This window comes from Camelus ferus, chromosome 11, assembly GCF_009834535.1.
Source record: "Camelus ferus isolate YT-003-E chromosome 11, BCGSAC_Cfer_1.0, whole genome shotgun sequence".
NCBI classification, from domain to species: domain Eukaryota; kingdom Metazoa; phylum Chordata; class Mammalia; order Artiodactyla; family Camelidae; genus Camelus; species Camelus ferus.
Genome location: NC_045706.1, coordinates 32,412,516 through 32,700,873, shown reverse-complemented (window position 1 = coordinate 32,700,873; position 288,358 = coordinate 32,412,516). Strand labels below are relative to the sequence as shown.

Genomic DNA, 288,358 nt, shown 5'->3' with positions numbered 1-288,358 from the left:
TCCCTTCCAACCTTCATATTTTCAAAACTTAAACAAGGACTTACATCTTCAGGCTTAATTATACCTAGCCTTTCTCTGCTCATATAAATAATATTGACCCCACAAAGATTAATCCTGAGAGACTGAGTACTAAAGGGCATCTCAGAATATTAAATAATCTCATAATAACAGCATGCTTATTCATTCTAATACATTTAGTCTGACTTATATTACATTTCAGTGATGAGAATTGGCCCATACTCAGTCCTTCCTGGATATACAAATTATACTCCATGAACTTGCCTATTTTAGGCTCCATTCTCTAATGGCCTCAAGTAATATCCCATAGTAAAGAAGTTATATTTTCTTCTTTAGTTTCCTGGCAAGACTTTTGAAGGCTAAAGTCAACTGAAAAGATGATTAGGAAAAAAAATATGAGTGCTCATTAAAGTGTCTGGAAATAAAATAAATAAACAAAAGTCAACAGCTTTTCAAAAAAAACAATTAACAATCATTAAAATACCATGGAAGGAAATAATTCCATTCACAACAACAATCAAAAAATAAAATATCTAGAAAAATCTCTTTAAATGGCCAGGGCTTATATGAAGAAAACATAAAATACTACTGAGAGACCTAAGAGAATGTTTGAATCCATGAGAAAAAAAATTTTTTTATATAAGGAAACCCAGTATTACAGAAGTGGCAATTTTCCCTCAATTAATCTAAAAACATTATATGACTCTAGTTGAAAACCCTAATGTTTCTTTTGATAGATTTTTAACTTCATCAAGTAAATATGCAAAATAGACAAAATGTGAAAAAAGAAGGGATACTTATTCTATTGAAAAATAGTACAAAGCCACTGAAATAAAAACTCAGTAATAATTATTCAGAAATGGACAGATCAATAGGGAAAAAAAAAGATCCTAGAAGTACATTCAAAGATATAAGGGAATTTAGTATCAGAAAGTAGGTCACTTTAAATTAGGGTAAAAGACTAGATATTCATAAAGTCTGACAACTAGCTAGCAACTGGGGTAAAAATAAGCCTGGCCTATCTTTATCCTTATTCAAAAACAAATCCCAGATGATCAAAGATTATCATGTAAAAAAATTAAACTAATAAGACTACTATGAGGAAATACAGGTATTACTGCAGTTCTGCCAAAGGTCATTATTAACCATGATACAAAAGCTTGAAACTATAAAATGATATTTTGACAAGTTTTTGACAAAAATTTGATACACAAAAAAGAAATGATATTAGTTTAATTTAAAAATCACTATGTACAGAGTTAAAAGTCAAATGTCAAACTTGAAGTCCAAAAGCAATAGCCCACTATTCACAGATCTCTTACAGGTTAGTGAGAAAAAGACAACTATCTCAATAAAAGTAGAAGCAATTAAACAACGAAAAAATAAAAATACCCAATAAGCAACTGGAAATACATACAACTTCATTAATAATTAAATAGTTGTAATTTTAAAAATAATGACAGAATTTTTGGCCATTTGTCAATTTTTAAGAAAGACAAAATCCAATATTGGGGAAGTGTGAAAAAAACAAGTGCTCTATCATTTTACTAGCGGGAGTTTCAACTGAGTTAACAGTTTCAGAGGGCAGTTTGGTAATTAATACACATCAGCATTTGCCTTTTGGCTCAGTAATCAGACTTCCAGGAATCTATCTTAAGAATCTGTCTTAAGAATGATTAATGTGCAAGGATGTTAACTAAACACATAATAGAGAAGAAAAAAGATGCAATCTAAATATCAATAGATTATAGTGTGTGTAAATCATGTAATCATTGAAAGTTACGATGTACATATCTATTTACTGATATCCAAACAACCAAAAAGCGGATAGAAAACAATGACTAGTCCTAAAGGACAAGTAACAGCATATGATATATTATTTTAATCTGTTTATGTAAAGTGAGGTATTTGTATGAGTATGTGTGTGGGTGTGTATACTGAGATGTCTAGAAGAATATCTACCAAAATATTAACAGCAATTTTATCTGAGTTGCAGAGATTTGAAAAATCTGGTTTTAAAAAAACTAGAAAAATCTAGTTTTTAAAAAAATTAGCATAAAAGAGAACTATTTAAATGTATGTTAAAAAAAGGGGGGGCATTTTAATTCTAAGAACAAAATAAAAGATTTAAGCAGATTTTGTGATTCCTAAGTCACATAAGTGATTCTGCCAACAGAGATGATCTGGTTCATAAAATCTTTAAAAAGCTGACAATTAAATCTTAGGTTGTTTTATTTGATTAGCTTTTCAAAAGTGTTTTATTACATTCATAAGTTCACACAAAGAAAACAGAACTCACTGGCATTTAAAATCCCATAATTACTATATAAAGTAATATTGCTATTCATGGAAGTGTTTGTCCAAATTATAAATTCATTCTCTCCAATCTTGTATAGTATAAATCTTACCTTTGAGGAAGAGGGGGAGAAAAAAGCAACCTAGATTGATTCTAAATATTCCCCAATATGCATGGTTAACATTTATCACACTAACATTTTCTGCGCACTGTTAATCAGAAAGTGAGGTGCTTATAAAGCCTTCAGAATTTAACTTTAAAATGCATACAAATGTGAAAGTACAGTAAATCTCAGAGACAAAGGCACCAAAGTATTATATAATTGAGAAATGAATGCAACTCATATTAGGGGTTCCCTTAAAGTAGGGGTTTAGAGCAAAAGAGGATTAGGGAGTTACAATCCACATGGGGAGGTATTAGAAAGCAAATTAACTCTGCTGCCTATCTTCCATTCTAACTGTACAGAAATTATAGGTAATGGTTCTTTAATTAAATGGCTTCTCCTGAATTATGCTGCTATAGAATAATAATTTAGACGGTAAAGGAAACCAGGTAGAATTACTCTGAAACAGTGTTTTTTGGAATGTCAAGCTTGAAAAAGGTTGGCACACTTAGAATACCTCTTCCACAAGACCTGCTCCCTTCCAGTAGGTGAAATCCACTGCAATCTCCAACCTACAATAGTGGTTCCCCAAACTGTAAGATTATCAGAATCACCAAGAAGCTTCTGAAACATACAGACTTCCAGGCCACCATCCACAGATTCTCTTTCAAGGTCTAGAGACTCAGGGCTCTGTATTTAGGATGGATGATTCTGGGTCTTTGGCCCATGAACTCTTAGAGTAACTCTCCCTCATTCAGCTACAAAGACTTTACACTTACTGTATGAAGGACTTGACTTTTACTTTATATATTTCATCTTAATGATGGGCTTCCAGGTTGGCCTAGCAAAATCGCCACGAATCATATTTCCATGATCTCAGCTATTAGCTCTATCTCCCAGGACTGTGCTAAATGTAAATAGCGTAAGCATGTCTTAAACAAGTTGTTGATTTTTTTAAATGCATAATGCACAAAAGGGTTTTGTAAACCTTTCTGACAATAAGAAATAAGAATAAATATTTTTCACAATAAAAAAATATATTTTCCACAGTCACTCAGCACAAATATATATATTTATATATATAAATAAGAAATCGATGCAGACATACGTGTGTACATCTAAGAAGGTATATAGATGTAGATATAAATGCATATATTTACATATATGAAATTGAAACAAAAGTTTTACAATACCATACTTACCATTATAACTTGCAATTCACTCTCTTCTACTGAATGCTATTCCACTTCAGATTTTTTAAATGCTGGTCTTAATGCACTAAATTGATTTCATGACCCAATAATGGATCATAACCCAATGTTTGAAAATTACTGGCCTTCAATAAACACACAAAAAGGTGTTAAACATCATGATTCATAAGGAAAATGAAAATTAAAAGCACACTGAGATACACCAACATGCATCAGAATGGTTAAAATTAAAAATTATAATGGTGATGGCAATAATAATAAAAAATTATAACGCCAAGTGTTTTATGAAGATATGGAGCAACTGTAACTGTCATGCACTGCTGGTGGGAGTGTAAATTGATGTAGTAACTTTGGGAAGCCATTTCTTAACATCTACTAAAGCTAATATGTGTGTGTGTGTGCATATATACGTATGTATTTTCTATAACCCAGCAATTCTTCTAAGTATATAATGAAAATTCATCAAAATGCATATAAAGGAATGTTCAAAGCAGCACTAATGGTAATAACCCCAAATAAAACCAATCCATTCCAAGAACAAAGTAAGTACAATTCTAAAATAGTAGAATGGGTACATAAATTGTGGTATATTTACACAATGAATTCTATAAAACAACAAGAATGAACCAACTACTGCTTAATGCATCAACATGGATGATTCTCACAAACACAACACTGAGCTAAAGAAGGCAAAATCAAAAGAGAACATGATGTCCCAAAACAGGCAAAACTAACACATTGTAATATAAAGCAGAATAGTTGTTACCTTAAGGGGAGAGAGGATGTTCTGGAAATGTTCTATTTTTTTAATCTGGATGTGTACATAGCTACGTTCATTTTGTATAAATTAAGTGAGCTGTACAGTTATGATTTGTGCAATCTTTGGAATGTATACAAATAAGGTTAATTTTTAAAATTAAAATTTTTAAAACACAATGGACTTACCATTTGTCATTAAACTAGATGTTGACCTGTTCTCTAAAACTATTTTTAAAATGGGGCTCCACTATACTTTAAAACCATTTTCATCAGTGTGTCCAAGATGTAATTATAGTCAGAATCAGTAAATGATCCAAATTCCTCATTCTGAAGTCAGTACTGAGGAAGAGAAGTGGGCGGTGGCGGGGGGCAACAAAATTCAACAAAATTTGGAAACTGAATAACAAAAGCTTCCTCTTTGAAAAAGTAAATCATAAAACAAGAAATGAGAGTTTCCCTTTAGGGAGAAAACTGGACTTAATTAAAGTAAAGCAAATCACTTAAATCTAAAAGTGTAAGCAGCATTATATACAATAGCCAAGATAAGGAAGCAACCTAAATGTCCATCAACAGATGACTGAATAAAGAAGCCATGATATATGTATACAATAGAATACTACTCAGCCATAAAAAAGAATAAAATAATGCCATTTGCAAGATGGTCATTCTAAGTTAAGTAAACCAGAAATAGAAAGAAAAATACATATGATATCACTCATATGTGGAATCTAAAAAAAGAAAAAGAAAAAAGAGGCTACTGATGAACTCATCTACAAAACAGAAATAGACTTGCAGACATAGTAAACCATCTTAAGGTTACCAGGGGAAAGCGGGTGGGAAGAGATAAATTTGGGAGCTTGAGATTTGCAAATGTTAGCCACTATATATAAAAATAGCTTAAAAAAACAGATTTCTTCTGTATAGCACAGGGAACTATATTCAGTATTTTATAATAACCTTTTATGAAAATGAATATAAGTATGTATATGCATGACTAAGACACTGTGCTGTACACCAGAAATTAACACATTATAACTTAATATACATCAATTTTAAAAAAAAGATTAAAATCTTGGACAAACCAAGAAAAATTAAAAAAAAAAAAAGTAAGAAGCAATGTTAAAAATATCTTTTATTTAATCTATTTATAAAGCAATCACTAATTACTATACTCAATACTAAAATAAATTGGAAAAATATGTAAAATATGACAAAAAACTTTTGGGCTTTAATAAATTATATTTTAAAAGATTGGAATAAACAAGAAGATAAACCATACTCCTGGGTAGAAGAACACACAATTAGAAAAAGTATAATCTTCAAATTAATTAATTCATTAAACACATAAGTTAAAATACAAAAAATAAAAATAAAAAATTAAAAATTAAAAGCTTAACTGAGCAGGACCCTATTGTCATCGGTGACCATCTGATACCTGTAATCATGTTTGTAATTGTTTAAGTACATAAAGGTTTAAAGGGTTTTTCTCATGCTCTTGCTGACTAGGGTGGGCTGGAGAGGAGGGAGGCTTGGGTGGTCTGCCCAACCCCCTTGTGGTGCTGCATGCAGGGATCATGCTCAGTGCCCTGCTCTTGCCCCAAGTCCCCGCCTCTTGACCCCAACACCTCAGAAACAGCAGTTGGGTGTTTTGTGCATTTTATTGTTTATAACTCACCCCAACTGCTCATGACTGCAGTTATTTTTGGCCCCTTGTGGTCTCCTCATACCATGCTGTTCGAGCTGTAGGTCTCAGCCTGCAGCAGGAGGTCCCAGGCTTCACCCTGCTTAAAAGGCTAAGAGCATTTATCAGCCTGATCTTAAACTATACTTTTTCTCTAGCACTTTCTTCCACACACCACTTCCTATGCATCCTTTATTCTGGGCAGAAGAATGTGAAAAGAGTCCGAAAGGTGGAGGTGAACTACATGACCAGCAGAAGGAAGGGGACCACTATATCTGCAAAGACAAGAACAACTTTGCAACAACTTTGTATATGATCTCTACGGAAACTAGCTCTGTCCCTTGAACTCTTAAACTTTTACTATAAAACTCCCTGCTTTTTCTCCCTAGAAGGATCACAGTCTCAGGAGGCATTAGCCCACCATGACCTCCTTTGCCTGGCAAAGAAATAAGGCTGTCTTTTCTACTTCATCCAAAACTCTGTCCTCAAATCTCAATTTGGTAAGCAGGGTATGGAGGCTGTGTTTTGGCAAGAAAGTACTTTTAAAATATTCATATATTGTTGCTACATAATTAATGACCACAATTTAGTGACTTAAAATAACACCAATTCTGCAGGTGTTCTCACAGTTCTGTAGGTCAAAAGTCTGGACACAGCTCAACTGGGTTCTCTACTCAGGGTCTCACCAGGCTGAAAGCAAGGTTGTGGCTGGGGCTGAGATGTCATGAGGCTCAGAGTACTATACAACTCACAGAGGTGGCATCTTCAAGCACAGTATCAGAGCATCTGGTGCAGCTCTCCACCTCTCTGATCTTTAGCCCCTCTTTGAAAAGGGCTCACCTGATTAGATCAGGCCAATTGACATTCAAGGGGAAGGAATTATATAGGGCATGCACACCCAGAAAGGGGGCCATCTTAGAACCTTGCTACCACAGATACTTGGTGATAACAAAAGCCAAGGATACAGAAAATTTCCCACCAAAGGAGCTCAACAAAGACCTATTTGCTACCTACTAAAGTTGAGACAAGCCTTCCAGTAAGACTAATCTTGTCTGCACTTTATCATAAGGCAATGGTTTTCTGCTGGATTCTTGTCATTCAATGTAAAAACATAAGTGTTCTCTTACTATCAACTTGGTTATTCATCCACCTACTATGTAAAACTCTTATGTCTATTAAACACTTTCAAAGGATTTTTTTAAGATAACTACAGAAAGTAAGGAAAATGAACAATGGAGGAGATCAATAGTGACCCCTCCATTATACTTGGTGTTAATCACTCCAATTGTATCTGAACTTATAACAGATTCTGAATTTTCCCACCAAAGAATTTTATTCTTCAGGGAAAAGAGAGAAATGGAAAGGCAAAAGGTCACTCCCCAAATTTACCAACAACAAGAAAACAAAGGAATGGCATAAAACCTTGGCTAAAAAGTTCAAAGATTCCAGGAAGGGAAAATGTGTATATTTTCTGTTGTATGGTTGTACTTAGTGGCTTCTAATCGCACCTCACCCCAAGAAGCAGTACTGAAGAAAGAGGGTAAGTGATAAAATCCTTAATATTCGGACTCACACCCTCCTATTTGGAGAGAAGCAAACTGAGGTGGTAAGAAGACAACCTAAAGAAAAGTAATGAAAAACCATCAAGAACAGAAGCCCCAACATATCATTTCAGCCAAGGTATGAAGAGCCACCAGAATTTATCTTTCAGGACACTGTGCTGAACTGAACACCAGGGTCCAGAAGGGGTAGGCCTTAGCTTAGTGGAAAGTGTTCTGGTAAAGGACACTGAATAAGAATTCAGAATAAAGAACAGTCCTCCATTAAAGGCTACACTCAGCTGTAGTGACGTCTACTCCCTTCCCTTCCCCCAGCCCTCCACTTTCAGGTTACAGAGAAGTGGACACAGTAAATAGTAGCCGAAAGGATAAAAAACTGGTATCAAATAGGGCTGAATATCAAGGAGAATTCAACCACAACATGTCAGAACAAACAGTAAGCTTTAAATAACCCATGAATGAGCAAGATGGGAAAAAAATGTTACCACAACTATACAAACATGCTACAAAAACAACCACAGTGAAAGAAGAAAGCAACAGAATATGCACTGGACTGTTGAAGAACCAAGTTCAAGAAGAAAACACAACTCTCAGACAAGAAGCAGTTTTCTTACAGATAATTTTCAAGGTGAAGGACCTTAACAAGTATATGTAATTAATGAAGCAGAGGCTCAAAGATGAGATGTTAAAACAGTAGAACAAGATTAAAAAAAGGGACAGTAGAGTTAAGGAAATAAATTGAGGCCAAAACACCACCAGTGCAGATCTAATAGATACATTAGAAGCAGCTGGGAATAGAACAGACACATGAAAAGCAAATCAATGGCACAAAGTAAAGGCTTAATGTAATAATAAAAAAAAGAGGGAAAAACTTATTCAAGCAACTGAACAAGATTGCAGACATACAAAAATAATACAAAGTGCTGCCAAAGGAAAGAAAGAATACAACAAATGTAAACAACAAAATGTAAGTAGAGGTGCAACATGTAAAATGCATACAGAGATATAATACAGAATATATTCCTTAAATCAATAAAAGAGCTGAACATTATGATCAAGGGACACATAACACAGTTGGAAAAAATGACAGAATTATTATCAAGAAGACCTATCCAGGCAAAGTCTTTGAACTTCAAGACATGGAAAGATGTATGCAGGCATCTGAAATGAAAAAAGGAATCAATTTTAAAATTTCATCAAAAAAATACTTAGGAATAAACTTGGCCAAGGAAATAAAAGACTTATATATGGAAAACTATAACATAATGATAAAGGAAATTAAAGATGATTTAAAGAAATGGAAAGACATTCCATGCTCTTGGATTGGAAGAATTAATATTGTTAAAATGGCTATACTACCCAAAGCAATCTACAGATTTAATGTGATCCTTATCAAATTGCCCAGAATATTTTTCACAGAACTAGAACAAGTTATCCTAAAATTTATATGGAATCACAAAAGACCCAGAATTGCCAAGGCATTCCTGAAGAAAAAGAACAAAGCTAAAGGACTAACCCTCCCAGACTTCAGACAGTACTACAGACCTGCAATAATCAAAACAGAATGGTATTGGCACAAAATAGGACATGTGGGTCAATGGAACAGCATAAAGAGCCCAGAAATAAACCTACACACTTACAGGTAATTAATCTTTGACAAAGGGGGCAAGAATATACAATGGAGAAAAGACAGTCTCTTCAGTAAGTAGTATTGGGAAAACTGGACAGCCACATGTAAATCAATGAAGTTACAACACTCCCTCACACCACACACAAAACTAAACTCAAAATGGCTTAAAGACTTAAATATAAGACAAGACACTATAAACCTCTTAGAAGAAAACATAGACAAAACATTTTCTGACATAAATCTTAGCAAGGTTTTCCTAGGGCAGTCTACCCAGGCAACAGAAATAAAAGCAAAAATTACCAAGTGGAACCTAATTAAATTTATAAACTTTTGCACAATAAAGAAAACTATAAACAAAACAAAAAGACAACCTATGGAATGGGAAAAAATATCTGCAGATGATGCAACTGACAGGGGCTTAATTTCCAGAATATACAAACAGCCCATACAACTTAATAACAGTGACATATACACAAAAATAACCCAATCAAAAAATGGACAAAGGAAACATTTCTCCAATGAAGACCTACAAATGGCCCATAGGCACATGAAAAAATGCTCAATATCACTAATTATCAGAGAAATGCAAATAAAAACTACAATGAGGTATTACCTCACACATGTCAGAATGGCCATCATTAAAAAGTCCACAAATAATAAAAGTTGCAGACGGTGTGGAGAAATAAGAAACCTCCTACACCGTTGGTGGGAATGTAGTTTGGTGTAGCCATTGTGGAAAACAGTATGGAGATTCCCTAAAAAACTAAAAATACACTTATCCTGTGATCTAGCAATCCCACTCCTGGGCATATATTCTGGACAGAACTCTAATTCAAAATGATACACACACCCCAATGTTCATAGCAGTACTATATACAATAGCCAAGACATGGAAGCAACCTAAATGTCCACTGATAGATAAACGGATAAAGAAGTTGTGGTATATACATATACATACAATGGAATACTACTCAGCAATAAAAAAGAATGAAATAATGCCATTTGCAGCAACATGGTTAGATGTGGAGATTGTCATACTAAGTGAAGTAGGCCAGAAAGAGAAAGAAAAATACCATGTGATAGCACTTATATGTGGAATCTAAAAAAATGACACATATGATCTTATTTACAAAACAGAAACAGACTCACAGACGTAGAAAACAAACTTATGGTTACCAGGGGGAAAATGGAAGGAGGGATAAATTGGGAGTTTGGAATTTGGAGATAACTACCTACAATATATAAAATAGATAAACGATAAGGTCTTACTGTATAGCACAGGGAACTATATTCAATACCTTGTAATAATCTGTAATGAAAAAGAATATGAAAAGAAAAAATCACACACACATATATATACACATATATATTATATATATACACATAAAACTGAATCACTATGCTGTACACCAAAAATTAATGCAACATTGTAAATCAACTACACTTCAATTAAAAAAAAAAAGAAATCAAGAAGTAAGGGGAAAAAAAATCAAACTGATTCTCAACAGCATCATTCCATAACAGAACATACTACAAAAATGTCGAAAGATGTAAGGGCACAATAAAATTATACCTGCTATTTAAGATTATGAAGTCAACAAGCAGACATTCTCAAACATGAAAGAATGTGGAGGGATACAGTACCCATAAAACCTTCTCGGGGAGAAAACCAAAATTCATCAACCAAAAGATGAATCAAATTGAGGAATTTAAAACCATGATTTTAAACGTGGTTCCCACTGAACCTGTTTAAATGTAGAACTAACACCTGTGGGAAGCAGAAAAAACAGAACATAAATTTTATTAAGTAAAAATAATATAAGTCACAAGAATCAGGAGCTGAGGGAAATGGCATATGACACAGTGTTAGAATACTAATCGCATCAACTGTCACAGTAGGGGACAATTGATACTGCATAACTACATCTATATCCACATAGTTTATATAAATCCAACTTCTTGATGGTTTTCATATTTTCCCCATAATCGTCATACAATCTTTTAGGAACTAATAGCTCTAAAGTTAACAGTTTTTAAAGTTCTTACTTCCTTCTTTTTCATTTTTTCTTCTTTTAAATTCAAGTAAACTTAGCTTTAATATTTTGTTGAAAAAAATAACATGTATGATGTGATCTCATTCTTACAAGTTTTTATCTACCAACTTTCCACCTACCTGTCTGCTGAGTCAGCCAACCAGCCAGCCACCTTCCTAAGTGGACATAGCATAGAGAGACATCTAAAATGATGCTCACCAAATGTTAGCACGGTTTTTTTTTTCTCTGTATACAGAGAGTTTAGATGATTTGTTGCTTTCATTTGTATTTTTTATTTGTATTTTTTAAATTGCTTGAAATTTTTATAACAAGCACATGTAATTTTCACAAAAAAAATCGATTATTTCTCTAAAACACTGCAAGGCCCTTTTTAAAAACAATGATTTCAGCCAGTAATTTCATTCACCTGCTAGCTGGTCCTTTATAAATCTCTCCATGAACTTGGCAAGTTCAGAATTAACTGCTAATTTAACCATATTGAATTCCTCAGAAATTTCCGAAAATTACCTGTGCACTCTAAGTTCTCACTGACTTCTTGGGTTGTGAAATAAATTCGGGGAGGCAGCCAGTTCTAAGCACCCTGCCAGCATAGTCTCCTAATGTGCTGTGCTGGACTAAAGATGGCTGTGTATTCTTTGCCCTCTCTCTTCGAGAGGTAAGCTCTTCCCCTCCCCTCATTCTAAGCTAGCCTTGTAACTCATCTTTACCAACAGAGAGTGGGGCAAGCGATGCTGTGTAACTTCCGACGCTGAACCTTAAGAGGTCTGCAGCTTCCACCTTCACTGCTTGGAAAACTCCCTCTTAGAAGTCTACCATGATATGAGGAAGCTCAAGCTAAACATGTTAAGAAGGAGAGTGCCACGTCGAGGAGCACTGGGACATGGACACGAGTCAGAAGTGTAAGTGAAGACTTCTTGGACCTTAATGCAGCCTAGACACCAGCTGTGTGCAGCCAGGTGAATAATCCCACACAATGTCACTTAATGTTAACAAATCACATGCATGAACTCTGCCCAAGTTCCTGACCCAGGAAATTAGCAACGCTAATAAATAAAAATAAAGTTACAGGGTGGTTTATATGCAACAATAGATAATTGAGACAGAATAATAAGGCCATATTCTCCTAACTAGCACATGATCTTAGAAATGGAATTTGCTGGCAAGTACTTCACCTCATTACTGGGAATGAGTCTGTCCAGCCCTACCGCTTTACCTTTTCATCTGCAGCCCCTAAAAGTGAGCCATAAACACTCACTAGTGTTTGAAGCAACTCCAAAATTCATTCCATGCCTACTTTCACTTTGACTCCATCTTGACTGATCCATTTATTCTTTCAAAGACTGTATTGTAAGTATCTGCAATGCACTAGGTACTGGGAATACAGTAGTGGATAAAACAGACAAGATTCTAGGAAACTGACAACCTGGGGTGGGGTGGGGAGACAACTTATAAATAAATAAGTAAAAACATACAGTAGGTCAGATAATTGTAAGCGCAACAGAGGGAAATAAGTGCAGGGGAGGGGACTGGAGAGTTCAGGGTGGGGTGGGGGCAAGCTGCAATACAGATTTACATTGTGATCACAACCTTGAAACCCTTTCACCTCTACCTCCCAGGCTAGGTATCCAGACCTCAGCTTTTCCTTGAAACTTGAGATCGGTATGTTCTTTTAGGTTGAAGATCCCCATAATCTCAAGTAGGAATTTCCTACCAAGTTTTATTCAACAGAATTCAAATGTACTTAAAGAACACTGACTGTGGGCCTTGGCTCTCTCCCCTCCTATAAGGCCTGGCTTCTAAATTATTTCTTTCTCCACCCCCTCCTCCCCACCTCTAACTTTTCAAGGTTACAAGTTTATCCTGTTTCACCTACCAACATAAATGTATGTGTGGGTGGCACGTGTGTGTCTACTGTGTGTATATATTATATTCCAGTCAATCTTCCATAGTCCTCATTCCCTTTCACCTCAATTTTATGGAACGTCCTGTCTATCTCAGCTGCTTTTATTTCCTACCCACCCACTTCCTTCTGATTCTCCCAATAATCTTGTTTTCCACATCCATTGCTAGAAAGCAGTTTACAAGGTTACCTCCTTTTTAGCCAATTCTATTTTTTTTTTAATTTTCATTTCTGATAACTCTCTATTTCTCTTCTCCCTGAAATGTGACTGCAGACTGCCCAGTCTTTCTCAAAATGCCCTCCACTCTGAACGTCTGTGCCATTGCCTTCACTCACTTTCTTATCTTAGGCTGCATGGAGAAGTGCCATTTCCACATAGTGGGCTAGATGATATTCAAGATCAAAGAAAATGAAAACAATTTAAATTTTGCATCAGGAGGATCTGGTTTGAATTCTGGCTCTATCTTTTTTATGAGCTAAAGTATTCTGAAAAAAGGTACTCAGCCTTCCTGAGCTTACTCTGCCTCACATATGAGGAAGAGGAAAAGACTATCTATCTTGTGAGTCACTGTGACGATTACATGAGAACATGTATGCAGTTAAGGCTTTCACCCCACCCTCCTCCTAACACCCTCCTCCTAACAGCTGACTTTGACTTCCTTCCCTTAGAACTCCATTTTAGAGAAAGGAACAGGCAAATGAGGCTGTAAGCTGAGTTGATCCAATAAGAGGGTAAGAGGGCTGTAATGCAAAGCATCTGAGAAAGGAAGTAAGGCTACAGGGTGGTTACTCCACATACAACAGAGCACAGCAGCACAGGGTCAATGTTTGTGGCATCCAGTGGTAGGACTGCTGGCTGGACCTGAATTGGTGAAGTGGCAGTATGAATGGTGAAAAGGAGACAGAAGCAAAGGGTAATTTTGAAACAGTGTCAGTAAAACTTGGAAATGGTTTAGCAGGGATGAGGGAAAGGGTAAAGGAGGAGTTACAGAAGCTCATCAGTTTTCAAGCCAGGGTGATAGGGAAGATGGTGGGCCATTATCTGAAGTAAGCAGTTCTCAATCCACTGTAATCCACCAAGAGGCCTCGGAGACAGATCTTGCTGGGATCACTGATGACCTCTCTAGACCCAGTGGACATTGCTCCATCCTCATCACACCTGATAGCTCTGCAGCCCTCACTGGCTCCTTCCTGAAACTCCTTGGTTCAGTATTGCCAAACTCTCCGTTTTCCTGCCCCTCTGCCGTCTCTTGCCCGATCTTCTTTGCTGCCTTGTCCTCCACTAGCAGGCCTCTATGTTTTGGAATTCCTCAAAGTTGGGTCCCAATCCCACTTTCCTTCTAATTCTATATTCCCTGGTTGTCAACTACCAGTGCTTCAAAGACCTCGGTTGGCTGATGATCCCAAAATTTGAATCCCCAGCCCAGGCTTCCCCTTGGAGCTCCAGACCCACATATCCAACTGCCTCTTTTGCATCTTGACTTGGATATCTCTAAAGCATCTTACTTGCTCACTCCTCTGTTCAACAGACTTTTACTAAACACCTTCTTTGGGTGTGGCACCCTCAACACGTCCAAACATACCATCATCTCTACAAACTGAGCCTCCTTCTATTTCCCCAACTTCGTGAATCCATTAAAGGATGTGGTCCAGAAACCAGGGGTCATCCTTCTCTTTCATCATTCCCCTCCCAACTATTAACACAGCCCTGCCTATTTTACCTCCTCAAAATCCCTAACACCTACCCACCTCTGTCTCCATTGCTACCACTCTAGAATCATTCTCTCTCTGTGGATTACCACAACTATCTCTAAATTGGTCTTCCACATCTATTCTTCTCCTTCCTAATCCATTCTCTTCAAGCATCCATTTATTTTTTAATGTTAATTTATTAACACCGAATATGTAGTATTTTCACATACTTCAAAATTTTAAATATAATAAGTTGTATATTGAGAAGCCTTACTCCAAACCCTATTTCCAGCCTCCTAACCTCCCTGCCTAATATATGTATCACTTTTATTAGAATCCTGTGCACTCTTCCAGCTTTTCTTTGTACAAATGCAAGCAAGTAGGAAAATATGTTCTTATCTTCCACTTTCTCATACATAATACAGCATACTGAATACACTATTTTGCATTATTCACTTAACAATATATCCTCGATACATGTAAAACTGAATCACTATGCTGTACTCCTGAAACTAACACAACATTGTAAATCAACTGTACTTCAATAAAAAAAATGTTAATAAAAAAAGAAAAAAGAAAATAGAAAAAACAAAAAAATATCTTGGAAATACTTTCACACTGCTGCATTGAGAGCTCCCTCGTGCTCTTTTAGAGCTGCACAGCATTCTGTTGTGGGGCTTAGCCATCATTTTTTATCCAGTAATAAATAAATTCAGATGGTACAAACAACATTCTTTCCCAACCTATCCACAAATCAAGGACATCCATACTTCAGATACAAACACCCAGGCATATAAAGGATGAAATAATTCCAACATCTTCTTGATAATATGAACCCTAAAACTTAGTGGCCACCTGTCCTTCAGTTGGCCTTTGAAGAAAAAGAAAGATGCTGTCGGCCAAGGCTGCTGTTCAGTCACTCAAGGCCCCACTGACAAAGGGCAAAGCATTGATGTTTCTTCCCAGTAGCCAAGAACATTCCCATTATCTGGAACCCAGGGCCACAAAAAGTGTCCCTGAGCCATCCTGGCAGAAAAGACAAGAAAAGTTTCTTTAACATACTTCAAGTTGCTGCACTATCTGAACACACACATCATTTTACTCCTACTTTAATCATATCCTGCACAGCAGTCTAACTCCAACAATATTCAAGTTTTTAAAAAGCATATAAAAATATGGCACCTATAGCTTTGGGTAAGACATCTGTCTCTGTATTCAATACTTTGAAAACACCATTTCCCCTCAAGTGAATTGTATGGAAAATTACAAATTAATTTTACTCTATACTCTCTTTTCTGCTCATTATTGTTGATAATTGTTAATTAATTTGCCCATTTCTATTAATCTTCCCCCAAAGCAATCAACTAGCAAATATATTTAATCTTGAAAAGCATATTATGTATGCAAGATTATGCATAATTTCATTGTGTTTTCTTTCTGAACTAAATTTCTTATCACATCTAGGCCTATCACAAATGTTCATATATTTCCACTGAAACAGAGTAGAATATAAATCAGCATATAGTTACCAAAACACATTTTTTGGTTTCAAGTTTTAAACATAACAAGCCCTAAACCTTACAGCTAAATATAACCAAATACAGACTTTAAAATAATTATGAGAACAATGAACAAAAGAAGTTTTAGAATTAGGAGACCAATAATATAATACAGTCCAACCTAGAAAAGGAATTTTAAAAATTAGATTCTAAAAACCAAAGCAAAAATAAAACCAGAACAGCAGAACCAGTTGACAAAATGCCAAGTGTTGGTGCCTTGAACAAAATGAATAAAACTGAAAATCTCCTTTGTGGACTGTGAAATGAGAAAGAAATGAAGAGAGGAAAGAAATAAAGTGAGAAAGAAACTACCATGTAAAAAGATCAATAACTTCCAAAGTAAATTAAAACATAAAACAAAGAACCAAGAAAAACCTTTTGGTAAGAACTGTAAATCATTATATCTTTGAAAACTGTATTTAGAAAGGCATCTCAATTGAAAACTGATGACAAAATTACCCTAAAATAATTCAGTAACCTCCTAAATTCAGATGATATTAAAACAAATTCTCCCCTCACCAAAAAAAAAAAAAAAAACCCCAAAAAACCCACATCATAGGAGCATCATTTGATTCTTACTTACTTGTTTAAAACAGCAAATAGATATCAAATATTGGGTTGATTATTCATTCTCATCTTCCATTTTACTCCTTTATGTTCATATTCTTTTAATATTTTCCCTTAAAATGGCATTATCCAGTAGTTTGACATAATATTTGAAATAATATTCAGTACTAGTAGTCTATCTGCACCATCACAGAGTCTAACAGTTTAGTCTTCCTCCTCTTCCAGAGAATTTATCAATAAGAGATGGAGATTTCCCCCCTCTTCTTCTTTCCTCCTTTAGCAAATTAACCACTAAAAAACCACAACTGTAGTCCAGAGGCTATTTCTACTCTGTCTTTTTTCCCTTGGTCCCTTTTTACATGACATATCTTTACACTAAAGCAAAAACTTCCCAGAATTAAAAATCATAGCTGATAAACTTCCTTTCTACTTGTAGGGAGAAAAAAATTATGTTCTTTCTATATATTTGTCTGCCCAGAAACCCACTGTGCATTGTGTAATCTGAATGAAATAAGGCATATGTTTTCCTTTTATCCCCAGAATGATTATCCTAAAAGAAAAAGAATGGAAAAAAATAATTCTGCCTCATGTTTTCATAGCATTTGAATAATACTAGCTGATATTTACTGAGCATTCGCATGCCAGACTCTGTGATCAATGCTTATTCGCGGCATTAGATTCAGTCCTGGTAACAACCTGATACTGGTAGGTATTATCCCCATTTTATAAATGAGGAAATTGAGGCTCAGAGAGGTTAACTTATTCTCCCCAAGTTACATAGCTAATAAAGCTCAAAACTGGGTATAAAACATGGGTTTTTCTGTTTCCGGAGCCTCCTCTTAACCAATACACACTTTTCTACTTAATCATTTACAAAGCACACCCATATACATGGTCTAGTATAATCCCTGTTTTCCATTTATGTTGGAGAATCGTTGAAAGTCTAGTTGGAAAGAGCTTAGAAGCCCTGACGTTCTCACTTAGAGCATCCCTAGCTATTTTCTTTCAAGTATACAATGTGGTGCTCATTTCTGGTGTACAGCATAGTGATTCATATATATATATATATATATATATATATATATATATATATATATATATATATATATATATATATATATATAATTTTTCATATTCTTTTTCATTTTAGGCCATTACAAGGTATTGGATATAGTTCCCTGTGCTATACAGCAGGACCTCGTTATTTATCTATTTTATATATAGTAGTTTGTATCTGCTAATCCCAATTTATCCTTCCCTTTCTTTCCCTTTTAGTAATCATAAGTTTGTTTTCTGTGTCTGTGAGTCTCTTACTGTTTTATAAATAAGTTCATTTGTGTCCTTTTTTTTTTAAGATTCCACATAAAGTGACACAATATAGTATTTTTCTTTCTTTCTGGCTTACTTCACTTAGTATGATGATATCAAGGTCTATCCATGTTGCTGCAAATGGCATCATTTTATTCTTTTTATGGCTGAGTAGTATTCCATTGTATAAATATACCACATCTTCTTTACCCAGTCATCTGTCAATGGACATTTAGGTTGCTTTCATGTCATGCCTATTGTAAATAGTGCTTCTATGAACACTGGGGTGCATGTATCTTTTTGAATTAGAATTCCTTCTGGATATATGTCCAGGAGTGGGATTGCTGGATCATATGGCAACTCTATTTTTAGTTTTTTAAGAAACCTCCATACTGTTCTCCATAGTGGCTGCACCAAGCTACATTCCTATCAATAGTGTAGGAGGGTTCCCTTTTCTCCACACCCTCTGCAGCATTTATCATTTGTGGACTTTTAAATGATGGCCATTCTGACAGGTGTGAGATGATATCTCACTGTGGTTTTGATCTGCATTTCTCTGATCATTAGTTATATTGAGCATTTTTTTCATGTGCCTACTGGCCATTTGTAATGTCTTCACTAGAGAAATGTTTGTTTAGGTCTTAGCTTTTTGTTAAACTCATACACTGACAGAGAAGTCACAGCTGCTTGAAGCAAAGAGCTACACTGTCAGATAGCTGCGAGTGTTTAAAAGTTCTACATTAACTCTAGGACAAATGCACCTTTTAATGGATTCCCCTCCATGAGTATTATTCTTTTAGAGCAGCTAAGACTAATTCTTAGTGTCTTCTGCATGACAACTATTCAAATGACTGCACACATTTATGATCTTTTCACATTTTCTGTTTGGTACTGGAAATGACAGAACCCTGAACTTAAACAAGAGTAGGCAAAAAGGCAAATATAATGGCTCACAGATAAAACAAGTTGAGGTTGTGCTTCAGGCATGTCTTGATCCAGGGGCTCAAATGATGTTACCAGAATCTGGGTTCTCTCTAACGCTCATCTCCATACTCATCAATGTGGCTTAATTCTCAAGCTCCGTGTATGGCAATATGGTGCCCAGCAGTTCCAGAGTTGTATTTTGCAAGGGTCAATCTGATTCAAAAGTGTGTGCTCTCTCCCAGCAGACTTGGAAAAAGTCTTCTTGTGTTTTGTTGACTCTGATTGGTACATACGTCCATCCCTGAACAAATCATGCAGGCCAGGAAAAACACCCAACACCCAATACTGGGCCAGCCACTCCACCCAAAACACATGGAGTAAGAATAGGGGAAGGGATTGTTTCCCAGATAAAAATAACAGTTGCTCCAAGCAACTTCCTTGTTTTCAGTAGAATCTGTCAGTGATCTTGCAACATGACTACGGAATTGAACTCAGGACTCTGAATGTGCCTGCATCAGCATAGATTACAGGAACAGGGGAATCATTTTTGCACATTTCTGTGTTATAGTTCAAGTTTATACAATGATAGTGGTAATTCAAGGTATTTCTTCTTTTTTGGAGTTGTTCTTCCCTCAAGTACTGAGTGCTCAACTTGTGCTAATTGAGTCCCAAGCCTATTCTTCAGGGAGGTTTGACAACAGTATCTCTTATTATGACTTCTGCACTTTTGTCTGACAGGTTTATAATTTGGAGGCTGCTTCACTTGAATTTTGTTATAGTATCAGTTTGATACATTTGGCTGAGAGCAAAAAAATTTTTTTTTCAGAAAAAACAGCTCAAAATGGCCTAAACAATGAGGATGATTTATTATCTCCCCAAACAAGAAGTCACAAAGTTGGCTGGCCCCAAGATACGTATGCCAGCCCAACATGATCATCAGGGACTGGGTTTCCTTCCATCTGTTCACTCTGCCGTCCTCAGTGTTCAGACTCTGCAGCTCCATGGACATGACACAGTAACTGCCATTCCAAGCATCACACACAAACCAGTAGGATTCTGACAAACTGTTTCTTGATGAGCATCTCTTTTTAAGCAATAAAACCCTTCCCAGGTGGCCTTCCCAGTGGCCCTCTGCTCCCAGCTCACCAGCTGGGAAATACATCACATATTTATTCCAAAATCAATCACAGAGAGAAATATGAGACAACCGTAAGTGGTTTAGTGAAACGTGGCCACGTGTAGGAGAGGGGGTGCCTGAACAAAGTAAGGTTCTTTTAACAAAGAAGAAGAGGGGACGTGGTTGAGGGTGCACAGCAGATGAAAATTGTAATTATTCACATTCTTCTCACCCCAGAAATAGATCTTATTAACATTTGGGTGTATTTCCTTCCAAACAGCCCCCTCCTTTTCTGGTAGCTTCCCTTAAAATTTGGTCATTCATTCATTTGTTTGACAAATATTTATTGAGATCCTACTACTCCTCATGGCTCTTCTAGGCAATGGAAATGTGGTGGTGACACAGGCAAGGAAGCAATCAGATACCGTGTTTGCAGGCCGTGGTAGGTGCCAGATAGGGGAACTCAAAAGGGATGGAGAGCAAGGAGGGTGCAATGGGAGAGATGAGACAGTGAGGTGAGGGCAGGCTTCTGTGAGCAGAGACCTGAGAGAGGTGAGAGCTAGACACATGCAGATCCAGAGAAAGCGAGTCACGTGCTAAGGCCCTGGGAGCAGCACACGACCATATCTGAGAGGCAGCCAAAGGGCCAGAGGGGACAGCACGGGGAGAGCAAGGAGAGATGTTAAGGGATAAATTCAGTCAGGAGCCAAACCTCATGGGGCCTGGCAGGCTGTTATGAGACTTCCAGTTTTTTGCTAGGTCAGCTGAGAAGCCCTTGCAGAGCTGAGCAGGGAAGACAGGGCCTGACTTACATATCATGGTGTTTACTTGGCAGCTCTGTGAAGAAGAGACTCCATGGAGACCAAATTCTAGGAAGCAGATTTTTTTCAAGATTTTCTGACAGCTTTTTGTTTGTTTTTTATTGAAGTATAGTCGGTTTACAATGCTGTGTTAATTTCTGGTGTACAGCATAGTGATTCACATATATATATGTGATTCACATATATATATATTCCTTTTCTTTTTCATTATAGATTATTAAAAGGTATTGGATATAGTTTCCTGTGCTAGACAGGACCTTGTTTATCTATTTTATGTATAGTAGTTAGTACCCGCTAATCCCAAACTCCCAATTTATCCTTCTCCCTACCATAACCTTAAGTCTGTTTTTTATGTTTGTGACAGTTTTTAATTTCACTTTTTCCTCATTGACAAGAAAACAATGCTTTCTATTCACTAGCTTTCTCCTCTATCTCTGAGAGTCTGTTTCAATTACTTGTTGGAGACCAGAACTGTCGAAGAGAAATATATAATGTGAGCCACAGATTTAAAGTTTCTATTCAAGAAAAGAAGTAAAAAGAAATAGGTGAGTTGAATTGCTCACCCATATTTCCTAAATTACTTAACACACATTTTCTAAATATTATAATTTCCACCTACAACAAATACAAAAAATTTATTAAGAGATTTTCCAGTCTTTTCCCTGTAAAAAGCCTTTGAAATCCAACGTATATTTTACACATACAGCACATCACAATTCTCACTAACCACATGTGGTTACCGGCTGCCATATTAGACTTGGAAGTTTGGGACAATGGTTTCTACTTGTTCTGTATTTCATCTAAGGTGTCCCTTATGCTCTTTCATACCTTTAATATTTGAGGACTTGATTTCATAAATATTTAAAATTTTAGAAGGTCTGGCTAACTTTAATACCTCAGATCTGTTGGGTGAAAATCGTCTAGTTCTACCGTCTCTTTAGATTAACGTTTTATTTTCAAATACTTTAATTCAAAAACACACTCATACATATGTATACTGGCTAGCTCTAGTTTGGGATATTTATTTGAAAAAGCAGAAATTGGCAATCGTTATATCCTTCCATTAACTAGATAAATTTGATTAACCTTAGAAAAGATGTGAAGCTTAATTATTTTTTCTTTCTTTTATGACCTAAATTTGATTCAGTTGACTAAGAAATTTCATAAATATCACACCTCACACTTCTCATAGGTTAAAAGACCGTAACATTTTTTTTAAATTTTAAAATCAACATTTAAGCAAAAATAAAATTATCAAGTATAAAAATGTTGATTAACCAGAATACTTAGGGACTAAGATGGTTTTCTTAACTGAATTCTAAAGTTAATGTTTGCGCCTTATTGTGAAAAATCTTTCTAAAATCTGTTAGGCAGATTTCCACTTAAATAAGTATAGTCTACTGACTATAACAGAATTTTGCTCAGTGATTCCAGAAGTTGTACAATCTGAATGTCATTATTCTGAACAATAACCATCCATGCACATAGATACAAAGAAAAAAATCCAATTATTTAAGATCTTAGTTTAGCTGAGATCTGGCCAAAATTCCCTATCTCACGGCAAATAAGAACAATGAAAATTTTATAGATTAAGTGATGGTGTACCAGTTAGGAATGCTTTTGACTGAATATAATAACCTTTCCAAAGTGGGGTTTGTTTTCCCACGGAGGTCGTGAGTCCCAAACAGAAGTAATCACGGTAGCAGTGTATTCCTGTAGAAATCCTCCACGCACAGTGTATTCAGGCATGTTGATATGTAATCTTTTCATATAAATGAGATCATACTCTACGTATTCTACAACTTGCTTTTTTCTCTTCACCATAGTTATGGGACATGTCTCTATCAGTACATATAAATACACCTCCTTCATTTTAAAGATGAATATTGAGAACAAGCAATTTAAGCCAAACCCCTAACAAGTAAGCCACAACTTTTTGGAGTTTTAGTTTCAAACTTATCTTTCAAAGAGGAAAAGAGTTTAAGACATTCTCCTGTGGGAACAATGAGAAGACTGAGTTCATGTTCCACAGAAAATCCAGAAGGTACCAGAAGGGTAATATATGGTCCATACAATGCAATTATTCACCTTCTAACTGAAGATAAGAATCTGAGGAAGTAAACATTTTACTTTCACTAGAAAGTGTGTGTGATTCTATCAAAAAAATCTGATTTCAAATGTCCTTATTTCAAACATTATCTTGTTATATAACAAGGATTCTTCTTTTATTTTCTTATAAGCAGAGAATCAGAATTCAAGTCCTCCCCATCAAATGAAAGCAATATTCATGTGTCAAATTTCCTGCATCAAAATTAGCAATTCGTTGGGAAAATCCCTCTCAGTCTGCTATTCTTTGACCACTATAACGTTCCTGGCACAAGCCTGCTTGTGGCCACAGTACATGCAGGCAGTAGTCATATCACATTCTGTACCTTACTCAAGAATGACTCCCCATGCCCAGCTCCTTACTCTGGGTATGCTCTCCTTTCAACTCCAACCTTGGCTTTCTAACTCCCCTACCTAAGTTGGATCAACACTGCCCTACGGGACCAAGCACTGACCTCTAGCTCTGCGCTGGTTCCCCCATGGGAAGCTGAGTCCTGTCCTTAACAGGATATCACAAACATGGGAAAGAGTGCTTCATCCCACATCCTCGACAGGCTCCAATTCCACAGTCCTGGGCAAGAGACCGTGCACTCGATGCTCCAGACGCCTCAGGATATCACACTGGTTGCTTTGCTTCTCCAAGAGGACATGAAGCAGCTTCCAGAGGCAGCAAAGTCAGGAGTTCACAAGTCAGGGTGAATGGCTTCACCCCCGACTTCTAATTCGTAAGCCTGAGTGAGCCATTCTACCTAAGACTTCATTATCTCATTTGTAACACAGGGTTGATAACAGCATTTATTTAATATGGTTAAGTAAAGTAAAATCTTATTTAATAAGGTTAAATAACCCATATTATTTACTATGCTTAGTTAATGTTCAGTTAAATAGTAATAGTAACACTGTGTTCCACACAATTCATGAAGCACAGTATGCGCTTATAATTGTTAGTGGAGATGATGTTGGTGATAATGATGGTGATGATGATGGTGATGGCAATAATGACGCTAAACCTCCCTGAAGTCTTTGGAATCACTGACTTCCTTAAGTAATTAACTCCCTAGAATCATGCCCCATTACCTTTCCTAGATATCAGGAACAAGACCAGATCCTTCCAGAGGAATGGTACTCTGACAGAGCTATGACAGTGCCCTGAAATGGCCAACCAGACTCAGCCAGGATCCTCCAAAACAAGGGAAACCTTTGCCCCTTTCCATGTGCTCAAGGCTCCCAAGAGTTCGTCTGAGACTCGTACAAGTTTCTAATGCCCAGCCTGGAGCCTTTCTTTTCTCTTCCCACAAGTCTGCCTGGTCATTTTTGTTCCTTGCTCATACGTCAGATTCCATCTTTTACTTCTTTAAACCCAGTAAATGTGGGCATCTTAGGTCCAGTATCTGATAATTATATCTAAAGTCTGCAGACCCAGTTGGCTGTGTGTAGTTTCTGTTAGGAGTGCCTCGTTTTCTGAGTTTTATGATGTGGTGACTGGGAGCATGAGCTTATTGGGACTTTAACAGTGGGGATTCTCTGAGGCCTGTAATGAAGGTGTGTTTCTCCAGAGACCGACCATCTGCATCCATTTCTCCCAGGCCGGGCAGCATCGTCAGGCCAGGATCCCTTTACTTCAAATCCTAGTTTGGGGTTTTCTGTTTGTTTTCCCTAAACCTCAGGAGTATGAACTTGAAGCTCAACCCCATGAGTGCCTGCTTCTGGTTGTAGGTTCTCAAGAGAGACTGTGCATTGCCTAGTGCCAGGGTTAAGAAAGGCATATGTCACTGCTAACTCCCTTGCAAGTCCCTACCCCAACTGGCCACTCTTTCAAGGGTCCTGAATTCAGGTGGCAGCTTCAGTCTTGCTCCCCATTTTGTAAAACCCCCGGGTTTACTTCTTGCCTCCTGATTGCAATCTTTATAGCCAAGGTTCTCGGTCACCAGAAAGCAGCAGCCACCCCAGGGCAGGCCAGCTGCTCCAATGCTGGTCCACCTCTGACTGCTTGCTTTCTCTCCAGCTCAGCCTCTGAGGATCCCTCTCATTTTCATGCCAGCTCAGCCATGCAATTTAAAGGACATATATTTTTAAAGTTGTATGCGGCATTTTTATGGTTTTGCATTAGATGGGCTTTACAAAATATCTAGTCCATTCATAATACTACCAGAAATAGCCTGGATTTTAATCTGATGTTGACATTTACTCAATATTTTCTTTACCCCATTATTTGAATGGTTTGTTTGCCTCTCCTTGTCATCTGCTTCAATAACCACAATGTTCCTGCTTTACTTTGGAGCCCCCACAGGTGCACCTCTGCCTGAGTTGTCTCTTATTTTCTCCTCTCATTTTCCATTAAGCAATGGCTCTTGGCCATGAATTTTTCCAACGAGATCCACCCACAGGAGAAAGGTTACTGTATTCTGTGACTTCAAGTAAGATTTCTAGAAAATTTAGTTCTTGACAGGCACCATAAAATTACACAAAGAAAGCTGAGGATTAATTACATTCTTGCTAGAACAAGTCCTATTAAAGAGAAGATGAGGAATAGTTTAGCATTTTATACATTATCTGTCATAAAATACACCACATACGAAACTATCTAATCATGTTGCTAATCACCTCAGGAGATATAACCATCTACACCCTATAATGCTCATGTTATTTTAAGATACTGCAAAGAACTCTGAAAAGATCCATTAATAGCTCCTGAAAAACATACTAAATACCTCCATGTTGTTCTTTCTCTGAACACTGGGATCCCGTGTCCAGTCTCTGGGATAAACAGCTTGGGTTTGAATCCCTGCTTGAATCCTTACTAGATGAGAGACCGAGAGCAGGTCACTTCATCTCTTGCAATCTCTGGTCCTCATCTACTCAACAGGAACAGCAGCTCCTCCCTTACAGGGCAAGCTCAGGGTTTAAGTAAGAACATCTGTAAAATCCTTGCTACAGTTCCTGGCACATAGGTTGTCTTTAATAAACAGCAGCTTTAAGAACGAATACTATTCATACCCATCCAGCATTCTCCTAAGTGGAGTAGTGAGCACAACTGAGCCAACATCAGTAAAGTGTAAGGAAGTCAAGAGGTTTGGTTAAGGAACGGGGATTGATGTGTGCTGACCTGACCACCTCTTCAACTCGGTCCTCTGTGGAGCCAGCCCCTCCCCAAGATGGTCAGTCAGGATTTCATGCCTGAAATCCTAGGTTCAATCGCCAGTATCTCCTCCAAAAATAAACAAATAAGCCAGAATATATAATAGCTAATTGTATGACTCAGCATTGTTAGCATAAACCCACAGAGTCCTATACCACAGCCCAGTTCATTCACCAGCCATTGGTGCACTTGACCACTTGGGGAAAGACTCAGCTCCCAGCCACTGCAAAGGCTGCTCCTTTTCCTGGAACACTCCATAATATTCTTTGGGCTAAGTCCCACTCATTCTTTAGATACCAGCTTGGATCCCGCCTTCTCCAGAAAAATGGTCCCGTGTCAATGTGTGCCCTGCTCTGAGTTCCCAGGGCATCTCCTCAGAGCATCAGCTACCCTGGACTATGATTACACACTTACTTGTTTGGATCCTCAGTAAGTAAGATGCATTAGGGCAAGGACCATGTTTTTCTTTGATCAGCACTAAATCCAAACCCTAGTACAAGGGTTGACAGGCATTAAATAAATGCTGGTAGGATGAATGAACAAATGAAACATACAGACAACTGTAGCAAAAGACTTATTTGTCCCACAGACATCACTTAGAGGCACTAGAAATATCAAAGGTGTTTGATCACTCAGACAGGCCTAAACATCTAAGGTAATCGAATTGAAGCAGTGGCAGAGACACACACTTTGAACGCTATCTTTTGGGTGAAAGCCAAGTAGAGTCTAGGGGATTCTTAAATCCTAGATGCAAATTCCTTTTTCCTATGTCATGTCCCCCATCTGTTCCTTCCCTTCTCTCTCTCTTCCTCTCTGACACACAAACACATCCCTCCATATAGTACAGGACTCGGTACCTGCTACATAGCCACTAAATAAATGTTATCTAAATAACTGAATGACACCCTGCATTTCTGCCCCATCACTTCTCTCACTTTGCCTTGGTTAACAGCCACTTCCACCGAGAACCAGCATTAACTTCCTGCAACCCACCTCCAGCCTCCATTTTTGTGATGCATTTTAAATAACACTACAGTTGACTCTTATTCCTTACTCAGTCCTAAAACTGTGCTGGTTCTTCCCCCAGCATTTCTCACTGCTCCTCACATGGCACCATCATGCCTGATGATAAGGACTGAGCCCAGCACGCAGAGATCCATGAGTCCTAGAGCCTCAGTACCACTTCTGAGAAGAGCGAGCAAACAGGCCCTGGGATGCCTGCCAGACCCCCAACCTGGGGACGGACCTGCCCATGGGGTGCGTCTTCCCATCTGGATGTGACCACAGGGATGTGGCTCTTATGCAAGGAGCTATCGCACCACCTGGCTCCCAGCTAAAACAATGCTCATTCCAGGCCTTTCTGGGGAGGAACTTCCCCAGCACAGCCTGCCTGGGTTTCTCTTGGACCTGAACCCCACTGTGTTTTCATTAAAAACACATTAATTTAGAAGAGCAGATGGGTTACCTGATCTTTGCTCAGCGTTTGCTCATGCTTCCAACAGACAGGATCACCACCCTGGGGGGTCTTAACACTCAGTAAATGCAGCCATGTGGCCACGGGTGGGCTTCGGCTAAGGATGGTTCATCCCCTACGACAGCAGGAAGTTGCTGGTGATACTTGCCCACTGTCAGATACATGCTCATATTTCTCTACGCCGGTCAGTCATTTTTTTCTCACCACATACATTCTCTTGGGAACTCTGAAGCTAATGGTGGAGGCCGGATGCAGTGCCCGGGGTAACATTTCCATGTTTGTTTCCATGTTTGTTCCTGACATCAGGGTACTGGGCCTAGGAACGAGCTAGACAATGCTTAACAAGGTGGAAAAGCAGTAAGACAAGGAGAGTGAGAAAACCTAACAGGGCCTCACTTCCTTTACTCTCCATCATTACCTGAACTTATATTTTTTAAATGCCAAAGTCTTGAACTTCATGAATAATACAGGAAATCTGTAAAATGCCACTTTTCTGGAATAAGCAAAACATTAAAATGCAAATTGCCATTCCACACACAGCGGTACTCAATGTGACAAATTAAGCTCTTCTGATTCCTCGTCTTGACATTTGCCTTCACGATGTTGGTTCACTGGAAAGAGAAAGAGCAGGGGAGAGGCAGACAAGGGGAGAGGTGACAATGGCCCCAGGAGGCCGGACCCCTCCTGTGAGATGCCCCCCGGGGATGAAAGGTCACACTGGGAGCGCTCCTTCCCCTCCAGCAGAATACATGGGAAAAACTCATGTCTATCTTGTTGCATTTTTTTTTTCAGGAAGATCTCATCAAAATGGCCTTCTTTCAGGATAAAGATCCCTCTTCAGGAGGAGCAGGACAGAAATCTAGAAACTGTAAAAACTAGAAAGCTCAAGATCCCCTGTTAGACCCACAGTTCCATACCTGACTCCCTCAGCTAGACTCCCAAAGTCCATTCTCAAACCCTGCATTATTATTCAACAGATTTGCTGAGGAGGAGTGCCTACTATGTGCCCTGCAGCGGCATGCATAGGAACCATCAGAAAATAATGCAAAGCTCCCTGCCTTCCAGGAGCTCCCGTGCCTCAGGCAGCTGGGGACTGGGGAGGAAGTGTGGATGTTTCCATCAGCTGTAGTGCTGTGTGTTTTACACACTGGCTCACCCAATCCCCAGAGCAGCCCTGTTAAGGAGGCACTAATTTTTCTTAAATTTTTTATTGAAGTGTAGTTGATTTACAATGTTAGTTGCAGGTGTACAGCAAAGTGATTCAGTTATACATATACATACATATATTTTTTTTCTTTTCAGATTTGTTTCCATTATAGGTTATTATAAGAAACTGACTATAATTTCCTCTGCTATCCAGTAGGTCCTTGTTGTTTATCTATTTTATATATAGTAATGGGTGTCTATTAACCCCCAACCCCTAATTTAAAATGCAAAAACAGACTCAAGGACATAGAAAATAAACATAGAAAGGGCGGAGGCACTATTATTAATCACACTTTACAGATGAGGAAACTGAGGCACAGAGAGGGTAAGTAATTTAGCCAGCAAACTAGCATGCGGGTGAGCTGGGATGCGAACCCACGTATCCCGGCTCCAGAAACAGCATGCTTAACCACATCACTAGACCGCCTCTCTCTGTGGCCTCCTCCACTTGCTGCCTTGCTACTTGTTTACAACAGTGAGAGGACCCTCCCAAGGACAGAGCCCACTCTAGTTATCTTGGGAACCCATCACTCACAACCCCTACGGAGTCTGGATCATGGGTATTCAGTAAATATTTACTAAATGAATGACTCACCTTCTGTTACTACTAAAATCACCCTAGGCTGGAGCTGCAGCAGCAAATATCAGCTCCATCTAGTGGAGAGAGGCCTGGCACAGGAAAGACTACCATTACTGAGCAGTTGACTGCAGAGTCAAAGGAAGCCGAAGGTTATAGCAATTTTTTGGAAACTATAGCAAACTGTCACCCTGTACCTGCCTTATCAAGTACATTCGACAGACTTCTGACACTTGATTTGATAACCAAAGCTAGTCGCCTACTATACAAAGTTCACACTCCAAACCCCAAAAAGATCAAGCCATGGTATTCCTAAAGGGTCAACAAAGCAGAACATTTTAAACAGAGCTTTTTTGAAAAATCCATGACCATAGACACAGCATAACAGGGAAGATCTCAGATTCTTACAGGAAAGACCTACCTGTATGTATCTACAAAAGACTGGACTAATCTTGTTAAAAGCAGACAAAGCCAATCACGTGGAGACCAAGAATCCAACTGGGTCCAGATATAAAGCCTGAAAGAAACAGCTGCCCCTGTTCTTTACTTCTGCAGGAACTCAACAGTTCTGTACCTTCTTTTACTAAATATTAGCTAATTGTGATATCGAGGTGTCAGTATGGGATATGAAAAAAGGCTCTATCTAAACCAAACAAATCAAATTTACTTCTTTTTTAAGACCTCTTCTCAAAAATAATAGGAAAAATAGGGGGGAGGGTATAGCTCAAGCAGTAGAGTGCATGCTTAGTATGCGTGAGGTCCTGGGGTCAATCCCCAGTACTTTCTCCAAAAGTAAATAAGCCTAATTACCCCCCTTACCAAAATTTTAAAAAATAAATAATATAATAACAAATAAATAAAATATAAAAGATAGAATGTAGAAAAAAAGAGAAAAAATAAGAGTATTTTTATTTCAGTCAGTCATTTTCAGTTGCTCTTCCTCTTTGGCAGAAAGCAAAGAGAGAGAAAGAGAAGAAGTAGATGAACAAGGCAGAGAAACACAGGAGGAGGCCAAAATGGGAAAGTCAGGAAGTGCCCATATATTTCTAATCCCCACTTCCTAACCTGGAAAACTCCTATACTTCCTTCAAGGCTTTGCTCAAGTGTCACCTCCACTGTTAAGTTCTTCCCATCTGTGCCCCACCTCCAGCTGCTCACTCCCGTTACTGAAATTCCATAGCACCTGGTAAGTCACACTGTTAAACAATATCATGTCATCTCATGACTATGCACTGACATTCTTCTCCCACAGAGACCATGAGGCCTTTCTCATGAAACTTCTCAGCACACCCATCAGCTAAGTAACTACTGAAACCAGAAACCAGAGTAAATAATGATTACTCAAAGTAAATATTATTCCCTTCTTCCTAAACTATACTTTGTATTATCACACAACAAAAAGCTCTTGAAAGTAGCATAAAGATTCAGCAATTCTCAAGGCCTTTACTAAGACTCTTCTTTTATGATTTTTTTTCTCCCATATGGTCTTCAGAACTAATCCTGCCAAGCTACAAAATCGACAATCACTGAAATGTAAAGTAGAGGAAATAACCAAGGCCTTTGGTTTTCGATCCAATTTTTGTCTGCTCTGCCCACGATAAAAACTGTGCCAGGAAGGATACCCCACACACATCAGTGCATCCGCCTGAACTGAAAAGAGTGTGGAAAGGCTCATTGGGAACATCAAATCCATTTTATAAATCTAAGTGCCCAGGCATGATCTGTATCCTTTAATGCTCTTGGCAAACATACTGCTGAAGGTTAACAGACAATTAAGAATCACCGTAGTTCCATGAAAATGATAAATAAAACAGAAAGATCAGCCTTGCATGGCTGCATAAAATCAGCTACAATTACCCAAAAATTAGCCACTAGGGAAAGCACTGTGCTTGCTAAATGCATCTCATTGGTATGGTGCCATGGTTAAACGTTTGGATTTGGGGAAATCACAGAGCCAGAATTCAAATCCATGCTAGGCCGTCTATAAGCTGGGCAACACTGAACATGTTATTTGGTCCCCTTATGCCTCAGTTTTCTTATCTGTAAAATGAGTATAAGAATAGTATCTTACCTGTAAAATGGGAATAATAATAATCCTGAATTTATTAAAGCACTCAGCAGGTGTCTGGCATATGGTAAACATTCAATAAATATTAACATTCATAATTCTTTTTAAAATTTTTTTCTTTTTTTTTTATTCTGCACTTTTTTTGGGGAGAGGGGGTAATTAGGTTCATTTATTTATTTTTTTCATGGAGGTACTGAAGATTGAACCCAGGACCCCATGTATACTAGGCATACACTCTACTGCTGAGCTATATCCTCCTCCCTAAATTTCATTTATTTATTTACAGAGCTAACCATGTTTATTTATTTATTTTAATGGAGGTCCTAGGGATTGAACCCAGGACCTCATGCATGCTAGGCAGCTAAGCTATACCCTCCCCTACTCTTTCTCATTTCTCATTTATTTATTCATTAATTCAAGAAAGTAAACATTGAGTGCAGACACTAAATATTGTGCTGGAGACTTTCACAAACATCTTTGTAGCTCCCACCTGGAAAAATCAAAGGGGTAGATATGATGAACCTTTCCAATGCCAACATCTTTTATCCTAGTCGTGTGAGTAGGCATACATGGTTTCCAGGGCTCTGCAAACATTTGATTCCAATTTCATTGTTAAAATACATCAATCTTTTTTTGGAACTGAGAGATAAAACATCACCCACACTCACTTGTGTTCTCTATCAAATTTTAACACAAAAGAGACCCCAAATGAAAATTTATGCTTCCTGGTTAACTCTGCTTTTCCCTGGAGCATTCATGATAAAGTTTCCTTGTGAATCTATTTGAACTTCTTGGGAATGTGCCACTGATTAAGAAGACTGGAGGTCTTTTGTTTATTTTTGTTGAAATCCAGATCTGCACATGGCTACTCACATAAAATCATATAAGCAAATACAGCACAACCTAAGTGTGCTCCACTCAATTCAATGACAAGATACATTCATACGGTATTTTCTGCCAAATGGTGACAAATTAAGATGGCCAAGGAACCCATTAATTGACTTTTTAAACCGAACACTTAACAATTAAAAGTGCCTGCACTTGTTACTTCCTGTGATGTTAATTTGAAACGAGCATTTCCTATTCTTCTGAGCTACTGTAACAGTTAAATTAAAAAGCAAGCTGTTAAAAAAGCACTACCATTTGCAGCTGCTCATCCGTGTGAGCCCAGATTTTCTTGATACCGTGCAAAGAGCAACACAGTGTGTGTATATATGAGACAGAGAAAGAGAATGAGAGATACAGAATGAAAGAGAGAGAAAAATAAATTAGACGCTTAAATTGATGTGACTAGAAATGCCTTCCACAAACACCAATTTCATTGAAGGTTTCACTGGAAGACTATTAAATCGGCTTCATTGATCCTTTGGATGACTTTATAATAATAAAATGTCACAAATTTGAACTAACAACTTATACTAATAAAATATTCCCTTAATCTCTTCTGCGTATTTGAATCCTACGTATTTCACTTAAAAGAGAGGTTCAGAAAACTTTGTTCCAAGCTATTGTCTTCAGTAAGCAATTACCATAGCCCAGTAAGTATTTTGGGTCTTAGGTGGGACACACACAAAAATATTACCAAGTACCTGTCCACAAGGTTTAAATCTAGAGAAGACAGAGACATATGTGTACATTTAGAATAAGGTAGTATGTGGGAAGTGCTATCAATTGTGTGTGTGTGTGTGTGTGTGTGTGTGTGTGTGTGTGTGTGTGTGTGTGTGTGATTGTACATAATACCTCTAGGAGATAGACTGGGGGATGATCACTTTCTACTGGGACGTTAAAGGAACACTATATAAATAACTAGTGTTTAAGCTGCACATTGAATACTGAACAGAATTCAACAGGAGGACTAAATGGAAAGATTCCAAGGTAGAAGAGTCATGAAATGATCGAGAAAGATGAGTGGTCCAGTGTGTGTGTGTAGGTTTTGTTCATGTGCACTGAAGGGGGAAATGGAGGAGAGAGAACCACCAGAGATAACACTAGCATTAATTAAAATATGTCATAGCCCACAAAACTATACTGAGAATAAAGATGTACATGTAGTATTTAGCTTATGTATAGCAAGCCCAAAAGAAAACGTTTAAAGTGAACTCTGTTCATATTCCCTTTCAGCTTTTTTCTTTAAGTCAAAACACAATTATAATTTCCAGTAAGTTGAAGCTTAATAATCCTCCTGTTCCTTGGTCTCTAACATTTTCTCACAAACATGAAAATTATTCTAGTATTTGACCAGAGTTTTAATTTTTCAAGTTTGAAATATTTGGTCGCAGCTGTTCCCTATAGTTCTCTGGCATTTACCTGGGAAATCTCCAAGTCTATTTTCAGTATAGTCTACAAGAAATACACCATGAAATTAAAGAACTTTGAAGAGGGAAGAAACCATAAAATGATGTAACTCAAATTCCTCATTTTCAAAGGCATCTGTGACCCATAAAGGTTAGATGATTGTTGAAAGGATGAAATGAAACAAAATGTGAAACCATTTTTTAACTCAAAATCCACTGAAAGAAAAAAAAATTTTTAAGTGTTGAACAAGTTCATCACACAAATTCTCAGTGCTGGGAATACAGCCATGATAGCGTGATTCCAATTTTTAAGTTTCTTGACTTCCAATCCAAGCTTATCTTCATGCAGGGTACAGTGGGGGATTTAAAAAAAAAAGACAACACTAAGTCTCTGGTTCCAAGACTTCAAAGTCTAATTGGGAAGATAACTGATAAAGTCTGTAAATAGAAGAAGCTCTTTTTTTTTTTCCTTTTTGGCTTCAGCCATACCAAATGGAAATAAACATAATTGTTGGTTCATAACACATTATCAACATTGCTCCATGTATGACCCTGTTTTTCATTAGCTTTATTTATCTTTAAAAATAATACAGTGAATAACATGAATGTACCATCCACCCCAAGAACCAGGATGCAGACAGTTATATCTACCCATGGGCACCTTCCTGTCCCTTTCTCCGCCCTCCCTCGCATGGGAAGGAAAGCCCACTTCCTGCTGTTAATAAGGGAGGACTCAGTGGAATCGGTCAGATGTGAGCTAAGGATAATCAGCAGCATGTGGATAGATGGAAAAGAATACCCAAATGTGAATAAAATCTTGAACAAAGTTCAAACATAAAAACCTACAAGGCAGGGTTGCGGGGGGGGGGGAGTAGGGGGAATACAAAGACTGATTTAGCTGGAATAATAATTTGTGCAAGGGCTTAATGAGAAACAAGAAAAGATATACCTATGGATAGAGAGCTCTAAACAACACCTAAAGTGTCTTAAGTTTATTCTGAAGACAATAGGGAGATTTTCAAAGGGGAAATGAATGATCAAAGCTGTGTTTGGGGAAAATCAGCAGGATGGATATAAGCAAAGTAGACTGAAGGAAAGGAAACCAAAATCAGGAAGTTCAGCTCAGAATTGTACAAGAAAATGACACAAAAAATGGCAACTGGCCAACATTCCAGTAGCAGCCATTCTCTGCTTTCCACAAAAACCCCCATCCCTCATGAAAAATCAAAGACATACAACTCACAAAATCACTTACATGAATAATCTAACCATTAACAAGGTCCTTCAGCTTATCTTAAAAATATTCAACAAAGCATAGCTTAAAAATAAACACATCTATTAAAATCACAGAGAGTTAAAGGATAAACAGATTCACTGGGCAAACTTTTTAAAAAGCAGATTGGCCATGTTAATTTCAGGTGAAGTAGGTTATATAATTCAGCTGACTTGAAATATCTATAGGAAAATAATAAATTTCCCAGATCGACCTCAAAAGAAGTAGACAATGTAAATAGACTACTAATAATGAAGGAAACTGAAAGATTAAAGGAAAAAAAAGGCTGCAGAACTGGATGTTCTATGGACAAAAAGATGTAAATCCATCCCATTCATTTTATGAATCTAATACAATTCTAGTATCTGAAAAAACTAGCTCCAAATAAGAATAAATTGCTGAAATTAACTATAGCTCAGTCTCATGTCTTTCATTTTAATATATATTACATAGGGCCTGTAGTCTACCAGGTACTATGCTAAAACACAAGAAAAAATATGGTCTCTGTCTTCCTAGTGCTTATAGTCTAGCCATTAAACAAGTAATTATTAGTATGATTGGGTAGATAAGTGATATGTGAAAATCAAAACAAAATACTGACAAACATTTGGAAAAAAAACTAGAAGAAGAATTCATAATGACCATGGACGGGATTAATCCCATGAATGCAAGTATAATGTTAAGCAATTTATATAATATAGTAGTATATCAACATATTTAATATATATATTAGATATTTGCATATATATATGCTAATGTATAGCTAGTGAAAAGAAATTTAATTATATTAAAAACCAACTTTTTTATTCTTAAAAAATAAGATCAGCTCAGAATTAAAGACCATTGTATACTGCAGCCTCAATCTTTACACACCAATTTCTTGATGTATAAAAAGAGTTTTTTTCAAAACCCATAACAGTATTGGAAAGTAAGAAGGTTCACCTTCAATGAATCAAAACTCATATGGAATCCCTTAAAGACAGAAGGTAGACTGGATCCGATTAAAAGAGGAATCACAGACCAAAATGCTCAGAGAAAATGACTGCTGAAAAATGTGTGGGAGCTTCTAGGGGTGCTCTAAGCTAGAAAGTGGGATGGGTGTATGGACAGTGTGCGAACAGTTATCACAGTAGGAACAAATCTCCACTCAGCCCTATGCCCCAAACACTAACTAGCAGAACACCGCACCTGGAAGTGCATGCTCCCACCCTCACTGTTCTGGGCCACGGCAGTGAGAGACACCATTAACAGACAGGGAAGGTAAGCCCACAACCAAGAACCACAAAATATTTGGGGACAACCACAATCACCAGAGTGAAGCACCAAACTCAACACACCTAACACCAGAGGAAGAAGAATTATTAGAACAAACACAAAGACTTGAAAATAAGTATAATTTTAAAAATCATAATTAATATCCCTAAAATGATTAGACAAGATTTTGAAGTCATTGGAAAGTAAAATTATTTAGAAATTGTATCTTAGAAATATACTAGGATTTTTGTTTTCTCAAAATGAGTCAAGTAATTCTAAAGCTCATCTAGAAGAACACTAAGATGATATTAGTCAAAAAATTTTGCAAAGGAAATGGATGATTCTATCAGGTAATAAAAAATTAAAACAGCAAGATATTGGTATAAGAACTGATAACTAATCAGACAGAATAATAGCCCAGAAGTATTAAACCTTACTACAACAAGGAAAGTAACAAAAGAACTGAATGCAAAAAAAAAAAAAAAAAAAAAAATCCATGAAATATCTAAGATAAATCACAAACAAGTATTTAAATTATCAAGGGATAAATAAAGACATCTTGAGGAAAAATCCAACCTAAGAAATAAATGAAGATAGATTTGACTACATTAAAAATACCATACAAAATTTAAAAAGCAAATGATAAACCAGAAAAGTATATATGAAACATTTATGACAAAAAGAGATTATTCTTCAAATATAAAGAGTTCCTATGAGTTAATTTTTAATTAGTATAGATATTGAGATACAAAGAAAAGAAAGATTATTTGAATACTCACCATTTTAATGGTATTTGAGTTATAAAAGCAAAAATGTTAGTTACTTTATACTTTTTTTGTATACCACAAATTTTCTACAATAAACATAGTATTTTTAATCAGAAATAAATTATTCCTAGTAAAATAAAGATGAATATACAGGCAAAGACAATTCACAAAAGAATAAATAGGCGGCCAGTTAATACATGATAAGAGTTGGACATCTCAAATCAAAAATACAAAACAAAATGGGATCCCGTGTTTGTTTCTTAAATTGTCAAGGTTTAAAGGAAAAAAATTTTTTTAATGATACTACCCAGTGTTGGCAAAAATGCAATGAAACAGATACTCTCACACACTCTTGGTGGTAAAAACTAAACTGGTATAATCTATTTCAGAAGGAATGTGGCAATACATACCATAAATATGAAAAATATACCAACTCTTGCAATGCCTACTTACAGGAAATTATCCTGTAAAAAATAATCAGAGCAGCAAACAAGTATTTTCATGATACCCTTAATGATAGTCAAAACCCAGAAACAACCTGAATATCAATATGCAGGAAAATAACTAAATAAGTTATGCAGTCACCAAAAGACATAATTTTGAAAAATGACTCAATTGTGGGGTAATTGCACCCAAAATAATTTTAAATAAAAACAGCAAGACATAAAATTCTATCTACAGTGAGAATTTAAAACGGTGCAGCAGCTGTGGAAAACAGTATGAGGGTTCTTGAAAAAATTAAAAATAGAATTAGCATACAACCCAGTAATTCCACTTCTGGATACACACCCAAAAGAACAGAAAGCAGGGTCTTTCAGAGATATGTGCCCACCCATGTTTATAGCAGCATTATTCACAGTAGCCAAAAGGTAGAAGCAACCCAAGTGTCCACTAATAGATGAATGGATAAACAAGATGTGATCTATCCACACAATGAAATACTACTCAGCCTTAAAGAGGAAAGATATGACACCTGCTATAACATGGGTGAACCTTGAAGACATAATGCTGAGTGAGATAAGACAGTCACAAAAAGACAAATACTGTGTAATTTCCACTAACAGGCGGTACCTAGAGGAGTCAAATTCACAGAGACAGAAAAGAGAATGGCAGTTGCCAGGGGCTGAGGGGAGAGAGGCATGGGGAGTTGTTTAATGGGTACAGAGTTTCCCTTTTGTAAGGGGAGGAGAGCTGTGAGTTAACAATGGCTAAGATCATAAATTTTACGTTATGTGCATTTTATCACAATTATTTAAATGAGGGGAAGAAAATTGAGCATGAATCCACATTTGAAAGACATTTATATGCAAGAGGAAAAAATGACCATCTTCTGCTATCACCTCCACTACCACTATCTTCTAAGGAGACTGACGGTATGAACACAAAAGCTCAAAAGTTCTCTGAATACTAAACAATAATATAATACCTTCCACAGGATATTAGAAGGCTAGGAAAGAACAAGGAGAAAGAAAGCAGGATGTAGCAAGGTGGGAGCCCAAGAAACGGAGAGGAAGATTAAAAGAACAACCAAAACTCCATTGCCAAAGAGAATTTACAAATTTCTAGGCAAGCGGAATTTTTGGAGGAAGCTGAGAAGAGGCTGAATGGCAGCTGACATCTAGGTTATAAAGAGATGTCTAAGAAAAAAGACTAGAAGGATATCTCCTAGAAGTCAATGATAGGTATTTTTGGATGGTGGGATGCCTGATGATTTTTTTCCCCTTCTCAAGTGTATTCATTTATGGATTACCTAAATTTCCTACAACCAGCATGCAGGGATTTGTTCTTTAGTGGCTGTCTTGGAGTGCAGTTAAAAAACAAAACAAAACAAAACAAAAACAGGGGAGGGACAGGGGCATGGTTATAACTCAAGTGGCAGAGCGCATGCTTAGCACGCACAAGGTCCTGGGTTCAATCCCCAGTACCACCTCTAAAAATAAACCTAATTACTAACCACCCCCCCCAAAAAAAAAAAACAGGAGAGGGGTGATGGGAATGAAAGAAAGTAAGCAAGAAGCACTGCCTTGTTGAAGACAAATCTATAGGATTTAGGATGGGGGCCACTGAGGGACTTGATTCTTTTGTAGTTCATTCATTCGCTGATTCATAGATCTAACACACATTTAACAAAACTCAAAGGAAAACAAAATGAAGAAGACCTGGTCCTTGCCCTCAAGGAGCCATCAGTCTAACAGACTGGCAGTCCGCAAACCGTAAAGCCAGTGAGAAGCACTGGAAGATATGCTGTGCACTAAGGGTACGTTCCAGGAAGAACTAGAAACTTTGTCAAAGTGCTAACTGGAATCTAGGATGGAAAAATGCTGCGAATTAGTATAAACCAAAAGAATCAAGATACTATCATAACTATCTGAATTAATCTACTGAGGAACAAAAACCCCATAAAACCATGATGAACGTTATCAAGGAAGATGTCTCACTAAGCAAATTGTCCAATAGAGCATGTGTACGCTGTAAACATTTTGATAGGCACTTTTGAATGCAATCTTTTAAAAGTAATTTGTGGGCTTTTTTGCATCCTGAAACCACATCTGCAGAACAAACTCTGATGTTTTCCTGATCACTCAACATCATCATAAGAACCAAGTATCACGGGGCCTATGACACAGTTACGCCCCCAGGAGCTACTAGGTTCTCTAGGATTATTTCCTCCATACTGGGTCCAGATTTCTTTAGGTTTTTTTTGTTCCTGTATGTGTGTTCTGCAGCTTTTTATACTTTTTATCTTAAACACATTGAATTTTAGAGCTGGAAGGGAACTCAGAGATTAACCGGTTCAACCCACTCATCTCACAGACGATGAAACTATTTCTTCCTCCACTGTGAAGCTTGGCCTCCAACTTCGTGCCATTTTAATGCTCCTGCCGCAATCAGCTCCTCTCCCTTTTCTGATGTTCCACCTCTAATCTGACAACTGGGAAAGCAGATAAGCAACCTTGTTAGAATTATACCCAAAATAACCATAATCTAAATGGAAAAAAATATTCTAAGAATACGAAGTATGAGTTTTAATGTTGTTCTCTTGGGCCATACTTTGTGGGAACCTGGAGGTCTCGTTTTCATTCTCGGGAATGTGTTTACAATATGAAACTAAAGGTTTCCAGGACTATCACTTAAAGAAAGATCATCCTCTGAAAAGGAGGAATTCCTCCCCTTATGAACTGTATGATCTTGAGTAAACTGTAATCATTCTGAGCCTCAGTTAGCTCACATGTTTAAAGGGATGGAAGTCTACCTGGGACAATAATGAATGGATTAAATGAAGTCACGTGCTTCAAAGAGTGCTCAAAAACTGCAAGTTGAGTTTCCTCTGGATATATGCCAGGATTGCTGGACCGTATAGTAACTCACTATATATAAAGTAGGTAAACAACAAGGTCCTACTGGATAGCACAAAGAACTATAGTCAATATCCTGTCACAGCCTATAATGAAAAAGAATATTTACTTATAACTGAATCACTATGCTGTGCGCCAGAAACTAACACAACATAGGAACTGTCTTGCGCTCAGATCAGAACCCCTCAAAGCCCAATGTCCACTGGGGAGACTCTGGGCTGGTTTCTTCTTGGTGCTTCCATGCTCATATTTGGGGACCTCCACTGACTCTACTCTTTCCCTCAAACTACCTGATAATATCTGCTGTTAAGTCTGATCTCATACCAGGTATACGCTGGTATGACCACCAATTGTTAAAATATTATGATCCTTCCATTCTAGCTGGCAAACTGCTATTGCCCCAAGCTCCCTGAGTGGCCCCCACATCCCCATCAGTCAGCCCCAAGACCCACATCCACTGTGACTGGTCAGCAGTCATAGTTAAATATCTTGAATATCATTCCTGGTGTTCACGACCCTGGGCTTTGCCCTAGAGCACAGAAATTTAGACAGTGAAAACACTGGAAGTCATGATCTTCAAAGACTACAGGTGGGACCCTTTGCACAAATAGTCACACAGCTTGCCTACTACCTTTTTTTAAAATTTAAGTATAATCAGTTTACAATGTTGTGTCAATTTCTGATGTACAGCATGTTTCAGTCATACATGTACGTATTTTCATATTCTTTTTCATTATAGGTTACTGCAAGATATTGAATATGGCTCCCTGTGCTATATAATATAAACTTGTTGTTTATCTATTTTATATATAATAATTAGTATCTGTAAATCTCAAACTCCGAATTTATCCCTTCCCACCCCCTTCCCTCCTGGTAACTATAAGTTTGTTTTCTATGTCTATGAGTCTGTTTCTGTTTTGTAAATAAGTTCATTTGTGTCTTTTTTTTTTTGGTTCCACATATAAGTGATATCATGTGGTATTTTTCTTTCTCTTTCTGGTTTCACTTAGAATGACCATATCCAGGTCGGTCCATGTTGCTGCAAATTGTCCCCTAACTTTATTCAGGTCTCTAGTCAAATGTCCTCCTACCAGAGAAAATGTCCCAGGCCACTCACTCTAAAGCAGTATTTCTCTGCCTCATCTCACCATATTTTAACTTGCTGCATAGCACACATTTCTTACTATTACACTTTCTTAATATTTATGTTGTTTGACTCCCTCCATTAGATCGAAGGTTCTTTGACAGTGAGTATTTGGTCTGGTTTGTTTGCTCTCTATTCCTGATGTGTTGAACAGAATCCATTCCAGAGTAAGTGCTAATCAATATTTGCCAACAATAAATGAATAAAATAATTCACATATTACTAAGATATGGATGAAAGAAAATATCTGCAAATCATACATCTGATAAAAGACTTATATCCAGAATATATAAAGGACTCCTACAAAATAATAAAACCACAAGGAACTCAATTTAAAAAGTGGGGGAAGTTCTGAATAGACATCTCACCAAAGAAAATACATGACTGGCTAATAAAATGCTCAAAATGGTTAGTGGGTAGGAACTTAATGACAATGAAATTCTAATACACATCTGCTATAGTGGCTATAAGCAAAATGACTGATGTGAACATTATGACCCTGGACTCCCATACACTACTTTTGGGAATGTCCAACCACTTTGGAAAGTTTCTTAGAAAGTTAAACATATTCTTACTAGTAATTCCACTTGTAGTTATCTACCCAAGAAAAAATGTAAAAATGTCCACAGAAGGATTTATAACAGAGCTACTCATAATAGCCAAAAAAGTGGAAACATTCCAGATGTTCTTCAACTGTTGAATGGATAAACAAAACATGGTATATCCATATAACAGAATACTATTCTGCAAAAAAAATGTGTGTATATAAAGAAGTGAGCGACTGATACATACTACAGTATGGATGAACCTCAAAAATATCATGCCAAGTGAAAGAAGACACAAAAGACCACATTTGTATGATCCTGTTTATATGAAATTTCAAAGAAAGGCAAATCTGTAGACACTGAAAGCAGATGAGTGGTTGCCTGGGAGTGGTCAATGGGAAATAAGGGCACAGGGAATGGGGGTGGGGAGGTTGGAAATGTTCCAGGACTGGATCGTGGTGAAAGAGACACAACTCTATAAGAAATTCACTCAAAGTCACTGCTCTGTGTACTTACACTGGGTAAATTTTATGGTATGTAAATTATCCCTCATCAAAGCTGTTAAACAACAACAAAAAGATGAAATAAAAACCACTATACTATGTGTGTTCATTCTACTCCCTCCCAGAAAATCTCTCCTACTCCCTTTTCACTAATCCTGCTTCTCTATCCACTGTGGCAAGAAGACATGCAAAGGGCTGGGGACCCAAGTCATTAGGGATCTGCTGGGTTTGGAAACCTATGTTTGAACAACATAATCCATATTGCCATAACTTCTCCCAAATAGCTACTGATTTGTGGATAATTTATAGTCACAACTCCAAATTGCCCCATGAAGGCTTAACCTTTAATCTGGTTTCTACCTCTGGCATCTACCTGCTCCCAACTGTTGGCTCCCAAGCTCACTTTTGTCCTGGACACTGGCATTAGTTCAGCCTTATTTCTCAATGCATAAACCTGACACAAAAATCTGAAATCCCATCCCAGTCCCTGGGCCAAGAATCTCATTTAGACTGGCACCAGCTAGTGTCCCACAAGTTCTAGGGAGAGGTAGAGTTCAGGCAGTCTCTCACAAACTAAAAGGTACACCCCAAGGATTCCCATCCTCCTTCAAAAATGAGGACCCCTTTTAAATGTCAAAACATTTTTCAAACCCACACTTAGTAGTAATTGTACTTTTAGTATCAGTTGACTGAAAAAATTCAGACTGACAAAAAGCTATGATAGCTTAAATATTCTTAAGTAAATTTGCATTTTATTAATCATAACTACATTTACATTTATCAAGAAGGAAAATCTGTCATTCTAAGAGAGGGGGAATTACTTACAGATCCTGGGAGGAGATCCTAAATATATGAACTAGTACAACTCAAGGATCAAAATGTCAACAGGCCCCACCATCCTGCCAAGTATGTTGTTTCAAAGGATGGTTGTAACACCCTAACACGACAGTGAAAGCAAATCTCCACAACTCACAAAAAAGCACTCTTGCATACATGTTTTTATTTTTACCACCGAAATACCATACCAACCCAACTTTTACAACGTGGAAACGGAGGCTAGAAGAGAGTGAAATAATGTCTTACAACTAATGAGGAAGTCACAGAATGAGAACTAAAAGCAAGGCCTTCACCCTCCAAAGGCAGTGCTCTTTCTACATCATACCAGATATAGAAAATGAACAGACAAATAAAGGGGCATCAGTAAAATTCTAATTAATTTTACTAGATTTCAATAGCCAACAGGGAACTCCTTGGAAGTCAAAGACAGATTAGGTACTACTGCTAACTTTAAACCATTCCCCACTTGACAATATGAATATTCATTCATTCAATAATTCAACAAATATTTCCCGACTGTTTATCCTGCACTCGTGCATTGGCCAAAGCCAAGTTTCAGTAATTACAATTTGAATACCATTCAACAATTGTTATAAACAGTGTAATGATATTCTTCCATTGATGGTAAGAACCTGATTCATTGCCATATTGGTTGGTGGGTGTTTATTAAATTGATGAAAACTCTTCCTTTCCTAAAGAACAAAAACCATTTACCCCGAAAGACATGAATTACATTCACACACAAATCATCTGCCTACACTGCTTTTAAATTTGCAACCAGATGAACACAGAAGCCCATTCACAAAATCTTTTTATTCTAGAGTGCTAAAGGTAATGCAAGAGTCATAGCTGAGAAGTTGCCCGAGTACAGTGGAGCAGTGACCTGGGCCAGAGTCATTACAGGAAGATGTGACCCAGTGACGCTGCTCTACAAAGAAAAGGGCATAAATAAACAACTTCCTCAATGAATGTTGTGTCTTTCACTGTCTTTTGTTACTGGCGTCACTGGACAAGAAGTCAGCCCAGAATGCCTTCCAAGGTCTGGTTCTGCCACTGAGTAGTCAGTCACTTCAACCGGTGCTTACTTTCCTTGTGCTTCAGTCTTCTCTTTATAGAATGTGCGGCCTGGACTACATAATCTGTAGGATTCCATAGCAATCAGGGTCTCTGCATGAAATGGACCGCACACTCAAATTAGGGTAATTCAAGGAGGCTGCTTACGGGGGTACGGGCAGGAGGTAGGGACACTACAAAGGACCGTGCAGCCACAGGAGAATCATCACCATCCCAGGCCCACAGGGAGAAGGAAAGGAGGCAGGGCCCAGAAGGAAGGAGTTGTATAGCAAGGACTGTCTTAAGAGGAGCAGCCAACTTCCAGTCAAGGGACACGGTCAGTGCAAGGTGATCGACTTGCAGGAAGGGTTGGATCTCCCTTTGATCTCCTCCTCTGGACTTGCCATTATCTGAACCCAACCAGAAGCCAGAGAGCGCATCAGTTTCCCAGAGCAGAGAACAGAGTAGAGAAGGGTAGAGAGTAGACCTGGAGATGGGAATTAGCACAGGTTTCCCTTCCAGTTTTAATGTCTACTGATTCTGTTTGGTAATTTGGGGGGACAACTTGACTGACCTCACTTGACCTCTGACATGCCAAACCTGGAACTTCTGGGCAATTAGGAATGGGTATGGACCAACATATGCACCAAGGTCAGCCCCTGCCCTATCTGTGTACAAAGTATTTCAGGGTACTGATATCATGTGAACCTCCAAGGTCTAGATATGTTACTTGATTTTCATCTTTAAAAGAGGATACATGATCTAAAAGGAATAGACCATATTTTCCTTCTCTGTGCATAAGAGTTAAGACACCAGCTCTGAAATAAAAATATGCCCAAGTTTGATTCCAGGCTTTGAGTCTGGGTGACCTGATTCAACTCTCTAAGCCTCTCTTCATTTGTAAAATAAGGATAATAGAACCTACCACACGGGGCTGTTAGGAAGATTCAGTAAGATGGTCATTGTGGAGCACAGGGTCTGACTGACACAGGACAATATTTAACCCTTCACTTGGCATTTACTGAAAAAAATTTCTTGGGGAGTTGTTAATGGCCATTACTTGAGTTACCCTCCTTTTCCTTCATTCTCACTCTGCAATACTCCTTCACTTTCTAGGGATCCCAAAATGCTAAGAATCAATCATGGATTTTTACTAAAGCTACACATTAAATGAATTTGTTTGAGGAGTTATCACCTTAGACAAGATGAAATTAATAGCGTTCAGTGGAAAAATTCTTCATTTTGAAAATATAAATCTTACACATCAAAAATAAAATCCAAATAAAACAAAAATCAATCATCATTTAATGCCATTTGAAAAATATAATTTAGAAAAAGGAAACTTGGATTCCATCAAAAGACTTTCTTTTGGCCAGTGTCTTTTATGACTATATAATCCTATTTTTAAAAAAACTAGGGGGGAACTTTACTATTATCTATAGATACACAAGGATATGATAAGGATGGGGAAAAGACCACAACTGTAAAAAAGAACGTGAAAATACAAAATGTCAAGAGGATAGCAAACATCAGGTTTTGGTTACCTAGTTGGGGAGTTGGGAAGAAATAAGAGGCTGTTGGTGATACAGAAGCCAAGACTGAAGGACGTCACAGTTGAGCTGCCCACACTCATCTGGATCGTCCACATTTCTGGAGTGCGTTCTTGGTCCCTAGCACTGGGATAGACTCTAGGTGAGCAAATCCTATGAGTTCTCCAGACACTGCTTCTGCTCTTGGAGTTTCCAAGGTCCACTGGGGAGGCAGACTCATAAATTACCATCCAGAGAACATGACAGACATGGTGCTATCACAAACAAATTGATACAGGAACATAAATTCAGGGGGAGAGGAAGGTCAAACCACTAAAGGCTTGCTATTGATTAGCTTTGGCTGTGTAATGAACTCCTCTAAAGCCTTGTAGTTCAAACACCAGCCATTTACTCAGCTCACTATTTGGGGGTCAGTAGGACTGTTCTGGGCCAGGCAAGTTCAGTCCATCTCAACTGGGTTTTCCTATGTCTGTGGTCTGGTGTAGATCCACTGGTGCCTGAGTAATGTGTGATAACCTCATTCACCTGACTGGTAACTGGCAGTCTGGGAAATAAGAGGTGTAAGCCATGGGGCTTTCATCATGCAGGGTGGGCTTCTTGACATGGTAGCAGTCACAGAGTTCCCCAAAGCAGCAATGGAAGGCAATTCCAAGTCTCTGCTTGCATTGTGTTTGCTAAAGTCCTCTTAGCCAAAGCAAATTATAAGGTCAAGCCAAGAGTCGACGCAGGAAAGGCTGTAAAGTTACACATTAAAGGCATATAGAAATGGGATGAATTGGGGGCCATGTTTGTAATCTAGCACAAGGTCACACACAAGTGATATCTGAGGGGAATGTCACAGTCTCCTAGGAATTTACCAGGGTAGGAGCTATACACTGGAAGAAGAGTCAAGACAGGGACCACCGTGGAAATGGAAAAAGGTCCCTGACTCACCAAAGATGTAGCAATGAGAGGTTCTGAGGCAAGGTTAGATTTCATCACCTGATTTCCCATTCTGTGCAAGCATATTTGAAACAGTTGTGGCTGTAGTGGATCCCAACATACCGTTCCCAGTGTCTATTCTTGACCCTGGGACTTGGAAGCTAACCCAATAAGGCTGCTAGGGGCAGTCACATAATATGCTCTGCAGGTAAAATCCTCATTATGCTGACCATCCTTAAGGGAGACCTTAATAACAGAACATCCTGGAAATGAAACCCACAGCATCTTTATAAGTGATGAGAAGCAGAACTGTGCCTTCAAAGACAGAAAAAAGGCTCCTGGCAGCTCTGATGAGGTCCCCACTCGGGTGACTAAGGAACCGAGGCCCACCAAAGCAGAACATACCATAAACGGTGTGGCTTCCACGTCCCTCTTTCATTTTCCCTACCTGTTTCATACTCGAGACATAAATAAAGTCAGTTGTTGCTGGCTTCATTCATTTGTGCATTCATTCATTCACTTATCCAGTAAATATTTATTAAGACCTTCTGCCTGCCAACAAAAGCTGGGAGCACAGAGAGATGAATAAGATGTCTCTGCCCCCATGAACCTCAATTTGGTGTGTGGGGGATACAGAAATATAAACAATTACATTTTTGCACGATGATAATAGAGAAGGAAGCTCAGAGTCCTAAGGGAGGGGCTGCGAGGGGCCCCTAACCCAGACCAAGGTGCCAGGGAGAGCCTCCTGGAGACCACGACATCTTAGCTGCATTGTAAAGAATGCTTAGGAAATAGGCAGAAAAGAGGGGGGCATTCCAGGCAGGGGAAACAGAACGTACTGGGACATGGAAACAAAGGAGGATGGGGTATAGTTAGGAAAACCAAAGTGACACAGGAAGTACACAGAGAATGGGCCCGAGGAGAAGGCTAGGGTGTTATCTGAGAAGCAATGACGTACCACAAACCCTCCCCTTCTCATTATCTAAAACCTTATGTAAGATACCAATTATTTATCCTTCCTGACTCACCCACTGAGCACACCTCAGCATGAATGAATTCAAGTCCCTGACATGCCTCAAGCAGCATCTGAATTAAATCCTGGAATTGATTTTGGGCCCCTATTTCTGGCATCAAGGGACAGGGATTCCCTGGTTTGGGGGCAGGCTGGCATTCCCTGAAGCCTCATCATGATCTCGTATAATAAAATAAACAACAAGGACTTACTGTCTAGCACAGGGACTATTCAGCATCTTGTAATAACCTATAATGGAAAAAATCTGGAAAAGAATAGACATATATATGTATAATTGAATCACTTTGCTGTACACATGAAACTAATGCAACATTGTAAATCGATTCTACTTCAATTAAAAAAAAAAGACCCCATATAGGCTTTTCTTAAAGGCAAACCTGATTACTTTTTCCTTTTAGAATGAAAGAAGAAAGATGAGTCAGAAAGGACATCCACAAGCCTTCCACATTCAAACAATTCTCCAGTTCCAGAGAGCTACCCTGACTGTCTGGTAGAACTCAAATCCCTGGCACAGCTATTACTAAAATTAATAATAGTAATAATAACAATGCTCTCAGTGAGTGGGTGTTTTAGAGGAGTCAGACCATGGGCTAAACTCATGTATATTTCTATCATTATGAGGAATGAGGTTTAGAAACAAGGTATAGTGATATACAGATATAGAATCTGTATCCTGTCCTCTGCCTTCTGTCTCAACAGAGACTTCTGTGCCCTTCCCCAGTCCTATGGGAATGAATTCTGGTCTAAACAGCCCCAATCCCTGACTTTTCCTAACCCAAGCTCCCCTACTCTACTCCCAAGTTTGGCAGACTCATTTATGCATTCAGGAATATTTCTGTACTCCCACTAGTGTCCGTGAGCCTGCAGAAGATGAATCAGACAAGGTCTCGAGCCACAGGTGTTTCTGCTCGAACTGGACAGTCATTCATCCATTGATCCATTCATTCAACTAATATGATCAAGCACCTACTGTATGCCAGGAACTCTAAATGTTAGGAAGTAGAAGTGAAAATGAAGCCCATGTTCTTGGCCATTCTAATGGAACTTAAGACATGGACATAAATAGTCACCCTTAGAGTACAATGCAGCAGAGAGAGGGTTGGAATGTAGGTTAGTCCTGCCAATGTGACTTTAAGACATACCTTGAAACCCTCCACTTCTCTCCATCTTCACTACTGTCAGTCATCTTTTATCTTAACCACTGCAGAAGCCTTCCCAATGGTCTCCCAGCTTCCAGTCTCACTCCTCTCCATTTCATTCTCCACAAAGTAATCACAAGGAACTATTAAAATTATAAATCAGAGCATATTACCCTAGACTTCAAACTCTCCAATGGCTCCACTGCATTTAGAATAAAATCCAAATTCTTTATCTATCCCAAACCTCAATGTGACACGTGACCATTGCTCCACTCTCATCTCCTTCCAGGCTTTCCTTTGATTTCTCTACTCCAATCGCACTGGTGTGGGGCCTTTGTACCAGCTGCTGCCTTTGCCTCCTGATCTTCACACAGCCAGCTCCATCATGTTATTTACATCTTGATGTACATGCAACCTCCTCAGAAAGGCCTTCCGTGACCACCCACTCTAACACATCGCTCCACATGGCACATATTCCTAATGAATCAGTGTGCTTGTGTGGCTTTTTAAAAATTTATCTGTTCCTTGCCTATTTATTCTTACTAGAATATAAGATTCAAGAGAGCTAAGGCTTTATCTGCTTTGTTTAGGATCTAAAAGAGTCACCAATGAAGATTAAATAATCAATAAACATTGAAGAAGGGAAGAGATGAATCCCCTAGGACTCTCAGCATTAGAAAAGGCAATTTTTACATGATCAGAAATTGCTAATAAAGGACTGTCACCTTTGTGACCCAGAAAGAAAACCAGAGTGGTAGTAGCCGGCAGTATTCAGAAATCCATCAAATGTGAATTCGTGAGGCAATCTATTTACCAAAACAGATGAATCTGCAAAGAGTTCTCTTGAGAGTACCACAGACTTTTTCAAATCGAACATATAGAGCATACATTTCCCAAAATACAATTCTGAATGGTTCAGGCAGCTGGGCCAGACTGATTAAAGACGGATGGAAGCACACCACTTACGTCTCCCCGTGTTTAACTCTAAATATTGAGAGCCCCCTTCAGGTGGATGGTTCTGCCTGATGTTCTGGATGAAAGAACCATTTGGAAGGAATCCAGCTGCTTCTGTTTGAAAGAGTGGGAAATATCAGAATGCCCAGAGATACAGAATTTGAATCAGAGGCCAGGATAAAAGTGAGAATACAAACTGGCTAAATGGACAAAAATAAAGCTCCCCAAATAGCTGCACTCGAGATGTGCTCCCAGATGCCCACAGCTGCTCAGCCCCAGGGGCTGGCATCCTGGACCTGAACACACAACATCAGGAGAGGGAGCCCTTAGGTCTGACCCAGCATTCGTCATTTTGCAGCAGCCCTTAGCAAGAATTCTTCGGGCAGGCAAGGCTGTTCAAAAACAGACCACAGAGTATTGGGGTTTTTATTGACAGAAGTGCTCAAACAACCCAGTTGTTTGCAACCAGAAGCTAAATGACTCATAAACTCCTTCGAGAAAGGTCATATCACACAGGGATTGACTGCAAAGCAATAAATACAACCTAACTTTTTAAAGATCCAAATTTTCTGATATGTGAATAAAATCACCGTAATCGATGCTCAACTAGCTAAACTCTTGACGATGAGGCTGTGTCGTTCGTTATCCACCTCTGTATCCCCACAGTACTCAAACTTCCAGCAGGCAAACAACAAGGCTTTGCTTATTAAATAAATCTCACCTCTGCCATCTCCTCTAGCTTGCTCGCCTATGCATCCTCCCTCTCCCTCTCCCCTCCCCTCACTCTCTTCATCCATCTCTCTCTCTCTTTATACACACACACACACACACACCCACACCCACCCCTGGCCCCTCTGAAGAGGTGGACCTTGATATTCTACAGTGACCTCACCTTAACAGTAACCCAAAAGCTAATGGATGGACTGGACTGGAGGGTACCCTAGAGTAACAGTAGAGAAAAATGTACCGAAACACATCTGGCCCCAAAGATATTAGATAAGAGACTATGGACTTATACCAATATAATAATAGTATGATATCAACATCATCACTGCCCTCTCTAGAAGGCAGGAGAGAGCACCTATCACTTGACATGGTTTATACATTTCATTCACAAAGCCAACACCCCTCTGATCCTCAAAAGAGTTGGAATCAGATCTTCCCCCAGCCAAATGGGATTCCACTGTTTTCCTCCTGTGTGCTCTTGGGCAAATAGTTTAACCACTCTCAGCCTCCCTTTCCTCATCCCACAAGGCTGGCGGGGATGAAAGTACCCACAGAGGGGTCTTGGGGATTCAGCGAGATGAATCACATACACAGCCCTTGGCACTGGGCCTGGCACACACATAGTACACACTCGATAAATGATGTTGCGACTGTCAGTTATTGCACTCCCCTACATGGGTCTCACCTTCGAGCCTGACAGCTATGGGTTTTCTTCTGTGATGACTGAGCTTGGCGGAAACATGTTTTATTCATTGAAGGAAAAAGGTTCTGGGATTTTCATTTCATTTTGCCTGCCTTTTCACCCCGCTTCATGGCACAGCAACAATGATAATCAAGAGCCGACTCCTGGCTGTAAGCGGCTAAATCTTTCTCATCATTAGGGCTTTGTTTATGTCAGTGTTCTGCATACGCATGGAAAGCAGAAAGTGACTCACCAGCCTACTGTGCCTTGATGGGACAATCCCTTGGGACCACCCCATTGCCTTCATGCTGCTTCTGTTTCATCAATGTCCTAACCCTAATTTGGTTTCCCAAGGAAACTTCTGTACTGTCACCAAAAGGAATATTTCATAAGAAGCTTGACAGTAAGAAGTCAAGGCCAGACATTTGGGAATCAGAGGCACCTGCCTTCCTTCCCTTCCTCCCTCCCTCCCTTCTTTCCTCAGTCAAGCCACAGAGATTAACTGAACACCTACTGTGTGCCAAGTACTACGCTGGGGGCTGGGGATGCAGTCTCCAACAAGAGAGACCCTGGTCCTGCCATGTGTAATGTACAGATTATCCCACAAATCATGAATTCATTACAGTTAATTTCACAAACCATTAATTATAAGTTGAGGTGAATGCAAGGAAGAAAAAAGTACATGGAGTTAGAAGACTGTCTAAGATCATCTTGGGATTCTCAGAATGCTTCCATGAGACAACATCTAGGCAAGGACCTGACAAGTGATAAGAATTAACCAGCCCAAGAGGCAGAATAGTGTGTCAGGGGTAGGGGGGAGAGGGAAATAAAAAGACTTGTGAAGTCCCTGAATATCAAAATGCCAAGGAACTGAAATAAGCTCAGAGGTACCACATTAGGATAATATGTTTTAATGTACTTGAACCTTGGAAATTTTTATTTAAAAAAATTTCCTCTTTTTCCCTTCTAGAATAAAACATTTTTATTTCTTAAAAAACAAAAACAAAAACATAAACCAAAGCTCAGAAGTGCCAGAATATGGGGGGCAGGGGGCGGGGAAGAGAGATGATATATAAGATAGAGAATCGAACTGAATTGAACCAGATCTTGGGCAGAAGTCAGCAATCTCGGGCAATGTTAAATCTGGTCCCCACCTGTTTTTGTACAGCCCCCACTCCCACCAGCTAAGAATTGTTTTCATATTTTAAAACGGTTGAAAAAATTACAAATACTATTTAATGACCTGTGAGAATCATATGAGATTCAAATTACAGTATCCATAAAGTTTTATTGGAACACAGCCATGCCCATACACTTACATATTGTCTACAGCTGCTTTCGCGCTACAAAGGCAGCGGCTGAGTAGTTGCAACAGCGACCATATGGCACACAAGCCCAAAATATTTACTATCCAGCCCTTTACAGAAAACACTTGCCAATTCCTGATCTAGTGAGATAAGCACTTGTCAGATTATACAATTTTTTAAATCATATTAAAGACTTAGGATCTTATCCCAAGAGCAGGGGAATTCCTTGACTCATTAAAGGGTTTGATGAGAAGAACAGCATAATCCAGTAGTGCCCAAACCTGCCTGCACAGAGGACTAACCTAGGAAGCTTCCAAAATACAAGGCACGAGTCTCACCCCCCAGATATTGTGCATCAGTCGGGTGTGTGGAATGGTCTGGTATGGGCTTTGAAATTTTTTGAAGATTCCTAAATGATTCTAATGTGCTGATAAGTTTAGGAACTATGGATAAAATCACATTTTCAATTTTTATTCTTCTCTTTTAAATTAAAAAAAAATTTTATTGAAGTATAGTTGATTTACAATCTTGTGTTACAGCATAGTGATTCAGTTATATATATATATATTTGTTTTCAGATTATTTTTCATTATAGGTTACATACAATACATACTTTTTCATTACAAGTTATTGAATATAGTTCCCTGTGCTATGCAGTAGGACCTTGTTGTTTATCTATTCTGTATATAGTACTTTCTATCTGCTAATCCCAAACTCCCAATTTATCCCTCCCCCCTTTCCTCTTTGGTAAACATAAGTTTGTTTATTTGCATTTTTATACTATCTCTCTCACTTATGGGTTTTCTCCCTCTGGCGGGCTACACATTAGAATCACCTGGGGGATATTTCAAACACACTGATGCCCAGGCCCACCCAGGCCAATTAAATCAGGATCTCTAGAGATGCGCTCCACGCACTGGTAATTTTTTAATAGCCCAGGTGATTCTAATGTACAGCTAGCATTACACACTCTGCTTTACTGTGGGGAAAGGGTAGACACGGGGAGAGCCCTGGGGGGCTACTTCAAGTGGTCCGAATGTAAGATGATAGAGGCTTGTGTTGGGTTGCTGGCTGGCACTTGGGAGCAGGGAGAAGAAAAGTGAGGGGCCAATCAGCAGGACTGCGTGATTGGCTGGTGACAGTGGGGGGCTGGATGGGAAGTTTCAGAGATGATACCTAAATGTCTAGCAAAGCAAATGGGTGCAGACTGATGCTGTTGATTGGGATGGGAGCCTTGGAAGAGGAACAAATTTTGGGGGTGAGAACATTAGTTTTGTTCTGACATATTACGAAAGGGAGGATGCCTATAACACAGTTAGTCAGACTGAGGCTATAAAGGAGGCTGGGGTCAAATGATAAAAGGCCTTGAAAGCTATCCTAACAATGTCTTCCTCGGGTAGCAGGCAACAGCTACAATGATGCAGAGGAACACACATGGGCTTCTGAATCAGATGGTGTTCCCGCCACACACAATGCATGTGTTTCCTCAGCTTCCTCATCTACAGAATGGGATTAAAAATGTTCATAATCTGTCTCGTATACCTTTGGCCAGCAGACCTCAGTGACAGCAGAGGCCTCAATAAATATCCTTACAAAGGTGTTATGAAGGTTAAATGAGCTATTATGTGTAAAGTTGCTAGGAATTTATGTAGCACAAGAGGCCCTTCTTCCTAAAGGAGAAGGACTCAGGGAAAACTCATAACGATGTTTTAGAAAGTGGATGTGGACATCAGAGGGGAGGATGAGTGAGTAGGATCAGAAATGGGCACAGAGGTTTAGCAGCTGTGACAGACAACAGGGTGGGATCTATTCATCCCTTAGTTAAGAAGTCAGGGTCTGGCAATCTAGTGGAGCCCACAATCCTCCAGGACCCTCCCAGTGCACTCCTTCTCCTTCTCCAGAGTGGCCCTGGTTGCCTGTTTTGACTGGACAGAGCCAGAGCCAGAGCTTGAGCCACCAGATTTACAGTCCAGGGACAAGATGGGGAAAAAGACAAAAAAGAAGAGGATCCTTCCCACTCTCAGAGTATATATACCAGCTAAAAATCAATTTTAGAGATAAGCAAGGATGACTGCCTTCAAAGAGAAAGGGGATCCAGCACCCTGCACTGCTGATCACAGCAGAATGAAAGCCAAGAGCAGAACTCAGATCGACAAGAATGAGTCATAGTACCTGGCGAGGAAGCAAGGCTTCGGCCAGACACTTGTCAGAACTAAAGATTACAGCTCTTGTAAACAAGCCAGGTGAGTTCCTGTGACAGTGGATCAACCAAAGATGACCCCTGCCCTCACATGTGCAGCTAAAAACTCACGGATGCTGACAGCATTCAAATAATAACTGCATCTGCTCATATTAATCATACATCGGATGTAAATCCGTATACACCTCACAAGATGTCATCAAATAAATGTTTTTATCCCTTTAATATAAAACAAAATACATGTGTAGAAAAGTGCCTAAAATATACATGGATATTTTAATAGTAATTTTTAAAGGGGACCCTGACGTAACTATTGATACAGTCAAGAAACAAAATGTGACACCACCTGGGAGGCATGCCTCCCTGATCACAACCCCTTCCTTCCCACCTAGAAGTAACCACTATCCTTGTTCTCATGATACGTATTTCCTTCTTCTCTATAGTATTTCTATGTATGTATGTCTCTAAACAATGTTGTTTCTTTCAACTTTTATATGAATGAAATCACATTACATGTCTTCTTTTCTACTCTGCTGCTTTTGTTCAGCGTTCTGTTTGGAGACCCAAAGTATTTACAGGTGAAATGACATGATGTCCGAAATTTGAATTAAAATACTGTGAAGAAGAAAGAGTTGTGATGAATACGTTGAATAAATTGGCCAAAAATCGATCACTGCTGAAGTGGGCAGTAGAGAGATCAGGCTCTTCACACTACATGCTATACTCTTGGCTCTTAAATACGTTTCAAAAATGTAATCGTAAAAAGTTGTTTAAATTACTTTGTGAGATTCATTTAACAACAGCAATTTTCATTTCAGCAACAGTTTTCTAAGTAAAGTCTCAGAACCAAGAGCATCAGAATCATCTGGGAATTTGTTTGAAATGCAAGTTATTGGGCTCCATCCCAGACTTACTGAATCAGAAACTCCTGGAATGGGGCCCAGTAATCTGTGTTTTAATAAGCCCTCTAGATACTTCTGATGCACATTCAAGTTTGATAATCACTCCTGAGTAGTCTCTTATATGAATATACCACAATTGATTTCTCCATTCTACTGTTGATACACTTATGTATTACTTCAAGTTTGGGAATTCTAAATGTGTGGCAATTATAAACACTCTTGTACAGGACTTCTTGTGACAAGAGTCTCTCTGGTAGTATATGTAGTGCTAAAATAACAGAGTCATATAGGGTGTCTGTATTGTCAATGTTACACCATAATGCCAAACTATTTCCAAAGTGGTTCACCAATTCACAGTCCCACTAGTAATGAATGAAAGTTTCCTCTGCTCTACATCCTTGCCAATATTTGGTATTTTTCAGATATTTTAATTGTTGCCATTTTAGAGGGTTAAACACTTTTAAGCTTTCCAACTTGGGATCAAAAAACCTGTATTAGGGAACAGAACTACCAACATGAAATCATAGTTTTGCAAATATATTAATTGGTGGCTTTGGCTTGGAATGTGCCTGATGTAGGAAAGAATCTGGCACGATGGAGAAAATGAAAAAGGTCAATATGACTATGCTCTGGAAAGCAAGATGAAATACAGTACAAATTGCTGTTGGAGAGTAAGGCAGGAACAAATCAGGGACCTTGCAGATGTGCTAAAGACTGAATTGTATTCCTAGTGAAATGAAAAGCCAATGAAGGGTTTTAAGCAGGAAATTCACATGGTTATATTTCTATAATGTATATATTTAAAATCTTTCAGGGACGCATCCACTTGTACCTATGATGGGGTTATTGAATGCTTCAGACTAATAATGCTTTTGCTGAAAACAACTAGAAAAGCTGGGTAAAGCACAAGTACACACACACACACACACACACACACACACACACACACACACCTGCTTGAAGGCACCACAGACTTTCTGAGACAACCAGGAGTTGAGGGGACAAAATCCTGGGGCAGAGAGACTCACAAAGAGGTAGGCCAAAATTCTGCTGCCAGGCTTCCCCTTGGGACATATGCTTAAACTAGTGAGGGGGAAGGGGCTTGCTATTAAGAGGCACAAATATCAAAAGAAAAATTGGTAGTCTCTTGAGGATAGAGAGACAAACATTAGAGACGGGAGATACCAAGATCCCAATAAGAAGGAAGGAGCAGAAAACTAAATTCAACACTTGGCTGGGTAGGAAGCTCCCAAAATTTTTTCTGTGGGAGTTTTGAGAGTCTCCCACTGCTGAGGGGAGGAAAAAAAATTGAGATCTGAATTAGCTAGCAGGAGAAGTCACTGAGAAAACCCTATGCTCTCAACTGAAATTCCAAGAAGGCTACACCCTAGAAAGAGGCATCGGCCAGCGGCAGACAAGAGATTCATCAAAACTAAAACAAAGCCTAAAGTCAGCTAAGTCCTTAACTGGATTACAATAATCAGTCCCTCAATATGCCTGCCTAGCAGCTATTTTCTCTGGAAGAAAACAGCATCATTTACAATGTCTGCAATTTTTCACATAAAATGTTGCATATACAATCAAAGTTTATTAAGCACATCAAGACATAAACCCAAAATCCAGAGGGGGTAAAAAAAACAGATCACACACAATTACTCAGTTATTAGAGTTAGTAGAAAAAGAGTCTAACTACAATTGGTATACTTAGAAATCATAGTCTAACTATGATGAATATACTCAGAAATATACTCAGATATAACAAGTTGGAAAAGTCAGTGAAAAGGCAAAAATTTTCACAAAGAATTAGAATCAATATACAGTATCAAATGCAAAAAAAAACCAGAATTAAATGCAAAAGAATTAAATGGACTGTAAAATTAAGGACTCAATAGATAGGCTGTAAAACATATTAGACAGAAGAGATGATTAATAAATTGGAAGGTAAGTGGAAATTCTTCAAAACTGAAGCACAGAGTAAAATGCAGAATGAAAAAGAAAGAAAAGAGTGTAAGACACATAGGTGATAAAGTAAAAAGATCTAAATTATGTAACTTGGAAGATGTAGAAGAGAAAGAATGAGACAGTAAAAGTATTTAAAGAGATAATAGCAAACTGATTAGAGATATTAATACACAAATACGAACATTACTATGAACTTCAGCAGGGTTGACAGCAAATTAACAGCAGACAATAATCAATAATGCCAGACCAAGGAACAGCACAGAAAAATGGATAAAAACTAAAGACAAAAAGAAAATCCTGAAAGCAGGCAGAGGAGAAAAGACATATTATCTTCAAAGAAGTAATAATAATGTTGGTTAATGACTGATTTTTCAACAAAAATGATGGAAGCCTGAAGACAATGGAATAACGTTTTAAAGTGCTGGAAAAACCTCAAATACAGTCCATATTTAGGAAAAATATCATTCAAATGATAGTAAAACTTAGGCATTTTCAGATAAGTACAAGCTGAGAGGATTTGTCACCAGCAAATCCTCACTTTAAAAAATGCTAATGAAAGTCTAATTGAACCAAATTCTTGAACTTGATAAGAAAATGATTCCAAATGAAGGCATGGTAATGTAGGTAAAAGTAAAGACCAATGGAAAAGGTTGACATGTGGATAAATAAGAATGAATATTGATTGTCTAAAATAACAATAATATTGTTTAATAGGTTTTTAAAATATGCAGATTAAAATGCATGACAACAACAAGACAAAAGATGTGAAGGGGTATAAAGAATTAAAATAAGATACCTTATTATCCAGTATTGTATTTACCTAAGACAAATGAAAATATGTCCACAAAATGACTTGTACACAAATAAATATTTATAGAATCTCTTAGTAATATACAGAAACTGGAAGCAATTCAAGTGTCCATCTAGAGGTGAATGGATAAACAAATTAAATGGAATACTCCTCAGAAAAAAAAAAAAGAATAAAGTGCTGACAGGCTAAAAACTATGGATGAATCACACAGACATCATATTGAGCAAAAGAAGCCAGATTTAAGAATACATAATATACTATTCTATTTTATGAGGTTCTGACCAAGAACTAATTCATGATGCTAATAGTCAGGTCACTGGTTATCTCTGGGAGTACTAGAAACTGGGAAAGAGCAAGAGGGGATCACTGGGAGGCAGATAATGTTCAATTTCTTGCTTGAGTTGCAGATTACATGCATGTGTTTACTTTGTGGAAATGCATCAAACTCTACTATAGCATTGTTCACTTTTCTATATCTATTTCCAGAAAGAAGTTTAAGAAATGTACTTCAGACATACAGAAAATTATACAAAGAATAACAAGACTGTATCAACCACCAAGATTAAGCCCAAAAATAAACTCACAAACTTTTGGTCAATTAATCTTTGACAAACGAGGAAAAAACATACAATGGAATAAAGACAGTCTGTTCAGCAAATGGTGTTGGGAAAACTGGACAGCTGCATGTAAATCAGCGAAGTTAGAACACTCCCTCATACCATACACAAAAATAAACTCAAATGGCTTAAAGACTTAAACATAAAACAAGACACTATAAACCTCTTAGAAGAAAACATAGACAAAACATTATCTAACATAAATCTTAGCAATGTGCTTCTAGGGCAGTCTACCCAGGCAATAGAAATAAAAGCAAAAATAAACAAATGGGACCTAATTAAACTTATAAGCTTTTGCACAGCAGATGAAACCATAAGCAAAACAAAAAGACAACCTATGGAATGACAGAAAATATTTGCAAATGATGTGACTGACAAGGGCTCAATTTCCAGAATATATAAACAGTTCATACAACTTAGTAAGAAAAAAACAAACAACCCAATTCAAAAACGGGCAGAAGACCTAAACAAGCAATTCTCTCAATGAAGACATACAAATGGTCAATAGGCAGATGAAAAAATGCTTAATATCACTAATTATCAAAGAAACACAAATCAAAACTACAATGAGGTATCACATCATACCAGTCAGAATGGCCATCATTCAGAAGTCCACAAACGATAAATGCTGGAGAGGGTGTGGAGAAAAGGGAACCGTCCTACACTGTTGATAGGAATGTAGTTTGGTGCAGCCATTATGGAAAACAATATGGAGATTCCTCAAAAGACCAAAAACAGACTTATCATATGATCCAGTAATCCCACTCCTGGGCATATATCCAGAGGGAACCTTAATTCAAAAAGATGTATGCACCCCAATGTTCACAGCAGCACTATTCACAATAGCCAAGACATGGAAGCAACCTAAATGTCCATCAAAATAAAGAAATTGTGGTATATTTATACAATGGAATACAGCTCAGCCATAAAAGAGAATAAAATAATGCCATTTGCAGAAACATGGATGGACCTGGAGACTGTCATTCTAAGTGAAGTAAGCCAGAAAGAGAAAGAAAAATACCATATAATATCATTTATATGTGGAATCTAAAAAAAAAAAAAGACAAAAGAACTTATTTACAAAACAGAAACAGACTCACAGACATAGAAAACAGATTTATGGCTACCAGGGGGTAAGGCAGTGGGAAGAGATAAATTGGGAGTTTGAGATTTGCAGATACTAACTAATATATATAAAATAGATGAACAACAAGTTCATACCATACATCACAGGGAACTATATTCAATATCTTATAGTAACTTATGGTGAAAGAGAATATGAAAATGACTATATGTTCATGTATGACTGAAACTTTATGCTGTATACCAGAAACTGACATATTGTAAACTGACTATACTTCAATAAAAACATATATATACAAAAAAAAAAAGAAAGCATGACCAGTATCATTGATATACATGTTACTCCCTTACACATCTACCCACCCCACCAGAGACACCTACTCTCATGAATTTGGGGCTCACCATTCCTCTGTACAATTTTATACTTCTACTCCTTGTCTAAGTTGATCTATACAATACATAGAACTGTTTTGCATTCTTTTAAACTGTATATAAAAGGTAATTTGATTTCTATTTTTAACAGATTATTCTAAATGGGGCATAGTGGAACTTTCTGGGATGAAAAAAATATTCTCTATCTTATTTGAAATTTTGGTTACATGGGTATAGACATTTGTCAAAACTCATCAAAATGTACATTTATATCTGTGCATCTCACTATAGGTGAATGTTACTCACTTAAAACAACTTTTAAAAAACTAAACCATTCTAGCTTCTTCACAGGCAATGGATGAGGGGTGGAGAGAAGTGAAAGCAGGAAGGCCAGTTAAAATATTGACAGTAGACTTGGTGAGTGCCAAACTCATCTCTCTGAGGAGTAAGGAAATAAAGACAGGTTGTGGTCACAGTTCTTCCCGCAGATTAACTGTGAAGTGGGGCAGTAACTGGAGGGAAGAGCGAGGCCCAGGAAGGAGGGCTTAAAAATGGAAGATCAAGCTCCACGCTGTTGAGAGCGAACACCAAAGACAAAGACTAGATGAGAAATCAAGGAAAACACAAAGTCCTCCAGCAGGGGAAAGGGGATGGGATGTGAAGGCAAGTGGTTTGGTCTTTGCTGGGACACAATGTCTTCCTGCTTTTTAAGCAGGGGAAAGGGGATGGGATGTGAAGGCAAGTGGTTTGGTCTTTGCTGGGACACAATGTCTTCCTGCAGGAAATAGAAAGGGCACAGATGCAGGAAAAATTGTTTCTTGGCTAGTGGAAAGACAAAGGAGTTTCCATCCAACGGCTGCCACCTTTCCAATGATCATGACTCATTATCTATAAAGGGTGAGGATGGGAGTGTTGAAACCTGTGAAGACTGGCATGAAATTGCAGTGGAAAACGGCTGGAAAAGCATCTCAGCATCATGGGGAGTGGTTAAGAAAAATCAAAGGTTCAATTTTGTACAGGTTAAATGCCCAACAGATATCCAAATTCTTGCAATATAGCATGAGCTCAAAGGTAGGAATATTATTACTCATCTTTGCTTATGCTGTACAAAGCACAGCATAGCCTATATTAGGTACTCAGGAGGGAATGGATAGAGGAATCAATGAAGATTAAATCCATTTCATACCTTCTGAGCACATTTTTATATCGTTGGTCATATTATACAATGGAACTAAAGAAAAAAGTATTTTCAGAAATAATCCACCTTATCAACCAATCAATAGTAAATGCATTTTCCTTTTGCTCGTTTTTAGTTCAGTGCATTCTTGGAAGAAGAGCAATTTGTGGCTTCCAATGTTATAAATTCTTTATCTAAATAAATGACATGTTCACCTTCTAAAATAATTGTTAAGCAGAATTTACCAACGGGGCAATTCCCATCAAAAACTAAGAGATAAGACTCGACATCCCTATATGAACATGATTTGTGATAATCACATGGGATTGACGAAGAAATTAGAAGCTCTTGGCAAGAAGAATTAACCTCTTCTCTGTACTGGAGATGGTCCTGCTGCTGCTAAGCCACAAGTGTATAATGAGTAAAAGCCTTTAGCTTGTGTACAGGAATCTCAGAATGGTCCCAGCCAAACCTAGTTGTCTTAGGAGACAAATTAGCACACTGCTGTTTACTTATCATTTATCAATTATGAAACAGAAAAAAGGATTATAAATGCATTACTTCCAGCATAAACTGTTACTTGTTTTATCACACTAAGTTCCATTTAAAAGGGCTCCCTCCATTCATGCACAAAGCACCGTTTTGGTTGGATGAACAGTAGGACCTGTACGCTTATAATTCATATACATTTTACTTGATTAATTACTACATATATCGAGTGCATTCTCCTAGTTCCTGTTGCCACAGCCAGACTGTAAATGCATATGGTTTTGTCATTATTAATAACAGTAATTCAGAACTTCAGCTGTCAAGTTTAGAGCTAATAGTCTCATATATGTAGTGTGTGCTCTACTCTTAAAAATAATCCCTCGTTTGCTGTCAGAAGCTCCTAGCATAATATGTAAAATGGCAGGATCAATTTTTAAAAATAATCTAGATCTTTTAAGTAAATACAACTACAATGTATTCTTCCCCACCCGGCAAATATCCCCTTCCTTCAGTAACTTTAGACCCTGGCCAAGCAGTGAAACAGCAGAACATGTTAAATAACAAAACACACACAGATACACACACACAAATAGCAGTGTTTACAGGGAGGAATAGGAGGGGAAAAAAATCTCATTTTTGTGCTAGACCATCCTTTGAAACACTTGTCATTTTAAGTGTGGAGGCATCAATTATTTCTCCTATGCTGGAAGTTCTACACATTTAAAGATGCCATAGGTCCACTAAGAAAATAAGCTACCATTTTTCTGTATCATTAAGCTCAGCAGGATACCAGTCCTGTGCTGGCTTTAAAACACCAGCAGAATTCTGATTGTGAATATTAAAGTTTAATATTTCAGTTTCAAGAGAAGCAGAGTTGTTTTGTGGCCAAAGAACATTAGGACTGCTTTGAGTTGTCAACTGCACAATATTTCTAGGACCCAACACTAGCCCCAAAGCAGTATCTTGTAATGCTAGAGTCTGAAGAAACCTTGTTGGGGGTGCTATTCTAATCTGACACCCAAGACAGGACTTTTTTTCCCCAGCATCGCTGACAGATGGTCAGCCTCTGTTTCAATTACTCCAGTGGAGGAGTTCTCAAGAGAAGATTCCCAAGGGATATGATGAAATGCTAGAGCCAACCATTCAGACAGGGAGTAAGGTGGACTCCAGTAAGCCTGTCGGATACAGACAGCCTGGCAGAACGCTAAAACCGGGCTTCCAAAAGAACGTGATTCAGAATCAGCAATCAGAGAGGGGCAACGTTAAGACGTGTAGACCCTCAATTCATGGACCACCCTAGGTCTTCACTTTGGCCTGGGAAGTAGCTCCTACAATCAGGGAAGCAAGGTGGCTTGTCTCCTGCTGATTTCTTAAAGTAAGAATTGATTCTTTCAGGCTCACAGCAAGGGTCTGTCAAGCTCAAAGGAGATCAAATCCCTTCCTTCTGAAAACCAAGCCAAGGGACCCCCTGGTGGAACTGCTAATGCTTAAAATACTCTTAACTTCGGTCTTAAAATTCTCACTACAGTAAACCAGAACATTTCGAGCTCTTCTTTTAAAGGTGTATATGGGCTAGGCTGTAACTGAAGTTGTTTGGTTGGTGTAGGGTTGATGCGTGGGGGGTTATGTTTTAAGCGCAGCCCTTCATCCCGCCGTGAAGTCTGGTTTATCCTCCCAGGAAAGAAAAGCGAGCGCGCGGGGCTAAGCTGCCAGGGCATCCCCAGCCGGATCCCGGGACGGGGCGGCCAGGCCCTTACCTGTCGATGCTGATCACGCACAGGGTCATGATCGAGGCCGTACAGCACATGACGTCCATAGCGATAAAGACGTTGCAAAAGAAGTGGCCAAAGATCCACTTGCCCCCGATAAGGTCGGTGACGCTGACGAAGGGCATGACCGCCACGGCCACCGAGAGGTCGGCCAGCGCCAGGGACACGATCAGGTAGTTGGAGGGCTGGCGGAGCTTCTTGACGAAGCACACCGAGATCACCACCAAGCAGTTGCCGGCGATCGTCAGCAGAGTGATCAGCGTCAGGATGGAGCCGATCACAACTTTCTCTGCTCTGCCGTAGTTGATCTGCTCCCCGCAGCCGGAGACATTGTCTGGGGGTGCGTCCCAGGTGGGCACAGGGTTGGCCGTCACCTCGGGGACCCCGTGCAGCAGGTGCGGCGCCCAGGAACCCGCGACCGGGCCGGCGCCGTCGGGGCTGAGGTCCGGCAGCCTGCGCCCCAGCTCTGGCAGGAGAAAGGTGCGGAGGTGCCCGTAGAGATCTGGGCGGCCGCTGCTGTTAACGTCCATCATCGTGCCGCTGTGCGCCGCTGCCCATGGAGTCGGCGCCCGCGCCACGCGCTCCGGCTGCTGCCGGCCCGGGGGCTTCACCTCGCCGGTTCCGCTCCTCTCAGCTCAGCCATGGGGCCCGTGCCGGCCGCTGGGGGGCGCCCCGGCTCGGCCTTGCGGCCCCACAAGTCTGGGTCCCCCAGCCGCAGCGGGCGACGCGGGAGCGCGGCCGCCCGGGGACTCCCTGCGGGAGGCTCCTCCGGCACCCGACGGACGCCCGAGACGCGCGGGCTCGCAGGCTGGCGGGCCGGGCTCGGCTGGCCGTCCCGCAGCCCGCAGCCCGCAACCCACAGCCGCCGCGCGGCTCCTCCGAGAGCACCCAGGAGGCAGCGGTAGAAGTTGCGGAGTGCGCCCCGCCCCTCGCGCCCGCCGCCGCCGCCGCTCCCGCCGCTCCCCTGCAGCAGCCGTGCCGCGTCCCCGCTGCCGCTGCCGCTGCCGCCGCCGGCTGCCGCCCGCTCCCCCCAGGCTCCCGGACAGGGTTTCCTGGCTGGGCAGGGGTCGCCGCTTCTCCCGCGCCTCCCCACTGGGCGGGGGGCGGCGCTCCAAGCGCCTCCCGGGAACCCGAGGCTCTTCGCTCCGGGATCCTTTCTTGCGGCAGAAGGTTTTTCAGACCTTTTCGGACAAACCCGAACCCTCTTACACTAGTACACGACAGTTCGGTGGGGAGGACTAGGGACCCAGCCGACGTTCGGACTCGCAAAATGAAGAACCAGGAGAGGGATTTTTAAAATCTTAAAAAAAAAAAAATCTTTCTAGCGCTACACTAAGCAACAAACAGATACTTACGTTTCCTATTTTGACCAGTGATGGGAGAAAGCCAAGATGGAAAAGGAGAAGCAGCTGAAGGGGGTGAGGGGTGGGAGCTCAGAAGAAGGAAAAAAAAGGGTGGGTGTGGAGAGGGACGCCTTCGGGTCCTGGCACTGAGGAGGAGCTGGGGGTTCTGGGAAAGGGACCTCCAGAGGGCTTAAACCCATTCCGGCAAACCCTCCAGGCGTCTAAAAACAGGCCTTTCGGCTTTGAAAATAGACCTTCGCTGCTTTTATATTCAGACTTAAGAGCCTAATATATTGAAGTGAGGGTTAATTTTCCTATGGCATTCTGGAAATCTTGCACAGAAGAGAAGAAATGACCGGTTATAATGTTCTGCAGAAGAATCCTGGAGGTGTATGTTGATTTAATGCCTACTGCCTAAATCCCCTTGGCATTCAAACGCTGTCAGAGTGGCTGATTTTTACTATTTATGAGACTTTCCATTTCACTCATTTTGTTTTAAAGATTTTTATCGGAAGTTAGCAGTGATTTCTTTGGTTTAAAGACTCTAAAAATAATCAAATCTATTTTCTTTTCTAGTTAGGCCCTGGAGGATCATAAATAAGAAGAAAAAGAACGGAAACCACAAAATGTATTGAGATGAGTGCTAACGCTCTCCTTCATCCTTCAAGATGGGTATTAGCCCTCTTTCCAGATAAAGAAACACAGTTGCTATTGCAATCAGCTGGTAAGTAATAGGTTTCAAACCCAGGTTTATCTGATTACTAGGTCCATATTTTTCCCTCTGCACATTCAAAGAACAGTGTTTTTTAAGTGGAAAAAACAGATCCCTCAATCATGGGCCAATGTTCACAGCTCTTTCACTACTATGAACTTGTCAGGGACTCTCCTCTGTCTGAGGTAAATAGATCAACACATCTCCTCAGAGGAAGAGTGGAAGAGAACATGTAGACCACAAAGCAATCCTATTTAATAGTTAAGAGGATGGGTGAGGAGCTTTCTTCAGCCTTACTTCTGTTAGTATTAAACATAAGTTCAGACCGAAGAAAACTAGTATGCAGCTGGAAGGCATCTCAGAACCCATTTGTTCCCCCTTCAATACAGAGAGGGAAACAGAGGCTGGGACAAGTTGAATGACTTGTCCAAGATTATACATGACTACACTGAAACATCTCAGGTTTTTTGTTTTGAGGTTTAGAATTGTGTCAAGGCCTCCAAAAAATTCCTGAAGGTAGTTAAATTTCACCAGATACTTTTGATTTTCCTCACTTTAACTTTTTAATTTATTTTAATTCATTTTGACTTTTCTCACTTTTTTCCCCTCCCGTAGAGGACTCTGATCAGAGTCAGCTTACGTTCTGTCTTGGCTCTTTTAATTATACATTCTAATTAAGTATAATTATATATTACATTATAATTAAATTTAATTCTATACTATAATATTCCATGCTAATTAATTATACAAAGAATTTGAAAAGCAATCTTTTTTATTTGAATCTACTGTCAATATTATTTCCCACCTACACCCTGGCCAGACCTTATTTAGCCCACTTGTGTTTCATAGCAGCTTCTGATGTATTTTGCTTTTGTTCTTTTAATTGTAGACATATAAATGCACCAAATAATTAGTAAAATACTACCTTCGGATTTACTTCTTCCATTTTCAATATAGCATCAGGTCCAAACTCCCCTTTTTGTAGAGAAGTCATCTCAGTTATACTATCCCTGGTGATGGCTGAGTGTATCTCCTAGGAGTTGCTAGGTTTTTAACTTAGAAGCTGTCACAATGCATAAACACAACACAGTTATTGAAAATCTCTGCTTCTGCAGCATTACCTGGTTTAAACATTGAGTTTAAATTTCATCTATCATTGTATCATTCCAAAATTCAGACAGAACAATTTAGAAATTCTTTCAGTTTCCCTCTAACGTTGACTAACAAATAATCATATCCTAATAAAAATGCTAAAATCTCATGGATACTTTTCCATAGTATTCTCACACACACACACAAAAGCTAAAGATACAGCTTCACAAAATATTCATAAAAAGACCTAAACATTCACCTAAATTTGTTGTTTTGTCCTTGGTTTCCTGGGGTTTTAAAATTCATATCAAGATGCCTTCACCTTCCCCCTGCCAGCCTCCTCTGGCAGTTATATTGAAAATAGTAAGAGAAGTGTTAGCATCTAAATCAAATCATGTCTTTAGTTTTTATCCTTTTTATTTCTTCCATTAAAAAAAATAACTCTTCCACTTTAAAAAGGACAAAACCTTGTCTAGACTCTCATTTCCTATAACAGCATTCTCATAAAATTGTCAGTGAGGGCATCTGAAACTACAGCTTTCTGATGTTTCCAACTGGCAATCTCCTGCTCTCAGAATTGCTCTGGGGGAGTACAGAACAGCAGCCACATCCTATAATGGGAATTATAAGCATCTTTTTATAAGCTCTTCTTCCCTGTAGGTACTCATCTAACTCATCTAAATGCATATGCTTAATCATATCTCTGCAGACCCACACATACCTATCCGTAGGACATAAGCTTAAGAGAGTTTATTTTCCCATAAACCAGCATACTCTGACAGTCCAGATTTGCTTTAAGAAACAAGTAAAATAAAGCTTGCAACACATTGGTCAGTTAAATATACTAACATTATACTGACTGGGGCTCCAGTGATTTCTAATGTCTAATGTGGCTGACTTCCCACAAGGCTACTTTTTAAAATTATTATTATTGAAGTATAGTTGATTTACAACGTGTCCGTTTCCGGAGTACAGCATAGTGAGTCAGCTGTGTGTATATACTCTTGCACTTCTCCAAGTTTTTCAGCTGTTTACCTGTACACCCCATTGGCTCACTCAGCTCAACTCAACTCATTGTCTGGGTGTCGACCCCAGAACTGGATGCGAAAAGACTAGGAAAACAATGCTTAGACAGGTCTAGGGCTAAAATTAGTGTATATAAATATCCAAGTACTACCCTGTGGACCAGTCGGGCTCTAGAGCAGTAGCACAGAGACAGAACATACATCCTAGTGATGAGGACTGAAATCTGTCAACACAGACATTGGGAGGCCCAGTTGGGACAAAAGCAGTTAGTCTGGGACACAAGAATGTCCCCTTCTCTGTGACAATTCCCCTCACCATGGCCAGTCTCATCCTTTCCAAGCTCTTAAAGCACTTTTTTCAGATCTTTATGATAACATTTTCTATTATATTATGCTTTATGTTTATATGACTGTCTTTTCCATTAGACTGTGAACTCCCCAAAGCCAAGGATATTTTCTTATTCTTGCCCCATACTAGGTGCTCAATAAACACTCATCAAACAAATTGAGTGTAGAAAAATGCCTATAGCCAAGAGTCGTTCATGATTTAAAATAATTCCTCAGCTTAAAAGTAAATCATGAATCGTGTTTTAATTCAGATGCGTCCTTTAATTAAGATACTTTCACTTGCATTTTCCCTTAATGCTAACTACAAAAATGTACTTTTTTTCCCTTTGAAAATTTCCCTTTAGAAAATCTTCATTCTCTTTACAAAATAAATGCACTCTTTAAAAATCGTCCTCAACAACAACAAAAAAGATGAACAAAGAATCAGAGAACGGATAGTTCCAAGATCACTTATTCTTTTTTTAATTACTCAATTTTTTTGTCCATCTTGCAGTGTAAGTGGTACTTGCACACCCTCTAGTGGTGAATCTATTCCTCAATACAAATTCCACAATGAGAGAATTTCCACAGAAGGCTTTTTTCAAGGAACAAATTGGACAAGGTCAGCGACCATGGTCCAAACCTGAAGGACTAATGAAAAAAAAATTTAAGTTCTTCAACTGAAAGAAAAACAGATCACACGAGCATTCACTCATTGACTGAGTCAACATTCATTGAGTGTCTAATACACACGATGTATTATTTTAGGAGTTCTTTTTTCAAAGGACATGTTAAGTTGGAGATCCTTTTGGATATCCAACTGGAGATGTCAGATAGTTAGATACAAGTTCAAGAGAAGATCTCTCAAGCAGAAGAGTAGATAGAGAAAAGGCATGAGGAATTCACCCTAGGATGTGCCAACATTCTGGAGTCAGGCAGCGGAAGAGAGACCCCAAAAAAACTGAGCAGGAGACATTGAGTTAGGAGGAGAACTAAGAGAGCTTGGATGCTCAAAGTCAGAGAAGATGTTTCAAGGAGAAGAGCTTGGTGAACTAAGTCAAATGTCAAGTAAGGAAAGAACTATTTCAATGGAGTGGTTGGAACAAAAGTGGACTAGACTGGGTTCAGGAGATCATGAGAAGAGAGCAAATGGTAACTGGGATAACAGACAACTTTTGGAGTAGTTTTATTCAAAAGAGTAGCAGGGACTTGGGCAGAAGCTAGAGGGACATGTGGTATTTAAACATAATCAGAATAGAAAGTAAGAAAGTCTTTCATTGAAGAACTGATGGGATCCATTTTATTCTACATTTTCTGATCCCCTGTAGAATTTCAGGAATCCTTCTATAGTGTTCAAAATAATATCTGAAATGAAAATTGCCATCAGGTTCATGTCCCCATTTCCATGCAAAACTACCCCTGATCCATTCTTTCAGTCACTTAATAAACATGTACCAGCTAAGTATGAATAGGCACTGTGCTAAGTGCCAGGGATGAATAAATAAGGCCAATTCTCCACCCGACGGATGTTCACTACCTGGCGAAAGTGACAGACTAGTTACAGTGCAATGTGAAAAGCCTCATAGGTATGAACCCAAGACATGGGATCCCAGAGGAAAGGAACATTGGCTCTGCCTGGAGGGACCAAAGAATTCACAGAGCTAAAATTTCAGCTCAAGCAGAAGTTTCATCAGTACACTGGAGGAGAGGGGAATGCAATGCTAGTTTCTGTTGAGGACCTGTTCTTTGCCTTCAGTAACCATTCTTAGCAAATTAGTATTCAGTCAAAAAGTTTTAGCTGCCTGAGCAATTATTTTTTCACTTAATAAGCAACAATTTCAAGGCAGCATCACAGCAATGGTTTTATCAACTTGACTGGGCAATGGGGTGCCTAGACATTTGGTCAGACATTTTTCTGGCCTTGTGCATGAGGTTTTCCAGAATGAGATGAGCATGTGAATCAATAGAATGAGTAAAGCAGATTAACCTCCACAATGTAGGTGGGCTTCATCTAATCAGTTGAAGGCCTGAATAGAACACAAGAACCAACCTTTCTTCCAATAAGGGAGGATTCCAGTGCCTTCCAGTGGGCATGTTGCTATCAATGGATTCAAACTGAAATATCAGCTCTCCCTGAATCTTAAGCCTGCCTGCCTTTGGAGGAACTACACCATCAACTGTCCTGGGTCTCTAGCTTGACAACAGCAGATCTTGGGGTTGTCAGCCTCCAAAATCACACCAGCCAACTTCTTTTTAAATCTCTCCCCCTTTCTTTGTCTCTTTCTTGGCCTCTATCTCTCTCATTCTGTCTGTTTCTGTTTCTGTCTCTGTCTCTGTCTATATGTATGTATGTATGTATATACCTATATATTCATATTCTCTTGGTTCTGTTTCCCTGGAGGACCCTAACACTAATACAATCATTTACTTTACTTGCATTAAACAACCAATCCTATTGCAATTTTGGCCCTTTTCTTTCAATTCACTAAGTTTCCCATCACATGTCTTTTCCAGATACCAATCATAGCTCTACTTTTGATTTCTTTCATAATGACGTCTTCAGTTGTATTCTTTGGTCATAGGCATACTTTGCATCTTAAAGATGGTAGGAATACTCCTTAGTTCACAATGCTAATTTTTATAATATATAAGATTTCTTCACCTGCCTTTCATTTTCAAACTTTCAATAGAAACATAGATATAAAAAGTATTTCACTTTCATTTTAATTTCATTAAAAAAAAAACCAAAACCTAACATTGCAAGCAGTGTTACAGCCTAGAAGGCGGACAAATTCTTATATCAGGTCAGTAAGAGGAGTTTCTGAGGGAAGGCCAGAAGACGAGGGAGGAGTTACTGAGAAAGGCTCCCTGGATTGGTGATGTCCTGTGGAGTCCCATTTGAGTTCTAGGTTCAGCAATCAAATCCTCTAGTATACTTTTCCAGGGCCTCTGGGCAAGTGGGTCACTGTACCAACTTACCAGTCATGTGGTGAATAGAGGCCAATGTGAGTCTGCCTAGAGGAAGGATATCTTTTTCTGATCTGCACAGGAACTCCAGTAAGTGCTCCATCATGGGGAACAAGAGAGGGGGTTTCATTTGGGTTGCTGGCCCACCACCTGCACAGTTCAGTAAATTTTTTGGCCATGTGTTTAGGTAACTGAATACACCCAACAGTGTTACAACTGTGTTGACATAGGTATGAAGGTGAACAAGAAGTCACCGGTTCATTTATTAAATCTTCAACTTTTGACTGAGTTCTGGATATACCCCAGACTCCTGCATCTTGTCGCTCCTCAATTTCATGCATCAAAATATAATTCAAGCATCACCTCCTCTGGGAAACTGTCCTATATCCTCTCCAAATCTCCCCAACTTCCCCCTCAATCTGGAAGAGCAGACCCTGACAGATGTTCCTGACACATGTATGTAAATCATATTATAACATTGCTTTCTTGCCTTGCCCCACTTCAGCCTTAAGCAGACAGAGGACAGAAGTCCAGAATAGCGTTTCTTGGCTCACTCAGGAATGGTGAACCAAGTAAGAAGAGGATAAGGCCAAAGACCAACCGAGCATGCACTGATATTCAGGAACCACCCAAGAAAGAGAGGTCCCCAGGGAGACTAAGGGCTTGAAGGTTGCTTTGGATGCTAAAGCCCACCTTCTCTTCCTTAGCTCTCCAAGGAAGAGGAAATGACTGAGGAGTCATCTTCTTTGAGCCCTGGACTCCTACTTGATGTAACAGGAATAACAATCTCTCTCTCATTGACCGGTTGTGTTACCGGAGAGTAGGTTCTTGTCTCATCACAGAAAGAATGAGATGGAGGTCAAGAAAGGAAAGTGGGGATTGATTAACTGATAGTACACTCTCAAGGGGAGAGGGCGCAGACTCAGTGAGCAGCTGTGCTGAGTTTCTTTGGCAAACTGGTTATATGGGGTATAAAAATGAATGAGCAGAACATTCACTGGGGAGGGAGGGGTTTGGTGTCATATTCCCTGATTTTCATCCCAGCTCCAGGTTCCTGAGGGGAGGAGAGAGTTTTGTCTTTATTTAGTCTGGATTGGGAGTGTCATGATGTCAGTACATGATGGGTACTTCTAATCTGCAAGGCTAATTTTATTGTAATGAGGGCATAATGAACAAGAGATTACATTCAGATGCCAGAGATTTCTGCCTTTTCCCACCTTTCTTTGTCTGCCTCCAGGACACTTGTCACTGTAAAATGTACAGTTTCTTATCAGCCAGAGGTTCCTGCTTTTCTGTCTGCCCAAGGGCTCCTGTTGTTTGCAAGATGTATGGTTTCCTGCCATTTGTCCCCAACCCCTTCTCTGCTCTCACCTAGCTCTCTGCCTGCTCTAATTTGTGAGGATTAAATTGGACAGCAGATAGGAAGTACGTGGAATATTTATACAGTACTATTATCTTCCAGTCAGAAATTTCCAGGATCTTCTTCTAACTCCAGATCCTGCTGCCTCACCTACCTCTCCAGGCCAACTTCTCACCCCTCTTCTCCCCTAGTCCCTCTTCCCTCTGCCATCTTCCCACTCCTCCTCCCCTCTTCCACCTCCTTCCCTTCCTCCCCCTACCTTCCTACTTCCTCTTTCCTCTCCCTCCAGCTCTCCATTCTCTTCTTCCTTTCCTTTCTCTTCTCCCCCTCCTCCCTTCCCATCCTCCAATTCTCCTCTCTGCTTACTTTGCCCAGGAGACAGTACACGAAGTGAGAACTGAACCAAACCCCCTGGTTCCAGATGGAGTTCCACCAGATTACCTGAGCCTTAGATGACTCAGATGTAAAATGCAGATGTTGCTAAAAAGCAGTACTGAACTCACAGTTGCTTTGAAAATAAAATATGCAGGTAATTACTTAGCCAACAGGCTTGCCCTCAGTAAATGCTTATGACTGTTATCTATTCATTTTCCTTCTCGTTCTTTTTCTTCCTCATCACCTAGGTGCACGGTGAAGATGTCTAAAGGGTACAGAAAAGAAGTTTCAAGGATAGAGTTACAGTATCAGCACCATGGCTTTCAAAGAAAGAGGCCCTTTGTAGTCTAATGCTGGCATCAAATAATGAGTCATCTGATTCACCTTCATCACATATTGGACATATTTCTGACCAATCTAGATTTTGTGATCATAGGTGAAGAAGCCTGCACAATTAACACTAGACTTTCCAATGGAAAGCAAAGGGTTTGCTTTATACGACTTTGTTCTATTTTCAGAAGAAAATATTTTCTGTTCTTACTTAGGAAATATCAAGCATTGGGAAAGCAAAAGATTTTTCTTCTTTGTGAAATTTAACCAGGAGAATTGCATGCTACTACATGGAACAGATGGCTCTTAAAATTCCCTTCTGAGACTAAGAAAGAAGTCAGTAAAGGAGTACGAATCAAGATGTGGCCCATAGACCAGAGTCATCTGTGTGCTGTGTGTGATAAGTTAGTACAGAAACTGAAAATGTTTAGAAACTTTCACAGCCCTTCAGCATTGTCTGGATACCCAAGCCCCCAGTTAGTGGACTCTTCTTACTCAGCCAAGTATAGAGCAGTTCAGATGTTATCAGATTAATCTTTTGAGGCCAGAGCTGCCTATTGGTAATGCACAATGGATCACCTACTAGTCCTGGAAGAATGGGGGTGCAAGGGAGGTGACTGACCCTTCATCACAGACAGCTGGAGAAGCACTGATGTAAACTACAATTCCACAGTTTTATGTTCTCAGATAATTGACTTATCAATCTTCAAGAGTTCATTTATACTAAGTTCAAAAGTGTGGAAACATCAAATATGTGGGATATATACCACTTTGAACATTCCTCAGATGGAAAATTGTAAAACATTTCAGTTTTGCACCTCCCTCATCTAACTTGTTTTTGCCTAAACCAGTGTTGGAGATAACCACGCATCCTAGAGAGAGCCCTGCCATCTCGTGTTTGGGGACTGTAATAGAGCCAGCGTGTTGCGACACCGCTAGTTCTGATTGGGCAAAGAGACCTTTTCTCTCGGGCAGTCGTCTTTCAAGTTTGTCAGGTCGGTTTCCCCATATTCCCATTAAGTACATTTTAGACAACAAATGGACTTTAGGGGAGGGAAAGAAACACAAGTTCCTAATGACTTTTTAAGAAGGGTTTCCAGCACTTAGCAAAAGCGTTTGGTTCACGGTAGGCGCGCAATAGATTTTGTATACTTACATTGCGAAAGAATCACTGTCTACATTATTTCATGGTAAAGCATTCTCATTCCTAAGGAGACGAAGGACTGAAGTGAGACTGTTGATTTCCACACACTAACTTCTGCTGGTTCTTGAAAGCGAGCCAGGAACCCGGGAACCCTACTTAGTCCGCTGGCGGGAGGGGCGGACTGCACTTCCCAGCATGCCCCAGGGGGCGGGCCCCGCGGCTGCGCAGAAGCGCGCGCGCGGTCATGTGACTGCAGCATGGCGGTGTTCGCGGATTTGGATCTGCGAGCGGGTTCCGACCTGAAGGCGCTGCGCTGTCTCGTGGAGAACGCCGCTCACCGTGAGTCGCCCCAGTTTCGCGGGCCTCGGGGCCCACTCATCCTCCCTGCCCCCTAGGCCGTCGGGCCACGCTCGAGAGGGACCCGGCCGGGCCTCATTCCGGTCTCCCCGAGTCTCCGGCTGTCTCTGGAAGCTGACGGCGGCTGCGGGGTTGCTCTGATTCCAGGGGCGGGAAACTCGAAAGCACGGAAAGCTGTTCCCCAGTGCAGCACCTCTTTTCTTGTAAGTCGAGGAAACTGAGGCCCTGGCAGGGAGAAGGATTGCATAGGGCCCCACAGCTCATGGCTGGCAGCCGCGGGGGCTTCCAAGTGTACAGTCTCTCAACCCCTTCCTACTTCTCAGAACAGTCTTCTGACGCTATCAAATGTGGGAAAATGGTACAAAAACGGGGAGTGCTGTGAGGGCTCCGAGAAGCGGGGAAGGGATATGTGGTTGTGAGTGTTGGAATAATGTTCTTTAGAGGAAGGGTAGGTGGGGGCGGAGGAATTACTAGGCGAGGGGAGGGGAGCTAGAATGTTACTCATATTTAAATCTAAGGGAAGCAAAAGCCCTGAGAAGTAAAACCTCATTTTAATTATTGAAGTTAATGACCACTGCTGTCATCTTTCCTAGAAAGTAAAGTGTCTAAGTGGGCATAGAGGGGTTTAAAAATAAAGAGGTTTCTGCAGGGCCTGTCAAGTAATGGATGCTCAGTAAATATTTGAGGGAAGAAGAAAGGAAGGAAATTGGACGAACTAATGAGAGGAAGGACCACTATTTTGGCATTAATATGCATTATTTTTTAATATTAATATCCTGTTGTTCCCGTTGGTGTTTAAATAATTTAGATACTGGAGTCATGATTTAGACATATTTTTGGTAGTCCAGATATCCAGAACAGTGCTGTGTTGAAGTTGCTAAAGCAAGGCCCTGGCTTCCAAGAATTCCCAATCTCTTGACGTTGAGCAGCTCAAAGGGGAACGTGGACATAGGTGTGAAAGAGTCGTTACTCCATTCTCCTTAGCAAAAGAGCCTCTGAAGAAGTAGAAAGGGTAAAAAGTAAAAGAAATGAGTAAGAATAAAAGTGACAGTCAAAAAGTATAAATTCAGTGAGATGAAAAGGGACAAATGAAAATGAACAAAGGGACACGAAAGAGAATGATGGTTGAAAGGAGATGCACAAAGTTAAGGGTCTTTGGTATCACGCTAATAATACATCACTGAGGTCAAGTGAAGCCCTAACTATGTGCCAGGCACTGTTCTAAAACATCTACATGTGTTATCTCATTTACTTCTCATGATGGACATATGAGGGAAGTTCTGTTATTATCACCATTTGACAGATGAAGAACTTGAAACTTAAGGTTAAGTAACTTGTAAGTGGTAATGCTTAGATTTGAAAACAGGCTGTTTGACCTGACCTGAGAGCCCATACCCATCCTGCTAGTGACCTTCTCATTTGACATGAATTGGGATGAGCCTCTGTGTCCAGAAACAAGAGGTGGTTATATTTAACAAGAATGTTCAATTTGTCTTTTCAGTGGGCTATTCAGTTGTTGCCATCAATCATGTTGTTGAATTTAAGGAAAAGAAACAGGTAAAATATAATTTCTGAAGTTAATAATAACCAGCATTTGTAATTATTTGTGTGTATATTGGTCATATGGATGCTACATATGTATTTCTTAGGTGCACTCACTCTTTCTGCAGTGTCTTACATGTTAGCAGTTGAGCTGATGCATACTTGTATAAGTGATAAAGTTTTTTGTGAAGTGCTAGGGCATGGTGTAAGGATTCCTAACGTGGATTTGATGTTGAGTGACTTTCAGTAACTTAAAAAATGCATTGTTACTGACTAAACTATAATTACAACGTTTAGTCCTTTTTATTTTACTGTATGGGCTCATTACTAATTGATTTCCCTCTTAAAGATACTAGTAAGTGTTTGTATCTCGTTTTAGATTGGTTAATTCCAAAAACTATTGTTCATCCCTCCTCTCCATTGATGTTCTCAGCTGCTTCTTCTCTTGTCAGTTTTCTTCATTAAACACACACACACACACACACACACACACACAACTTATTTACTGTTTCTGAAAGCCAGGTTTTTTTTTTTTTTAATTACCTTAGCTCAAAACCGCTTGTACGTTTTCCACTCTGCTTCATCCCATTAATGTGTACCATCTAGGGTGACTGTTTATTGTTTGTTGTAGGAAATTGAAAAACCAGTAGCTGTTTCAGAACTCTTTACAACTTTGCCAATTGTGCAGGTAGGTGTTTTGTTTAAATAGCATAATACTAGTTCATTCAGTTCAGACACACCCAGTCAGATGTGTGCTCTTACCTGCACTGTCCCTTCCTCTGTCTACCAGTCTTACCCTTCCATGAAGACTTAGCTGTCTGTGAAGTCGGTACTTCTGTCAATTCGGTGCTTCTTGGATGATCTTTTCCTGAAGTCTTACAACCTTTAAATTATTTCATTATGTAGTTTAGTATACGTACATCTCTTTTTCTCTAGCTGTGCAGGCATACCTCAGACATTGCGGGTTTGGTTCCAGACCACCACAATAAAGCAAGACACTCAAATGTTTTCGTTTCCCGGTGCATATTAAAGTTATGCTTACATTGTACTATAGTCCATTAAGTCAAGTAGCTTTAGGGTCTGAAAAAACAACGTATATACCTTAATTTAAGAATACTTTATGGCTTAAAAATCCTGACCATCGTTTGAGTCTTGAGCAAGTTATAATCTTTTTTACTGGTGGAGGGTCTTGCCTCAGTGCTAAAGGCTACCTGATGATCAGGATAGTGGTTGCTGAAGGTCAAGTTGGCTGTGGCAGTTTCTTAAAATCAGATGATAGGGAGTTTGCTGCATGAATTGACTCTTCCTCTCACTGACGACTTCTCTGTAGCATGCAGTGCTGTGTGATAGCATTTTATCCACAGTAGATCTTCTTTCAAAGTTGGAGTAAGTCCTATCAGACTCTGCCACTGATTTATCCATTAAGTTTATGTAATTTTCTAAATCATTTGTTGTCATTTCAACAATAGATTAAATTCTGTGTCTTATATGGGTGGAGTTTGTGGAGCCCCAAAACAATTACAGTAGTAACATCATAGATCAATGCTTACAGATTACCATAACAAATATAGTAATAAAAAATGTGAAATATTGGGAGAATTACCAAAATGTGACACAGAGATACAAAGTGAGCAAATGCTGTTGGAAAAATGGTGCCAATAGACTTGCTCAGGACAGGGTTGCCACCAACCTTCAATTTGTGAAAAACACAATGTCAGTGAAGCACAGCAAAGCGAAACATAATGAAACAAGGTACACCTGTAGTCTACATTTCTTGAGAATGTGGACTAGCCTTTTCTGATCTTCACTATCCCTTATTAGTACCTTTTAATGAGTACTTTCCACTGGTAAGGAGTAAAATCAATCATTTATTATTGTGTGCGTTTTTTGATCACAGGGAAAATCAAAACCAATTAAAATTTTAACGAGACTGACGATCATCGTTTCAGATCCATCACACTGCAATGTTTTGGTAAGTTAGTTATTTTCCTTCTTTTTCACCTTGTAAGTTTCACTGATTAATGTTGAACAGTGTTGTTTTTCACCTCACCCCGTTTCTGACATTTCCCCCCACTTCCAGTGCATGACACTTGACTGCTCTCCTTAGTTCAAAATTCACATAGTATAAAGGAATCTCTTTACTCATGGCACATGTATAAGGATGCCACAATTAAAGAATCTTTTGGCAGCTGTTATTCATTGAACTTAAATGAACCAGACATAGGTGGATGCTGGAGATATTACTCTTCTAAATAATACAGACACAATCCTTTTAAAAATGGGAGGAATATTTTAAAAGTAGGAGGTAGTAAATTCTGTCCTGGGAGTGTATAACAGGGGGCCAACCTGAGAAAGTTGATGTTCAAACTGGGGCCAGAAGAATCAGTAAGTGTTATGGGTGCCACATAGGGGAGAGAATGTTCCCACAAACAGGATGGATTATGCAAGGTCCTGAATCCAAGAAGAACACGGTGCCTTCTGGGAAATGAAGTACCAGTTGAGTTGAGCCTGGTGGGCTGTCTGACATGAGATGAGGTTAGGGAGGTAGGTCTGGGTGATCAGTTAGAAGCCCTTGAAGGTTTTAACTAAGGGAGTACAGTTATGAGATTTGCATTATAGAAAACTGATCAGAGCAGATAAAGGAAGGGATTAGAGAGGCATTGGGGTTGGGTGGGAAGGGTGACAGTATTTATTGTTGATTAGATACAGGGTGATGACTCCCTGCCTTTGCCTGAGCAACCAGGTAGGTAGATGGTACCATTTCCTGAGATGGGCATAGAAAGAGAAATTTGAGAGCATCATGTTTTGGACAGATGGGTTATAGTGAGAGTTCCTGTGGAGATTGTCAAATGGGTGGTTGGAAAAAAAAAGGGTGTTGAAGAGGGACTCCAATTAAAAATACTGATTTGGAAGTAGTCACCCTGTAGAGAGTAATTGAAATCACGAGAATGGATGAGACTCCCTGATCAAAGTGCAGTGCTGGAAGACAAGGTCTAGGACAGAGTCCTGAGGCACTTCAGCATTGAATAGTGAAGTAGAGGATGAAGAGGGACTCTGAGGAGTAGGAGGACAACCAGGAAAGTGAGAAGGTCAGCAGCATCAGCGTGCCCACGTAGTCAAGCAGGAGAAGAAGGGCTGAAAAATGTCTTGGACAGGCAAGTCCCCTATGGACGAGGAAGTCATTGGTTGCCTTTGCAAAAACCATTTCCGTGGAAGTGATAGGAAATGAGAAAATGCAGACTGTGTGTGCTGCTGACTTTGCTTGAGAAATTTAAATCCCTGAGGGGACAGAAGGCATCGGGAGGCTGGCGGCTGAGAACCTGCTGTCAACTTTTTTTTTGTTAGGTGGCAGACCTAAGAATGTCTGGTGCTGATGGGAGGGATCCAGTGAGGGAGAGAGAAAGTGAGATAGATCCCTGAGAAGGTGAGCTGCTCTATCGTTAGCTGGAATGGCCTTCTCTCTCATGGAGCAGGAGGAATCAAGCAGGGACTAGCCTCCTTTCCAACAGTTAGCCTTGCTAACGAAATTGTGGAAAGCCAAATCTGGGGATATTATACAATCACGGGCAGCATTCTGGTTCTCGGAGCCCTGGAAGGCATACATGAAGCTGACTTTTGATGGTCACAAAGACTTTCATTGTCTCTGGTTATCATAAACATCCTGGTGGCCCCTTTTTGTCCCTTTCACAAGTGGTAACATGTAAGCAGAGGCAGAGAGTCCTGGATCCATAACTTTTTCTGAGACCTGAGCCTGCCCTGTCTCAGCACACGCCTGCCTGGCTGGTTTTCCTTCCTGTTTAAGCACAATACCTGCTGCTTCTCTTCAACCCTTTTCTTTCCTCCTCTAATTTAAAACAATTTTTTTCTTCTTTTTTGGGGGGGAGAGGATAATTAGTTTTTTAATTTTTAAACTTTTTTTGGTTTTGTTTTTAATTTTTTTTAATAAATAGAGGTACTGGGGATGGAACCCAGGACCTTATGCATGCTAAGCATGCACTCTACCATTAAGCTATATACCCTCCCCTATCCTCCTCACGTCTTTTCTTTTTACAAAACAAGAGATTAAAAAAAATGTAAAAGGTGCCAATCAGCAAAGAAGAAATATCCCATATCATCTCATCATTCAGAGATTGTATATTTGAATATCTGTTTTTCCAGCCTTTTTACATGTACACACTTAAAGTGTAAGTTGGAGATTTTCTTTTTTAAACAATAACTTTTTCTCTCTAACTGAGATATTCCTCTCCTGTCTTAGGACTCCTGGGTATTTTCTTGCACGTTTAGCAGTTTAATTTGTTCTTAACAGTATTCTCATTGTGAACCTAATCACATCACACTCAGTCATATGTATTTCTTGTCTCACAAGAAAATAAAAAATGGTAAGTTCCATTGAGAGCAGACATAGGCCTTAAATGATTTTTGTGTCCCTAGTCCCCTACCCGTAGCAGGTGCTCAGTAAATTTCTGGCAAGCTCCTCCAGTAGCTTATAAGAGCAAGAGCTATCTACTTTGATTTTTGTATCTCAAGCAAAATGCTTGGTACACAGTGGAAGCAGAACAATATGGAAAGGAAGGAAGGGAGATAATTGGTGGGATGGATGTTGGAATCTAAGTTTGTGTGTGTTTAAAAGGTCTTTTCTGTCAGCCTACAAAGCAAAGCAGAAGTGTCAGTAGCATATTAGAAGTGTTACACCATTGAAATATAAGTGCCGCCAGGCCAAGAGTCAGCATTCCATGTGCATTTTTGGTTGTTATTATATGGTAACGTTCTTTTTATATTCCTAGAGAGCAACTTCTTCAAGGGTCCGGCTGTATGATATCGTTGCAGTTTTTCCAAAGACAGAAAAACTTTTTCATGTAAGTAACAGATAGTAAAAAAGAAAAAAAAATAGTACCGCTATTTTATGTAAGAAGTCTGATGTTACGCCTTTGTTGTTGACCTGTTTCACCTCATGTGGAAAATTTTAGGACTTTTCATTTATACTTGGAGTTCTGGAATTTCATAAGTGTGTATTTGGGTGGCATGTGTTTTTATTTTGTTTTGTTTTATTCATGCTGCTAGATACATGATGGGTTGAGATTAAGAGAGGAAGTTTTCTTCTGTTTCTTTATCTCTGCTTCATTCATTCATTTGAAACTTCTCTTAGGTAAACGGTCCATCTCTTTCTAGCTCTAAGATTAGCACCTCAGTGGGAAGAAAGGTTCTCCTGTGGCGTAAAAGATCCCTTCTGGGTTTTAGCTTTCTCCTTTGTGTGCTGAAGCGGTCCATATGCCAGCATGGTGCTGTCTTCTAGAAATCCTTCAGAATCATACATCTGTGGATGCCATTTCTTTTTGTATTCTGAGAACCTTTATGAATTTAATTTCTTTTGACTTTTCAAATGGCCTTTTCTGTAACTTTTCAGGAGGGAAAGTTGTTTAACATCTGTGCTCATTTTGTCAGTTTGAGTCAGAACACACTGGGCATTTTAAATGATAACAGACAAGGAAAAAATCAATATAGTTTTTCAGGAATGTATTTTGCTGTATAAAATGAGGTGGAGCCAGTTTTAGAAAGTTTGGAATGTTGTCTTTATCGAGGTTCAAAAAAGTAGTCATCTACCAAAAGTATATCCACCAAAGGGATTTTGTAGGGTGAAAAAAAGAACCAGTCTTTGATGTTTTAATTTTCAGCGTAATTCATTTTTAAGCAAAATCTGTTCTAAAATTATAGGAAGATTTTCCCTAAGTTTATCCAGTAGATGGAGCTATTGACTAAAAAGACTGGTGTGTGTTAAATTTCGTTTTCAAGGCATACTAACGATTCTTAATCATATATATTAATGCAGGGAAACAGCACAAATTATCTGTGAATTCTCCCTTTTTGGTGACTCCCTTTATAAAATGCTCAGCTATAGTAACTGTCAAGAATTTTGTTTCAGAAAAAAAAATGAGTAGAATTGAGTGGTTCTTAGTCACCAGAGACCCCTGTGGAACCTTTTAAAATCAGGCCCATTCAGATCTCCACCACTGGAGATTCTGATCTGGAAGGTTTGGGATTGAGTTTGGGTTTCTGTTTTTTCAGATTCCACAAGGGATTCTGATTAAGTGCTGAAAACCTAAGGAAAACCATGGATGTGTCCAAATTTGTTTAACAGCAACTTAGTTTTGTTGTTAAATAGAACTCAGTTGTAACATAGACTGAAAGTCGGTAATGTACCTAATTTTCTATCATACACTTGTTTTCTGGATTAATTTTGAAGCGCTTACAACTTACATTTCCATAGTCATTTACTGGTGATTAGAGAAACAAATAAAACACTTACAAAGTAAGATTATGGCCAGAAAGCATACGTTTATATAACCTTCCAAAAGGCTTTTACGTATTTATTACTTCTGACACAGCATTCCTGGGAATAATCAGGACAGATGCTTATTACGATCCCCATTTTGAAGAAGAGAAAATTGAGACTTAGACTCGATGATTTGCTCTAAGTCTCAGGTAATATGTCATAGAGCTAGGACTTTTGCATTTTAGAATACATTATAGTTTGACTTAGCAAATTTATCTTACTCATTTATCTTATTACCTGTTTTTCTCATATTATCCAAAAGTTTTAATTCAAAAGCATGGACACATACTTGATGGCATGTGGAACATTTAGAAATATTCTGAAAGATGGAAGAAAGCCATAAATAATTGACAGTATTTGTTTGGAACTGACTGTACAGATACACACAAAAAGCTACATGAAAATAGTTTCTAAAATCAGAGCATCTTATCTGTCCAGATTTTACCCATTCTTTAGGACTCAGTTGAAGTTGGCACTCTCTCTGTTTTCTATAGAAAATCAATTTAAAAAGACATCTTTCTTTTAATCATAAAGCTTTTGAAAGCATGTTATGGTTTGGAATTGGGTCAAATGGCAACAGTCTGTTGCTTAACAGGTCATATTCTGTAAGTGATTTTGTTTGTTTGGTCTGTAAACAGGAAGTGTCCCTATGATATGGTATTCTGAAACGAAGTTAGGTCTCTAAAATGAGTCATAAACGTGTTCTTACACACGTTAGTACTTAGTATAAAACCTAACCACCTTAAGTAGCATTGTTTCCATGGGAAGTAACATACTGTTTTTAATCAGAGTACCTGAAAGGTATCTCGTGGTAAACGCTTCCTCTCCATGGTTACCCCAGGGGATAAGGCAAAGATGAAAGATTGTGAGCAGAGTCCAGGCCAGGGCTTCTTGGGAGGACGAGGGTGGCCGAGGACTGTGGGCAGGAAGAGTTGCAGAAATGTTTCAGGAGCTTCCAGTTTCGTTGTTCCCATTTAGGATTTAAAGCGACTGGAGAGGGTGAGGAGAATTCAAGGTTATTCAGTCCAGTGGTCGTCAAATTACTTTGAGTATGTACACTATCAATATAAGAAAATACTGAGATACTGAGCCTGCATCCCCATTGCATGTGTGTTTATTTTCTTTTAAATTATTTGCACGTTCCATTATACCATTGTGCTTTATGAAATAATATACACAGAGAAAACAAAGCAAAATGTAAGTCAGTGAAATGAAAACAGAAGTTCCATTTTCTTTCTGCTTCCAAAGTCCACGGCTTCCCCTTTGCAGAGCACTGTTGTAGTGGAGCCACCAACATGTGGGCATAGCTTTCAAGGCAGTGCTTCTCAAGGTGTGGTCTGGCTCCAAGCACCAGAATGGCCCGGGAAATTTGTTAAAGTGCAGGTTATTAGACCCTGCTTACTGAATTTCGTATTATTACTGGGAGTGGGGCCTGATAATCTCCATTTTAAGTAAATTCTTTAGGGGAGGGTTTTTGGCTTTTTTGTTAATGCACTTTAGGTCGAGAGGCATGGTTGCTGGGCACCTCTCTTTGCCCTGGGCCGTCCCGGTTCTGCCTTGTATGCTGTTTGTCATAGAATACCAATATGTATCAACGTGACATCCATGAAGGGGAATTGGGGGAGACTGAACTCCTACACTCCTGTTCCCCTTGTTCCATAAAGTCAAAGATAAATGTATGTGGGTATATGTGCGCTTTTAGGACTCTGTGTTCCTTAAATCCTCATGGGAGTCCTTGGCCAAAAAAAAGAAAAGTTTAAGAACAGTTGATATGAATTCATACACAACCTGTAAAAACCACTGTAACAATATGCTTAGCCACAAATATTCTTTGGACATAATTTAATCTTTTTTAATGATTTAGAAAGCATTTCATCGTAACGTGAACATTAACTTATTTTGTAGTTATCTGAATTTATTAATTGAACATTTGAATTAATAGAAAGCTAAATAATAAAATAATTTGATTTGGGCCATTCTAAGTTACTGGTGGTAGAGGGAGCCAAGTGGAGCTGTCCTTTGTCACTGAAAGTTTCTTACAATGCATGTACTTAAACCCACACAGGGGGTATTTTTTAATTAACCACTGTTATATAGAAAAGGGAAGAAAGGAGCAATACGTAAGTAAAAAACCTAATTTAACTTTACTCTGGGGAAGAATGCTTCATAGGTGTTTGAGAAATGAATCAGCTTTTTAAAATTAAGAATCATTTATGTTTGTAATAATAAAGTCAAACAGTGCAAAGAGGTATGCACTGAAAAGTACGCCTTCCTCCCACCTAAAACGCCCTCTCCTTTTCTCCGGAGGCAACCACTGCCAGCAGTTCTTGTGTGTCTTTTCAGAAATATTATTTACCTAGTCCGTCCTTCCTTCCTTCCCTTCTCCCTCTCTCCTTCCTTGCTCCCTACCACCATGCTTTTTTCACCTAACAGTGTATCTTGGAGATGGTTCTATAATATCCATCAGAGAAGAACTTCATTCTGATTAAGGAGTCAGCATATTCCATCATATAAAGGGGCCATCCTTTTTTTAAGTAAAATTGAGGGATGTTTAATTGTGTCTGTTCTTCTGTGATTGGTGTTGCAGTGGCTGTCGTTACACTAATAACCCCAAACATATGCAGGGTATATAGCTGTAGAAGATATTTCTAGTCTCTATAGGATACCTTTCTAGTGATGAGATTTGCTGATGTGTACGTGTATATTTTTGATACCTATTGCTGAAATGCTTTTCAAGACCCTGGACTGATGTAAAGACCCAGTGAAGCCCTGTTCATTCTTGTGTCAGCTGCTTATTCCTGAACTTTTTGCTCTTTGCCATTCTGATAGTTTTAAGAAGGCAAACAGGAGCTGAACCTGTTTTCTGTTTTATCTGCTACTCAGAGCTTTCCTTGGCCTATTCTTATCAAATTTTCGATGACTCTTTTATGAGTTGGGCAGCTGTAGCTGTTGGGATGGGGCAGATCATTTATGAGCCAAGTGTTTCTGCCAAAACAGCATTAATTCCCAGGCTTACTCAGTTGTCTGAGTGTCTTAAAGCCAGGCAGCTTCTGATCACTACCTGCTTCTTAGAGCCCTGGGTGGGGGTGGGAATGATTGTTGTGGGGATTCTGAGGAAAAGGGACAAGATGCGACATTCCTGTCATTGCTGAACGTGGATCCGCTCCTATGGGGCATTGTCATCCCCTCTTGACCCATCTTCCTTGCTCTGCCCTTTCCTTTGGTCTTGCCACTGACATTGGTTTGCCAGCATAGCCACCCTGGCAGCTTGAATTTGTTCATCAAGCCTATAGACACCAGCAAGGGCAGTAAGTCTCGTTTCTATTATAGTATAAAACAGCCAATTCTTTTTATCGCTGTAAATCAAATAATGGCAAATTGAGAGCCAGATATGCATCTTTAGTACCGTCTTTTGGCCTGCACTTTTGTGCAAGTCACCTTTCCCCGGCTTTATTTTCCTTCCCTGATCTTCCTTTACCCTGATTTCCTTATCTGTTTCTTTTATCTTGCAGGTATTTTTTTGTAAGCAGTTTCAAATTTCTTTTGAAAGTAAACGCAGAGTATCATCAACAAGTAATAGCAAAAATGAGGACAAAGGAAAGGGAAATGAAAAGTTGAAAAAAATGCATTCAGTGTCGTTTGATTTATAACAGCTTTGTTTTGACCATTTATGGGGACACTTTGTTTCTATTAGCATTTGAACAAAATGCCATTGGCAGTGCCAGGTGAGTGTTTCTTCACCATTCATACTGATACGAGCCACAGGCCTGGGACAATTCTTGGCACAGAAATAATTTCCAGAGTAAATGGACTCTGCATACATTCCTTTTGGCTTTTTTTTTTTTTCCTTGGATTTCAGAAGAGTTAGTTTCCTTTTTCTGAACAATCTAAAGTAACCTTCCAGAAACTGAACCTCTCTTAACAACCTATCATTATGTAGCCGACCATGAATTAGAGGGTTTCTAGACCCTGTCTGTTGAGATGGTCTGTAGACATACCCACTGCTTCAGCTGGATTATAGTTAAACCATTCGGACCAAACGTGAAGGAATGGCTCACCATTGACTTTGTAAAGGGACAGATGTATTTGAACACAGACCCTTAGAATGCCTGTGGAGTGAGCTGTATCTGTTTACATTTCTTTATAGCTGGTTTTCCCCCACCCCATTCTTAACTTGTGCCAGTTTTCCTTTTGACTTTACCTGTTCCTTTCTTTTTGACAGGTTGCTTGTACACATTTAGATGTGGATTTAGTCTGCATAACCGTAACAGAGAAACTACCATTTTACTTCAAAAGACCCCCTATTAATGTGGTAAGTGTCACATTTTCCATTCTATCTCTAGAATGGTGCATTAACAAACTGGAAAAGGGGCAGAAGGAGATGCTGTTCTTAGGAAAAACAAAGGCTAGTAGTAAATAGGAGGCAATTTAGAAGAGAGGATTTTATTTGTGTACACTGACTAAAGGTTGAAAGAAAGCTTAGAAGAAAAAATACCCAGTAAATTACCTAGATGTGTTTGAAAGGCTTTAGAAACCCAAATTTATGAAGGCTCTTCCTTAAGAGGATAGCTAATAATGATGGACTCTTATTGTCTGAACGTTGAACATTAAGGAAACAGAGCAGTCAAGAAAGAAGGAGTAGGAAAAAGTAGGGGGATGGTTCCCAAGGCATCGGCAAACTAGAAATGGGGAGGAGGCTGTAGCAAAGTCGGGAGGAGTGGGGCCTGGAAAGCACTATAGGCGTCGTCTATGCAAAATTAAGATTAAAAAAAAAAAAAAGATCTGCATTGAAGTGTGCTGCTTCACACAAAAGCCCAGGGTTATTTTTACAGTAACCTAAGAGGGTGACCATGCATCCAGCAAATTTTGTGTTCCTTCCTCTGCTGTAGAATTTTTCTCATTATCTTTTTACATGATTTCTCTTGTTTTCGCCTACCCTTTATCTTCCATCTGTCACACCTTTTCGTAAATCTTATTCCTTCATAAAAGTGATGTTATTTCACATCGGTAGCTGTAAGGTTGGCATAGCTGTCAACTATTTGCATTGGCAGACAGATCCTGGGAGGGGTTGGGATGCTATTTTAGAATAAAGGCTCCCAAAGCTGTCTCCCATTCTCAGCAACTGCAATTGAAGGAGAAAGAGGGTTTAACAGACAGTCTAGATAATGTACCCAATCCTTTCAGAATTGGAAAATTAAAAATTTATGTTCTTTTTAAAGATAGGTAACTCCCCCCATTCTTTTGTCTCTGTAAAATCACAATTTCTTTACTTTTTGTTTCCCTGTCTCTGCTGCTAAGGAATTAGCTTGATGCTGAGAATAGGGAGAGACAGTGAAAGGAGAAAATTGATCTACGTCATGTGGAAAAATTGAATCCAGTGCAGGAAAATTTAAGATGGCTTATGTTTTACTCCTAAATATATGCTACAAAACCTGTATTTGAAAAGTACTCAAAATTTTTAAGTCATATACCTAAAAGGAAAACTATAAAGCAGCTCTTTTCTGATAAATATTGAGAGTACTACTGAACATGTAACAGTATTGGTTAAGCTCAAATCACAGTTTCCCCACGTTCTTACCAGTACTTATAAAAAGTAAACACTAAAAAACAAACAACCCTGCGTCATCACATATTAGAATTGAAGATCTCTGTTGTTTGACAGCTCACTTGTCACATGTGGTAAGATGAAGGTGGGCAGGGAGACACAGGATTGGGATGTCCTGGGTGGTTCCCCATCAGATGAGCCCCAGCTGCCATGATACAAGTTTCAAACTAATCCGGTACCCAAGGCAATGGCAGTCTTGTTGGAACAATGTGTTCCTGCCCAAAGGCAGCAATCTCTGTCTCTAGGAGTTTGCCAAGGCTTTTCACCAGCTTCCAACTACCTGTCCAGTTTCCAGGTGAACGGCACCCCCCTAAAGTTAGGCATTGCAGCTGCTCTGCAAGTTGCTATTAAACTTACAAATTTTTTGACCTTTCTCTTCACCTTAATGAACTAGAAAGGCCATTTTCTAGATGGCTTTCCATGAGTAAACCCACATACGATACCGTGTCCTTGGTTGGGAGGAGATAGTGGCAGGTGATGCTAAGCGAAGTCTAGGGAACAGACAATACACAGCACATAATTACTCGTGCCTCACAAGGGGAAGCTTCCCGGTGGCTGTTTTGGTGACGCCTTTCAGTTGGTGTCTTATGAACGTGCCTTGCTGTTTAACCCAGAGGGTGAGCTTCTAGAGAGCACTGGGTGTGTCATGGGCCTTTTTAAATTACCCCAGTATCTTGCCTGTAATGGGTCTCCCTAAAATTTGTTAATTGAATGAGTATCTGTCTAATTTCATATATCAGGGTACAGCTTGGGGAACATGACCAAATCTTGCGAGTTGAGTCTTTAGCTGGTTGTCAGCGTCGGGCAGGAAACAGCCCCACTGGGGGAGGAGGGGCACTGGGGCGGCAGCACAAGGGCACCCTACCTTCCCATTCTCTCTGTAAGTTCAGGAAAGTGCTATTTTTTGATATTTTTGGCTTAATTCCCACATTTTTCAATTTAAGAATTCTAAAAAGTAAAAATTTGACAAATGCGAGGGATACACAGTATTTAGCACAGTGTCTGCTTTTTTAAAATCTGGTGTGAACATTTTCCGTATGTTGTTTAATAGAAACTAGATGATGGAGTGGAGGGAAGGGCTGTGCAGGATTATTTTTAGTCTTCGTCTGATGTAGAAGTAGGCTGCGGTGTGAATTGATCAAGAAGCAGAAGAGTCCCTGTTAATTTACTCATCTCTTCTTCATTAAGAGAAACTGTAATTAAAAGATAAATTAAAAATTAAATTAAAATCTAGATACATACAATCAAAGGCATCTAACTTGTTTTTCAGAGTAAATAATAGTTGTATAGATATGTGCATATTATTATTATTTTTAAATGGAGGTACTGGGGATTGAACCCAGGACCTCATGCATGCCAAGCATGTGCTCTACCACTGAGCTATGACCACCCCTTTATATTATTTGTACTTAATAATATCTGTTCTGAGTATGGAGCTGTGTGATTAAAGTATGGAAATATATTCACCATGAACATATGGAACATGCAGTGAATGTGTGGAACAGTTTAATCTTAAGTCTTGGTCCTTGCATGCTCTTTTGGCTCTGACAATGAACTCATCTTGAGTCATGCAGAGTTGATAGGATCACTTTATTGGGCACAGATCTTAATTTAGATGGGGTGGTGAAAAATAGGAGCATTAAGGTATTTAATGCATTTATCATTAATTTGAGTCTTTTACCTCAAGGCCATAAGCCATGTGAGAATTATCAGCTCAGAAGTTTGCAATTTTAGGTCAAAGGGTACAGATTTTCACTTAAAAGGACAAGTTCTGAGGCTCCAGTGTACCACATGTGTGACTGTAGTTAATAATCCAGTATCGTGACTTGAAAGCAGTTGAGAGAAGATCCTAAGCAGTCTCACCATGGGAAATAAAGGTAATTCTGTCAGGTGATGCATGTGTTCATTATCTTGATCTTGGTAACCGTTCTACAATGTGCAGTGTATGTTTATCAAATCATCACGTTGTAGACTTTAAATATATACAATTATATTTGTCAGCTATCCCTCAATAAAGTTTAAAAAAAAGAAGAAGTTCGGGATTATGAAAGAGGGTCTAGGAGTAAAAACGGACCAAAGCACTCCATATGTGTAACTTCCAGCTCTGCCCCATTTGGTCCTCTTCACCGCATGCTTAGGGCACCATCATTTCAATTATATAATTCCCTCTGAAGTGTCCTACAGACCTCTTCTGGAGTCTAAGTAACTTGTATGGGAATCATTTTATCATGTGATAGCCAGGTTGCAAAAAAACTGAATTCACCTCCTCTTTGGGATAACCAAATGACTTCTAATTATTTAGTATTTTATGGTTTAAGCACTTTCGCCCCTGCTCCAGCCCAGCAGCTTTATGGTGGGGTAGATGTGAATTTTCTCCATTACATAGGAGATGGAGTTGAGACTCAGGTAGCTTGTGGCTCACACAAGATACATGTCTCTCTCAAAGGCTGACTTGGGATTTGTACTCAAGCTTTGATTCTAAATCTGCTATCATTTCCTACTGGGAAATGCTATTTAAAATTACAGCAGAGCTCTTTGTTAAGCACAGAATAATTTCATATTTGAAAACATGATCTTTAGGAATTCAGGTTTTGAGAAGAATTTTTTTAAGCAGCATATATATTTACCTTCCCTTTGATTCTTTAGAATGTTATTGCCATTCAGCGGTGACTCCAAGTAAGTTTATGGAGCTGTTCTCAGTGATTGTATGTTTCATGCTCTCTTTCTGATGTTTCCCTCTCAGCATTTCCTTTAACCCTAATCCATTTTTATTTTCATGGTCCGGTTAGTCCCCACTGAGAGAAATCCAGTAAATAGTGAAGTGGTGAGGTTGTTCCAGGAATCTTGCCATATATCCTTGAGTTGGGTGTGAGTGCTCTAGAAACTTATTTTTCATCACACATATTGTAACATAAATGTGTTAAGTAGTTTAAAGATCCAGTGCTTGGAGCAGTGCCAGCAAACTTGCCAGTATCAAAAAAAAAATGTCTGTGGGACAAAAAAACCCCACCAGAAACAAAGTTAAAAGACTAAAGACAGACTGGTAGAAATAGTTTCATTTATATCGCAGACAAATGGCTAATCTCTTTAATATATAAAGAACTCCTGGAAGTTGAGAAGGTTAAAAAAAAAAAAATCAATCCAAAAAATGGATGAAGAATATGAAAAAGACATTTCACAGGAAATGAAATATGAATGGCCCTTTAACATATGAAAAGATGCTTAAAGTCATCATGCTTAGAGAAATTCGTGTTAAAGTCATCTATCTGATTTGCACAAACCCAGAAGTTTGATGATAGATTGTTGTAAGGCTGTGGGAAAGCAGGCATTCTCAGACTTTGCTTGTAACTGTAAATTAGAATAACCCCTATGGGGGAATGGGTAATTTGGCAACAATTATCAAATTATAACTGCTTTACCCTCTGACCTAGTGTGCTAGTTTCCTGGGGCTACCATAACAAAGTACCACAAACTGGGTGGCTTAAACTAACAGAAATGTATTGGCTCACAGTCCTGGAGGCCAGAAGTGTGAAATCAAGACATCAGCAGGATTATATTTCCTCTGAAACCTGAAGGAGAATCCTTTGCCTCTTTCTAGCTTATGGTGGTTTGCTGGCAATCTTGAATGGTCCCTTGCTTGCATCTGTATAGCTCTGACCTCTGCCTCTATCTTTACAATGTGTTCTCCCTGTCTCTGTGTCCTCACCTGGCCATCTTCTCATAAGGATACCAGTCATATTGGATTAGGGGCCCACCTCACTCCAGTCCTCGACTTAACTGATTACATCTAAAATGAACCCCTTTCCAAATAAGGTCGCATCCTAAGGTACTGAGGATTAGGACTTCAACATAACCTTCTTTGGAGGGTCATAATTCAACCCATGATACCCAGCAGTCCCACTTAATGTTTATTCTGCAGATACATTGAAACAACCCCAAATCTATCAGTAGAGGCGTGATTAAAAGCATGCCTTTACCTATGTGGTAGAGTACTATGCAGCTATAAAGCAATGCAGAGGTTAGGAGCTGACACAGAAGACCCTTCAGGTCAGAACAAGAATGTAGTAGGTTAATTACCTTTTGGGTAAGAAAGAGGAAAAATAATAATATATTCATATTTGCTTATCTTTGTATGAAGAAACTCTGGAAGAAGACACAAGAAATTAAAAGTGATTATGGGAGGTAGGGGTGAGGCTATGGGAGCAGAGATACAATTAAGAATTTTTATTGCTTTCTTATGTTGCTTGATTTGTGAATCATGAAGTTACCTATCTCAAAGAGAGATATACCAAGAGTGTCATCCTTTTGAGTTCAATAAAGAATTTTTATGACGTTAACAGGGAATCAGTATGTTGTCCCAGTAATCAACTCCCTATTTTCTTTGTCTCTTCTTTCTCTTAAGCTTTGCTTAGTTCTTGGAATTTTTACCACCAATATCTCGTTTCAAATATCACACACCTGCTCTTGGTTTGTAGCATCGTTATGCCTGTTATTTCTCATTAGTAAAGAAATCATCTGCCTATTCCAGAACCTTTGGTCAGAGGTGCGAACAAAAGCCAATCAGCAGGCACTGGCCTTCTTTATGAAAAGGTTGTTATGAACAATCAGTTGATGAGCTTCAAGCAATTTACATTAAAATGGTCTTAGAAGCAGGAACTCAGATAACGAGTCTGTGTTTTATCTATCTAAAAATTTTAAATAAGATGTTATGAAAGAACTGTTCACAACCTTCAGTAACATGTTATCTTCAGTTTCTCTGTCTCAGAGTTTTCTTAGCAATTTGAAAGTGAATCTGATTAATGTGCTGAGATCAGAATCAGAACATTTTTCTTAAAAAAAGAATTAAGTTGATAATTATGTCCATTTAACCCTTGCTACCCCCTAAAAAGAGAGCTTTTATTTTGATCTCCTCTCTGATGGGGGTCGGGGCAGGTGCAGTAAATTTTCAAGAATGCTCTGGGACCTGGTCATCTAGTTCTGTGTCATCCACATCTTTTGTTTCCTTTCTTCTCCATCCTACTGACTTGTGTTTTAGTTCAGCAACTAGAAGGATGAGAAAAAGAAATACATGTAAGTAAGCCTCTTTGGCTAATTCGTAGTTTTAGTAAGAGAAATAGCCAGGGGGTTAGTTGAGAATATGGTTAAAGGAGGTGTTTCAGTTTATCTGTGAATTTCAGTTTGCCAAGTCACTCCTGGTTTCTTTTGTGATGGATCATCCATAGTGAACAGCATTATCACATGACCTCTTTTCTATAAGCTACTATTTATTCACTCAGGATATAAATATATTGAACACTTTTGGTATAAAAGTTCTGTGTTACAAAGAAGTATCATGATACCAGCTTTCAAGTGTACAAGCTCAGCAAGGGAATGAGATGTATGTTCATGGCACAAAGAGTATGGTAACAGACATCATTCCCAGATGTAATCAACACAAACCAAAGAACTGGAGGCGGGGAAAAGTTATCAGAAAAGGGGAGACGGGGAGGTTCCAGTGTAGAAAAATAGCATATAAATCCTAACTAAACTCATGAGATCTATAGGGAAATCCAGAATAAAATCAGGGAGCCTCAAGGCAGGCAGAAAAGTTAAGGAAAGGGAAGGCTGGGGAATGGAAGAGGATATTGGGGGATGTATTCAGGAAGGGCAAGTGGAAGGAGTCTGCCGGGTACACCTGTATTAAATCAAGGTAGGCTGCCCATTTTGGAAGAAGACAGGTTTTCCATTTCTTGTAAACACTCGGGAGTAGACCTCCCGCAGTCACAGCTAGACCAGTCCCAACTCCTCTGGGTAATACAAACTCACTTGCCAGGCAGAGACTTGGACATACTACCTGATCTTTGCCTGCTTACCTTCCTTTGTTCCTTCAAAAGACCACTGCAGCGAAGTGACTTTGCCATTGTGAGTCTGATTATCACCCCCATGCTAAAATCCTTAGGTGCTTTGTGTTGCTGTTAAGCTTAATCCTGTCTCAGTTCTAAAGACCTGCACAGCTGCGCCTCCCCATCCTCTTCACCTCTGCTCCCACCACAGGGCTTTCCTGTTCTCCCTTCGCCAGCCTTTGACCTTCGCTGCGTGCTGCCACGCTCTGCCAGCCCTAGAGCCTTTTCACCTACCCTCTGCACATGCTCCTCTGTCTGCTGTGTAACTACTTGAGTCCTCCCTCACCCACTCCCAAACTTCTCTTTGATGGCACTTATCACAGTGAAAGTTTTGCATCTGTGTAATTGTTTGATTGTCTCCCCACTAACCTGAAGCTCTTAGAAGAGAAGTACCTTGTCAGCTTTTTTGTTCACCGTTCCCACACACAGTTGGCCTAAAACATATCTGTTGTGAATGGATGAAGATTTGAATCACCATCAGGGAACTGAATAGTGTAGTGGTGTGTTTGAATCCCATGTCCACACCTTCCAGGCTGTTTTCTTACCTGTGGTTACCTGCCTATTAAACATCCTTATATAAGAAAGAAGCTTCTTTTTCTCGTGTAAAAGATCAAGCTTGTAAGGAAAGCTGGGCGATACTGTCAAGGGCCCAAAAAGATTTCATCTTTTTGGCTGGGCATCCATGAGCCCAGCTTACAATCAGGGGCTCCATTAGTAAAGGAAGAGGGGTGAAGAGATACTGGGTCAGTTAGCTGTCTCTGACACAAGGCCTTATAAAGGTAGGGGTAATATACATGAGGTATATACATATATATATAAGACTGTCAGCACAGTGCCTGGCCCATAGCACTTAACCATGGTTGTTAGTGTTTCTTCATTCACTGAATGTATAATAAATAACTTACCCCAGGAGGGAAGCCTTCCACCCCTTTTCTTTGGACCTTTTTCAGCTCTTCATTTCTTTGTCCCTTCATTCTTGGGTCAAATTACTTGGTTAATATGTTTGCAAACAGTTTATCCACGTGTTGGGAGCACATCTCTGGTTTCCTTTTGATAGTCCAAGGAGTAATAGCCCTTCTTCCACCCCACTGGGACTCTGCTCTCCTTAGCCTCTTCTTGATTCCTGTTTATATAAAGTCAACATCCCCTCAGCTAAGATAAACTCTATTGATCAGATAGAGCTGTGGATCTGTTTTCTTCTCCTGTGGCTGGTGCCACTCAGGCAAAAATCTGCCTTTATTGAAGGCTGTACCTGGATATGCGGAAGTTGGGGTTGGGTGGGGGGGTTCAATGAAAATAAAGACAGTATTTGTTTAGCCTTGACAGTTTATTTTCTTTATTTCCTGTGAAGGCAATTGACCGAGGCTTGGGCTTTGAACTTGTCTACAGCCCCGCTATCAAAGACTCCACAATGAGAAGGTACACAATTGCCAATGCCCTCAACTTGATGCAGGTCTGCAAAGGAAAGGTATGGTTCCATACTTTTAGGATGTTTTTCAAATCTAGCAGTTTAATTTTATTAATATACTGGGATTATCAAATTGGTCCCTTTTCCTGAAAGCAGAAGATTCTCCAGATACAGGAACAAATTCTCCCATTTTGATGAGCGCTGCAAGTTTTAAAGGAAAGAAAAATATCCCAGGGAAGAATAACATGAGGGTGGGGAAAGAGATGTTGAAAGCCTTTATCTTTCAGTAAGGAATTTGCAATTTCCTCACTGTGAAAGAATAGTCTAGATAACAGTTGTTTGTCATCATTGAGTCGAATTAAGGTTATATGACTTTTTCAACTAGTTTTTAAAACTAATTTATCTTTTCTAAGATCTGTTGGGAAAGCTTGTTTTATATCTTATTGTAGGCTGCCTTTAGTTTGACGTGAGGTCTGAATTTCATCCTTTCACTTAAATTATTTTTCTTATCTTTAGAAGAAGTTGGTATTTATAAAGCCTTAAATCTTAAAATGTAATTACTAGTTATTTATAAGACTTCCAATTTTTTTCACATTTATCTAAGATTAACATTGATCACTTTCTGTTTTGTAGAATGTAATTATATCTAGTGCTGCAGAAAGGGTAAGTTTGGCATGAAGTACTTTGTTTTCGCTTTTCAAGTTATAAAACTTTAAGTTTCTAAGGGAGAAATTAAAATAGTAATGTAACAAACATTTATTGTATGTTTTCATTTTTAACTGAATTTGCTCATTGTAATTGCTGAAGAATAAAATTTACCCCCATTCCTTTGGGGCTTCAAGTTTTTGTTTATATAAGTAGTTTTTCCTTTATATTGTTGTAAAATGCTTTTCAGGGATCTTATATATTTTCAAAAGCTTCAGAAACTCATCAAAGTTAAAAGGACTTAAATTTATGCAGTTGACTTCCTTATTTTTAGATACTTAAGCATCCTATTTACTGCAAATGAAGTCATTGAAATGTTATGAATAACTTCTCTCGTCTATTTTTTGTTCACTTGATTTTAGCCTTTAGAAATAAGAGGCCCGTACGATGTGGCAAACTTGTATCCTTTCCCGAGTAGGAAGTCATTGAAATTTTCTTTTAGGAAATTTGGAATTTGATTATATATTATACTTTAACAAGACTTGTTTTTAACCTTTTACTGTAAGCTTACCAACTAATAGCTTCAAAAACAAATCATACCAGGTTGTAGAGAGCTTCATCCTTTTGTTTTCTGGGATAAGGGTGAAATAGAGAAGGGGGAAAGAAGGCCTCTATAAAAGCTTAGAGTTAAATGAGTCTCTTCTCAAATGCGCATTCCATTAGGGCTAAGAACTGTAGAATTAAATTGTCTCCTTCAGTGTGACCAGGCAAGCTGGCATTTTCAGTTACGTTTCTGTTAGTCTTGTGTCCTTGGCTGACTCTGCGTTGAAGTCTTTAACGACCCCACCAGAGGGCTGCTGTTTGGGCTGTCTGAAAGTGATGCCAAGGCTGCGGTGTCCACCAACTGCCGGGCAGCGCTTCTCCATGGAGGTGAGCAAGCTCTTCCAAGAAAAATGCCCAGTGGTCGTGTTCAGAGCCAGTCGTTTCTATCAAACAATTGAGCCATATTTCCTTTTGTTCTCCTGTCCTACAGAGTTCCTTTAGGGTCATCTTTTCTGAACCCGTTTAACCATCTCCATCCCCATCAATGCTTTCCCACCCTTTATTTTAGGCTTTATTTTCTGTAGTTTGTGGAATGAATATAGTTTGTGTGTTCTTTCAAGCTCTGCATGTGTGTCCCCTCCTGCATTTGGATAGGCTTCTGATATCCCTTTCTCCTCCATCCTCTATTGACGGACATGCTTCCCCTGCTTGAAAAGCACTGTTTTAGAGAACTGAAAGGTGAAAAATATGTTAAGCCTTTTATGAGGAATACAGAAACCCCAAATACCTTTTTAAAAACCCAACTGACAAACTCAAATTACAACTTTTTACATTTATTACAATGTATGATTCTTTTCTTATTTTTTGTTTGCATGTTCAAATATGCACAGACTATACACTTTTTACTCACATTTTATTTACATTTATCTCCTCCTCACCTTAATTCCACTACTTGAAGGCACTGAATTTCTTATTCATCAGATAATAAAAATTAAACTAGAAGTGTTTGATATACCAAGACTTTGGAGAATGAAAATGAGGTTTTATTAAAAGTAAAACATTTATACTTTTGATCTGCTGTTTTATCTTCATTCTCTCTGTAATTTTTAGCACTCCTGGTAGTGATCAGGAAGCAATTCATTTGATATCATCTAGATGAATTTTAAACTTCAGAATTGGTTGCTGCATATAGACTAGGTTTTTTAGCATATGAATAGTTAGGTTATTGAGGGGCTTGTGTGTTGTGTCTGCATTTTAATGATCTGATTTCATCTTGGGAGAACTGGTTACTGTATTAACCATGAATTGGGTGATTTTGCTTCTGTTTTCAACATTTTTAGTTTGAGATTGTTGTATTGTATAGCCTAGACCCACCCCATAAGCTCTGGGAATGGCCAAATTAATTAGAATTTTATCAAGATTTTCTTGAAATTAGGGAACAGTTGGTTCACAATGGTATTTCTGCCATTATTTTTGTCTATTTTAAATGAATGTAAGGAATCATCAAGATTTTGGATAACAATTAGTGTTCCAAAACAGACTAAGACAAGAAAGGGAAACATTTTAAAAATGCAATAGGGAAAAATACGAAATTCTCAACAACTCAGCTATTCAACATAAGATATATATGGAGCTAGGCTTTTGTAGAAGCTAAACTAAAAGGAGCCTCGTGGACTTTAGGTAGCATTCCCATTCACCCTGATGTGCCCAGAACAGTCCTAGTTTATGCCTGCTGTTCCTGCAGAAGTAACAACACATCCAGAGGATAAATTATAAGTACCCTGGTTCCAGTTCACATTGGGATCAGTAAGAAATAGTAATGTGGTAGTTTCCTAGGATGGCTAATTCAGCCTAAGATTACATGAGGATAAATTCAAGATTCTAAGGATTCAGAGTCTCATTGTTGCCCTCTGCACCAAGTCCCGGCTGGCATCTATATAGCCTCCTGAGAGCCACATTTAAGAAGGACAGCAGTGCCCTGGAGCACTACCAGAGGACAGCTCATAGGTTCTTGGAGGGTCTGGAAACCTTATTTTGAGAGAAATTGTTGAAAGCAGTGCAAGAAGAGATACCTGGAAAACAGAAGACTTGGAACCTAGTGGCTGAAGTTCCACATTGGAGAGCTTGCTACAGGGAATCACAGTTTGATGGGTCCTGTGGGGTTCTGGAAACCAGTGAACAGCAATTCTAAGGAGGTTGTGGGGAAGGGACAGAGAAAGAGGTTCAGGGTCTGAAAGAGTTACTTTATCTGAAAATTTGTTTGACAGTAAAAGACTGAAAAGTCCTATTTTTAGTCTGTCGGCTTAGATTAAGTAAATGTTCAGTGATTTAAAAAAGGCATTTCTCAGATGGAACTAAAACAATTTTGAAACTAATGCATTTTGTTTTGTTACATAGTGTTGATTTTTGCAATTTAAAATTTATACTTTTTATTCATTCTACTGGTTTTTAGACTTCTGCTTATAATCATAGTGATATAAATAGGCATCCCTAAATGCTACAGTTTTCATTTGGTAAAATGGGAATCGTTGGCAGTTTCTATTTACTTTGAGGTTCTCTGATTATGTTGGCATTTTAATGACCTTGAGAGCCGTTTTGTTCCTTTTATAAATGAAAATGCTTTTAAATAACTGGCAAAGATTTAATAGGGTTGGTAAATTAGTTCTGATAAATGAGAAGGTAATGTTTAACTCTTTAGAATTAACTTTTACTTTTATTACTTGAAGTAAGAAATAATTCTTAACTAAATTTATGTTCGTTAAGTTCTTTTGATTCTGCTTCCTTTGTAGCTAAAGGATCTCTGTCTCTCTCCTTCTCCCTAGTCCTTCCCTATTTCCTAAGGACTACATTTTAGTCTCTTTTCATGGCACTGTGGTCCTTCACAAGCTAACCGCCATCCTCATTCCCCCTAATTTTTTCACAACCCTCCTCAACACCAGCCATATTGTCCCCTAAACATACGAAGCTCTTCTTACCTCTCTCTCCATGCCTTTGCAAAAGAATACTTCCTCTCCTTTTCCTTTTTCCCTATTCTTAGCGTCACCTCTTTTATGATGCCTTCCTCATTCATCCAAGCAGAGATACTTCTTGTGGTGCCTCCATTCCTATTATATTTGCCCCTGATGTGCTATCTCAGTGTGTGGTTGGAAGGAGCACTGTGTTAGGCATCTTAATACCCTCTACAGATGACATAGTGCCTGGCCTCTTAGTACATTTTTAGCAGAAGTTAGCTAAATATAAGATGAACTCTGCTGCCAACCTGACCTAAACATTTAATAATTCCCATTCTTTTTTGTCCATTGTCACCAATATGTAAGAGATCACTAAACATGTGAATTTGATATTTTTCATTCACCGAAGTATTTCTTCAACACCTGTTAAACACCCAGGTGTTGCTGGATGCTGGCCGTACAATACGACTGATTCTTCAGAGGTACACTGATACCTAGTAGGGGTCACAGATGTGTTCCGTGAAATGAAGTGAGCACACACACCACAATGGGCGCAGTACAGTTGACTGTTGTACTTGCTGTCTTAGTTCATCGTCTTTCTACCACACTTAACGCATCTGCTGCACCAAGCTCTGTAACTTGGATTCTGGTTATATGAAATGCCGCAGATCATTAGAGATAACTCGCCCTATGGTTTTACCCTTGAGGTAATTCCTTTGGAGTGAATTAGGTGTTAGTAACATACTGATATTTGTATACACTGGCGGTGGGAGGTGGGGGAATGGCATCAGCACTGATAGCAGTTTATGGCTTTATCATTTAGAAACACTGTAATTCACAGTGAGATGCTTGTTAAACCACCTCTTTTTCAGTCATGTTTTAACTTCTGGCACTATGGTTTCCCTGTTTTATAGAAACTAGAAAAACTGCTTTTGGAATTATTTCCACGGTGAAGAAGCCTCGGTCATCAGAAGCAGATGATGATGCTCTTCCGGCCTGCAAGAAAGCCAAGTGTGAGGGCTGAAGGGAGCCACCAGCCTCTGCCAACACTGTCTTCTTCCATTGGTTGGTTCATCAGCTGCAACAGAAACGAAACCTTCATATGATTCACTGTTTTCACTTGGAGCTACGTATCAGTAGTCTATAAGAACAGTCTTATATTCAAGCCATGAAAATAGCAAAACCTAGTGAAGCATTTAAGAAACAAAAAAGACTGCCCCCTTAATGAATTTAGGTATATTTTAGAAGAAAAGCGAAGACTAGTTTATTTATCCTTTGTGTTACGGGTAAAGAGCAGGTATGATTGAGTAAGATGTTGTATGTGTTTCAAGAGACTCTTTAAAAATGTTTCCTGTTCATTTAAAAATTCATGCGCTTTAGCTTTACTTGCTATACGTGGCTTACTGTTTCTTAATTTTACTACTCAAAAAGTGGTTATTTTGAACACTATTGAAACATATTTTAAGGGGTTGGCTTTTAGTTGATCTCTTCTTATTTTAAGCCTCTCTTTCACTATATTCATCAAGTCAAAGTCCTTTGTAAAAGGAATTGCTATAAAATTTGTGGCAGGAAAGAGAAAGTGCACACAAAGTCGTACTTGGCCGCTTCCTTTGCTGCTGCTTACCTCTGTGATGTCCTTGCAGTGGGATGTCTCTCAGTTGGAAGCCCGTAAAAACCTAACATCGATTTTTCTAATAGCTGTATTACAGATATCAAAGCACTGGACTCAACCAACTTTGAAAGTAATTTTTTTTAATAGCAGGATCATATTAAATAGAGGTAGCTTTTTATTTTGCAGATACCTGCATTTATGCTATGTTGATATAAAGTAAAATTGTTTAAATGAGAAAAAGAACACTGCTCTGAGAGTCAAAAGGTAATTTTAAAAAGAGAAAGCTTTACACCAGACTCACTTACAAATTTAGATGCTTAAAGAAAATATTACTAAAGAGAAATCACTGTAACCAGGTGAGATTTATTCTAGGATTATAAGAATATTTCCATTCTTTTTAATGCACTATACTTTGTCATATTAATAGGTCAAATGAGAAAAATCAAAATTGTTTTAATAGATGCCAGTAAGACACTTGCTAAAATTTAAAATCCACTCCTGATTTAAAACAAAGAAAAAACAATAAAAACCCTTGACAAAGTACAAGTGGAAGAATATTTCACATGTACATGTATATGTTCACTTATATTTATATACTGTGTATATTTAGCATCATGATTCTAAAAGTAAAGCATTTTTGACTTCCACTTCAGCAGTTTGGTGGATTAGACTACTCCATTCCCTCCATAAAACTGATGGCCACTGCTGCTGAATCCTCGCACCAAGAGTCTGCCACTTCCTTGAGTGCCAGCTTCCTTCTGCCTTCACCCCACTTGGATTCACCAAAAGTTAGGTGTGTGTTTATTCACAAGCCTGTTTACACCATTGTGTTTAGCGTTGTAAAGTTATATAAGTTAATTTAAAATTATGAAAACTGATGAACTAAGAGAGGCCAAAAAAAAAGAATTCCCAGGAAAATGGATGCTTTCAAAAAGTTTGAAAAAGAAGAGTCATTAAAAACAACTGTCAAAGTAGCTGTGAGCAGGACAACTAAGATTTGGAAGAGATCCAGTAGAAATTCTGCACTGTGATATGCTAGAGTCTTTGAGTTCTCTCTTTTTTTTTTTTAATTGAGGTAACATTGTTTATAACATTAAGTTTTATGTGTACAACATTATATTTCAACTTCTGTGTACACTGCAGCTTGCAACCAAAAGTTTAGTTTCCATCCATCGCCATATGGTTGATGCCCTCCTTGCTCATTTTGCTCTCCCCTCATCCATCTTTCCCTCTGGTAACAACTACTCTGTTCTCTTTATCAGTGTTTTTTTTTTGTTTCATTTAGTTAGTTTTTTTTTATTATTATTATTCCACTTAAGAGTAGAGTCATACAGTATTTGTCTTTCTCCATCTGATTTATGTCACTTAGCATAATACCTTTGAGGTCCCTCTGTGATGTCACAAATGGCAAGGTTTCATCTTATTTTATAGTTGAGTAGTATTCTGTTTCATATAGAGAGAGAGAAAGAGAGAGAGTAAATAATGCTGCAATGAACATGAGTGCATATATCTTTACAAATTTTAGTTTTTGTTGTCTTTGGATAAATTCCCAGAAGTGAAATAGCTGGGTCATAGGGTAGTTCTTAATATTTGGAAGACTCTCCATAGTGTTTTCCCTAGTGACTGTACCAATTTACATTCCTACCAGTGGTGTGTGAAGGTTCCCTTTCTCCACATCCTGTCTATAACATTTGTTATTTCTTGCCTTTTTGATAATAGCCATTTTAACAGTCTAACAGGAATGACATAAGTCTGAGCAGTATCTTCCTGTGTATGTCTCTTCAGGCAAGGGAAACAAAAACTAAAAAGCCACACAGCAAAAGGAACCATCAAAGAAACGAAAAGACAACCTACTGAATAGGCAAAGATATTTTTAAATTTGATAAGAGGTTTATGTCCAAAATATATAAAGAACTCATATAACTCAACAATAAAAAACCAAATAACCTGATTAAAAAATGGGCAGAGAATCTAAATAGACATTTTTCTGAAGAAGATGTATAGATGGCCAACAGGCACATGAAAAGATGCTCAACATCACTAATTATGCAAATCAAAACTAAATAAGATCTCACTTTTCTTTCTTCTTTAAAGAGACTGGAGCTCAGGAAAGAACTGTAGCTCTCCCATCAGTGGAGCCACACTTCCAAGAATAGGCTTTGACCTTTCTTTAAAAGATTGGCACGTGAGTGTACATTTATATATTTTAAACTTAAAAAATGTTTAAGGGGATAATGTTCAACTTTTTTTCATGTCCCACTTTAATCTACTTTTTCAGACAACTGACTATACAGTGCCTCCATTTGTACCAGATAGAGTATTGAGGACTTTCATGTTATATTAGAAAAGAGGTGAAGTTAGGGCACTTGTGAGTCTTGAAAAACTCAAGAAAAGCAACCGGGAAAAGACACACAGGTGCTTCTTAGTTCGTCACATTTGTTGTGTATTTGCAGTTGTGCCTGATGAGAGGCTTATCCTGTGGTCCAGGATGGGAGGCCATGATGGCTGGTCACCAGTGAGGAGGACGAGAAGGTTTCCTTTTAAGGTGTGCTTTTGCTAGAACATGAGCCACTGTGGGTTTAGTTGTAACAAGATAACAATACCTTTAATAAAAGTTCAGCAAGGTGGTCAGTTATAAAATAAATACACAAAAGCCAGTAGTTGTCATTAACAGCAACTTGTTATAGAATACCATTTTTAAAAGATAGCCCTGTTCATAAAGACATATATTACCAAGAAATGTTTGGGACCTCTATGAAGAAAACACTAAATGAAAATTATATGGGTAATTAAGGAAGACTGGAATACATGATGGGAGACATTCTATTTCCTTGGATAAAGAGACATTGTACATCAAATTCTCCCCCAAATTAATCTGTGAATTTAACATCCAAAACAAAGTATCTCTGTATTTTTGTTTGCTGTGTATACGTTTCATTTTTAGTCTGGTATTTTGAAAGAAAAAAATACAAGAATAACTGGGAAATTTTGTAGAAAAACAGTGGAAGGGACTTGTAGTACTGAATATTACAGAGTCCAACAGAACTCTAGTAACTAAAACAGTGTATAATTGGTGCAGAGATCCAATCAGTGAAAGAATTGGGAGTCCAGAACCACTCTAGTTTCAGGAGGAAGTGATGGGTTGTTCAGTAAGTGGTGCTGGAACAGCTGGTCATGCAGCGGGAGAGGCAGTACAGCACACCAGTGACGTGCAGACTGATGACACACTGCCTGCGTTCGAGTCCCAGCTTGCCAGTACTTTGTACCTGTGATCTTGGACAAATTACGTAACCTCGCTGTGCCTCGCCTCCTTCATCTAGTCTCTCCCTATAGCATTAGTGCAAGGATTAGGTAGATTAAAATCTGTAGAAGACTCAGAGCAGGACTGTCATGTAGAATGTACCTATTAAATATTGGCTAGTCGATCATTTAGAGGCAAAAAAAGGTCTAATCCCTATCTTTTACCCCGTACACTCTCATAGTTAGTAAATTGAAGTGGATTAAAGATCTTTTTAAAAACTTAAAAAAAAAAAAAAGCTTGGTTTGGTCATCAAAGCCAGAAAACATAAAACCTTGATCAATTTGTCTATAAAAGGGTAATGTTGGAAAAGTGCAAACAGCTAGGAAGGTACATTTGCGATGCATATTCCAGAGAGATTCCAGAGATCCTTAGCTTTTTAAAAGGCATTGTTTTTAAAAAACAAATACACAGCATGACAAATACTGCTGGTGTCCACTCAGATCTTTTTACCAGTCCGGTGTACCCGTCCCCCAGCTGCTGCAGCTATTGGGTACTGATGGTTTATCGTCACCCTCCCCCAGAGGATTGTCCTGGGCTGATTGATGGCAGCTTACCCAGAGATGCCTGGGAAGTTTTACCTGGACCCCTGGAGTTTGGCCCATGGCAAATGCCTGATGCGCAGGGTATTACTGCCCGCCTTCTGGCCTCTGTGGTGCAGTTTATGCTCCTGAGAACCTCATGGGATTAGGTTTAGGTGAGACTTCTCCCAAAACCACATTTCTGCCTCTTTTCTTCTCCTGCTCTGTCCTGTTTCCCTCAGTCCCTTATAGAGCTCTCTCAAGAAATCACTTGCACAAGAATCCTCATTTCAAGTGCTGCTTCCAGGGAACCTGACTTAATAGAAAATTGAGCAAAGAAGGTTGACCCAGAAAAATGCTCAGTAAACCTGAAGATGCTGAACTTTTTTAGTGATCGGGGAAATCGTCAAAAATACATCTCTTTTGCTGATTGGGTTGAAAAAAATAAAAGATTTATAAAGATTGTGGGGAAAGGCAGTAACATACTGTGGAAGGGATAATTTGATACCAACCTCATAGATATTTCTATAAGTGTATTTCTTGAAATAACTGGGTAGGTGTAAAGGATGCATGGATAAGGCTAGTCATTGCAACAATATTTAAAATGGGGAAATGGAAGCAACCTGAATGCCCAGTAATGACTGAATTGGTTAAATGATCCATTGTACATTGAAACATAAGACTACCATTTATAAAGATGTCTGGAATAAGTTGTTACTGGAAAACAAAGTAATAAAATTAAATGTACAGTGCTTGTATGTAATGTGCACAGAAATAATCAAAGTGCCATGAAATTAGGATGATTATTGATGTTTGCTTTCTTCATTATTCCTTTCCATAATTGGCTTAATACTTAATAAGTATGTTACTTGTTCAAAGGGAGAGGAGATTTTTTCATTTGGTGGGTAAAGGCAGTATGATAGACGTTAGGACACAGAGGGAAAAATACAACAGGAACACACTTGAGGCTAATAGAGGCTAAGTCAGGGTCAGGGATGGCTTCCAAGGGGAAGTACAGCTAACCTGAAGGGGAGGACTGAGGGGAGGTTACACGGTGGGATGGGGTGGGGTGGGGTGGGAGGAGGAGCCTTCCAGGGAAGCTGACACAGTAGGTAAGAACAAAAGCAAGCGTCTGCATTTTCTGAGGAGCTGAAAAGTCAGTAGAGTTGGAATTTCACATTTAGCTAGAAGACAGTGAGATATAGATGAGAATAAAGAGTCCGATTTCGAGAATTTTAGAGACTGTTAAGGTGTTTTTTATTTCATCCTGAGGGAAGTGGGAAGCCATTGAAACATTTTGAAGAGGAGAATGACTACTAGATTTGCATTTTAGAAAAATCACTCTGCCTACAACTTGAGGAACAGACTGCAGGGAAGTAAGCTGGGGGCATTTGAGAAATCCTGGAGATGTCGTGGTGCTCTGAACTCGGAGAGTTGCCCCGAGGGTAGGAGGAAATGGACAGATTACACTGCTACTTAGAGGTATGCTGGTAAGGAGTCTTGGTGGTTGACTGAAAGGGGTGAGGCAAAGGGCAAGTCAAGAACAACTCCTAAGAGTCTCTGTTGGCCAATAGGACGTTCCCTTCAATGAGAAAAGAACACAAGAGACAGACTGTGGGCACAGAGCTGGCTCAGGTGGGAAGACAAGGAACTTATAAAAGTTGATCGTCCACCTGTGTGATGGAAACTTGAAGGTTTTGCCCGACACCTTAGCTTTTCCATTGGCAGAGGTAACTGAGTTGGCTTTGTTATAATGGAACTTATTCCACGTTGGTTCTCATGCCCTCTACCTCTGTCCTAGTGCAAGTCTTTATATGCAGCAGCACAAAAGTGTTTTAACCCCTTCCTTTCTTCTCTTCCTTACCTTCCAGCTCTTGTGGTGAAGGGGACTTGCCAAAGACATAAAGAGAAAACTTGGCCACGTAACAACACACGTGTTAACACGTTACGCTAGGGGAGACATCAGTACTAGCAAGGGAGGCGTTGCCTGTGTTGTAGGTACTTTACCTGGAAGAAGTGGAAGGACCCTGGGCCGTAAGGATCTGATGAGAGCTAGGACCCTAGAGAGAGGGCTGGGGGGATGTGGCTGGGTGGAGATAACAGAGAATGAAGCTCCTGATGCCCCTAGGAGGTGGACTCTACAGATTGTTAGGATCCTGGATGGAAAATATTTCGAGCCATCCTCGCAACTCCATGACCAGCTAACTGGAAGACCATCTGCTTATGAATTGTGCCTCTCTGCCTTCTTAACGTGTTAGAGGCAGAGCTAAGAGGTTATGAATATTATCCTGTCTAGAGTGAGTTTGCGGGGAGGGGTACCAGGGCTAGTGTTTCACATTGGCCTTCATACATTGCCTCAAGTGCTCAACTTTTCCCATAACCTTGCCCTTTTCTGCGTTCTCTCTGCTGCCTGGAACACTGTGCTTGGAAAACTTCAGTGTATCCTTCAGACTCCTCTGAAAGGTCCCTACCTCAAAGAAGGCTTTATAGAAATCCACACCCCCTCCCCGTCAAATGATGGAGCTCCCCAGCTTAGACTGCACTCTACTTTTTACTTCCTTGTACTTACCACATGTTGTTACTGTATATATTTATTTCTGTGATTATTTCTTTAATATTCATCTCTTCCAGGAAGGTAGGGCAGGGACAGTTTTTCTCATCACAGGTCTTAGTACCTGTCCCAGCATATGACAACAAAAAAGCTCCCCTTGGAGTTTATCAGTCATTGGCCAGGTTTGCTCGTGGGTGGCCTTCGACACTACCAGCCAGTGTTTACAATAATTATTAAACCTCAGGTGAGGGAAGCCCTGATGGGAATGGTTGGAGCACCTTAACTTGCAGTAATTATTCTGGCCACCAAGGGTCTCTTTCTTCCCATCTGGGAGCCAAAAGAGCTTGAACTCTCCTGTGTGTATGGTTTTTTGCAGCCTTGCTGTTCAGTGTGGCTGGGGTATACCACTTCTGCATCACCTGGAGGCTGTTAGAAATGCAGACTCTCAGGCCCCACCCTCACTGGAGGAATCAGAATCTGCATTTTAACAAGCTCCCCAGATGATCTGTGTTATGCATGAAATACTGAGAGGTGCTGTTCAGTAGGACATTCCTAATCTGAAAAACTTGAAAGACAAAGAAAAACCCCATCTAAATGTCATTTTCACTTGGTTCTGTCCCACTATAATGAAAGAAGTAAAGAGGTTTAGAATTTGCTTTTATTATGAATATAAAATGTACATACAACATAATATACATTTACACATTTACAATTCGCAGTTAGTTTTCATCTCTTTTGAGCAAACTCAGTTCTGCCTGGCCCAGTGGCCCGCTCCTTGCACTGCTCTCCACTTACACTCAACACTTTCTCTTCACCTTGGTACGTACAGCGTGCGACTTGCTGAGAAATACAGGCCCAGGCGTCAGATGGCCGGCTTTACTGTCCTCGCAGAGTCACTTCCATCTGCTTCCTTTCCTGTCACTGCAGGCCTTCCATGGCCTCACTCTCCCACACTAAAACTGAGGGGAAAAGAAGGCTGCAATAACCCCCTTTGTCTTTCAAAAACCCCTTGAAACATCTTAGGGGTGACCCCTAAGTAGGCGCTGGCAGCGTTGCTGGTTAACACGGCTTAAGAACTATCCATAGGAAGGCTCTGATGTATTACATACACACTAAGCTTGTTCGTAAATGGACGATCAGGAAGGGTCTGAATACCAGTGGTCTTGAAGTAAATAAATAAATAAATAAACGAGAATAAATACAATTAGAGTGAGTTTCACTAAGGGAGACGGCACGCTCTCTATCCCTGTGCTTTCTCAAACCATCACCGGGTGCAGCTTTACCACAGGTGGATAAACAGAAACAGGATTTCATGACGAGTGGCTCTTTGGGGCGGTGCTTTCAAATTGCCGGGGAAGAGCACCCCGATGGGGGAGTCTGTCGTTTTTCTCAGAAGGTCGCTATGCGAGAGGCTTTGTAGGAGTTCTCTTTGAGGCTGTCAAATATTGCTTTGGTTCCGTTCTGCCAGTGTAGCACCAGGTCCATCGGGGTCTTCCCAGCCTAATCAAAATAGAGGAAGAAATGTGACTTACCGATGGGAGATGTCTAGAAATTCACCTCTTCTGTGTGTGCGCGCGCGCGTTTAATGAGGTAATGGATAGATGTATGTTATTGGAGTGTTTCAGGAATCCCATGATGAATGATTTGCAGCTTATATTCAAACCAGCCCTTCACTGTTTCTCAAGGGAATGCTTTTGGTATTTCAGATTAACAATGTTTTTTTTTCCTGTGAGACTATCCCAGGTACTGGTAAAAATCTTAGTCCCTAGACACTAATGGCACGGGTTAAGCCAAGTCACTTTGAAATTCAAAAAAAATGCCTCTGTGCATGTCCAGTATCCTGCAAAATGAGCATGAGGAGGTAGCAGTATTCTTCTTGATCGAGAACCAGTTCCTGTCAATGTGGAAATTGATTCCTAATGGATAAAAACTGGTGGTAGAGCTGCTTCAACATCTTAGGTTAAATACGCAGGTACTGCCCCAGGGGATAGATTTTTCACAACTGCTCAGAAGTTACATTGAGCTCTCCCAGGAAATTTATTTTCTTGGAGGTGATATCCAAGAATGCTGTATGAATAAATAATTTTTGAGACCAACCTTTTTTTTTTTTACCTTATGCAAATGCCTCAAGATATTTACAAAAATTAAAACTATGTCACCTCTCAATTCTTGTCTTTAAAATGAGAGGTCCTAAAATTTTCTATCTCTTCATTCAGAAGTCTCTCTCTATCCCAGAGATTGCAGACTGGCAGCTTTGAGATGCAGATCAGTCTAGAGACCTGTTTTGGCCCAAACAGAACTTAGACTGTTTTTTAAAGTTGGAATTCGTTCGCAATCTTTAGAAATTAAGAGATTTCCCAACTGGATTTATGATCTCTGAAAAAATTGGACCACTTGGCAGCACAATACCCACGATTCCATAGAACAACAGAGGACCGGCTGGAGAAGGCCCAGTGCCTTTAAGTTCTGTGCAGGCAGCCCACAGCCACTATTTAAGGCATTCGTGTGATCTCCCTGGCCCCTGTGTGTATTTGAGTTAGTGGCCCTGCAACTTTTATTTTGAACTCACCTTGTAGCATCTTTCTTGAGGAACACTCATCAACAGATATGAAGACAGAGTTTTGGACAACAGAGTAATGTATTGTTTGTTGTTTCCAGTTCCCTTCAGGATGCTATCCAGTAGCTTAGAGGCCTTTTTTGGAACATCCATCCATTGAGTCAATGGCATTAGTAGTTCCACAACCCTTATACTGGCATCTAACTGATAATTCAGAGCCATGAGCCCTATTTCTATATTTTGGGCTATTCCATGAATTCCTGGAACCCTTACCTGGCTGCATACACAGACTCCCCAAATCTGTATGCTGTTTATCTCTGTGGGTAGTGTCTCACTGCCTGAGGGGGAAAAAATCATTTTCTGCAGCTTTGAGGATTTCATTGAATCTACTCTTTCTGCTGATTTGTTTAAATTATTTGATAAAACCAATCCAAATTATCAAGGATGAGAAGACCCTACTGTTAACGCTTTCCCACCTGAAGAAGTCTCTGTTTATTGCATTTATTTTCTGTTCTTGTCGCCAGGATAGGTTTTTGGTGGGATTTTTTTGGGTGGTAAAGTAGTTCTCTCAGTCTCATAGGAACACAGTAAGAGGAAGAAATTATTCACAGTATAAGATGACAGTGTAAGAAAGACTTCCTTCTTTGTAAAGTGATTCTCCAAAAGCTTCTTTCAAATTTCTTCTTCAGTACTTTACACTCATTCCTCCCAGTGACAATTTCAAAGTTTATATTAGATGATGCTTGTCTGGGAATTGGGACCATGAGGACGATTTGGTTATATTCTCTGGCTTACAGATGAAGCTACATTAATACATACTTGTAAATGGAACTTATACAAGCATCTTTGGGGCCTAAATATAGGAAATTATTTTGAGGGATATGCAGATAAACCAAAGTGGAGAATGAGTAGAAATTATCTCAGTAATATAGGCAAAAGCATGGCTCTCCTTGGAAGAAAGTGGTAGCATGCAATACTGTTGTGAAGAGAGGACTGTTCAGAAATACTTGAATTAGATATTGATAAATTTGAGTTCCTTGGCCCTTGGCTGCGTTGACCACTGTGGGATTTTCAACAATTTCAGGAATGGTGGGTGTCTTTATTCCTGACTACCCCAGGCCTTGCTTAGCCAGAGATGGCCAAGGTGGGCTGTGCTCATGTCTGTGAAGGTGGACAGTTTGGCCAACTTTTATTTCCGAGGCCAAATTTCAAAAGAATTACTAGATGCTGTATTAGGCACTGAGTGACAGAAGTCATTGTGGCTTCCCCTGAGCCCTTGCCAAGGTTAGCAGTGTCCTTATGGGAATGAACAGGGGCATTTAAACCCTCGAAAGACCCCTAAAATACTACCTACTGTTGTAAGACTCTTCAAGTATGTGAGATCTACTTTTGTTCTCTAGGAAACCCGCAAGTAGGGCCCCTGGTTTGAGTACTTACACAGTTCTTGACATTGAGGTCGGCACCATACATGATCAGGAGTCGGATCAGCTTGTACCGATTCAGTCTCACGGCGTCGTGCAGGGGGGTATCTCCTTCCTAGAGAAGCAGAGTCAACAGGCTGAAGGTGGGCCTGAGGCCAGCAAGTGGGTCCACAGGGATGTCTGACTCAGGCAGTGATTCCAAAAAAATGACGAGTGAAGCTTTAGGAGGCTGAACTTGGCCAGGCTACTCACCCGGTCTTTGGCGTTGAGGTCCGCCTCACACGCGATGAGATGCTCCGCGCACTCGTAGTGGCCGGTCCTCACTGCCACGTGCAGTGCTGTGCTGAGCAGCTGTGGAATTGAAGAGCCTGCTCAGCCCCTGGGCTTGAGGACAGAGGCTGTCCCAGACCCCCCAAGAAAGTGGGGAAGTGCAGAAGGGATGGGGAGTGGGGAAGGGGAGAGGGACCAGGAGAAATACCTTATCCCGGGCATTGATTTTTGCTCCTTTGTTCAGCAACAGTTTTAAGACATCCAGGTTTCCTCCACGGCTTGCCCAGTGGATGGCTGTGGATTCAAGCTAAACCAGGAAGGTAACAGGACATGACTTAATATAAAGAAGAAACTGGTCAAAGGAATTAGTACTTTGTTTCTAAAGCTCAAGAACACAGGCTTGCTAGAGCATCCGTGGTAACACTGGACTGTCCTCGTCTAGGTTGCCAATTTTAACTTTCGTAGTTGAAGGCTGTTGCCATATGTTTTGGGCAAACTCTTAAGTGTGTGAATGTGGGTATATGCACTCCTATGTGCATATCTGGGCGCGTGTTTGCATCATTAGGAGGCTCTTAATAACCCTAATAAATGTTTTTCAAAGAGAATAAGAACTACAGTTTCTTGAGAATTCCCTCGGGCCGACAGAGTGTCACATACTCCAGATGTGTTGATCCAGCAACACTGTGATGTGGGTCTTACTGTGCTCATTTTGCAGGTGAGAAATACAAGGCTCCAAAATACTCAGATTTCTTCCCCAAGGAAGCACAGCTAGTAAGTGGCAGAAGAGATAGTCAACCCCACATCTGCCTGGAACTTTTAGCAGTTTCACCAAATATACTCAAAAGTTCTAGACATGTATTTTCGAATTCTGGCGGAATGAAAGTAGTCCCTTCCAAAAGATAGGAATCTGGATCTGACACCTCTTCCCCACTTCCCTTTTGTTTTTCCCTCATCTTTTGCTGGTTCTCTGCTGTCTCCTGTGCTATCACTCCCTCCGTACCCACCCTGACTCTCATCCCTTGTGGTCACTGCTTACTCATAGGAGCTCTGTTTGGTATATCCCTGGCCCTCCAAATCCTGTACTCATGAATTTTTCTGTCTTTCTTTGCAAACTTTATATTTTGTTTCTTGTTTCTCTGTGTTTATTTCTTTTGGGTTAAATTTTGACCAAGTCCTTTGGACTCTTCCAATCCCTTTTCTACTTTGCTATCAAGTCAAATTGAGCTGTATTTAAATAAAGAAAGCATTTCCCCAGCTCAAGCTTCTGTTCATAAAGTATGCTGTGTTCTGGTCTTTGTAGAAATCACAGTGGTTGAATTATTGAGATCTGAATAGCAATTACTTTCCATAGATGCAATTTATTTTGTAGGCAGTCTAGCCCCAAATCTCACTGATGGCAATCAGTATCTATCATAGGGTATGCAGCTAGAGAATTCTGAGATGTTGCTAGCAGCCAAGGGGCCAGGAGCAGACTGCCGTGGATGATGGAAGGACAGGGATGCTGAAAGACAAGTGGTGACTGTCTTACTTCTCATTGATGCTACTGACTTGATAATGACCCAACACTTGAATGAGGAGATTGAATTCTGTCCAACAGCTTTCACTTCCTTCTTTTCCCTGGAAATACTTCCCTCCTTTTCAGTATGTATGGAAAATACTTTCCACATGACCTAGTCCTATCTCCCTTCCTATGGAGAAATGAACTTCTGCCTAATGCTCTCAGATCCATTTTCATTCCACTAGGCCCAGTTTTTCATCGTAAGTTTTCTCAAGCTTCGTATAGTCTACTTATTTTGGCTCATTTCCAAACAAATATATTTACCATGTCACGGAATTCAATCTGGGCTCCAGCTTCCATTAGCTTCTCCACGATTGCCAAATGTCCTTCTAAGCATGCTCTATGAAGAGCTGTCCGTTTATACTGTGAGAACAGAGATTTAAGAGAGACAGAGAGCAATGCGTATATAAAAATGAGCATAAATCCTTTCTATGGTATGAAACTGGGGACGCTGCTGACCTAACTGATAGAAACTTGAGTGCTTCTTTAAGAATTAGAAATGTCAAATTTACCAAAATTGGAGACTAGAACAATTATTCTGAAACTGAGATCTGCGTTGCCTGCAATATACATCTCTAAGAGCTGAGAGGTCTACCTCGAGGCAAGTGAACGTAAAAAGATTCAAACCACCTAAATGCTGACATTTCCCTTTCTTGTGCGCCCTCCTGGTTTGTGTAGTATTTGACATGCCGTACAGGCAGTTTTCCATCTGAGACTGTTGCTAGGTTGAATATCAAAAAGTATTCAGTTTCATTTTTAAGGAAATGGGAGACATTTTTAGTTCATCATCAGAAATGGTTCCCCATTTCAATTCATGAGGGAGAACCTACAAAAAGGATTAGTGGTTGCTGGTAAACTGGCTTCCTGTAAATGGATTAATAGGCTATTTGTGCTGGAATAACGTTAGTCGTCATTTCACTCCTGTGTCCTCTATTTTCCCATAAGGAAACTAAGGTCCAGAAAATGCACATTGGCTGCTAAAAATCAAATAGGCAGGTAGTGATGGAGCTGGCACTTGGACTCCAGTCTGCAGATGCTCTGTGTAGAGCTGATGGATTTGAGTCCAATCAAAGATAATATATTTCTCCAATGGCGACTCATTGGTCCTGCCTTATTAAAAGTCTCTCCCAAAGGTCTAAAAATTAAAGACACACTGAAAAAATCAGCCAGCAGTAGATGAGAGTGCAAAAAAGAATGCCATCCGTAGCACTAATCCAGCATTTTCTTTTTTTGGACCACTGCACTCTCCTGTTATGCGCCTGGCATGTGTGGCAACAGCTGGGAAGACTGTTTCAGGTGGATTGATTTTTGGCACCATATTAGCAAGGCTACAGGAAAGCGTAAGAAACACGCAGTTAATGATCTGGCCTTTGCAATGCTTTGCATAAGCCTTACCTCATCACAGACATCTGGATTGTTCTTGTCTGACAAGAATTTTTCTACTACTGGCAGTTTATTCTCCAGGGCAGCCTTCAGAAACCTAGATACATCCACAGGTTCTGTCTAAAGCCAAAAAAAAAAAAAAAAAAAAAAAATAGTGTGAGAGTTACCATGAGCTCTCCAACATTCAGTCAACACCCCAACCCCTCCCCGATACTTATTCCCCCATTAGCATCACACTGATGTTTAAGACTACAAAACCAAGCAGCCCTTACGATGATTTCCGGTTCTGGTTCCTTCACAATGGGAACTTTCGCTTTCCTGTATTTTTTCCTTTTCTTCAGTTGAATGATGATTTCCAGATCTTCTAAATTTTCAAGCTTTGATCTTTGTTCTAGTTTTTTCTTCTTGAGCTAAAAAAGAAATCCAGTTTCAAAATACCAGGTGTGAGTTCTACTGACAAGCATTCTGGTTGTGTCTAAACAAAATTGACAAGGTCTGAGATAAGTATGTGAATAGTTTGAGCAAAAAAATAAGAAATTTAAATCTTCAGCTTTGATTTAGTGATTTCTTATTCAAGTATTTAGGGATCTAATTGTTCAGCTAATTGCCTCATCTTAGCTTCTCTTGCTTGTGGCATCAGCTTTTAATTGGAGATAGGATCTAGTCTCTACGTGATAATTTTGTAATTATTTCCATAAACAAACCCCAGATTTCTGTAGAATTTTTTAACATGCTCATGAAATTTTTTTTTTTTTATCCAAAAGGCTCTAATAATAAGTTTTAAGGTCTAAAATATCAATGCCAGTGTCTTTCAGGTGGCCCACGAAGCAGGGCTCATGAAACAGACTGTCCTGGGACTATAGTTAACTAATGCATATTTTATCTGTGGTTAGTAAGTAATGAAAATTCACCCAGCAGCGTATTTTGTCAACACAGAAAGCAGCCACAGTCAAACAATGATCCATGGACCACAAACCACATTATTGGGAAAAGAAGGCTCCCTTGCCTGGGATTAAGTAGACAGTATGAGATGTCAGAAGTTCACTGGACGTGTTTCTCTTTCCAAGTCTTTCAGTTAGAACATGGTCATAAAATATTCAATGATTGTTTCAGAATCCAGAGTTCATAGTTTTGCCAAAGAATCATTTATAACCTGTCCAATGGAAGTTGTCTCCTTATGAGTTAGAATTTGGTAAACAAACATCTTTGGAATAACCAATTTTGTTTCTCTCTCTTCTCCTTCCTGCCTGGCACCTCCATCCCTTACTCCATTCCGAACGTCCTACTAGTGAATTTCATGCAGAGTTCTTACCTCTGCCTCTCGCTCTTTCTCAGTTTTCCACTGTTGCTCCCCCAGGCTCACAAAGTGGGCTGGAAGTGTTTTCAGGTCCTCTTGTTTCTCTAAAGTAACAGCCGCTTCATACTGTCCATCTCTGAAATCCTCAGGAAGGAACTCCCCAGTCTCCCCACTGCCATTCTTCTTCCCTGTTACCTGCAAGGGAAGAAGACCACAGGGTGAAAAGTAGCAGGGCTGGTCCTGGGGTCACTCTGCACAGAGGATGCTGCAGGAGGCCCCTGGTCCTCTCTCCCTGGTGACAGTGGCCTCTAGGCGGCACACGCTTGGATCTCAGACTGCGATGCATTGCAGCAGTATTCCAGGATCCCTTCAGATGCTCGTCCCAGTCTCTTGGTTAAATCAAGGTTTAGGTTAGGTTTATCTATTTGAATCTACTTTTAACCCGCTTTATTACATTTCTCCTAGGAAAATCACAACCCCTTTCCTTCCCCGGCCCTGCCAATTATTTAAAAGTCTTTTCATTTTAGGTACTTTTGATTATCCCTTGCCTTGGGTTGTAATTCCCAGACATATATTCTTGCCAGAAAACTTCTCCCCTAGGGCATTTTGATAACTGCATGTCATCCCACCCTTGTCTTAAAACCAAAGGAGAAGATATCAATAGGAAATATATAGAGAATTCATTCCTGCCAGCTCCATTTTTCCAAGTTCACTTATTTCATCACATAAACCAACCATTTTCCACATAGGACATTTTCAGAGTACTGGTGCATTATGCCTGAAAGGAAAGGGCATTGCAATTTTCAAATAAAAATCAAGGCTGAAGCATTTTTCACTGCATAAAAATAACAGGTTTTACATACCAGCTCTTCTACTTTCAGGACCATCATGTCGACCTGAAGTTTGTATGTTTTTCTCCTGGGGGATGAACCCTTGAGTCGGTGCTGGGGAGCCCCTCCACTCCAGTCAGCTTATATAGCTCGGGCCGGGTGAGATAATCTTCCAACCTGGGAACCCAAGTAACACCCCTACCCCCCTCCCCCGTGGCCAACTCAGAGGCAGGTGAATTTTCATTCCAGACTCAGTGTCTGGGAAGCAGGAGAGGGAGGGGATGACAAGTAACCCCACTGAATATGTGAATCAGGAAGAAATGTGAGAGGGGCCATTCCTTTGGCCGTGACCGCACCGCTCAGCAATGCAAGTCATCCTATTTATCAAGAAGCCAGGGGACAGCTGTCTGTTGATATTGCACCACACCGCTGCTCCTTTTCCTTCTTTGTCAGCTTTCATATGACTCACCCTATCAAGAAAATGTAAATGCCCTGCATATCACACCCCCAGTAATATCTTTCTGATAACCAGACTTATCAACACGTCACTTGGGGGAAGTGTGGCTTCGGGACATCCTATTCCCATGGGTAAACAGGCCGAGAGGAGAGGATCCGGGTCCTAATGGCCCTTGTCTATATCTGTTTGGAATTCTCTGGAGTGATGTCTGGGACTAAAAAGGCCCCATGACATGCCACCTTACCATCATTATAAGAAATTGAAAGCATTCGGGAATGCACTTTTATTTTATGGTGTCACAGGCCATAATTAGCCCATGACATGCTTCCTGTCTTCTCAAACAGCATACTTACTGCAGCAAATTTTATTCAAAAAGTTTCCAAAATGTCCCGAGATAGATTCTGTGAGACCAGTTATTGGTAACGGGGTCCAACCCTGATTAAGTCACAGAGCCAATGTTCTCAGGTACTGTGGTAAGAGACTCACCTGTGGGAGCTCGTCAAAAGCTCACATCCCTGGGCCCCACTCCAGGGCATTCTGAGTCCAGGTACCATGGGTCCGAGGAGTTTTTTTGTTTTTTTTTTTTTTTCCAGAGCACTCAGGTAATTCTGACACATCAAGGTTTGAGAAGGGTTGCCAGAGGAGCAAAGAGCTTGTCTTTGGGGAGGGGTAAAAAAACACCTCTGGGATGTTTAATTATGTACCAATATTTAGGTCTCTAGAGTTCAAGGAGAAACAGGGAGTACTATCTCCAAAGCTGTTGAAAACCTTTTTTTTTTTTTTCAGTACGAGAAAGGAGGGGAGAGTGAGGAAGGGAGTCTGAGTGGGGGAGTCTGTTAATTATGTTGCCCTTTCTGTTTCTATCACTCCGTCAGAGGTACCCACTCAACAAACAAGGCTGCCTTTCTCTTATTCCCCCTCGAACTGATCAGCCTGTGGTTGCTTTTTCTGGAACTTTCAGAATGAGACGTGGACCACCCCACCTCCCACAAAACCTAAGTGCTGGCAAAGAGGGGCCCTCCCACCAGCTCCGGCATCTGTTCCAGTCTCCTATGTTCTAACCCAAGAGGGCTTTTCCTTAAAGTTAAGGTCCTGGGGGTTTTCTTGAGGTGAAGACGGCTATTGCTGTTTTCATTGGTCTCTTTAAGTAAGAAGTGGCCACTTAAGCTTTTCCTACCATTTCTTACACCTTTTTGTTCCAGGCCTGACCCAAACTGAGGGGAGCCTTAGGAGATATCTTTGAGCAAGGGTCATGAGTTGTTTAAGCATGTTGGATATAGAAGCCCAGAGCTGTTGGTGCCCTCTGAGTTCAGACAAGACCAATGATTTCATCTTGCAGAGAGGATGCTGCGGCACAGAAACCTTAAGTCACTGGCTGCAGACGCATAGCTAGTTAGTGGAGGCTAAGTTGGAGAATTTTGATTCCATTCAACAGAAACAGAATCACTGAGGCCAGAGCAGGTGTCCCAAGGCAGTTGCTACCTAGACCCACTGAGGGTTGAACCAAAACTGATTAAACGGCTCTTCTATGTTCAAATCCCCTCAAAGAATGCAAGTGGAAGTGGGTGGATTGGCTCAACACACCCACTCCTCCCTGTAGTCATGTGATCATCCCCTCAAACCTGGCTGGTGCTGTGCAGGAGGCATTAAGAAGTCTTAAAGAAGGCTTTGCAGAGGATGACCCTTGGGTGGAATGGGCTGAAAGTAGAGAAAGGAGCAAGCCGGCCAGATTCTCGGGGGTCCCCAGACAAGGAAAATCACTGCCAGCCTGTCCACTCCCCCTTTCCTATGTTGATCCCGTTTGTCATTATAAACATGAGAGGATTTGCTTTTCAGAAAGAGATTCTAGAAATGTTTAGCTCCGTAACAACACCCAAGACAAGATTGTGTTTTCAAATCATTCTTATTCATCAAAATTGAGAACCCAACTTCTCAACTAGAGAAGAATTCTCTGTCACTTGTTTTTAAGGAGTTTCTTTCCCATAAAATTTCACTGAGAGGGTATGTTCTGAAATGTGTATATTTGGCTTGGTCATAGCCTCAAACTAGGCATAACCTTGCCTTACTAAGATGAATTAAGGCAACCAAGCTGCACGTCGGTTCTAGAATCATTTAGCAACCCAGGGTCAACTATCTATGGCCAGAATGAGCAAGGGAATGGTCCCTGAGCTTTGCCAGAGTTCCCTCATGAGCCTTTTCCCCTTCCTCTCAGGATTTATGCATTTTGATGAGAACAGTATTATCACCCTGTTTACAGGAAGAGGAAGTGAGAGGCAGAGAAGCAGGGCCTAAGGCACTTAACTGCTGTCACCCAGGGTTTGAGAGACGTGCCCAGACACCCCCAGGGCTTGTGTGCCATAGCTCGGCTCCAAGGACAGTGTTATCTCTCCAAGTTTTAGGTCATTGTACTCTTCCTCTGACTTTTTATTTTTACTATGTTTTCTTGACTATGTAAGTGATATATAAATACATTGTTAAGAATTGAAACAACACAAAGAGAATGTGGCTTAGTTGCAGTGTTACTGAGTGTTGGAGTATTTAATTTTTTTCCACTTGATAACGTCTCTTATCAACCGTCTTCTACCAGCACAAAGTCGGTCTCATTATCTTAAACAACTACAAGGATTTGTGTGTGTGGACGTACCATTGCTTATTTAACCATTCTCCTATTTATGGCCGTGTAGGTTGTTTTTGAAAAGAGTCACTTTTATTTGCTACAATCCAAGGTATTTTATAAGCACATAAAACGTTATTGCTATGAACACTCCTTGTCCTTAGAACCCCCACCTTGCTACTAAAAGGAAGGACTCCACGAACTGTAGCCAGATTCCAACTTGGAAGCCACCCTGCTCTGTTGCTGTACTTGTAATTGCTCATTTTACCATCCCTCCTAATCGCCGTCCTTGTCCCAGCTGCTGCTCACTGCTCTTGGCTCAGAGAAATAGCTGACTTTGCCTAACCAGGAATCCAAGGATCCCTACAGCCAAGCCAAGGCTCAGTTACACAGTTGAAAATACCAAAGGGAGGTCATAAAACTGAAGCAAACAAGGTTCAAGTTTGTTTCCCCTCCCCTGCCAACAAGGGATGGAATCACCTGTATTAGAAAAGCCACAGGTCCTGGGGACATTTTGAGCTGGGTGGTGGCATCTGCCTTCATCTCCTCTCAAAGGACAAAGTCAAGACCCGAGTCCTGTTCCCAGGGCTCTGGACAGAAAGTGCATGCACAAAAAATTTTAAAAACAAATAAATAAAAAAAAAACAGAAAAGGCATGCACATTGATATAATCAACCCAGTACAAGCTGCCCTTTTGCAGATATTGGTGGCCTCCCTTGGTAGAGGTAGGTGAAAACTAGAAGTCTTTCCACCACACCTTACAGCAGGTGCCTTGCTATAGTAAATAATTGTCTCCATCCATATTCTGCCCCACATACAAGGTCGTGTCAGCCAGCAGGTACACACAGCCACATGCCTGTCCTGTAGGACTCAATGAAGCGGCCTCTGTCCATTTAGATCTTGGGACGGTGCCTGGCATAAAAGGTTCGCCTGAGGCAAATGAAACCATTCTTTTCTAGCCAAACCGCATATCCCAAATCCTCCTTTCAATGACAAACAGTTTGTAGCATTTCTAATGCTAATTAACAAATAATCCTCTAGTACTAATTAGATAGTTAAAGTGCTTGGGTATCTGGAGTGTGAGCAGCTCGTTAGTATCTTTCAAATGCTAACTAACTACAGCAATGGTAATTTTCCAGTTAGGGTACCTCAGAAGTGAGCTAAACTTCCCTAGGGTGGTGGTACTCAGGACTGGGTGCATCTTAGAATTGTCTGTGAAGCTTTTAAAAGATGCTGATTCCCCAGCTTCAGTCCAGTCAAGTGAAATCTGAATCTTTGCTTTTAATGTCCAGGCATTGGCATAGAAAACAAACAAACAAACAAACAAACACCTCTCCAGTTGATTCTAATTTCCCCCCAGCACTGAGAATACCACTTCAGGGTATAGATTTAAAAGAATATGTACGTAACTATATATACATATATTCTTGAAGATGTGGGAGGAGGTCAAGCCATCCTTACCCTAGTCTCAGAATTCTGACTGTGAAAGACTCTGCCTTTCCTAAGAGTATGGGAAACACACACACACACACACACACACACACACACACACACACACACACACAAGATGTACTCATTTGATATTTATTTGGCCCTATTATGTGTCAGGCATTTTTCTAAGGCTGAGATATACCAATGCTCACAAGAGACAAACTCTCCTTCCTTTGTGGAGTTCTCTGTTTTACTGTTATGTAAGGAAAACTGCAGGCAGTATAACATGCTTCTTTGGCCACAAGGCCAAGGAAGGTCAAGGAAGGCGTCAGTCGTGTATGAAGTTGTGAAGGATGAAGGGTGTGGGATGGGGAATTAGGGAACCTGGCTTTTAAACCCAGCTCTGCCTGGGGCTAACTTAGTCCTTTCAACAACTCCAGTTATCAAAGAAGAGCTTTGAACAAAATGATCCTGGGCCCCTAAAGTTTTATTAAAGTCTCAAAACCACCAAATCAAAAGATAGAAATAAACATTCATTAACTGCAGCATCACATGTGGACAGCAGAGTTAATTCTCCAGAGCCTCTAAAACAGAAAATGGCTCATGAAGCCTTCATGAGCCCAGTGTATTTCAACCATTTTTAAGACATGCCCCACTTGATAAATATAAAAATCTCACACCTTCTGTTAACGAGAATAGAAATGTCAAGATCAACTGGGGGCCCATACCAGTGAAAGAAATGGTAATTTTGAATATGCTTTTCCAGACTTCCCTAGGCCTTAGAAATTTTGGTAAGGCTCTTTCCCTCCTTCTTCCCCTCTGAGAATCTCTGCCTGGGTTCTTGTTTTACTGAGTCCATGCAGAAAAAGTATCAATAAATGGGAAGAGCTGTCAGTGACTTTTTAATAAAATTCTTATTTCCCCAAACAATATGTTCTCTTTTAGGCTTCTGCACTAATTCCTGTAGTTTTAGTAAGGCAGAGCCTTTCACGATCAACATTCTGAGACGGTGATCAGATAAGTGGACTGCCTATTATAACTCTGAGAAGAATGGATATGTGGGAGAATCAGCTAATGTGAACGCATAATGATTCCCCCTCCTGCCCCCAAACTTTCTCAAAAGCCAAACTGACTTCATGAGATGAAATTGTACTGAATGGACAGTGGGATGATGGAGAGTTTGCATTGAAGTGGTTTTTGAAAAAGAAGGCTGATTGTCATAGTAACGCTCTGAAAAGATTTTGAGGCAACTTTAGAATTACTTCACATCCAGTTATATAGGACATCCACTCGGGGTGAGAGATAAGTGCTTTCTGTGACTACAAATGTATAAAGAGGATCCATTTAACCTTTTTAGCCAATTTATTAAAGCAGAGGAGAATTATTTTTAAAATGCAATTTCTGACTTCAAGTGAGGAGTGTTGGAAAAACATTTTCTTGGTGTAGTTTGGAATTTCCAAATACAAGAGAAAAATGCTGCAAGACATCTTAAGTATGGGTTCTTTGGGAAGAAGAGAAGTTGAGGGCCAGGCAAAACACTGAGCAGCTATTGAGTCCTTTCCCTGCCCATCAGAAAGGTCCAGGCTCAGGTAGTTGGGGACCCTCTTACTTTAAAGATTAAAACTTACCTTTGTAAACATCTCAATGCTTAAAATCTCAGTGCCACATAGTTGGGTTTTTTTGTTTGTTTATTTGTGTTTTTTTGTGGTTTACCTAAATCTTGGCAGTTCAGCCTGTTTGTTTCATTCTAGCTTCAGGAAAAATCGTCACCCCCAAAACACTGACTGAACACTTTTTACAATGAGTTTTGTTAGATCAAGAGGAGAAAAAGCTAAAAGGTGAAGTTTCTGCCCTTGAAATCTTACAGGAACAATCTCTTCCATCAGCTCAAAACCCTTCTTATATCTAGGTATTGTTAAACTCTTCAGAACATCAATTTTTAGAATGTAGAAAGAGTTTCAGTTCTGTCTAATCCAGTCTCCTAATTAAACACAGTGGAGCAGGTGATACCGAAAGAGGTGAAGTAGTTCATCCCAAATCGCGCATAGAGTCAGGATCCAAATCCAGGTCTCCCTACTTCCAGGCTACTGCTCCATCCCCAGATTAAAAGTATCTCGGTTATTTTTCTTCACAAAGAGACACTAGCTGCTAGCTAGTGCTCTATTCCTTCCAAAGTAAATGCCCACACACGTATCATTTCATGTTTTGTCTCCTCCTATACAGTGCTTTATAGCTTGGTCATTTAAAAATATATATAGGCTCCCATTCCTTGGAGACGTAGCTGATTCCAGGTCTGGAGCAGGGAAGGTACAAGATGACCTCAGACACCGCGTGCCAGAAAGCAAGGAGGTACTCGTGGACTAAGGGGGAGCTTGCCCAAAGGAACAGCTGTAAAGGGCTTCTTCTCTCCGAATTTGGGATATGTCGAGTGTCAAAAAGAATGATGATGGTGGAGGAGGGTATAGCTCAGTGGTAGAGTGTGTGTTTAGCATATGCAAGGTCCTGGGTTCAATTTCCAGTACCTCCATTAAAAATAAGTAAATAAACTTAATTATCTCTCCCCCCAAAAAAGAATAATGATGGTAACTTATGAATGAAACAAATAATCTATTGAGCCCATAGTTATACTCAATAAATAAATAATATAAATATATAAACAAGTAAATAAATAGAGAAAGGAAAGGGGAAAGTTCTTTACAGAAGAATGCCAGCTAATTGATGTAGCAAGAAGGATAAAATTAGGAAGTTCACTGTGTTACAACCCCCAGTGAAATAAGTGATTCAAGCAAAGTCGTCAGTGAATGCTAAAACCGTTTTCTAAAATGTCATTGGGTGTCAGGATATTCTCATAGCACTAAAAGATCACACAGAGATTACATATTAAATACTAAAGAGCTGAAAGCACCTTTACAATGAAGAAATCCAGTAGGCATCACCTTCACAAGAGACCAAACTTACCAAGAAAAGTGAACTTCTCTTGATAGGCAGGGAACTGTATTCAACTATAGTCAATATCTTGCAATAACCTATAATGGAAAAGAACCTGAAAAAGTGTGTGTGGGTATATCTATATCTATCTATATGTGTGTGTATGTGTATATCTGTATCTATATCTGAATCTCTTGGCTGTACACCTGAAACTAACACATTGTAAATCAACTATACTTCGATTTTTTAAAAAACAGAAGTGCTAGGGACCAGGTATCTATTTTTTAAAGCTTTCCAGCTGATTCTAATTTTCACCCAGAATTGGGAATACCATCCCAGGGTTTAGATTTACACGAATATGTATGTATATGTACAATATGAAGTTGTAGTAAACAAATAAGCTGTCCTTATTATGGTCTCAGAATTTTGATTGTTAAAAGCTCTGCCTTACTAAGACTGTGGGGGAAAATACATACATCATATATGTAACTCATCCATTCAAAAATGTTTGTTTAGTTTATTCCTGTGGGAAAGCCTGACAGTATGCATTTCCTGAAGTGTTGCAGTAAGAAGTCACGTCATTTAGGTAATATTCTTGCCAAAAATGCTTAACCTGAATCCAATCATGAGGCAACATGTAGACAAATCTAAAATGTTGGATAGTCAACAAGATAACTAGCTTGGGCTCTTCAAAAAGGTCAACGACTTGAAAAAGCAAACAAAAAAGAAATGGGGGATTGTTCTAGATGAAAAGAAACTAAAGAGATGTAACAGTCAAACAAAATGTGTGAACTTTGGCTGGATGATAGAATTTAAAGAACAAAAGCCGTAAGATACATTTTGGGGCCAATTAAAGAAATCTAAATTGGGGCTGTATTTTAGACACCTTATTTGTCTTATGACAGTTTTCTTATGTGTAATAATGGTTTTGAGGCAATGTAGGAGAATGTCCTTATTCTTAGGAGATACATTCTGAATTATTTAGGGTGAGGTGTCATGATACCTCCTTTCAAATAGTTCAGCAAAAACAGTGAGGGGCAGGGAGGAGGGGAGGCACAGAGAGAAAGAAAGGTGGAAAGAAAAAGCACAGCTGTAAAATATTAACAGTTGAGTCAAGGTGAAGCATATACAGGTGCTCATTGTACTACTTCAGTGTTTCTGTAGCTTTCAAAAATTAAAAATAAAATAAAATAAAATGAGACCTCTTAGTAAAATAGGAACCGTAGGACCTAAGTTCCATGAAGCAAGGGATGTTATGTTTATTCTCTCACTGGTGTACCCCAAGCCCTTAGAACAACCCCCTGGCACATAGTAGGCACTTAGTAAAGATGCATTTCATGAAAAAAAGACAATAACCGTGGCCCCAGCCTGGTGTCAGAGGGATGGATGGAAGCCACAGAGTGGGCGTGTCTGCCCAGTAGCGCCCAGCCAGTCAGCGCGGTTCTGAGCTCCACCCGGGAGGCTCCTGTGGCCAGTGCTCCCTTTGCTGCATCTGCCTTTCCTGCTGCCAGCTGGGCGGAAGGTGGGGGAAAGAAGCGTCACTCAGCCAGAATGGCTCACTCGTGACCTGCTTTCTCGCCACGTGCCACAGTCCAACCGGAGATGGCAAGGAGACGTTTCTGATAAGAGTATTAAGGGAGGTAAGCTCCCGTCAGCGCCCACGGGTTCCGTCGCCTCGTGGATTCAGGGGAAAATGGGAACGTTTGTTAAACCTCCTGGATCACAAGATCCAGTACACCCCAGGCAGCTGGTGAAATTGAAAGTCTTACAGTAAGGCAACAGCTGACCTTTTTTTTTTTTTTTAATCGTTTTAATGCCACCAAAACAATAGATTGTTTTTAAAAGATGAGTTTTGTACAATTCTATGAGTTGAATGGCGTACTACTTCGTTTCTAAAGGCTGGGGTACAGGAACCATATATTAAGAAATGATAAAATATGAATTCAAAAAATGCCTGGAAAGTTAATGGAGGAGGAGAGTTGGGGGTGAGGGAGTCAAATGTTGACACAGTGGCTCAGCAGACAGCCGGCCAGCTAGAGGTGTCTTTCTCTCCTTTTTTCTTTCTCCTTCTCTTCTTTGTTCTTTCTTTTGCTGTCTCCTTTCTTTCCTCTCTTCACCCCCTTTTCTTTCTTTTTCCTTTTTGCCCTTCTTCCTTTCTTTTTCTCTCTGTCTCATAAAAAAATCACGTGAAACTCAAGCTGACCTCAGCCTCCACCTCTCCTACTTCCCATAAGCAGAGCCATGTCCCTCCTAATAGCGACTGTTTGAGAAGGAGGTTCAGACCCTTTTAACTTGGAAAATCCCCCCAGGCATGTCATCTTTCCTGTGTAGACCTGCAAGGGAGGTGATTTTACCTCTCCCTCTTGGAAGGAGCCTGGCAGTACTTTCTGAACTGAATTCACATAAGAAAGGGAAGAGCCTGTTTGGAAGAACATACTCTTTTGCTGCCAACACAAGCAGATCTTTTCGAGAGGAGGGATACTGTCACCCCTCCAAGATCTTTGCTCTCCTTCGGAGCCCAGGCGCTCAGGTTTCACAAAGGAATTTATAGAGCAGACTGACGCCTCTGGGGTTGGAAGGGGCTCAGGACTGCGTGGAGAGCGTGAAGAGGGACAGGCACCCCTCTCTGCTTTGTGTGGGCTGGGGATTGTTTACCAGGGGATGAAAATGTCCTCTCACTGAAAAGGAATGTTTGGCAAGGAAATGACCTCTGTAGGTTCAACCCAGTGGCTCCCTGGGGAGTCAGTTTGAGTTAGTAACAGATTAGAACCACCAACCTGGACAGAGCGTGCTGGGAGGGGCAGGGGAGGGGGCTGGGATCACAGGGGCTTTGTGATGTTTAGAGCAACTCCTGCCTTCAAAGGGCAGCAGTCCTCCTGGCAAATTATATTTTGAGAAAGAAAGAAAAGGAACTGAGAAGGGAGAAATCATAATGAAAAATAAATGTTTCCTACTGTATCACTCAGCTCAGAGCTGGTCCTTGGTCCTTTGAAAACCATGTTTGGGGGTACTGAGGTGGTGTGGGGTGAGTTGCTCTGGTGCTGACATCGACATTTGGGAGAAGTGGAGAGAGATGACATCTTTCCTTATTTGGTGGCTCTGGGAGCTGCATACCCTCTTCATCTTTCTTCCCATCAGAACCTGGCCCTGGTCAGCAGAAGTCCAAGCCATTCCACAGCCCCCACCCTTGGTACTTCCTTATCTCGGAGTCTTCACTGTGGAATTCCCAGGCCCACCCCAGTGCTCCGGATGTGCCTCAATCTATGGCCTGCCACTTGGCTCCTCTTGTGATGACAAGCAGATAACATAGTTCACATGCCTTCTCCTTTTCCTGCATACCAGCCGGACCCCAGCTCCAAAAAGGAAACGCACCACAAACCGAGAGAGATGGAGTTTTATTTTTATATAGGCATTGTTAAGACTGCTGTAAGCCTAGAATTGTGGAAAATGCTTTCCCATGTTGCTGCAGTTAATCCCCTCAATCATTCCAGGATTTTTACAGATGAGGAAATTAGTGGGTACCAAGGTTAATGAAATATCCACAGTTCCATAACAAATGTGTGTGTGTGTGCGTGTGTGTGTGTGTGTGTGGAGGGTGAGGGTGGTGGCCAGATTCAAACCTGAGACTGACTCCAAGTCCAGAGCACTTTTACTGTAGTTAAATCCCATCACAGCCAAGCCTGACCCCCATGGCAATCATTCTCAAGATTTACCAAGTTCGGACATCATTAACTTCAAGACAAGCATTCTTTCGTCAAGGCATGCTATCAAAAGCTGCACTTTTATTATTCATCAACATCTCTATGGTTACAACCAAAACTCAAATGCAGTTTACAAAGATTCCATATCTGAGAAGCAACAAGAAAACAGAAAATATTTGTTAAGCACATCAGTAAATGAGTAAGTGTAAACATGAAATAAAGTGGCAAGAATATGTTCAAATCAATAAATACGGAGTTAGATGCCTCTTTTAAAAGGCAGATGCTCTTATAGGGGGTAAAGCAATACGAACCAAACTATCAGCTGTTTGTAAGGGACATGACTGTACCAGGATGACTTTGAGAGGATGAAAATAAAGGATGGACAAAGAGATACCATGTAAATGCTACCAAAATATGCAGAAGGGGCAATATTACTACCAGACAAAACAAATTCAAAGCAAACAGCACTAAATGAGACAAAGAAGGATAAGAAACACCATCCAACAAGAATTTCTACGAATAATTAATTTTTATGCAGTCAAGAACATAGCATCAAAATATCTGAAGACCAAATCTGTGTCCTCAGGCATGCTGAGAACAAGTACACAGAGTAAAAAGTACTGTTTGGACCCAATAGGATCCTGCTGTCTCTTCCAGTGGGTAATTTATATGCGGTGTATTTAAAGCAAGGAGCTTAAGCTCAGACTTCCAGATTGGAAAGATTCAAAGTATTTCAGGGAGAGCTTATTTACGTTGTATGAGTATTTTACGTCAGGGAAGCATTATAACAAATAGACCGTGAAAATCACACCACATCCTAAGGAAAAACAAAAAGCCACAGAAGGTTCTTGGAGTGTCTCTTCAGGAAATCCTCAAGCACCCAAGGCCCTTGCCAGTTAGGGTAATGTGTTCATAAATTTCCCCTAACAAACTCATTCCAGCATCAGAAAATGACAAATCATTCAAACTTTAAAGGATTGATAGCTAAACTCTTCCAGGACTGTGGGCATGAATCCAGGAAAGGAATTTATGCCAGAAAATGGAACCCCTTCCTGCCAGAAATGGAAATAAAGATAGAAAGAAACCCAATGACTTCATTTCAACTCACATCTACCACATTTTAGGCAAGAGAGTGAGGAGGCAGCTTAGAGCTTCTCACAGATGAGATGAAATTCTTTGAAAAAGTAAAGAACTAGAGTGTTCAGTTCTTAAATGAATCTCATCTTCCCCAGCTGGGTTGGGTCAGTGGAGGAAAGAGGTTGAGAAGCTAAGGAGGGGAAAGGTTGTCTGTGAACCAGGCACCTAGGTTCCAAGTGACGTCTTTAGAGAGGACACAATTTGAATTGATGGGAAAACCTAAAACTAGTAAGTGCAAATTTAGAATATTTATTCTGCTAAGTGTAAATTAGACAATGAATAAGTCAGAAACGCTTGAAGGACAATGAATGTAGTTGAGCTCACTAGTGCCTTATATTCTATACCCAAACCAAAAAAAAAACCAGATACATATTACTATATACAAAATTGATAAACAACAAGGACCTACTGTATGGCACAGGGAACTATATTCAGTTTCTTGCAATGAGCTGTAATGGAAAAAAGTCTGAAAAAAATGCATGTATAGGTATAACTGAATCACTTCCCTGTACATCTGTGGAAATACAGAATGGAGACCCTACTAGGTCACTGACCAGCAAGGGTTTTTGGTGTGTGAATGAGTTGAACACACACATACATGTATTTGTATGTATAGAGATAGACAGATATTAATTTGGGGTCTCTTTCTATCTCTCCCTCTCCATTCCTTGCATTCTCTTTTCTCCCTCTCCCCTCTCTGGTCTCACTCTGTGCCTCTGTTTTTCATTCCCTGCGTGTCTGCTGGTAGCTGATCTTTTCTCTGCTGTCTCTCTGTGAGCTCAGTCATAGGCTGTCTGCCCTTCCTCAGTCTGTCTTCCTCCCTTCCTTACTCTTGCCTTTTGGTCTGGCTGTGGTTTTTGCCCCTGCTGCTATGATGTATTTTCTATTGACGGACTGAGCATTCAGGATGACCAAATACGGTAATGGTTGCAGTCAGGGTTGAGATCATAGTAGCCAGGCAATGCTTTGACCCTGCACGGTGCTCAGGAAACTCAGGACTGTCACAAACACTGGGCCATCTCAGATCCAGGCTCCTGAGACCAGGAGGAGCCAGAGGCGTAGCCAGACCCCAGTTTATAAAAGGCATCAGAGGCTCTCTTTTGGCAGCTGCTGCTTGTTACAGTTCAGTCGATTTTCTATCCCAAAGCAATTTACATTCATGTCTCTGTTATGATCACTTTGCTGTGCCCTTCCCGGGGGGAAACCATCTTCCTTAGAATCATTTAGATAATTAGAGTAAATCCACTGGCTAAGGAATGCTCAGGTACAACAATGAAACTATTGAAGGATTTTTTTTTTTTAAATTCACTCTCCTTTTAGAAGAATGTTCCAAGAAATTGCCACATCACAGTACTGAAATGTCAAGAATTCCTCTCATGTCTTGCCATGGCTAATGCCAGGAACATTCTAGAACACTGCAATTGCTTGTTCCTTAGAGTGAAGGATAAAGGATAATTTTGTTTGCCTGAGCTTTAACCCACCTGAGAAATAGTTTTCCAAGGTCCTCCGTAAGAAAAAGGCTGACTGGAAAACGTTCAACCAACCTATGGGGAAATAACTTTTTTATTAAAGAGCTTTGCTTAATCAAGCATTCCTCTATGGCATTTTAGGGATTTCATTTTTACTGAATCCTTCCAGAACCAGCAGGAAAACTTCAAAATGGACAGCACTAACTTCAGCTGCAGAAGACAGTTGCACTGAGGATTAGAAGAGACAGGCTATAGTGCAATATGTCGAGGGTCCAGCTTCGTTTTTCTGTATTTCCCTTTTGTGGTTTTTTTGTTTTTTTAAAGAGAAGTCCAAATCAGAAAGGATAGGGAAGCCTATCCCTTAAATTCATGGCTCATGAAATTGATTAGAAAGGTCTTTTGTGGAAGGGCTATGTAGAGCATGAAATTTACCACCGAAGACAAATTCTAAGCTGTAATAGGACTTTTCCCTAACCCAACCTGTTTATTAGCATTTATTGAGCACTCACTGTATGCCATGTCCTGGGATAAACGTTAATTAGCTCATTTAATCGCACAGTAATCTTTTAATACAGATATGATTAATATTCCCTGTCTTACAGATAAAGAAACCAAGGCTGGTGGGTTAAAGTAATTTGTTTTCATGGCTAGGGAGGCAGCTGAAAGGTAGAAGAAAGTGGATCAAGTTTGGATTGTGAAGACCTGAGTTCAAGTTCTGTCGACTTAAATTGGTTATCTTGAGTGATCTTGAGCTACCGGTTTTCTTTTTTTTTTTTTTCCCCATTTTTTCAACTATAAAACTGAGATAATAAATCCTATCATTTGTGATAAAGATGAGAATGTCTATGTAAAAAATAATCTTTATAAACCCTAAATTGAAATGATATAGTATGACATTTCTGGGTTGGATTTCAAAGAAGGAGAGGAGCTAGCTGGCTGGCAAAAAGAGCCCTCAAGAATTTTAAGAAATCACAGTTCTTACACAGTGGGTCCCAGGAAATGACCTAGCACTTTGACTAACTTCCTGAATTTAGATAAATCACACTTTTTTTTAAAACGTTGTTTGTCTCAGCTATTAAACGAAGTTAGACTAGATGTTATCAAATGCCCCTTTGTCTCCCTAGATATTTTGATTTTTGACTGTTGGTTTGCTTCAATTTATGTTTTCATATTTAGGTAGGAATATAAATTAAAATCAAGAATATTATGGCTGGAATTTCAATTTTGAAAAAATGTGACATGTGAAGACTCCCAACGCTTGAAATTTGTAACTAACATGTATGAAATCACTCAAAGTGACTTTCAGAATATTTTTATCTGTCATCATATTTGAATAGAAGCATCTGAGTGCTGAACTTCAGATCTTCAATGTGTTGTAACCGCTCATTGATTTCCAGTTGCAGTTTCAGCTTGTGAAAACTTGCCTGTTACTCTTGGTTACTGTATTAGTTTTCTCGGCCTGCCATCACAAACAGCATGGCTTAAACAGTAGAAAGTTATTTTTCTCTAGGAAAAGTCTAGAAGCTAGAATTCTGAGATCGAGTTATTGGCAGGACTGGTTCCTTCAGCAGGTTTTGCGGGAGAGTCTATTCCAAGCCTCTCACCTAGCCTCTGGTGGGTGACTGGCTGTTATGGGTTGAATTATGTGCCCCTCAGATTTGTATGTGGACGTCTTAACCCTCAGGATTTCAGAATGTGACCTTATTTAGAGGTAGGGTGTTTATAAAATTAATCGAGTTAAAAGGAGGTCTTTAGGGTGGGTCCTAATCCAGTATGACTGGTGTCTTTATAAGAATGGAAAATTTGGATAGAGACACATACAGAGGAAAGAGGATGTATAGGCACAGGGAGAAGACAGCCATCCATAAACCAAAGAGAGAGGGCTGGAACAGATTCTGCCTCGCAGCCCTCAGGAAAGACCAACCTTGCCAGCGCCTGATCTCAGACTTCTAGCTCCTGGAACTCTGAACCAGTACACTGCTGTTGCTCAAGACACCCAGTTTGTGGTAGCTGGTTATAGTGGCCCTAGGAAACTGACATACTGACAAGCTCTGGGATTCCTGGGCTTGTAGATAAATCACCCTGATTTCTGGCTTCATGTTCACATGGCGTTCTCCCTGTGTGTGCGCATGTCTGTCTCCAGATTGCTCCTTTTGATGAAGGATATTTCATGTTGGGTTAGGGCCCATCCCCTACTCCAATGTTACCTTGTCTTAACTAATTATATCTGCTACAGCCCTATCTCCAAATAAGGTCACCCACTCTACTCCAGTGTGATTTACCCTACTCCAGTAAGACTTCATCTTAACTAAGTACATCTGCTACAACCCTATTTCCAAGTGAGGTTGTATTCTGCGGTCCTGGGAGTTGACTTTAACATGTGAATTTTGGGGAGATACCATTCAGCCCATAACACTTATGCATCGTGGTAGACTGAAAGATATGACCGCAATATTTTACAGCTCCTCACAAGAGGTGGAGTCTTTTCTCTCAAACGTTGAGTGTGAGCAGGACCTTGGCGGACTCTGACTAAGAGAACAGAACAGCGTTGATGCTGTTTGAGGTCTGGAGCCCAGGTCTCAAGAGTCCCTGCAGTTTTTGTCTTCCCCAACTTGGGCTGCTGCCCAGGGACCGCCATGAGCAGAAGCTGGTCCCACCTCCACGAGGATAAGAAGCCTTGTGGAGGGAAACCAGTGTGCCCCGGTCAACAGCTAGGGGTGGGAAGGAATAAATCGGGAGTTTGAGATTTGCAGACACTAACTACTATATATAAAATAGATATACAACAGGTTTCTTCTGTATAGCACAGGGAACTAAATTCACTATCTTGTAGCAATCTATAATGAAAAAGATTAAGAAAACAAATATATGTATGTATATATATATTATATATGCCTGAATCACTATGCTGTACACCAGAAATTGGCACAACATGGTAAATTGACTATACTTCAATTAAAGAAGAAAAAGAAAAAAAAAAGTCAGCAACTGCCAGGCATATACGTGAGACCATCCTGGACCTTTTAAATAGGGGCTGACAAACTACAGCCCATGGGCCAAGTCCAGCCCAGCAGTTTGGATAGCCTCTGTGCTGAGAATGACTTTAACCAGCCTAATGTTGGAAAATACCAAAAGAATATTTTGTGACTCATGAAAATGATGAAATGCACATTTCAGAGTCCACAAATAAAGCTATATTAGAACATAGCCACACTTAACTTGTTTACAAATTGTCCATGGTTGCTGTTGTGTTATAATGGCAGACACGAGTATTTGTGAGAGAGACCATTAGACCGTAGAAACCTAAAAAAATTCACATCTGGCCCTTTAAAGAAAAAACTAAGCACAGCTGAGTGTCTAACTGAGTAGCCCTGCATGAGTGAGCCCAAAGGATGCCAGCAGAGGTGAGGGCCAGGCTGCCCGCAGAATCAGAACAAATCCTTGTTTTAAGCCACAAAGTCTGAGGGTGACTTGCTGTGTAGTTAACCAAGATAATTATTTATCTGACTTCCAGTTAAGTGAAAAGTAATTTTTAATATGAAGTCAAAACAGTACATACCTGTTTTTACAAAAAAAAAAAAAACACACACAAAAACCAAAAAACTCACAACATGGAGGATCAGAACCAACCTTTCAAACTTTTTTTTCCACGTGCATAGTTGTGATTTTTCAGGTAATGATATTTAACTAACAGTCACGAGGGCAAATAATGAGAAGACCCAAAACTCTGCACGAAACTATGTTCAGTGCCCTCAGTTCATGTTGGAGTTCATCCTAAACTCTGAGTTTCAGCATTTCAGGCTCCTGGACTGGTAGCCTAAGAGTCTTGACAAGAGCGCCTGAAAATAGCTGGAAACAGTTCATCCTTTCCTTTGCGTCCTCATCACTGGCAAGAGAGTTGAACTGTTCTGAGACAAACCTGGAAAGAAATAACATTGCATCCGTTTGTTTTCTGAGTACTGCCGTGGTGAACTGACTTCCTGTGCAAGAGACGCAGCCGTAGCCTAACCACAGAAATGTACAGCTTCTGGCCTCTAACCATGAAAGCTGGGACCCATGAGATCTGGGAAAACCTGGGTCTGAATTTTCCCACTTAAGTTGGAGCTCCTGCCTTGAGCACAGCAGCTAAGTCCCCACAATGTATCAGAGGGATCACGGAATTAAGAGGTAAAAGACCCAAGTTCTTCTCATCCTGGGCCACTTGGCATCTTCTCCTCTACAGATAAGGAGCAGAATGATGCCTCACTTCTTACCTAGCAATAATAATATCCAGTAACACCTGACAGTATCTTATATTCACATGTTGAATATTAACAATGTACTGGGTAATGTTCTGGGCATAGAGCAGTAAACAAAACTCAGTCCTTGCTCTCATGGAGCAACTCACAAAGAAGGTCAAATTCTGCAGTGGGAGTGACAATTTTTGATATAAGTTTTACAGGGATCTTCTGGCCACTCTGGCAAGAATGGATTGCAAGGAGGGTGAGGGTGGAAGCAGACCACTTAGAAGGCTGTTGCAATAAGACAGGTGAGACTTGACTGTGGCTTAATGATGGTAGAAGTGATAACACATGATCAGAGACTGGATACGTTTTGAAGGTAGAACCAACCAAAATTTTGTGCTGGGAAAGTGGTGGAGGGGGAGAAAAAGAGTCGGGGATGACATCAAGGTATTTCTCTGAGTACTTGTGGGGGTGGCTCTGCCATGTGGTGCAGGGAGATGGACGACTCCACAAGACAGTCTCTTCCAATGAGGCTGCTCAGGCAAGGCTCTCCCCTGGATCGAGGCTCCTTGTCAGTGGGTTGGACAAGTGGTAGACACAATGACCCTTGATGGGCAGTTATGCAGTTCCAAGCAGCTCCCCCATTTCTCTGGGGAAGCACCTCTGTGTCCTTCACTGGGGTGGTCCCCGGCAGCCCTGCTCTCCCTTCGATACCTGATCTCATCTATCCTTTGGAGACTTTGGGCACAAGAGGGCTCTATTTTCTGTGCCTTAGGGAAATGAGAACTTGAGGGTGATGCCTTTGTCTCTCTTTGCGTTCCTGCCTGCCCCGGCTCTTTCCCTGGGGCTCACACCTCTAGGGTGGATCTGCAGCTGAAGAGGCTGAGCAGACTTTCATCTATGGATCAAAATGGCGGTCTACCCACCAGAGTTGACAGACAGTTCTCTTGGGCCTCACTTCCCTAGCTAGAGGGAGGGACTGGTTGGTGACCTTCTCCCTGAGACAAGGGCAGCCTCTCTTTGAAAATGACGGATTTTCTCAAAGGCAGCCTCCATCCAGATTCCAGTCCCCTCCTATATCTCTTCTCCCCCTGGGCCCTAGGTGATGGTGGTGAGTGGTAGGTGGTGGATGGTGGCAGGTGAGAGGGGGCGGTCCTATAACCAGGGAACTTATTAACATCTCGCTAGTGTTATCTCTACTCCATAAAGCAGTCAAGTCAGGAGCAAGAAAAAACAAAACAAAACTTAATACTTCACAATATCCCATTATACCCAGGATGGGTTGTTGCCTTGAAGAGACCCCTGTCTGCCCCTAACAACATGCATCAGAAATGGGGGCCCTGCCCAAGGCAATTAGGGAGACTCCTACCAACAGAAGAGATGTGGAAATTTGCATTTCCCACTTATGTGAGGCCAGGGGTGACGATCCTGGCCTAAAATAACTTGCTCTGAGCCAAGCAGCCTAATGGGACATTTAACCTCTCTAAGACTCAGTTTCCTGATCTGCAAAATTAGGCTTGAATTAGTCTGCATGGTTTTCCCAGCTCAGCTTTTTAAGAGTTAAGATGACAGAATGTGCTGATGTTATAAATAAAAGAAACAAGTAATTTTTTTTTTAGCTATCTGGAAATCCCCTTCACAATTTGTGACTAGGGATAGAATTCAGATTCATAACCCAGGGTAATCTTTTCCTATCTCAAATATCCCCAATTTACTCTCTGGCTTACTGTTACATTCCATGGTGAGTTAAGCCAAACGTATGTTGTCCTGATTAAGTAAAAGCAACAGTCAACTAACTTGAACTTCAGGCTGAGAAATAAACTCATACAGCTAGAGAGGCAAAGATGTCAAGTAACACTGACAGAATCTATCAAAGGAGTCCAGTGACAAATGGATAAGGAAGGAGCAAGGGCGTCTTTGTCCAGGACGATTAAAATTATCTTAATACTACAAGATGGGTTTGTTGGAAGGACACATGAGGATCTTGGGGAACCCAAAGGCAGGCAGGGTAGCAGGCCCCATGGGGCCGAAGACCACTAGGAACTAGGGCAGCCCTTCTCACCAGCTCTCCAGGCACCTGGTCTTTTATCTGGCTTCTCTCTGCATATCTACAGGCGTACCTCAGAAGTATTGTGGGTTCAGTTCCAAACTGCCCTATAAAGCACATATTGCAATAAAGCGAGTCACATGAGTTTTTTCGTTTCCCAGCACATACAAAAAGTATGTTTACACTATACTGGGGCCTATTAAGTATGGAATAGCATTATATCTAAAAAACCAACGTGCATATCTTGATTTTAAAATACTTCATTGATTAAAAATGCTAGCCGTCATCTGACAATGCAGGGTTGCTACAAACCTGTGTTTTGTTTAAAAAAAAAAAGCCACGATAAAGTGAAGCACAATAAAACAGAGATATGCCTGTACTTCCCTTTTACAGAGGGGAGGTGTGGGCAGGGTTGACAGACTGATGAAAAAGTGTATAACGAAGTGCAAATATCTCGGGGGGCCTTTTCCCTAATAAAACTATCTTGAGTTTTGGTTACTTGCACTTCTGGTTTGAGTGGCCTTTGCTGCTGGGGAGTGCCTGAGAAGCTTAAATGGTGGGTCACTTAGGATCACCAGTAAGGAAAAAAAAAAAAAAAAAGATAAAGCCCTGGATAACAAGAAAGGGATAGCTGATTGAAAACTGTCACCTCCCTGAAAGACGGGAACAAGATGGGAAGCTCCCATATCCCTCATTCATGATTCTGGAGACAGTTGACCTGTTGACTTAGAGATATCATTAGAAAGGGTGGGCTGGAAATAATGACAGTGTCAGAACCTGTTAACCACATGAAGATCTGAGAAAGAGTGCGCCTTCAGGAAGAAAAAGTGAACCTTGGCCTGTTACTCAGATGTCTTTGGCTCTTTCTTTCTTTCTTTTTGGAAATAATTTCCAGACCTCAAAATAATTTGAGCCAAAAGTTAGAGCCCAGATCCTAGTCCCGGCTTTGACACTAATTTTTCAGAAATCTTTTTCCTGGAGCCTGGAGTTTGACGAATGGCAAGGAGTTCCTTCCCTGCTGCCTTTGGTAGCCAAATGCTTTGATGTGTTAGAGAGGACATTCTAGTTCTGGTTCCATCACTTACCAGCTATGTGCCCTTGGGGAAATTCTTAACCTAAGTTTTTCTCATAACGATTTGAATGGTTAGCTTTCTTCTGCTGTGTCATTTGTGTTACATTCAACTCCTTCAAGGCAGTGTTTCTCACCTACAGTACTTGGCCCTATCTCCTTTACCACTGTCAGCACAGTGCTAAGCTGGGAGCCCACGTTCGATAAATGTTTATCATTTTCCTGATTTTGGCAAAAAGATTAATAATCATTTATTTAAATTTCACTCTGGGCAAGACATCAAATCTGGTTGCTTTTTCTGTTTTTAGTAGAGATCTTAACTCTTAGAAGTCTTCCTTCTTTTTGGGGGGGGGTGGTGGATTAGATTGATTGATTGATTGATTTAAATGGAGGTACTGGAGACTGAACCCAGGACTTCATGCATGCTAAGCACATGCTCTACCCCTGGGCCATATCCTCCCTCATCCCCCCTCGACCCCCCCACCCCCAACCTCTGTCAATCTGGTTGCTTTGATGGTGGGGGTGAGGGGAAAGGGAGTAGGACAAACAAGGAACAAGCTTTGCCTTTAGGAATCTTCAATTCAGCGTAGGGACCACCTAGGGAGACAAGATGGTAATTTACCTGGAAGGTCTCTCCTCTTCTTTCCCACAATGTGTGACTCTAGGAAACTGTTTGGGACTAGAAAGTGTTGGGACCAGAGTTGTCAAGATAGACAATCCTGGCTTGCTGTTGACTCACAGAGACACAGAGAGGGAGCTGTTGCTGCTCATTAGCTGCCCCATTTTCCTAAAACAAATACGTATTGGACATCAAAGGAAGTATGCAGTCCTTTTCTGTCAGGTTCAGTTAATTGCCTCAAAGATCTGGAGCCACACAAGCTCAGGGGCAGAGCAGAGGCAAAGAGGAGAGTTATTTGTGCGTCATCCTTCTGATTTTGCCCCCACTCCTAATTTCCTTGCTCCACAGAAAGGAGCAAGTCCTCACCGCCTGCAGGCACCCAGAGCCTCTCCTGCGCACACCCCCCCCTCCTCCACCCGCTCCCTCAGCCCCTTCTCTTCCAGCCTGTTCTCTTTGATCTTCCAGGGCGGAAGGTGGAGGTTGGATGAGCAGGAGTTCTGGTCCCATGGATGAGGGGTGGGGCACGCAGGGGAAAGAGAAAGCAGTGAGGGGAGGGAGGGAGGAAGTTTCCATTTCAGGTTTCCATTAGTTTCCTCCTCAATGATGTAAAATCTGAACTCATACTATTTCCAGCCAGCAGACTAGCTTTCCTCTGCTAATACCCACTCCAGTGTCGCCTAGATGAGGCATTCCTGTTCTTCCTCTGAACAGAACTTTGGTCCTGTTTCTAGTGAAATAACAGTGCTGGCCTTATCGAGCTGAGCTTGTCCCCTCCACATTTTTTTCAGATAATTGAGAAGCTCCCTGGCATTAACCGACAATGATGGATGACTGTTCTCCCTAATTTCCACCCCTTCCCCTTCCCGGGTGGAAGAATAGGAGGCAAGTGTCAATTCACCCAGGATCCTTCCATAGGAGTCCAAGGATGTGTTGATCACCTGAGAAATTGCACTGCCTTCTCCATGATTTCTAGAGAAGCTGCTTGAGTTACACTTTCCTCTGTACTCAGAGTACAGTACACAACCCAGTGTAAGTGATTCATCTCTATGACTCCCCACCTGAGGCTGTGGGCCTCTGATGGTAAATGCTGCCCTGCCACCACCCCTCACAGACATTTTGTGAAAAGAAAAGAGAAATCTTTTGTTTTTGTTTTTACAGTTTTTTTTTTTTTGAAGTATAGTCAGTTTCTGACTATAGTGTCAATTTCTGGTGTAAAACATACTGTTCCAGTCATACATATACATATATTCCTTTTCATATTCTTTTTCATTATAGGCTATTACAAGGTATTGAATATAGTTCCCTGTGCTACACAGTATAAACTTCTTGTTTGTCTATTTTATATACAGTAATTAATTAGTATCTGCAAAACTTGAACTCCCAATTTATCCCTTCCCATCCCATTTCCCCTGGTAACCAAAAGTTTATTTTCTGTGTCTGTGAGCCTGTTTCTGTTTTGTAAATAAATTCATTTGTGTCGTATTTTTTTTAGATTCCACATATAAGTGATATCATATGGTATTTTTCTTTCTCTTCCTGGCTTACTTCACTTAGAATGAGGATCTCCAGGTCCACCCATGTTGCTGCAAATGGCATTATTTTATTCTTTTTTATGACCGAGTAGTATTCCATTGTATATATACCACAACTTCTTATCCACTCATCTGTTGATGGACATTTAGGTTGTTTCCATGTCTTAGCTATTGTAAATGGTGCTGCTATGAACATTGAAGTACAAGTATCTTTCAGTTACAGTTTTATGTGGATATATGCCTAGGAGTGGGATTGCTGGATCATATAGTAAGTCTATTTTTAGTTTTTTAAGGAATCTCCATACTGTCTTCCATAGTGGCTACACCAAATTGCATTCTCACCAACAGTGTAGGGGGGGTTTCCTTTTCTCCACACCCTCTCCAGCATTTATCATTTGTGGACTTTTGAATGATGATCATTTTGACTAGTGTGATATCTCATTGTAGTTTTGATTTGCATTTCTCTGATAATTAGCAATATTGATCATTTTTTCATGTCCCTATTGGCCATTTGTAGGTCTTCATTGGAGAAATGCTTGTTTAGGTCTTCTGTCCTTTTCTGGATTGAGTTTTTTGGGGGTTTTTGTTATTAATTTATATGAGTGGTACATATATATTCTGGAAATTATGTCCTTGTTAGTTGCATCATTTGCAAATGAAAAGAGAAATCTTTTGCCTCCCTTATAAATGTTAAGTAGGTTCAGCATCTGTCCTTCTCTCACCCCAAGTGCTATGAGTCACAATAAAAAGTCAGCCCATAACGGAGGAGATGTGATGTATACAAAGACAGGCAAAAGACAGATCAGCTTCTGGGCTGGAAGCTGGAAGGCCAGACAATTCTGGCTCCATTAACTTGTCTAAAACTGCATGAAGTGAATGGTATTACCATAACCCAGAAGGTTCAGGATTGTTGGACAATCCTAGTTCTAGTGAAGGAGAGACCAGGAAGAAAGAACTTGCAGTGTGTCTCCAGTGCTGACCCACAGGTGTGACCTGTCTGTTCCTGGTTGTGCAGGATTCAGATGATTCATTCTCCGAGCCTGGAGTCAGAAAATTATTTGAATCATATATGCAGTTCCCCCTGTTCTGATTTCATGTTCACTAAGTAACTGACAAATTATGATTTGATTTCCCATATATTTATTAATATTCCACTGTTTTCTAAAAAATATGAGGGAGCTTATGAATAAGAGTGCACAGGCTTCCATTTAAAAAATAAAATTTGATATAAATTAAATGGATACTGTGGGGTTTTGGTTTTGCCTGCCTCATATCCATTTCATTCTTATTCTTCCTTGTTTTCTTTGGGAGAAGTACCTCTCAGGTGGAACTGGTACCGTCCCATCCCAAATCCCTACACCTGGCCAATCTGAGCATCCCATCTGTCTGGTTGGTCTCAGTGGCTTGTCCAAGTCCCCCATGGAAGCACAATTCCAGGAACTTTGTTGGAATTATGGGAAAGAGAATCTCTTCTTCCACTGACACTGCTGTCTGTAGGATGATATGAGTCTGGTGCTGCCAGAAGCCACCATGTGGGGCGGCAGAAGCCTGAGAATGGAGGCCACATAGAAAAGAACACAGCCAAGAGACGGAGGGAAACAGACTGCATGCTGATGGGAATGTTTTAATTCTTGGGTCTAGCCATGGCTGAAGCTAGACCAACTTATGGGTTTTCTTAGTAGACCTAGTATACTCCCTTTTTTTCTTAATTGAGTTGAGTTTCTAGTCACTCTCATCTGAGGGTCATGGTTAATTCAGTAGAGAAGTTCATAGAGAGAAAAATTAGCATAGAGGAAAAAAAATGAGACCAGTAGCAAGGTGAGCACACATACCCACAAAATGCTTGCCATGAATCCAGTGTCCTTGCTGTCACTGCCCCACAAACTCAAGTCAAACTCCAGAGCCGCCAGCACAGGGTGAACCTGCTCAGTAATGTGAACTAGAGGACCCAGAAGAAGAAAACTGTGCAAATGCTCAGCAGAAATTTTACTATTCCCGATTATCAAAACTTAAAGGAATTTCCCCCTTGGGCTCCTGATAGAAATACTGTGTGAAACAGTGAATCACACTCTCAGTATTCCTACAATAAATACAACGATGAGTTAATAATGACTTTCCTAGGACTGTTTCTTAGGACATCCTGCACAGAGTGGATTGATAACATGACATGAAAGTACAGTTCACTGAGGACAGCTTTAAAGTCGGGGAAGTGATGTCAGTCTTGTGTGTGGCTCTTTGCTAACCTGGCTTAGTCAAAGTGACTCCTCCAAGGGGAACAAGCTGCAGATGGTGCCTCTAGGTGATGGAGTGGTTTGGGGGCGTAAACCAGTTACAGTTCTTTTGCTATGGGAAGCTGATCTATGTCTTACATTCTCTGGTAATTAGATGGATGAATCACTGTCTATTAAAGCCATTTGTACTGTTTTCCCATAAAACAATGTCATACGCAAAGAAGAGAATGGTTATCTTTGTCTTCTTTAGGAGGAGAGTGGGCCATGAGAACTGGGCTTCCTTTCTAGGTTTCCTAGAAGGGAGCCCTCCTGATTTAAAGGAGCCCGCGTGCCTGCAATCCATCAGAAACACGAGATTTCTTGTTGTTTTGTAATCTAATGAATTTCAGCACTGTGTGGCCAGCACTGTGGTGTTAAAAGGCAGTCAGGCAGCCCCTGCTTGATGGCAGAAGTGTTTCTAAACACATGTGAGTTGAATGTATAATTGCACCCTAGAAGTATAACTAATAAAGGTTTTCTGTCTCTGTTGAGATGGAAAAGTCGATAAAATCCCTAGTAACCCTTCACCGTCTAGAAATGATCTTGGAAGCTAGGTGTCTAGCATTTTGTATGTCCAACCAACTCTTTTTATTTATACGGCCATTATCCAGTTTTTAAATGTATGAACAAGTTCATCTCTAGTAGGCATAGATTTTAATGTATTTCTTTTGTTTCTTGATTTGTATTTCCATTCCATTTCTTCCATAGAATTTCATTCGAATGTAACATATTTTTATATTGGACAGTCTTTTATTGATGTTTATCTTGAACAAATACTCTATTGTAAATCAAAATTAATTCTTTTTATTCTTGTCATTATGAAGTTTACTGTTAAAATTTTCATCTGGATTCAGTTAACATCACAATAGATATTAATACATGATTGATCAAAACAACATAACTATATTATAGATTATAACACTTACTCAACATAAGAAATAAAATTGTACCAAATAGTTTCCTCTTAAGATAGATGGGACTGGTGTTTTCAGTTAGTTCACATATTCATGGGTGAATATTACTTAGTGCTAGAATGATACAGGATTCAGTATCAATTCTATTTCTTATTTTTGTTTTTTTATAGCATAAGCATTAATCAACCTGGTTCACATAACTAGATGGGAATGGAAAAAATTTTGTTTTCTCAATTCAACTCAATTTAATTCTAAGTTATATTCTTATATTTATTTATATGTATTCTTAGATTCTAAGTTCTTATATTTCTTATAATTGTCTAAGAATTATATAACATAATTAATAACATAATTAATGTAATTATTATATAATTAATATATAATATGTTACATATTCATATGCATATGATTCTTGTATATTTTTTCTCCTAAGTTATATTTAGAAAATCGCACAGTGATCCATGTAAAATACTTTTTAGTGATCTTTGAAAAAATGACTTGGCCCTCGTTTAATTTTGCTGAAAGCAAAGCATTAGACATCATAATACTTAGAAAATGATTTTTGAAATCCTATCATTAAAGTAATTTACTTTCTCAAAACTATTAGTTTCATTTGCCCTTTTTTTTCAAGCCCTAGACTTCTATACCCGTTGTGAAATTCAGGATGGATGAGTGGCATGTACAGCAGAGCAGCACAGTTGTGATGGGGAGTAGGGAAAGGAGGACAGCACGTCACCTCTGCAGGTCAACAGTCGTGGAAATGAGGCTCTGGAAAAAGACTCCCTTAAAACTCTCTCTTTATACCGTCATACCCTTAGAAAGATACTTACTAAACATAAGAAATAAAATGTGCATCTCAGTTTGAGGGCTATGTTCTAGTAAAGAAGGAAAGATTTTATAAAAATATATGAACTGTGATGTTTTCTGGTACTAAAAAGTGCTATAAAGAAGCTGCAAATGGTAACATCCTGGAGGGAGACTGCTATGTGAGCTAAGAGGATGGAAGAGCCCCTGTGATGGGTGCCATTGGACTTGAGGCCAAGGATGAGCCAGGCAGCTTGCAGAGCTGGGAAATTCATTCTAACCTGGAGGAACAGCAAGTACAGAGGCCCCGCTGAGAGTAAGCTTGGCGTGTTTGAGTATCAAGAAGAAGGCCAGTGTGGCCAGAGAACCGGGGGCCGCAGAGGAGTGATGGGAGGGGCCAGAGAAGTGGGCGGGCCTGGATTGTGTGGGGCCCTGAGGGACTGAGTATTATTTTCAGTGCAATCCAAAGCCATTTGAAGTTTTAACCAGGACAGTGACAGGAGCTGAGTTGTGCTTTAGAAAGATCATTCTGGATGCTAGGAGACGGGGTGGTGGATGACAGGGAAGTACTACTAAAGCCAGCAAGCAGCAATGCCATAGACTAATGCAGTTGTCCCTGAGGGCAGGGACAGTAGCTCAGGACAGGGGAGGAACAGTGGAGCTGAAGGAGGGGTGGAACTGGGGGGATAATTTGTAGAAAACGCCTATAGGAATGACTGAAGGATTGGCTATAGAGTGTAAAGAAAGGAAAAGAAAGAATCTCCCTGTAGGGTAAATTCTAGAAGTAGGGTTGCTTAACTATGTCCATGACATATTTCAACTTCAGAAAATTTGAACCCAGAAGTACTGAGCAGCTCTTTGGTTCATGGCATTAAGTGACCAAGAACTCCAGTCTGAAAATCTACCTGGATAAGCAATGATAGGGACCCCACTCATGGATCGTTGCTCCAAACCTCTATACATGTACCAGGCTGTGAAAATAAAATCCCTCAAAATGAAGCCTATTTTCACAAGGGAATTCTTATTGCCACAGTTCTGGTTAGTCCAAAGTATATGCCTATCAAGTTGTAAGTGAATTTTCTTTAACTTCTACCCATAAAGATTTGTGATGCTAAAATGTTTCCGAACTATCCATAATTTAAAAAAACAAATTTTGATTAACCTAGCAAGAGAAATGATCTAATCTCTCTCGCTATAGAGAATAGCACAAAAGTCTTGTTCTACAAAGAGGCAGTCAAAGCACACAGCCAAAATGTAGGGGAAAAAGTATTACAGAGGTGTGTCAGGCAGATAATTAATAAAATTCTACATTATCATGCTTGATTTTGTGATGATCATGGTATTTGTCAGTCTTTTAAAATCTGCAATTCATCGTGATTTCTCAGCCTAAATGAGTATTTATTTTCATATTAAATTTGTATTTTGATTTCGTATTCTTTGTGTTGAAGAGGGCTCTGCAAATTGTTTCAGCTTTAGGCTCACAGAACCTGGACCTGCCCCTGGCTAGTGACATCATTTATAGGGTAGGGGAGGCTTGGCAGGGAGAGAAGACTGTTGTTGTTTGGGGGGATGTGGTGTGTTGGGGGTTATCAACACTTCTGTGGGGTTTTTTTAGTTTTTTTTTTTTAAGGAAGTGCAGCTAGATTAAGTAAGAAATGACTGTTAGACATCCAAGTGAAATCTAGGCAGGTGGATAAATAAGTCTGGGACTCACGAGTTCTGGGTTGGAGACGTAAGTCTGAGTGTAACCCACGCATGGTTGGTGTTTGAAGCCCAAGATCTGTAAAATTACCCAGGGAAGGAGTTGATAGAGAAGGAAGAGAAGTGGGTTCCTGAAAGGGTTCTGAGCTCATTAACATTGGAAATTTATTTGTTTGTTTATGTTTTTTATTTGCACCAGGCAGGCATTCTGGCTGATTTTATTTTAATTAGTTAATTAATTTTTCTTGAAGTATGGTCGGTTTACATTGTTGTGTTAGTTTCTGGTGTACAGCATAGTGATTCAGATATATATATATTCCTTTTCATATTCTTTTTCATTATAGGCCATTACAAGGTATTAGATGTAGTTCCTGGTGCTATACAGTAGGACCTTGTTTATCTACTTTATACACAGTAGTTTGTATCTGCAAATCCCGAACTCCCAGTTTATCCCTCCCCACCCTCCTTACCCCTGGTAACCATAGGTTTGTTTTCTATGTCTGTGAGTCTCTTTCTGTTTTGTAAATAAGTTCATTTGTATCAATTTTTTAGATTCCACATGTAAGTGATATCATATAGTATTTGTTTTTGACTTGCTTCACTTAGTGTGACGATCTCCAGGTCCATCTGTGTTGCTGTAAATGGCAGAGCCTCAGCAGCAGCAGCCAGTGACATGGAGGGAGCCAGGAAAGCGGGTGTCCCAGGGGCCCGGGGGAAAGGACTCCATGGAAGAGGGGAGTCAGTCAGGCCAAACTCTGCTGCGAGGCCGAGAAAGACGAAGACAGAGCTGGCCAAGGGCCTTGGCTATCAGTGACTCTGACAAGAGCCATTTCCTTAGAGTGGTGGGTGAAGCACAGCTGGGTTTGAGAAGCGTTTGGGAGAGTGTGGCTGGTGAGGAAGCAGTGACAGCACATGTAGACATCCCTCTTGAAGAGGACGGCTGTGACAGGGAGCAGAAAAAGGCAGCAGTAGCTGGAGGAGGGTGTGGGCACAAGGGAGTGTGTTTGGATTTTTTTTAATGTGTGATATCCACACACAAAAATGCATATTGATGAGTGGATGTGAGTGAGCCAATAGAGAGGAAAATTGATGATGCAGGAAAGAATGGGGATGATTGTAGAGGAATCTGGGGTCCAAATGGAAGCATTTCCCTTAAGAGCAAGGAAAGAGGGATGGTAGAGAATGGGGTCACCAGTGCAGGCAGGCAGGTGGGTTTGGTGTTGGGAGCATGAGGTAGTCCTCATCTGATTCCATCTATCATCTGTATACAGCATGCAGCGAGTTTAGAATCAGGAAATGACTGTTCTGTTTTTTAAAATTATTTTTATGTTTATAGCAGCTTTTTTTCAAGGTTTTTTTTTAAATTGAAGTATAGGTTTACAATTTACAGGTTGTGTTAATTTCTGATGTACAGCATAGTGATTCATTTATACACATACATATATACATATATATTATTTTTCATATTTTTTCATTATAGGTTATTAAAAGGTATTGAATATAGTTCCGTGTGCTATATAGTAGGACCTTGTTATTTATCTATTTTATATGTAGTTGTTTAATAGCAGCTTTATTTTAAATGACTAAGAACTGGAAGAAAAAAAAAATAACAGCACCAAATCTGCATCAACTGCAGAATGAGTAAACAATGTTGTTGTCCAGCATGACTATTCTGACTATTGGAGAGGAGGGACAAGAGAAAGAGTATTGCAGTTTTGAGGTGAGAAAAGAAATGTAAATAGTTCTCTAGTAGAAAAGTAACAGAACTTTGCCATTTGTATATTTTTCTACCAAATTGTAAAACTCTTTGAGGGAAGCCCCAGGTGTTACCCATTTTCAGAAGTCCCATAGAACCCACATGGTGTCTCGCACAAGGCAGGCCCCTGATGAACTCTTGTTGGGTGGGTGGGTGGCTGGATGAAGGAGAGGAGCCGTGGAGAAATCCAAAGGGAGAAGTGAGTGTCATCAGAAGAGGTAAAAAACTTCATCAAATGGGCGGGGGGGCAGGGGATTTGGAAGATCAGAAGACTAGACCTGGGTGTGGCGGGAGGAAAGCTGCAAGTGTAGCTTCTTCTGGGAAGACTTCTCCCGATTTGAGCAGAGACAGGCAGGTTTGAGACGATGGGGAGATACATTTGTACATGTTCATAAGACAGGCCCAAGTGTGTTATGCCTTAAAGATTGTGCTAAGGAGTTTGGATTCCAACTGAAATTAGCATGTATGTGGTGCCCAGGCTGAGACTTTGATTTGAAACTTTGGCTATAACCTGGAAAAACTAAAATTTTAAAGCCGCAAGTAGTTTTATGTTACTCAAAATGTACAGACTTCCGTTTTGGGGGAAACCATCTGAATGAGTCTTTATACTACAAAAATGTAAAATAAATGTGGCTTTTTCAAATGAATATGTTATTAAATCCAGAGGCTAAGCTCCTCTGTAAGATAAGGGAACAGGTTCCAACTGATGGTGCAGAAAGACTTGCATCTGTGCAGATGTGTTTCCCTTAGAAAAATGTTTTCTTACACCCGCTGGCCGATGAATGTATTCTGCTTGGAGGAGTGTGTTCTTGTTCAGTCGATGTTCATAGGAGGCCAGAAGGCAAAATGGTGGGGATGGTGAATTGAAAATGACTTCACCTTACCAAGGGGACTGGTTTGGATTTGGCAGGATTCAACCTGGACTGAACTTCTGATATCCTGCCCTAATGAAGACTGATTAGCCCAGAAAGTACCATGGAACACTGTTGTGTTATGACGTGGTTGCCAGGAAGTACCCCTGCAGAGGGGGGCGGTGTTTTCTCTCTAAAGGAGTGAACATCACTGTTGTCCATCACACTGGGAAGTAGACCCTAGAATAGGATATAAAGATTGAGAAGGTTGACCTCAGACTGGAGTAGAGGAGAAATGCCTTTCTTTTGCTGGGCCTCAGGTGATGGACCTGGCCATGCTCTGAGTCCTTCCAGGGATGGGTATGGGTGACTTCTTTGTAAGCAGGTCAACATTTAAGCAACTGTTGAGTCAGTATGTCAGCCTGTAGATTCAGAGAAACCATATCTTATACAGCTCTAAGTTCTCTTCCTGTGCTTCCCTGAACTTTGAGTCAAGTTCAATCTAAGTTCAAAACAAATTTCTTCTATATAGCACAGGCAACGTTATTCAATATCTTGTAGTAACCTATAATGAAAAAGAATATGAAAAGGAATATATGTATATGTATGACTGAAGCATTATGCTGTACACCAGAAATTGACACATTGTAACTAAGTATCCTTCAGTATATTAAAAAACAAAAACAAAAAACTAAGCCCGAAAGAAGAACCCACTGGGACATGTTTGGGTGCCAGTGAGAAAAGACTGTGCAGAGCCCCTCCCACAGGCCAGTATGGTAGAGGCATTAAACAAACCGCCATGCACCACAGAGCAGTGGTCCCCCAAGACCATGGGCAGCAGTGGTGGTGGCATGGTGGCTTTGCAAGGAAATACTGTTATCAGACGTGAGACATTAGACACCCCATAAGGGATTCTCCGAAATAACTGGGAGAAACTCTACAGGACCAAATGTGGCCAAAGTCACAGTTGAGCAATTTAATAAAAATTGTTGGAACTCAAATAGGTCATGATAAAGCAATCCCTTATCCCCCTTCCAAATTTGGAATGGATATTTAGGCACAGGGGTCTACACATATGAAATTATCAGCCTTATTATCACTATCACTGGCTTGGACATTGCATACAAACATGGCAAATGACCAGGCAGCAGACACACCAGCTCTGCTAGGGCAGTGTTCCTTGGGGAAAACACTGAGACAGAAACAGTAAAACATGTGTGAGTCCCACGGTGATCAGTGGAGCAAGACATCAGATTCCAGGAAATGGACCCCGACTCTTGGGCTGTGAAGTTTTAAAGCTATGTTATTAAAGAAACACCAGGCCCTACCCTGGAGTAATTAGTGGTCAGAGTACAACACAAGGTTGTAGCGTGGTAGAACCTTGGCTCCAGCCCTCTCCTACTGAATCAGGGTTTGGGGTGGGGGATCACTGGTCCCTCCCCTTGTATAATTGGAGTGGGGGTGTCCAAGCCTTGCCTCTGCAGATGTATACTCTGGCAACCTAGCAGCAAGGCTTATCCCAGTACTCATGACTGGGGAAGTACCACCTTTCTCTGGCCTGCTCAAAGAGCTGGATCCAAACCAAGAGATTAACTGGGCTTGGCCACCTTCAACCCTGAACTGTAACTTTCTTCCTTGGATCTTTGTAGTCATCTCCTTTTCTAGAAGGCTGATGGATATGAATCAGTCTTGGACAAGTTAAGGCATACCTTTCTGAGTCTCACCCAAACAAGCTTCCTACCCCTTCTTCCTTAGTCCCTCACTCTCCCAGAACCACAGGCTTTCTTGTGCAGGGGCAGGGTCTGCCTAAGTGAGTTTACTGATTGGAAGAGCAGAAAATGTGTGTCCTGAGGCAGTGTACTCTGAAAGAGAATACCCAGAAAAGGCTGGATTTCAGTCTTCTCCCAACTCATCAATTAGCTTAGTCATTCACCTACCCTTGGGGAGGGAAAGCGAAGAGCTGAGGAGCCTTCCCCTGATGCTTTTCCCTCCTGGGGAAGGAACACAAGTTCTGGGCATGGATGATGATGACGGTTCCAGAGCACCAAGAATATATTTAATGCCACTAAACCATACCCTTAAAAATGGTTAAAATGATAAATTTTAGTTATGTTTTACTATAACTATCAAACAAACAAACGAACTGAATCTAATCTTGTTTTGGGGTTTGTCTTGCTTTGTTTTGAGCAGTTAATATATTCACATGGTTTTAAGTTTAAAAAACAAAAATGGTACCTCTACCATCTGTCCTAGCCAATACATTTCCTTCTCCAGAGATTAATACTTCTACCAGCATTCTGGTATTCTTTCAGAGATATTTTATGTATACACAAGCAAATACTTAAAAAAAGATTTTTGACACAAATGGCATCAAATTTTACACACTGTTCTGCAATTTGCTTTTTTAGATTAATGAAATTTCCTGGGAAGTGTTCCCTGTCAGTGTATCAGAGTTCCAGCATTCATAGCTATCTATTTTGCCAATGCATGGATGGTCCACAGTTGTTTTAACCAATCCTCCATTATGGTAAAAATCTAGATGCTTCTACTCTCTTCTATTCCAAACACTGAATAGCCTCTAATATCGTTTCTCACATCCATCTACTCATAGGGGAGACTCCCAGACATGGAATTGTCTAGCCATGGTTTTAATAGTTTTCAACTTAGGCACACATAACTCTGACACTCTTGAGTGACACTGGAATGGAGTAAGACCTCTATTCTGACAAGCTAACCAGAAAAGTGGTGGTATGTATCCCATTCGTAAACCACTGCACCCACTTTTATACATGTACTAAAGTGGGAAAAAGCATCAAATGAACCCCGAGAAAATAATGTCCATTTTCAAAGAGCAGCTCTTTCTGTCAGAGGTCTGGTCAGTCTATAACATGTAACAACCTGACTGTACATGAGTTTTCTTTAAATAATTCCTCACATTTTTCCCAATGTAACTTCCTCATGTGTCTGTACATATGATCTGTTTGGTTCTGTAACAATTCAAGCACCCATCAGGTTAGCCTGAGAAGGTGATATTACCAGCTATGATAGATAAGGAAACAAAATAGCGGAGGCCAAGAGAAGTTGTAACTTGTTCGATGTCACCAGGCAAATTAGTGGAAGAGTCTGGATTAAGATCCAGGTCAATAATCTAATTTTGTGCTCTTTCTCATAATCTATATTGTCCTATCTCTTCAGTTCTCAAAAATAAATGAACTGTTTCATAACCTACTGGGCACAGGAGAGATCTCAGTTTATGGACATCCAGTGACTGCCTCACTGTTTATAACTTTGCCCTGTTGCTTCTCAGATGCTGAAGATGAACAGAGACGATGTCTTAGGGATAAAAGATATCCTCAAACAAGGGAGACCCAGAAGGGCCTCTGTCTTCCAAGCTTGCCTACAGTCTTGTGTGGCTCACAGGCCAAGATGGGAACAGGTAAGTCTGAGCTTTGGCTGATACTGCTACCCAGAAGGAACAGGAAGGGAATGAATTTCAAACACAGGGAACACTTTTCACATTGTGTACACCAAAATGCTCTGAACTATTTAAAACCCTTCTCATGCACAGCAACTCAGGGTGGCACAGAAAAGAACAAAGCATTGCATACTGAGAAGCCATTCTGGGGCCACCAGACAATAGGCATTGGTACTGATGGGAGTAACTTGGGGTGTGTATATACAGTCCACTAGAAATTCACATGGTCTAAACTTTAAGCCATTGTAGAGAGAGTAACCAAGAATTCTTCAGAGTTAGTATTTCTAATCTTGGTCTATGAAAGAGTCTGAGTGCAGTCCTCAGATCTCACTGGAGTAACACAAGAAAGGTTTGTGTCTCACCTGTGTCACAATGAGGTAGTGGTTGTATGGGAGAACGGGAAGGGGGACCACACTCCCTGCAATCAGCGAAGTCCTGTCCACCACCTCCACCACATTCCATTGGCCGGGGCTCAGTGAGTGGTTCTCATGGCTCTGGAGGCTGGGACGTGAGCTTTCCACTCTGCTCAGGAGGAAAAAGAAGGGTTTGGGTGAACACACAGCCATCTCTCTGCTCCATCAACATAAACAGGCTCAGAACATAAATGGTGAAGGATGCAGATGAGAACTGGGACAGTGAAAGAAAAAAAAGACCTGATCAGGATTGGCTAGAGAAATTTGTCCATAGACAAATCTTTGATAAAAAGGATGGGGAAATGGATTCCAGAACTAGGCTGTCTCTTACTGATGGCTTTGGGGCTGTGTAATGAACTGCACATAATTCTCATTTCATATTTAGAGTCAATGATTCTCAGTTTGCCATTTTTGCTGTCTTTATAAAGTCATGGGATAAATAACCCTAGGGGATATTTCTAATGAGGTGGCTGGGCAGGGAGAGTCTTACTTACAACTGAAGTCAAGATTCTTGGTCCAGGGCACTGAGCAGGAAGGGTTCACCTTCAGGATGGCCACCCTGGGCAGACTTATTCCTGTCTGGAGTGCTACCCACTTCACTCATATCCTGGAGAAACTCGTAAGTGAGTGAGTATCAACCACAGGGTCCCTGGCAGGGCTATTTTAAAACCACACACCAAAACAAATCGCAGGGAAGTTAAAAAACAAACAACCATAACCAAAGCATCTCAGCTATTTTAAAAAGAGCTGGAGCTTCATGACTTGAAACCCAAATTCCTGTGAGCTTGGCAACCACTCTGCTCTGAAACGCACATCCCTTTGCCAGGGGGATGTTTAAAAACACAGCTAAGCTCTAGTCTCTGAAGTATAAGCCTTCTCTAACCTTAGAAATGTGAGTGTCTATGCGAGAGGGCCCATGAGGGCGGGCTTATGAGACTATGTCTGTGTTAGAGTGTGTGTCTGGGTTGTTGTGTGTATTAGTTACTCCGTGTCTGTGCACGTGTGTGTTTGCTTGTTTGTGAAATTCAGGGCAAGACAGAAGAAGGCAACTCAAGTGGATCCACGTTTTACCTTACATCATATGAAACTCTAGTTAATTGGCTGATGAGAAATAAAAACCCACAGGTAACTGACATTAGGGTCGTTAAGAACTTCCCAGAAGCCCTAACCCGTGCTGGCTCTGTAATCACAAGCACTCGCAAAGTTCTGCCTCACTGAGGAAAAAGCAGAGTGCACCTGCCAGCTGATGTCTGCCTGAAGGAAGAAAGACGGGGCTTCAGCTCCAGGCAGAAGAGCGCCAGCCCCTGCTCTCTGCTTGGCTGTTGCGCTCAGCTGCACTGTGTGTGGGTCTGCCTGTCAGCCTGTGCTGTGTCCCACAGCACTCCTCCAGATCTTACTGTCTGCTGTGTGTTCCCAAAGACCTGTTGCCCCTACCCATGTGCACCTAGGAAGACTCTGGTTGCTATAACAACAGATCCCATCCCCCACAGTTTTCTCTGGCTGTGCACAAGGCCGCCTGTCAATCTGTGCTGACTTTGCCTAGCCCTCAGCCTGGCCCACTCCAGACCTGCCCTGCCTGTTCTCACCCAGATGCCAGCACCAAGCATTAGTGTTTCCCAAGAGTGGAGAGAGGAAAATAGAGACTCAGTAAATGAGTAAATAAAAGCAGAGCTTCTGTAAGTCCTTCTCATCATGGCATGTCTGCGTTTCCTTCACTGCTGCTTTATCTAGGCTCTTGTAGGCTTGGAGCAAGACCAGGAAGTCGGCTCTCAGTTGGTTTGCTGGGATGTTTTCTCAATAATCTTGTTGAAGGGCAGATGAATTCAGGATATTTTCAGATCTAGCAACAGAAACACACTGCCTTTACAGCAAAGATACCTTTTGGCGGAGTTGTCTTTTCATTTGTAGGGCTTTTCTCAGAGTCCAAATTGGGGGAAGAGAGTGGGTGAGGTGTTGCTCTGTGATCTTGCTGCAAACTGGAAGGAATCAGGTTTGCACACTGAAATCTTAAGGGTGATGATTTTTGTATTGTGATTGGAGTCACATGTGCAGTCATCCTCATAGCCAGAAGAGCCACGTGACTAATGTGAGCTCTGAAGGCACTAACAGAACTGCCTCTTCTAATGCAGAAGCGGCAGCTCAGGGCGCTGCAGGCTGCATAAGCAATTGCCCAGACAGTTGTACAGCCTGGCGTGAGCATTAATCCTCTGGGTGGATTCAGGCTCGTTCCTTCTCTACCAATCTTGGTTGCTAAGAGCAGGTGACCTCACAAACTATTTTAGCAACTTGTACTGCTGGGAATCATTCTCTTGGGAACTTCAGAAGCTGGCAAAATAAACCTTTGTACTCACTCTGTTTGTATTCTGACAACACTACCTGAAAACCTCTCCTTTGAGAAGGAAAGGCTTATCCCAAGCAAAGGCAACTGATGGAATAGATTCCCCTTGTGTGGCTTTGAAGGTGTTAATGGAATAATAATAATTGCTTACATGTTGATAAGCTTTACAGGTCCCAGAGTCCTCTCACAAGCTCCATTTCATTTGATCTTTGCAGTTACCATGTGAGGGAGGCAGGGTTGACCTTGACTGGCATCCCTCTCAGCAGCTCAGTGGGATTAAATGGCTTGCCAATGTCACAAGGTGAGTCATTGGCACAGATTGCAATGCAAACATTCTGACAAATAAGTTAGCTGGCTCTCTGTTCAGCCACTCCACTAAACTCCTAAAATTATCTTGTGGATTGAAAAAAAAAAATGTAGTGGCCGCTCATGCACAAGGCCCTGGAAAATTTACAGGCTGATGAAAGGGGTCCATTTTGGTGATGTAAGTGAATACCAAGCTGCCGGTTTTGAGCAGAAGCAGCCAATGTAAGTAAGCATGATTTATTCATATGTTCATCCATTTGAAAGACATCTGATGGCAGGAATTTGCTCCCAAATTTGCAGATTTTAGGATGTGCCAGCATCTGTACAAATGCATGTCATTCTCTGCAACCTTCACACCCAGAGGACGAGATAGTCCCCGAGCATGAAGACAGGACAGGAACTTAGTGATAATTTTGTGCCACCCATTCTACAGAGGAGGAAAGCAGGTCCAGAGAGCAGTGCCTCTACCAAGGCCACATTGTTAAGAAGTGTCAGAAGACAGAGAAGACCCCAGACCTTTAGACACCACAGTCACTTCAGAGTGATGCCTCTGAGCCCCTGATGGTTCCCAGCCAGTAAAGTACCACTAAATTATGCTCCGGGCAGTACTTAAGCAGATGAGTGCAGTAAGGCCTGTTAGCAGGATTTAGAGCAACAAAAGCTGGAATCAAAGGCCTGTGGCTTGTTTAAGGTTGTTCTGACAGTGGGTCTCTCCAGAGGGCAGGCTCCCTGGAAATCAACTTCAACTTGGCTTTGCCCTAGAGCCTGGGTATTGGAGTCTGGAGCCAGCATTGGCTGGTGCCTGGTGTGGTGTGATGGCGGGGACAGGGTTTGGCCCTGGGTTCCCTGAGCTTTCCACATGGCTTCATTTATCAGCCAGGGCACACTGTGAGTCCCAGAAAACCAAGCCAAAACAATTCTGACCAATGGTACAAGGGGTTATGGTATTTATTCAGGGGCTTTCTCAGAAGGCTTTCCAAATATTCATGGGGAGGTTTATTTTGAAACCTCAGTCCAAGACCAAACCACTTAGAGTTATGTCAGGCTCTTTGCTCAAAGTGTCCCTGAGCCGCTTTCAGCAAGCTTCCCAAAGAATCGCACAGACTCAGAACTTGGACTGGGTCTCTGAAAGATTGGTTTGAGACCAGAGTCAATAGGAAACTTTCCCATCCATCTCTGTACCAGGGTCTTAGTCAGATAAAATTGTGTTGGAGGCTGCTTCCATGGTGCAAGAGATGCTGTGTGCTGCTCTGACTCCCACCTCAGGACCAAAGCACGTACTCTCCTAGGAGCCAGGAGTGTTGTCTGCAGATGGCGTGGAGCTGAGTCCTTCCCCAAGGGATGACCTTTTAATAATTGCTCAAGGTGACAACCCCTTCCCTGGGAATAGCATGCATCTGATGACTGGTCATTGTTAGAGGTACCAAGGATTGGTCTCTTTGCTCAATTTGGGCCACATTTGCCGGACCACCCTAACTCCAGAGCTCCCTGAGGGATTGGCTGGGGCCTCTGTGCTACTGTCTCAAAGTACCGTTTCACCCTCTGCCCAGGCCTGCTTTCCTCACCTCTGCACAGTGGTGTTCCCCAGATCACTCCCGGTTAACCACCTGCATGGAAATCTTTGTCCCAGATTATCACTCCCTTGCCCCTTGCCTTCTCTAGGACCAGAATCTTGACTCTTGTCAACCAATGGCCATCAACCTCTCCATATCAAAATGCCTAGAAGTCTTCTTTTATCAAGACAACCAAAGAAATCTGCATTAGTGTCCTTTCTGCTGCAACAATTTACAATGAACTTGGTGGGTCAGAAGCTGGAAACCAGTTTCACTGGGCCAACATTGGGTTGTTGGCAGGGCTGAGAAGCTTCCTATGGAAGCTCTAAGGGAGAATCTGTTACTTGCCTTTTTTTCTAGAGCTGAATTCTTTGCATTCCTTGATTTAAGGACCCTTCCTCCATTTCAAAGCCAGCCACAGAGCATCTTGCTGCAGTGGTCATGTTCCTTCTTATTCTGTGTCACATCCCCCTCTGCTTCCCTCTTATAAGGACACTTGTGATTGCATTTAGGGCCCAGCTGGACAATCCCAAAATAATCTCCCCATCAAGCGCCTAAAAGTGAAGTGAGTGAGACAGAGAAAGACAAATATATGATGTTGCTTATATGTGGAATCTAAAAACAACAACAACAACAACAAAAAAACAAGCAAACAAACAAAAACTCACATAGAAAACAAACTGTGGTTACCAAGGGGAAAAGGGGGTAGATTTGGGATTAACAGTTACATATTACTACATATAAAATAGATAAACAACAAGGACCTACTGTATAGCACAGGGAACTATATTCAATACCTTGTAAAGGGCCATAATAGAAAAGAAGTTGAAGAAAGTACCTGTATGTATATATATATATATGTATAACTGAATTGCTTTGCTATATACCTGAAACTAGCACTGTAAATCAACTACATTTCAAATAATAAAAATAAAAATAAAAATAATAATAATAATAATAGCCTAATTTAATCCCATAGTAAAGTCTCTGTTGCAGACCCTGGGGATTAGGCCTGGATGTCTTTGCAGGATATTATTTAGTCTACATAGATCAGAGAGTAAACCCTGGGGGACACACAATTTCTGATTTTGATTTGTACTTTATGTTTACCTGGAAGTGAGGAAGCCTCCAGATCTTCTTTTTTGTGATCCATTTGCCATTGCCCCAAGTAGCTGGTCTCAACTGGGAAACCTACTTTTTGATTCAGGCCTTTATTATGAAACACCAGTGATTCTTACTTCTTACCTGCTGCTGCTGGAACTTGTTCTCTCTCCCCCTCTCTCTTGCATCCTTCCTACCCATCTAGCCCCACAGATTCCGAGTCTGCAGCCACCCCTGTGGCTGTATGGTCTATGCTGAAGTAATCTTCCTAGGCATGCCATGGCCTGGAGGTGGGAGCAATGGGGAAGGGAAGGAGGGAAACAGTGACTTAAGCCTAACCGGCAGATTCCAGTGTCACTTCCAGAAAGCGTCCTCTGTCAATAGCAACTTAGGATGAGACCCTATGACCCTTCAGATAGGGATCTGAAGAGCAATCTTCACATAGTCATTGATCAGAAATAAGGCTGATCTGAAGTTCTGTTGGTTCCAAGAAATTGTTTACAATCTCATTTCTTCCCCTGCCCCTAATTCTTTTAGCATATTGTTTCTATGTCTTTTATGGACCATATGTCTTGATCCTTATACTTTTCTTCCCCACCAGGCTGTGAGCCTTTTTTTTAAAAAAAAAGACTTTATTTTTTTAGAGCAGTTTTAGGTTCACAGCAAAACTGAGAGGAAGGTACAGAGATTTCCCATATCTCCCCATCCCCACACATGCAAGACCCCTCTCCCATTATCAACATCCCCCTCCAGAGTGTTACATTTGTTACAATCAATGAACCTACATTGATACATTACAATCACTGAAAGTCCATAGTTTACATTAGGGTTCAATCTTGATGGTGTACATTCTGTGGGTTTGGGTTTGGACAAATGTATAATGACGTGTATCCACCATTCTAGTATCATAAAGAGTAGTTTCATTGCCCTAAAAATCCTCTCTGTGCTCTATTTATTTTCCCTGCCCCCTCCAAAAAAAAAAAAAAAAATCCCTGGTCACCACTGATCCTTTTACTGTCTCTGTAGTGAGCTCTTTTTTTTTTTCATCTCTGACTCCCAGTGAACCAACTATCCAGGGTCATCCTGGGAGAACATGGCCTCTGCAGAAGAACTCTGCTACCTGCAGTCTGTGAAATGGCCTAGCATCCCAGCAGCCCTGGTTATGCCACCATCTAATGACATCTTGGCAGTCAAAGGGAGCTTGTGACTGTCATCTGTAGATGTGACAGCCATACGTGTGGCCCTGGGAAAGCCCTTCACATGGGTCTTTCCTTGTTGCATTTATATTTAGCTCAAATGAAAAACTGCAGTTGTTTTCCTCCATGACAGGTACCAAACAATAACCCAAAAGGATAAGGAATAATTGTTACTGCTCTCCCTGTTAGGACAGGTAGTCCTTGGATTTGGGACTGCATCTCTATGACGGCTGGTTTTCCTCTACCTAGCCCAGGGGATGTGCGTTGTATTGGATTGTACTGAAGAAGATTCAGAGAGAAAAGACTTGAACTCTTGATTCTCAGCTTTTTAAAAATGTTTTCACATTTTAATTTTTTTAAATTAAGAAATATTTCAAGCATACAGAAAGGACAGAAAATAAAACAGACCACCATATGCCTACTGGCCAGATTAAATAGCTGTTAACATTTTTCCATTTACTTTATTTTTGTTTTTAATGGAATTACTGGGAATTGAACCCAGGACCTCGCACATTGTAAGCACAGGCTCTACCACCGAGCTGTACCCCCACCCCGCTCCATTTACTTTAGATCACTTGTAATAAAAGATAAAAAATATGTAAATGGCTTAACCACCCTTCCCCCTCCTTCTCTCTTATCCCTTCTTCCCTCTGTAGAGGTATCTCTGCCTCAAGTTGGTATGTGTTATTTGCACGCATGACTCTACTTTCACTAAATACTGTACGTTCGAGACAACATTTGCTATCATTTTACTTAAATGGCATCAAGTTGTATATATTCTTTTCAATTTGCTTTCTTACTCAACAGTATATTTTAGAGACTGATTCAGGTGGTAAAGATACAGCGCAGAGCTAGTTCATCTATTCTAACTGCAGCCTAGTGCACCATAATGTGTCCATTTCCCTATAGAGAGACGGTTAGTTGCTTTTTTGTGGTTGTTGTTGCAGTGAACATGCTGGTGCATGTATCTTTGTGCACATGCACATTATATCTTCAGACACCTACAAGTGGAATTGCTAAGTAGTAAATTTCCTCAGTACTGACAGATTGTTCTCCCAAGTAATTATACCAATTCACATTTCTACCAGACTAAAAATTCCCATTTTTCCTGCATCCTCACCATTGCTTGTGAGACTTAAATTTTTTCCAATCTATAGATATAAAAAGGCATTTTATTGTCTTAATTTACATTTCCCTAAGTACGTATAAACTTAAGCTTTTTTATATGTTTACTAGCTAGTTGTGTGTGTGTGTGAGAGAGAGAGAGAGCACGGGAAAGGGAAAGAGGCCAGTTCTAATCCTTCGCTCCTATTAAAACACTGGTTTATCCTTTTCTTATACACTTGTAGCTGTCCTGTATTTATTCTGAAATTGTTACTTGAATTGCAAATATCTTCTCCTAAACTGTATCTAGCCTTTTTGTTTTGTTTATGTTATCCTTTGTTATAAATAACTTTCAAAATTTAGTGTAGTCAAAATCATAAATCTTTTTATGATTTGTGGGTATTTGTTCTTTAATAAATCTGTTCATGAGTCTACATTCAAGATATTCTCCATATTGTTTTCTAAAAATTCTAAATTTTTGCTCTTCACATTTAAATTTTTGTCCATCTGGAATTTACTTTTGCTTTGCTTATATGGTGAAGTAGGAATCTAATTTTATCTTTTTCCAAATAGAAAGTGAAATGTTTCAGAACCTCATAAGGATAGTCCAGCCTTTCTCAGTGTTTGAAATGCCATTTCTGTTAAATACAAATTCCCATGTATAAATGGATCATTCCTTGACTATCCCAACTGTTGGTCCATTTGTCTATCCTTGCACTGTAATGCAATTTTCACATTATTATAACTGATAGCTGTACTTAGTAGTTGGTACAGTGAGTCCCCTCAAATATGGTTGTTTTTCAGCTTTACTGAGATATAATTGACAAATAACATTTTTAAGTTTAAGGTGTACAACATGATGATTTGATATCAGTATATATAGTGAAATGAAAAAGAATATGAAAAGGAATATGTATGTATAACTGAATCATTATGCTGTACACCAGAAATGAATACAACATTGTAAATTGACTATACTTCAATAAAAATAAATAAATAAAATTAAAAAGTATATATTGTGAAATGATTACCACAGAGATGCTAGTTAACACATCCATCACCTCACATAGTTACCATTTATATGTGTGTGTGTTGAAACATTTAAGATTTACTTTTAGCAAATTTCAAGTATAAGATACAGTATTGTTGACTATAGCTCAAATTTGTTTTGACTTTCATTAGTTCTGACCTTTCCAACTTTCTAGGATTAGCTAGTTTTTTCCTATAAAAAACACTATAGGGATTGATAAAGGAAGTGCATCTAAATAGATTAATATGGGAAAATGTTGGCATTTGTATAATATCAAAATGTTGCCATTTGTATAATATTTGTATAATATCAATATTTGTATAATATCTTCCCAGTCAGAAATGTGACATATCTTTCTACATAGGCCTTCTTGAGAAATGATACATTTATATTATTTAATATAGATTTATACTTTTCCCTGTAAAGATTTTATACATTTTTGCCAGGTTTTTATAGTGCTTGCTACAACTTTAAATAGTATCATTTTGAAAGTTGTATTTCTAACAGTTTGTTACAGGTGTTCAGGAACCATTTTTAAAAATCAGTTTAAATTAGACAACTTATTAGTTTCCTTATTTCTTTTAATAGTTGCCTATTACTTCTCTTCTCTTGGATTTTTGAAAAGGGAATCATAGAATCCATAAATAGTGATGCTCTTATTTTTTCATTTTGAATATTCATTTTATTTCTTCTTATCATCATTACTTCAATGGATAGGACTTACAAAGTAATATTGAATAAGAGCTTTTGAGAATAGTTGCCCTTGTCTTGTTCCTGATCCTAAGTGGAATTATTATAGAGATAACACTGAGTATAACTTCTACTGTAGATTAATAGTAGATAAAATTTATGGAGTTATTCTTTTTATTCCTGGTATGCTAAGAGATTTTGGCTATAGATGGGCAATTGAATTTTATCAAATGAATTTTCTGCATCTTTTGAGGTGATCATGTTTTTTCTTGTTTTTCATGTGTCTGGCAAATTACATGAATAGCTTTTCTATTGTTAAACTTTCATTTCTTGAGTAACCCAGTGTGGTTATGATGTATTATCTTAACACTGCTAGATTCTGTTTGCTAATGTTTATTTCCAAAATTGTATATATGCTTTCATAAATGAAATTCTCTTATATTTTCCTTTTTTGTAATGTTTCTTCTAGTTTCTGTTTTCAAAGTTATATTACTATAATATAATATTATATTGAGTCAGAAAGTGTTCCCCCTTTTTCTTTTTTCTGGAACAGATTGCATAACATAGGAATTAAATTTTCCTTGAAAGTTGGGAAAAACTTACCTGTAAAATTCCCTGAGGTACCAAATCTTTTTTGTGGATAGATTTTAAGTTACCAATTAAATACTTAAAAGGCCATATGTCTATTCAGTTTTTTCTATTTCTTCTTGAGTGATATTTTCTGGAAGTGTTTTCCATTTCATCTGAAATATCAATATTATTACAATAAAGTCATACATAGTAGCCCATGACTTGGTAAATTTATATTATATCTATGGTCATATCTTATTCCTTCCCAGTATGGTGATTCATTTGTATCATCTTTATTTTTCTACTGATCTTTTACTTGTTGGCCGTCTCCATTGTTTGTTTTCTATTTCATTAATTTTTGCCCGTATCTTTATCTTCTTTCCTTTGTCTTTTCTTGAGTTCATAGTTATTTTTTTCTGACTTCTTTAATTAAATGTGTTCATTAATACTCAAACTTTCTTCTTTTCAGGTGTATGTAATTCCTGTATTTTGTATCTGTAATTTCCTCTCTGAAGTACTGCTTTAGCTACATCTCACAATTTTGATATGCAGTTTTTCCCTTGTCATTTAGCTCTAGATATTTAAAATTTTCTATTATGATTTCTATTTTCACCCATTAATAGTTAAGAAATGTTTTAAAATTTCCAGACATATGATTCCTTTTTTGTAGTTACACTTTTGTAATTTGTCTCCAATTTTATAGCATTTTGAAAGGAAATGTGGTTCATAGGATATTGATTCATTTGTTACTTTTAAAAACTTGCTTTGTGGCCAAGTATGTGGTCATTCAAAAATAAGTTCAATGTATAGTCTCTGATTGTTAGATACAGGAAATGTCATGTTTAAGTTATTAAGTGTGTTGTTTAAATCTTTAATAGTTTACTAATTTCTTTGCTTGAGGTATTGGAGCATTATTTAAAATAGCTCTTTATGGTTGTGGATTTCTTGGTTTTTTGCAACTGTGGTCATATGTGGTTCATATATTTTGAGACTACCTTCTTAAAAGTCAACAACTTCAGAATGTTTTGATCTTTCTGATGGACAGTTCCTGGCCTATCTATATCATGATTCCTTCTCTGTTTCCACTCCTTCCTCTGGTAACTAAATCAGATCCAGGGAATTCAGCCACCATTGCCTGTACCACATCCCCACTGCTCTTGGATGGTTTACATCCTGCCTCTGGGAAGGTTTTGCTAACTTTTCCTGAGATTTGCAGCCACTGATGCTCTTTATGCTTCCAGTCTTATACCCCCTTGCTCCAGGTCCACTGCTTTGGAACAATATTTCCACTTATTTGGTGATTCAACTTTTAGCTGTCTCTTTGTTTTGCTAAAATTGGAGATCAAATCTTACTTTTCATTCTCCTTGTTGCTCTTGGATGCTTTCCAGGAAACACCTGTTTTTGCTGCCATCTTTACATTTGAATTTTGACATAATGAAACATAAAGCGAATCAGTATCTTTCCCTGCCTCCTGAACATCACCTTAGTCCATTTCTGACCATTCTTTCTTGTACTACAGGCTCGTTTTGTCTAGCATTTTAGTTCCTATACCCCAAGCCAAATCATAATTATATTGCTTTGTGGTCAGTGTCCATTTAGACTTCCCCATGTGTTTATTTATCAGTCTCTTCACTCACCTTTGCTTCTGCCTTCCCATGCCTTCTCCCAGAGTAGAGCTTTTAGAATTCTTTCAGTGGGGGGCCTGTGAACTAGCCAGTTATTTCAGTCTTTGCTTGCCTGATGATGTCTTTAGTTTGCTTCTACTCTTGAATTTTAGTTTAGCTGAGAATAGAATTCTAAAGGGCCACTTATTTTCCCTTGGCATATTGAAGTTATTTAGTTATGTTTCTATTGTTGATATTAAGACATTAGCTAGCAGTTTAATTTATAGTTTTCTAAACATTTTTTATTTCACATCTGTATAAATAAAGCCAATTTTGAGTCCACATCTCTAGTACATGTATATATATAATATTTATATATTAATAAATCAGTAAGTTAATATATTAATGTATACATATATAATATTTATATATTAATAAATTTATGCATAAATTAATGTACTGGTGTATACAAAATACGACATAAAATAGAAACATAAAAGACTGCATATATGAAAGAAATAATTTAAAAATGGAATTTATTTTCTTAATATAAAAAGAATTTTGCTTTCACTAAATTAATAGCTATAATGATTTTACATTAAAGAATTAAATATGGATAAATATGCTTCATTGGTTTTAAATATCCTGATTGACACTTAATTTAACATACTCTGAAATCAAACAATAGGAAGATCCGGCTACATGTTTGGCTTATTTTGCTGCTTGGTTTAGGGGCTGTAACAGCTCATAGCAAAAACAAAAAATCTGGATCTCTCACAAAGACATGGATGCAAATGGGAACAATCGCTGGAGCTTTGCTAAGTCATGATACTCATCTTCTCACCCTCACTTATCAATTACACAAAACTTTTATTTCAATTCTATTACATTTATATTCCCCCTTGCCCCGCCCCCAGTCAATCAATTATTCTTACAAACCATTTGGAATTTGTTGCATTTTTACACATTTACCATGTGTTTAACTTGCTGAAACTCTTCATTTGGAAGAGCTGTAAACAGGTTAGAAAATTCTATTTCAAGATTTTTTGTTCTTTTTTTTTTTTTTTTTTGTAAATGTGCAGCTATGAGATGCTTTCCTTTCAGAGTTGACATCCTTACATTTTGGCAGGGGAACAAAAAAGTCACATAATTATAGAAAATGTCTTAACATCCCTAACAGCTATAACCACTTCTAGTTAGTTCTTTGTGTCACTCTAGGCAACGCAATTCCATTCTCTCTCCCATTCTGTTGTCCTGCCAGCCCCTAAGGTGCTCCGACACATTCCTGATCCACCCTAGCAAGCTGAGCAGAAAATCCAGGCCCCTGGGAGATGTGGGTACAGGAATCAGTGCACATCCACACGGTGGAATACAGTGCAGCCATGAAGAAATGAGGACACTCAGTGTGTGATGATCTTAGTCAATTTCCAACATAGCATTTAGAGAAAGCAGCAAAGGGAAGAAGGATACGTGAAATGTGATCCTTTCTGCATAAATTTTAAAAAAAAGATCGATATATAGTGCTAGTGTAAACAATTTTCGGGTTGTTAAAAGTTCACAGTGGTTAACAGTCATGGGAAGAGAGACTAGGGAGTGAAAACTTTTTTTTTTGCACTTTTTTGAAGTATCTGAATTGGGTAATTCAGAATATACATTACATACATGTGCATATGTATGTCATTTATGTGTGGATGCATGTGTATATATACTATATATAGTATATTGGAATTATATATATTATATATAAAACAGAAAATTATATGTTATGTATAACAAGATAATATATACTATATACATATGAACAGTAGGAGTTTTCTGTGCAGGGAAACTATAAGCCATTTTTTATGGTTTATTCTTTTTTATTTCTTTCTGTTTAAAAAATTTTTGGAGAAGGGAACTATATTCAATATCTTATAATAGCCTTTAATGAAAAAGAACATGAAAAGGAATATGTGTGTGTGTGTGTGTGACTGAATCCTTATGCTTTACACCAGAAATTAGTACATTATAATCTTCAGTGAAAAATAAATTTTTTAGGGGAAAAAATGTAGAAAACAAAAGATCTCATAGTGTGCCCACAGTAGTTTCCTGGAACTGCCATAATGAAGCAGCACAAACTGAGTGGCCTGCATGGCAGAAATTTGTGGTCTCTCAGTTTCTGGTGGCTGGAAGGCCGAAACCAAGGTGTGGGCGGGGTTGGTTCCTTCCGAGTTCTGTGAGAAAAGAATCTATTCCAGGCATCTCTCCTGTACTTTTTTGAAGTATTTGGATTGGGTAACCCAGCAGGTTCTGCATTCACAGATTTCAGCCAATCACAGATCGAAAGTATTCAGGAAAAAAACCCAGAAAGTTCCAAAAAGCAAAACTCAGGTTTTTCCCCACTCTGGCAACTCTTGACATAGCATTTACATTGTATTTACAGCTGAGGGAGTGGGTATGGCTCAGTGGTAGAGCGAGCGCATGCCTAGCGTGCATGAGGTCCTGGGTTCAGTCCCCAGTACCTCCATTAAAAAATAAATAAATAAATAAAATAAGCAAATGTATTTACAAGTATTTACACAGCACTTACATTGTATTAGGTGTTATAAGTAATCTAGAGATGATTTAAAGTAAAGTATACAGGCGGACTTAGAGGTTATATGCAAATACATGCCATATATTAAATAAGGGACTTGAGCATCTGCAGATTTTGTTTGGGGTTGGGGTGGTTCCCGGAACCAATCCCCTGAGAATATCAAGGGAAGACTATATTTATCATGACAGGACTTCATAGAAGAGGGGAAAATAAATAAATAAAATGGAGATACTCTCTGGAGGAGGTGACATGAGCCCTCATTCTTGAAGGATAAGTTGTCTTTGTCCTTTGATAGGGGGTGGAGTTCATTTCACAACTCCCTCCCTTCTTTCTTCAGAGCAACATGGGAGAATGAATGGTCTGGACACTCAGGAGGTGTCATTTATTCCACGCAGTGAATACAAATAGGGATAGAACTGAAGAGGCCAGATTAAGGGAGTAGATCTCAGATGAACTCAAGGAAGAACTTGCAAACACTCAGAATGGTTCCATAGGGCCTGCCTGGGGGAAGTGGAGGCACAAGGTACAGGAGGGGTCTCCCTGGGGAGACTGTTGGATTAGACCCGTTCTCCCCACCAGGGAGAAAGCTTGGTAGGATATGGGAGAGGGCCGTGGTAAGAGAGATATGCATACAGTACTCCCTGGGAGAAATGAACCCCCAATCACAGGAAGGGGAGTTTGCTAAAACCCAAGCCACTGACAATGGAGGGGACAAAGAGGCAGCGGACTTACTTTAATAAGGAGGGTCTGATTCCCCAGAGCAGGGCTTTGCAGCCATATTTCTCAGAGCCACAAAGTCCAGGCCCAAAACATGGGGTCAAGAGTATGAGAATTCTGGCCCACAATGAATAAACCTGGCCTCAGCAGCTGCCACCGCTCTGGAAATTTCTATGTTGAAAGAATCTGAGCCCTTGAGACTATTTCTAGTTCCAGCTGCTCTGCGGTATTAATAAAGGTCTAATTGCTAAAACCATGTGCAGTGGACATGGTGTTCATTTTCCTGACACATGGAAAATGCGGTTTGGAGGCTGAGCTGTCAGGCCCAAATCACCTCCAGACCCTGCCTAGTGCAGGCACATTTCATCACTGGGCAGGACTTGCTAAGCTTGGTCGATGGCCTCATTATGGCTATTTGTATCTTGACATTGGAGCCGACATGATAGGTTAGCGTTCCTGTCAGAGACCTGGCACCATGTGTCCTTCCAGCCCTATTTCCCAGGGGATGCGGTGTGGACAGACTCCATCACGTCATCACCCCTGAAGATGAAGGAGCAGTTTGTCCAGCGTGGAGATCAGGTTTATAAGGTGTCCTCCAAGTCTCACCAGGCAATTTAACATAGAGAATGCCACCTTGTAACTTGGAGACAATTGGGCTTCCTGTGCAAATCGAGGTGGGTGAGGGTGGTGGAGGTGTAGCCACACGGCTCTGCACATCTGCATGGACAGACACGAGTAGGCTCCATGTCACAGGAGACAGGTCTCTCTTCCTGCCCGCCCGCCCCACCATACCTACAGATCGTGGTTACTATCTCTCCTCCAAATCTAAATATATTTCACTACCTTATTGTTTCATGGTACCACCATACGTATTCATAAAGCTACTCATAAGTTGTTCCTTGTTAAAAATACCAAAGTCCATACATTTATATTTTAATACTAGCTCCAATTTTTTATGGAGAAATCCCCCTCCTAAATTTACTCACTTTTAATTCCTCTTTCTGGCTGGTGAAGGGAGTTCCTAGCTAGCGCTTCGTTCCTTGGTGGGCTTTCCATGCCAGCTTTGGACTTCAGTACCTTAAATGATCCTTCTGAGAGGTTCCATGCAAATATGCCTTGCTGATTTATGCTCCTCCCCACCCCGGCCATTGATAAGCTGTGTGATGTAGTGATTAAGAGCCTGAATATCACAGTCAGAGAAGCCTGGGGTTCCAATCCTGCTTGCACCATTGATACCTCACGTGACCTTGGGCAAGTGTCTTCAATGGTCTGTACCTTGGTTTTCTTACATGTAAATCAGGAAAAATAATAGTACCTCTGCATAGGATAGATATGAAAATTAAGTAAGTTATACGTAATATGCTTTGTAATAAATGCCAGCTATTGGTATTGTCTCCACAGAAAGAATGTGGTTAGATCAAGTAAAAGTGGAGTCCTGGAACCCTCTGGAACAGGAGAGTTCAGTGCCACACCCTCTCCCACAGGGGACACAATAAACAAATGCTGAATTTGCAGAGGTGTTCCTCTACAGGTCTGTACTGTTTCCAGTGTTACCAGAGAATAGTGGGCATGAAATGGTTAAACAGAAAAACCAAGTTTGGTTCCCACTACTGGAGGAGTAGATGCTTGTTCATACTAAACAGGAAATCCAGCCTAAAAGAGGCTGTTTACTGTGGAAGAGTCCTGGCTTCCTATAGCCAGAGGCAGCTCGAAAAGAGATGTCCTTGATTCATAGTGAGCTTGGCAAAGACCAATGCAGATAAGGAGAAGCTGTCTTTTGGTCAAGTGGACAGCAGGAATTTTGCAGGCTATTTTGGGGTTTCAGCAGTGCCCGAACCTGTGCAGTAGCCAGCAGGAACAGCTAGAGCCGTGAAGGATGAAGAATGTGCTTTATGCTCAAGCTTGGTGGAATTGTTAGCAGAGACAACTGGTATGGTTCACGGGTCAAGCCAGTGAGTGATTGGTTTAAAGCCAGGATGATGAAAGAGGATTCAGATGTCATCTGTGCAGAGATATCTGCTTGGAAGAATCTGTCACCCTCACTGTGTGAGTGCTGTGATGAGCCTCCCAGACCCCCAACAGGGATGTGAGCCGGGCTTACTCCCCAGCTGCCAGCACACAGCCCTCGTGTCAGTCCTCTTTGGAATTGCCTTGGCTGGGCTGCCTCACTCAGGGTCACGCCCCTTCCCAGGACAACCTGATCCAGACAGACTGATGCAGGGGTACAAAGGTCCAGTCCTTTTGCCCCAACTCAGGACAGCCCTACAGTTACTGTGTCTATAGAACCCCTCACAAAGTCAGCCCAAGGCTCCTGAGGTGACTACACTGAGACTTGACCTGTCACTCTGCCCAATCCAGCTTCCATCCACTCCCTTCCACGGGTGTGAACTCTAAGAGCAGTCCCTCAGAGATGCTCTGCACACTAATCTCCACCTCTGAATCTCCTTCCCTGCAGACTGGGACTTTCCCCTAATGATCCATGGGCTCCTCTGCAGCTCCCAGTGGGTAGTGGGGTCATGTGACAGGGTGCTGACCAATGGGAGGTGAGCAGAGTAAGGTTGCCCAGGGATCTTCCAGGGATGGTGGAGGCAATGTGTGTGAGACGGCACAGGTTTACATGGAGGAGACTTGCATGTGTGGAAGATAAACCTTCGCTGTGTCTAAGCTCTGAGATTTGGAATTTGTTTTGGTTTCTGTGTTTGTTGTCTTACCAAACGCTAAGTTACCCTGTCTAATCTAATGCATTAGCCATACTCTTTCAAAACTTTTCTAATTCCACAAGTTAATACCTGAATACATTATAAATATTTGTTGCTTGTCTTATGTCTGCTAAAATTATCTATTAGGGAAGTTTATCCCATTTTGTAGATTTAGTTATTCCCAATTAAACAGTATTTCTAATGAATCCTTTTATTGTGTTTATAAATTTTAGTCATTCTCATGGTAATATTTCCAATGAATTCTGTTTTTGTGTGTATTTATAAAGTCCCAAGTGAACTAAACCCTTTAGGTATTTTAACAAATAAATCTGAACAGAACGGCTCCAACTGAAAATTGCAGTCAATGTTCTGATATCCTGAATAGAAAAATTGAGTAAATATAAGCACACGCATTGATTGATTCTTTTAACCAATGTTAATTAAGCATCTATTATGTGTATCATGTGCTTGGAGTTTTGCTCTGTGAGAAGGGCTCCCAAGCCTCAGGAGCTCATTGGTCAGTGGGAGAAGCAGACCTGGGTCCAACTGCCATTGGAGTTCAGTGTGGCAAGGACAGGCCAGGGTGCACAGGTGGCTGGAGGGAGGAAAGGAGGCCTCGACTCTGCCTGTGGAGGGCCAGGGAAAGTGCCACACAGATGACTCTTAAACCAGAACTTAAAGGAAAAGTTGGGATTCACCAGGTACTTGAAGGGGGCCAGGAATTCCAGGCAGAGACATTAGAAACAGTGTGATGCATCCAGGATGTGACAGAGCTGGAACGGGAACCTGGCAGGGTGTGACAGAGGCATGGAAGGTAGGAGATGAGGTGGGAGAGCCAGCACTGCCGGATTCGGGAAGGTCTGTATGTGATGCTGTGGGATTTGGACTTTGCCATTTACTTTTTCATTCATTTATGACCATGTTTGTTGACCTGTTTAATTATTTCTCTTCTGTATGCTAAGGCAGACACAGTTTTATTTTGAGGGGTAGAGTTTTTGCAATCATAAACTTCAGGCATCATCAGAACTGATTTCCTACAGTTTATACCAGTAAAAACAAGACCCTGTGGTACATCCAAACAGCAGAATAATATTCAGTGCTAAAAGGAGATGAGCTATTGGGCCATGAAAAGGCAAGGAGGAAGCTTACATGCCTATTAATAAGTGAAAGAAGCCAGTCTGAAAAGGCTACATACGATGTGGTTCCAACCACATGACATTCTGGAAAAGGTAAACTATGGAGACAATGAAAAAAGATCAGTGGTTGCCAGGGATTGGAGGAGGGAGGGGTGAACAGGCAGAGCATGGAGGGTTTGGGGGCATTGAAACAATTCTGTATAAAACCATAACGGTGGCTTTATGCCATTATACATTTGTCTAGATTCGCAGAATGTACAACACCAAGAGCAAACCCCAGTATAAGCTATGGACTTTGGGTGATGATGATGTGTCAATGTAGGTTCATCAGTTGTAACAAATGTTCTGTCTGCACGGGATGTTGATGACAGGGAAGCACTGCAAGTGTTGGGGCAGAAGGTATATGGGAAAATCTCTGTACCTTCCTCTCAGTTTGACTGTGAACCTAAAACTGCTCTAAGAAATAAAGTATATCCAAAACAACCCCCCAAAAAAGAACCCAGGGACTCTAAGCCCCTTGCTGCCACTTCTCAGACATTTAATCCTGGGCTCCCAAGTGCCCCCAAGCAAATTCTAAGGTTCCCTACAAGATGCTTTCTTACTTGTATTATTAAGATGATCAGCTAATCCCTGTTTGCCCAGAGTTTTCCCAGTGTTAGCACTGAAAGTCCCATGGCCCAGGAAACTCCTCAGCCCAGGACAAACCAAGGTAGTCATTCTAAATTGTGATTAGGAATCTGTCCGATCTGTGCATGTTTTTCTTCTCAAGAGGTCTGAAGCAGCCAAGCCACAAACTACTGCCTTAGCCAGAGACCATCTGGGCTCCGGTGGCCTCTGGCAGCTCTGGGCAGCCAGTCTTTGTCAAGCCACCCTTCTGGCTTTGGGAAGGGAGACATGGCCCTCCTACTTCCACTCAGTTCCAGGCATGAATACCCCACCCCCATCCCCACCCCTTCACACACACCTTAATTTCCCACAGCACAACAGAAGAGTAACGAAACTTCAGAAAGGCTTAGGGATAAAGGAAAGAAAGCTTAGTCTCAAGAGTCATCTCAGGTGCTGGCAGAGGCAGACCCCTGAAGCACACCTCACCAGAGCCCTTATCAGTGCTCCTGGTGCCTGGCTCCCCAGGGCAGAGCCCAGCTCACACCTGCTCCCAGAGAATTCAGGCCCAACTGTCAGATGACTTTGAGAGGGAAAGCACTTCTCTGTCCCTCCAGGTTCAGGCCTGCTTGCCAGAGAGGCAGCAACTACTCCCGACCCCAATATCCATTCTCTTGCCTCCTTCGTAAGAGCACTACCATTGATAGAGGGTGGCAAAGTGTCCAGGTAAAAGGCTATTTCTCATCCCCACAGCTTTGGAAGTGTTTGAGGGACTTTAGAAAGGTTATTTAAAGGAGAATCAGCTGGGTGGCCTCACCCTAAAACACATACAGTTGCACACGCTATTTTTCCCTCTTCCATTTTTCTTCTTTCCAGGATGTGTTATGGATATGATGGCTGGAGCTCTAGCAGCCATCCTGTGATCCTGAGAATGGAAGCCGTTCATTAAGGCTGAGGAGCTACCCTCACAGCTCTGACTGCCTACTTCTAGACTTTCTTTTAGAAAGAGAAGCAAACCCTTATGTGTTTAAGATACCCTTATCTGGACTTTAACCTGATCCTTATATATATGGTTTTTCTCGGAGGGATTGACTATGGGAACATCTTTTCTTGAGGAGCAATCCCAGCCCCTACCACTAGGGGGTGGCCTTGCCCTGTATGCCTCAACATGAGAATTTTATCATTACATGAGTCCAACCTCAGTACATTCTGTATAATTCAGTCTTAAATAACAGTGTGCTTGTGAGAGTTATGGCCCAGTATTGATGGGCTGAGCTGTGCCAAACTCAGTCAAATTCCTCTAGCATGAGATTTGGATCTTGAGTTTTTCTTCTGTTTTCTCCACCCAGATCCTCAGCTTCTGCAAGCAATCCCCCAAACCAGAGAAAGTATACACAGAAGCAGCTCTGATTTGGGCAAAAAAAAAAAAAAAAAAAAAAATTGTATTTCCAAACAACAATGAGCTTCCATGCTAAATGACATTCAGGTTAATGGTAGCTTTACACTTTCCGACAAGAAATGGGTCGATACTTGCTTTATTTTTATGTAAATAAAGGTATCTTTCTGGTGGGTCTAATAAAGGAAGATTCTATGGTGAAAGGATTATTGAAACCTTCACTTCCTACAAGGTAGAAAATTAATTGCAGCACTTAAGTGACTGGTTTTTTTTTTTTTTTTTTTTTTTTTTTTTTTTACAGTTTCCACTCATCAAAGTTTCAGAAATCTCCAGGCAGAGTTTCAGTCGTTAAAAATCTGATGTGAGGGGAGTAACTTATCTAATTCTCACTTTGGCTTAGAGCAAGTTGCTTTCTCAAAATGAAAGTACAGTACCATTGCTGTAAAAAAAAATATTTTTTAAACCCACTCACAACTAACCAACAAAGGAATTTGTGGCGGCAGAAGTGGTTGTAAAACAATCACTTTTGACAGTTTCAGTTCACATCGCCTTGGTATCATCTGTGTCCTCCTTGTCTACCTCCAGTTTACATCCCAGCACTGTAGCATTAAGACTTGGAGGGGTTCATAGAGGACTTATAAACTTTCATTTCTCTTCCCAGTTTCCTTACTGGACCACCGTGTTAGGTAAGAAGAAAAACTGTGCCTATAGAACTGAGAAATATTCACTTCTTTCTCCCCCATCTTAAAGATCACACAGAAAGTTTTCACATGTAATAAAATCAGTACTCACTGAGCAATCTCCAAGTAGAAGAAGGGACCCAAACTAATAGTTCATGGGAACAGAATCAAGTACCTGCATTCTCAGGGAGTCCCTGGGGGGTAGAATTTAGCAAATAAAAATACAGGATGTCCAGTTAAATCAGATTTTTTTGCAATATTTGGGATACTCTTATACTAAAAAGTTATTCATTGTTTATCTGAAATTCAAAGTTAATGGAGTGTTCTGGATCTTATCTGGCAGCTCAGTGAGGGGTGGAGAAAAAGCAGTAAAAAAAAAAAAAAAAAAAAAAAAAAGAACAGATTCTGGACTCTGTCAGGGGGACTGCCCCAGGGAAAGTCACTGATTAAAAACAAGACTGCCCCAAACCACTAGGCCTGTGGGCAGGTGTCCCAGAGCAGCTAATGTCTTCTTGTTATTACCTTGACAGAGTCTCGGATGCCCTCCTGCTCTGGGCATTTTGAGAGCTCAGTTAGAGATGCTGACTAACTGGCTAGTCAGTGACCACTGAGGAAGAGATATGAGGTTCTTCCTCAAGTCTAATATCTTTGGGATTGTGTGTTCTGTACTTTCAGACATATATCCGCTTTGGTCTGGGATGCACATGTCCTCTTCCTAGAAACAAGGCAATCAGTTGTTACTAGGAGGTCCAGCCTGCCCCATTGTCTTTCAGAAGGCAGCCTTTGCAAACTATGGGATAAGAAAAACATTTGGTTTTTCACCTTTCTTGAGTTTTTCTGCCCCGAGTGCTCCGTCTACCAGCTCTGCCAGGCATCTCTTTTCCAAATGCCTGGCTTCTTTAGGACTCACACTCAGAATCCAACGGATGAAGAGATAAAACGATACACACTGTCTCCTCTTACTCCAGTGAGGATACAGGTGGGCAGTGTGCCTTATTAGTCTCCACTCCAGGTTTTGCAGACAAACACGTGAACATGCTGAACTAGGAGTCACTTCCAGCAGGGAATCACAGGTGGGGACCCTCTCCTTCATTCAAATTCCCTTCTGACATGGACCCCTGCATTCAGTAAGGTAAAAGGGCTCACCAACTGTAAGTTTCCTGAGTTTGACAGGGAGGTACCTGAAGATTTAGGCCCATCTCTGGGATGAGGTCCCACTGCTAACTCTGCTCACTTGCCGTCAGGTTTTAGCCCCTCCCTGTACACCTTCATCCTCATATCTTATCTAAAGATCCATCTCCTTTAGAAAAGATCCACCCTTACCTTTAATAGAAGGTATCACTCCCTGGATTCACTCTTCCTTCCCCTGCAAGATCCCAGGTCTCTTTTTCAGTCTGATGTAGCACCACTGGATGGTCAGAGATGTCCATGGCCACTGAAATCTTTTTGTTTTTTTGCTTGTTTTTTAATTTCATCATCATGGGTAGACATGGATCCCTCTGGTCAAAATTCCATTTCATTTCTCAGTATGAGCTGCAGGCACACCAGCCCTTTTAATCATGGATCTGTTAAATTGGGCACGAACACTGAGATAATGTGGTCTGAATCCTCACTGAGAGAGATCTGTTTGCTCCTTGACGAGGCAACCCAGGCCCATTATCATGCAGAAAGGCTTTCTGCCAGAGGCCAAGAAGCGTGGAGGAAGGAGCTAGGTTACCCATTAACAGATGCTCCCTTGAAAGGGCCTGGGAGAACTGTAGGCTGGATTAAATTATTTAGGTTCAACCCATCTCCTTCTGGGGGAAAGGGAAGGGGAGTGAGTTTGGTTGGAGTTCTTCACGTTACACGGACAACAACAAATGTTCACCAGGGCTTAACTGTGGGGGCCTCATTTTCTTTAGAATAGCTTCACTGATGTTGGTCCTCTCTAAATTAGGAATGAAGTTGCTTTTCCAGCCAGGTTACTGCAAGATGAGTCACTCAAAGTGAATCTTGTTACTTCCACCTTACATTATCTATCAGAGCTCATGGAGTCCACTTTCCCCCCATCTGATGTCTCTTTGTTCTTCCTATGATTCTTCGTCTCTGACCCCTGTTTCCCATATACTACTGGTTCCTGCCATAAATCTGGCTTTCTCAGACTTCTAGATCTTGACACATAGTGTCCTGCTGTCTGGAATGATCTTTTTTCATCCCTCTTGCATCTGACTTCCTCATACTTGTCCTTCTGTTACTGACCAGGTTTCTTGGACTCCTCAATCAATAGACCAGACAAGAAATTCAGGCAAGGCTTCACTGGGACTTGTGCTACAGCACGAGGGAGTGAAAACAAGTAACTAGTTCCCTTGCTTGCTCCCTGAGTGAGGAAGAGCTGGTCCCTTAAATGGGATGAGGGTAGGGGTGGTTCCATGAGTTGGCCAGAGGGGTGGCTTAGGGGGTCTGCCCACCCCCTTGGTGGTGCTGTGTTCAGGGATCATGCATAGTACCCTGCTTTTGCTCCTACACCTCAGAACTGCCAGTTGGATGTTTGGTCTTTTTGTATCTTGTTGTTCATATTTTGCTCCAACAGTGCATATATAGAGATAATTTTAGTCCCTTTTAGTTTCTTTGTATTTGTTGCTTGAGGAGACATTTGTCCAGGTGCAAGCACTGTAGCAGAGTCCCAGGTCACAGGTCCAAGCCTGTCTCACTTCCAGTCCCAGAGTAGCCATGCAGACCTCCTTAGCAGGGCTTCTCAAAATTAGTATGCCTAAGAATCACCTGGAGATCTTAAAAATATTGATTCCTTTTTCTCATCTCTGTCCTCCTCCACCCAATTCTGATTTAGTAGGTCTGGGGTGGAGTAATTTAAACAAGTTCCCACATAATTCTTGTTAGTGCTGTTCTGCAGACCACACTTTGGGAACCGCTCCCCTAGACTAAATTAAATTCCCCAGCTCTGTGATCCTGAATCTCCTGATATGTATTCTATCAAAACACCTTATTGTTACTACCCCTTTAGTGTCTGTCCTCCCTGATAGGCTGAAAACGTTGCGAAGGCAGGTTGTGTCTATATTATTTGCTGCTGTATCTTCATCAGTTAGCTCAAGGAATACTGTTAAGCACATGGGATGTACTTAATAAATCCAGCAGTTCTAAGAAGGAGGTGGGAGAAAGGAGAGTCATCGCATGCCGGGAATGTTCAACACGTGAGCGTGTGGTTTCCAAGGCAGTTTTCAAAGGGAGCTGCGGAATGTATCAAACTATGGCCTTTGGAAGAAAGATCTAGACAGCTTCACTGGTAATTTTGAATATCACTATCTGCATGATTTCTAGTATCTTTGTGGGGGGAAAACCTATGAGATGGTATTTTCAGTTCTATCTGATAAGGAAGCTTTGCAAACATCTACTCAACTGGAGTGATGGACAAATCCAGATAATAAGCCAGGCAAATTCACTCACTTTCCATCCTGAGCATCCCTTGCGTGGAAGGCATGATTGTAGAATAATACATGGGCAGAGTGTAGACTCCGGAGTTAGACCGTCCTAGAAGGCAACTCTGCTGCTTCCCAGGTCTGTGACCTCAGGCAAGGTAATTTAACAGTTCTGAGCCCCCGTTTCCTTGTCTATGGACGAGGATAAAATAATACCTATGGAGAGGCAGTAGGTGCAATAGTTTAGAGCACAGTCTGCCTGGATTTGAATCCTGGCTCCTTCACTTACCAGCTGTATGACATTGGGCAAGTTATTTAACTGCTATATGCCTTAATTTCCTTATTAAAAAATTCAAAAATTATTGAATTGAGTTAAACTATATTAAATTGCTAATTTGTAGGTCAAAACAGTTAAATATCAGTTATTTCAAATGATGCGAATGAATACCTATCTCCTAGGCTTATTAAGATAATTAAATGAGTCCATTTTAGGTCACATATTAAGCGCCATGTAACACGTAGCTCTGATTGCACAGTTGAGTTCATTAGGGAATCGAATGAGTGTGATAGTGATAACACTTAGCACAAGAACATGGGAAACATTCAGTAAAGAGCTACCTGTGGTTAGTTTTTCATAACCTATGATAACCCCTTCTTAGGAATATCTGACTTTAAAATTGCAAATACTTGTAAATGGCTGTCTGCGCGCTACCTCTAAGTCCTGCAGTTCCTGAGCATGCACAGGCTTATTGCCAAGAACTTGAAGAGGCTGGATGGAAGTTAGGAAGAGCAGGGGCAGATCAGGACAATGGGCCTGGAAGAGACAGAAGCCCAGGGCGGGGACAAGGTACCACGTGTTAGCCTCTTGCCTCCCAATGTAATGTCGTGTGGTTATGTTAAACCATGTGAAATTGTTATTTATGTAGGTCAAAAGTGGTTACATATTCGAAATTTAATACAGTTAAATCTAATACATTTATCCAGCCTGTCAGTTAGAGTCTGTCAGTTAGACAGTCTGTCAGTTAGAGATCTATACCATATCTCTGTTTTTCTTCGCATTTTGACATCTTTGACATTGGGATGCGTCTTACAATCATGTGTTTCTTTAACATGGTTGATATTCTTTCCCTTCTTCCTTATGAGCCTCTGGCTTCTGTAACCCATGTTTCCCCCTCTTTGCCCAGTGTCCCCAGGAAGGTAGCTCGTTGACCTCAGCCCTGGGATCAACAGTTTCTTCCCATAATTATTAATAACTAGGTTGCCTCAACTTCCATTTTGTTCTTCCAGCCTTCCAACATCTGTGAAACGATTTCCTATATTAATTCTCCCCTGTTTGAAATACCTAGCCTGGTTTCTCTTTTCCTGGCTCTGCTATTATAGGTATGAATTTAAAAAGCAGCTTTAAATGCAAACAAGAGAGTTAAACATTCACACAGTTATGTGAACTATATACATCAGATTAGTTTCTCTTTATCATGATTTTTTATTCACCAGACATTAATTTAGCATCTAGTTTGAACCAGAGACTGTGCTCCTACTATTGGGAAAAGGTTGAAAAAGAGTTCTTGTCCTTGAGGAGCTTCGAGTCGGGGTGGGGCTAGGACAGCAGAAGACACAGAGATCACAGTTTGACAAGAGCTATGGGAGCACACCGGGGGCCCCTTCCCAGTCCCAGGCAGGCGAAGTCAGGGAAGCCTTCTCCAGGCTGTTCTGCGTGCCCTGCCGTGGAGAAGAGGAGGGGGTTGGGGAGGAGCTTCCAGGCAGAGTGAGGAGCGAAGGCCCAGATCTAGAGAGCAGGGTTCTTTCAGGACCCTGAAGTGTGTCTGTGAGGTTGGGGACGAGGTGGAGGTTGACAACAGCTAAAACTGGAATGGTAGGCAAGGGATCAGATCATGAAGGATGACGTACACGATATTGAAGAACTTTGTCCTTCTACTGAAGTCACTGGAAAACCATTGAAAATAGTGACTGGCTCAAGTTTACAGATAGGAAGTTACCACTGGCTGGCAAGGGAGGACAGCATATTTTCTAGAAGATTCCAAATGACCCACTGGCTGATTAATACAAGTTAAGGTATTAATGGTTCCTTCTTTTCATTCACCAAATATTTAATGAGCACCCACTGTATATCAAAAACTATGTTTGATCTTGGAAACATGAAGACAGACAAGGTGAGTTTCATACCTTCAAAGAGCTCACTGTCCCATGGGGGGGAAAGACTCTTATGTAATTGTGATAAGTATTATAGAAATACACAAGAGAGAGAGACCAGACCAAGTAGAAGAAAATGGAAGGCCTCAGAGAGGAAGTGATGATGCCTTGAATCTTGAAGGGTGAGTGCAGAGCACAGAACATAAAAGAGCAGGAATACAGCATTTCAGCGTACCATTTGGATCAGAAAGGAACACAGTGTTCTGGATGTGCTCAGGGATTAGCAAAGAGTCTGAAGTTCCTAGGCTACAAATAAACGTAAAATTAATTGGACATGAAGTCCTGAGACCCAGTTATAAAGGACCTCAGAAGCCTTGTGGACAATGACCCATTTAGGCAACAGACAATCAATCACTGAAGGTTTTTGAGAGGAGTGGGGATTAATGAAATAAGATTCACACTTCAGAAGATTATGTCTGGAGAATAAAATTGAAAAATAGAGACCAGCAGCAGAGACCAGTTATGAAGCTGAGGCAATAGTTCAGTTGGTCAAGAACTTGAAATATGAGAAACGGTAGAGATAGACAAGAGCAAACCAATCCTGGGTCCGTAGCCTCCAGCCTAGAAAACATTTTCACGTTAAAGCATCTATTAGTTCTCAAAGGAAATCTCAGAAATACCCTTGTATTCATCTTTCTCAAAACTTTGTCAAAATCTATTGAACTGTCTTAAAATTCACGCCCTAGTAGAACAGTCTTTTATCATTCTGGATCCTTTTGGAAGGCATCCTAGGGAACAGACCACAGAGCTAAGGGAAATGCTGGAAGGAGAAACGTGAGGATGTGATGCAAAGTGCAAGCAAATACTTCGTGAGATGCAGGAAAACAGCTTTTCAAAGAAGAAAAGGAAGGGAGCTGGGGTACAGAAGGGGAAAAGAGCTGAGTCTTGGCTCTGAATGAGACAAGATGCTTGGGAGGATTTGATTTTTCCTTCTGACTGAAGGGGAGAGAGAGGAAAACCATGGGAACAAACAGTGGTCAGAGGCTACAAAGGCAAACACCTCCGGAAACGGGGCAGGTAACATAAATAGTTCGGTGAAGCAGGCTTGGTTTAAGAACATGGAAGCACATGGTCAGTGAAAGCAGAGGATACCCACAAGCTCCAGCCAGTTGTCATGTGGAAATGCATCGTGGCCAGATCTTGTGATTTTTCAAGAGAAGCCAGAAATCTAGATATTCCTGTAAAATTACTCACTGTGTTCAATGTGGGCAACTAATTCAGATTTTTTCTAAACACCATGCTAGCCAAGTAAAACACATCATGGCTGCATTTGGCCCTTGGGTGGTCAATTTATAACCTCTGATTTAGAGGAAAAGGGAGGGTTATTCTTTGAATAAATCCAACTAGCCACAGCTGATACGCGGCCCACTTCTGCAAGAATATAAACAAGGTGTGAAAGTATGCTGTTTCCAAAAAAAAAAAAAAGTCTATTGAATCTACTGGCTAATTTTGGAAAGATGTTACAGAATGTACTGATATGTAAATGTGGTCTTGTTTTGGTGGGAAAATTTTTATAAAGCTGAAGTAGAAGGAAGGAAATCAATCTTCTTGGAAGTAGTCTCTAACATCTTTAAAAAGCCGGGGTTGAAGAAAATGACCCTTGGGAGAAGATCGTGGTCTAATGTCTTTCAGGAGCTAGCACTGGTGAAGAAAGTCAACTATTTTACTATGTATCACAGACACAATATGAAGAGTTCCTGGGAATCAGTAGTAAGACAATGCCCTAACAGAACATGGACAAAGACTGCACAGTTCACACCTGGAAGTTCAAAAGGAACTGTTACAGGTTTTTCACATATAAAAATGCTTTGATCAACCACTTATCATGTAAGAAATCCAAATTATAACAATGTTTCCCATCCTATAATGCTGCAAAAAGTTAACAAGAAATTTGGATAATCAGCTATGTAGACAAAGGTGCTGGGAAATGGCTGTGTCATACATTGGTGGTGTAATTGTAAACTGGCGTGGCTGATAGGGAAACCGAATTAACGGGGTCTACTAAAATTAAAAAGTATGTGTGCTTCTTGACCCCTAGATTTCTAAATATAAGAATTAATTAATTCGATGGTTTTATTCACACATCTGGGAAAGGATACATGTATTTTATATATAGATATAAATACATACATATATATGGATATAGATATACACACATATGTATTCATTAGAGCATCACTTATAATAACAAAGGATTTTGAAAGAAACTAAATGCCCACCAATACGGAAATAAAATAAATGATGGTCCTCTCAAACAATGAAATATACTGAAGCCGTTAGAAAGAAGCAGCTCACTATGTACTGAAATGGACATGTTTTCAATATGCATTAAATGAAAGAAGCAAGGGTAAGAAGTGCACATTGTATAATAACATTTAGGATTGCATGATTATATACTTATATCTTATAGAATAGCTCAAGAAGGTTTGGGAAATATCTTTTAAGAAGGGATGCCTCTTGGGGAGGGCAGACCAGATGGAAAACAGAGATGGGAGGAATTAACTTTTTGCTATATATTCTTTTGTATATGTTGATTTTGTGTTTTATATATATATATATGCACGCATACAAGTAAAATGTAATGTATATTGTTTAGTGTAATAATATGTGTAGGATATAATATTCATGTTTATATTACCTATTAAAAACATTATTTTAGAGGACCTACTAACTAAAAAAAAAAAAAAAAATCACTAACTTATGGGCAATCCTCTTTAAACCTCCTCTTCTTTTTGAATCCCAAGATCAAACTTTGGCTTCAAAATAACTAGTAACTCTCCCACAACTTTGGCTGTTGAAGTAATTGTTATTTGTCCTATGCTATCTTAGATTCATTAGCTTTTCCATCCAACATGCTAGTGAAAGTACATCCAAACCCACAAATGTGAAAAACTTAGACCCAGAAGTAGGACTCATCTATGTGAAAGTTCTGGGTCAGTTTTCTTTGCAGGAGCCCAGATGGCTCCTGAGCGTCTCCCTGAATCATTCCGCTAAGTGAAATAAAATGGTGAGGCGGGCATTTAAATGACAAGCAAAGCCTGGGCCCACTGTTCTAGAAGTGGAAAATTCTGTGAACTTTTTATGTTCCCACTGTGTCCTAGCGCAGACTATCTTTCTCAGGCAGACACGGAAGCATATAGAGGACTCAGAAATCCCATTAGTTTCAGAGTCTACTGCCAATAAATTTAATAAGAGATGGAAGCAAGGTTATTTGTTTGTTTTACGGCATTAAGACTGCGCAGAAAGAAACTCTTGGAAGAGTTTAGATCAGTGGGTGAGTAAAATATTAACGATTATTCGCCAAATCTCCAAATACCCCCGACCACCTACTAAGTGCTAGGTCAGTAGGCTAGGTACCATCGTAGGTTTACAATGATGGATAAGGAGTTTGTAATCTAATTCCATACTTCCCAAAGTCTCCTCTGAAGAGCACTAAATTCTAAAGAATATTGACATTGTTACAAGACAAAAAAAAAAGATATCCTTGATAATTAGATTCAGAAAGAAAGCAAATAAATTAATCAGATATTAAATGATTTTCATTGGTGTAGGACTTTTTAGATCTTTTAATATGCTCATGTTCAATGTGAATTTTCTAGAGAGGGGCAGCCTTTTCCAAAATTATTTGAACACAATCAGCTTTTTCTAGGAGCAGCTGGAGGGCCCAGTGTCTATGCAACATACGTCAGGAAGCAATAGCCTTAATGGAGAGAGAAATATAAGTACATATGTGAAAAGTTAAATAGCAAAATAAAACTTACATAAAGCAAGCTGGGTTTTTTATTGAAATACAGTTGATTTACAATGTTGTGTTAAAGTTTCTGATGTACAGCAAAGTGGTTCAGTTGTATATGTGTGTGTGTACATATATATATTCTTTTTTACATTTTTTACATTATGGTTTATTACAGGATATTGAACATAGCTCCCTGTGCTATACAGTAGAACCTTGTTTATCTATTTCATATATAGTAGTTTGTATTTGCTAATCTCAAAGTTCTAATTTATCCCTCCCCTACCCCTTTCCCCTTTAGTAACCATAGTCCATTTTCTATGTCTATGAGTCTGTTTCTGTTTTATAAATAGGTTCATTTGTATCATATTTTAGATTCAACATATAAGTGATATCATGGTATTTATCTTTGTCTGTCTGGCTTACTTCACTTAGTATGATCATCTCTAAGTCCATCCATGTTGCTGCAAATGACATTATTTCATTCTTTTTTATGGCTGAGTAGTATTCCAGTGTGTGTGTGTGTGTGTGTGTGTGTGTGTGTGTGTGTGTGTGTGTACCACATTTTCTTTATCCAGTCATCTGTTGATGGACATTTAGGTTGCTCCATGTCTTGGCTATTGTAAATAGTGCAAGCACACTGGTTTTACCTGCCCAAATTCTGGTGTGGATGTAATGAACAGCTTGAGTTCCAGAGGTGACCTAGAGTTGGAAAGGCCAGATGGAATGGAAAGAGCTGGGACCAAGCCACAAAGAAGGGACATATCAGCCACGGAGGAGAAGCAGCTGAAAGTGACAGAACTATTCAGAGGAGGAAGGAGAGCAGCTTGGCAGAAACAGAGGGTTTATTATATAGGAAGGAAAGGGAGTTTAGTCTAGGTAGGACTGGATTGGAAGGGGCCTTGACTGCCAGGTTAAGTAATCTGAATCTCGTTCTACAGGCAATAAGGAACCTTGAAAACCCTGTAAGCAGGACACTAAAATGGTCAAAGTAGTCTTCTAAGAAAATTACCCTGGTGCTCATTTGAAGAAAAGACTGGATGGAGGCAGTGAAGTGGGAAGGGAAGGAAATGGGAGCCAGGAACTAACCATGAGATAGAGGTCTGGCATAGAGGTCAGTGCACAGACTATTAAAAGCATGTTGAATGAAGAACTAACAGGTTAAATGGTTATCAGTGCATGACATGGGATTTGTAGTCCAGATGATAAGGTGAATGGTGCCATTCACCTGAGCAGGATAGTTTTTGTGATAAAGATTTGTGTTTTGCCCTCTGAGATTTTCCTTACTATCGTCCCCACTTCCAATCCCCATGAATTTCACAAAAGCAGGCAGGCTTTCCATACTTCTCTGCTTGAAGAATTTTTGCCTGAAGAGCTCTCAGCTCCTCTTGTTTTCTCTATGACCAAAACTCACAAGAGGATGATACTGGATAGCCTAGAAGGATGAGCAATAATAATAGCAGAGAAAGGAGCTCCTTCAAGATCAGGGAGAGAGAGGGCAGCAGAAGTGGGTTCAGCAGAAGTAGGTTCCAAAAGACTAGGAAAAACGTCCCAGGCGGAGTATGCACCCAGTTCAGCTCAGTGACCACCACCTCCAGGAAGATGTCTAGCTTCAGAGAGGATAGTGCAAGATGAACCTGGAGAAACCACAGAAGCTAGGTCCATCTGGAAGAGCTGAAGAGTCCCATGCTTCCCATTTAAAAGTGCAAAGAACCAAGTTTGGGTAAGGGTGAGGAACAGTAGGAATGCTAATTGCTATCTAAGTATAACCGACTTGGGAGAGCAGTTTGGCTTTATCTAGTAAAACTAGAGACTGTCCCAAATCCCCTGGGTGTACACCCTAGGAAATCTCCCACATGTATGCACCAGGAGGAGATGGGTAGAAGAATGATGAAGGGCAACATTGTACAGAGGAAAACCGGGAATATCTTAAAATCCAAGAAGAGGATGTTTAAATACATGGTGTACATTCACAAAATGGACCGTTAAATGAATGAACTAGAGCAACATGGATGGATTTCCAAAAACACAATGTTGAATATGAAGAGCATGTTTCTGGAGGAAATTATCATTTATATAAAGATTTCCAACATGCAAACCGTGCAAAAGTATATCATGTATTATTTATGCACATACACACAAAGCAAAATGGTGAAGCAAGTGTGGGTTCCACAGTCATTAAAGTCAGGATAGCGATTACACTTAGGGGTGGGGGATGGGAGGGAAAGTGGATTAGAAAGGGGTCATAGAAGCTTCCACTCTGTCCGTAATAGTTGTTCTTTTTCAATTTGAAGGAACTAGAACAAAATGTTGGTATCTGTCAAAACAGTGGTGGGTACACAGATGTTTGTTATATTAACCTTCACGTTTGTCTGAATTTTTAAAATATTTCACTCAAAAATATTTTTAAATTATTTTAACAGCTTTATTGAGATATAATTAAGTGCATAAGTTTAAAGTGAATACTTTGATGTTTTGACATATGTCTACATCCTTGAACCATCACTGTAATATAGAGAATGAACATAACTATTATCCTCCAAATTGTCCTTCTGCTTCTCTTTAATTGCTTTTTACCTCTCTCCCCTCTCCACCCCTACTCTGAGGCAACCAGTGATCTGCTTTCAATTCCTATTAATTCATTTCCATTTTAGAAAAGTGTGCATAATTAGAAGCATAATTAGAAGTACAAACTCTTTTTTTAGTCTTTTTATTTACCTTCTTTTTTATTGAAGTATAGTTAGTTTACAATGTTGTGTCAATTTCTGGTGTACAGCATAATGTTTCAGTCATATATATATATATATATACATACATATATTTGTTTTCTTATTTTTCATTGTAGGTTACTACAAGACATTGAATATAATTTCCTATGCTCTACAGTATAAACTTGTTTATCTGTTTTATGTGTAGTAGTTAGTATCTGCAAAACTCGAATTCCCAGTTTATCCCTTCCCACCTCCTTCCCTCCCTGGTAACATAAATTTGTTCTCTATGTCTATGAATCTGTTCCTGTTTTATAAATACATTCTTTTGTGTCCTTTTATTAGATTCCACATGTAAGTGCTATTATATGGTATTTTTCTTTCCCTTTCTGGCTTACTTTACTTATAATGTCAATCTCCAGGTCCACCCATGTTGCCACAAATGGCATTATTTTATTCTTCTTTATGACTGAGTAGTATTCCATTGTATATATATAATATATGTATATAATGTATATATATACATATATATAATGTATATGTATATAATGTATATGTATATAATGCATATATGTGTATATATATGTATATATATAATATATATATGTATATAATATGTATATATATATATATATATATATATATATATACACACACCACAACTTCTTTATCCATTCATCTGTTGATGGACATTTAGGTTGTTTCCATGTCTTGACTATTGGAAATAGTGTTGCTATGAACATTGGGGTGCATGTGTCTTTTCAAATTATAGTTTTCTCTGGATATATGCCCAGAAGTGGGATTGCTGGATCATATGGTAAGTCTATTTTTAGTTTTTTAAGAAACCCTGTACTGTCCTCCATAGTGGCTGTATTAATTTACATTCCTACCAGCAGTGTAGGAGGGTTCATTTTTCCCCACAGCCTCTCCAGCATTTATTATTTGTAGACTTTTTAATGATGGCCATTCTTACTGATGTGAGGTGATACCTCATTGTAGTTTTGATTTGCATTTCTCTAATAATTAGTGATGTTGAGCATCTTTTCATGTGCCTGTTGGCCATCTGGATGTCTTCTTTGGAGAAATGTCTATTTAGGTCTTCAGCCCATTTTTTTACTGGGTTGCTGGGGTTTTTTTTAATATATATTAAGCTGTATGAGCTGTTTGTGTATTTTGGAAATTAGTCCCTTGTTGGTCACATAATTTGCAAATATTTTCTTCCACTCTGTAGGTTTTCTTATTTTGTTGATGATGTCCTTACCTGTGCAAAAGCTTTTAAGTTTAGTTAGGTCCCATTTGTTTATTTTTGCTTTTATTTCCATTACTCTAGGAGCTGGTTTGAAAAAATATTGCTGTGATTTATGTCAAAGAGTGTTCTGCCTATGTTTTCCTCTAGGAGTTTTATAGTATCCAGTCTTACATTTAGGTCTTTAATCCATGTTGAGTATGAACTCTTTTTTGAATGGCTTTTTTCATTCAGTATACTTACATTGACATCCATCTATGTCATTATGTACATAGTCCCTTCCTTTTTCTGCTGAGTAGCATTCCATTATATGGGTATTCCACAATTTATTTACCATTCACCTGTTGATGGACTTTTGGGTTAAGATCTGAAAATTCTTCATAAATTCTGGATAGAAGTCATTTATCAGATATGTGATTTGCAAACATGTTTCCCAGTCTGTGGTTTCTCTTTTTATTTACTTAACAATGTCATTCAAAGAGTAGTTCTAAATTTTAATAAAGTCCAATTTATCAGTGTGTTCTTTTGTGGATTGTGCTTTGGTTTTGTAACCAAAAAAATCTTAGCTGACATCACAAAGAGTTTCTCCTCAGTTTTTCCCTATAAGTTCTATAGTTTTAGGTTTTATATTTAGGTCTACGATCCATGTATTTAGTTAATTTTTGCATATGATACAAGCTATTTATTGAAGAATTTTTTGTTGTTGTGTTTTTTCTTCTAATTAAAAAAAATTTTGCATACAAATATCCAATTGTTCTAACATCATTTGTTGCACCTTTGTAGACCTTCAGCTTGCATATCTTTTGTCAGATTTATCCTTAAGTATTCCATCTTTTTGATACTATTGAAAATTAGTTTATTTTTGGAATCTCAGCTTCCAGTTGTTCATGCAAACTTGCAAAACTCCCTTATTACTTCTAGTAGCCTTTTATAGAAATTTCTACATAGACAATCACTTCACCTGTGAATATTTGTTACTTTATTTCTCTATCTAGATGCCATTTTATTTCTTTTTCTTGCTTGATACCATTGGCTGGAAGCTCCAGCATAATGTGTTCTGGTTCTTTTATGTGATGGTCAGTCTGATGCAGGCACAAGAGGAGACATGGGAGAAGGTCACAAAAGCAGAATTTTATTATACTTACAGGTCCTAGAAACAGGAGGCACAGCACGCCATGCAGGGCCGCATGGGGAAGACTCAGTTGGTCAAGAGGTATAAAGCAGGAGTAAAGAGAAAGCTGAGGCTAGCGTCTTTCTGGGGGTTTCTGCAGGAAAGGCAAGGCAGGGCAGGGTGACAGTTTAGGACTTGTTAGTTTGAATAATTTCTGCTGGCTTTGGGCTATAGAGTGGTCTCTAGTTGCCCAGTACCTGGTCCTGGACCAGTTAAGGCAGAAGAATATTGCCCCCTGGGTGCACAGGCCAGATGGAGGAGCTTTGGCTCTGAATCAGTTTGCACATCAAAGGATTCTTCCAACTGAGCTCTTTGTTGTCTCTAAGAATTGGCCAGCCCCAGGACAGGGGTCTCTCTCTGACCAGAACTGTTTTTTTAAGATGTAAAAACATCAAAATATACAGAAAAAATATATATGTAGCCTACATATTCAAAATTATATGTATATAAATGATATAGATGTAGAACAGAAGTGGTGACAGCAGATATCCTTGCCTTGTTCCTGATTTTATGGGCAAAGTATTTAGTCTTTCCCTATTAAATGTCATGTCATCCACAGTTTTTTTGTAGATTCCTTTTATGAGGTTGAGGAAGTTCTCTTCTATTGCTAGTTTGCTGGTAGCCCTGGTTTGTTTTAGTGGAGAATGGTATTTAGAAGCCAAGATCTGGGTACTGTAGTTACTCACTGCTATTGGGATATTGCTGCTCCCAGGCTCTCTCAGTGGACAGAGCTATGAAATCTTTATAGGTGCATATGTGAAATCATGAGCTTACACCAATGCCTCTGATTCTAGTCCATCACCGCAGGGTCATTCTAGTTTTCTCCTTCCTAACACTGTTCAGCCTCTGACACCCTTGGTTTCCCTCTCACTTGAACACCCTCCTTAAGCCCCTTGAACTTTCCATGCCAGCCACTCCATTGTGCTCCCTCCTATGCAGGTGCCCTTGTCATTTTCTTTGGCCTCTGACATCTTTCTCTGGGACATGATGGCTTCCCCCACTCACCTCCCTGCCCCCAGCATGGGATACCAAACTTGCCAAAGTTGCTCTGCCTCATGAAATGCTTTTAGGATAGAATTATTCAGAAAGGGAAGATTAAGAGGAAGAACTAAAAATATCTTTTTAATAACAATAGAAAAGAAATTCCTGTGTCTCGAGTGCAACAGAAATAATAGAATGGTTAGGTATTAGGGGTCCTTGCCAGTTGGGATAAGGAACATCTTGGTAGGCACCTTAAGCTTTCTTAATGCTTGAGTACTGCTTCAGAACCTAGAGGGATCTTGGCATAATCTTTGAGGGGCAGGGCTGAGACCCTGTAACAAATGAGAGAATTTCTTGCTGACTTGGAGGGATGGAATTCCAGAGTCAGATTCATATTGATTTTTTTAAAAATAAGAAATGTAATAGTTCTTGACCTTTTGAGTTCATGACTGCAAAGTCACATTTGCTTCAAGCAGAAATAGAGAAATGGAAGAGTTTGGAGGTAACAGTGGAAGAGTCCACCAGGTGCTTAAACATGGGGGCTAGAGCTGCAAAGAGGGATCAGCACTCGAGGTTATTGATTCGGTGAATGGTTGCCTAGTGCAAATACTAGTTAAAACCATATGAATAGATGAGCTCTCCAAGGGAGAGAGGGGATAAAGAACAGTCCTGGACATAGGTCCCTGCCTTGTATGTGCAGTTGGGGTGGGTAGAAGGAAAGGAGACAGCAAATATTTAGCCAAGCTCAGATAGGTGGGTAACTCAGTACACCCCAATAATCAGGAAGCCAAGAAAGAAAGAATGAGTTTGATAGCATCATGTGCTCAGAGAGGGAGAGCAAACTGAGACTGAGTCATCATTAGACCCAGTGACTGAGAGATAACGAATGTTCTTGCAAGTGCAAGTTTAGCAAGTTGTGAAAAAGATGCCCATTGCAGCCACTTAAGTAGACAATGAGGTTGAAGATACCTCTGAATGAGTGTAGATCATCCTGAGAGTTTCGTTATGAAAAGTAGAGAAATTGAGCACTGATTTGAGGGGGAACGTGAGTGTAAGTACAGTTGTCCTTGGTATCTGCAGGGGATTGATTCCAGGACCCGCTGCTGATACTGAAATCCATGGATTCTCAAGGCTCATTGTTGGCTTCTGTTTCCCTATCCAAGGATTCAACCAACCATGGGTCATGTAGTGCTATAGTTATTGAACAAATCTGCATGTAAGTGGACACGCGCAATTCAAACCTCAATTGTTCCAGGGTCAGCTGTAGAAGATTTTACTGATGAAAAACCTAGGATGGATGTTTAATAACAACCATTTTTGCCATCCTTGAATATTACTATTGCAAAACATTTGTTACAATTCCAAAACTTTATTTTTAGAGAGATGATTCACTCACCAAGTGTAAAAACAAGGAAATCTGCATTGAAAATGTAAATGCCATAAAGCGATAAATATTTTCAAATCCTAAATACAAGTGGAAAAAGTATTTTTTCTCTCTTTTTAAAATATTTTATTTGCATTATTTTTTATTGAAGTATAGTTGGTTTACAATGTTGTGTCAATTTCTGGTGCACAGCATAAGGCTCCTGTTTACCTAACAATTGCTGATCCAAAGGAGGGGAGTTGGGGTCCTGGGGGAGAGAGCTGTGGAGACAGAAGTGTGTGAGATCAGCTCAGCAAATGGCCAGGGGCACCAGGAACTGGGCCTCTCTGAAGCCACCCTTTGGGAACTTCTGCTGCTTCTCTATCAAGCATTGGAGAAGCCTGGAAGCTTGCCTGTTATCAGCTTTCTACAGCTCACAGTTCTCTCTTTATAATGCAATATGCTTTGTGCGCAAGATGTTTTCAACGGATCCCTGACTGGATAGCGCAAGGAAGATGGTGGAAACCTGTTTTGGGGGCTGCCAGTGTCCCAGCTCAGATCTCCTGTTTGAAGACAGTTCGGAGAGAACAGTGTAACTGGAAGCAAGATAATTAAATCTGAATTAACTGGAGATAGATGATTTTTTCTATTCCTATTTAAAGTAGAATGATGAGACTATAAAAATACTGGAGCCAGTGGAGCAGGACACAGAAGAGAATTATGAGCTGCTCATCCCATAAAAGCTGGCTGCTCAGAGTGTGGTCCATGGACCAACAGCAGCAGCAGCAGCACCTGGGAGCCTGTTAGAGAAGCAGAATCTCAGGTCCCATCCCAGACCCACTAAACCAGCAGGTGCCTTCCCAGGTGGTCTGACTGCGTATTAATGTTTGAGAAAGTGCAGTGGAAAACGCTCAGGAATGGTGAGACAGTTGGTATGTTAAGAACTTCTTTAAGGATCAGACCGCTGAGAGACAAAACTAGTCCCTCTGGAAGGGTTCATCAGTAGATTAGTGAGAAAGCAATCAGGGATTTATCAAGAAGGATTTGTAAGGGAATTGTAGAGAGAGGGGGAAGCTGGCAGCTGGGGAAACTGAGTAAGAGGCTGAATTTAAGAACTGAGAATAAATCCTTTCAGCTTATTCATGTTGGCAGAATCTGTGGCCTAAGGAGAGATCCAGTTTATCCAGAACTGAAAGGCTGGACCCAGAATAAGGAATTTTGCCTAAGCCAAGGTCTAGAAGTTTCTGGGATATTTAAGTGAGGAGAGTTTGAACAAGGCATAGGGCTGGAGAAGGAAGAAGGGATCGGATGATGGTGCCTGTATTGGGAGCTGGGTCAGTGCTGGGTTTGCTCTGTGAACCCAGTTTGCTGGGTCTTCTTTTTGTACTAAAACCCCGGTCACGTGGCTGGAGTTATTTGACCCCTTCTACTGATAACTACCTCTAAACAAAAACTAGACAGACCAGAGCACAGCTTTCAGGAGCACAGTCCCCACTGGAAATTCTTTATCCTCCCTGGTGATTGCAGGACACAGTTGCTCCCAGGGGGACTTGGGTTGCAGGGAGAGGGGCAGGAACTTTGCTGGCAGGAACCTTCCTTGGTGCCAGACATGCATTGCACCCATCTCGGGTCATCATCCACACTTGAGGGCCTGGACCACTTGTGCCCACAACCCTCTCTTTCTGATCCAGCCTACAGAGTCTGCTGTAACTGCCCCCACGCAGATGCACTCCTCCACCTTCTTGGTTTTTAAATGTTTGGTACCATCAGGATTACCTGGGAACATTAGTATAAGACGCTGATTCCTGCCTTCCCACCCCAGGGCCCTGAAGTATGCTGATAGCGGCGATCCAGGGTAGGATCTGGAAAATGCATTAGTAACAAGCACCTGACAGTGATTCGGATGTGGACGTTCCCACCAGATTTTAGAAGCATCGCTCACCACCCTCCTCTTTCTACATCACTCCTTTGCTGATCAGATCTTACTAGTTGTGGTGGTGACAGTGGGGAGGATGCGGATTCCATCAGATATACGCTGGGTCTTCTACAGTATCCATCCCCTCTTCTACCCTCCCCTTTGTGATGCCAGTTTTCCAGACCATATCCCTCCCTTCCCAAAGCCATAACTCCTCCCCTCTGCCCCCACTGCCTTCCCCATGACCTTCAGACAGGGACAGGTGCAATCCACCCGTCTGCAGATCTCCAGCCCTCACCACCTCTCATCCACTCTAAAGTCTCCCAAACATGTTCTCTGTCTTGCTGTTTCCAATTCTGCTTTTGGAATTCTCCGCTCAGTTCCAGCCAGCTTTTACCCTTCTCTTTGACAGGTTCTCCAAGTCTCCAATTACCTCTTCAAGGGCATATTCAAAAGCTCCTTTATTCTCCCCCTCCTTGACCTCCCAGCTGCAACTGCCGCTGCCAATCACCCTCTCTTCTGAACGTCAGAGCTCTGCCGGGGTGGTCATTCCAAGGCCACATTGCACTTGGCCTTTCCACGAATCGATGAGCCCAGCTCTTCCACTGTGAACAGATCTCAGAATTTCACAAGCATTCATACTTGTCACTGCCTCATATGCTTCCTTTAATCCCCTGAAAATTGGAATAGCACTGGGGAGCCTAAAAAAGGGACTCTTCTCCACAATCAGTTATCTTACTCAGGAATGCCCAAAGATCCGGTCTTACCATCAGGACTGGCTACCTAATTTGCTTGGCCCAGTGCCACAAGAAACTGTGGGTCCCCTTGCTTAGAAAGTATTAAGAAATTTCAAGACAATGATAGCAGAGCCTCAAACGAGGTGCAGGGCCCTTTGAAGCGTGGAGCCTGTCCCATCACATGCTCAGGAAACTGAACCTGCTTACAGTTGACCCAGCCTATTAGCTTAGTGCCTATCAAGACCAGATAAGCAAGTGGGAACATGGTAGTAATTCAGATAAAATCAGAGCTCGCATTCCCAAGTTACCCACTAGTTTTCCCAGGGAAACTCCCCTCCACGGTCACTGTCTTCACTTCTTGCATCTGTCAGATCTTCCACGGGTCGGTCTTGTCATCAGGAGCAGGGAGGCGCGTGTGTGAGTGACACAGCAGAGTTCTTTATCCCCAGGATGGACATGGGAGAAACAGCCCAACAGGGCGGATCCGAAGCATCATCGTCATCATCATCACCATCATTGTTACTGTTCCTTTAAACTGGAGTCTGGAATACATGAAATTTAACCCTAAATCTGATCCTGCACTCTAGCTTTTCCCCATTTCCAGCCCTAAACCCCCTAAAACCAGACTGGAGATAGAAATTAGAATCCCAGAGGCAGCAGCAAGTCTCTCTGCTTTCTTTGGGGCAGTGCCAAAAAGAGATAAAGAAAGGGTTGTATTGGGCAGCAGTAAACAGGCAAGGGACAAGTGGGCCTTTAATAAAACAGACCTTTATTGGGGCTAAAATGGCCCCGGGCTGACCCCACCCTAAATCCTGGCAGTGTCCAACGACAGAAATGCAGAGGAACAAAAACGCTGGCATTGCCCGCTGCATCCTGTGCATATATAACAGAAGGTATTGTGGAAACCCGCAAGCAAGAAATACATAAATACCATGATCCAGCATTCCAGCCAAAACTGATTTTTCAGTCCAGGAGACTGTTCTATTCTGCCTTCTCTGCCTCAAATTTCTGTCCTGTTACTCAGGCCTTGGGGACAATGAAATATCCCAGAGACCTAAAATAGATCCTTCTTTCTCCCTCCCTCCCTCCCCCATCAGGATGAATTTCCTACAGCATTTGTTTTTTTCCTTTATTAACCAGGCATGAATGATAACAGTGCCTGGGTTTAAAAACTCATCTCTGTTGCTGGTAAATATAAATAATGAGCCGCGTTCATAGAAAAGCATGCCAGAATTTCATTGATTAACATCCCCGTGCCACAGCCTCTCTTTGAAATTAAAAACCCTTTCAATGACACCGAACGGAAAAGGCACCGCATAAAAATATTTCGAAGACGGAGTTGTCATTAAAGCATGCCAAGAATAGAACTGTTTTTATTTAACCATCCTCTCTCCTCTCCCCTTCCCTCCACCCTCGCAGGCTGTGAGGCTGCCTGCAGTTAAATCACAAGAATTACAGAAAGTAATTCCATCCATTTGAATTTTAGACGCTTCAAAAGCAGACCTATGGAGAATGCTTAGTGAGTGTCTCTTTCCCCCACTGCAAGTGATGACTGAAGAAGGGATATGGCCTGATTTTAAATCCAGCTGCTTAGGGATCTACAGGAGGATCTGTAAATTTCTTAACTCAATTTCTGATTCCGGCCCACTGCCAGTGTCCTTGCTTTGCTGCTCACTATCCTCCACACACAACCTCCGGTGGGTCTTCTCGCCTCCAGCTAGGCACCTGTTTTTCACTAGCGGACCACAGCCTAAGAGAATTTACAAACTGGTCATTGGAGGGCCAGGCTCACTGCAGACTTGGCTTTGCAAGGACAGTGGGTGATTTTGTTGGTTTGGATTTTTAGGTTTTGAATGCCTTTAAATGGAGCCTGTATAGTCACTCCCTGTATGCTCAGCATTCCCGCTTACCCACCACCGTCTGCTCTCTGGAGCCCCGTTCCCACAAACACTCCTTCCTCTTCTTCTTTGACACCCCTGAAGACATGTGAGTGGTTAATACGGGTCTACAGAATGCAGTCTAAGCTCCCTCATCTCTGACTTAATGTCCTCCACCACGTCACCCCTGTCAACTCTCCATCTTTATGTCTCTCAAGTCTCTTATCAGCCTTGGTTTCCTCTCCTGCCAATCTCATCCACCCCTGTGTAATGCCAGCCCTTCAGCTTACCACACCCACCTTTCCTCCAATTCCCAACTCTGCCCGAAGATTTGACTCATCTTTCAAAGCCCAGTTGAAATGTCACCTTCTCCATGAACTGATAATCTTTGCTGTCAGTCTAGTGTGACTGGAAATGCAAGGACTCTGGTATCAGGCAGTCCTGAGTTTGAATCCCAGTCTTTCACTAATCAGCTGTGAGAGCTTTCCTTAGTGTCTTTGAAGCTCTACCCACTGATTTGTAAAATGGGGAATGACTCATACTGCCATCATAGGCTTGTTTTGAATATCAAAATAATCATGTATGTTAAAACTCATATAGAATTCCTGGTGCAGGTTATTATTATTATTATTATGTGCTTTTCTGCCTTCATAAAACATATTATAGCATTTTCAACATTTGTCTTTGAATGAAGATATTTGTGCAAATGTCTTTCTCTTCTACTGAATCACAGAGCAGGGACTTCATCTGTTATATCACTGCTTCCCCCCAAGTCCCCAGCGTGGACCTCCCACCTTGATACTCAGTGGACATTTATGAAATGTGTGCTTGCTCAAATGGTCTGTCCTACTTTAATGAAACTGACAGTCATTTATTTAGCTAATACCCCATAGGAGAAACAGGGCTGAAAAACTTCATGTCAACTCCTATAATAGATCGCTTTTCCCACCTTAAGATTTTTAACCACATGATATTGATTTTAATCCCCCAAATTATAAGATAATGGTGATAACTTGTTACTTATGTATATAAAGGTATTTTTATTTGCATTGTTATTATTTCATAGTGCTTTCTGTGTGTCAGGAACAAGTCTAAGTGTTTCACATTCATTCCTTATGTAATTCTCACAATAAATCTAGGAGTTAAATACCATTTTATTCCCATTTTACAGATGAGGAAACTGAGGCTTGGAGAGGTTAAGATTAAGTAACCTGACCTAAGCTGTGCAGCCAGCACATTGTAAACTGGATCCAAGCCCAGAAATTCTGGCTCCAAGGAACAAGGTGTTTCCCTCTGCCTTATCCAGACTCTAACATACTACGACCAGATAAACTGTAGAACAGAAAGTATATGGGATTGATCCAGTTGGTTACTGTTTCACAAACAGTACAACCTAATTCAGCTGATGTTTTGATTGACCAGACTAGGTGCCCACATGTGAGCTTGTGTGTGACTGGAGAGGACTGACAGATGCTCTGCCCCCGAGCTGTTCCTGGATGTCCTGGACAGTAGTGTGGGGGCTCCCAGAAGCCCCTTCTCTCCTCTCCTGTGTTAAATACAGAGAAGAGCAGAGGTAGCCCACGGAGGTGTGTGGCCACAGCAGGGGCTGATCTGGCAGAGACCAGCTCCAGCCTGGCAATCCCTATAGAAGCAGGGGCAGCAGAGAGCGGAGGAACAGGATATCTGCTACAGACCCTTGACTCAGTGTCGACCAAGAAGTCTTGGCCCTGAAGATGACTCAAAGCTTAGAGCTGAACTGGTTCAGAGGACTGATAGCAGCAGCCTCAGGCCAGCAGAGCTCAGGACCAGTTTGTGGCTGTTGGGATCACCTACACATGCTCATTTGCTCCTGCAACTCCAGATATAACCCCTGGCAGGATGTGGCTACTTCTGATGCAGAATCCAGGATCCCAGGACACCCTTTTCCATCCTGTCATCAGTAGCAGTGCCTCTCAAACTTTAATGTGCAGACAAATCACCTGGGAATCTTGTTAAAAATGCAGATTCTGACTCAGTAGGTCCAGGGTTACCTGAGATTCCACATTTCTAGCAAGCTTCTGGGTGATGCTGATCTTGCTGGCCCATGGACCACACTCTGTGTTGCAAGGATCTATGGAACAGTAGCCTCATGGGAGAAGTTCATAAGAGATGTTATGGTTCTTTATAGAGGACCTCCTATGCTAGGGGACATTGCAAATCTTTAAGGAGGGTCTATATTATACAGAGTTTCCAGAATTTATTTGCCCAAGGAACCCTTTTTTAGTAGAACATCTGTTAACATCTCTATTGGTTAGCTCAGATAAGTTTCTAGTGACCAAAAAAATCCAAACTAACTGTGACTTTCTCCCTTCCACATAAAAGAAATCTATGTAGTCTATGTAGGGTTGACAGGGCTCCTAACAGTCAGAATCCCATATTCTTTCCATTGTGTTGTTCTACCCACCTCAGCATGTGGCTTCCACATCAAGGTCCAAAATGGTTACTCCATCTCCAGCCATCACAAACACATGCAAACCAGCAGGAAGAAGGAAGAGCACGAGAGGGTCATGCACAGTCTCCTTTCCAATGATATGTCCAAGAAGTTGCACACATGACCTGTGCTTTCATCTCATTGGTCAGAACTTTATCACATGGCAAAGATGCAAGGAAGGCTGGGAAATGTGGTCTCTATTCTGAGTAGCCATGTTTATAGCTAAAAATCAAGGTTACTGCTACCAAGAGGAGAATAGTGGATAGTGGGGGAAAAATATGCTGTTTCCATCATAGTCTCGTAAAGAGCTAGTAAAGATAGTTTGGGAAATGATGCTCTGGTCTGACCTCATCATTTTCCACAACTTGGTGGCAGATGAGTCAGGACAAGTGTCTTCATCTCTTGGCTCCTGTTCCAAGTCTTGCTCAATTACTCCATGGTTCCTCTCCAGACAGCATCCTTCCTATCCCTCATGGTTGAGAGACCCCAGAGAGTCCCTATCTTGGCTGCTGGAAGCTGCAGCCCTATAAGGAGCACTGGGATAATGGACTGCCATGCCCAGCTCCCCCTGGGCTCAGAGAATGCATTGCATCACAGAAAAGAGGCAAGGACACCAGAGAATGTGCTTATTTTGCTGTTGGACAGATCTGCACCAATGAGCGAAGGCCAGCATCAAGTTATATTATTCATGCAAGTTTATAGTGAACTCAGTCTTTGTGAAGGCTTCTCCGTGAATTTCTCAGTGCTCCATCCTTCCATCCTTGCTTTGCTGTCTTTAAACATTGATGACCTTCCATGGGAGGCAGTGAGTCTCACTCTCTAACACTGAATTGTTGAACAAAATCAGTTATGTCTTGGTGATGTGATTCCTGTATGAAATAAAAAAGAAATAGGACAAAGGCTGGTGAGAGGGAGATGAAACTTTTATTGACTGCCTACTGTGTGTCAAGCACTAGTCTTGGTGTTTATATACATATCTCATTTAACACTCATTATGGTTTATGACACAGACTAGCAATGACCAAGCTGGAAGTTGAACTGGGTATCCATGCCTCTAAAATCCATCTCTTGGTACCAGGACAGAAAATAAGAGCCTTCAGCCCTGCTCACTTTCTTTGTCTCCCCTGCTCCACTCTTCCCCCCACCACATTCTTTCACACATTGACTTTGTGTTCATCTTTTCCCGGTAATTAGTAAATTATAACCCCTGCATCTCAAATTCTTGACATTCATTTGCTGTTTCCCAGTAATTCATTTCACTTGGTATTTGCTCTGAAAAAGACACAGAAATGCTCGCTAATGCTCCCTCGCCTGGATGAGGCTCTTCACCTCATTTATCACATTGCGCTGTGGTCCTGAAGTCTGACAGGCAATTCAGGCTTTCTGAATGCAATTCAGGCATTGATTTTAATCTATAAAGCTTTGGCGTCTGGGTCCTGGCTGCCATGGAAATGAAATCGCTTCTTGGGTACTTTTCTACATGCTGCTGCTAACTGTTCTGAAATGTGGGGCTCCGAGAGAACATTTCTGTGCTGCTTCTGATGTAAAAATCCAATACGCATAGCCCCCTAACTTTCACCATTTTTGCTCACCAGAGAGAGAAATCCCAAACAAAGACAAATACGTGGGATGCACTCAGATTCATGGACGGATATGCCGAATTTGTTGATCATATCTACTTAAAAATAAATTAAAAAATACAGCTGCTGAGGTGGCCAATGCCTTTGGTTTCCAAGTAGGAAATCTCTAAGCCTGAACAGGACATTGGGTGCCAGGAAGCCAAGGGGAAAGCACGATGTTTAGACTTGCATGTGTAATCTGATGTTCTCTCGCCCACACAGGGGAAGTTGGTGGCGAGAAAATGATTCTAAGATGCATGCTTTGTCAGGGTGGAGACAGGAAGAGTGAAAGATTGGTGCTTATACTGAAAGTGGTGGCAGGCAGCGTGCCTGGGGAATGTGACACCACCTTTGTTCCAGTTGTCCACGGAGGCTGGGGAAGGGGGAAGATGAGCAGAACTGTAAAGGGGATTTAAACGCTCTCCACTAGAGCTCTGCTTTCATTCTCTTCATCAAACTGTTTGCTGGCTCTCTGCCTTCCTGCTCACGTGGCATTCATTTCCAAATGCAATTCCTTGCTTCAGCTTTTTAAATTCTGATAACGTTGGCATTAGCCAAGAATGTGACAAAGCCATTGATACGTTGACATATATCCCTAAAAAGACAGAGCTTTAGTTTTTTAAAACAAGAATGTGTCCAGAAGTCAGAAAGTTGAGTAAAAGGAGAAACCTGAGAGTGTTTTCAAGGAACAAATGACGATTGAATCCATATAGGTAGCTTTATTTTTCCACAGAAGAAGAACGTTTGACCATGACTCATTCTAGAGAGTGAGTTGGATGGAACATGTAGTTGGTTCCCTGAAACATCACTTCATATAAAATGTTTGGAAGGAAGCACATGAAATTCAGGAGGTGGGTGCTAATCTCAGCTCCCAGGAGCAGTGAAGGATAAATGGGACTAGAATTTTCCAGGAACTTCTACCCATCCTTCTCCAGTTGCCCAGTTCTGTTTAGAAGGTCATTGGTGAAAACTCGGCCAGCACCAAGGACTACAGACATAATAGCATAACTCTTCTCTTTAGGATTTGGTTTCCACAAAGCCCGGCCAGGCTGGGAGGCAGAGCTGACATCACATAGCATCAGATCAGGGAAATCCACACTGACTTTTCCCCAAACTACAAATTGTGGCTCTGTGTGTAAGCTATCAAAACAACAGTGTGATTAAGTCAGTTCCATCAAGAATCTCTCAGGGCGGTTGTTTGGAGCATAAATGCAGACTGGATCATCACAGCTTCTTTGCTTTTCAAGGGAGAACTCTGTGGCCTTCAGTACATTAGGAGTGATCAGTAAGTGGGCCAGGACACAACCAGCCCCTTGTGAAACCAATCAGACAGCTGTCGGGTCGTGAAGGGAGGTGTGGGAACTTGGGATCATAAGTTGGGTGTGGAATGAGAACCTGGCCACTCTCAACACCACCACAATCATGAGTCCTGTGCTCTTAAGGCAGTTGGTGTATGTTATCCCTGCCCCAGGCCCCCCTTAAGCCTCAGCTCCTCCCACACTGTCAGGTACACACAATGGGCAGTTGCTTATAATTCACCGGATTGTTTGTGACAAGCCCCCTTCAACCGCACCATCATGGAGCGCCCACAAGGCCCTGTGATGTGTCTGGAGGTGATGTGCACAGCCACGTTTGTCTTTCAAGTCAGCACCCTTATCGGGAACAGCATGGCAGGGTTTTACCTGTTTGCTCCCAGGAAAAAGCTCTGAGCTCAAATTCCCATCCAAATTCTTGGATGTAACAAACACCAGCTGGCACTCACAGTGCATCTCCCTTCTTTGAGAACAGCCCTGATTCAGGGGGGTGGGACCCAAGCAGTCAAGTTTGTGTTACGTGGCCTGGTTCCTTGCATAGCTGACAGATCCAGGGGAAAAAATAAGCCCCAGATGAATGCATCAGAACCCCACCTTCCTGTCCACAATCACTTACCCCAGGGATAGGTTAAAATGTTAGCAGTTTGCTCACAACTAGCAAGTGTCCTTTAAAATTGCATAAATTTGAACTGAGGCACCTACATTGGGTGGGCCGGCTTATTTGAGACTGTCTCCAGGACCGGAACTGAAAGAAGAGGTTCGTCTCACCTCTGGAGGCAGAAGCCACAGGGCAGGACCTTAGCCCTGTGAGCAGTCTTGTCCCCACCAACCTGAAGATGATGGTCTACAGGCCAAGGCAGTGATACCTTCTCTCTTCAGAGGGAGTCAGAGATGAGAGACACAGACAGAGAGTCCTGGGGACATTTGATCCTTGAGGCCCAGCTGCCCCTTCCTCCTCATGTTGGCAGTCATATGAGGCAGCCTCTTATCCTTCCAATAAATTCTCTTTTGCCCAAGTTAATTAGCAATGGGTTTCTATCACGTGCAGCCAAAATGACACATTGGCAAATTTTCCCATCCTGACAGCTGGCCTGTCCCACAATTAGATGACCCTTCTTGTTTGTTTGTTTGGTTGGTTTTCTTGTTTTGTTTTGTTTTGCTTCAAATGATCCATTTATCCCCTCTTTCTTCAAGGATACCTCTGAGTCACATCCCACTATATGTGACACCCAGGTGTTCAAGATTTCTTGAGGACATCACTCCCTGTAGCCCAAATTTCACCAGGGCATTTATCTCCCCTGCTGCCAGTCACATCCTTACCTTCCTTATGTGGATGCAATTCCATGTCTCCTGGCTCAATACCTCCCTGTTCGTCTACTACAGCAACACCCCTTCTCTGTGCTTGCTTGGGATTTCTAGCAGGTGATGGCACCAAATTTGACAACTGTGCCCCCTCCTCCATCCAGGACTATGAACTCCCCCGCCCCTAAGAATTTTAATCAGCCTCCTTTCTTCCTCCTTCCCCTTACTTCTGCTAGCATTAGATTCAAACCCTTGGGCAATTGAAAATTGTCTCCTCTTTTTAAAAAACCTGAGGGACCCCTTCTTTAAGGCTTCATTTGAAGTATTTGACCTTGATTTCAATAGACTTTTAGGGGTCTTATATTGACAGTCTTGAATTTAATACTTACCATCTCCCCATGTGGCAGACATTTTTTTGGCCACAGGACATTTGGATTTCCTTCCTATGTTCATGAAATTGGCAAGAGACAGAACTCACCTCCTCCTGTCAAAGCCAAGGACAGCTGATAGTCACTCTTCCAGCCTCCCTTGCAGCTAGAGCATAAGCACCCAGGCTAGGCGTGGCCATCAGATGCACACATCTGGGACTTAGAAGTTAATTAGGAAAAGAAGAAGGGATCATGGAATTTCAGCAAAGACAGCGGCAACATCAGTCTTGAGGGGCAACCATGGCCTTGGTGCCTCCAGTGGGGTCCAATGCCCAGCAGCCCAACAGCAGCGTCCATGTTGGATGACTTCTGTGGCATTGATCTTGGCTGAAGTCTGGCTGCCTGGCCCCACTATGTGCCTGCTCATTTCCTCAGCCTGGTTCTCCAGCCTCCCCCAAGGATTCCATAATGTCCCTGGTACCTTTTTTTCTTTAAGTTGCTCACAGCTATAAACCATGAATGATATACCGTCAAAGTATTCACAATAAGTAGCAGTTTGTGGCACAAATCTAGAAAGCTAGCACGTAAGGTCTAGTTGCTTCACTGGTGAGTGAGTCTAACTGACTTCCAGTATTCACAGCTCTGCACAACTTTATTCTTTCCTGGTGAAGTAGTAATAGACAACTTGTTTCTGTTTTTGGTGGGGCCAGGGGAAGAGGCACAGCGACTTGACTGGAGCTATGATAGAAGTGGTGGAAGGGCAGAGAAAGGAAGAGGTGGCTCGGACCCAGAGAACAGCTTTGTAAATGACTTAACTCCTGCCCATAAAATATAATCATAGATCTCATGGGATCCCTTCAGTGATGCTTCTCCTATTTTATGAGGGAAATTAGGTTCTATGGTGATCGAGTGATTCTCGGGTTTATCAACTAAACCAGGATGGTATTGACAATGAAAGGAGATATTCTTAATGGGAGTGCTGAGATGACAGATATAATGGTTACCCTGAGGAACGGAGTGGAGACCTGGAGATTCTAAAAGGTCTGGGGGTCTATCAGGCACGAAGATCTCTGGTGGTGCCTACCCCCACAGCACTCCCTCCATCTTCCTCAACCACCTTCTCCTTCTCTTTCTTCAGGTCCAACGCTGGAGATGGACAAGGGTTGACATGCCCGCCACTTGCACGCACTCCCTTATTCATGCATCTGGCAATATAGGCTGCATTTGCATGCGTTTGTGCAGGGGCGATTTCCATAGCAACAGTAGGAATTAAACAAAAGGCACCTGTGTGATGCTTTAAAGATAAATCACCCTCTTTAAGAAGTTCTCCTTCTAGGGAATTACAGGCTATTGCCACTTAGAGTTTCTTAGCTCCCTGTCACACATACACCTTCCTAACCCCAGCTCACTGTCTTCCAGTTGAATGAATTACAAACGTTTTAGCCTCCCTTTGAGGCCAGAAGATAAAGAGAGATCCTGGCTGGACAGCTGTGGTTCACAAGTGTTTTATGAACCAAGAAGGAAGGAGGAAAAAAACATGCACATTTTGAGTACCTACGAGGTACTAGGCACTTTTACTTATTTTATCTCATTTTCATAGAAACCTAGGCAGAACAAGGACACTTCTGCAGCTCAGGCTGAACCTTGTGCAAAACTGACAAAATTTACATCTGACTTCCTATTCCTATGTCTCATCACTAAGAAAGCCAGAGAAGAAGGAACATGAAATGGTTAGAAAGAGAGGGTCTGCGTGGGGCGGGGGTGGGAATGTGACGAGTCAGGGCACGGATGTCAGCAGGAGAACTGAAAACACAGGGCTCAGTCTGGCTGTTCTTTGTCCAAATCCTTTGTCTCATCAGAGCAAAGGGGATGGAGGGAGGAAAGGATAGTATTCATTCATTTTCTAATCTGAGGGTGGTGTCCTGTAAGCAAAAGGCATTAACTAACTGGGACTTGCTTCCTTGAAACCTGTCAACCTCAGTGAGTTTGACTCTTCTCTCTTTAATTTGAGGAAATTTGTACACAGTGCTATATTCTTAAACAAAACATTAGTTATTTTCCAGCTCCCTACAAGAATCTTTCCATTTTCTTAAGCTATGTCACCCTTTAAAAAAAATTATTGACCTTGGGAGCAAATATGAAAAAGGATTGTCTCCCCTGTACTTGAAATTTCAATTCATTCATTTGTTCATTCATGGTGCTTAAGCCTGAGAAATGCATATAGATGTGAGCCTTGCCCCCTCAAACCTTGTCATCTAGTCAAAAGGAAGAAATGAATCTGTTAATTGTGCAATTATATAATTACAAATTGTGATAAGGGCAATGAAAAGAAAAGAGCGTGTGATCATGTTAGCAGTGTGAGGGCGTGACCATTGTTCCCCCAACATCCTGCCTTTAAGATCTATCCATTTGAAGGATGGACAAGTTCACACTTGAAGTCATCCACCCCGTAGCATAAGTTCAATCACATTGTTTTCCACCAAACAGGTGCATGAGATCAGTGTTCGGAGGAAGTGGGAGGATTAATGGAATCAATGGAGAATAAAGGAATAATTTGGGGACACTGGTGGGCAAATCCAGCAGGGAGCTTCAGAAACCCGGTTCGTAGCAAGAAGGCATAAGACACCAGAGAAGTAGAGAGAAAGACACAGAGCTAAAAGCACAGAAAACAGATCTGTCCTAAGAATGACCTTCCCCAGCACTGCACATACCGAGAGAAAGGATGAAATGCTCTAAGATATAGGGAGTGATCTTAAATTCACTCATCGTTAGTACCTGAGCTATTCAAAGCTAGTTTTCAATGACTTCATGATTAATAATAAGCACAGGTGTTTGGCATTCTCTCTGAAACCAAGTGGCATCCTTTCATTAGAGGTTTTCCAGATGGTCGCATTGGATTCTGCCAACCACACCAGATGGGAAGGGTTCCCTTAACTGGACTGAATCCACACATCCCTCCAGTATTGTTACCTGTCCAGCTTGGGCTCCTGAATGAGATAACATAGGATATGGTTGGATTAAATGAGCATTCTTTATTCCTGGTTATAACTTAATCCCTCTTTACTCTCGTATCTTAGTGAATTTGATCAAACAACACAGATGCTCGAAGTCTCTCCCCCTTTCCTTTATTGGAGTCTGAAGCCTAAACCAGAACTAATGATGAGAAATCAGCCTTTTGATTTGCTTTGCCCTAGGCTTCCACCTGGCCCTGCATATCCTTCTGGATAAAAGCACCTCCTGAGATGACGGCTCAGGCAATGCTCTTTTACTATTCTGAAGGCAGAAGTGAAAAAAGAGAGTTTCTCCAGGGTTATCTGTTATTCATTCACCCTTGCCACCAGGGTCTCCATTGCCAAGTCTTGAGAAGGGTGTGTGGACCCTCTGCTAAGGCTGTGTAAAGCTCCTCCCAGGATGTAGAGTTGAGGAAAATGGTTATGCAAACACTTTCCAGTTTAGGGTCAGTTGGGACAGTTCATGCAGGAGCAGTTATCTTCCATAAAGAGCTAATGTGGGTTTTCTCCAGTATTTCCCCTTCTCTTAACTCAAGCCAGATTCTGAACTTCTCTTGGAGTCTAAATCTCAACGGGATATTGCTTTATGTAAGTAGATTGAAATCTTTCTATATGTTTCAACTTCATTTTAATTTACAGCGTGTCAAGGAGATCCTTCTCTGCGCCTAGGATTGAGTGATCCTGGGAGTATTGAACTATGTCTTGCAACATTTCATCTACCACAGGGCTTGCCAATACCCTTTGCCAAATAGAAGTTGAATTAATCAATCATTTGCGTATAAGGCAAATTCTCTGCTTTCAGTAAGTGCATAATCTGGTGAGACAGACAAAGGCACGCTTACGTGAAAAGGATCTATAAAGCAGTGTGCTGCAGAGGGAAGTGTTCTAGGCTGGAAATCAAAAGCCCATGTCAGAATGGTGGTCCTGCTCTTTGTAGATAGTGACTCGACAATACTTCTGACCCCCAGTTACCTCCTCTGTAATGTGAAGGATTTGGACAAGGTAATATCAGATGATCCCCTGTAGACTCTCCCTACAGATATATCCTGAATCTATTCTCTTGCCTCTGTGTTCACTACCACTCCTGTCCAAACTAGCACCATCTCGTTCCTCTACAATCATAAAAACTCCTTATACCCGTGTTTCCAGTCTTGCCATCCTTGAGTTCACTGTCACAGTCAGAGTAACCTTTTGAAAACACAAATCATATCTTGTCAAACACTCCTAACTACTACCTAAAATTCTCCAGCTGGCCCCCAACTGCACTTGGAATAAAATCAGAGGTCTCCTCACCCTGACTTCTGACTATCTCTCTGACTTTACCCTCTTGTGCTCTCCCCCTCATCCACTATGTGATGACCACCTTTGCCCAAACCATGGCCATGCTGATTTTGTCCTGTTCTCCCATTGAGGAAATTCCCTTGCCAGTGGCTCATCTTAACTTTTTGCCCCAAGCACACCATATTCTCTCTCGGTCCCCCAGAGTGGGAACAAGGCACCAATGAGATAAGCAGTAGAAATCAAGATGGGTTTCTAGTCCAACTGAGAAATTAAGTGAAGGGTAACATCAGGGTTTCTAATTTGGAACACTAGTGGGAGCAGGAGACTAGAAAAGGAAGAACAGGTCTGGGACATGTTAAAGGAACTTCCAGTGGATAGTTTATTAAACCCTTGCCCTTCTTTGGATCCCCTCCCTTATTTAGGATACACAAGTGTAGTCATGGCTACGCTGGTTGCTGTGTTCAGTGTTTGGTCTAATTGGTCAGTGCGCATTTTTTTTTAACATCATGGCTCTAGGAGTCTTTCAAGTGCCTTGTTCCCCCTTTCTGAACCATTTCCTGCTCTAAGCTAGAGGGCTATCCCCAGGCAGATCTTCTCAAAGTTTTTTTTTTTAACCAGGGACCCCTTAAGGCAGAAATTCCTAAATTTGAGGTTTCAGGGCCACCCAAGAAACAGGTTAAATTTATTTGAAGACTCTTCTCTTTAAGCCTTACAATTCATCAAAATTTGCATTCTCCTTCATAAGAAATCTGTCTTTATTTTAATATAAAAATAGCATTTTAAAGTACCGTCAAGCTTTGCCATTTAGAGAATGGGCTTTGCAGTCAGGACTGTAGTAAGAGTTTGGAGTGCCACTCAGCCACTTGCTAGCGTTATGACCTTGAGCAACTTACTCAGCCTCTAAGCTGCCATATTCCTCATGTGATTGCTGAACAATGTCCCTGAGGGCCAGAGTCTGCATTTTGTGTTCATGTTTGGATTCTTCACAGAGACTAGAGGAGAGTCCTGTCCATAGAAGTCACTTCATATGTGTTCATCCCTCTACATCAGACATATGTGCACCCACGGTTATCCCATTTCTACCACTAGATGGAGAGCAAGTGTCCTAGGATTTTCAGTCCATTAGTGAGAAAGCAATCATTTGTCTGTCTTGTCTTAACCAAATCAACTTACATCTTAATGACAATATCATTAAAACTAGCTCTCAAAGGGAAAAACACTAACTTCAGGGTAGTGGTTACCTCTGAGAGGGGATAAATTGGAATTGGGTGGGAGTAGGAAGCTAGAAATGTCGCTAACTGCTGATTTCTTATTTAAAAACAGATTTGAAGCAAATACATCAAAAAAGTTAAAGTTAACCTTGGATGAGTTCTGGGTGGTAATGGTGAATACTTAGATATATTTCTCTGTGCCTGAAATTTTTCACAACTGAAATATTTTTCAAGTGGCCTCTAAGATGAAATTTATGTTCTCTATTTCTATCTCTATGTATCTGCCTAACAAGTTTTTAAATATTCTCTCCAGAGACCCACAATTTACAACAAAAACTACAAGGGCAAAAACTATTCAATGTCTCTCCATTTGGTCTTTCATGTTGCCACCCTCCTACTGAACCTTACTTTTTGCCCTGAAGTTAAGTCTGCTAAAGAGAAAACCTGTTTTACATGTCTGTTCTGATTACTACTACTACGTGACAAACCACCCTAAACCTCAGTGGCGTAAAACAACCATTTTAGGATGCACATGGAACTCCGCTCCATGATATCTGGGACCTCAAGTTGGAGGACTTAAACTGGGGATGACCTGACAGTTGGGAGTGACTTGCTGGTTGGGGGCAGAAATCACTGAGAGGTGTCTTCACTCTTGTGTCTGGTAGTTGATACTGGCTGTTGGCTGGGACTTCAGCAGGGGCTATCAACTGTGGTTATAAACACATCACTATAGTTGGCCCTGATTCCATGGAAGGGGACAGAGACACACTGTTCTCAATGGGAAGAGTGTCAAAGAATTTGTAGGCATATTGTAAAACCATCACAATATCCTCTTAATTCTATTACAATAAAGTAGAATTGATAAACCTAGACCTCACTTCCTCTTTGTCCACTCAAGTGGTCTTGGAGAAACATTTGAATGTATCCACTCAATTATCTAGGAACATGTCTGGTCAAATTCGGGCAGCTCAGGTATAAGCTAGCATAGTAATATATTTTATCAGCTCTATTCCTTTTGAAAACTGACTAGTTTTTTTATAACCAGTAAACATAAAGATCATAAATAACATAGATAATAAACTTTTCGTCACAATGAAATATTCTCAAAGGAGAACTTCTATTAATTATCTGCATAACAAATGACTCTAAAAGTTAGTAGCTGAAAACAACAAACATTTATTATCTCATAGTTTCTATGGGTCAGGAATCTGTGAACAGCTTATCTTAGTGACTCTGGCTCAGGGTGCCTCTTGGAGTTGCCATCAAGACGCTGGCCAGGGCTGTGTTGTCTGAAGACTTAACTGGAGCTGAAAAATCTGCTTCCAGCCTAGCTCACTCACGTGGCTGTTGGCAAGAGGCCAGAGTTCCTCACTGGTGGTTGGCAGGTGACCTCAGTTACTTCTCATGTGGACCTCTCCATAGGACTGCTTAAGTGTTCTCATGACATGACAGCTGGCTTCTTCCAGAGTCAGTGACCCAAGAGAGAGCAAGGAGGAAACCACAGTACCTTTTATGTTCAAGTCTCTGTACGTGACACAAGGTCACACCTGCCAAATTCTATTCTTTGGAAGTGAGTTACTAAGTCCAGTTACTGAGTCACCCTCAAGGGGAGGGGAACTAAGCCCCATCTCTTGAAGGGAAGCCTGTCAAAGAAGTTGTGAGTCGATATCAAGACTGGTACGGGGAGTCTGAAAACGAGGTTTCTCTCACTCTATCCTGAAGGGATCTGCCTCAGGACATCTGTCCTGATTGATGCCACCAATGTGGGGAAATAAGCAGCTTTCATGTGGAAAATTGGAAATCAATTTCCACTTCGCCATTCAGATGGGAAATACATCTGGACTGCTCTCTTCTGCCCTGCCCCCGTCTTCATAGGATGGGAACTGGGATTCTTATTGATAACAGCTTGGAGAATATCTTAGGACAGTGTGTATTTTACCTTACACATAATTGTGGTAACATTATGGCAGTGTGGGCATTCCCACACTCATTCCAACCACCCCATTGACACTAGGGTTAATTTGACCGCCCAAGTTGCCTGGACAGGTATGTCTTCCCTTGTACTCCTTTCTATGATGTATCTTTCAAAACCCCAAACTTGAATGGTCAGGATGATAGATGAGGCTGTGCTTCCAGCCCAGGTGATTGGAAGATGCAGAAAAATGACCGTCTTCAACCAGCAAAATCCAGTGAAGTCAAGTACAACCCTGAGTAACTGTTTCTCATCCTTACTGAGATGTAGCAGAGAAGAGCCAATGACTCATTCTCTGAGAAAGGGAAACATAAGTGGTACCCAATTTGGACATCTAAAAGGAAGATCTTCTATGAGTCCTAACTTGGGAAATGCCGGCCCTTGGGATGGGGAAGCCGGGTCTCTGACAGGGAGGTAGGGGTAACTCCCTTCAAGGAAAAATGGTTGAATTGTATCTGGCTCTGGATCTAATTCAACTTGACTACTTAGCAGTAAAGATAAATTGAACCCATAGAGAAAACTGAAAATAGCATTTTCCTGGCAAGTCCTTCAATGGACGTAGTGTGTTTAGATTTATGAGGGGGTGAATGACCTTCTCTGCCTTGGTGTTTCACATTTTCGTTTTTCCACGACTGATTTTCCATCTGGCCTAACCGGAGCCTGAAGTTGTTGAATCAAACAGAGCCAGTCGGACTGACTTGAGCTGGCTGGAACATGCACAGAGCTGGGAAAGGCAAATAGGCTCCTTTCTGAAAGGCCTATCCAGCAGAAGCCTGCCCCTCCCTGCCTGCCTCAGATCATAGCCCTGAAAGAGAACACATCCAGCTCTTCCGATGGAGCCGATGGAGCAGTAGCAGGACTGGGGTGTTTCCATCCAGGAAGCTGGCTGTGTGAAGAGGAAGGACGGCATTAGCCAGGGCAAGGATGCCATCAGACTGGCCTGGTTCCCATCCCAGCATCCCAGGGTGGTCTGCTGATCTCCACCTGCCCCAGAGAAAATTTGGAGGCACCATGTAAGTTTTCAGAAGGAGTCAGGAGTAGCAGAGTACTGATCAACCCTGGAACTATTTGGCAGAAGTAACAAAGGGTCCATGGAGCAGAAAGCAGCCAGACCAGGTGGGCTCACGGACACCCCTGGGATACCGGGGACCAGAGACGGGACACATCTCAAGAGAGGCAGCCTTTGTCAGAAGGCCATGTAGGTTCCCCTCGCTTGGGGAGAAGGAGGACAATAGAGAAAATCCAGAATCAACTGAACTTTGAGATGAAAAGCCTGAGACATGGGAAAGCACAGAGGTTTTGTAGAAATGATTACGATTGCATGTTCTGACATTTTGGACGTTAAGTTTCATTACAGAAAATAACATTATATTTCTTGCACACCCAAGTTTATGGTTTAAGAAAATGCGAACCTGCCATTCTCTGTGTCTTCTTACACCTTTCCCTGTTTTTCACACCATATAGAGGGAAGGGGCAGTTTGAGGTTAGTGTGTCTCTCAGCATCTCAACAGATGATGGCAGCCACGCAGGGTGAAGTGATGGCACCAGAAAGTCTTCTTCTAGACCAGAAGTCAGAAAATACTTTCTTTAAAGGGCCAGATAAGAAATACTTTAGGTTTTGCAGACTCTAGTCTCTGTTGCAACTTTCCCACTCTGTCATTGCAGCCCAAAAGCAGCCAGAGACAAAACGTAAATGAATGGGCATGACTGGTGGTGGGAATAAAATTATTATGGACACTGAAATCTGAATTTCATATAGTTTTCAGGTGCCCCAAAACATTATTCTTCCTTTGATTTTTTTTTCCCCTGCGTTTAAAAATATAAAAACTACCCTTGGCTTTCAAGCCATACAGACACAGGCAGGGGACTGGACTTGGCCCATGGGCAGGACTTTGCTAACCCTTATTTCACACTGACCCCTGCTCTCCCCACCGTAGGAGGGATTAATTTATTCATGTGCATGGCTCTGGGTGAAAAAGATCAAATCCTTAAAAGAAATGCTGAGGCGATAAAGCCTCCCTGGGAATTGCAGAATCTTTTCATGCAGTATTTCTCTGGGAATCACCCTTTCTACGTGGCTTCAGGGCAAATCACAAGCTTTAAACCTGGCTAAGAAAAGCCACAACTCACAGACGAACTACTATTGTGTTAGTGGAAGTTATCAGCTGGGCCCTAAGCCTCAGGTAGACAGGGCCTGTGTTTCCCCCTGCTGCTGTATTGCTGGGGTGTAATGTAGTATCTGACACAGAGTGGGCGCCGAGTAAATGTTTTTTGACTGAATGATTGGGTGACTGAAAAGTTCTTTTCAGCACTTTTCAAAACTGTTTTATTACATCTTATGTGAGTTACATAATTCTCACTTTAAAAATGCCAATGAATGGTCAGGGAACTATATACAATATCTTGTAATAACCATTATAATGAAAAAGCGTATGAAAAGGAATATATGTATGTATGTATGTGTGTGTGTATATATATATATATATATATATATATATATATATATATATATAAAAAATATATATGACTGAAACATTATGCTGTACACCAGAAATTGACACAACACTGTGAACTGACTATACTTCAATAAAAACAAACCAACACAACAACAACAAAAATGCCTGTGACTTGGATTTGGAATTCATCATGCAGAAATAGAAGATTTTCTTCAAAAGTTGGACCAAAATTCCATGTCAGTATGAAACTGCAAAGCCATTGTTGTCTCTGTTTAAAGGAGGGGGGCTGTTTACCCCAAGAAGCTAAGGAAAAGTAACTGAGTATCTGAGACTATTCTTGATAAGAATAGTGTGGCCTGTGCCACTCTCCTAACGTTAATTTTGACCTACAGAGGTGGCCTCTGCCATTACACTCAGGACATGAAAGAGCTACCTGGGAAACTTACCAGGACCCATGATGTGGGAGGAGCTGGTACTGAAAATCTCTGTGCTCAGTGCTAAATTGGCAAGTCTTTCCCCATTAAGCCACAGGACATCTAGGCAGAAGAGAGCAAACTCAGAGAAAATCACACAGCTTTTGGACACCGTAACTCAGCATTTAATATGAATAAGCTTCTTAGCTCTCCTTTTAAAGTTTTCTTCTTTAAATCCCAAGTAATTTTGCAAAAGGAACCATGAGATTGTGGGAGACTTTCGGATGATAACTAATGCATGGTACCAAGAAGAGGCAAAAGAAAAAGATCAAAGATTCGTTTCACTAAGCTGGGTGGCACCTTGGCACCAGATCCTGGGAACAGATGCTGGCTGATTTGAATGAAAAAAGAGCTGAAGTAGCCAAAGATAAGAAATAATTGGCTAAAAGATACAAAGCCATACTTTTGATCGGGGACAATAAAGTTTTCCAAGCAGATGTCAGAATAAGTGACTTTAAAAAAAAATATAACCTCAGGGAAAACCAGGAGAAGAGTAGCATTGCTAAATATTTCCCCCCTGAAATTTGAATTAAGACATAGTCAGAGAAGAAGAGACCCTTTCCAAAGCCTCAGCAGGATAAATCAATCTAGTGGAGGCCTTTGTATTCCTGGAGAATGATGTCAGAACCCATCCCAGGAAGAAGAAAGAGATGTTTGCACTAAAGGTCACTTGAGAACTATAAAGATAAATACTATTTGTAATGACTTTAAAAGGCTTCCAGGAAGGAGAGGAGTCAACTAATTGTTTTAGAATCGGTGGAAAAGGAAAACTTCTCCTGGTTGAAAATTTTTATTTAGACATTCTTGAAAGTCTGTGACACTTTGAGGGGAAAGAAGCCAGGAATATAATTATGGAAAAATTGGTATATTCTTTAACTGTTAAAAGTAGATTGTATGTTTACACGTTTTGGTAATTTAAAAATAATTGAAAAGATTTCTGGCAGTAAGAAGTCAGGGACTAACAATTCCTCCACCCTGGTTATTAATTGACCTTGAGAGTCCTTAGGTCAACCAGATAATCATGCATGTGGAGATATCCAGATATATAGAGTTAAAAACACTAGTCTGTGATTTGGAAGACCTAGGCTCACATGTCAGCTCCATTGCCTGCTTTTTTTTTTTTTCAGTTGAATGAAAGAGTCTTTAAATTCCATAGTGCTTTACAATTTTCAAAAGTTTCACACACATAATTTCATATAATTTCATAATAATCCTTTTTCCCCTACCCTTATATTGCTCCTCACTCCTCCCTTTCCCTACTGGTAACCACTAGTTTGTTCTCTACATCTGTGAGTCTGCTTCTATTCTGTCATATTCACTAGTTTGTTGTATTCTTTAGATTCCACATATAAGTGATACAATACAATATTTGTTTTTCTCCAATTTATTCTACTTAGCTTAATGCCCTCCAAGTCCATCCATGTTGCTGCAAATGGCAAAATTTCATTCTTTTTTATGGCTGAGTAGTATTCACTGTATATATATATACCATATCTTCTTTATCCATTCATCTGTTGATGGACACTTAGATTGCTTTCATATCTTGGCAATTGTAAATAATGCTGTTAAGAACATTGGGGTGCATGTATCTTTTCAAATTAGTGGTTTTGTTTTTTTCAGATATATACCCAGGAGTGTAATTGCTGGGTCATTTGGTAGTTCTATTTTTAATTTTTTGAGACACTTCCATACTGTTTTCCACAGTGGCTGCACCAGTTTACATCCCCACCAACAGTGTTTTCCCCACATCCTCGCCAACATTTGTTATTTGTGTTCTTTTTGATGATAGCCATTCTGATAGGTGTGAGGTGATAACTCATTGTGGTTTTGATTTGCATTTCCCTGATGATTAGTGATGTTGAGCATCTTTTCATGTGCTTGTTGGCCATCTGCATTTCCTCTTTGGAAAAATGTCTATTTAGTTCTTCTGTTCAATTTTCAGTCACATTTGTTTGTTTGTTTGTTTGTTTTGATGTTGAGTTGTATGAGTTGTTTGTATATGTTGTATCTTAAACCCTTATCAGTCATATCATTTGAAAACATCTTCTCCCATTCAGAAGATTGTCTTTTCATTTTGTCAAAGGTTTCCTTTGCCGTGCAAAAGCCTTTAAGTTTAATTAGGTTCTGTTTGTTTATTTTTGCTTCTGTTTCCCTTGCTTTAGGAGATGGATCCAAAAAATATTGCTGCTATTTATGTCAAAGAGTGTTCTACCTATGTTTTCCTCTAGGAATTTTAGAGTATCTAGTCTTATATTTAGGTCCTTACTCATTTTGAGTTTATTTTTGTATATGGTGTTAGAGAATTTTCTAATTTCCTTCTTTCACATGTAGCTGTTCAGTTTTCCCAGCACCACTTATTGAGGAGACTGTCTTTTCTCCATTGTATATTCTTACCTCTTTTGTCATAGATTAATTGACCATAAGTGTGTGGGTTCATTTCTGGGCTCTCTATTCTATTCCATTGATCTATATGTCTTTTTTTGTGCCAGTACCATACTGTTTTTTATTACTGTGATTTTGTAGTATAGTTTGAAGTCAAGAAGCATGATTCCTCCAGCTCTGTTCTTTCTCAGGATTGTTTTGGGTATTTGAGGTCTTCTGTGTTCCCATACAAATTTTTAATTATTTGTTCTAGTTCTGTGAAAAATGCTATTGGTATTTTGATAGGGATTGCATTGAATCCATAGATTGCCTTGGGTAGTATGGCCATTTTAACACTATTAATTCCTCCAACCCAAGAACATGATATATCTTTCCATTTGTGTTGTCTTCAATTTCTTTCATCAGTGTCTTATAGAATACAGGTCTTTTACCTCCTTAGGTAGCTTTATTCCTAGATATTTTATTCTTTTGGTGCGATCAACTCCATCACCTTCTAACAATGAGAATCACTACAGGTCATTTATTCTTTCAAAGCCTCAATCTCCTTATCAGTTAGATGAAGGTAATGAGTGTTCCCTGCAGGGTTATTGTTAGATGAAGTCCCTAGTGTGGACACATAGTAGGTGCTCACTTGATGTCCTTCAGTCTGTGCCGCTTGAATCAGCTTAGTAGCTAACTACATCAGGCACTTACTCAGTGTAAGTGCTTTATTCACACTACTTGGGTCTTCCCAACAGCCCTATGACCAGGGCCAGGATCCCCTTTTTACAGATGAGGAAACTGAGGCTTGGAAAGGTTAAAGAAACTTGCTCAGAATACAGCCTAGTGAGTAGTCAAGCCAGGCAACCTGGCTCCAAACCCCTGCTCTTACCCGACCTGATATCAGGGAGTGAGAGTGATATACAGACTTACATCCTCTCCTTTGTCTTTGTTCCTATTATGACACAGGGAATGAGATGAGGATTTCCTCACTCGGTAGGACAAAAAGCTACTGTCCTCATTCCAATAACAAAAGTTAAAAAGAGTGGCCTTAAAAATAAAAGGCCAGTATAAAATATAAAAAACACTTCATGGTCCAGGCAGTATTCTAGATGCTTTATTATATGGATTCATTCATTTTCACACCACCTTAGGAGGTAGGTGCCACCATCTTCTCCACTTCATGGAAACTGTAAGCTAACAGGGTAGGGCTTGGACCAGCTGTTGGATCTCCAGGGCCACACTCACCCTTACACCATACAGCCTCTCAACCCTGGGCTTTCTGAAGCAAGCCAACAAGCTTGGAGCTGCCCTGGCTACATGTCAGGGGTGGGAGGAGCAATGTAGTTTCAGAACTGTCAATTGAAGTTGGGAGAAATATAATATTTATTGACAGCTTATGGTTTAAGTGAGTAGGGACATATTAAGTTAATATGTCCTACCTAGGGTTCCAAGTCCTTGGACTTCACCAAAGATAATAACAGGGGTTTGTGGGGGTATTTTTAGTATTTCAAAATGCTGATTAGTATGTCACAATCACATAAAACATAGTCTTTGTATATGGTAACGGAGACTTAAAGAAGAAAAATTTTAGGGGCAAAATTCCTTCCTAGACTTGAGCAAGGTTTCAAGGATTCCTAACTCTAGAAACAAGTGAATTTTTGTCCTGTTAGAGTTGTAGTGAACCTTACAGATGTCAGATTTGCCTTAATAGAGAAGGTACCCCCATTATCGAAGAGAATTCAACAAGACTTAAAAACTTCAAGAAAGAAGTTGCCAACAGACATGAAAGGCAATTTTAGCTATTTGCTTAGATTGCCAGTCACTGTAGGAGCAGAAGAGGCATTTTTCTGCCAACTGGTTGAAGCTGGTGCCAGAATGATCCTGCTGTTTCTTAATTGTCCTAAAAGCTTGTAGCCAGCAATTTCCCTGCCAAGCCTGACCTCACGTTCATGTTTCTATAACATGCAGATCACGAAGTGTCCCATTCAAAGTGGGAAAACCAGAAACGACTTCCTTGTCCTTACTCTCTTTGGAACTCACCGCCTACTCTCTATAATGCCTCTCTGTAAAGTAATGCATCAGTGACCACCTCAAAACCTTAGGTACTATTTTCTTAAAAAAAAATCCTTGAGTACCTTTCAATGTCTGATTAATCCTTGTGGCAAACTTACAAGGTAAGAGAAGGGAAAACAGTGTTACTTCCAGTTCTGAGGAATAAGCTAACAGAATTATGACTGATGGACATAAAAATCTCTGTGTGACATATTCAGTTGAAAATTACAGGTGAAATATAGAGTATGGTCTCATTTTTGTAAAAAAGAAAAGCTACTTAATAACTACATGTGTGCACATATATGTACCTATGTGTGTGTGTGTATGTGTATGGGGGGGGCTGTTGAACCATGGCAAAATAATCTTGCAGCATACACTGTAGTATAATCAACGGTGACTTCCCAAGGTTGGGTGAGTAAAAGGCCCTGTAAATAAGACTGTTCACTTTCGCATTTATGTACCTTCATGTTGTTTTGACATTTTGTAATAAATGTTACTTTATTTTTACAAATTTAAAAATAATTGTGAAAAAGGAAAAAAGTTTGAAGTAGATGATAAATGTCCCACACAATGGACAGCCTTGTCTAGTTTATCCTGTTGGACTCATATTTTCAAGAGTGATTTTGAAGAGATGTTGGAACAACCTGTTCCATCTCTGCAAGAAAATAGTTGCATGGCCTCTGAGTCTTGTGAAAAGGCAACCTTCTGCTCAACCGTTCTTGGAGGCTTTGCTCCTGAATGGAATGGAGTCTGAGTTGGGATGATCAAAGGATTCCATTGACCATCTCTTTGGCTCCATGGAAGTCTTTGAGGAGAAAAATTTAGATTCCAAAAAGCAGAGTACAGTCTTCATGATTTATTGAGATTTTTGTAAAAGTCTTTGATAGGATTCCATAATAAAGGCAATTTGGGGATGAATAATTCACGTGGCAAAGTCCTTCCAGCCCAGTAGGAATGTGACCAAGGAACTGTGGTTTAGTAGAAAGAACAAACATTTGGGCTTTGACAGAGTTGCATTCAAATCCTAACTACTGCTTAAGAGCGGTTTGGCCTCAGATGCCTGCTTAATTTCTGTGAAACTCTCTTTCCTCTGCTATTAGATGGAATAACACAAGGGTGAGGGGTTACATGTAAAGGACATGCACAATACCTGGCTTATGGTAGGTGTTATAGAAATTTGAGGCTTCCCAATAATAATTTTGAAAAGTGTAAATGAGCTTTAATCTATAGTGATACTTACAGTGAACAATTAAGGGAATTTAGAATGTGAATCCATTTTGCCAGCCCCTAGAAAGACTGGCAGGTAATGGCAATGGTTCTGTCCATGGTCTAGTTTCCTGTCTGTCTGTTATGTTTCCTATCTGGCCAGATTAATCTATCACACTGTGCAAAAACCACCTGAAATATGTCTTATCAGGGAAGGGCCAACAGTGTTAGTTCTGCGTAGGAAACAACCAACATGCAAAAAGTAGAAACTGACCCATTTGTAGACTTATTTGGAACTGGGTTGTGTTTGCACCCAGTTCTGCCATCTTCTCCAACATTCTGAATCAAACAGAGAAGTTAAAGCCTTTTACATTTCTCAGGGACATTTCTCTGATGACTAGATTTGGCCCTGGAAGGTGAAACCAAACCAAAGGAAAATCTCTTGGCAGTTATTGGATAAGAGGCAAATGGATGACAGGCATTTCAATATGACAAATTCAGAGAAAGCACCTGGGAAGAACTAAACCAAACCATATCTAGAGGATAAGTGATTGTAGGTTCTCCAACACAGCCTTGGAAAGGCATCTGGGTGTCACTCATTCAGTTCATATTTGTGAGCAAGATGCCACCTGAGGCCCCATGGGAGATTCAAAGATGGATAAACATAGGTCTTGCCCTCCAAGAACTCACAGTCTTGTAAAATTGCAGAAGACACTGACTCACTAGCTCATCAAAGATTAAAATGTACTGATTTTTATCTTCATCAAATTGCTTCCCTGGAGAATGTTTTCTTCTTCTACCATTAGCTGCCATGGGTGCTTTCACAGGGACAAGAGCTCCATATCTTGTGACAAACAATCAAAAAGGTGCAGAAGAGGACCACAGTGACCCTCCGTGAGGTCGCCATCCTGGGGCTGCAACCTTGCTTCTTTATTTTCCATCTCGCTTCCTTCCTACAAGTTGACTTCTAGCAGTATCACAGCCAGGTCATTGATTTGGACAAGTGACTTTACAACAACGTTAGGAATATTGGGACACATCTCAGGGAAGCCTGGGTCAGGACTAGGAAGTTTTGGAAACCATCCTTTCCTAGCACAGCTACATTTTGGTATGGCTCCTTGAGTCTGAATCTTTCTTCCCAGTCCCACTTGCTGCTACATCTCTCCAAAAGCTGAAGACTTTCCCTCAGCTCTCCTGGTCCTGTAGCAGCTTCCCCATCTGCTGTGCCCTTCAGAAACCACTCCTAGATCCTGAGAAAGTGAGTATCATGAGTCCTCTGGAGGCCATCAGGGTGATGTTGATGCTCCCTGATCAGCACATCCCAAAGTTCTCCTCTGAGCCTGCTCCCCACAGGCGGGTTTCTATAACTCTTTCTCCTATAACGGCTGTCAGCACCTCATGCCTGCACTCTTATTTCAAAGCATTTGCCTGGCCAGTTTGACTTTAACTGTATTTATGTAGACTGATAATCTGGTCGTTTGTGTTGTCATGCTGTCTCCATGGCTACAGGTGAGTCAGTTCTTTTCTCCAAGCTTCAGGTGACTGGATGGGAAAAACTCCATCATTGGCAAAGGTGAGTTCACTGGGAACTCACACGCAAACATACACATATACGCATTTTCTCAGAAAGAGTTAAGAAGGTGGGTTGAATCTCAACTCCACTGTTTACTAGCACGTATACTCTTGGGCAAGTTACTTCTTTGAGTCTCAGTGTCTTCATCTGTGAAATGGAGAGAGTATCACCTCCCTCAAGGGGTTCTATAAAAATGAATGGAATCTTTTGTTTTGGGTAGTATGGCCATTTGATAGTGTTGATTCTTCCAATCCAAGAGCACAAGATATCTTTCCATTTCTTTGTACCATATTCGTTCATCAATGTTTTACAGTTTTCAGAGTATAGGTAACCTCCTTGGTTAGGTTTATTTCCAGGTATTTTGTTATTTTTGATGCAATAGAAATGTAGAAAATTCTGGGTTTTTAAGTGAAAAAAAAAGCAAATGAAGGGCCACAAATGGCAAAATATTCTTTTTTGTGAGTGGGTTGTATTCCATTGCATATATGCTACATCTTCTTTATACATTAATCTATTCATGTGCACTTAGGATGCTTCCATCTTGGCAATTATAAATAATGTTGCTGTTAATAGCAGGTTGTATGAATCTTTTGAATTAACATTTTTGTTTTTCTTGGATATATTCCCGAGGGGAATTGCTGGGCCATATGATGGTTCTATTTTTAGGTTTTTGAGAAACTTCCATATTGTTTTCCATAGTGGCTGCACCAATTTACATTCCCACCAACAGTGTACAAGGGTTCCCTTTTCTCCGCATCCTTGCCAACATTTGATATTTGTGTTCTTTTTGACGATGGCCATTCTGACAGGTGTCAGATAATATCTCATTGTAATTTTGATTTGCATTTTCCTAGTATTAGTGATGTTGAGCAACTTTTCATGTTCCTGTTGACCATCTGCATTTCCTCTTTTGGAAAAATGTCTGTTCAGTTCTTCTGTCCATATTTTAAATAGATTGTTTGTTTGTTTGTTTGCTTTTTAATTGAAGTACAGTTGATTTAAAACAAAATAAAATGTAGATTGTGTTGTTACTTTAAAAAAAGAATTACATTTATTCTATATGGCTCCACACAGTAGAAATAGCATCAATATGTCTGTGAGTCTGTTTCTGTTTTGTAAATAAGCTTGTCTTTTTTTTTAGATTCCACATATAAGTGATATCATATGGTATTTTTCTTTCTCTTTCTGTCTTACTTCACTTAGAATTATAATCTCCAGGTCCATTCATGTTGCTGCAAATGGCATTATTTTATTCTTTTTTATGGCTGAGTAGTATTCCATTGTATAAATATACCACAACTTCTTTATCCAGTCATCTGTCAACGGACATTTAGGTTGTATCCATGCTTTGGCAGGTACTAACTAATATATATTATATATATACATATATAAAATAGATAAATAACAGGCTCAGACTGTATAGCACAGGGAACTATATTCAATATCTTTAGTAACTTATGGTGAAAAAGAATATGAAAATGAATATATGTATGTTCATGTATGACTGAAGCATTATGCTGTGTGACAGAAATTGACACAACATTGTAAACTGACTATACTTCAATAAAAAAATATAAATGTATATACAAAAAAATGAATGAAATCTTCTAGGCAAAGCACTTGGGATTGAGCCTGGCATGGAGGAAGAATTTAGTAAAAGTCAGTGCTTATCACATACTCTCCTAAGTCTCCCTCCCTTCACTCTTCTTTCCTTCCTTCTTTTCTGTCATTTTAACTGACTTCTTCTTTAGGTTTTTCCTCTTTTTTTTTTTTTTTTTGCATTTCCACTGAAAGTGGAAGAGGGCTGGGAAGAGAATGGATTTGTGTCCCTTAAAGGTGTCAACCTGCACCAATTAAGGAATCGCAGTGCTTCTGCCCACACTATTCTCGCCTTGGGGGCCAAAAAAGACAATATGATTAAACTGCAGAACTGGTCCTGAAGTTAACTGAGACCATCTAACCATTTAAATCACAACTTGTAGCCAAGTCAGGGGCTAGGGATAGCGTCCAATGTAAATCAGCTCACATCCCTGCCCACTCAATGCCCTTATCCCACCCCGTATCACTTTGAGTCAAAGCCAGTGTTCTTGTGATGGCCTCCAAGGCCCTCCATGATTTGGCCCATGATCCTTCTCTGACCTCATTCTTCCCTTTTCCCTATGACTATTCACGCCACTCTACTCACAACGACACAGAGCAAGGACAGTGCTGTTCCCCTGGCCTGGAAGAGCATGGCCTCTCTTGAAAGTGAGGGTAAATCCTGACAGCTGGATGCTGTTGGATAACTGCACTCTCAGTATCTGAAGAGCGAGTTCCTTCTTAAAGGGAAAGCCAAGTGGTTTATACCACAGCTGCCACTGTCCCCAAAATAATTTTTCCAGGAGGCTTTCGCCACCCCTCGCCTGCCAATCATGTCTGGGCTGGATGTCCTAACCGTGTCTCTCCCAGCATCCTGTACTCCTGTGTCACTGCACATTCATTTAGTGCAAGGGCTGATCCACTTGTCTCTATCCCCCACTGGACTGAAGATGGTGGCTGTGTAATTTTATTCACCATTTTATCCCTAACCCTAACTAGGATTTGGCACATAGAAGACATTCAGCAGATGGCTGTTGAATGAAAATATAAATGAATAAATGATAACCAGCTGCCTCTATTCCCTTAACCTGCTGCGGAATAAATAAACTAATCTTGAACCCAGCAAATAGATGAAAATAAAGGTATCGTCGAGGACTACCGGGCCAGCCCTTCCAGACTGGTGGCCATCCTCACCTTGCTGATTTATGCTAATAATTTGCTGCTACTTTGACTTTGGATGTGGTTGTAAAACTATAATGTAACTTGAGGGAAAGCTTTCAAATTTCTAAGTCTCGGGGACCTGCTGAGGACATGGAACTTAAAAGAGCTTAGAAGAAATTTGTCGAATGTGCACACGCACGCAAAACACACACACATACACACACACACACACACACCACTTTGTAAACATCTAACAGTTTCCACAATGAAATCTCCAAATTCCACAATGAAATTTATGTCTCAGACTGATTAGCCCCAGACATTCCAACCCCATGGCTGAGCCAGAGATGATACGGGCATCCTTGTAAAGATCTGCAGGAAAATAGGAGAGAAGGACTCATTCTTTCCCCCTAGACCATCATATGTTTATAAACCTTGGCTGTGTGACAGAAACGCCCCGTGGGCTTTTTAAAATGCCAGTGCCTGGGCCTGAGACCAGTGACATCCAAACTTCTGCAGGTGGGAAGCAGAGAATGATAGTTTTAAGCGCCCCACATGCTTCCAATGTGCACTAGGATGAGAACCACTGTTCTGGGTTCTACCTCTCATTGAACTTCATTGAGCCCTACTGTGTGCCAGGCATTGTATGAGGCACCATTTGCCCTTAATTCGTTGATATGAAATGGTATGTCATCCATTTGACAAGGACTGACCTGCACCCTTGCAAGGGAACCAATTTTACCAGCCCTCATTCTTTATACTGTCAGGGCCCAGGAAGAGTAAGAAAAAAACAATTGTGTATACTTACTTAAGCTAGCCCCTTAACATCTGAAGAGAATCCTTTAGCTCCATTTTTTTTTTATTGAAGTATAGTTAGTTTACAATGCTGCGTCTATTTCTGGTGTACAGCATAATGTTTCAGTCATACATATATATACATATATCCCTTTTCATATTCTTTTTCATTATAACTTACAGACAGAAAACAAACTTATAGCTCCATTTGTTAAAGAACATTGGAATGAAAGCCTTTCCAGAGATGAATTCTACAGAGTTTGATTTATACACTTCAGTTTACACGGGATGGGATAAAAATTATGAATGTTTAGGAGATCACAGCATTCTCTCTCCACCTTTGTCCACCCAGCTTCTTATTTCTCCCTCACTTTCTACGTTAAAAAAAAAAAAAAAGGAAAGGAAAACAAAATCCAACTGTCGTGAGAAAAGCAGTTATTCGAGAACACAACCCTCAATCCGTAGGGAGATTTGCGGGACTTGGGGTGGGGGTGGGGTGACTCACCTGGAGCCCTTGTAGAACCACACATGGAGAGAGAAGAGGGGGGACCCGGGGACCAGGGCGACAGAGACAGGTCAGAAGAAAGAAACTCCAAAGAATTTAGGGATGATAAAGATAGAAGAGGACAAGAGATTGTAATGAATTTCTAAAAACTAGGTTTGGGGACCACCTTAAATGTATGTAGAGCGTGCAGTGTAAAAACGAAAACTTTTGTGAGGACCACGGTACCCAACTCTAACCTCCCCTGGGCGGGACTGCAAAGGAGGTGCCTTTGCGGGGATTACGCGGACGGACGTGCTCTGCGTGCAGATCCACGGCGTAGACTCAGCCTCCTAACTCCCACCTGCTCACCGGATAGCGCGGAGACATACCAGGAGTGACTACCGGGACGGGACTCGCTGCCCTGCTTCCGAGGGAAGTCTCTTGTTCTGACACTGATTCTTCACCTTCTCACCTTCCCCTCTGACTCCGCCTGCCCACGTCTGCTTCTCAGGCACACTGGTTGCGTCCTAGTATCCGTGTCACATAAACACAGAGTTGCCCCCGTGTATACGGTAGTTGTAGATGCAGTGCCACATACTCTCATCCTCAAAGCTGTGCAAGAGCCGCGCATTTACTTACCTAACACATATTCACTAGGTGCCAGGTGCGTGTCCGGAGTGGCAGAAATTAAGCAGGATAGACACAGTGGCACATCCCTGGCCTCACCCAGCCTACACTCTGTAGCGGGGGAATTAAGTGTAATTTAAAAAGCAAGAATTTTTTTCTAAGTATTACTTTCTTTTTAAAAAATTTTCCCCTAGGTTATTTTTATTTTATTTTATCTTTTGGCTTTTTTTTTTTTTTTTGAAGTGTGGTCGATTTACAATGTCATATTAATTTCTGGTGTATAGCATAGTGATTCAGTTATATATATTCCTTTTCATATTCTTTTTCATTATAGGCCATTACAAGGTATTGACTGTGGTTCCCTGTGCTGTACAGTAGGACCTTGAAGTATTACTTTCGATACAGAGGGAGAATAGGGTGCACCCTGCAGAGCCTCCCAGTGAGGGAGACCTGCCTGGGGAAGTGACATTGAAGCTGAAAATGGAAGGAGACAGATGATACTGGAAAGAGTACCCTAGCAGGGAGGAAAGGTATGCTGGAAACCCGGCAAGGAGAGTGAAGAATACTCAGGGAACTAAAAGCAGCTCAGCATGCCTGGAGAAAAGGGCTTGAGGGGAGGCCTGGGGAGAGACAGTGACCCAGGTGGGGGAGGCCAGGTCCAGACCTTGTAAACCATATTAAGGAATCTGAACTGAATCCTAAGGGCAAAAGAAACTTCCCCTGCAGCTGCACTATCCCATAGGCTTTCTGGTTCTGGTGGGAATGTCCTCTGTCTACTCCATTCAGTATGGCAGCCATTAGCCTCCTGTGGCTGTTGAGCACTTAAAACGTAGCCAGTTCAACAGGGGTACCGAATTTTTAATTTTGTTTAATTTTAGTTAATTTAAATAGGCAAATGTGGCTGGTGGCTACCTATATTGGACAGGGCAGCCCTACAGTGTTGTGATCACAGAACATTTTCACACACATCCATTTGTTGGCACATGGATGGGCACCTGCCTAAGGAAACAGTTTTGTATTTGCACATAATTACACACCTTCATACCTCAGGAATGCACATATGGATACAACTAGACACAGTAGCATAAAACAGACCCTTACCTCTTCTTATGGAAGAATAAGAACAATGAAAATTGTAACTGGAAGTAGTGCCTGGGTCAGGGTAGGGAGATCTGACACAGGAAGAATTGGAACAGAGAGAAAATGGGTGGGTTGGAAAACAAAGTGAATTTGGGATGATACTTTTTAACTGAAAACAAGAAAAAAGGGAATAAAATCCAATGAGATCACCAGTGGTTTGGAAATCTCGACTTTGCTTCCTTTGCTCTTTAAATCTTTTAGCAAAAGACTTTCACAAATGACAGACATCCTTCTAAGGCAAACTCAAACTGTTAAGATGGCCCTGGTGACTGGGAAGAACTCCAAAGGCCTTAGATAGAATAGAGGAAGAAAGCACTTCTTAACAAAGATGACCTAATTCTTTAACTGACATTCATCCACCAAGAAAATTTTAGGCACTCTGGTCTGCAGGAGAAGAATTTATTTCAAAGTTATTAAAATTATATGACATGGAATAGATGAAGTCCTAGCTATCAGAATTACTAGTTTACCTAAAAATCTTAACATCACATGAACTAGAATATTGACTTCTTCCTTTTTGAAAGGTAACTAAATTCTACACACATGAACTAAACAGTAACTCCTCCATCCAGTAAACTGTATAACTGTTACCAGCTGGGGATGTTATGATTTGCTTTCCAGTGCTCATCTTATCCATCCAAGTCTTTTGGTGGATACCTTTTACCAATACTGGCCTTGCCATTCTCCCAGTATGCTATGCTACTATCTGCCTCTGAGCCTTTGCACATGCTGTTCCCTCTACGTGAAACACTCTTCCAAGCTCTTAACAAGTTAGGTCATGCACATCCTTTGGGTCTCAACTTATACACTCCAGCCTTAGGAATGTCATCTCCATCCACCCCAACTATGCCAGATTAGATCAGTCCTTTTTGTTTTCATAGGATCCTAGTCTTCTCTTTCATAGCATGTTTCATATTTATGGTTACTTAATTATTTGTGTAATTATTATTTAATTTTGTCTTGTCCTCAGGATTGTTAACTCCATGAGATCAGATACTGTAATCTGCCTTGTTCATCATTTACTGCATCTGCAGGGTTTAGTACAGGTCCTGGCAAATTGTGGGTGCTCAGTACGTATTAATTAAATGTTCAATATGTGAATGAACATATAAAAATCTTTTTTCACTTTATTTACTTATCTCATTCCTCCCTCCCTCCCTTCCATATTGCTGTATCATAAGCTACAGTATTACACAGTTCTGTACAATGGTAAACAAGAAAAAAGAGACCCCAAGCCCTGTACATGGTTGATTAATATTCCTTATCCACTTCCCTTTAAGATCTGATAGGCCATCTGGTGGTAAATCATTAAGTCACATCAGCTATAAACATGTTCAGTCCCAGGGTGAACCTGGTCTGACATCCAACCAGTCTTCTTGCTTTCATAGAAATGCCTCAATCCATTTCATAAGTGTGCTCACTACAGAAATACAATGCTCAGTTTGCTATACTTATGAGATACTGAATTTCTATATCCCTTCAATCAATAGAAAATAGACATTCTCTTCTCACCTGGAGGCAACAGTGATGTGACTGGCTATGAATTTGGAAGTGAGGGAGATAAGATGGCTCTCAGAGAGTTGTCATAATACAGAGATGTGCTAACTTACCTTACAGTGAAAGGCTTGCAGAACAATTTGTCTTGATTTTCATGAGAAATATGGAGAAATTTTGTATATGTGATGGTCAAAAGGGAATTAATCAGAGATGAGGACATAAAAAGAAAGCCACCAACACCAGTAAAGGAGGTCACACACAACAGATCTTGAGGAACTGGGATCTCATTGGCAGAACCTTTTCTCCCTTGAGAGAGGACTGATCAGCTATTTACATCCACTGAGATTTAACATCTATTTCATCTAACTCCTTGTTTTGCTTTTTATTTCTTTAAGTGTAGTTGATTTACAATGTTTTGTTAGTTTCTGGTGTACAGCTTAGTGATTCAAATATATATATATATATGTATTCTTTTCCATTATGGTTTATTACAGGATATTGAATAGAGTTCCCTATGCCGTACAGTAGGACCTTGTTGTTTATCTGTTTTATATAAAGTAGTTTGTGTCTGCTAAGCCCAGACTCCTAATTCATCCCTCCCCCTTTCCCCTTTAGTAACCATTTGTTTTCTATGTCTGAGTCTGTTTCTGAATAAGTGAATAAGTTCATTTATATCATTTTTTTAGATTCCACATATAAGTGATATTATATGATATTTGTCTTTCTCTGTCTGACCTACTTCACTTAGTATGATCATCTCCAGATCCATCCAAGTTGCTGCAAATGGCATTATTTCATTCTTTTTTATGGATGAGTAGTGTTCCATTGTATATATACCACATCTTCTTTATCCAATCATCTATAAATGGACATTTAGGTCACTTCCATGTCTTGGCTATTATAAATAGTGAATAGTGCTGCTGTGAACATTGGGGTGCATGTATCTTTTCAAATTAGAGACTATCTGCTTGTTTTGAATCTGATCACCAAGCTATCTTTGATTATAATTTGGTTACTTACATATATGTGTCTACTGGGAGAGAGTATGTTAATCTTGCCAATACATGCATCCCTTTTGGCCTAACAGTTCTGTTTCCTGTTGGAAAGGCAAACATTGGTTTATCAGTCTTGAAAACTTGGCTAACCTAGGCATCCCCCTCACTTGAGGATCAGGTGGCAGAGTGTGGATTGCTGAGGCCAGCTCTAACTTGGTGCGTCCACCACAAGGCTACTCTGGCCAGCTTCCTGAGGGGTCACCCCCCTTCCCTCTTCTTCTGGGAAAACCCCAGCCTTGCTCCACGCTGTTTCTGTCCAGATTTAAAATGGAGGCCAGGGGAAGAGAAATGTCTGTTAAAACTGGACATACCCTCCTAGAGATCCTTTTGAAGATTTCAGTTATGAGACATGAAATTCAAGTCATGTCATGTGATAAAAACTAATGCCTCAGGAAAGACAATGAAAACTGGGACAAGGACAAGGAGAAGGAGGGTGGAAGGAAAGAATAAGGGGCTAATATCCTCATCTGAGGTACTGAGGAGACAAAAGACACTGCGTCAAAGAGTGGAATAGAAACATGGTAGAATATAACTGAGATATATACATATCATATATACCTACAGTAAAATATATATACAGTAATATATATACTGTAGTAGATACATAGATGAAGAAAGAACTAAAAATAGTAATAGTAACTACGTTGTAGGAGATAAATACATGATGAAGAAAGTAAAGTCAAATAAATCAAATCCAGCTCTATCCTAGCAGGGATCCAATAGATAATGAAAGTAGAAGCATGTAATTCAGAGACCGAAGGGTAAACAGAAATTATAGCTTAAAAAGTTCTAAGTGGTTACCTCTGGAAGTGTGACCAAATAAGAAAGGATGGGCCAAAGGAGATTTTTTTTTATTACTTTATTATTATTATTTGATTTTTGATCATGTGCATTTTTTATTCATTCATTCATTCATTCAACAAATATTTATTAAGTGCCAACTCTGTACAAGGCAGGGTCTAGGCACTGGATATATAGCACTGAACATAGATAGAAAATCCTGCCCTCAGAACTGTAGTAGAGACAGAAAATAAACAAGGAAGAATATATGATATGTCACATGATGTTAGGTGCAATTGAGAAAAATAAAGCTCTTTTATATCAGGTGAGAGGTTTGAACACAGACTGGAAGGACGTGGAAGAAGGAGCCATATAGATTCCCAAGGGAAGAGTGTTCCAGGCAAAGGGAACAGCCAGTGCAAAGGCCCTGAGGTAGGAATGCCTCGTGAGTTCGAAGGGCAGCAAGAGGCTAATGTGGCTGAAATGGAACAAGTGAGGAGGTCACACACAACAGATCTTGAGATGAGGTAATGATGGTGGAATGGAGAGGGACACACTATATAAGGCTTTGTAACTATAGTCAGATTCTGACTCTTATTCTGAGAGAAATAAGAGCCCAGTGAAGGTATATGAGCAGAAGAGTTACATCTACAAGGCTTTTTTTTTTTAATCATTCTGACTTTTTGTTAATTGGCTTCTTTGAGATGGTCAAGGGGGGGAGCAAAGGGAACAATAAGGAGAGAGAACACTTGAAAAAATTTTGTTGTAAAAATACGTAGTTAAAAAAATGACTCTCCTCCTAATTTATCATTAAATAAAAGGGTATGTTTTCTTGTTTTAACATGTAAATGTCTGTCTGCCAAGTATCTTTCACGACACAGTGGATGAACTTTCTAGAGTTGCCCTTGGAGGTCCTTTTAACCTGATTGTTCTCAGTGGTAGTCCCTCTGCCCCCAGTGCGACTGGTGAAGGGTTTCTAGGATTTGGAGATGTGATCAGCTACTCAGCTATCCCAGCCTCCTCCCTTGACCTTGAGTCCTAAGTATTTCCATCTCTGTTCTTCCCATACCAGTGGTTCCCAAACCTGGCTGATCATTAGAATCATGTGGGAGAGCTTTTCACAAACAGAAACTCTGGGCCGCCCCCTCAGGCAATTCCGAGAGATTTGGGTTTGAGGTGGGATCTAGGCAGTGATGTGCAAATGGCAGGGGGCTGGAGCAGTGCACACAATAAGCGGGAGCGTTTTCTTTAGATAGAGTGTGAAGAACTATCATCGAACCAACTGAAAGTCAGCCTCCTTTTGATTACCACCACAAGCTGACAATTCTAAACAGCGTCAGTGAGACATATTTCTTCAAAACCGTTTTTTGGCCAAAATTCTAAGCACTTGTTGTTGAGTTTAAGTAATATATACTCGAGCTTCAAATTGCACATTTTTTTATTAAATCCTTTAGTAAATGTTGTCTTCTCCCTGCACGTTAATTTGCAGAACTCCCAGCTGTACAGTCTGCCCCCAACACACAGACTCACCTACACATGCTCATTTCCAGAGAAAGTTTTTTGCAGTTGGTGTTCAAAGGTTGTTATGGGTTCAGTGTGTCTCCAACACCTATAGGACATTTGCCTGCATTTATTCAAAATAAATAAAAATAACACATGGTAATAGTCTTACTGAAGACAAAGATACAGAACCTGAGTTAGTTCAGGTTTGCTGTTCTTTGTAATCACCTGTAGTTTTTATTTCATTTCAAATTTAAAATGGCAAAATAGGCAAATTATGAAGTACAACATTATATTTGGAATGGTCAAAATTTATTCCATACCTGAATGATTCTACTGAATAAAATTTTTAAATTGAAAGTTGTTTTTTCTTTTAACTATTTGTAAAATAAAAATGAGTTATGAAAATAATGTTATTTTATATGTATTATATATTTTATTATATCTACATTATATATAACATGACTCATCCATGTTATATAACATAATCAGTTATTGATTATTACATAATTACTATTAAAGTAACTTTGTCATGCAGAGGAGGGGGATTTTTATCTTCTCCACATGTCAAATGTGCTATAGATACTTCATTGGATCTAAAGATCATTATCTCTTAAAAGTTCCCCTGGTAATTCTCAGATGCAGCCAGATGTGGGAGTCACTACCTGCAGCATGTTTAGCATTTGTTCTATTTTTACTTTCCCCCTCCTCTTTCCCTACACCCACTCTACTCTCAGTTTTCATTACATTAGGTCCATCAAGGGCCCTGGGGTAGATGAAGGGGTGCTAATTAAAACCCTTGGTGCTTCTAGGCCGCCGTGTGCTGATAAATACTTAACAACCAGCTCTCTGGGGGACGTAGAGCCTTTATGGATTTCCAAGGGGTAAAATATTCCCAACCACCAACAGATGACAAACTCTGTGACAAGTTCCCATTGGTTTACCAGCCAGCTCTCGCGAGGTTGTGTCAGTCAGCTGCAGCACGCCACTGCCCCAGGGGTCCCTGGCACATTCTGCTAGAGGGTAATGGATGCCCATGGAAGAGTTTTGTTCATTTTTTAGAAACTAAAGTTCCATTTTCTGAGTTATTTATTCAATTCATGAGTTCCTCTTTGAAATTCAGACTACTCTTAACACATGCTTTCCCAAGGGCCAGGAGTAACAACCCTACGGGGTCCTTTCTGTACCCACTTTAGGTAGCACGCAGTGGCCTCATATTCGGAAGCATTTTTGGATGAAAAGTTGTCTTGCTGGGAATCTGTTGTAGCAACCCACGGACTCTTCCTTCTCCCCTTAAGTTTGTTAGTGAAATGTACCCAAGAGAATTTATGTGGCTTCCTCCATCCCTAGCCTCCGTTTGACTCGATTTAAATCTTTTTTCATTCCTTCCTGTCAGAAGGAGGCTCTAAGAGACGAGGCCCATTCCCATCCTGAGTTTGAAGCATAAGTCATAGCCAAACAGACCTGGGTTCAAGTTCTGCCTCTTGCCGCGTAGCTGATGTGAGACAGTTTACCCTCTTTGAGCCTCAGGGTAGTCACTACCTCACAGGATTGTTGTGAGGTTGAAATGAGATTATACCAGCCAAGTGTGTTGCCTGTGCCTGAAACCTCAGTGCTATGATTAGTCTAATTACCTTGATAAGTACTGATGTGATTACTTCCCTAGACTTTCCAGTTACCATGGGAATAAAGAGCCGAGGTGCTGATGTTCACTGAGATACAGACTTAACTGGATGGGAAAAGATCCTTCAGTGGAAGGATCTTTTCATATTGCTCAGTCCTTCCACTTATACTTACTTACCAAGCATTGTTTAGAAACCAGCCTAATATATAATTTCTCTGTATTGCTTTGTATAAACAAAGTCTCAGCACTTAATTCCTTCTTATTACTTAACTGTTCACGTATTGTTCTTTGTTTTCTTAACTATTTTGTGAAAACACAAAGCCATGTCTTATTCATCAGTGAGCTCCTTTATAACACTTAGCACAGTGCCTGCTATGAAGCAGGTATTCAGTAAATATTTGATTGACTGTGTTGTTTATTGAAAAGGTTTGCACTGCACCTTGCTTTGGTGCAGTAATTCTGTAATATTTTCTTATTCTTGATTCCCAGCGCTTAAGGACTGTGGACAAAACAAAGCTCCTCCCTCCCTTCCCCCAGCAGAAATGTATATTATTTATATTAGTACAAAGTATATATAATTAGATAGAGAGGGATAGGGATATATTCAGTTAATGAAAATGATGTAAAGAATACGGTTTTATCATCACAATGATAATAACACACTAAGGATCCACAGACCTGATGCATTTCTCTGGACCTGTGTTTGAAGCTCAGCTGCCCTCACAGGGCTCTTTGAGAGCTGACCCAGGCTCTGCCCATGACTGTACCATGCCCGGGGGTTCAGCACCTGCCTGCCTCCAGGCTGATCTTGCCCTACTGTTCCTATGGAGGATCCAGGGAGCAGGAAACCTAGAGAAATTCAGGAGCCTTTGTACCAGCTGCATGCTCTGACTAGACATAGAGAAGGCACTCGCTGAACTTTCATTTGCAGGGTGTGGGTGAAGGATAGGGAGAGTCATGGACGGAACCAGGTGTCCAGCTTGAACCATGGGGAGGATGCAATCTACTGGATTGGAAAACCCTGAAAGAGAAACAGACTTTCAAAGGAAGAACATAGTATAATTTTGGAAACATCAAGTTTGAGATGCTTATAAGTCATCCAAGTGCAGATGTCAAGGAGGAAACTGGACCTAAGAGACTAGAGCCCTAAAGAGTAGTCTGGTCTAGATACATAAACCAGGGGGGTCACGAACACATAGATGGCATTTGAAAATAGGAATGGATAAATTCACCTGGGAAGCAAACTGAGACACGCCTATTTAGAAAAGACAGCAAGAAGAGTGGATGTCTGAAAAGAAACAAATAAGGGCAGACAGAGAAGTGGGAGGAAAGACCAAGGAGAAGTACAACCACAGAAGCCAATGGAGGAGCACTGGAAGAGGAAGAGATCTCAGGCCGATTTCTTCAGGAAGCAGGACAGAGCTGCTCAGGAAATGGGAGAGGGCAAGGACAAGCTCGAATCCATGAATTTGAATGGAACCCATGAGGACAAACCAGAAAGCACAGGACTAATTCAACCTTGATGGCATGGGTGACCTTCACCATGGAGCTGCACGCACACACCAAGGCCCAGGCCATAGAGAAGACTGAAGGGGAAAGACCAGTGGGAGATGGAGGGGCTGGGAGCCTGGGCACTGCCCCAAGCCAACACGGAAAGCCAACAGACCAGTGGACAATGGGCGGGAGCTGCCACCGAGCCTGGCAGGAAGATGGCGGCCACTTCATGTCTTCCAAATCTCATCCTCATTTCTCTTGTGGCCACCCCTCATCCTAACTCATACAAAGAAGTAATTTTACTTCTCTAAATCTACAGAGCAAAAAGCCACGATAGAGTCCTGGATAGCACAAGAGCTCTTGTTTCCATGCAGAATTATTGTAAAGGACTAGAGATAACATAGGTAAATCCAGTAGAGTGACAGGTTTTCAACTGGTCCTTCATACTGAGAAGGGAATTATTATCCACATATGGATATGTGGATAATAATAATTTGTTAAAATGTCAATTTATGGTTTCTTTTCCTTTATATTTCCACCAGATAGCCCAAATTTTCTCTGCTATATACTCTATCCTTCTTCAGATGATGAGAATTCCCTCCAGTCCTGTATTTCTTTTGCAGCCAGATGTGGTCTTATGAGTTAGTTCAGTCAATGGTTTAGGAATAAAAGTGACATGAGAACTTCTAGATGAGCTCCTTAAAGATAAATTACAGGGCTTCTACACTGTCCCCTTTCTGCAGGCTGGGTCACAGACATGGAGGTGACCCAGTCTTGGGCACGTAGACAAGAACAACACCCTGGGGACCAGTGAAAGGAGCCTCCATCCGTATAAGACCACGTGGAGGAGACAAGCTCCAGCCACCCTGCTGCTCAGCTCCAGGCTGCCGTTCGAGTCATCATACATTCGGGGCTCTTGTCGTAGTAACTGAGCCCACGCCCGAACTAAAACATATGCTCTTTCCTAACACCCAGGCTTTCTTTCTTTTTTTTTTTTTTCTGAAGGTCTAAGGCAGAAATAGGGTTTTGAAAAATAAATATATATATTTTATTGAAGTATACTTGATGTACAATATTATATGTTACAGGTATACAACATAGTGATTCAGTTTTTTAATTGAAGTATAGTCAGTTTACAATGTCACATCAATCGCTGGTGTACAGCATAATGTTTCAGTCATACATATACATATATTCGTTTTCATATTCTTTTTCATTATAGGTTACTACAAGATATTGACTATAGCTCCCTGTGCAATACAGTAGAAATTTGTTTGTTTTTTCATTTATAGTTACTATAGAATATTAACTCTATTCCTGTTTTGTATAATATATCCTTGTAGCTTATTTTATCCATAATAGTTTCTATTAATTCCCTCCTCCTAAAATGTCCCCTTCTCTCTTTCCCTCTCCCCACTGGTAACCACTAATTTGTACTCTATTTTCTGTGAATCTGTTTCTTTTTTTGTTATATGCACTAGTTTGTTGTATCTAAAGCAGAAATAGTTTAAAGTCTCTCCTAGTTTTAAGTATCTCAACTCATTAAATAAATGTTCCTGGGAGGGGAAGAGAGAGTGAGGAATGACTTGAAGGCAAGAGGAAAAAGAGCTTACTTCCAGACAGAGAACAGGATTGAGGTCTTTAGGACCCACGAGCAGTGGTGACCCTTTCTCTGCTGTCTAGCTGAGTCCCAAGATGGTGACAGGTATTAGAGGGAATAACTGCCTGGTGCCCTAGGCAGACTGGACCCCAGAACACTGACTCCAAGTCTTGTCATAGATTACCATGGTGAACAACAGAGACGCCCGATGTGAGGGACCATTTGGCCTGAGACAAAGACGGTCCTAGCAGTAACCAGTCAGTTAGCAGAGAGGTCCTGCTACTGCTGTCTCACTAGAAGACCCAGGAACATTGTTCCCAAAGGCAGTCAGGGTGGAGGCTCCGTAACAAGTAAGTTGGGCAAGATGAGAACTTTGAGTTAGATTTAATATTCTTTTAAAGAAAATACAGAATGTGATATTTCTGGTACTCCTGAGCTTGTGGATATGGATTCAAATGGATACATCATCATTTTAAATTATTAACCAAGTCTCACATCAGATTCTGTATCTACACCGGGGTAATTCCCACTGTGGCTCTGGGGCTGACTAAGGCTGCTGTGCAGGGTGAAGGTATTCATGTCCACAGTGAGAGGGCCTGGGGTTCATCAGGCAGGATGCACCCTTATGGTCTCAGAGGACTGTGGCTGCAGTGCAGAGTAGTCCATCCCATAGTTCTCGTGCCTCTGACACCCACCAAGCTGCTGTTTTCTCTCCCCAAAGTGCCAAGCTTGACAAAAACAAACTGGCACAGCTTGCGAACCATGGTTGCCCAGTGTCCTCCATCTCAGCCTCCTCTTGGCGCAGTGAGTTCCCGGGTATCGGCCTCATCAGGCAGGTGGGCTTGGTCAGGACCTTCCTTAAAATTACAGAAGAGCCACGGCCAGGAAGGATGCTGGAGGCCCTGCAGCCCAGCCTTCCCACTGCCCGGGTGACCAGCTAGGACCCAGAGAGGGGAGACTCGCTCACACCCACATGGTGGGCTGGAAGCAGAGATGAGAGAGGGACCAGCGCTCTCGATTTCAGACTAGTCCTTAGTTTACTACACACAGCAAGGACCTAGAAAGATTTCTTTTCCACTTATTTTATTTGGGGCCATTTAAAGGGAGATAAAATGCCTATATTCCCCTTCCGTAATCCTGCCAGGGTGCCATATGTAAACTTTCAGTATTCATTTCAACCCTTGAAGCCTTAAGCCCATAAGCTCTTACGTTGCCATCAGAGGAACAGAGCTCCATGTGAATGTGGGAGGAGGTGTGGCGGCCAAAGATGTTGACAGGTGGGCTTCCAAAGGATGCATAAGGAATCTCTCTTCCAGCATCGCACACCTCTCTCCCTCTCTTCTCTGTCTCTCTCTCTTCCTCCCTTCCTCCCTCTCCCCCTCTCCCTCTCATACACATACACACCATCCCCAGCTAGAGAAGGACATAAGAAGGGCTGGGGGTGACAGAATCAGAAGGCCAGCTCAGAGGGTGGAGATCTCTCCTAAGGTAAACACTGGATTTTCCCAGTGCCCAGGGCCACCTGGAAATCTTTGAGATGCTTGTAAGTTATAAAGGGCTAACACATTGTAGAGAGGCTCACCATAGGGCCTGAAAGTTCATGGCCCCAAAGCAGGTGTAACAAACACCTGCAGAAGACAAAGCTGCTTCTTGGCAGCTAGGCACACTTGTCGTGGGAAGTAGGGTGGTCAGGCCAGCTGTCTGCTCTTAAACCCTTCCTCCCTCCCCTCTTCCCTCCCTCCCTCCCTTCCTCCCTTCTTTCCTTCCTTCCTTCCTTCTTTCCTCCCCCTCCTTCCTCCCTCCCTCCTTCCCTCCCTTCCTCCCCTCATTTTATCACTCATTAACTAACCCAAAAACATGTATTTGAGTTCCTTCTATGTACCAGGAACCCTGCTTAGATACTATGGTTACAAAGACAACCTTTCGTCTCTGCCCTAGAGGACGTTGCACCATTTTTATAGATCATTCATTCATTTATTCATTCATTCGACACACATTTATGAGTTGCTGGGTTAGGAAAAATAAAGCCCCCTGGAATTGGATCTTACACTTACACATGCCCTCCACAATTAGCAACTCCCTTCTGCCAAACATGTAGAAGAAATACACAATTCTTCTGTAGACTGATTACAGAATCATTTATGATTCCCTTTCCCCACCCCTTTCCCAACTCCTAAACGTACTCTTCTATTCCTGTGTCCACTAATTTTTCTCCCCAAAAAGGGAAATAGTTTGTGCCTGAAATTTTAAACTCCCTGATTTCAGACAAGGCCTGGGAGAGTATAAATAAGCATATGAATATTTAGCAAAAATGACTGCTATGCAGAGCTTGAAGCACTGTTGTCATAATGCAGAGCCCGCTTTAATCGCAGCCACAGGGAAAGCATTTGTCGCTGTCTTATCACAGAGGAATGAGCTTCCCCTTGGCGATGGCAGCCCGCCAGCTGGCCGTGCAGCCAGCGCCTTCTTGGTCTCTCGGGTCACAGTATCAGTTGGCATGCTCCACCACCGCCAGGCACTGACATTTCTATTTTTGCAGGAGGCGCCAGGTCAAGAAACAAAACTGCAGGATCACAGACTAATTCTTATTTATATTGAATGTGAATCTCATTTTGGCTCAGAAGCCTATGAATTTGCAGCCCCTCTAGCTCAATACATTAGAGATGACTTGGGAGCTTTGCTGATCGAAGTAGTCTGATAGTTTTGGATCCTCTCATTCCCTTTAAATTCCCAAGGTGAATAGTAGAGAGTGTCTCTGTAAATGTGCAGTAAGTTGCCATTTCTAAACAAAGCAGCAGCTCAGCTGGGGCACCGCTTTCATCCAAGCCCAGCTCAGCGTGAGCACGATGAGTGATGGCACATATGGGGAAACTAAGTCCTCTGGGAGACGGGTTTGGAACCATCATTAGTTGCCTCCCTCAAAGAAGGCTGCCAAGGGTTCCTTCAAACCTTTACATGAGACAATTCATAGCCGTGTAGACTCCATGATAACTGTGTCTTGGAGATATTTTAGGATTAGATTGGCACTTCTGATTCTAGCCAAGATGGAGCAACAGGGCCAGATTTATTCTCCCACATTAAACAAAAACTGGACAAAATATATAAAATAACAGTTGTCAAGACACTAAACACCAGACAGTAAAGAATCTGTGAGAGCTGGGAAACAAACAGGGTGAGCACTAGGGCTGTCATGGCTTACTGAGGTGAGTGATTTCCCAGGCTGCAGTGCAGTGGTGAGGAAGACACAGGTAGTGTTCAGTGGACTCGAATTGAGGGATGGGGCTGAGAGTCTGAGAGACCAAGGCAACTAGAGTTTGCAGGACAGAATACTGAGGAGGAGGAGACCACATGCAGAGAGCACTCTGACCATCTTAAGAGACTCCTCTCTGAGTATTCAGCTGAGGAATGATCAGTGCATGAGTGTGAGAAACCGCATGAAGCTAGGGAAAGAAGCACCCAAGAGGATTAGAGGTAATACTGCCCAACAATCACATACAGCTAGGAATAGTACCTGTTCCCACAAAACAGACTGGAAAACCTCATTATTCATGGAGCATTGGGTAAAGTACACAGAAAGGGCTTATTTCTGGAGTGGGGAAAAATTAGCCCTCCACTGATCACTGCTCCAGTCCTGCCAAATTGTAAAAGCAAGACTCAAAAGGATCAAAATATTTCTAAATAACTGGGTCCCAGGAAAAAAATCAAGAATGTTTAGAGGAATACAAAAATATTCAGCACCCAACAAAGTAAAATTCAGTGTCCGGCATCTGGTGAAAAATTGCCAAGCATGAAAAGAAGCAGGGAAATACAACTGTTAATGAGGAGAGAAAAACAATCAATTAAAATCAACTTATAGCTCACACAGATGTTAGAACTAGCAGACAAGGACAGTAAAACAGCTATGTACTTTTAGCTACTTTCCATATGTTCAAAAAGTTAAGAGACATAGAAAATACATTTTTTAGATGACTTCAGTTTCTGGAGATGAAAACTACAATGTGTGAGATGAAAAATACTTTGGGTAGGATTAATGACAGATTAGACATTGCAGAAGAAAAAATTAGTATATTTGAAGACAGAACAATAGAAACTATTCAAAATGACACAAACTCCGCCATAAAGTGTAGGTTGATAAATTTAACTCTTTAAAAACAAGCATGTACACACATAATACACATTTACATGTCAAGAGACACCACCATAAAGCCAAATATAAATGACCAAGTCGGGAGGTATCATGTTTCAACAACAGCTTAACGTGCTAATAGCAAGTACAAATCGAAACAGGGCCAATGGTAGAAAAATGGGCAAAGTTTTATTTTTTGGATAGATATTTTAAAGTCCACTGATGACAGATAATTTTCTTTCATTTCCCTCTAACACCTCTAATATAATCATTATTACACTTTTTTGAAACTTCAGTCGTTTTCTGAATGTTCCTTCTGTATCTTCACGGTTTATTCATTTGGCCATCCTGAGATACCAAGTGCTCAATACAAATTTTACCATTGCTGGCTTCCCTGATAACCCATGTCTCAGTCTGTTTGGACTACTGTAACAAATACCACAGACTGGGTGGTTTATAAACAGCAGACATTAGTTGCTTACAGTTCTGGAGGTGGGGAAGTCCAAGATCTAGATGCCAGCATGGTCACCTTCTGATGAAGGCCCTCTTCCTGGTCTGTAGCCGGTGCCTTCTCACTGTTTCCTCACGTTGTGGAAGGTACCAGTGGGCTCTCTGGGACCTCTTGTATAAGGGCACTGATCCCTCAGGACTTAAGCACCTCCCAAAGGTCCACCTAATACCATCACATCGGGCAGTAGGATTTCAGTATATGAATTTGAAGGGACACAAACATCCAGACCATAGCATCCTTTAAAGACAAGTCTAGGGTTGAGCAGTAACTTCAAGTTGACCCTCTTCTACCTTCACAGGATACCCAGGGGCAGACACCATTAGCTCATACCCAAGTCTGTTTAACTCCTCAATCTTGGCTCTTCTCATTCCCAATCAGTGGGTCTGTGATATATCACAACTACCTGCCACATCTACTGGTGTTACTCCCTGACAGACGTCACTGATCACATCACTCTTTCATGTTGAACCTATAAAACTTGACTCTTTTTCCAGACAGATGGCAGCACCTCAAAGAGATGGTGAGGTGACCGTCACAGTCCCTGCCCAGGATGGATCTAGGTTAGCTTCTACTCTGGGGGGCATTCACCATGGAGTTCAGGGCCTGCATTCCGTCCTCCCCCAAATGTTCCAGTTGCACTCACACTGCCAGTGCCCCAACTGGTGCCTTTCTAAATTCCTTGATCTCCCAGTGTTGATGGAAAACATATCCTTAGGAAGCAAGTAACGTATTTCTATTTTATTTTATTTTTGTGCTGCTTCTAACCCAGAAGAGTCCCTCAACTCTTCTGCTTACAGGATTCCCATTACGTCTCCATGTTTGTAAGTATTTGTCCTGAACCAAAGTCAGCCTGGATTTATATTTGAAATTTCCTAAAATGTAGAGAAAAGGAAGAGGAAGGAAAAGGATGTTATTGTTGTTGAATGCCTGTCTGCTGAGAACAGCAGAAGGACCATTTTTGGTTTTGCCGAAATTAGCATTGCTAGATAAATGAGAGCCTTATATCTTCCCAGTTGCCAGGAGAGCATGCCAGCTAATTTTAGCCCACTGTGTAAATATAACCAGCACTGGTATGCACTGGCCTTTAACACCGACAAGGCTCAGTGACATCTGGTAGCAGCCAAAGAGGTGCCCATACTACCCCAGGATTGACTGGGCTGCCTGGGCCCTAAGGCCCCTGCTCCTCCTAGATATATTGATTTTCCACTTGGAAATGACCTTGGAAATCCTTTGGCCTGACCCCAAGCACCCAGCATGGCCACCTCCACTTCTCCAAGCAGAAAGCTGCCCCAGCAAAGGCAATTTTAATAAGGCAACATCTTTAACGAGTTAATACTTATGTAAGTTAATATGGTAAAGCATTTAGACGAGTTCCTGGCAGATGATAAATGCTTAATCAGCGTTAACTATTGTTTTGTCACTGTTGTGGGTTGAAATCACAGCTCCTCATTTACTAGCTGGATGACCTTAGGCAAGATGGTGTAGGCTTCAGTTTCTTCATCTGTGCAATGGGCGTGAGTGAAAGCCCTACCTGGTAAGGTTGCTGTGAGCACTGGGTGAGCTGACACAGACAAAAGGTTCTGGCTCCTGCCTGGTACGCATGTGTGTCTGTGATGTGGAACTTGTGCTTATTATCTCTTCAGACACTTGAGAGTCTGAATTTTCAGTCGGCAGTCACGCTGACAAACCATGCAACTTAGATTTTTCCAGAAACAATTTCAGAGTGGCTAAAGAAATTTAGAGGCGATGTATACATGTTCATTGTCACTGTTGTTTTGGTTTTTTTTTTTTCTTGCTGGCTACTGAGATGAAGATAATGATAAAGACACAATGATTTTCCAATATTTAAAAATAATCATAGAACAGGGTTGTAGAAAGAAAGGGACTATTTCTGGGTTGGTTTCATTTTCCCCTTTTATCTTGTTTCTGAGTGGGTTTTGTTTGGTTTTGTTTTTAATCTCAAAGTTGGTTACTAGAATAAGAGTATGATAGAGTAATGGCTAAAATGGACTCGCCATGCTGCTCTTCTGCTCCAAAGGTCCTTGAAAGACAAAAATATCACTGAGGTAGGTAAAAATGGCATATGACTTCTCTGCAGAGTATATGTATGTGAAGAAAGCCCTGAAGGGATTAATATAAACCGGTGGCTAGTCCCCCAAGTTCTCCTCACTGGTTTAAGTGCGTATCATGTTATTTCTTTTTAGCCACCAGTGAACTGTGCTAGCTGTTCTTTGGCTTTGGCTCATATTGGTTATTAGTATTTTCTCAGGCGATTGGTACAAGTTAGTAACGTGGGAAGGGGGTTGGTTCAGAGTTTTAAAACTGTCCACAGAGCAACTGCAAAGCAAATACTATTTAAGTGTGGACTATCACTAGATGACTTTCTTTTCACTGTAAACTCTTTCTCCTATTACAAAGTGTCCTCCCAGGAGTTTTCTCTCATTTGTAGTTTCTTTTAGAGGCAGAGACTTCATGGTGATGACAGAATTGCTGTGTGTGGTCTTTGGCAAAACCCTCTCTTCTTCTTCTCAGCGACTCTCAGGGGAGCCGTGATCAAACTGTGCTCCTGTGTGATAACAGGTCATGACAGGCAGGGAGGTATTTCTTTTCTCCACCTCGAACTGCAGTATGAGGAGATTTCTCTTTTTGGCTCTAGTGAAAAGTGGACAAGCCCAGAAATCACATAGACTGACTTTAAAACCCCACTCTGTAACCCACAAGCTGTGTGACCTAGGGTGAGTTACTTAACCTCTCAGAACCTCTAAACAGGAACAGTGGTCCCTACTTTGCACACTTGCTTTTAGCCCAATCAATGTTAGTGCTTTGCACACATAGTTCTAAGCCTCACAACACCTCTGTAAGGTGGGTATTATTATGAGTCATATTTTGTAGAGAAGAAAACCAAAGCTGGCAGGTGATTCCAAAGCCCTGTGTTGCTACTGTAAGACTTCCAGAGTGCCACCCGTGAACGCTGCGCGTGGTGTGGAGAATGGCGCCCCTGAGAGGATACTGACATGCATGGAAATTTGGTTCAGATCCTCCAAACACTACCCCAGTACTTGCTACTAGGGGGAGGCAGAAGAGAGACGATGAATGTAGCCTCCCTGCATCCATCCTCCTTTCTACCTATCTGGCTCCCCTCCACCCCCGCTCTATGTTAACGACAGTTTTTCTGAACTGGAGGTAATTCAATTGACTACAGTAGCTATTCCTTTTAAAGTAGCAAGATTTTCATCTCATTTCTTCTGTCAAAAGATCTTGTTGCTCAGTCCCTACCTCCACCCCTGCCACAGACTTACACGTGTGCGCCCACATGTGCACACAGGCACAGGCACACACACACACCTTCTCACCCCTCAGTTCCATCGCCCCACATGCACACCTGCCATGGCTGCAGAGGTGGGCACAAGACTTTTCCTTGCAGGGTTGCTAAGTTGCGTCTTCTGGGGCCTAGAGCCCAGCAGCGTGGAAAAGGCCTGTCTGCAGTAGGGAATTCAAGGGCCAATACAAAAGAAGCAGAGACGCAGCAGGGATGAAAGACACCCTCCAGAAGCCTGGCTGTTCATCTCTTTCTTCAATTCTGCTAACTTCTCAGTCTCCCTCCTTCTCAGCTACTGGAACCAGTTTGAGAAAGCAAATTGGAGTTGGGTATTTACAGCCAAAGGAGTTCTATTTTAGTATCTTCAAGTCTTCCATCAGAAAGTTGAGGAGATAGAGAATCCTAAACATAAATAGACTTTGCACGTTTCTGAGGATGACTCTACACTCAGTCATTCAATAAACTTTAACTGAAGGCCAACTCCATGCCAGACACTGTACTGAGGGCTGGCAGCCCAAAGATGAATAAGACATGGTCCCTGCCATAAAGGAGCTTACAGTCTTGAAGGGAAAGACAGACGCTGAGTGAAAATGCAATCAAATGTCACCTGAGTTTTTTTTTTTTTTTAATAAAGGTCATGAGGAATTATAGGTATGGGAAGAAACAAAGTAGTCAGTTCTTCCCGGAAGGTTCAGGAAATTCTTCAGAGAGATAATGACCTTTTTGCTGACATTGGAAAGCCAAGTGTGGTCTAAGCCTCTGCTGTTCTAAGTGTGGTCCATGGACCAGCAGCATCAGTATCTAGAAGTACAGAATCTGCGGCCCCATTGGAGACCTAATGAATCAGCATCTCAGTTTAAACGTGATGCCATGTGAACCTTTGAGAAATGCTGATCGAGGCAACAGGAAGGGCAGAGGGCGAGGACTTTCAGGCAGAGGTACCATTTTGCACAAAGGCTGGCAGATATGAGAGTGCACGATCTGTTCGTGAGACTGTAAACCACAGCAGAAAGGGTGAAGGAGGATGTGGCACAAATGAAGGCAGGGCCAGCCCATAGAAGGCCTTGTAATCCATGCGGGGAGAGCTGGACTTTATCCTCAAGCAACAGGAGTCAATAAAGTATGTAAAGTAAGAGTGTGACGACATCGGATTGCATGGTTAAAAGCAGAGTAAGAAATCTTTCTGGCCATCAGAGCAGTAGGTGAAGTTTGGACACAATCCCAGTTAGGAGGGAGCCACTGAGAGATTTAAGGAAAGAGAATAACATGATTTGATGGATGCGATGTGATGCGATTTATTTTAAATTCTTAAAGCTAAGTGCCTGGCAATAGTGTGGAAGATGGATTGGAGAGAGGGTAATTCCAAAGGCGGAGAGGCCAACTGGCATACTCTTATCCTAGCAAGAGATGATGAAAATCTAAACTACAGAAGTGGCAGCATGGATGGAGAGGAAGAGATGGTTTTCTGAGAGAAAATGAGATGGAATCTGCAGAACTTACTACATGATCGGAAGCTGCGTGCCGGAGTTGGGTGGAGCAAGGATTTCTGGTTTAGGTGACAGAAGATATATTGCAGAAGAGTCACTACTGGAAGGAAGGATGCTGAGTTCTGTTCAGGGTCTGTTGAGTTTGGGCTCTCCGGACGCCATATACATGGAGATAAATGGACACGACACATTAGCATCAAATACCAACCTTCCTGTACCAGGCCTCTCTTGAAATCCCTCAATTAGAACCTTTTTTACTTACTTAGAAATATTTACTTAATCCCATAAATAATTAGCTCTGATGTAGATTTCAGTGGCTGTGAACTCAGACTCCACCGCTTAAAGCTAACCTTCTACTGGTTACCTCTACTTACTGCACACACAGAATGGAGAGCCATTGAAGATCAGCCGAACTCAGAATGTGATTCTGAGGACAGAACAGAGGACTTCTTTCTGTCCTCCCTAAATGCTCTCGGGTCCCTGAAGCTTTAAGCACAATTCAACTTGATAAGTAATCGCTGAGCATCTGGCATGACAAGCACAAGGCTGGGCTCTGAGGACGAAACAATAAGCAAGAGGGACAGTGTTCTCAGCCTCACTGGGCTTTCATCTAGCCAGGAAGACAACAGTTAAATGGAAAATAAATGTAGCAGATGCAAAGATCTTCTGTTCAGTTCTCTCTTCAAGAAAAGACTTGCTGCCCAGCTATCAAGAGTGTGGTTAGCTAGCAACCCTTTAGCACTTAGCACCTTCAGGTCTACCTCAGCTTGCAAAGCCAAGGTCACACTATTCTCAGGGTAGCTCTCAGGCAATGGCTGAGCAAAGGCATGGTAGCTGAGAGCATGCACTTCTTGGGGTGACCCCCCCCCCAGCTAGAGTTGCCAGCCTTAGCAAAAGAAAACATAGGATACCCAGTTAAATTTGCATTGTGGGTAAACAATAAATATTTTTTAGTATAAGTATGTCCCAAATATTGCCTGGGACATACTTATATTAAAAAAGAATTTATCTGCAAGGCAAATTTAAATGAGCATCCTCTGTTTGATCTGGCAGCCTGACTCCACGGGCTACGACCAAGCAAGGCAGGAATACACTCAGTCTCAGGCTGTATGAGTAGGCAGTCTTTGCTCCAGAGCTCTTGTTGGCTTGGCAGAGACTTTGTCATGTTTTCATCCTGATCTATGGCTCTCTCCACAATCCTGATTTGTCCCCTCTTCCTTTCACAAGTATTACTCCCCAATAAGTCTTCTGCACTTCTAACTCCATTTCAGCATCAGCTTCTTGGAAAATTCAACAGCTGGTATCAAGAATGACCTGAGAGGGAACTATATTCAATATCTAGAATGAAAACGAATATATATGTGAATGTCTAATTGAATCACTATGCTGTACACCATGAACTAACACAGTATTGTAAATCAACAACACTGCAATTTAAAAAAAAAAGAATGACCTGAGAAAGCAAGTGCCAAGACAAAGGTCTGGGGACAGGATCACTCAGCACCCAGCTGGTTATGAACACCTCCCATCCTTGGTGTAGGTGGCATGCAGATAACTCTTGGCAGGAGATGGGGGTCCAGTTGTCAAAAGTGTCACCAATAGTGAGCTGGGATGGCATATAGGCAGTGGGGGATGCACTGACTTGGGAACTGGAGATGAACACTGGGGTTTGTAAGCATAAAGACAATGGAATTAGATGATTCTCATTAAGTTCCTTGACACCCTACAGGAAGATAATGAAAAGCTGAGAACAGGTAACCGTTGAAACTAAGTGTGAAAGGAATCTCTGTTAAGAAGCCTTCCTACTATGGGGAGCAGAAAAGCTGAAGGTGAAGTACAGGACTTCATGGTGTTACTGAGCATCAGAGACCATTGAATGTTCACCCAAAGACAGGGCCTAGATGGCAAAACCTGGGGCCATGACACACAGGATTGGAACATTGAGGTGGATGTTTCCCAGACTCCTCTGAACCATCTGAGCCTGCCAGGGTGCTCATGCCTCTCCAGTAAGAACTAGCACATTCCTGCACAGGAAGACTGTGCAGAGGGCTTGCCCTTAAAAGGCAACAGGTGGCTCCCTCTTCCTCTCCTGGACGTTAGGCCCATCATTAGGGTCAAGTCACAGTATAACCCAGTGAGGGATATGCTGGGCTTGTTAAGGGAAGAAAGTGGCCACAACCCCAAAGGAACTGCAAGATGAGATCAGGTGGTTTGATCAAGAGAACTGGAACATACATCTGGATAAAGGAGAGTTTTGTTTTGTTTTGTTTTGTTTTTACTTTGGTCACTCTCTTGAGATACAGGAAACACCCCAGGAAACATTATAAACTTGCTGTGAGTTTGGTATTACTTATAATAGCCAAGACATGGAAACAACCTAACTGTCCATCAACAGATGAATGGAAAAGATGTGGTATATACATCAATAGAATACTACCCAGCCATAAAAAAGAATGAAATAATGCCATTTGCAACAACATGGATGGACCTAGAGATGATCATACTAAGTGAAGTAAGTCAGGCAGAGAAAGACAAATACCATATGATATCACTCACATGTGGAATCTAAAAAACTGAGACAAATGAACTTATTTACAAAACAGAAAGAGACTCACAGACATAGAAAACAAACTTACAGTTACCTAAGTAGGAAGGGGGTAGGGGAAGGATAAATTAGGAGTTTGGGACTAACAGATACACACTACTATACATAAAATAGATAAACAGTAAGGCCTTACTGCAGAGCACAGAGAACTATATTCAATATCTTGTAATAACCTACAATGAAAAAGAATATATATACATATCTATAACTGAATCACTATGCTCTACACCAAAAACTAACGCAACATTGTAAATCAATTATGCTTCAATTAAAAAAAACCAAAAACTGGCTGCTAGGGTGGCTTCCAGAAGCCTGGAGAAAGCAATGGCCCAAGCTGAATGGTGGAAATGCAGACATAGGGGAAGAATGAAAAGGCCCAGCGAAGTGGGCTTGCTGGGATGGGTGTATTAGTGAGGCCAGAAGACCGGAGGACACATACCTACCAAGGCCATTGAGAATGTGCCAGCGAGAAAGCACCACCAGCATCACAAAGAGGTTCAGTGGTGGCCCTCTGCTGACAACAGAAGAGTCTAGCACAAAACCTGCCTCACTGATGGCAATGGGGATGTTTCTTCCCTCTTCTGGGCTGGATGGTGGCCACCACATGTACATATATATCCACCCCCTAATTCCTGGAATCTGTGAACATTACCATATTTGGAAGAGAGTCTTTGCCGATATGAATAAATTCAGGATCTTAAGATGAGGAGATCGTGATTAATTACCGGATGGGCCCTAAATGCCCTCACGTGCATCCTGATGAGAGGCACACAGAAGAGACACAGAGTAGGGAATGTGAACATGGAGACAGTGACTGGAGTTATGCAGCCACAAGCCAAGGAGGGCCCAAGCCCTCAGCCACTGGAAGAGAAAAGGAACAAATTCTCCCCTGGAGACTTCTGAGGGCGTGCAGCCCTGCTGACACCTTGTTTTTGAACCTCTGGCCTCTAGAATTTGGAGAGAAGACATTTCTGTTGTTTGAAACCACCACGTTGGTGGTAATTTGTTGTGGCAGCCACAGGACACTGATACACTCTCCTGGTCTTTTCAGAGATGTCACTCCCTAGTCTCTTCCATTCTTGACTACAATCCTGCATCCTCTTCCTGGAGCACATGACCTGCAATTGCAGGGTATAATAATATAACGAAATTGTAGAATTGGGGAGAGTATCTAGGAAGGATATTTAGCCCAGTCTTGGGGGAGTGGGAGGGCAGGGCAGCAGGGAGGGCTTTCTGGAGGAAGTGACATCTCAAGTGGCCTGAAGGGTGGGTAGAAGTCAGTGAACTAAAGACATGCCAGAGACACAGTGTAACATCTTCAGGGAACCAAAAAATATTCGGTATGGGGAGCAGCTGTGGGAGGTAAGGGCAGTGAGACAAGCAGAGGCCAGATCAAATGGCTTTGTAAGTGATCCTAGGACTTTGTACTTAATCCTAAAAGGATTTTAAACGGAGGGTGCCATGGTCAGCATTTCACGAATAGAGATTAATCCCTGTGGCTTAAAAGAATGCTGGAGTACAACTATTGCTGGGAAAGATACCGCAGTAAAACCTCCTCGTGGATGGCTGTCTTTGTGTGACCAGCTGTATCCAATCCCATCCTAAGAATGTTTCCACTGGGGAGATGGAGACATTATCATGGTCTCAGGCAGCCACCTCTTCAAAATTTGATAAGGACAATTCACAGCCTTTTCTCAATCTTGATATCAAGTGCTCTGCAAAGGCAGTTTCAAGTCCCCCCTTCTTCCATCCAGTTGGGTAACCCTAAATCCTTTCTAAATAGATATTCTGGAGCTGTCTTTGGCCCTGGCCTTCAGGACAGGCAGGGTTTTCAACCCAGAGAGGATGCAAGAAAACCACCACCATCTGCAAGCTTGGAATACTCCCCAGGGACTGAGCGCCCCAGGACTGCACGGGGCCGTTATCTCACCAGCGAGGGAGCTAGCAGGGCTGCAAGATAGGACCAGCCCCAAGGAGGGAGAGACGTCAGCACCCGCTCTAGGAAGGCCTGGCCTCCACAGGAAATTGTTATCTTACCTCCCTCGGGGAACAAAGAACAAGCCTTGTTTGATGCGGACATCAAAAAACGAGTGGCCTTAGGGCCACATCTGGTGTACTTTCCTCTGGTCTTCCAGCGCCGTTGTTGTTGTTTGTAATGGAACCAACATTCAGGTATTACAAGAGTTTGTGGAACAGTCCAGACTTCCGGGCTCTCTTATCAAATCAGAAGCCCTGGCTTCAATTCTCCCTCATTCCTGCAGGGACCAGAGTGCAGTGGACACTCCATTCACAAGGGACAAGTCAGCTTCTATCTACTGCTGTCCCCCGCCTCCCCCCCTTTTTCTCCTCAACACAGAGCCAAGTGTTTTGTTTTCTAACAAAAGTACAAGAAATATTTATCTGTGGCCATATTCCCAGCAAAAGTGGGAAATTGAATGGTACACTGAGAAAGCTTGAACTTTTAGACAAGTAGGGAAGGTCATACAGTGTATTTCCTCTGACACCAGCCGGCTTCATTCACTTCATTCATTTAATACACATGACTGAGTCTGTGACCCCTGATTGAAATGTTTTCAGGGCCTCAGCCTCCTGCCCTCCTGGTCCAGTTCATCCGTTCTGCCTGCAGCATCCCCTCGCTTCCTCCAGGTGAGCCTTGCTCCCCTCAAGATACTGTGAGAAAGACGTTCCTGGGAAGCTGGGGAACTCCAGATCTCTTCAAACTTCGAGGAAGAAGCCGCAGACAGAAATGCTGGGGGCACAGTAGGGAGGACTTTGGCAGCGATGCTCCTGTCAAAAAGGAGATTATTTTGTTTCAGGTACCTCTTCGTTCTTCCCCTCCCTAACTGGTTAACGCACCCCCCTACCCAGTCTAGACCAAGCGTCACTGTTCAGAGTACCAAGACATGAAACTAGAGTCTGCTCATGTGTTACTCTGCCTTGTTCAGAACAACTGAGCGGGGGGCTGGGGGCGGGGAAGGATGGTAATCGACCCAGGGGCTCTGCAGAGGCTCATGGTGGGAAAGGTGCAGTTCCATCTGGTAATCCTCCACACCCAAGCGTCCTGTAGGACAGGGTGTGGAGGTGCAGAGCTCCCTGGCCGGGAATATTTTATCACTGATATGGTTTAGAATGGCCAGCACATTTTAGTCTTCGCTAATTGGGTGTCAGCAACAGTGCTTTTTATTCCGTTGTATTATTGCTTGTAAATCCTCTACAGAAAGGGCGCCCTCTTATTGCCTGCACCCATCCCCCCTTGAAGTACCGTTGCTCCCATCCCGCCCTGGAAGCTCCACGGCCCTCTGAGACCCACACAGAATGAGTCTGTTCAACCAGGCCTTGCTGATTTGCCTGTCTTATCTGATCCCAGCCCGTGAGGTCCTTCATCACACTCATTTTTCCAATGAGGAACTGAGGCTTAGGGAGACTACGCTTCTGCTGTGACTCTTCCCAAGTCACAACCGAGAAGTGGTGAGGGACAGATGAATCCACGTTCGCAGGGCTTCAAGCACGTGTGCTGCACTGACCCACCCGCTCACCCACTCCGTTTCTTTCCAGCCAGGCTCTCAGTCTTGCCCACTTCTGACCTGCCACCTGCAGTTTCTGTCTCAGCCTCGGCTCGCCCACTGAACAGAGCGCCAAGGCACCTCTTCCCAGACTCAGACCTTTGCTTTTCTTCTCCACCAAGTTTAGGATTACCCCTCTTTTCCATGGTGCCACTAGATTTTCCCGGGAAGAACCCCCGACCCGATCCAACCTGGCCAGGTGGGTTTGCCTGTCTTCTATGAATAGGATTTGAATGGCATGGAAATGTGCTTGTGCTTGGGGATGGGGGAGTCCTATTGGGACAGAGCAAGTACACAGAGATACAGGGAGAAACCTGGGAGTAACAGACGTGCCTGGCCGGCCCCTGCACACTTTGTAAACATTGCCTCCATGCAGATTTCCTGCTTGCAAGACCATTCCTTGTTGGCCTCTCCTTTTCCTGCCTGATGCTCTTCAGGAACAATTCCTTTGTTTTGCTTCCTGAACGCACTGTCAGTGCTCACTCCAGCAGTGCAGTTTCCCCATTAGCAGGATAATAACGAGGCACTCCCCCTTGGCCCTTCACTGGGTCGCCTCTCTCATCTCTCAGACCCAAGACCTTAGGAGCCAGGCCTGGGCACCTGCCATCTCTGTGCTGCAGTGCAGGCAGGATGGCCTCTAGGGTACCAGGAACCACAATGTTCTAACGTGAAAGAAGGAACAGGGATAAAGGTATATTTAAATAAGCAATGCCATTTAAGTACTACAAAATAGTTTTAGAAATGGATTTTAATTTCATAAGTAATGCATATTCATTGAAAAAAAATTAGATCCACTTATGCAAAAAGATGAACTCTCACCACATACAGGGACCATTGATAATCTCTGGTGGCATATTCGCCAAGACTTTTCCCATTAATATGATTGTGTTATGTTATATATGTGTTTTAATAACAAGCATTAGAAGAACAGGCACTTTTATAACCTGCCTTTCTAAGGAATTAATTATTATGCCTTTGGTATAGTTCAGTCATTTTCTAGAGATACAGGTTTTCCTATATTGCACTCTCTAACTTTTTGTAATTTAATGCATCATTTACCAAACAACTGACTATCGCTGGGCCAGGAACAAAAAGAATTTCTTAACATTATGTTTGTCAACCTGTTTTGTTCTGGGAGCTGTATGCATCATCTCATTTAATCCTTACTTTAAGTTAATTTATCACTTTCATTGTAGAAATTTAAAAAAAAAAAAGCCCTAACCAATCCAAACAAACAAACAAAAAACCCTGTGGGCTTAGAGAGGTTAATTAACCCTCCCAAGGTCACACAGCTGGGAATTGGCAGATCCACTCATGTCTCTCTGGCGTCAAAATCAAGCTCTTTCCAAATTACTGATCTGTCAGTGAACTAGACCTTGACTTGGTGCAGGCAGGAGACTTGGTTAGCAGTACCGATCATGTGATGTAGATAGAGTGGATTTCCAGTCAAGATGGCGGAATAGTAGGACTACGAGCTCGCCTCCTCTGACGAACACAACAAAACTGCAACAGACTGCTGAACAACCATCAAAAGCCTATCAAAAAAGATCTCCCTCAACTGGAGACATAAAGAGGGATCATGTGATGTAAATGTGATGTGAAAGAAAGCACCCACTGTTACCCTGGGGCCCATCACCTGCATTTAGTGTGAATGCCTCTGATGGAGACACACCTGGAGGGTCAACTTCAGCCTCAACTGATGAGCCTTCTCTCAATTATACCGCAGAAACTGAGGCAGCTGAGCAGGCTGATTAAAAGGGAAAACCAGCTTTGCCCTCTGAGTATATAGAAAAGCAGGCAGATGTTGTCATCAAGCGGGATTCTACTGGCTGGAGCTAACTGGCAACTATGCCCACCCTAAGCTGGGTTCCAGGGAGTCCTGGGTGAGTGCACTCAGGCTCTGTTAAGTTCAGCTTCTCCTTGGGGAAAGGGTCCCTTCTGCTTGTAAAAATCCAGGATAAAACAGGCAAATTTCCCAGTGGTCACTCCTGGACATTGGCTGACCACATTCGGAAAGAGCAGAACAAACAGTTACTCCATATTAACGATCTTTTTTCTTCAGGGGATGAAACCCAAGAATGCATGTGCCCACTTGCAGACTTTGGTATTTCTGCTATAAAGTTTGAAGGATTAGCACTCTATAACTTTACTCTTTGCTTGTATGGGGAGTAATTATTTGCTAGAACAACAGTCATTTGGTTCCTTCAATGCTACAGTAATAACTCTAAACTATTTTAATGTCTTTGAAGAGAATTAATTAGCTCTTCTGTTGATACTTCTAAAGCACTTTAATGCAGGTCTGGTTTTTTTACTCAGCCTTTAAAAGAACTTCCATGGCAGCCACTTAACAGATAACAGACTTTTCAGGAAATGCCCAATGCTTTGTAGCATCTGAAAGGAATCATGTTTGATAGACATTTGTGCAAATTAAGTAATATAATTACTCATTGATAAAAGGGTACTATTGATGAAAATTTCTTTAAAAATTAAAGGTGTGTCTTATAATTGATTTTTTTTCTTCATCGGAAAATAATGTCCTGGCCAATTGCTTTAATTATAAGGAAAGTTTAAAGTATAGGGCAGTACTGGGTGCCAGGAAAATCAGAAATGATTTAAAAATCTCCAAGGTAAAATTCGTTATTTCTCCTAGTGTACACTCCTATGTTTGACAGACATTTTCATTTCAATTCTTCTTAGTTTCTCTTTAAGGCAGATTTATTGAAAGCCAGTGAGCACCTGCTGGATGCCAGGTTAATTTGGCAATTATTATTTTAAATAATCCTCAAAACCGATTCTATATAACAGATCGTAGTAAAGTAGCCAAATATCCCCATTTTCCAGATGATAAAATTAAAGTTTGGGAAAATCAATTGACAATGGTTCAAGTCACACCATACTAATAGCCAGAATCAGAATTTGAACCTAGGTTATCAGCTTCCAGTGCCCAGTAAGCCACACGCTTTGCTGTGTGCTGTGGGGCTGCTGTGGACACACTTGTCCCCTCTCTTGTCCTTGTTCCGAGGCCAGGCTCAAGGGCCACTTCCCAGACCTACTGATTAGGACCCTTGGCTTTGACCCCAAGCAGCATCTGCATTTTTACACTTCTTCTTTCATTTTTTTAAGGGACTGAGATGATCCATTTACTTGTTTACTTATTTATTTAGGAGGGGAGAGAGAATTGGGTTTATTTATTTACCTATCTTTATTTTGATGGAGGTACTAGGGATTGAACCCAGGACCTTGTTCATGCTAGGCATGCACTGAGCTATAGGCTCCCCCGAGCATCTGCATTTTTAAAGCTTTCCAAGTCAGTATTCAGGGAGGAAGAGTTGTGAAACCTGCTTAAAATCTATGAATCCAGTTTCTTTGGCCTCTGCTCATAAATCTCATTTTCTGCAAACCGTCTTCATTTTGTCGTGGCTTCCTTTGGGACTTATCCGTCATAATTAACGTGGAGTAGCCCTGTAAGAGACCGCCAGCTCCAGGAGACAGAATGACAGAATTTGTGGCCTCTTTCCTTCCTGCCAAACCTTCTCAACATGTTCTCACTCATTTGGCATTTAGGTAAAAGAAGTTCAGTGAATTCTTTCAAAAGCTAAGAGAGGTCCGTAGGTGTAGGTGTGGAGGTAAAACACATCTGTGTAATTGAAAGAACATGAAAAGTCAACAGACCTTTCTTCAAATCCTTGTGGTGTGATTTTGGCTAAGTTATTCACTCTCTCAGAATCTATAAAATAGGGATAATCATAGGTACCTCTCAGAGCTATTGGGCGTCATGCGTGGGTCTTAGATAAAACTCAAAAAACCCTTCTTCTTCCTAGCCAGAGTGCTACTCTGCCTAGCCAGAGTGCCACACTCAAAAGAAATAAAAATCAGTTCCACAATATCTTGAAAAGCAACGCATGTCTGCGTGGAGGTGTCTTTAAAGATAAGCAAGACTCACAAATGGCAGTACGCGTATGAGGAGTCATGGACTTGAGGGCTGAACTGCCTAAGTTCAAACTGTGACTCCGTCACTTCTTGGTTGTGTGTCCTTGGGCAGGTTTCCAGGTCATTTCTATGCCTCGGTCTCTCCATCTGTGAAATGAAGGTAATAATAGAATTTACCTCCTAGGACTAGAAACTACAAGAAGTAGAACAACTGAAGCAGAAGGGATCTTTTCGAGGCCTGTTGCCTTGTTCTTGGAAATCTATCTTGATTGTAGGTCCACTAGACACGGCTGGCAGAATTGAGATGCAGCGCCCATGTCTGTCCCCTTTGTCCTTTCTACCGTCCTGTCCATCCACTCCCAATGGTCTTGAACCTCTGGGGGCTCAGTTTCTCCCTCAGCCAAGGCCCAAAGTCTCAGGATTAAACTTAAAGAACAGCACCCAGGACGTAGTTTAGAAACTGTCCATCATGGTAGCTAATATGCAGCATGTGATGCTGAGCAAAGCGTCCTTTAAACCTTTGACCCAGGTGAGTCCCTAAGGTCCCACATTGGGTGGCAGCTGCCCCAGTTTCTGATCTCTTCTTCTCCTTAACCCTGCTGCTTCCCTGGCTAATGCCTCCTGCCTCTCAGACATCCTTCCCCTTCCTCGGTCCCCATAGACTCCGCTCTTGCCTGGGTCATGAGATGTACCCATTTCTCTGCTTCTCTTATTCCTTTAACCTAGCGTCCCCAGGCTTTGCTCCTATCAGCCTAACAGATGTTGTCAAGGGCCTGGGGAGGCAGAAGGTGGCAGGATATTTCTGTCATGTACACACATAATGTATTTATGATGCTTGGTGCCTAGTGGACACTCAATAAATGTGTCCTCACTTTAATATCAATTACATAACAATGAGGGCATAACCACCAATTTCAGAGGTTTACGGAAAGCCTCATACCACCAGTTCCTTCTTATTCAGGGTGTGTTAAGACCCTCACCTGATGACGTTAGTTCTGGACACCAGGAACAAGCTGCTCGTGGGCTTGGGGCATGTGAGGCCTGAGGATCTAGGGTTTGTGCCAGCCAGCATGGTAGCCACTAACCACATGAGTCTATTTCCATGTAAATTAATGCAACTTACATAAAATTAAAAATTCACATCAGCCACATTTCAAGTACTCAGTTGCCAGATACGACTAGTGGCTGTGACAGGGGACAGCACAGCCATGGAACACTTCCAACACAGCAGGAAATTCGATTGGGCAGCACTGGTCTCTAGGAGATAAAGCAGAGCATGACTCAGGGACCTCCTCCCAGCCCTTCCTGAGCCTCGAGGCCTTGGATATAGAAGAAGCCAAACCCCTAGAGGTTCAAGACCATTGGACGTGGATGCTGGGGCAGAGGCAGGGGGGTGGTCAGCACAGTAGGAAGGACAAAAGGGACAGACACAGGCCCGGCATCTAAATTCTGCCAGCTCTAGGCTGCTTAAGATCAAGACAGGTCCTCAAGAAACAAGGCGGCACGCTTTGAAAAGACTCATTCGACCTCAGCCAGAGGTACGTCTGCAACTACCTCTTAAAACTGAACTGCTTGGGAAAGGAACTCTGAGGTTATTTCTTGCCTCTTACAGTGAAGGGGAAGTTGGGAGCAATCATCAGGACATTGCAAAGAGAAGAGTGTCTGAAATGAGTTATCCACAAGATTGATGCGAAAGTAAGTTTTCTGCCCTGAATTATCCAGGTTATTGCTTTGGTGCTTACGTAGACACAGTCTGAGGACATGTTGCCCATCCTTGCTGGTGATTTTTCTCCACTGTGACATAAGAACCAAAGGAGGTGGAAATGGTAAAGACAGCAAAAGAAGGTGGGTTGGCGACTGTGGGTCGTGGGCAGGGGGCTGAGAATGTGGAAGAGGATCTCAGTTATCAGTTGGTTCTTAGAGGCTGGCAAGGCTGCTGAAACTCTGGTTCTCAAAGATGCTCTTTCCTCCTGCCTACGGGGCTCTCTGCGGCTGTCTCCAGGTTTCCATGTGCAGAGCGGACAGGGAGCGGGGATTGCCAGCCTTTTTTACAAGGTGGTTTTGTTTTGTTTTGTTTTGTTTTATTGAAGTACAGTCAGTTACAATGTGTCAGTTTCTGAAGATTCTATTCAAGGGGGATCTGCACTCGTGCTCGATGGGCATAGGTGACATCTCAGGGGACTTCTAAGTTGTGACAGCAGCTATCCAAGATAGCCACATGTCTGAGGGAGGGTGAGATGGCGCCTCCCATCTCCAGGCAGGACTGGAAATGTACAAAGCAGGTCAGCAGCCTCACTGACCCCTGGCAGCTTAGGGAGACTTTTAAGCCTCTGCCTTAGTTTCCCTTTTTTTCCTGCCCGTTTCCCTATACAGGACCACACAGAGACACATCACATGTTATACAACACAAGAGCCTTCTTTAGGAAAAAAGATAAAAACACTGAACACAAATTAGTTAGAAAAGCAACTGTTTATTTAGACTTCAGTGTTTTGGGATCGGAAAAATTCGGGGCCTTTTCTCAGACCTCATCAGGCAATTTAACAGAGATGCTTGGGAAGAAATGCTTCCTGATGGCACCCTGGCTTTTCCTCTCTGCCTGGAACATTCTGTGGCGCCCTGCCACAGCCAGCACTCACAGGACCCATGCAGGTGAGGGGCTCTGAAGCTCCAGATTTATTAGCTTCACCTTCACACTAAATCCACCTCTGACCATAGGTCACAGGACTGTGGATGGGATGGCAGGGTGACCCCAAGTATCCTAGCCCTTTGTTTTTCTTTTCCACATGAGGAAATGACCCTGGAGGAGTAATTTCTTTTCCCCACTATCCCATGGCTTCTAACATTAGGAATGAGAACCAGGCCTCTTTTCCAGCCGACGTTCTGGCTTCTAAACCACTTCATCTGACAGAGGGTAACATCATGGAGTGGTCAGAGCCCAAGCTTAGAGTCAGAAGATTCGAGTTACAGATCCTTGACCTACACCTTACTAGCAGTAAGATCTTGGGCAAATCACACAGCTTCTCTAAACCTTAGTTTCTGAGTCTCTTGGGTGCATTATATGCATTAAGTGAAATAATGTATTGAAAATGTATAAAACGTGGTAGGTGCTTAACAAACATTAATGGCTTTACTGTCTCTAATGCCATCCCTTGGACTGCCTTTCTATAGGAGGGTGTGTGTTTAGAGCGAGAAAATGTGAAATTAAACACCATAACTAAAATTTCTTAAATTGTTCTTCGCACGTCTAGATGAAAAGGAACCTCACATCCTTATATCATTTTTGCAATTCAAACAACCCAGGTGTCAGGTTCCCAGAGTAAAACATGGCTGTAAAATTAGCTCTAACCATCTAGGAAAATAAAGTAATTTACAATTAATACGCTCTCCATTCTGCTTATGATATCTTCATGGCTAGTTTAATGCATTTAAAAATATGAATTCAAACCAATATTTAAAATATGGGATATTGATTCTATTTCCTATTTAACCTCATGACCAAAGAGATTTCATGCTGTCATATACACATTCAAGCAGAAAGCCATTTTGCCTTTTCCATTTGTTTTCATTACTTTTTCTCTATATTTGTTCTTTGACACTGTTTGTATTGAAACCAGGGTTTGCCTTCTTTTCACTTTATCTCTCCATGGCAACAGAGAGATTGCAATACCACACACAAAAATGCAGAGTTACAACCTCCCTGCTAGATCAAGCAGAAAACACTGTATACCATGTAACCAGTAATGGAAACTTGGGCGAGTTAATGAATAAGCCAAATCTTTCTTTTTCAGAGAGAATATCAATCACAATTCCTTTCTGCAGCTTCTCTTTTCTCCCTGGGAAAGATCCCGTAAATAGGTGTAGAATGAACGTCGGATTGTCTATCACTATTTCCTTTTCCAAGTTCTCACCGGTCATCTGATTAATAACATATTTGAGAAATTGTAACTATAATTATTCCAGTTGATCGAATGCTTTTTGTCTACTGGGTACCAAATTGAATGCTTTACATATGTGTGTCACATACATCATCGCACAGCCCTGTGAAGGGGTCATCATCTCCTGTTTGCAGATGAAGAGGGTATGTGACATGCTCACAGTTAGAAAGTGGAGGGACTGAGTTTGCTTCTTTAAAGTCTATCAGATGCTAGCGCTTGCATTGTTAACCTCTCTGCCAGCGTGCTTGCCTAGAATTTTGCTGGGAGATCAATGTCAATTCTATAGATATATTATTTCCATGCGCTGCTGCCCCCACTTCTATTTTAAAAGGGGGTACATGTATTCACCTCTGATGTGTTCCCCATCCTTCCTCAGAGGTTTCCAACAGAGCTCCCCTTTACAACCCCAATCTCCTTCAGCATTGAGGATTTGTTCGATTCAGACACCTCAACTCATCTGAAAATAACCGTGTGCCCTCTTTCGTTATAATGTTTGCTACTGTCCTTTCAGTGTCAACTCCAAGTTCTTTGCAGATTATTCTCTTTGATGATTCACTCTCCTTAGGGATTCTTATGAGGTATTGATTGACATGAGCACATGCTTTGCGCTCATGGGGTTGAATCCTGTGTGTCTTTAGTCAGGTTCTTCAGCATCACGAACCTCAGTTTTCCTCTTCTGTAAAATGGGAATTAGTAATATGGTATAAACCTTCTGGTAGTCTTCAGTGCTCAACAAATGTTACCCCCTTCTTTTTCCATCTTAGGACAGAAATCAGCAATTTGGTCATCCTTCAGTTTCATCTTACATATCATATAAATGGAAGATGTCACCTCACCACTTACTCTAAGTAAAAACCCCTCCTCTTGTTATTCTCTGTCACCCCTCACAATTTTTCTTCTTGATAGTGCTTAGTTACAGCTTGTCTTTTTGAGTTCCTTACAATCTTTCTCTATTCCTAGACCAAAGTCCATCAGAATGGAAAACAAAATCTGTTTTATTCACCACCTAGTACAGTGACTTGCACATAGTGTTTACCCAATAAATACTTGTTGAATGGATTTAAAAGTGAGTGAATGAATCAATGAATCAATGAATCAATCAATATTCTTGCCTCTCCACCAGTTCCTTGTCAAAGCCAGCACAGCCCCACCATGCTCTTCAAACACCAACCTCAGAACTCGGGTGCCATGTTTGTGCTTCCTCCAGTACTTACTCCGAAGTCCTATTGGTTTTTCTCTCTGCCACCTCATTGAGACCCGCTCTTTCTTTTCTGGTCTGTAGCCTCTATCAAGTCAAAAACGTGTTTTACATCACCCCTAAATTATTGCAGCAGCCTGTTGAACATCTTTCTTTAAGATCTCTATTCCACCCAGTTCTCCTGCTAAAACATTTGGGACTCTTCTGTTTAGGAACTTACTGCAGCTTTATGTCTCTTCCTGTCCTTGAAGAGGTTCCAGATCCTTTCTCAAGCATCCCATATTCTCATTTTCTTTTTGGGGAGTAGGGAGTAAGGAGGTAATTAGGTTTATTTACTTATTTTTAGAGGAGGTACTGGGGATTGAACCCAAGACCTCATGCATGCTAAGCATGTGCTCTGCCACTGAGCTATACCCTCTACCTCATTCTTCTTAAGATCAGACCTAGACTAGCAAAGCTATAGGTATCTAACATAGGGCTTGCTCATTTCAGCCTCTAAACTCCAACTCTTTCGACTGAAATTTCCTCTCCACTCCTTTCCGTCAAAACTTATCCTTTCCTTGTAAATGCCTAGTTTGAAGTTGACTTCAGTGAATAGAGACGTAGCTTCTCTTTCAGCTCTATCATTAACTTGTTTGGGATCTTGGATAAGCCTCTTAAATTTTTATCTTTTTAGGTAATTAACCAGAAATACTTACACAGAAATAATCCCCCAAAGATTGGCTATCTTGGGCTTCATGGAGCCCGTGTTGATGAAGGCTTCCCATTGGCTTGGTGCCCAGGAGGCCTTACACCTTGGAGCAAGACACCAAAGGAAGACTTTAAGTGGACAAGGACCATGTCATTTGTAAAGTAGGAAAATGAGCCACTTCTCAGGGAGAGCAAATTTAATAAAAAGATCAAGTTTAATAATAATAATAATAATAATATAGAAGTTAGGGATCTGAAAATATCCCCCCTTCAAATATTCATACTTAAGTACCCCTTGAAAAATCTTCCCATTGCCCTAGAAACACAAATGCTCCAGATTAAAGATCACTGGTACTGGAGGACACTTGAAGTCTTTTCTGATGGTAAGGTTCCATTTGCATAATCTGCATTTAAGCATCTCTCTGGGCATCCTATAAGGTGCAGATCCTGGAGCCAGTTGACTGACATTCAGATCTCAGTGTATTTTACCACTAACCACCTATGTGATCTTGGCCATGTTACTCATCCATAGCTTGACTAGATGAAAATAATAACAGTACCTCTCATAGAGATGTTGTCAAGAATAACTGAGTTAGTGCAAGTAAAGCACTTATAACAGTGTCTGGCACATACATCAAGTGTTTAACAAATATTAAGTTCTCTTACTACTATAACGAGGGAGATGGCCTAGCAAGAATTTGAGAAGTCAGTCATATCTGTTGGGTGGAGGAAGTTTCTGCACACAGGTGATAATGAAAACTGTGTGCAATGATGCTTCTAAGAAAAATATTCCATTCAACAAATGCCCATTGATCGCCCTCTAGTTCTGAGCTAGCTGTTGAAGAACAGAGCAGTCAAAGCCCTTGCCCTTCAGGAGCTAAAAGCTTCGAAGGGAGAGTTAAGGCAATGCATGTATCATGCAATTAAGGGGCAAATGTAGGTAGACCTACAGGAAATAAGAAGGGGGGAGAACACTAAGAGCTGATGTTAAGGAAGTGACTAGGACCTCAAGGAGGATTCGATTTGGATAAATATAGAGAGGGCTGAGCATCTTACCCACAGTCAGAACGTCAAGGAAAGAAGAAGAGATAATACAGAAGACAAGGTTGGTGAAAGAGATGAAAGGAGCTCACCAACCAACACTGAATCTTCATGAGAAAGGGGGAAGGGTCCCAAGCCAGCAAGACGACAGTTAACAGCGATAAAGGTGAAGTCCTGTGTGCATGCTCTGCGTGTCAGTCACACAGATTCAGGAGCAGATGACACTAAACTGGCAATCATTCTTGTGAAAAGTCCAGGATGAGGGTAATTAGGGACCAACTGATTGATTGTAAGTTCAATATGAGTAAGAACTTTTCAGCCTGGGCTGAAATTCCTAACCCAGCCTAGTAGACAGTCACAACGTCAGGGAGATCATCGTTCAATGTGAGGTATTTTGTTGTCCTTGAAGTGGCTTTTGAAAAGACTATTATTGGTTTTAAATTTGGATATCCGATGCTTTAAGATAACTATTTTAAAAATCTGATTCTTAAGCTTTTAAGTTAAACTTACAAAATCTATCATTCAATTCTAGTAAATTTAACCATCATTTTAAAAGGAGCTTTGAATAATTCTTGACCCTAACTAGAAACTTTAAGACTTTAAATATTTAAACTATGTTTATAAATGTAAGGTAGTCTATTATATTTTAAAATACATATATTTAAAAAACAATAAATTGTATTTGTAAATATGATGACCCAAATTCTCTTAAATGTTCTAATACTGTATATACAATCAGTAAGATTTTCACTTAAAATCGTCAAGTGAAATTACACATTTTAAGTTGGAGTAATAAGGTTGCCCCTCAAAAACTTTTTCTAATTACTTCAGGTATACAAAATACTAAAATATGTGTGAATTCCTTGATATAAAAATCTTAATATCCTTGGTTTGATTTTCTTAAATCATGTTACACAATTCTAAATCTTTCCAATTTTGGAATGAGTTTAACCCTTAAGTTGACTATTTTATTATACAGTTTTGGGGATTACCTTCTCATATACTGGGGGGGATGGCCTTCTCTGCATGGAATTACAAAATGATCAGAGATTTCAGATGAGGGGCTGTCTATATTTTCTTCTTTGGAAAGCTTGATGGAGTGCTTAGAACTCAATTCGTTTTTATGGAAATGACTCCATAACTTCAAAGTGTTTATGAGATAGAAAAAGGGGGAGAAGAGAGGAATAGTAACCCATTTCCCCAGACCCAGTTGTTACATATTACCTCATTTTCTTTCTTCTCATAGATGTCTGCTGTTCCTACCCAAATTGACCATTTGGCTCAATTTTGCTTTTTTGGATTCTTAAGAGAAGTGTGTTTTCTTGTAACTCTAAAAGCCCTTGTTCTTAATGGTATATTCCTTTTTTTTTCATGTATTTGTGCTTTCCCTTGGATCACGCACCCTTGCAATTAATTAATAGTAATATATACAAGTAGATTCTGGATATCCCTCTAAATTTTGCCTCACTTTTCATCCAGCCTGTAAGGCCACACTGATAGCCCAAGTCCACTATATTTGGTGCTGGGCAGACCATGTCAGATGTCTTCTGTCCAGTGCTGCTCCAGGTGATTTAAAAGATCATGACGCAGTGCACGCCTTCCAAGGACAGCCATCTGGACTGCAGTGGGGACTAGAACCAACATTCATGCTGAAGGGTGACACAGAGGGTTTAGGAAGACATAATGACTCTCTGCCAAGGTGTGACTGACCACCTCGTGGAATAAGGAACAGACTTCTGACACCACTGGGTAGATGTAACAGGGTAGCAGACTCAGTTCAGCATCAGGAAGAACTTCCTAACAATCTAGTTTCTCACAGGTGAAGAGATTACCTTGGAAGTCACTGAAAGTATCCAAGAGAGCCTGGGTACCCGTCTGTCAAGGATGTACTAGAAGCGATGCTAACAATGGTCATGTGGTTGACTTAAATGATTTATAAGCTCTCTTCCACCTTTAAGAATCTTTGATTATAGAAAACAGAGTTCACAAAGCGAGATGGCTCATAAGAGGCATCTAAATGTCAAAAATGTAATGGTGTCATTATATTGCCCCACTCTCTGCAGCATGAGCATGTCAAGCCTCCTGATGCCGAAAGCTGGCCTTTTTCCTGAGACAGAAAGCCTTCTGAGTTTCAAAGAGCGATTAGAAATGAGATGGATCAGGGAAGCGGTGGAGGGAGGAGGGCGGAGAGGGGTTGCAGCAACAGCCGGAAGAAATTAGAGCCACAATAGAAATCAAAAGGAATAGATACCCTGAAAGGAGACGGAAAAACAGTACCACTGTGCAGTTTGGGAGGGGAAAATGGTGGGAAAAGCTTTATCACAAAACCCTTGAAGACATAGGTATATATATATATATATGTTTGTGTGTTTGAGTGTGTACGTGTGTGTGTGTGAGAAGTAGGCAATGAGCTTGGACCTAAGGATAAGTTAACTAAGCACAGTTTATCAGGTATGGGACATAATTAGTCATTTGGACACACTATTCTTAGTCATTACATTATATTTTCATAATAATGTGAGCTAAGATTTATTGAGTGCCTGCTTCAGGACAGGGATTATACCAGGCATTTTCCGTGTTCTTTCCTGTTCACACGAGCAGCAGATACAGTGGCAGAGAAGACAGGAGGGCCTAAAGAACATTGTAGAGAGAGGTCCATTGACCACTCTTCAGAGCCACAGTCAAACTTCCAGGTTCTCTGGACAGACACCTGGCTTTGAAAGCCCGCTCCACCGTTTTACCAGGTATGGAAAATTTAACTTCTTAAAACCTCAGTTTTCCTGGATGTAAAATATGGAAATATGCTATATCTACTATTTCATAGTGTTAAAAACAGGACAAGCGTTAAAAACAGGACAAGCTCAAAATGGAGTCACTTATGCTAAGATTTAACTTAATTACAATTTTGGCTCTTTCAAAAATGGAATCTTAAACCAGTCTTCATCAGGAATTGCCTGATCAGGTAGTTGATCTTTCTGATACACCCCTGCCAGCGCCTAAAGAGAGTAACCTTGCAATAACCAACCCACTTTTTTGCCTCGGAGAACTTCCTCATTCCCTCTCCCTTCTGCCTATAGAAGTTTTTCACTTTGCACAGCTCCTCAGAGCTCCTTTCTAGCTGCTGGAGGGGATGCTGCATGATTTGAATCCATTTTTGCTCAAATCAACTGAAACATTTTAAATACGCCTATTTGTCTTTAACAATAGGAAGTGGTTTGAAACTTAAATGAGGAAATGCATGTGAAATTATTTTGATAGCACTTGTACACAGTAAGTGCTCACGAAATGGAAATGATTCTCCTTTCACAGGAATGGGCAAACTTTCTCTGTAAAGGGCAGAGAGCAAATGTTTTAGGCTTTGTGGGCCATCCGGTCTCTGTCACAGCCACGCCACTGCCCGATTACTTTATTTTTGGATGCTGAAATGTGACTGTCAAAAAACTTTCACATATCATATAAATTCTTCTTTTGTTACATTTTCAACTTTTTAAAAATACAAAAGCCATTCTAGGCTCACAGTCCGTGGGCCACTGTGGGCGGACCCCCTTCCAGCATTTGGAACACCTTTGTCTCTGTTCCATGGTGGTCATGAGTGAGGGTGCTCCAGCCTCAGACCATACTCTTCCCCCTTGAATATCTCATTATTTCTTATCCTCAGTGGCAAAATGAAAAAAAAAAAAACTTTTCTATGTGTCCCCACTGTGCTAAATGTTGCAAGAGAAACAGACTGCCCCTGAGGGCTTCCAACTCTGATAGAGAGACAGAGTCACCTCCTGGAAAGCCGATGGTTGCTCCCTACTATCCCAACATATCCATCAAAACCCCTCTGCCTCTTCCTCACTGGGGCATCTTCACACTCCATTTCTTTCTTTCTAGTGCCACAGACTCATTCCCCAGCCTAGATCCCAAAGCAACTAACCTGACCTTTCAAGCAACTTGGGCTCCATTAAAGTTTTTTAAAAATATACACAGATCAATGTAGGGAAACACACAGCCTAACAAAGTCCCTTTTATGGGCTTTCACTGCCACCTTTTTATTGGAACCCTGTTAATGGAAGACCCCTGAAATTAATGATCATTTATATCCTAATGCAAATTGAAAGGGGTTGGCAGCAGACATGATACAATGCATGGGGGTGTGCACACAACTTCCCTGGAGAGTGACTTAGCAATATCTACCAAGATGGTTGATGTTGCTAATCCTTTTGACTAGGTAACTGACCTTCTAGGAAGGTACCCTAAGGAAGTAATCTTACACACAGATTTATGAACAAGACATTCATCACAGCCTGTGTTCCTCAGACTAAATTCTTGAGAGACGTTAATTAATTGCTACAGTTGGATGTATGGTTTTATCCCCCATGTGTCAGATGCCTGCCTCTGGTCCAGTCAGCTACAACTAAAAGGGTTGAGAGGTGAGCAGGGTCATGTGGTAATCAGGGCTGTCCCTTCCAGGGACTGTGGATAGGGAAACAGTATATTTCATACACTCAAGACACAGGAGACCCATCATGATATAATGGCAAGAGGGAAGAGCAGGATATAAACTGTATAGGTCTTAATTTTTTCAATAAAAATTATTTGAAAAGAAATGGATACTTACAAAAATGAATTATGCAGTAACTAAGATATAAGTGAACATGTAATCAAAACCTATTTGTGAGGAAACTCAGTTATTTCTCTACTCTTACAAATGTTCACTATGTGCCCCTCGTGCCATGCTGCCCCCATCAGCTCTACAGTCAATTCATCTGAGCAGATCACCGTCCACAGGTAAAGTGACAGTTGAGACTTGGTACTTGATTTACTTAAGGCTACAAATTAAAGTAGTACCAACATAAACTTTTTGACGTGTGCCTACAAGTAGAAGTCGCACGGTATAATGAATGTGGTAATTCGTTCAGTTCTTTTTTAATCAACCTGCAGATATATAGCACACAGATGTATATGCTTTGCACATGTAGGAAAAAAAACCACTAGAAGGATGTACACCAAAATGCAAACAGTTATTTTATAGATTTCCTGCAATAAACTTTTTTTGTGTGTGTGGAGGTACTGGGGATTGAACCTAGGACCTGGTGTATGCTAAGCATGCCCTCTACCACTGAGCTATTACCCTCCCCCGGTATGTATTTTTTAAAAATAATAAACAGTAAACATTTTTTCTGAGATTAAAAAAAAAAGCTGTTGAAGGCGATGAGAATCTGCAACCCCAAAATATGACTGTAGGAGTTCAGGACACACCACTCCGAAATAGGCTTTTTTGGTATATTGATTAATTTTGAGTTGTAGGCACTTGAAAAACAGCAAATGCAGGGAGACGCTTTCTCTGAACTTCTCTTATGAACAGATCCTCCAAAAAGAACTCAATTGTCCTAAATCCTCTCCCCAGGAGTTTCATCAACCAGGGAAAATGGACTCTTATCACAAGAGAGGAGTCTAGAAGTTGCCATCACACCCAAAGTTTGTCGCAGACTGTCACACCCACTGCCCATCTATTCCTCTAAGGACCCAGTCATCTTTCCCAAAACTCATTTACTCCCCTCTAAGAGGCTTACACTCCTCTCCCATTTCCTTATTAAGATGATATTTAAGCCTGAATTCTAAGCCACCTCAGGGAGTTACTCAATTTTCTTTGAGTACCTCCCGTGTATAAACGAGGTATGCATGTTAATACACTTCTGTTTGTCTTTCTCTTGTTAATCTGTCTTATATGGCAGAGGTCTCAGCTAAGAACCTAGAAGAGTAGAAGGAAAATTATTTTTCCTCCCTTAACAGTATTTTTTTGCAAAAAAATAAATAAAGACCACACCAGGCATCATGCCTGAAGCACACCCTCCGCCCTGTCTTTTCTCTGCTCTTGTATGTGGGAGGTGGAGTCTCGCTGTTGGAGGAAGATGTAAGGTCATATTGATCAGCCTAGAAATGTGCTCTATGCCGCTGTCTTCCATTCATTTCTCCAGATCTGCTCTCTTTTCTGTGCTGCTCTGTGTCCCTGTGAACTAATCCTTACAGATCCGCGTTCCTCAGGCTCATTTGCCCTCTGGCATCAGTTGGACCTGACCAATCCCCAAGGCAGGTGTATACCAGCAGGGAAATTGAGGACAGTGGGATCTGCCAAAAGACATAGCTCCCCAGCTCCTGTCAGGCAGCCCTGTCTGTTAACATCTCTCCTTTTGTCCTGGAAATAGGTGTCCTCCTTGTCCCTTTAGGCCCAGAAGTGGTGAAGGCTCCCCACGATTACTGCTCCAGAGTCCCGCCCCATTCCTTGTCACATTCGCTAAGAAGTTGACATCAACCTTTTATTAAACTAGTCTTCATGACCCCACGTAAGTTTCCCTAAAATCACCCTGGCATACCTCTAATTATACTCAAAATGAATATAAATTTTACCTCAGTCCCTTTCCTTGAATCAAGTTTGTACACCTCAACTCTCTTGGGAAAAAGCCCTTTCCGTCATAAAAGAGACATTCATGTAGACTCCCAGGAGGGTCAGCCATTCCCAAACATGCCCAGAAATGTAAAGATCCTACTTTCTTGGACAAGGTTCTTAGTTCTCCAAGTTGTGTCACCACAAATGGGCCAAGCATGCCACCAATAGAGTTAGTGAAGCAAGTCTGCTTCCAGAGGGAGAAGCTACCAGCTCCACAGGTGGGGTGATGCGCTTACACAGGCACTGCACAGAGGTGGAGGGATGGAGCGAAAGACTGGATTCAGCTTTATCTCTACACACACCCTGGAAACCACTCTTCAGTGGTGCCACCACCCCACTTCTGTCCTCATGCCCTTTCTTCTCTTCATGTTAGGACGATGCTGTTTACAGTCCACAGCAAACCCAGGGCAGCCTGGCCTAAGACATGTGACCACACTGACAAATAAACCAAGTGTTCAACTAAAACTTTGCTGGGAACTTTCGATCAGGTTTTGACACGCTTTCTGTTCCACAGCCTAAAGATCTGCCATGACTTGGACCTTTGCAAAGCATTCCATTTGGGAAAGTACCTGTGTGCAAACACGTTTTGTTTATTTTCTCCTTCGTGTTCAACACTAGGACCATTAGTCTCCATCTCCTCTGAACCGTCCTGGCTGAACTTCAGGGTCACCTTGGAGACATCTTAGATTCTTTTCCTCTAACGCTAAATGTTCATCAACTCTACGAACCTAAGATACTTTAGAACATAATGTGGTGATTGCCGTCTTGGTGGAGAACATGGTATAAGCACTGTGGAGTATGTTGAGTACTAACATGGAGCTTTCTAGCTTGTCATAATTTTTTAAAAAGAAAGAAGTGTGTAGTGAGAAAGTTAAATGACAAAATTTAGAAACAGTTTGAGAAGGTCCTTGGGGCAGGAGCAATGCCTTTGTTCTTAGGGTTCTCGCTACACGATATCTGGCATGCAGTGGTAGTCAGGTAAATTTTAGTCAATTAAAAGCCCAAGGAAACATCCTAAGGTGCCCCACAACCAGCCCCCTGGGTCCTGCCATCTCCCTGGCTCTTTCTCACCAACTTCAGCCCCATCCCCATCTTCAGGAATCACTGCCTCTCACCCGCTTTGGCTTCTCCCTTCCCACCTGTCTAGTCCATCTGTGATGCTGTAACAGATACTTTAGGCTGGGAGGCTTAAAGAAACATTTATTTCTGGTGGTTCTGGAGGCTAAGTCTAAGATCAAGGCACCAGCAGATTTCAGTGTCTGGTGAGAGACTGCCTTCTAGTTCATAGATGACCATCTTTTCTCTGTGTCAAGTGTTGGACTGGAGCTCTGCCATGGGAGCTCTCTGGGGATCTCTTTTCTAAGGGCACTAACCCCATTCACGAAGACTCCACCCTCATGACCTAATCATCTCCCGAAAGCCCCACCTCCAAGTACGAGAGCACTAGGGATTAGGTTTTCACTTGTGGATTTCAGGGAGATACAACAGTCAACTGTAGCACCACCCGCACCGCTTGGCATAATCCTCCCAATTTAAATGTTCAGGCTTTCACAAAAGCAAAGGAAAAGAGTATCATTTCAAGCAGCTGCTGAAGTACACTCCTGCAAACACCCTAGGGGCCAGGAACACCAAGGAAAACGGCAGGAACAGACACTAGTTAAGAGCTCCTTGACTCACCCTGCCACACCAGTCAGGAGAAAGCTCCCTCTACCCTGCTGGACTGAGATCTCACTGGTGGCAGGACTGGGGAGCAGGGCTGGGCATAGGCTTTCAACGCTCTCAACAGTAGAGCAGTGAGATACAGTTCTTGGGTAGGACAGGTGAGACACACCCAAGATGGCAGAGCCTTGACCATTTGAACTGTTCATTTAGCTTTGAATCACACATTGCCTCGTGGGGATTCTGTTATTATTGTCTTGTATCTCTGCTTAGTTCTTGAATTCTCAGTTCCCTTATTACAGTTATATATCTTGCCTTGCCAACTGCATACTAGTTCTTATAAGAGCAGGAACCTAGATTATACCTCTTTACAAGACACATAAAACTCTACAGGTGCTTGATAAATACCAATCAAATTAAATCGTGACTTTTTAAACTTTAGACAAACTGTCTCTCTTTCCAAAGTAAGATCCTAATTATCTTGGTCTTCTCTTATATGTGGTTCCTCCAACCTTGAATAATGATAATAATAGTCACTAATCTCCGAATGATCTTCCTTATATGCAAAGAAAGGTGCTTCAGCTAGAGAGTATCATTTTTAGAGAAACATATTTAATTTTTTCAATGAAATACTTTGTATTTAATTTCCAATATTAGGCTGATGAGAGAGAACACTTTCTTGGTCATCAAAGGTGAGACAATGTATTCAGGGATCGGCCTAAGAATGTGGCTCTCAAAGTGGGGTGCCCAAGTCCTGGTGTCTCTGAGACCCTCTCAGAGGGTCAGCAACACAAAATACTTGCATAATAATACTGAGAAATTACTTGCATTTGTTACTGTGCTGGGTTAGCAGTGATGGTACAAAAGCAATGGCAGGTAAAACTTCTGTCACCTTAGCTCTGGTGGTCGTTCTCATCACCGTGCACACACAGTTAAAAACAAGAAGCCAATTTCACTGAAGAATGTTCTTGATAATGCAGTAAAAATTATTAATTTTATTAAGTGTTAACCCTCGAGAATACGTCTTTTTACTAACTTGGGGACAAAATGAGAACCACGTAAATAACTTCTGCTGCATTGTAAATACGAACGTTGTCTTAAGGAAAAGCACTCATGCGATCAAACTGTGAGCTACACGTGTTGCTTTTTTCTTGGAACACCAGTTTCCCTGGAAGGATGCCTGGCAGATATGGCTATAGTATTTGGCAGATATTTTCTCCAAAATGAGTGAAGTGAACCTGTCACTTCAAAGAAATAAAACTGACAGTATGTGTTGCCAATGATAAAATTTGCATTTTCTTGCCAAAATTAGCATTTTGGAAAACTTGTATCCCTCACTGAGAACTGGACAGCTTCTTGATGCCTAAAGACTTTTCTGCTGAGAGCTGTGGTGATATTAACAAATGTGGTTTCTTTATATTGTAGAGTGAAAAATCAACATTTGGGAGATCTACAGAACTCAGTCAATTAATAATTTCCAAACAAATAATTCACTATGTTACACAAGTTATGCATGGGTTTAAATGAAAAAAAAGTACAAGGTAAACTACTGGATTTTTAATATAACAGAACATGAAAAGATAATATGGTTTCAGATTCCACAATGCAACTAACCTCTAACAAACTACCATTTGGCGAGTTTTAGTGTAATATCAAAAAATATCCAGTTACCTAAAAAAGGCTATGAAAATATACTCCAATTCTAAATATATATCTGTCAGAGACCAGATTCTCTTCACCTACTTCAATCAAAACAGCATCACAACAGCTTGAATACAGAAGCAAATATAATCACCTACTCTTTTCTCCTAAATCATTCATTAAAGAGATTTCCAAAAATATAAAAGCAATTCCATTCTTCTCAGCAATTTTTAATTTTGGGAAATACAGCTAATTTTTTAATTTATATTAACATGTAATGAGTTTATTGTAATTTTAAAATAAACTAATAAGTAGCTCACTGGAGTCCTCAATAAATTTTAATTTTTTGGTCCTGGGACCGAAAGGTTTGAGAACCACTGGTCTAGGATAACTCAATTTGTAGGTCTTCTTTGATCATAGTTTACTAGCAGGGCATAACATCTTTAAGGTAGAGACCCAACATCTTTAAAGTATGAACCAGATTTTTTTTATCCACATGTCTGGTCTGACTGTTGCCCACACACTGAAGTTCCTGGGTGGTGTTCATGGTGGCATTTCTGGTACCAGTCACAATGGCATGACTGAAGAATATCTTCAGTCCACTTCTCAAGAGGAGCTTAGTGTTATTTGAAAATTTGTAGGTTTTGCCTTTCCAGGTCATTCATAAAGATGTTGAGTAGAATTTCCTTCCATACTTATTAACCTTTATATGTTTTCTGCCTCAAAGACATCTGCCTGTGACTAAATGTTGCCTCAGTTTCATGAAATCTTAACATCAGGGTAGCCTGTGGTGTGGAATTGACTGAAAGGCTGATAACTGTCAATATCACCCACTTCCATAGAGACACCATTCTCTATAGACATACGGGACCCCTTGAGGATTCATTTTTCAGGCATGATCTCTCCTTCCAGAATCATTTCCCCAAATAGTTTATGCTTGATTCAGTACTCCTTGATCTTGCAGCTGGAGTGACTTATTTCCTAGAGTCCTAGTCGCTCAGAGATGGCTCATACTAAAACGGCACTCCCTGTTCTGTGTGCTCCTCAAATTTCTGACTAATTTTTGATATGAATTTGATCTGACAGAAGTTATACGCTTTCCTGTTTCTGTCATTTGTGGAATGTTTCCCTTCTCCCATGAAACCCTTTACCTCTAGTGATTTCGCTTGCTGCTCTAGTGAACAACATAGGATTTTTCCTCCAACATCTAATTTGTAAAATTGGTGACATTCATTTCTTAAGAAGGTACTTTAGAATTCTTTGTATTATTTTTAAAATGAACTACAGGTATTTATTTCCATCTAGCAATTTAGTCTTATTTTCTTTTTAAAAATAAGTATCTTGATGGATTTTTTTCCTTCCTTTTCCTCTCTAGAGTCTGAGCTCAATCATGCTGTCACTGTTATGTAACAGCTCACCCCCAGCTACTCGCTGGAGCTATTCCTGATCACCACTCAGGACAAAAGCCAATATATTTCTTTCCTGTGGACTTAAAGACTAACTTTTCACGGAAATAATTTGTATTCTCCCAACCTCTTTATTTCTAGATCTGATCCAGATTCAAGAAGAATTGTGACAATTTGTATAGATCCTTCTAATGATGGTAAGTCCTTGGCTATTACCATTTGATCTACTTTTGTTAGCTTCCCTTCTTATTATGAAATGTCAGCTCACGTCCATCATTCAGTTCAGTAAATGGGTGTTGAACACACACTGGAATAAGTGCTATGGGGATACAAATATGAAGGGTGATGTAAAAGGCGCACAGTGGTCTCTGACCTTCCAAGAGTCCATTCCAGTGGAGGAGACAAAGGCTGACGTGAGCAGCTCTGACTGGCACTAACGAAGCGCTTTGGGAGCGCAGAGCAGGGAGGCAGGAACTCCTGTTGCTATTGCTGTGTTACTGAAGGTGACTGTGCCTTCAGGGTCTCTGTCAGCTCTCCGCGTAGACCTTGTTTCCCTGAACTACACCAGGCTCGGCATCTGAGAGGCTCGGGGGATAAGTGCAAGGACATTTGTGTCCATCCACCTCAAGAGGTCGTGTCTGACACCCTGCACTTCCCAGCGGACACCCTCCTTGTGGGCTCTCCGGCTGCTGTCGAGCTGCACTGCCTCGAATAACGCATGCCCAGACCTCACTGCACTCCAACACTGTGGCTGCGCCTGACAGCGCCTTGGGTGCTGGGCTCTACTGCCATTACTGGCAGCACTGGAAAAGCTCTAGAGGCTGCGACAATATTTTTATCCAGTCTCTGAGGTCTGAGAAAGTGGTCAGTTCCAGTTAGCTTTCAGCACTTATGATGACCTGTCTCTTTTGCTTAGCCCTCAGGAGCAGGACTTGGTAAAAGCTCTGCGGAGTGGGGATGGAGGTGGGAGAGACGTCTTAAGAGTCATCACCACGTGTATTGAGTGCTCATAAATACATTTTTCCTCCTCACAGTAAATGCTCTGCCTTCCTGGAGGCATGCTGATCCCAGAAACTCTCCCTCTCTCTATTGAGCTCTATGACCCAGGGACCCGAGAATCTATCAGCTTCAAAGTGCCTTCCCCATTTATGCCAGGAATAGAGACCCTCATGCAAATAGAGTCATGATGGACACGGCCTGACTGTTTCCATGTGATGTGAGTGGATTAGTTGTCTGTTTCTAAGCTCCATGAGGGCAGGGACAGTGTGTGTATTGCTCATTACTGGAACCCTAATGCCTGGGAAGAAACATTTTTGCCTAGCAAACCTGATTGAGTGACAACCATCCTGGTTTGCCTGGGGCTTGGAGGGTTCTGAGGACATGGCACTTTCAGGGCTAAAACCAGGACAGTCCTGAGCAAACTGGGACAATTGGTCACCCTACTCCTTAGGAAACCCAAATGGAAGAGAGAATCTGAGCGTCCACATGTACACAGTTTAGTCTACTTCCTTTGAAGGGGAAAACCCAGTTCTTCCCTACTGTGTGTTTCTTCCCTGTGATTCTCCTTGACTGTTGGCACAAAACACTGCACTTGTGGTCACTAAATATGTGGAGGTTTTTCCCCCACACTAGGCAATTCTCTCCAACACCAGCTGGGTGTCCTACAGTTGAACTCAGTTCTGACACCGTCTATTGGCAGGTAGCTCGGATCCCGCAGGTGAAGGGCTCAGTCCCACAAGACTGTTCCCTATCCTACCCCGTCCTCACATACACACTTCAGAGGACAATTAAAAGCCCTGACTATCACCTGTGCCTCTGACCACCTGGCTATACATAGGATGTTGCAATGACTCTCTCTTTGGGTGTGATTAATTTGCTAGAGTGGCTCACAGAACTTGGGAAACACTTTCTTATGTATATTAAAGGACATGATGAAGGCTGCAGATGAACAGCCAGATGAAGAGATATATAGGGAGGTCTGGGAGGGTCCTGAGCACAGGAGCTTTTATCCTCACAGAGGCTGGGGGCATCATGCTCCCAATGTGGATGTGTTTACCCACCTGGAAGCTTCCCAAACCCCATACTGTCAGGATTTTATGGAGGCTTCCTCACATACACGTAATCCATTATGAATTCTACTTCCAGCCCCTCTCTCCTCTCTGGGGGATGAGGGGTGGAGCTGAACATTCCAATCTTCTAATCATAGCTTAGTCTTTCTGGTGACCAGTCCCCAGCCAGGAGCTCACCCAGGGTCACCTCATTAGAACAAAAGATGCCCCTCGTGCTCTAATCACTAAGGAAATTACAAGGGTTTTAGGAACTCTGTGCCAGGAACTGGGGGGCAGAAACCAATACATGTTTTCTATGATCTCACACCATGGTTAACCAAGAAGTAAGCTGCTGCTTTCAGGATTAAAAAAGAAAGTGAAAGAATTTTCATTGAGTTTGTTTTGATAGATTATTAACCAAGTCAAGCTAACTTAATGAAACGGCACCTTTCCATATTAAAAATTACACAGTGATATTTTAGAACCTATGACAACATTAAAACCACCAAGAGTTTGCAGAACTTATAAATATAAGATTCTCCCTGCACCATGCCAACGCAATCTAACAGCATCCCAAAGTGAGAAGCCATAAAAGAATTTTCTTCATTAGATTGCAAGTAACTGCAATGTCATTTCTCCCAAAACTAATCTGAGAAAAGCCAAAGCCCTGTTGCTCTGGAAATGAAATAATAGTGAAATAATACTCATCTCATAAAACAACTACTTCTGGTGAGAAATATAAGTAATGAATTTGCATTACGTTCAATACTTGACAGTGAATTTTTCTAAAATACCCTGAACAACCACACAGATTTTTCTGTTTCAAATGAATATTCATTATATTCAAAATGCAGGGAGTGAGGGGAACAGCAGCATAGCTTATTCAATGAGTAAATAATATCACTTAACAAAAAGTGTCCTATCATTTCCCATGATTTACTTATGTACCTGATCACAAACAAACACTAATTCCTTGTAACCCATGTAAATGACCCCTTCCAACTGAAATCTACGTCACAGGTGTGGCTTCTGCCTCATTCTTCCTCTGTCAGACAAGTCTTGATGATTCTGCCTTTATGATACTTTTTCTGATTCTTTTCTTCTGCCCAAGTTGATCCTAGGTCTAACATAATGGGAATAGAAATAGAATGTGGATCATTTTACAGTACTTTTGGGTTGGTTAGCCAAGCAGTGGTGGGGGAAAAAGAAAAGAACACGTACTGAGTACCTACAGTGTGCCAATAAATATGTTTATTATTTACTCCTTGAAATTACCCTGAGAGGTAGGTACTGTTATCCCTGTTTGCTTATGAGGAAACTGAGGTTCAGAACGTTTGAATATACTGAATGTGTCACTCAGCTACCGAGCTGTAAAATTCAGATTCAGTTCCAGGCAGTCTCTCTCTTGGGGCTGTGTTCTTCCACTGTATCTTACCTGGATAAACACACCCAGGTGCTTGACTAGCCTATGATAAGTGAATAATTTGGACACAGTTAATTAGAATGTGAATCTTCCTGGTTTTAACTACTAAAAAATGTAAGAATATTAACTTTTACTTTTAGATTTTATTATGGACATGATTTTATAACTTTAAATTTTGATTAAGCTCAGTTAGTAAGCTGCCTACATAATAAATTTTGCTTGCCTCCTCCCAAAATATTAAAACTCACCACTTTATAGATAAACCTGCTTCAGTATATATTAGTAGTATAAACTGGGATTTTATATTATCTTAGAAGTTAATCCAGTTTAGGATATCTCATTTTATTTTTGGTGTTTTTTTGTTTCTTTGTTTTAATTTTTCTCTTTAATTTGCTCTGTAATACCAAATTTTCATTTTGGTTTCAAATTATCATGTTTCAGGATATCTCATTTTGGATCAAATTATCTTATACATGATGCAGTGGATCACCCATAAAGCCATAACTGCTAACTAATCTTTTATTCATTCAAAAAAAAATTTAGCCTCAAATGCTTAGCTTTATTAAAACTTACTTTACCCTGGTCAAGTGATATTATATTCTTTGTTAGCTTATTTACTAATACTAATTTTATTTACCTTAAAGTATTTTTGGATTATGAAATAAAAAATAGATGTCATTATTACAAATTAAACAATGCAGATGTGTATAAAGAGAAATGTAATAGGACAGATGAGGTTAGAAAGACAGGCAGAGATCAGTTTATGTGGATCCTATGGGCCAGATAAAGGAGTTTGGACTTTACTTCCATTCAGTAGAAAGCTAATGGAAGACTTTAAGCAGGAGAAAATGCTGATTTACGCTTTAAGAAAAGCACCCGGCTGCCGTATGAGGAGTGGACCATAAAGGAGGGCAAAAGTGGGCCCCAGAAGGCCATTTGAGAGATGTGGTTGATGTCTGGGAAAAGACAGTGGTAAGTGGGAATGGCAGGAAAACAGTGGAAATGGAGAGCAGGTCGTGTTTGGTATCTTATTGGTGGATTGGACTGTGGGTTGGGCTGGCGAGAGAAAGCAGAGACAAAGGTCTGCTAGATGGAGAACAACAGAGCAGCAGGATGCTTCCCTGGTTGCAAGATTTATATGTGTGCATGTCTCGGGGATAGAGTGGCTCCTGGAATTTAATCCTGCTCTATTGCTCACATACGTTTTGGGCTTTTCCAACTGTGGCCAGTACACTCTAGGGTGGTCCCCATGATCCCAGCTGCTGGGTGTGCATGCCGTGTGTGCTCCTCTCCCCTTGAGTAGTGAGACCCGTGGTTTGCTTCTAACCAATGGAATATAGCAAATGTGACAGGATGTACATGGATACATGGACTTGACTCCGTTACCTAATACTGAAACCCATTTTTGCAAGGAAACTCTCTCTTGTTGACTTTGGAGAAGCAAGTTGTTTATTGTGAGCTGACCTGTGAAGACGGCCGGGCGGCAGCAACTGAGGGCAGCCTCCAATTAAGAGCCAGCAAGAGACTGAGGCCTTCAGTGCAAAACTGGAAGCAAATTAAATGCCAACAACTACATGGGTTTGGAAGCGACTCCTTCCTCAGTCAAGCCTCAGGTAAGACAGGAGCCCCAGTCAGTCCCTTTTGATACCCTAAGGCAGCTACGTTGTGCTCAGATTCCTGATCCACAGAAACTGTGACATAATATATGTGTGTCATTTTAAGCTGTATAGTTGAGGTAACATTGCTAATTAGAAACAGATAGCTAACATACCAATTTTCTTAAACTATTTTCTTAAAAAAGAAATTTTAGTCAACAGGATTCAGATTTCTTCCATATATAAATCCCCATCCCTGTTTTGGAAAGTTTGCTTTTTGTAAATATATAGTAATTATAAATGGGTAAGTCTGTGTACCCTTTCCAGTAGCATAAATATAGAAGTATTGTAAACATCTGTCAATTGAACACTTATAGAATGATAAGCCACAAGAAAATCTGGATAGGTGAAGCCACTTGCCCAAGTTCCTACAGCTAGTTAGTGACAAGTCCAAGAACAAAACATACCATACTGAAATGTGATTTTAGCATTCCCATAATGCATAACCATGAGGAAAGTCTTGACAAGCTTCCATTTTTAAAGTATATACCATCAAAACCTTTCAAGAACTCCCAAAAGGCGGAATTTTTCTCACCTAGAAAGTATACTGCCATATGTAAACTTCAGCATTAGGAAACTCATCAGAGCTGAAGAAAATGGCTTTTCTTTTTATTTGGCTCCTTGCTTCACTCTACATTTTTTAATAATAAAGGAGAAAATGTTTTTTAGCTTTTATATTTCACTTGGGATTTTATGAAATACGTATGTGGCCATAGTGGATGCTGAAAAAGGAGAGAAAAGCCTGTGCTCTCGAAAAGCTGCTAGTTTGAAGTGGCACAGATAGATCTGTCTTGGCTTCATGGCCTTGGTAAGAAGCATGGGCAATACTGCATGCACAATGCCTGGCACAGAGTAAATGTACCTGTTACTGCTGTCACCAGACAGAAAGGACAAGGGACGTGCACAGGGACCATGTGGACCAAACTTAAAGCAAATGATGAAGCAAACCTCACTACCCTATTATTTTGTAATTACCCATAGTTTTCTTTCAACAGTTTGTCATCCCATTCAATAAAGACCTTGATAACAAGAAAAGAGAAAGTTCAGCAGCATGCTGAGAGTACCTGGAAATGATTCATCAAAGGGAACAATTGCTCAGCCATTGCCAGGTAAAGAGAGTGGCAGAAACTTGCACCAAAACAAAATACTTTTGGACTTAATCTAGAAGCCTGCGATGTGTTAATAGGTAAACTGCAGTGCTGAGCAGGCAAAACCTGTTATCTCTTCAGTTCTTTCGGGCAGACATTTACTGAGCACCTACTGCGGATCAAAAACACTGTACTAGACACTGGGGATGTGAATATGATTAAGATACATTCTTTGGCTCCAATAAAAAGAAATCGTAATAGAGTTCTGCTACCCCACGGCTTCCGAATGGAGTGATAAAGATGTTCTAAAAGTGATTGCAGTGATGGTTGCACAACCTTGTGAATATAGTTAAAAAAAAAAAACCATTGAATTGTACATTTTAAATGGGTGAGCTGGATGGTATGCAAATTCCATCGCAATAAAACAGTTTGGAAAACAAAGGCACAATAGATGTTGGATCACTGAGTGCTCAAATGGCCTCAGTTCTTCCCACCTCCCTGTATCCAAGCCCTTTGCAAGTGACTTTCTACTTTCCTCCTCTGAAGAGGTAGAGTTATTTCCCCACCCATCAATTCTGGGTTGACCTTATTACTTGCTGTTTCTAATAGAATGCAGGGAAGTGACGTGGTGCCAGTGCTGAGCCTGGGACTCAAGAACCCTTGCATGTTTCCGTTTGACCTTTGCTCCGCTGTCATTGCCATGAGAACATGCTTAGATTAGCTTGATAGATCAGAGACATGGTGCAGGGTAGATTGTCTTGAATCATCCCGAGGCTGTCCTAGATTAGCCAAAAGCCAGCCAAGTTCCCAGACATGAGCCCTGTCGTGACCAGAAAAACCACCCAGTCAAACCCAGCCTGAGTTGTTACCCTTCAGAGTTACAAGCTAGATATTTCTGTTTTCAGCCACTATGTTTTGGAATTGTTTGCAGAATTTTTTTTTTCTGGTGGAAATAGTTAACTGATACAGTGGGATAATGTAGCATTCAAGTGTCATCTCATGAACTTGAAGAAAAATGATAGAGAGGATAGTGAATGAAATTCAGAACTTCCTGGTCAGCATCTCTTACAGAGAAGGGGTGGGAGGGTTAGAATACATATAGTCAGTGGGTGTGTGTGTGTGTGTGTGTGTGTGTACACAAAAAAATACATAAAGATATAAAAATACTGGTCACAAGTAGTATAAGGTGGTTGGAATTCCACAGTCACATTTTAAAACATAGCGTATACTGTTGACTATCTAGTCATGATTACATTGAAAATTTTACCTTAACTTTTTCAATATAAAAGCTTACCCAAACAATATCACATCTACAATATTCATACCAAAAATGTACAACGTCAATCTACTCATGAGAAAATGTCAGAGTAATCCAAATTGTGGAACATTCTGGTAAAAAATACTGGCCAGTACCTAGAAAAGTATCAAGATCATAAAAGACAAAAAAAAAAAAATTGAGGAACTTTCCAAGATTGGAGGAAATAAAGGAGACATGGCAATTAAATAAAATGTGGAATCCTTGGATTCTAGTACAGAAAAAGGATATTAGTGGAATAATTTGCAAATTTTGAATAAGCTCTGTAGATCAGCTAATAGTAAAAAGTATCAAATCAATGTTAATTTTTAGGTTTCAATAACTGTACCATGTAAATAAATTTCAACATTTGTAGAAGCTGGGGGAAGGATTATACAGGAACTCTGTGTACTATTTTTGCAACTTTTTTCTAGGTCTAAAATTATTTCAAGATAAAAATCTTTTTAAATAAGAAAGTTAGGCCAAGGGTACTGTGATCACATTTATAATTTTTTAAGAGAGGGGGCACAGTATATAAAAAACTATTAACAGAGCAAATAATTCATTGACATACCAGACACTATTCTAGACATTAGGGTTATAGCAGTCAGCAAGACAGAAAAATCACTGGACGCTCTTGTAAGTAGACAGAAATATACAGGATAATTTCAGCTGGTGCTCAATACTATGTGGCAAATAAAACAGTGTGAATGAGTAAAAACAGATTGGGTGAGCTACTTTAGATGATGTGGCCAGGAAAACTCTCTTTTTGGAACTGTCATGTGAATGAGATCTGCCTGACCCAGGAGCTGACTTTGTGACAATATGGAAGGGCCATTCTAGGCAAGGAAAAGCAAAGCAAAGGCCCTGGGGCAGAAGCAAATATGAAGAATGCCAGGAAGAGAAAAGCTAGACTAGCCAGTGTGGGATATGGCCAGGTCAGACTAGAGCATAGTCCATAAAGCAGGGCTGGGACAAGACTGACGTTCTTAAAAACATCGTTTCATTTTTAGGGGAAAATGACCTGCAGGAGAACAAGAATGGAAGGAGGGAGGCCTGCTAGGAGGCAACTGCCATAGTCCAGAGAAGGAGGGTGGTGGCTTAATTAGGGCAGCTACTGAAGATAGAAAACAGTGAATGATTCCAGATGCATTGTGTTGGAGGTCAAGCTAAGTTCTGCTGATGAACTGAACGTGGGAGGAGAGGCAAAGCAAGGAATCTAGGATAATTCCTTGTTCTCTTGTGCAACTTGGATAGATCTGGGTGCCAGTTACCTTGGAAGAGTGATGGAAACAGTTTTCTTGGGGGAAAAAAATCAAGAATTCTGTTCTGCATACATTGAATTTGAGACATTAGAGCTTCATTAGTTCAGGTTTTTGCATTATTTCAGGTTTTTCAGGTTTCAGGATTATGGGGCAGTATGTGTAAATGTATTTATTTCCAGGAGCTTAACATTTTGAAGAAAGAAATAATGAAGCAGGTTTAGGAACACTCAAAATATGTTAGACCAACCAGGTGCCTCAATTATTAAATAAAGACAGAGACATCTCACCTGGAAAACTTACTGAGCTGAGAAGAATATATAGAGCACGTGGCTCCATCCTTAAAACAAGTGGTTATAGAATTAACAAAAAAAAGCAATGAATTAAATTTTTTCATGAGCATGAACAATGGTGGGCATCCATGGGTGAGCCTTTTTACAATTGTCATCACCTGTGTAAATACAACAGCTTTCACAAGAAAAACAAATGAAATCCTGCTCGTGTCCTTCAGGTTTAAGAAAGGGAACTCTGACCAAAGGTGCCTGTGGGAAGAGATATAATGGTGACTTCCTTTCTCTTCCTTTTAAAGGAACAGGGCACAGGGAACCTGGAGACGAGAGGCAGTAACTACTGGAGGGACTATGGTGTTGTGGTCAAGGGGCTGGACTGTTGAGCCCAAGAACCTGTGCTCTAATCCCGCCTCCACCACTCTGGTTGTAGAACTTGGTTTATGTCCCATAACTTCCCTGTGCCTCGGTTATATCATATGTAAAACAAGGAATCATGTGGGGTAGACCCTGTGATGCTTGCCCCTTTCCTTCCCCAGATTCCCCCCCTCAGCTGCTGGGAGTGTTAGCAGAAGATGGCATTCACCTGTTAGCCCTCCTTGGGCATCACCTTGGCTAATGACCTCTCTCCCAAGGTCACACCTCCTTCCGGGGCAGCCCACCTGCAATGACTAATTCACAAGGAAGATAAAGGCCTGAATCCTCCCCCGAATCAGAAGAGCTAGAAGAGCCTTCTAAGCCCCAGAGCCCCAAATGGGGCTGACTGCAGACTTCATCGGGCTTCCACCTCAGTGCCTCACCCTACCCGATCCTGTTTCCTTCTCCTCACTTCCCCAGAGCCGATCTCAAGACCACTCTGGGAGAAACATCTTGCAGTGTTCATCACCAGCTCAGAGCTTGCTCCCTGGGGAACCAACCTGTAAGGTAAGAGTACCCTCCATATAGGGTGATCCTTAGGAATAAATAAGTCACTATACATAAGGCACTTAAAAGAGTGTGTGGGATATAAGTGTTAGCTATTATTATTAAATGTTTTCTTATGAGATTATCAGTGCCTATCTCTGTTTGCAAACTGATTATAAACACTTTATATGTTTGGGTTTTTTAAATGGAGAAAAAATTAGCTGTGAATTATATTTTTATTAGGCTGTGATTACCTACATCGCCTGATAGAGACTTCTTCATGATAGAAACTGGCATTTTTCGGGTCTTCTGAGATGAGGCTCTCATCTTCTGATTTGAGAGGAAACTGGTGTCCTGAGTTTAGTCCATTCTGTTCAGATGGAATAGTTCTGACAACCAGAGGGAGGGCTGGCTATTAAGCTCATTTTGTCACTGCATTTTTTTTTTCTGGTTCATAAGTACTTGATCCTTATGGACTAAAATAGAGATGGAACTTTTCCCTTAAAACTGAAGGTTCTAAAAACAAGAATAATCAGAGAGCTTCTGTACTTGAAAGCAGCAAACACAAGATGCCATAAAGCTAAATTTGAAAAACAAATGTTATCCAAAAAATCAGATTATACATTAGATGAAGCCACAGTCAAATACATCAGGAGAAAGAAAGAATTGACAAATGCAAGCTGGATGGAAAGTAGAGGCCATGGTTGGTAAGAAGTTATCTTTGTTTTACCTATAATTCTTCAAAGAGCATTTGTTGTATAATTGGGTTAAAGCTATAGTTACAGCATATACAATGGGTGACTATATTCCTCTTCTTCCAGTTGGAAAGCCAAGAAATCTGTTTCCATTCCCCCAAATTAGTCCAATATTATTCCTAATACAAAGCCTCCATCCTGTGAACAGTTTTGGAAATAATCACCAAAAGAAGTAACCCTCCCTGTCCTGTTCATTGGGAGTTCTGGGCTGTTTGCTTCTTATCTACTTGTATTCATTTGAAGGCCTTTGGCTTACGTGAGACTCCACACCTCTATCCATGGCAGTCAGGAGACACGTCTTCCCTCCAGTGGGCACCTCGTTTCTCAGCCACAAGCTGAATAAATTGGGAGTGGCTGGCATAAAGTTTGATTTTATCATTAATGTCCACCCATCTCACTTTCTTGGCATCATCGCCAGCTTCCAAAGGAAGATGAGCCATTACCTCCCCTGTCTCCTCATGGTAATTCACAACCTCTGTCTCCATCCATGCATCATCCGTGTTTCGGGGGTCATCCACGTAGCCTTTATAGACCACAAAGTGTTCCTGGCTGAATAGTTTGTGCAGCTGTTTCTCCAATTCCTGTGCTTCTGTTCTGGATTTCTGTAGGGAGTTCATGGCTTCCTCACCAAATTCCCTCTTCAGTGTGCTACTAATCTTCTCTCCGGGATCCACCATCCCCCCAGGGATGGCCCATTCTCCACAGTCTTTCCTTTTGATGGCCACAAATTGCAGGATGTTTCTCCCAGAAACCGGGTGGATAACTTTATTTCCCTTGCCATCGTTTTTCCACCTGGTTAAGATGGGATCTGCAGCCTGATTGGGACCCCAACGCCCCAGGAGCCCTCTGCCAACCAGCCCTGTCTGACCTGCAGGATTTCTGGGTCTACCGTTTTCAACCTCATACAAACCGGTCCGGCTCCTTCTTTCAACATGCCCATCCTTTTCGTTAAATTTAAGAGAGAAGTTCCTTTCCCCGGCAGGGGGATCTGCCCACCAGGGTGTTGCCAAGACAGAGCCAGAAGTGTACTCGACAGCTTGTGCTCTGGCCGCTCAACCAGCCAGCTCACTTTCTCGTCGGGGACTGCAGTTCTTTCTACTGTAGAGCCAGGGTACGGAGATGTCCTGGCCTTCTTGTGGGGGGTGTCGGCAGCGCCATCTGAAACTGACATGGTGAAGTCTGGAGGAAACCCACGTGATGAAAATGGGCTCCAGCCCACAGAGATGTCTGGGCAGCTGCTAGGCTTGACTGCCACGGAGGCCAAGGCCACAGAGAGAGAGACACGGTCTTCAAAGCCTTTGCCAGGCAGTGTCCAGCCATCCATCGCCCAGCGGCCAGCGGGGATTTCCGCGGGCGCTTCAGGAGTGGCGCTTCCAACCGCGCTTGCAGGGCGCCTTGCTTTGAATGTGTGGCCAACGGTGCAGCTGGGCCGCGTGGGGTGGGGAGACGCACCACGACTCCAGCGAAGCGCCCCCTTCGGGCCATCGTCGCGTCAGTATTTTACAGTAAAAGATTTCAACGTCTGGTAAGGGATTCCAAAGGTGAAGTGCTGGGGTTGAGAACATCCTCCAAATACCACCAACAAAATGAGCACACGACAACAACAAAAGTGCTTTCTTGCTTAGCAGGGTATTCAGCCTTACGGGTAGATTTAGTTCACCGGGACTAGGACCACTGTCTGTTTGGGAGAAGGCAGAATGAATGTGTTGGAGGCTGTGGGGAACAAAACTGTTTGGGAGGCTCAAAAGCCTGGTGAGGGTGACCTCAAAGGAGAGAGCTCACTTGGGGCACCCAGCATGGTCTTGGTGAGAAATCCATGAGCAGTGATGTGCGCAGTGTGGGAGACGGGTCCAAATCTCAGGCCCATCATTTACTAGCTGAATGGCTTAGATGAGCTGCACAAGCTTTATATTCAATGGAGTAACGGTTACAGCATGCCAGGAGCTGTCAAGCACAGAAGATTGTACTGAAGTCTGGACCTCATGGCCTCTGCTCTTAAAGGATTCTGACTGAGGAGGCAACACATACATTAAAAAACAGAACTGACATGGGAAGGGCAGTGTGCAGTAATCCTTAAGAGTTGAACACAATCAGGTTCAGATCCCAGCTTTCCCTCCTCCTCAGCTTTTGGTTTTTTTAGGAGGTACTGGGGTTTGAACCCAGGACCTCGTGCATGCTAAGCATACACTCTAAGCATATACTCTGCCACTGAGCTATACTCTACCAGCCCCAGCTTGCCTTTCTTAACTGAGATCTTCTCCAGCAAAGTTACTTAAATTGCTTAAGCTCACTTCAGTTCCCTTAGGTGTAAAATGGAAATAGAAATTCCATAGAATTGTGGCGACAATTAAGTATATAAAGCCGTTAGCATAATAACTGGCCCATCATACATATTCAGAAATGCTAGTTGTCATTAACTTTTTGACGGTGCGCCTTGAAAACTGTCGATTAGAACAGGACAGTTGAAATGATCATGGGAATTGAGTGGCTCACATAGGAGGTCAGAGTTAAATAACATATGATTTCTCTGTCTGGAGAAATTCAGGCTGAGAAATAACAGCATCTAAGTCCTGAAATGATATGAGAAGAAGAGGCACAGGCTAAGTCATTATATCTAAGGACCTACGGAAAGGTATCTGAACATTTGAAACAGATAGTTTTAGAACAAATGCCGTACTGTCCACTCTAATTGAAACCCAAAGGGTATTTAACATTTCCCAAAGTTTGTTCTGTGTTATACCGCTCCCATGAGAAAGATGTTCAAGGAATAAATGATTTGATTAATCAAATATATTTGGGAAATTCCACCTATTTTACCACCCTCCTTTAGGAATTTAAGATTTACATAGTGTTTTGGGGGAAGGGTATAGCTCAAGTGGTAGAGTGCATGTTCAGCACCCAAGAGGTCCTGAGTTCAATCCCCATTACCTCCTCCAAGTGGAACTCAATGAAGAAACCTAATTACCTCCCCCTCAAAAAGCAAACAATAACAAGACTTACATAGCGTTTTAAAGACCCTGTGAATTCCAGTAAAAACAAAACAAATCGACCCTAAACAGTTTAATTCTGTTTCATCTAGTATTTTCCAAACTACTGGACCAGAGAATGCTTCTATTATGCAATAGCTGGCATTATTTTAAGAACACACTTCCTCAAGTTTAGAAAAGTTTCAAAATATGTGTATATGCTTGGGGGTAGATCTCTAACCACTTGAAGTCGTCATCATCAGCAGCAGCAGCATCTCCGTGGAAGGCAACTACTGAATACCTACTCATCACCCTCATAAAGAACTCTAAACTAAAGGAGCTAGGCTTCCTGAAAGCTTGAAACCCAGAAATAGTTGGGACTATAGAGAACAAAATGGTAGAGAAGGACTGAAAGCAGAGAAATATGAGACCTGGTCATCATGAACCACCACCACCACCACCACCACCACCACCATCATCATCATTGTTGAGAATTTGTGTGTGCACTGTACAAAGTGCCACTAGAAAAGAAAGATGATCATTAAAGGACATGGTCTGAGCTCTGTAAATAGTGTCTTCTTATGGCCGCATTTTTTTTCAATCATGGAATTCCTATTCCCCTGAGTCTCTCGGAAATATATTAGGAAGACCACTGATACGAAAACTTAAACATTTTGGAAGAAGACATTTGTAAATTCCTCATATTATTATTACCAGGTATCATAATCTAACTCACAAGAAATAAATGAAGCAGAAGGCTTGGGTCTGATTCTACCTTCTCCCCATCCTAGGCTGTGTACCTTTGCATCTGACACTTGGCTTCCCTGAGTCTTGATTCTTCATTCTAAAAGGAATCAGATGGCCTCTGTTATCTACAAAAGTCCTTCTGGCTTTAACATTGTCTTATTCTAGGATCTATGAAAATCTCATTATTGGAAGGCCAAGGTCAAATGCTATGAATCAAAAAGACCAGATGTTCAAATATAAACAACCAGATGCTTGAGGGCAAGAGACACTTGAGGAAGGCAAGGGAGCAGGGGAGGCATGGTGTGTCAAGTAAGTGCAGAAAGAGAGTGGGCCAAAGGAGAATTCTTGGAGCACCTGGAAAGGAACATCGAAACCAGTAATGAGGGGTTTTGTTTTGTTTTTAGCATCATCAAAGGGAAGCAGACTTAAATCAGACCATTTGATGATCATGGTGCAAAAGGTGCCCTAAGGGAAGGGAATGAAATACCATAATAGAGACCAAAAGAATTATTTGCTGGGAAGCCACTGGGGAGATTCTCTTTCCTAAATTGTCTTCTGAGGCAGCAATGTCTGAGGCAGAAAAAC

The 288,358-nt window shown here is 40.8% G+C and overlaps 4 protein-coding genes, 2 long non-coding RNA genes and 1 other non-coding gene across 11 annotated transcripts in view; 2 read left to right on the top strand and 5 right to left on the bottom strand.

Annotated features, from left to right (window-relative positions):
* Positions 1-65,046, bottom strand: part of HTR7 (5-hydroxytryptamine receptor 7) — a 77,122-nt gene extending 12,076 nt beyond the window's left edge. For all 5 annotated transcript variants that reach the window (XR_004323890.1, XM_006183679.3, XM_032491341.1 and 2 more), the window contains exon 1: positions 64,481-65,046. Coding sequence is in view for 4 of the 5 variants with exons in the window: in XM_006183679.3 (XP_006183741.1) it covers positions 64,481-65,025 (545 nt within the window). In the remaining variant the exon portion in view is untranslated. The remainder of the gene's footprint in view (positions 1-64,480) is intronic.
* Positions 65,047-75,358: 10,312 nt separating this feature from the next.
* Positions 75,359-102,690, top strand: RPP30 (ribonuclease P/MRP subunit p30). The gene is made up of 11 exons (XM_006183677.2): positions 75,359-75,506; positions 77,026-77,081; positions 77,698-77,754; positions 78,964-79,038; positions 81,851-81,922; positions 87,620-87,709; positions 96,236-96,352; positions 96,926-96,955; positions 97,360-97,397; positions 97,788-97,867; positions 101,346-102,690. The coding sequence occupies exons 1-11, from the start codon at positions 75,425-75,427 to the stop codon at positions 101,453-101,455; spliced, it is 807 nt and encodes a 268-aa protein (XP_006183739.1). The 5' UTR covers positions 75,359-75,424; the 3' UTR covers positions 101,456-102,690.
* On the bottom strand, positions 90,321-90,393 carry TRNAA-GGC. The gene has a single exon. It is a non-coding gene; the product is annotated as a tRNA-Ala (tRNA).
* A 6,363-nt stretch (positions 102,691-109,053) lies between the features above and the next one.
* Positions 109,054-117,917, bottom strand: ANKRD1 (ankyrin repeat domain 1). The gene is made up of 9 exons (XM_006183676.3): positions 117,763-117,917; positions 116,915-117,094; positions 115,875-116,012; positions 115,615-115,722; positions 114,484-114,582; positions 112,870-112,968; positions 112,644-112,742; positions 112,408-112,506; positions 109,054-109,913 (listed from the first exon to the last, which is right to left on the bottom strand). The coding sequence occupies exons 1-9, from the start codon at positions 117,787-117,789 to the stop codon at positions 109,803-109,805; spliced, it is 960 nt and encodes a 319-aa protein (XP_006183738.1). The 5' UTR covers positions 117,790-117,917; the 3' UTR covers positions 109,054-109,802.
* An 8,605-nt stretch (positions 117,918-126,522) lies between these two features.
* LOC116667129 lies at positions 126,523-280,395 on the top strand. The gene is made up of 4 exons (XR_004323888.1): positions 126,523-126,799; positions 152,560-152,688; positions 273,487-273,542; positions 279,467-280,395. It is a non-coding gene; the product is annotated as an uncharacterized LOC116667129 (long non-coding RNA).
* On the bottom strand, positions 134,699-176,134 carry LOC116667127. Its single transcript, XR_004323886.1, has 3 exons — positions 175,763-176,134; positions 153,090-153,249; positions 134,699-135,385 (listed from the first exon to the last, which is right to left on the bottom strand). It is a non-coding gene; the product is annotated as an uncharacterized LOC116667127 (long non-coding RNA).
* Positions 280,396-283,429: 3,034 nt separating the features above from the next.
* Positions 283,430-287,318, bottom strand: LOC102509335 (ADP-ribose pyrophosphatase, mitochondrial-like). Its single transcript, XM_032491332.1, is given in 3 exon segments — positions 283,430-285,096; positions 285,099-285,327; positions 285,330-287,318. Coding segments are annotated over 3 exon segments (1,209 nt in total). The 5' UTR covers positions 285,546-287,318; the 3' UTR covers positions 283,430-284,332.
* Between the last annotated feature and the right edge of the window lie 1,040 nt (positions 287,319-288,358).

Excerpts from the sequence above, each read along its gene's own strand:
- RPP30 (XM_006183677.2), top strand. The coding sequence starts at position 75,425 with ATGGCGGTGTTCGCGGATTTGGATCTGCGAGCGGGTTCCGACCTGAAG. Across the intron at positions 77,755-78,963 it reads CAACTTTGCCAATTGTGCAG|GGAAAATCAAAACCAATTAA; the intron begins GTAGGTGTTTTG and ends TTTTGATCACAG. Across the intron at positions 79,039-81,850 it reads CATCACACTGCAATGTTTTG|AGAGCAACTTCTTCAAGGGT; the intron begins GTAAGTTAGTTA and ends TTATATTCCTAG.
- ANKRD1 (XM_006183676.3), bottom strand. The coding sequence starts at position 117,789 with ATGATGGTCCTGAAAGTAGAAGAGCTG. Across the intron at positions 116,013-116,914 it reads AGAAAGAGCGAGAGGCAGAG|CTCAAGAAGAAAAAACTAGA; the intron begins GTAAGAACTCTG and ends TTTCTTTTTTAG. Across the intron at positions 109,914-112,407 it reads ACCTCAATGTCAAGAACTGT|GCTGGGAAGACCCCGATGGA; the intron begins GTAAGTACTCAA and ends TATTTTGATTAG.